The sequence below is a fragment of the Bufo bufo genome, chromosome 5, assembly GCF_905171765.1.
Source record: "Bufo bufo chromosome 5, aBufBuf1.1, whole genome shotgun sequence".
Classification (NCBI taxonomy): Eukaryota; Metazoa; Chordata; class Amphibia; order Anura; family Bufonidae; genus Bufo; species Bufo bufo.
This window is the reverse complement of record NC_053393.1, coordinates 398,630,135-398,918,492: the sequence shown is the minus strand read 5'-3', so window position 1 is coordinate 398,918,492 and position 288,358 is coordinate 398,630,135.

Below are 288,358 nucleotides of genomic sequence, written 5' to 3'. Positions count from 1 at the left end.
ACTTTTCAGTCGAAGTTTGGGTTCAAGTTCGGTGTTCGGCGAGTTAATGGTGCTTTTTGAAAGGCTGCAAAGAAGCCAATCAACAAGCGTTTAACTCGTGTGCCCTTAGAAGCCATCACAGCCTAATGGCATGGCTGTGATTGGCCAGTGCAGCATGTGACCCAGCCTCTATATAAGCTGGAGTCACATAGCGCTGCATGTCACTCTGCTTTTACTAGTGTAGGAATGGGATGCTGCTGCTGTGAGGGGGAGAATAGGAAAGAATCTGTTATCAGAAGTGCTTGTTAACTCAGCGATCTACAGCGACTTTGTTTTGTGGGTGCAGTGCACCATTTTTTTAACCCTGCCCTGAGCCCAGTGACACAGAAAAATAACTTTTATCCGTCTGTTAGTTAGGTGGGCGTCGGCGGCCATTTTGTGCAAGTTCAGTGCACTAGCACAGCATATGTGCATTTGTGACAGTCAAGTACAAGGTTTAAATACTGCAGTTATATTCTGGGTTTAAAAATACACCCATTTTTGGCAAGACCCTACATCTGGGGCCTTTGCTGCATTTGTCACAGTGAAATACAAGCTTTAAATACTGCAATTATATTCTGGGTTTAAAAAAACACCAATTTTTGGCAAGACCCTACATCTGGGGCCTTTGCTGCATTTCTGACAGTGAAAAACAAGCTTCAAATACTGTAGTTATATTCTTGTTTTAAAAAAACACAAATTTTGGGCAAGATAATACATTTGGGGCCTTTGCTGCATTTCTGGCAGTCCAATACAAACTTTAAATACTGCTGTTATATTCTGGTTTTAAAAAAACAACAATTTTTTGCAAGACCCTACATCTGAGGCCTTTGCTGCATTTGTCACAGTGAAATTTAAGCTTTAAATACTGCAATTATATTCTGGGTTTGAAAAACCACCCATTTTTGGCAAGACCCTACATTTAGGGCCTTTGCTGCTTTTCTGACAGTGAAATACAAGCTTTAAATACTGCAATTATATTCTGGGTTTAAAAAAAACACCCATTTTGGGCAAGATAATACATTTGCGGCCTTTGTTGCATTTGTGACAGTCAAATACAAACTTTAAATACTGTTGTTATATTCTGGTTTTCAAAAAACACCAATTTTTTGCAAGACCCTACATCTGGGGCCTTTTCTGCATTTGTCACAGTCAAATACTAGTGTTAGATACAGCTGTTATATTCTGGTATTGAAAAAACACCCATTTTGGGCAAGATAATACATTTGCGGCCTTTGTTGCATTTGTGACAGTCACATACAAACTTGAAATACTGTTGTTATATTCTGGTTTTCAAAAAACACTAATTTTTTGCAAGACCCTACATCTGGGGCCTTTTCTGCATTTGTCACAGTCAAATACTAGTGTTAGATACTGCTGTTATATTCTGGTATTAAAAAAACACCCATTTTGGGCAAGATAATACATTTGCGGCCTTTGTTGCATTTGTGACAGTCACATACAAACTTTAAATACTGCTATTATATTCTGGTTTTAAAAAAACACCCATTTTGGGCAAGATAATACATTTGCGGCCTTTGCTGCATTTCTGGTAGTCCAATATAAGTGTTAGATACTGCTGTTATATTCTGGGTTTAAAAAAACACCCATTTTGGGCAAGATAATACATTTGTGGCCTTTGTTGCGTTTGTGACAGTCACATACAAACTTTAAATACTGCTATTATATTCTGGTTATAAAAAAAATATGAAAAAAATTGGGCAAGATAATACATTTGTGGCCTTTGCTGCATTTCTGTCAGTCCAATACAAACTTTAAATACTGCCGTTATATTACGGGTTAAAAAAAAACACTTTTTTTGCAATACCCTACATCTGGGGCCTTTGCTGCATTTGTGACAGTCAAATACAAGCTTTAAATACTGCTGTTATATTTTGGTTTTAAAAAAACAACAATTTTTTGCAAGACCCTACATCTGGGGCCTTTGCTGCATTTGTCACAGTCAAATACTAGCGTTAGATACTGCTGTTTTATTCTGGTTTTAAAAAAACACCCATTTTGGGCAAGATAATACATTTGCGGCCTTTGTTGCATTTGTGGCTGTCAAATACAAACTTTAAATACTGTTGTTATATTCTGGGTTTAAAAAAAACACCAATTTTTTTGAAAGACCCTACATCTGGGGCCTTTGCTGCATTTGTCACAGTGAAATACAAGCTTTAAATACTGCAATTATATACTGGGTTTGAAAAAACAACCATTTTGGGCGAGAGCCTACAATTGGGGCCTTTGCTGCATTTGTCACAGTCAAATACAACCAGTCAATACTGCAGTTACATTGTTGGTTGACAATTTAACATATTTTGGGACTGTGAAGTAATTGTATAAAATTCGCTGTCACACTGTTGTGTGACCTCAAGAAATTTTTCCTCTTTATGACACCGGCACTGCCTTACTCTCAGTGAACTTAATTGTTGACTATTGGCGGCTACATTGTCGACTGATATAAACCATCTGTTAGTTTGGTGGGTGAACGCAAAGAATGAGGAGAGCGTCAAATAAGGGACGTGGACCCGGTCGTGGTGCTGCTGGTGGAGCTCCTGCTGCAGAGAGAGGACGTGGTCGATCTGTGCAAGCTACACGCACAAGTGAAACACCTTCCTCAGGTGCGAGTAAGCGACAGAACCTTCAGCGTTATTTGGTAGGGATGAATGCGGCTCTACAAATGGTGAGGCCAGAACAAGTACAGGCGATAGTAGATTGGGTGGCTGACAGTGCCTCCAGTTCCTTCACATTGTCTCCCACCCAGTCTCCTGCTGAAAGATCAGAGTTGGCACCTGCAGCCCATGTCCATCAGTCCTTCACCTCACCCCCTTGCAAATCAGCCAAGCAGTCTGAGCCCCAAGTCATAGAGCAGTCTCTTCTGACTTTGATGATTCTGCTAGCAGGGTTTTCCAGGGCCATCCACATAGCCCTGCCCCAGAAGTGGAAGAGATTGAGTGCACCGATGCCTAACCACTTATGTTTCAAGATGAGTACATGGAAGGACCATCGCAGCACATCTCGGATGATGACGAAACACAGGTGCCAACTGCTGTCGCTTTCTGCAGTGTCCAGACCGACAAGGAGGGCAGGGGTGAAGACTGGGTGGAAGATGATGTGGAGGACGATGAGGTCCTCAACCCCACATGGAATCAAGGTCATGCGAGTGACCTGTGTAGTTCGGCGGAAGAGGTGGTGGTCGCACAGAGCCACCGGCACGGCAGAAGAAGGGAGCAGGGTGCAAAAGCGTCTGTTACATTTTTCCATTTTTTCCTTGAATAAACCCCTGCTCTGCATAGGTGACAGGGACATAAATAAAAAAAAATCATCTGTTACATTGTCAGGTGATATTTTACCAATTTTGCCATATACAAACCCCTGCTCTGCATAGGTGACAGGGACCTAATTTTTGTAAAATCGTCTGAAAAGAACATCGAAAATTGATAGAGAAGATATCCAATTGGATCCTGGAAGTCATGGGGACGTGCGATCAGGCAGAAGTTATCTAGAGTCAACAAAGTGGCAGCAGGGCCTCTCTTGTCTAATGTTTCCAAATCCAAAATACCCCAGTGACATTCCCTATAATTTTTTATTAATCATTCCAATAACAGGGCATCTTAAGAGTCCTGTATTGTTATTTATCGTCACTACTACCTCTCCTAATCGGGAGTGGGTAATTGCCACGCTTCGGCTTAAATAATTTCTCCCACATTTCCGCTCAATCACATTTTATTTCATACATTGACCTCCCTTGGATGTGGTATCCCTTTCTCATGTTCCCTCTCGGGCGTGGAACCCTGATTTACCGCTAACCGTGATCATCATGGTAGGCGCAGAAAAGAACATCGAAAGTGTGCACATGCCTACATGTACTGACTGATGGGTCTGCCCCCTTCAACTTCTGCGTCTCCAAATTGGGCACATGGCCTGAGCTTGCCCTTTATGCCTTGGAGGTGCTGGCCTGCCCTGCATCCAGTGTATTGTCTGAACGGCTGGAGGGGGTTATCACAGGTTATATTTCCCAATGTTTTGGGGTGTACCCTAATAAAATAAAATTAAAAGAATTTAAACCAAAAACCAGTGTTGGCTACCTCCTCCACCGCCGCTTCCACCTACACTGCCACATCCACCACCTCCTCAAACTCCTACTCCATATAGACTTCGTCCTCCTAGATCAAGATTATTATTTTACATTTTTATGTATTTTATGTTATTTAACCCCTTAAGGACACAGCCTTTTTACACCTTAGGACCAGGCCATTTTTTGAAAATCTGACCAGAGTCCCTTTAAGTGCTGATAACTTTAAAACGCTTTGACTTATCCATGCCGTTCCGAGATTGTTTTTTCGTCACATATTGTACTTCATGACACTGGTAAAATGGAGTCAAAAAAATAATTTTTTTTGCACCAAAAAATACCTAATTTAACAAAAATATGGAAAAATTAGCAAATTTCAAAGTTTCAGTTTCTTTACTTCTGTAATACATAGTAATACCCCCAAAAATTGTGATGACTTTACATTCCCCATATGTCTACTTCATGTTTGAATTGTTTTGGGAATGATAATTTATTTTTTGGGGATGTTATATGGCTTAGAAGTTTAGAAGCAAATCTTGAAATTTTTCAGAAATTTACAAAAACTCAATTTTTAGGGACCAGTTCAGGTCTCAAGTCACTTTGCGAGGCTTACATTATAGAAACCACCCAAAAATGACCCCATCTAAGAAAATACACCCCTCAAGGTATTCAAAACTGATTTTGCATACGTTGTTAACCCTTTAGGTGTTGCACAAGAGTTATTGGCAAATGGGGAGGAAATTTGAGAATTTCATTTTTTTGTCTAATTTTTCATTTTAACCCATTTTTTCCACTAACAAACCAAGGGTTAACAGCCAAACAAGACTGTATCTTTATTGCCCTGACTCTGCCGTTTACAGAAACACCCAATATGTGGCCGTAAACTACTGAACGGCCACACAGCGGGGCGTAGAGGGAAAGGTGCGCCGTATGGTTTTTGGAAGGCTGATTTTTATGGACTGGTTTATTTACACCATGTCCCATTTGAAGCCCCCCTGATGCACCCCTAGAGGAGAAACTCCCTAAAAGTGACCCCATCTAAGAAACTACACCCCTCAAGGTATTCAAAACTGATTTTACATACGTCGTTAACCCTTTAGGTGTTGCACAAGAGTTATTGGCAAATGGCGAAGAAATTTGAGAATTTCATTTTTTTGCCTAATTTTCCATTTTAACCAATTTTTTCCACTAACAAAGCAAGGGTTAACAGCCAAACAAGACTGTATCTTTTCACAAAATTGTTGTGGATAGCTCACCCCCTTCCTCTGTATGGCCAAGGTGCTCTAGCCAGAAAACTGATCACCCAATCAGTCAAGAGCAAGGAAAAATGAATAAAAAAGTGGCTGGCACTCACTATATGGTTCACATCAACAGCAATTTATTCGCCTCTCACTCAATATTGGAGTGTGGACAGCATAGATAAAACAATATAAAATCAACACAATACAATTGCAATAATAAAAATATAAAATGTACAGTACACTGATAATAGGTAGAGAAGTGGTCCTCTTAATATCTCAAGCCACCTGGTAATTAATCTGATGCTTAAATATAATGGCAAGAGTTCTCTCGTGCTTGAAGCAAGTGTTATAGGTATCTTCTCAACACAGCAAATGTAAATCCGGATCTCTAATTGGAAAATGTTGGCTCTTTATATAAGGCTGAATGTAAACGTAGGAACCTCTAAATTTCCACGGTGAGTGCACGGTGGACTATATGCTTGATACTGATGGTAAATGATGTAGGTATCCTATCAACACAGCGTGTAAGTCCAGATATATTATTGGAGGTACTGGTTCTTTAAATGACACTCGATGTTATCATAAAAGCCTCTAGCTGCCCATAAATATGGACAGTGGAACTTTAACTTATGCTGGAAAGTCTCCGGTCCCTCCGGTATTCAGTGCTGTGGGGAATGGATATGCTTACCGGTACAGTTGAAAGTCCCCGGCAGTCCCGTCTCCCAGCTTACCGCACCGCTCCAAAATGCTTCCGGCGTCCGCGCTGCTTGGTATCTGTCACGTGTTTGATCCAAGGTATCGCGGGACTTGGTTGCTTGGTTCCGGGTTCCTGTGAGAGGTACTCACGTTGAATTGAAAGAAGTGGAGCGCTCCAATTTTTAAAACTTCTTACAAGATCTTGATCATATCAATATCCTTATGGTGAGCAGAGATATGACGCCAGACGCGTTTCGAGGATTTCTCTCCTCTTCCTCAGTGGCCATAACTCTGCTGCTACAACACCTCCTTTTATGTCTCCATGGGTACTCTACAAAATCTGGAATGGAACCGCTTTTCAACATGTTGCGGTTTTGATGCGTTTTGTATGCGTTTTTTTTTTGTATTGCATGCGTTTTTCTTAAATTTAGCATCTTGTCATCATAATAAACACTGGTGGTGGAGGACAGATCACTAGTCCCGTTCATTACATAATAAAATATATAAAACTTTGTAAGACTGTTAAAAATTGGTAAAATAGAATATAAAAAGGGGATACATTATGATTAACTATATTAAAAAAGGAAGTCGAATACACATGTTGACAACATCATGATCCTCTATTCTTCATAGTTCAATATCATTTTGAAACCTTTCAGTGTAATATGTGTAGGAATAGGGAAGTGTGCCTTTCAACAAGAGGGGGTCACAGCGCCGATAAACGGCCAAGCATGTGATCCCCTGTTGAACGAGAGGCACACCCCCCAGGGATCATAGGAAGCCAAAGATCTCTATTTCTGCATTCAAGCCTGCTGGCATCATGCTTCCAAAATCATAGATTTTTTTGGATTCCGCCCTTGACATCCGTTCAATGTGGTTTCCCCCCCTCCAATGTTTGTCAATCTTTTCCAGGGCTACAAAAATCAGTCCTGTTGGGTCTTGTCCGTGTGCCTCTTTAAAGTGTCTTGAGAGTGAGTGCTTAAGGTAACCCTTCTTGATATTTGAAATGTGTTCAGATACCCTCACTCTCAAGGCCCTTTTTGTCCGTCCAATATATTGTCTTGAACACGGACATTGTATGAGGTAAATCACACTGACTGAGTTACATGTCAAGAAATGTTCTATTTCCCATGAGAATGAGTTTTGGGTAGAGACCACCTTTTTAGTCGTTCTTGGAATTTTGCCTATCCTGCAGCAAATGCACTGTCCGCATTTGTAAAAACCTTTTAAATTGGTCAATCTACCAGATCCTGATGTTTTGGTCTGCTTTGTCTTAATGGAGGGGGCCACTTTTATACCTAAATTTGGTGCCCTCATATATGTTATTAGTGGTTTAGGCGGTATTAATCTTCCTATAATCTTATCCTGCATTAGATGGTGCCAATGGCGTTTGATTATTTCTTCCACTTTTTTTCTTTGTGCTATATAAGGAAGAGTAATCCTAAATTGGGTATCTATATCATTGTTCTGTGTTATTTTTGTTGCGAATAGTGAACTTCTTGGTAGTTCTCTAACTTTCTCTAGTGCATCCTCAAGTATTTTACTCGGATATTGTTTTGCCAAAAATTTGTCTCTTAAATGCATTGCTTCTACCTCAAACTGTGACTCCTCGGTGCAATTTCGTTTGAGTCTACGAAATTGTCCGAAGGGCACATTCAGCAGCCAACTCGGCAAGTGACAGCTTGAGTGTAGGATAAATGCATTTCTGGCAGAGGGTTTCTCAAAAGTTTTACAAATATACTTGTTTTCTACTTTCCTGACTGCCAAGTCTAGAAATTCAATTTCGACCGTAGCAGTACTCTGTATAAAAACCAGGTTCAGGTTATTATTATTGAGTTCCAATATAAATCTCTCCAGGCTCTTTTGATCTCCTTTCCAAATTAACATGACGTCATCTATATAACGCCGCCAGAGCACCAGGTCCCCCCCTCCATGCAAATCAATAGCCCCCTGCTCCCATTGAGCTAGAAACAGGTTCGCATAGCTGGGGGCGAACCTGGTGCCCATGGCGGTTCCTCTGGTTTGTAAATAAAAACTTCCTTCAAAATAAAAATAGTTGTGCTGTAAGATGTGTTTGATCCCCTCTAGAATAAATTCCAATTGTTGTGTCTTTATGTCTTTGCTGTTCTCCAGTTGTGCTTTAATAGCCCTTATCCCTTCCTCATGGTCTATCACCGTGTAGAGAGACTGGATATCCAAAGTGGTCATGATCCAGTCTTCTCCCACGGTTAAACCTTCCAATAATTCGATGATCTGGGTGGTATCTCTCAAGTATGATCTCGTGGTTTTCACCACTGGTTGTAACCATGTATCTATATACTTTGAGAGGTTAGATGTGAGGGAACCAATTACACTGAAAGGTTTCAAAATGATATTGAACTATGAAGAATAGAGGATCATGATGTTGTCAACATGTGTATTCGACTTCCTTTTTTAATATAGTTAATCATAATGTATCCCCTTTTTATATTCTATTTTACCAATTTTTAACAGTCTTACAAAGTTTTATATATTTTATTATGTAATGAACGGGACTAGTGATCTGTCCTCCACCACCAGTGTTTATTATGATGACAAGATGCTAAATTTAAGAAAAACGCATGCAATACAAAAAAAAACGCATACAAAACGCATCAAAACCGCAACATGTTGAAAAGCGGTTCCATTCCAGATTTTGTAGAGTACCCATGGAGACATAAAAGGAGGTGTTGTAGCAGCAGAGTTATGGCCACTGAGGAAGAGGAGAGAAATCCTCGAAACGCGTCTGGCGTCATATCTCTGCTCACCATAAGGATATTGATATGATCAAGATCTTGTAAGAAGTTTTAAAAATTGGAGCGCTCCACTTCTTTCAATTCAACGTGAGTACCTCTCACAGGAACCCGGAACCAAGCAACCAAGTCCCGCGATACCTTGGATCAAACACGTGACAGATACCAAGCAGCGCGGACGCCGGAAGCATTTTGGAGCGGTGCGGTAAGCTGGGAGACGGGACTGCCGGGGACTTTCAACTGTACCGGTAAGCATATCCATTCCCCACAGCACTGAATACCGGAGGGACCGGAGACTTTCCAGCATAAGTTAAAGTTCCACTGTCCATATTTATGGGCAGCTAGAGGCTTTTATGATAACATCGAGTGTCATTTAAAGAACCAGTACCTCCAATAATATATCTGGACTTACACGCTGTGTTGATAGGATACCTACATCATTTACCATCAGTATCAAGCATATAGTCCACCGTGCACTCACCGTGGAAATTTAGAGGTTCCTACGTTTACATTCAGCCTTATATAAAGAGCCAACATTTTCCAATTAGAGATCCGGATTTACATTTGCTGTGTTGAGAAGATACCTATAACACTTGCTTCAAGCACGAGAGAACTCTTGCCATTATATTTAAGCATCAGATTAATTACCAGGTGGCTTGAGATATTAAGAGGACCACTTCTCTACCTATTATCAGTGTACTGTACATTTTATATTTTTATTATTGCAATTGTATTGTGTTGATTTTATATTGTTTTATCTATGCTGTCCACACTCCAATATTGAGTGAGAGGCGAATAAATTGCTGTTGATGTGAACCATATAGTGAGTGCCAGCCACTTTTTTATTCAAGACTGTATCTTTATTGCCCTGACTCTGCTGTTTACAGAAACACCCCATATGTGGCTGTAAACTACTGTACGGGCACACAGCGGGGCGTAGAGTGAAAGGTGCGCCGTTTGGTTTTTGGAGGGCTGATTTTGCTGGACTGTTTTTTTGGCACCATGTCCCATTTGAAGCCCCCCTGATGCACCCCTAGATTATAAACTCCATAAAAGTGATCCCATCTAAGAAACTACACCCCTCAAGGTATTCAAAACTGATTTTACAAACTTTGTTAACCCTTTAGGTGTTGCACAAGATTTAATGGAAAATAGAGATACAATTTCAAAATTTCACTTTTTTGGCAGATTTTCCATTTTAATATTTTTTTTCCAGTTACAAAGCAAGGGTTAACAGCCAAACAAAACTCATTATTTACGGCCCTAATTCTGTAGTTTACAGAAACACCCCATATGTGGTCGTAAACCGCTGTACGGGCACACGGCAGGGCGCAGAAGGAAAGGAACACCATATGGTTTTTGGAAGGCAGGTTTTGCTGGACTGTTTTTTTTTACACCATGTCCCATTTGAAGCCCCCCTGATGCACCCCTAGAGTAGAAACTCCAAAAAAGTGACCCCATTTTAGAAACTACGGGATAGGGTGGCAGTTTTGTTGGTACTAGTTTAGGGTACATATGATTTTTGGTTGCTCTATATTACACTTTTTGTGCGGCAAGGTAACAAGAAATAGCTTTTTTGGCACCGTTTTTTTTTTTGTTATTTACAACATTCATCTGACAGGTTAGATCATGTGGTAATTTTATAGAGCAGGTTGTCACGGACGCGGAGATACCTAATATGTATACATTTTTTTATTTATGTAAGTTTTACACAATGATTTCATTTTTAAAACCAAAAAAATGTTTTAGTGTCTCCATAGTCTAAGAGCCATAGTTTTTTCAGTTTTTGGGAGATTATCTTAAGTAGGGTCTCATTTTTTGCGGGATGAGATGACGGTTTGATTGGCATCTATTTTGGGGTGCATATGACTTTTTGATTGCTTGCTATTACACTTTTTGTGACGTAAGATGACAAAAAATGGCTTTTTTTACACAGTTTTTTTTTAATTTTTTTACGGTGGTCATCTGAGGGGTTATATAATGTGATATTTTTATAGAGCCGGGCGATACGGACGCGGCGATACCTAATATGTATACTTTTTTTTTATTTATGTAAGTTTTACACAATGATTTCATTTTTGAAACAAAAAAAATCATGTTTTAGTGTTTCCATAGTCTAAGAGCCATAGTTTTTTTCAGTTTTTGGGCGATTATCTTGGGTAGGGTATGATTTTTGCGGGATGAGATGACGGTTTGATTGTTACAATTTTGGCGTACATGCGACTTTTTTGATCACTTTTATTACCTTTTTTGGGAAGCAAGGTGGGCAAAATTTCAATTTCATCATAGTTTTTTATTTTTTATTTTTATGGTGTTCACCGTTCGGGTAAAGTAACATGACCGTTTTATAGATCAGGTCGTTACGGACGCGGCGATACCAAACATGTGTAGGGAATTTTATTTTTTTCATTTTTTATCAGTGATAAATGTGTTTTTTGATTTTTACTTTTTTTTCACTTTTATTCACTTTTTTTTGACCCAGACCCACTTGGTTCTTGAAGATCCAGTGGGTCTGATGTCTGTATAATACAGTACAGAACAATATATATTGTACTGCACTGTATTTTACTTACACTGAACAGATCTATGCCTTTCAGCACAGATCTGTTCAGCACCATGGACAGCAGGATGCCTGAGAGGCGTCCTGTTGCCATGGGAACCTTCCCCGTCTGCTCAGTACTGCTCAGAACTTCGCAGACGGGGAAGGGTAAGGAGGGGATCTCTCGGGGGGCTGTCTGGGAGCTCTCTCCCTCTCCATCGGGGGGCTGCAAAGGCACAGCAGCCCCCCGATGGGAGAGGGAGGGAGCTCCCTGCACTGTTAACCTTTTCCATACAGCGGTCCGTACGGACCGCTGTATGGAAAGGGTTAAACGGCTGACATCGCATCGCAGATGTCAGCCGTTTATACCAGGGTGCCAGCAATGTGCTGGCACCCTGGTATCCCCACTAGACACCAACGATTATACAAGGGGAGGCGGGCGGGGGATCGCGATCCCGCCTGCCGCACCGCCCGCCTCCCGCACCGCCCACACCGCCCGCAACCCTCCCCCTGCACCTCCCGCCACCATAAAAATCATTCGGGGGTGCAGGGGGGGGGGGTGAATAAAACTTTTTTTAGGCATATAAAGTTTCTGATCCCCGCGGTCAGGGACCGCGGGGACCAGAAACTGCAGAAATCGCAGCAAACCGCAGGTCTGAATTGACCTGCGGTTTGCCGCGATCGCCGACATGGGGGGGTCACGGGACCCCCCCGCGCATTTAGCCTAGGTGCCTGCTCAATGATTTGAGCAGGCACCGGGTTCCGATCACTGCCAGCCGCACGGCAGTGATCGAAAATACACAGGGCGTACATGTACGCCCTGTGTCCTTAAGTACCAGGGCACAAGGGCGTACCTGTACGCCCTATGTCCTTAAGAGGTTAAAGTGATTTCCCTATCCACTTGTCATGCTCTTAACCACATTTTGATGCCATTTGCAGCCCTCTAGCCCTTTCCATGACATTTTTAGAGCCATTTTAATGCTCCAAAGTTCGGGTACCCATTGACTTCAATGGGGTTTGGGTTCGGGATGAAATTCGGGTCAAGTTCAGGCCCCGAACTCGAACTTTTTTGTCGAACCCGAACATCCAGGTGTCCGCTCTAATCATGAGTGTTAACTCTACTACATTTATAAGTGAATTGTAAACCCTTTAAATTTGGTTACTTGGAAACATACAAAGAACAAAAAAAAAAACCTCAAACACTATCATAATATGTTACGGTGTAACTTTGCTACTAAATACTAATATTCTCATGTGACCCAATAAGGTTCAGCCATTTCTTAATTAATAATTTTTAATCCAACAACTAATCCATATATAAAGTTTTATGTTCACATTTATTATCTATTTACTTATTTATGCCATTTAATTTGTATTTTTCACTATGCTTTTCTGTGACTATGGCTGTATTTGAATGCCGTGTTATTCCCTCCCACCTTTTTCACGGCATCTCCCGTCCAAAATTTTGTTTTAAACTGAATGCTTTGTTTTTAGCACTTATGCTGTAACTTGCCCAATGAAAGGGTTTATTCTGACCCCGAAATTAGTTGCTTTGTTACTAATAAACCATCTTTAATGTTTCCCCTGGAGTGCATCTTAAAGGGATTGTCCGGGTTCAAAGCTGAACCCGGACATATAACCTTTTCACCCAGGCAGCACCTCTGATATTTCATGCTCTGATGCACTCCCTTGCCGTGTGCTGTATCGCGCAGCGCAAGGGCTGTTTTTTATATTTTTTACACTGCTAGTCGGACGCTTCTGTCTAGCAGTGTTGCCGGCGATATCACTGGCACTAATGGATTGGCTTTAGCACTGCCCAATCCAGCGTTACAGCACCGTATCTCAAGAAACTTTTTGCAGGGCAAGGGAGAGCATCAGAGCATGAAATGCTCAGATGCACATATCAGAGGGGCTGCCTGGGTGAAAAAGGGTATATGTCCGAGTTCAGCTCTGAACCCAGACAACCCCTTAAGTTTGGTATCGCTGCTAGGATACCTGCAACTTTTTCTCTCTCTGCTACCCTGACTTCAGCGGGTGAGGGAGGAATAGGTTTTAATCTTAAAGGACTAGGACAGACCTTTTTGTAATGGCAATGGGAACACGTAATCAGAAGAGACACAAGAAGACTGGTCGGGTGGGCTTAATGAATTAACATGCTCAGTATCAGACTGGCCCACCAGAATACCAGATGATCCTTTGGTGGGCCCAGGCTCTACTTGAGTTGACCCCAAACGTCCAGGAGAAAACAACATTTGGAGAAGACTTTGGAGACAAATTCTCACTAGGGTTTATTTCTTTGAATCAGAACCTGTTAAACTCTATTGATGATATGGGGGTTGGACCCTGAGAATAATTTCCTCCACTGGGATCAAGGAACACCAGTCTGTCCCTGAACATGCTTAATCTGTTAGTATGTCAACTCACGCATCTGTACCCTGGCAAGCAATTACAGAAAGAATCAGGGCAGCTTAAAAAATGTAGCTTTTTGTTTAGCTTATTATGTATGCCCTGAGGCTAGAGTACTTACCACTTGCTGTGCCCATACCAAGCCTTGAGAAGCACTGACTGAGCAGTGAATGAGGAGTGCTTCAGAATTTTTGTGTTTTATTTTGAAGTGGACAGGCAGACACTGGTGAGTGATGTCTCTAGCTTTGCACACTTGCTTCATCCACTTAGAATGTGCTGACATCTTGACATCTAATTACAGACATCCACAGTCTCAGACTACCACTTTTTATATATCACTACTAGAAGGAAGCAATAGTGTGACAGACATCTGCTGCTGTGACTATCTTCAGGATCCTCTGATTATCAGTTCTGAATGTAATTACCGTATCTAACCGTGACATCATATCTAAAGTAACTATAAATGTGCAGCATGGCTACTGCTCTGGAACTGGGCCTTAAACTACAAGGTAGATGGAGAAAATGGCTTCCAAGAGACATGCATAATAAAAACAATTAAATTAATCACTTACTTATGTTTATGGCAAAATGGAGCTAAAAGAAAACTACAGTTGATCTCACAAAGATTAAGATCTCATGCACTTATGTAGAGGTAAAAATAATAATAAAAAGCATATGGCTATAATTGTGGGATGGCTTAAACCAAATAAATATTTTGTCTGTCAATCTCACCAATTACAGCACCTAGTTTTCATTAGTAAGTAGATGGACTTAAAACCTTTACCCCAAAAAACACATAAAAATGCAGCTAAAACAGTAAAAAATTATAATTGGCCCCATTATTGGTTTACAGTATTGGTTTACAGTATACTCTTAAACTTGGAGCCAACTGATGATTGCATTATCAATTAATCATTTTTGGAGTGTTAACTTAAAACGGTGATACAAAATTTAGCATCGTATCGCATACAGCATGTACATGGGGGTCCGGAGACATCAGCCGCCAAGAAAAAGACAGATTAATTTGCTGAAACTACATAACCCAGGATGATCATCTGGCACCGCATTTGTACAAGTGACTGCTGACCCATGTTGAACAGGAGACACAAGTGCAGAGTAGTGAGAAATCAGGCAACAACCATAATCAGGGACAGGCCAAGGTCCAGGCAAGCTGAGTAATTGCAATCCATTAAACAGGCCAAGGTCGGGGTAAGCAGCTCAGGGTCAGAACAGAGAGCAGGCAGAAGTGAGATACATGGAACACCTTACACCTTACCAGGAAACTGGTGAACTAGAACCTATTGTTCAGGCACCTTCCCACAGGGAACGGAGCCCAAAATACCCCAGGATAAGCAGCCATTGGCTGGGGAAGATTAGGATGCAAATGTGCTGTTCCTCCAAGAGCTAAAGGGATCACGTACGCACACTGTATGGACAGAGATAGTCAATGCCAGCAGGAACCAGGCCTCAGCCTGTGTGGAAGGAGCATTGCTACTCCGTTGGTCAGGACTGCCGGGCAGGAAGAGGAAGACGCTGGCGGGACCAAAGCCAGCAGGAGAGGAGTGTTGGTGGGCAAGGACTGTAGTGGTAAAGCAAACATTACATATATATGACTGCAATCTGTGAAAGAAACAAAACAAAAGTTAACAATGTACGAACAGCTGCATAATACATCTTCATGGAGAACAAAAAGAATATACTTAAAACAATTGAGATGTTAGACATTTATAACTGTCACACGTTTTCCCATTAGACACACCTTATTTGTACATTAATAATGCCCAGTTCTCAGGAATAAATTAAAGGAGATATGTAATTTAGAAACACTTGCATTTCTAATGCATTTAATAGCAATTAACATAATGCAATGGTACATTTCTATTGGTAGCATTGGCTCCCCTTGTATTTCTCCAGCCCTCGGGCCTTAATCAACAGCTATGCTATAAATCTTTGTTACAACATGACAACAATATATTGATGAGAGTGTAAATGGGACAATGATATACTATGGCGGAACTGTTTTCATCTACCCTGATGAGCAATTAACAAATGTTTAACTGTGAGGAAAGAAAACAGTTTTACTGCTATTAGGATAACAGATATGAAAATTTACAATGTGATGCATGGCAATACTCGAGACATTTCTAGATAAAGATTTCAGTCTCTTTGCTTCTAATCTATGTCTATCTGCTTTTTCTGCTTTGTTAACAATGTGAAAACATTTAATTACCCATCTGGAAAATGTAGGTCTGTCAAAAGCTATGAAAGATTTTATTGTGCAGTTTACACATCTGGGAACATAATTATTATTTCTCAAGTTTAAAGCGGTTGTCTCACTTCAGCAAGTAGCATTAATCATGTAAAGAAAGTTAATACAAGACACTTACTAATGTATTGTGCTTATCCATATTGCTTCCTTTGCTGGCTTCGTTAATTTTTCCATCGCATTCTACACTGCTCGTTTCCATGGTTACATCCATCCTGTAATCCAGCAGCGGAGGCCGTGCTTGCACACTACAGCAAAAAAAGCCAGCCTCTCTGGTAGCCGAGACCGCGGTAGAGCACATAGGCTAGTGCTTTTTCCTATAGTGTGCAAGCACGGCCACCTCTGCTGGATTGCAGGGTGGTCGTAACCATGGAAATTAGCTTGGAGCAATCCATATTACTAAGGTAGACCTTATCATAAGCGTTATTCTATGTTCAGTTAATGTAATAATGTGTTGTGTTTCTTAAAAGGGTTCTCCATGCTCCTGATATTGATGACTTATCCTCAGGATAGGTCATTAATATCCAATCAGTGGGGGTCCGACAGCCACATCCCCACAGATCAGTGGTTCCCTGCAACCTGAACTAACTTTTGAATGGAGCAGCTAGCACAGCTCAGTTGAAAATGCAGTAGCCATGCTGGGTTACTGCAGTTCATCTTACATTGAAGAGAATGGGAGCTGAGCTGCAGTAAGTCAGTACTGCCACTGCACTTTGAATAGAGCTGTGCTTCCTGCTCTATGTAAAGTGCTGGTTCCAACACTGGAGGCTGCAAATAACAGCTGATCAGTGGGGGTGTGAAGTGTCAGGCACCCACTGATTGGATATTGAAAAATATTTATGTACATTAAAGGGGTTCTCCAGGAATTAAGAAAATGACAAGACTTAATTATTACTTTATTATAAATATATTCCCAAATGTATTTAGTTATAATGGCTCTTTTTGTCCAGGGAGCAGTCATTAAGAGAAATAAAATGGCCACCTTCCTATTAGTACACACAAAACCTGTCCTAATCACACAGCAGGACAAGTTAGGCTACTTTCACACTCAGGTTTTGGCTTTCCGTTTGTGAGATCCGTCATGGGCTCTCACAAGCAGTCCCAAACGGATTAGTTTTGCCCTAATGCATTCTGAATGGAAAAGGATCAGCTCAGAATGCATCCATTTGCCTCCATTTCGCTGTTGAGGTGGACACCAAAACGCTGCCTGCAGCCTTTTGCTGTCCGCTTGACGAAACTGAGTCCTGGCACACAATGTAAGTTAATGGGGATGGATCCGTTTTCTCTGACACAATCTGATACAATAGAAAACGGATCCGTCTCCCATTGACTTTCAATGGAGTTCATGACGGATCTGTCGGATCTGTCTTGGCTATGTTACAGATAATACAAACGATTGCATTATTGTAACGGATCTGTTTTTGCAGATCCATGACAGATTCGCTCAAAACGCGAGTGTGAAAGTAGCCTTACTTCCCAGCACTGGGCTGAAGAGTGGCCTCATCCTCCTCTCTGCTCTGCTTGTCAGGGATTATAATCCTGAATACAGCTGATAAGATCTTCAGCTGAGTCTCTGTAGGAATGAAGTTCATCAGCAGACATAAAGTACAGAGAGGAGGATGGGGATATGGTAATGGGCAGCAGCATTCGTATGCAGTCTCCATTACTATATCACCACAGTTTGTCCTCTCTGTATTTAATATCTCTTTATAAGCTCCATTCCTACAGAGATTCAGCTGAAGATCTTATCAGCTGTATTCGGGATCATAATCCCTGACAAGTAGGAGAGGCGGATGAGGCAGCTTGTTAGCTCAGTGTTCTGAAGTAACTTCCTGTGTGATTAGGACAGGTTTTGTGTGTACTAATAGAACAGCGGCCATTTTATTTCTCCTAAAGATTGCTCCCTAGACTAAACAATCCATTGTAACTAATGAAAGATATTTGGAAATATATTAATAATAAAGTAATATTTAAGTATTTTCATTTTCTTAATTCCCGGAGAACCTTTTTAAATGAGAGAACATATGCATTGAGAGGTGAATCAGCAAGGGCACCAACAAGGAAAATAGTCCTGAAATATATATGTAAGAAAAAGTAAGTTAACCCTTTGGAATCTCCTGAATTTCAGCATTGATTACTAATAAAATGTGGTCTGATATCAGTCACAACTGCAGACAAACACAATCTAACAAAACTAATAATGGACAACATGTTCACACCTTTTATTGAGCACAATGAGTAAGTATCCACTGTGGCGAAACCAACCTCGCCACTGGGTTTTGGAGAGGCCTGTTTATCAGCCTCTTGCCCCAGGATTATGGGCCCTCTCATCAGCCCATGCAAAACTTAAACCCCATGGCGATTTGACTGTGTGCTTGTGGCATCTGAGCGCTCAGATCCAAGCCATAAGGGGACATGTGGGGTTTTGAGATGTGTGACAGAACCATCTGTCTGTGTAATTGTATTGTATGTTATGTGAGGGTACCCAGTTAGCTCATTTTATTGTATTCATGTTGTCTGAGTGCCATTCACCTAATAATATGCACTCAGACTTGAGCTGTCTGGGAATGTGTTAAATGTCTATGTGTATTGTAAAGGGTGGGACATTGTATGTTTGAGTAAGTGATGTCTGTTCCATTGTCCCCACGTGTGTATTGGTGATTTCTCTTTGTCTTGAGAGATAATTGGATTACGCCTCGGGTGTCTCCAGGGCAGAGAGGAGGAAACCATGATGCATTGTGGAGATGTATTGTCTCTGTAAAACCTGCTTGAGCCAGATTGCCATGCTGCCAGACAGGGCCCAAAAGATACTTTTACTAACTTTTCAACCCCTGGTCTGATTCATGCCATTTTGTAATATGTTGTTCCCCTGAATGGATTGATTGTGAATATGTAATTTTTATGTGAATGTGATGTATGGTTTTAGAGTTATGAAAGTTAGGTAGAAAGTATGTTTTAACTGTATGTGTAATTGAGTTTCCTCTCAGTATAAGGGGAGGGAATATGTGGGATGTAACTGATATGTGATTGGTTGTTTTATACCTCCCTGTGGGCAGTCCTGTATTTGAAAAGACTGTAATAAAAACCAGGCTGGGTGTGCCAGCACCTCAGACCACTGCTTGACCCTCAACACGGAGCCTTGTCTCGTTATTGGGGGGATCCGCTGTATGCTGTTAGGGACTGATTGCCAGGAGTGTAAGCTGATTCCTGTTCGTCTGCTAGCAGCTATTCGTGAGGTTCCAGTTTGGAGTGCTATTTTGTATCCAGTTCGGGAGTTGGTGTTCTGCAGTAGCTGGGCCTGTCTCTCAGAAAGGGGCTTATCGCCTGAATGGATTTTAACCCCTTGTCTGCAGAAACGGTGCGTTACATTGGTGGCAAGCAGCGGGATCGTTCCTACAGCCAGAAGGACAGCTACAGGAGACACCATTTCTTTGGATTTTACAACTTAAGGGCAACGCATGTCTCAGTACAGCGACCCTAAAAGCACCAGGATGGAACCAGCAGTGGAGTAAAGATACTCTGTGGAGGAATTTGACCGTATGATGTGGTTGCGGCTGAACTTCTTCGGACCCAATCCAGCTGAGAAATACGTGAAGTTCGTGAGGAGTCTAGTGTTCAAGACCCTACTATACCGGGCAGAAGGTGACGGTCAGCTGCCACGTTGGGTGGACCTCCATCGGAAATTACAGTTGCGGGACAGAGGGAGCTCAGTCTCCTCTCCCCAGCGGCGGCAGAGTGTCCAGCAGGGAATTGGGAGCCCAGTCTCTATTCCCCAGCGGCAGTGTGAATTGCAGGGAATTGGGAGCCCAGTCTCCATTCCCCAGCGGCAGTGTGAATTGCAGGGAATTGGGAGCCCAGTCTCCATTCCCCAGCGGCAGTGTGAAGTGCAGGGAGAGGAGAGCAGCGTCCTCCCTCACCAGCGGCAGGCTGAGTTACAGGGGGCAGAGGTAGTTGTTCCTGCCCCCCAGCAGCAGAGTGATATGCCGGGAAGGCAGTGTGAAATGCAGGGAGAGGAGAGCAGCGTCCTCCCTCCCCAGCGGCAGGCTGAGTTACAGGGGGCAGAGGTAGTTGTTCCTGCCCCCCAGCAGCAGAGTGATATGCCGGGAAGGCAGTGTGAAATGCAGGGAGAGGAGAGCAGCGTCCTCCCTCCCCAGCGGCAGGCTGAGTTACAGGGGGCAGAGGTAGTTGTTCCTGCCCCCCAGCAGCAGCATGATTTTTTGGGAATTGGGAGCCCAGTCTCCATTCCCCAGCGGCAGAGTGTCCAGCAGGGAATAAAGAGCCCAGTCTCCTTTCCCCAGCAGCAGGACACTGTATTGGGAGCGGAGACGGTCGGTCGCCCTCCCCAGCGGCTGGAAGTATGTATGGGAGAGGAGCTCGTTACCCCCTTTCCCCAGCGGCAGCTTAACGCACCAGGGGGAGACAGTAACCCCCACAACAGTGCAGATGGGACCGTGGTCTCTGCACCTACGGCACAGGGGGTAGAGACAGTCGGTCTCCCCCTCCAACAGCCAGACTCTAAGCCAGGGAGCAACACAGAGACCGGGAGTGCCAGCTTCCAGCATAACCTTGGTGGACTCACTGGACAGAGACAGGCTACCAAATGCAACAGGTCCAGTATTGGGTTGTGGGTGGGCTGCCAGACTAACTCAGGTACCGACCGGCGTGAGGTCAGGTATCTGGTTAGTCTTCCCTGGGGGGGAGATGTGCGGCGAAACCAACCTCGCCACTGGGTTTTGGAGAGGCCTGTTTATCAGCCTCTTGCCCCAGGATTATGGGCCCTCTCATCAGCCCATGCAAAACTTAAACCCCATGGCGATTTGACTGTGTTTGTGGCATCTGAGCGCTCAGATCCAAGCCATATGGGGACATGTGGGGTTTTGAGATGTGTGACAGAACCATCTGTCTGTGTAATTGTATTGTATGTATTCATGTTGTCTGAGTGCCATTCACCTAATAATATGCACTCAGACATGAGCTGTCTGGGAATGTGTTAAATGTCTATGTGTATTGTAAAGGGTGGGACATTGTATGTTTGAGTAAGTGATGTCTGTTCCATTGTCCCCACGTGTGTATTGGTGATTTCTCTTTGTCTTGAGAGATAATTGGATTATGCCTCGGGTGTCTCCAGGGCAGAGAGGAGGAAACCATGATGCATTGTGGAGATGTATTGTCTCTGTAAAACCTGCTTGAGCCAGATTGCCATGCTGCCAGCCAGGGCCCAAAAGATACTTTTACTAACTTTTCAACCCCTGGTCTGATTCATGCCATTTTGTAATATGTTGTTCCCCTGAATGGATTGATTGTGAATATGTAATTTTTATGTGAATGTGATGTATGGTTTTAGAGTTATGAAAGTTAGGTAAAAAGTATGTTTTAACTGTATGTGTAATTGAGTTTCCTCTCAGTATAAGGGGAGGGAATATGTGGGATGTAACTGATATGTGATTGGTTGTTTTATACCTCCCTGTGGGCGGTACTGTATTTGAAAAGACTGTAATAAAAACCAGGCTGGGTGTGCCAGCACCTCAGACCACTGCTTGACCCTCAACACGGAGCCTTGTCTCGTTATTGGGGGGATCCGCTGTATGCTGTTAGGGACTGATTGCCAGGAGTGTAAGCTTATTCCTGTTCGTCTGCTAGCAGCTATTCGTGAGGTTCTAGTTTGGAGTGCTATTTTGTATCCAGTTCGGGAGTTGGTGTTCTGCAGTAGCTGGGCCTGTCTCTCAGAAAGGGGTTTATCGCTTGAACGGATTTTAACCCCTTGTCTGCAGAAACGGTCCGTTACATCCACCATGCAGGGAGAAAATGTAAATGAACCCTTAAATTTAATAACCTGTAGATCCCCCTAGAGCTGTAAATACCTCCACCAAACATTTCATGTAGCGGCACAACATTGAGGATTAGTTTTGGACCATTTAACCCTGGAAATGTGTTTCAATACAACAATATTTCTCAGATGGTATGTGTGCAAAGTCCTCTTCAGGTTATGTCACAGTATCTCAATAGGGTTAGGGTCAGAACTTTGACTTGACCATTCCAACCAGTTTGGTTGATTGTCTTGTGTGCTTTGGGTCATTGTCTTGTTGGATCACTAAACTTTTCTTCAGCTTGAGGTCATAGACTGCTACCCTTACATTCTCAACATAGTGTAGTACGTCTATAAAATAACAGCAAGCTCTTCTCAGCAGCAACAGGACCTGTAATTAATAGGGGTCTAAAAAAAAAAAAAAAGAAAAGAAATTATATATATATACAGTACAGACCAAAAGTTTGGACACACCTTCTCATTCAAAGAGTTTTCTTTATTTTCATGACTATGAAGGCATCAAAACTATGAATTAACACATGTGGAATTATAAGACCTAACCCAAGAGAGGGTCAACAGAACCACCCCATAAATGCACATCCGACAATGAATCAGTATAAAAAGTATATAAAGTTTATTAGACACACCAACAGACACATTAAAAAATTGTATACAATTAGAACAAAGTGCGGTATGCAATAAATATTATGTAACCAGCACATACAGGTCCACTGAATTGCCCCACCATAGGCACAAATAATGAAAACCAGCATATGAGAATATCAATGTGAAACATGAAGAGAATGTAATATAAGGTGAGACCTCTAAAATACAAACAGACCTGAATATGGTCACAATGGAGGGGCCAAACCTACATGAACAGCTGGTGCAGTGGACCTGGAGAAAATGAGAAAGCGCCCAACGCGTATCGCCGGAGCAATCCCCTGAGGAAGCCGGATTGCTCCGGCGATACGCGTTGGGCGCTTTCTCATTTTCTCCAGGTCCACTGCACCAGGTTTGGCCCCTCCATTGTGACCATATTCAGGTCTGTTTGTATTTTAGAGGTCTCACCTTATATTACATTCTCTTCATGTTTCACATTGATATTCTCATATGCTGGTTTTCATTATTTGTGCCTATGGTGGGGCAATTCAGTGGACCTGTATGTGCTGGTTACATAATATTTATTGCATACCGCACTTTGTTCTAATTGTATACAATTTTTTAATGTGTCTGTTGGTGTGTCTAATAAACTTTATATACTTTTTATACTGATTCATTGTCGGATGTGCATTTATGGGGTGGTTCTGTTGACCCTCTCTTGGGTTAGGTCTTATTGGTTCATGCTTGTTTTCACCGCCCCTTGCACTCCGCATATTACTTGGTGTGCCCCCTAACCTTGTTACATGTGGAATTATATACATAACAAACAAGTGTGAAACATCTGAAAATATGTCATATTCTAGGTTCTTCAAAGTAGCCACCTTTTGCTTTGATTACTGCTTTGCACACTCTTGGCATTCTCTTAATGAGCTTCAAGAGGTAGTCCCCTGAAATGGTCTTCCTACAGTCTTGAAGGTGTTCCCAGATATGCTTAGCACTTGGCCCTTTTGCCTTCACTCTGCGGTCCAGCTCACCCCAAAAGATCTCGATTGGGTTCAGGTCCGGTGACTTTGGAGGCCAGGTCATCTGGCGCAGCACCCCATCACTCTCCTTCATGTTCAAATAGCCCTTAGTTTTCCCAATTTTTCGGCTGACTGACTGACTGACCTTAATTTCTTAAAGTAATGATGGCCACTCGTTTTTCTTTACTTAGCTGCTTTTTTCTTGCCATAATACAAATTCTAATAGTCTATTCAGTAGGACTATCAGCTGTGTATCCACCTGACTTCTCCTCAATGCAACTGATGGTCCCAACCCCATTTATAAGGCAAGAAATCCCACTTATTAAACCTGACAGGGCACACCTGTGAAGTGAAAACCATTTCAGGGGACTACCTCTTGAAGCTCATCAAGAGAATGTCAAGAGTGTGCAAAGCAGTAATCAAAGCAAAAGGTGGCTACTTTGAAGAACCTAGAATATGACATATTTTCAGTTGTTTCACACTTGTTTGCTATGTATATAATTCCACATGTGTCAATTCATAGTTTTGATGCCTTCAGTGTGAATCTACAATTTTCATAGTCATGAAAATAAAGAAAACTCTTTGAATGAGAAGGTGTGTCCAAACCTTTGGTCTGTACTGTATATATATATATATATATATATATATATTATATTAGGGGCGGGGGGAGTTGTCCAAGATAGCTAATTACAGTTGAAATCAGAAGTTTACATACACTATATAAAAAGACACATATGCATGTTTTTCTCAATATCTGACATGAAATCAGAATAAACCTTTCCTGTTTTTGGTCAATTAGCATTACCACAATTATTATTATTTGCCAAATTCCAGAATAATGAGAGAGAAAGAAAGTGTTTTAAGGCATTTTTACACGATTACTATGCCTTTAAACAATTCTGGACTGCCCATATGATGATGTCATGTGTTTGGAAGCTTCTGTTAGGTTTGTTGGCAACATCTGAGTTAATTAGAGACACACCTGTGGATGTATTTAAATGCACACCTGAAACACACTGCATCTTTTTGTAGCATCATGGGAAAGTCAAAAAAAATCAACCAAGATATCAGGAAGAGAATTGTGGACTTGCACAAGTCTGGCTCAACCTTGGGTGCAACTTCAAGATACCTGAAGGTGCCTCGTTCATCTGTACAAACAATTATACGCAAGTACAAACAAGATAGGAATGTCCAGCCATCATACCGCTCAGGAAGGAGACGGGTTCTGTGTCCTAGAGATGAACGTGCTTTGGTCCAACATGTGCATTTCAACATAAGAACAAAAGCAAAAGACCTTGTGAAGGTGATGGTGGAAGCTGAAAAGATTGTGTCAATATCCACAGTGAGACCAGTACTGTATCAACATGGGCAAAAAGGCTACTCTGCCAGGAAGAAGCCATTACTCCAAAAGAAACATGAAAAAGCCAGATTAGTGTTTGAAAATGCACACAGGAACAAAGACCTCCATTTTTGGAGACATGTCCTGTGGTCTGAAGAAACTAAAATGGAACTTTATAGCCTTAATGACCATCATTACGTTTGGAGGAAAAAGGGTGAAGCTTTGAAGCCTAAGAACACCATCCCAACTGTGAAACATGGGGGTGGCAGCATCATGTTGTGGGGTTGTTTTGCTGCAGGAGGGACTGGTGCACTTCACAAAATAGATGACATAATGAGGTAAGAAGATTATGTGGAAATTCTCAAGCAACATCTCAAGACATCAGCCAGTAATTTAAAGCTTGGGCAGAAATAGATCTTCCAAATGGACAATGACCCGAAGCATACTGCCAAATTAGTTACAAAGTGGTTTAAGTATAAAAAAGTCAATGTTTTGGAGTGGCTATCACAAAGTAGAAAATAAATCCAGCTCACACTGCATGTCGAATCTCCTGTGCGCAGACCGAACCAGGTAAGTTCTTCAATCAGCAGCAGTAGAAAAGATAATCCAGCACTTCAGAGAGGAATATCAAAGTTCCGTCTTTATTGGTTGAATTCAAGATAACATATAGAGGACCCCACAGCACACTTGCTCCTCCAAGTTGATGCGTTTTGACCAACAACTGGTCTTAGTCGTAACTGTATGTCCCTTCCTGACTCCGGGCTTAAATACACACTCCCTCACCTGTAACTATGACTGGGGAGGGGATTCAGCCACAGAGTAAGGTGGGGCATTAATTCTGTTTCGAGCAATCACCATTAACCCTATGTGTAACATTGAAAACAGTTTTCTTGCTGAAAGGTTTTTCTAAGAATATATAACAATAACTCACATTAAAAACTGCTTCAACCAGTACTTAGTACTTTTGCTTTAAAAAAAGTAACAGTCCCACATAGAGGAGGAAATATCAAGGCTAAGATCCTAGTACGCGAAGCTTATTGGATCTTTAGATTGTGTACTAGACAGCCGTCTGGACTCAATCTAAGGAAGGAACTGATGTGCATTTATTAAATGCCTATGTTATATATATATATATATGCTAACAGGATCTGTGACGAACCAGGAATAATATTTCATTAACTCACCTGTATCTTTGTCCTTGTTCTGTATACAACAATTTTATTTTTCCTTTCTTTTATCGCATGGTTTTCCCTATGTTCACATGATGCGATTTTTTTCAGGGAGGTTGTATGTGTTGTCAAAGACTACAAATAGAGCAAACACACCTCTCATTTGCCTCCCTACTGCTATGTGACCATGGTTGTAGCAATCTCTAATGTGTTTGGACCCAAGTTAAGATAGGAGCTGATGTGCATTTATTAAATGTTTTTCTGACACCCGCATGTTAACATCTATAGATAAAGCCACCACAGGATCTGTGACACTAGAAGTGATATTTTAGTTTCCTTTTTTTTATCAATTTACTAATATTTTTGTCTTTGTTCTGTGCCTTTTTTCCTTTTTCTATTATATTGCTTTCACCATGGATTGCAACCTGTTCACATGCGATTTTTCTGGGGAATCATATATAGCATTAGAGCTAAAAAATAGTGCAAATATGCCTTTCATTTTTCTCCTGATCGCCATCTGACCATGGTTGAAGCAGTTTTTAATGTGATATTTGCAGTTATTGTATATATTCTTTAAAAAAAACTTTGAGCAAGAAAACTGTTTTCAATGTTACACATAGGGTTAATGGTGATTGCTCGAAACAGAGTTAACTCCCCACCTTACTCTGTGGCTGAATACCCTCCCCCGTTATAGTTACAGGTGAGAGAGTGTGTATTTCAGCCCGGAGTCAGGAAGGGACATACAGTTACGACTAAGACCAGTTGTTGGTCGAAACGCGTCAACTTGGAGGAGCAAGTGTGCTGTGGGGTCCACTATATGTTATTTTGAATTCAACCAATAAAGATAGAGCTTTGATATTCCTCTCTGGAGTGCTGGACTATCTTTTCTACTGTGGCTATCACAAAGCCCTGATCTCAATCCTATTGAAAATGTATGGGCAAAGCTGGAAAGGCAGGTGTGAGCAAGACGACCAACAAACATGGCTCAATTACACCAGATTTGTCAGAAGGAATGGGCCCAAATTCCAACCAACTATTGTGAGAAGCTTGTGGAGGATATCCAAAACGTTTGACCCAAGTCATACAGTTTAAGGGCAATGGTACCAAATATTAATGAAATGTATGTAAACTTTTGACTTTGCAGAAATTAGTAAAAATGCCTTAAACATTCTCTCTCTCATTATTCTGGCATTTGGCAAATAATAATAATTATGGTAATCCTAATTGACCAAAAACAGATAAGGTTTATTCTGATTTCATGTCAGATATTGAGAAAAACATGCATATGTGTCTTTTTATATAGTGTATGTAAACTTCTGGTTTCTACTGTATCTCTGACGACCACTTTAATAAAGGAAGGAAAACATCAGTTTGTAGATATATATATATATATTTTTTCACAGTAAGTGAAGAGAAGTTAAATTCTCGCTTAAGATATGGAGAATTCGAAAGCCTGCTAGTTAATAAAGGTAAACCAATAAGAGCAGGTTAAATTATATGATATATTGTGATTTGATGCAGTATTGTGACATTAATTATATTTTATATGTTCTCCTTTCATAAACTTTTATTTGAATTTGGCTGTTTGATGTGTGGAATACTTAGTTAGTCCAATCTAAACATTTTTATCATGATTTTTCTATTCTGTATTTACAGCATATTAGTATATCTATACAGTATTGTAATAGGTGGGGAATTGTTATAGAATTTAGATGGTTTTGTGTTCATCATGGTATATTTAATGTATGTAAATGGTAAATTTTACTTATAATTTTTTTTCTACTAAAGGGGTTGTCTCACAAAAAATATATTTTTATAGTTTTCAAACTAGCTCCTGCATCTGAATACTTTTGTAATTGCATATAATTATAAATTTGAGTATAGCCAGTGCGTTATTCAATAAAATGTATCTGTACAGCACCACCTTTTGATTTTGTTCTTATTTCTATGTCTTCCTCACTGAGCCTCACTATAGCAGAGCAATGAATGGGGAGATCTCTAGATACATGTGAGGTACATGTGAGGTACATTTTAGGTGAGGTACATTTTACATTTTCCCGGTATGATCCTCCAAAAAATACTTAAAGGCATTTTCCCATCATTAATGTAAAAATAAAAATCAGACATCACATAGTATATGCAAATCTCTTTCTAACAAAGGTTAGAAAGAGATTTGCATATACTATGTGATGTCTGATTTTTATTTTTACATTAATGATGGGAAAATGCCTTTAAGTATTTTTTGGAGGATCATACCGGGAAAATGTAAAATGTAATAAGTTCCTGAGTGGTCCTCTAACGAATTAATCATGATCAAGGTTGCAATTTCTAACATTAACTAAGATTTACAAATCATAATGCACCAGAATTCATGGACCAATTGAGGCTCATACAGTGAACCGTGCTTAAGTGTTTTAGGCATTTTTTGTATTTTGTTCACAAAGGTGTGATTTTGTTGGAAAGATGGTATGGTTTATTATAACACAACATCATAAACCATGTTGCAGCAAATTATGCCAACCAATGGGTGGACACAAAAGTACTTACCATGTCTAGCAAGATGCATTAAAGGGGTTCTCCGGGAATTAAGAAAATGAAAATACTTAAATATGACTTCATTATAAATATATTCCCAAATACCTCACATTAGTTATAATGGCTCATTTTGTCTGGGGAGCAATCATTAGGAAAAACTAAATGGCTGCTGTCCTATTAGTGCACACAAAACCTGTCCTAATCACACAAGAGGATAGGTTACTTCACAACACTGAGGTAAAGAGCTGCCTCATCCCCCTCTCTGCTCTACTTGTCAGGGATTATATTCCTGAATAAAGTTTAATATAGTCATCAGCTAAATCTCTGTAGGAATGGAGTTCATGAGCAGATGTGGCTAATGAGCAGCAGAACTTGTACGCAGTCTCCATTACCACAGCCCCACATTACCACAGTCTGTCCTGTCCGTCTTCTCTGTACTTCATGTCTCCTCATGAACTCCATTCATACAGAGATTCAGCTGAAGATCTTCTCATCTGTATTCTGGATCATAATCCCTGACAAGTAGGAAAGGAGGATGAGGCAGCTCTTTACCTCAGTGTTGTGAAGTAACTTGTCCTGCTGTGTGATTAGGACAGGCTTTGTGTGCACTAATAGGACAGCGGCCATTTTGCTTCTTCTAATGATTGTTCCCTAGACAAAACGAGCCATTATAACTAATGAAAGGTATTTGTGAATATATGTATAATAAAGTTATATTTATGTATTTTGATTTTCTTAATTACCAGAGAACCCCTTTAAGTTTATCATACATAATGAACCACATTCACACATCTTTTGCCTGTTTATGTTTCAAAGAACATTTATTGGATTTTTTGTATAAGTAAGCAAAAACTTACAGTGATGAATAACAGAATATGTTACATAGAACAATTACATCTCTTGGAGGTATACATATCAATAATCACATTTTTCCATATATCGAAATAGCAATGGTTTACTTCCGAACTTGAGGAACAAACACATTAATCCTTTAGAGCTGTATTAGGTTATAATATTGATACAGGGCTTATAGAGAAATACTATAACGTAGATCTGAGGAATGGGAGGAAGACAGCCAAAGTTCCCACACCCTTTCGAAAGTGGAGAATGTGTCAGTGGGAATAGCAGAAATTTTTTCACATAGTAGAATTTTATTAATCCTATCTACAGTAATACTGCTTGGAAACAGAGCGAGTTTGAGCGCCATTTAAAAGCAATGTGGATTCTAGCTGCTAGTAGTATGAATTTGGATAGTTTGAATCTGGCATAGGTCAACCAGTAAGGTTTATTACCCAGAAGGCATAAAGGTAATATCAGTGGGAATGTTACAGTCTAGCACTGACGATAACAGGTTTGCTATTTGAACCCAAAAGCGTTTAACAACAGGGCAAGACCACCAAATGTGTATAATTGACCACTCTTCATTACAACCCCTAAAGCACTTAGGGGACATCTCGGGATATAAATGGTGGAGTCGGGAAGGGACCATATATGTTCTGTGGAGAATTTTAATTGAGGTCTCCGCTAGAGTAACTTGCCACGAACCTTTCGTAAGGGTCTGGGAACGTTGATACCATCTGGAGGATGAGTATTACTGTTGCAGATCCTCCTCCCAGGCTCTCATATAGGGCAGCTTTTTTCCTTCAGGGATAGTGTTGAGTGCCCCATACATCCTTGACAACAAACCTTGTCTATAAAGTTAGTAAGTGATAGAACGTTTGAACGGGGTAAATTCTACAGTTCGGTTAGGTGTTTGTACGGCTCTTAAGTAAGAAAATTTTTAGTTCATGCTAAAGTATTCCCTGATAGGAGGTGAGTACTGTTCTTTAAAATCTGCAAGGGAGATCAATTTGCCTCTAATTAAGAATCTGTGTAACATACAAAGACAGTTTGTTAACCACCAATCAAGGTTGGGGTGCTGGAGACCCGGGGGGAATGCAGGATTTCCTATAAGATACACTAAAGGCGAGGGTTTGGATTGTAGTGACAATTTGAATCTGACCGATCTCTAAAGTTTCAGCGAATAGTATGACAGAAGGGAATTAGTGCATATGGCATGAGGAATAGGAGCAGTATTCCAAATCAGGGCTTTCCAGGTATAGGGGTTAAAATTGGAGTGCTCTAATGCAATCCATAGAGGGTGCTCTTGTGGGTCCAGATGAGTTAGGAACATTTGGGCCAATCTAGCTGCTTTATAGTATTTCACAAAATCCGGGACTGATAACCCGCCTTGTGACTTATGTCTGCACATGGTTGTTTTGGAAATACGATGGCGTTTGTTTGCCAAAATGAACCCTAGTATATCTCTCTGGATGGATCTAAGATCCTTTATGGGAATTGGTATTGGTAGAGCCCTAAACAAATAGAGGAGTCTCGGGAGGATTACCATTCTGATAATATTTATCCTACCCACCCATGAGGTCTGCAATGATTGCCAGGATACCAAATCTTGACTTATCTTTCGGTACATAGGCAAGTAGTTCGTTTTATAAACCGTATCAAGAACATTTGGTAGCACTACTCCTAGATAAGAGATGTGTTGAGGTCTATATTGGAAAGGGAATTTTTGTAATAATAATAATCTAGTTGCTGCAGGGATATTACATAGAAGCAATTCAGACTTGGTGTGATTTATTGAAAGGCCCGAAGTTTTAGTGAAGGAGTCTAGTAGCTTTAAAAGGGAGGGGAAGGAGATAATGGGATTGGTAATTGATAGTAGCAAGTCATCTACAAAAAGGCTCAGTTTGAATTCGGTCCCCCCAACCGATAATCCTTTAATGTCAGTATGGGATCTAATGTGGATTGCTAGGGGTTCAATGGCTAAAGCAAATATTGCTGGGGAAAGTGGGCATCCCTGCCTCGTTCCTCTTCCAATTGGGATAGGGGAGGCCATTGTGGTAGGAAGTTTAAGACAGGCTTCTGGTTTGGAGTAGAGTGTTTGAATAGCAGTCAGGAAGGGTCCTCTAATTCCCATAGTTGAAAGGACTTTGTATAGATAAGGCCAAGTGACAGTGTCAAAAGCATTCTCAATATCTAGGTCCAGTAGCGCTAATGGGGTCTTAGTTTTATTAGAGGTTTGTATAATGTTCAGGATTTTTCAAATATTGTCAGGTGCCTCTCTTCCTGGTATAAATCCTGCCTGATCTTTGTGGATAAGGCCCGGGAGTAATCTGTTGAGTCTACTTGCTAAGATAGAGGTAAAAAGCTTGTTGTCTATGTTTAGTAATGATATTGGCCTATAGTTAGATGCAAGTAAAGGGTCTTTGTTAGGTTTGGGTATAACCGTGATTGTGGCTTTAAGGAATTCCTCTGGGGGTACAGATCCTTGCATCAATTGGTTACAATAATTTTCTATATGGGGGATAAGCAAGGGGGCAAATTTTTTATAGTAAAGAGCGGAGTAACCATCTGGGCCTGGGGCTTTGCCTAATTTTAAGGACTTAATGACGTGTTCCACTTCCTCCACTGATATTGGTTTGCAAAGTTCTGACTGAGACTCTGGAGTCAATACAGGCAAACGTATTGATGTTAGGAAATCATTTTCCTGTAAACCAGAGTCTCCTTCAGGGGTAGAATAAAGTTGTTTATAGTATTTTTGGAATGTTTTATATATTGTATCTGGGTTAGAGGTGATTTGGCCTGATCGCGTACGTATTTGGAAGACATGGTTAATCCTTTGTTTAGCTTTGAGATGATTAGCTAGTAATTTGTCTGGTTTGTTGGCGTATTTATAATAAAAGGAGCCTGTCCATCGAAGGGCTTTTTCTGTATTATTAGTGAGGACCATATTTAGTTGTTGTTTAACATCTTTTATTGCTTTAAGGAGGTACAACAACGGAGATCTTTGATGGGCCCAAACTAACTTACTCAATTTGGTTTCCAGACCAACCTGGGCCTGGGTTCGTTCCCTCTTTCGTTTGGAAGCTACACTTATCAATTTACCCCTCATGTATGCTTTATGTGTCAGCCACAATATCATAGGGTCAATTTCAGAGGATACATTCTCTGTGAAGAAGTTGGAAAGGTCATCCTGTAGTTGGGTAGGTAGGGCCGAATGAGTCAAAAGGGACTCATTTAGTCTCCAAAGAAATTGAGTGTAACTTTGATTGGTAGCTGCAAAATCCGAAATGACCATATCATGGTCTGACCATGAAGACACAACATGTCTGGAGTAGGACAAATAGGGGAGGAGAGCAGTGGATGCCAGAATCATGTCATTACGGGAATACAATTGATGAGCTGATGAGTAGTAAGTATAACTTCTTTGTGGGCCATTGTATTCCCTCCATGTATCAGCTAAGGAGAGGGATTGTAGGACATGTTTAATCTTGTTTGCCTGGGCTGCAGGACGTGGGGTTGTGGGGGGAGCTGAGCGATCTAGTACAGGGTGAACAACAAAATTGAAGTCCCCACACCATATTAATTTGTGGAATGAGAGTGTTTCAATTACCCGGTTCATGCTTCCAAAAAAGGTAATGGGGTCATCAGTAGGGGCGTAAGTATTAACCAAGCATAGTGATTCCTCCCTATAAGTCCCTACAATAATAACATACCTTCCATTTGGATCAATGCATGACTGAGTGACAGTTAAAGGAAAAGAGTTTTTCAACAGCGTGATTACCCCTCTGCATTTTGATGTGAAAGTAGATGAATAAAAACTGGAATACTGTGTGTGGAAGTATTTTGGGTGGGAGGTAGGGGTAAAATGCGTTTCCTGCAAACAGATGACGTCGGGCGTATGTTTAAGATATATAGAAAAAGCTGTCTTTCTCTTTCTAGGGGAATTTAAACCCCTCACATTAAGAGTCAATCGTTTGCACATAATGAAGATGTGAGCACATACTCTTACTATTGGGGAAACGCCAAACGTCATCCATTCCCAGGGCCGCCTCCAATCCAATGATCCAGTTCACCCCAGTACTCCCGGTGATAACCATAGGCATAATCTCCAAGAAAGAACAACAATACAGTTGAACATTAGATGAACATGAATAAACATAGAATGGTAAAATGAGTCGATAAGCCCAAAACAAATTAAAATTGTAGATGGGATAGCAGGGGAGTGAATCAGCCTTACAGTGGCCAACAATGCGCTCCCACAAGATCCCAAGATTGGGGTCAACATGAAAGTCTGCGTTATCGATTCCCTGTAATATTAGAACTGGCCTAATATACTTTTCTAGGGCATATTACAAGAATCCCTTTAAAGACCGATTATAATAAAGCTGAACATTACCGCTACCATGCTAGTTATAAAGCAAAAATTTAAGATAGTTCAGGTGATCCTTGATCTGTTCAGACCATTAGAGGCTGGGGGAACTTTGGTCCAAACTCTCGCCGGTCGTTGCGGCTTCGGTGAGGAGGATGAGGAAGCTTGGTGTTCACAGGGAATCCCTGCACGCTGCAATGCTTCAAGTCCCTCTGACGGTGAGTGGACCGTGTGGAAGCGGGAGTTCAATTGAAAGGTTAAGTTCAAGGGAAATCCCCATCTGTACCGTATTTGTGATTTTTGCAGGGCCTGAGTGACCAGTCTCATCTCTCTACGCCTACGGAGCGTAGACGGAGCTAAGTCCGCATAGAGGTGGACTGAAGCAGGTAGTCCAGGTAAGTCGGGAAGTCCTCTGGCTGCTGCTAGGATTTTATCCCTCGTTTCTGGATGGTGGAACATAAGGATTATATCCCTTGGGAGGTCGGGATGGCGAGGTTTCCCCAGAGCCCTGTGAACTCGATCCATCTTCAGGAGGTTCAACTCCGTTTGTGGCATTAAAGTTGTAAACAGGGTGGATTGGGTGGATTGTATATCAAGATACGACTCGGGGAGGCCTCTGACCCGCAGGTTTCCTCTCCTGGACCTGTTCTCAAGGTCCTCTATTGTAAGTTCCAACTCTGCCAGCTGGGTCTCATGGGTATTAATGTCTTCTCTGTCACGGCCCAAGGCGTCAGAAAGGTCATCTGTCCTCGTCTCCAAATCCGAGACCCTGTTTCCCAGATCTTGTATCTGGCGGGAAAATTCTGAGACAGCTTGGGATAACTCCGCTCGGAACAGGGCTGCTATGTTCTTATATAAGTCGTCCTGACTTGTGCAGCGATCAGCCATGTCTGGCGAGGGCCCACTATCACACGAGGAGGCAAGGCTAGCGGGTTCTGTAGTTGCGTCCGCCATGACAGTTTGTCTGGTCTGCCGGAAAATCTCCGGTAAAGTCTGTGAAGGAACGGGAGTACCCGTAACTTTAGGTCTCCCTTTGTTGCGGGTCATCTTCGGGGTCCCTTGCATTAGTTTCAAGGCTTAGTGGAGCCCGATAAAAGGCGCTAAGGTCAGGGTTAGCTCGACTTGCGGAGCGGAGCTCACTGAAGCATGACCTCCTCGTGAGCCGCGCGCATGAGCCCCATCTTTTGCCTGTTTAGATTAAGTTTACATTGAATAAATATTAGACAAGGCTTGTAAATCTTTCCCAATGTTTTTATAAACACAAACCTACGGCAAATCATCAAATTCAAACAGCTTCCATCCTCGGAAGGTATAAGAGCTCTCTTCATTTTTAAACCTTTAAATACAGGGGAAAAGTTATGGGACAGAGGGGATATAACGTGTGCAATGGGATTTAGAAACAGAAGGAGTTGTGGGTAAAAAAAAATCTATAAAAGGCTAAAAGAAATTGAAAAAGCAAAACCTCATCAATCCACTACTTCTCCATTTCTGATGCTTCATGTTCATGTGCTAGTCTTAACTTCCTGTTCCTTCTCAACACACAGAAAATGACTGCTCACCCAATCACTAGTCGCAGTGGTGACCGGCTTCAGTCAGTAAGTGGCTGAGTGATCATTTCATGTGTCTTGAGAGGGACTACAAAGTAGAGACTTGTGAGGAACCCAGGAAGTCTCAGGGGATAGTTGAGAATTACATTTTTTAACCCATTCTCAACCTTTTGTAATAATATTTTAACTGCTGGACAATGTGGATAAATATTTCCCAATGAAACTTAGTGTCCTGTTCTTGAAAAATGCTGCACCTTTCTGGGAAATCAAGGTTTATGTTCTGGTAAAACTATGTGTGAACTAATGTGTGAACGAGGCCTTAGTAACAGGGCTAAGTAATTGCATTGAACTCTTCTGATTACAGCATTATCTTCAAACAGTTGGTATCTTATTACCAGGACTAAAGCATATGTTTGTCCTGATCATATTTAGAATGTATCCTGGGAATATATATATTGGGTCATTAACCCAACTGCATGTGTGGGCTATGAAACCATATGGTCTATGCAGTGGGAGACATAACCAGAAGTAAGCAGTCTCCCCTGACAAATATTAAAGGCCACATGTCAGTCTAGAGTGCAATAGATAGAAGTAACAAATCCCCCTGAAGATTTTAAAGGGCATGTTTGGAATTGTGTTTTACTCTCTGCCTTCTGCGACCAATCATTTTTTAACTTTTCCGTTCATGTAATAGTTTTACTTTCTAATGGCACCATTTAATATTGCATACAATGTAGTGGGAAGCTGGAAAAATTCCAAATGGGGTGGAATTGGAAAACAAATTCAATTCTGTCAGTTTTATGGATTTTGTTTTACAGCGTTCCTTGTGCAGTAAAACTGACGTGCAACCTTTATTCTCTGGATCAGTACAATTGCAGTGATACCATTAGATGAACATGAATAAACATAGAATGGTGAAATGAGTCGATAAGCCCAAAACAAATTAAAATTGTAGATGGGATAGCAGGGGAGTGAATCAGCCTTACAGTGGCCAACAATGCGCTCCCACAAGATCCCAAGATTGGGGTCAACATGAAAGTCCGCGTTATCGATTCCCTGTAATATTAGAACTGGCCTAGTATACTTTTCTAGGGCATATTACAAGAATCCCTTTAAAGACCGATTATAATAAAGCTGAACATTACCGCTACCATGCTGGTTATAAAGCAAAAATTGAAGATAGTTCAGGTGATCCTTGATCTGTTCAGACCATTAGATCCTGGGGGAACTTTGCTCCAAACTCTCGCCGGTCATTGCGGCTTCGGTGAGGAGGATGATTAAGCTTGGTGTTCACAGGGAATCCCTGCACGCTGCAATGCTTCAAGTCCCTCTGACACTTTTATAGTTTTTCTTGTGTTTTAATACTTAAAACAATAACAACTTTGGAAAAACAGATTTTTTTTTCTTGCCATTGCCATATTCCGACTGCGGGACGGTCTGTAGATGCTATTGACACAATTTTAGAATATGTATAACTTTTTGATCACTTTTTATTAATTTAGTTTTAGAGGTGAAGCGACAAAAAATGGTAATTTTGACTTTTTCTCAGAGTTGAATACATTTATATTTTAATAGTATAGGCATTTTTGGACAGTGCAATACCTAAGATCTCTATTTATTTATTGTTTATCTATATTTTAATATGGGCAAAGGGGACAATGTCAATTTTTATTTTTAAAAACCTTTTAAACTTTTTTCTCATTTTTGTAAAGTCCCCCTAAGTGACTTTGGTTGGCTTCTCCCATAGACTGCAATGAATAATAATTGCAGAAGGTTCGTGGCTACCACATGGAATAAATGGCTCCACCAATTCAGTATAATTTTTTTACCGGACTGTGCAGGATACAAGAACTTGGTGTGCTGCATTTTTGTATCCTTTATTTTGCAATACTTCAAACTGAGGCTTAAAACATGATGTGAACCGAACCTTAGTCTTAAAAAAGACACCAGAGGGCTCCTGAAAGATGTGACTTTTTATGGCAAATGTCGTACAGTAGATAATAAATGTGCCATAATCCAGGCCTAGTCTCACTTTTCTGCCTTATACTGTACATAGACCGCTTTGAAAAGTGCTTTGGCTCCTAAATGTCACAGGAATGTCGCAGAAAACGCCACGATTGGCATGTCGTACAACATTTTTACACCAAAGACCAGATACATCTCTATATACTTACATTTTTTCCACAGGAAAATGGCATATCTGTGAAGTTTTTTTTAGAAAAATATTTCAAAGTCAGTTTGTTCTTTTTTGAAATGATATTACATTTAATTATTTTGGACTGGGGATAGAATATCGATACATTCGAATATTTTAGAGTAAAATATAAATGATGGCATGTCATCACTTTTTCAAAAGACTGTATACCTTATTTCCTGGAGGAAAGGGGTGACTAGAATAATAGCTGTTGGGGAACTGTAGGGGTGTACTTGTATCATATAGACAGCATGTAACTCCAAGCAGCTGGTTCTAAGGCTAGCAGCACATTTCCCTGTATTAAAGCATAGTATTTAGAGACAGGGGCATAATTTTGCTGCTTTACAAAGAAATACTCAAGTTTGTTTTGGACATGGGGTGCCCGATGCCCTAGAGTTAGAAAAATTTTTACTAAATCTAGGGCAGGCATGCTCAACCTGCGGCCCTCCAGCTGTTGCAAAACTACAACTCCCAGCATGCCCGAACAGCCTACAGCTATCAGACTACAGCAGGGCATTGTGGGAGTTGAAGTTTTGCAACAGCTGGAGGGCCGCAGGTTGAGCATGCCTGCCCTAGATTTAGTAAAATTTTAACCACTTCCCATCTGGGCCATTTGCCCCCTTCCTGACCAGGCCTAATTTTGCAAATCTGACATATCTCACTTTATGTGGTAATAACTTTGGAACGCCTTTACTTATCCAAGTCATTCAGAGAATATTTTCTCGTGACACATTGTACTTCATGCTAGTCATAAATTTGAGTCAATATATTTCACCTTTATTTTTGAAAAAATCCCAAATTTACCAAAAATTTAGAAAAATTAGCAATTTCCAAAATTTCTATTTCTCTGCTTTTAAAACAGAAAGTGATACCTCATAAAATATTTATTACTTAACATTCCCCATATGTCTACTTTATGTTGGCATCATTTTTGAAATGTCATTTTATTTTTTTAGGACGTTAGAAGGCTTAGAAGTTTAGAAGCAATTCTTACAATTTTTAAGAAAATTGCAAAAAACCCACTTTTTAAGGACCAGTTCAGGTCTGAAGTCACTTTGTGGGGCCTACATAGTATATACCCCCATAAATGACCACATTGTAGAAACTACACCCCTCAAGTTACTTAAAACCGATTTTACAAACTTTGTTAACCCTTTAGGCCTTCCACAAGAAATAAAGGAAAATGGAGATCAAATTTTTTAATTTCACTTTTTTGGAAGATTTTCCATTTGAATCCAATTTTTTCTTTAATACATCGATGGTTAACAGCCAAACAAAATTTAATATTCATTACCCAGATTCTGCGGTTTACAGAAGCACCCCACATGTGGTCATAAACTGCTGTATGGGTACACGGCAGGGCGCAGAAGAAAAGGAACTCCACATGGTTTTTAGATGCCATGTCCCATTTGAAGCCCCCCTGATGCACCCTTACAGTAGAAACTTCAAAGAAGTGACCCCATTTTGGAAACTATGGGACAAGTTGCCAGTTTTATTGGCACTATTTTTGGGTACATATGATTTTTTGATCATTCATTATAACACTTTATGGGACAAGGTGACCAAAAAATTGTTGTTTTAGCACAGTTTTTATTTATTTATTTTTACAGCGTTCACCTGAGGGGTTCGGTCAAGTGACATTTTTCTAGAGCAGATTGTTACGGACGTGGCGATACCTAATATTTTTCTTATTTATTTAAGTTTTACACAATAATAGCATTTTTGAAACAAAAAAATTATGTTTTAATGTGTCCATGTTCTGAGAGCTATAGTTTTTTTATTTTCTGAGAGATTTTCTTATGATGGGGCTCATTTTTTGCGGGATGAGGTGGCGGTTTTACTGGTACCCTTTTGTGGGACATACGCCTTTTTGATCACTTGATGTTGCACTTTTTGTGATGTAAGGTGACAAAAATGGCTTTTTTTTACATATTTTTTTTCTTTTTTTTTTACGGTATTCACCCGAGGGGTTAGATCATGTGATATTTTTATAGAGATGGCTGTTACGGATGCGGCGATACCTAATATGTATACTTTTTTATTTAATTTCACTTTAACACAATAAGGTCCCTTTCACATGGGCGAGTTTTCCGCACGGGTGCAATGCGTGAGTTGAACGCATTGCACCCGCACTGAATCAGGACCCATTCATTTCTATGGGGCTGTACACATGAGCGGTTATTTTCACGCATCAATTGTGCGTTGCATGAAAATCGCAGCAAGCTCTATTTTGTGCGTTTTTCACGCAACGCATGACCCATAGAAGTGAATGGGGCTGCGTGAAAATCGCAAGCATCCGCAAGCAAGTGCGGATGCGGTGCGATTTTCACGCATGGTTGCTAGGTGACGATCGGGATGGAGACCCGATCATTATTATTTTCCCTTATAACATGGTTATAAGGGAAAATAATAGCATTCTTAATACAGAATGCATAGTAAAATAGCGCTGGAGGGGTTAAAAAAATAAAAAAATAATTTAACTCAAATCTTAATCGACTTGTTCGCGCAGCACGGCTTCTCTTCTGTCTTCATCTTAGCTGTGTGCAGGAAAAGGACCTTTGATGATGTCACTCCGGTCATCACATGATCCATCACATGATCTTTTACCATGGTGATGGATCATGTGATGGACCATGTGATGAGCGTAGTGACACACACAGGTGCCGCGCATGTTCCCGCAACGCACCCACATCTTTTCCCGCAATGCCCGTGTGAAACCAGCCTAAGGGTTGCCCTGCTGTCACTGACAGCGGGCAACCTGATCAGCAGCTGCATGATTAGCGTACAGCTGCAATGTCTGAATGGACGTTTTAAAACGTGCATTCAGACATAGAGATCCACCCCCCGGACGTTTATATGCAATGGGCGGACGGGAGGTGGTTAAAGAAAGGCAAGAAAATGGCTTGGAGATTTTCAAGTATAAGAGAAATCAAGAATTATAACAAAACAGCCATGCAAATGCAAATGCCCTACAGCATATAGATATTTTACTTATTTTATATGGTTCACTTCAAGAAAGGTTTGGAATTTTTCGTTAAGTAAAAAAATATAAAGGAATATCTAATTATAATGCCATGTAAAGTAAAAGGGGTCAGCTGCTTCACCTTTTGAGAGGGTTCTCAGCTTTAAAAGGGGTTTTCCAGGATTTTACTATGGATGGCCTGTATGCAGGATAGGACATCAATAGCTGATTAGAGGGGGTCCGACATCCTGAACCCCCAATGATCAAATGTTTTAGGATAGTTCCATCGACGAACATCACCGTTGGACCTACACAACTCTTATATTAAGTAGTGGATGGAGCTGATAACTGCTGCGCTAATCCCATTGAAGTATATGGATGCAAGGCTGATGTAAACAGCTTCATTGAACCCCTACTAATCAGATATTCTGAGGATAGGTCATCAATAGTAAAATCCTGGGAACCGCTTTAAGGCTAATTTATACAGGGCAACTGAGCAGGCAATTATCGGAAACAAACCACTCACTCCCAATAATTGCCTGATCATAATCAGGTAAATGTGCCCACACATGATGTCAGTTTTGTGGCCAATATCTCCAAGAAATTATTAGAGGTATCTGTGTTGCCATTGGCATGGTACAGTTTTATTGGAAAATGTGATTTTCAATTAAAGGAGTTGTCTCACAAAAAATATTTTATATTTTTTTTTAAAAAGCACCTGGATGGAATACTTTTAAAATTGCATGTAGTTTAAAACTGTGTATAGCCAGTGACATTTTAAAGGGAACCTGTCACCATGAAAATATAATGTAAGCTACAGGCAGCATGTTATAGAGCAGGATGAGCTGAGCAGATTGATATATAGTTTTGTAGGAAAATATTTAGTATTACTTATTTTTACTGAATCTATTCCCAGAGAACTATATATAAATCTGCTCAGCTCCTCCTGCTCTATAACATGCTGCCTTCAGCTCAGACATCATATTTAAAGTGACAGGTTCCCTTTAAAAATTTATAGCATCTACTGCTGTTTGTTCTTTTCCCTATTTCTCTGTCCACTTCAGTAATATTCTTCAACTGCCAAAAGCTGTATCTACGATCAGAAGCTGTGACAGTTACAAGGAGAGAGCAACAACAGAAAAGACATGCCACCTGAAAAAGGACACGCCCTATGAGCTGTCACCTTACAATTAGGGATGAGCGAACCCGAACTATATAGTTCGGGTTCGTACCGAATTTTGGGGTGTCCGTGACACGGACCCGAACCTGAACATTTTCGTAAAAGTCGGGTTCGGTGTTCGGCGCTTTCTTGGCGCTTTTTGAAAGGCTGCAAAGCAGCCCATCAACAAGCGTCATACTACTTGCCCCAAGAGGCCATCACAGCCATGCCTACTATTGGCATGGCTGTGATTGACGAGTGCAGCATGTGACCCAGCCTCTATTTAAGCTGGAGTCACGTAGCGCCGCACGTCACTCTGCTCTGATCAGTGTAGGGAGAGGTTGCAGCTGCTGTTAGGGCGAGATTAGGCAGTGATTAACTCAGCAAAAACACTTAATTCAGTGATCGATCTACAGCTGTGTATCATTGAACTGCTGCTATTTAATTGCTCACTGTTTTTAGTCTGCCCAGAGCGTTTTTATGTCACTTTTTTCTTGGGTGATCGGCGGCCATTTTGTGTCTTGTGGTGCGCCAGCACAAGCTGCCACCAAGTCCATTTAACCATCAATAGTGTGGTTATTTTTTTGCTATATCCTACATCAGGGGCTTTGCTGTGCTTGCTATTTTATTGAGGGGTAAAATACAATTGCCAAAATAGCAGAACCCTAAATCTGGTGTTTTAGCTGTGGCTAGCCAATTGTAATACTGTCTGCTGTCTGCCGAAGCACAGTTTTTGTTCTGGGTTGAATACAATTCCCAACTTAGCAATTCCCTAAATATTTTTTTTCTGCTGTTTCAGGCCAAGTTTAAATCGATCCATAAAAGGGTATATTAGATTTAAGGTGAGGATAGTTTCATCCTCAATAACTTCACACGCTACCGTGCATTTCCAAGTTTAATTCTGTCCGTAAACGTATACCTGTCACCCAGCGCCTAAATAATAGGCCTAAAATTTATATTCAGCTAAATCTGTGTTTATTGCTGAGGCTGGTCAATTCATTTAGTGTCCGCCAAAGCACAGTTTTTGTTCTGGGTTAAATACAATTCCCAACTTAGCAATTCCCTAAATAATTTTTTTCTGCTGTATCAGGCCAAGTTTAAATCTATCCATAAAAGGGTATATTAGATTGAAGTTGCGGATAGGGTCATTCTCAATAACTTCACACGCTACCGTGCATTTCCAAGTCTAATTTTGTCAGTAAAAGGGATACCTGTCATCCAGCGCCTAAATACTAGGCCTACAATTTATATTCAGCTAAATCTGTCGTTACTGCTGTGCCTGTATTAGTGTAATACGGTACCTAAATAGATAGCCAGATAGTGTTAGGTTTGAATTCAATACATTGGGCTAAATAATTTTTTTCTTATTGTCGTGAACGGTAACAATGAGGAAATTATCTAGTAAGGGACGCGGACGCGGACATGGTCGTGGTGGTGTTAGTGGACCCTCTGGTGCTGGGAGAGGAAGTGGCCGTTCTGCCACAGCCACACGTCCTAGTGAACCAACTACCTCAGGTCCCAGTAGCAGCCAGAATTTACAGCGATATTTGGTGGGGCCCAATGCCGTTCTAAGGATGGTAAGGCCTGAGCAGGTACAGGCATTAGTCAATTGGGTGGCCGACAGTGGATCCAGCACGTTCACATTATCTCCCACCCAGTCTTCTGCAGAAAGCGCACAGATGGCGCCTGAAAACCAAGCCCATCGGTCTGTCACATCACCCCCATGCATATCAGGGAAACTGTCTGAGCCTCAAGTTATGCAGCAGTCTCTTATGCTGTTTGAAGACTCTGCTGGCAGGGTTTCCCAAGGGCATCCACCTAGCCCTTCCCCAGGGGTGGAAGAGAAAGAATGCACTAACGCACAACCACTTATGTTTCCTGATGAGGACATGGGAATACCACCTCAGCACGTCTCTGATGATGACGAAACACAGGTGCCAACTGCTGCGTCTTTCTGCAGTGTGCAGACTGAACAGGAGGTCAGGGAGGAAGACTGGGTGGAAGACGATGCAGGGGACGATGAGGTCCTAGACCCCACATGGAATGAAGGTCGTGCCACTGACTTTCAGAATTCGGAGGAAGAGGCAGTGGTGAGATCGAGCCAACAGCGTAGCAAAAGAGGGAGCAGTGGGCAAAAGCAGAACACCCGCCGCCAAGAGAGTCCGTCTGCTACTGGCCACCGCCATCTGGGACCGAGCACCCCAAAGGCAGCTTCAAGGAGTTCCCTGGCGTGGCAGTTCTTCAAACAATGTGCTGACGACAAGACCCGAGTGGTTTGCACGCTGTGCCATCAGAGCCTGAAGCGAGGCATTAACGTTCTGAACCTTAGCACAACCTGCATGACCAGGCACCTGCATGCAAAGCATGAACTGCAGTGGAGTAAACACCTTACAAACAAGGAACTCACTCAGGCTCCCCCTGCTACCTCTTCTGCTGCTGCCGCCGCCTCGGCCTCTTCCTCCGCCTCTGGAGGAACGTTGGCACCTGCCGCCCAGCAAACAGAGGATGTACCACCAACACCACCACCTCCGTCACCAAGCATCTCAACCATGTCACATGGCTGCGTTCAGCTCTCCATCTCACAAACATTTGAGTGAAAGCGTAAATTCCCACCTAGCCACCTTCGATCCCTGGTCCTGAATGTCAGCATTTCTAAACTACTGGCCTATGAAATGCTGTCATTCAGGCTGGTGGACACAGACAACTTCAAACAGCTCATGTCGCTTGCTGTCCCACAGTATGTTGTTCCCAGCCGCCACTACTTCTCCAAGAGAGCCGTGCCTTCCCTGCACAACCAAGAATCCGATAAAATCAAGTGTGCACTGCTCAACGCCATCTGTGGCAAGGTCCACCTAACCACAGATACGTGGACCAGTAAGCACGGCCAGGGACTCTATATCTCCCTAACTGCACACTGGGTAAATGTAGTGGTGGCTGGGCCCCAGGCGAAGAGCTGTTTGGCGCACGTCCTTCCGCCGCCAAGGATCGCAGGGCAACATTCTTTGCCTCCTGTTGCCTTCTCCTCCTACTCGGCTTCCTCCTCCTCTTCTTCCACCTGCTCATCCAGTCAGCCACACACCTTCACCAACAACTTCAGCACAGCCCGGGGTAAACGTCAGCAGGCCATTCTGAAACTCATATGTTTGGGGGACAGGCCCCACACCGCACAGGTGTTGTGGCGGGGTATAGAACAACAGACCGACGAGTGGTTGCTACCGGTGAGCCTCAAGCCCGGCCTGGTGGCGTGCGATAATGGGCGAAATCTCGTTGCAGCTCTGGGACTAGCCGGTTTGACGCACATCCCTTGCCTGGCGCATGTGCTGAATTTGGTGGTGCAGAAGTTCATTCACAACTACCCCGACATGTCAGAGCTGCTGCATAAAGTGCGGGCCGTCTGTGCGCGCTTCCGGCGTTCACATCCTGCCGCTGCTCGCCTGTCTGCGCTACAGCGTAACTTCGGCCTTCCCGCTCACCGCCTCATATGCGACGTACCCACCAGGTGGAATTCCACCTTGCACATGCTGGACAGAATGTGCGAGCAGCAGCAGGCCATAGTGGAGTTTCAGCTGCAGCACGCACGGGTCAGTCGCACTGCGGAACAGCACCACTTCACCAGCAATGACTGGGCCTCCATGCGAGACCTGTGTGCCCTGTTGCGCTGTTTCAAGTACTCCACCAACATGGCCAGTGGCGATGACGCCGTTATCAGCGTTACAATACCACTTCTATGTCTCCTTGAGAAAACACTTAGGGCGATGATGGAAGAGGAGGTGGCCCAGGAGGAGAAGGAGGAGGAAGAGGGGTCATTTTTAGCACTTTCAGGCCAGTCTCTTAGAAGTGACTCAGAGGGAGGTTTTTTGCAACAGCAGAGGCCAGGTACAAATGTGGCCAGACAGGGCCCACTACTGGAGGACGAGGAGGACGAGGATGAGGAGGATGTGGAGGAGGATGAGGATGAAGCATGTTCACAGCGGGGTGGCACCCAACGCAGCTCGGGCCCATCACTGGTGCGTGGTTGGGGGGAAACGCAGGACGATGACGATACGCCTCCCACAGAGGACAGCTTATCCTTACCTCTGGGCAGCCTGGCACACATGAGCGACTACATGCTGCAGTGCCTGCGCAACGACAGCAGAGTTGCCCACATTTTAACGTGTGCGGACTACTGGGTTGCCACCCTGCTGGCTCCCCGGTACAAAGACAATGTGCCCACCTTACTTCCTGCACTGGAGCGTGATAGGAAGATGCGCGAGTAAAAGCGCACGTTGGTAGACGCGCTACTGAGAGCATTCCCAAATGTCACAGGGGAACAAGTGGAAGCCAAAGGCGAAGGCAGGGGAGGAGCAAGAGGTCGCCAACGCAGCTGTGTCACGGCCAGCTGCTCTGAGGGAAGGGTTAGCATGGCAGAGATGTGGAAAAGTTTTGTCAACACGCCATAGCTAACTGCACCACCACCTGATACGGAACGTGTTAGCAGGAGGCAACATTTCACTAACATGATGGAACAGTACGTGTGCACACCCCTCCACGTACTGACTGATGGTTCGGCCCCATTCAACTTCTGGGTCTCTAAATTGTCCACGTGGCCAGAGCTAGCTTTTTATGCCTTGGAGGTGCTGGCCTGCCCGGCGGTCAGCGTTTTGTCTGAACGTGTATTCAGCACGGCATGGGGCATCATTACAGACAAACGCAGCCGCCTGTCTACAGCCAATGTGGACAAGCTGACGTTCATAAAAATGAACCAGGCATGGATCCCACAGGACCTGTCCATCCCTTGTGCAGATTAGACATTAACTACCTCCCCTTAACCATATATTATTGTACTCCAGGGCACTTCCTCATTCAATCCTATTTTTATTTTCATTTTACCATTATATTGCGGGGCAACCCAAAGTTGAATGAACCTCTCCTCTGTCTGGGTGCCGGGGCCTAAAAATATCTGACAGTGGCCTGTTCCAATGTTGAGTGACGTGAAGCATGATTCTCTGCTATGACATGAAGCCTGAATCTCTGCTATGGGACCTCTCTCCTGTCTCTGGGTGCCGGGGCCAAAATATCTGACAATGGACTGTTCCAGTTTTGGCTGACGTGAAGCCTGATTCTCTGCTATGACATGAAGACTGAATCTCTGCTATGGGACCTCTCTCCTCTGTCTGGGTGCCGGGGCCAAAATATCTGACAATGGACTGTTTCAGTTTTGGCTGACGTGAAGCATGATTCTCTGCTATGACATGAAGCCTGAATCTCTGCTATGGGACCTCTCTCCTCTTTCTGGGTGCCGGATCCTAAATATCTGACAATGGACTGTTCCAGTTTTGGCTGACGTGAAGCCTGATTCTCTGCTATGACATGAAGACTGATTCTCTGCTGACATGAAGCCTGAATCTCTGTTATGGGACCTCTCTCCTCTGTTTGGGTGCCGGGGCCTAAATATATGACAATGGACTGTTCAGTTTTGGCTGACGTGAAGCCTGATTTTCTGCTATGACATGAAGACTGATTCTCTGCTGACATGAAGCCTGAATCTCTGATATGGGACCTCTCTCCTCTGTCTGGGTGCCGGGGCCTAAATATATGACAATGGACTGTTCCAGTTTTGGCTGACGTGAAGCCTGATTCTCTGCTATAACATGAAGACTGATTCTCTGCTGACATGAAGCCTGAATCTCTGTTATGGGACCTCTCTCCTCTGTCTGGGTGCCGGGGCCTAAATATATGACAATGGACTGTTCCAGTTTTGGCTGACGTGAAGCCTGATTCTCTGCTATGACATGAAGACTGATTCTCTGCTGACATGAAGCCTGATTCTCTGCTATGGGACCTCTCTCCAATTGATATTGGTTAATTTTTTTTATTTTATTTTTTTATTTTAATTAATTTCCCTATCCACATTTGTTTGCAGGGGATTTAACTACATTTTGCTGCCTTTTTCAGCCCTCTAGCCCTTTCCTGGGCTGTTTTACAGCCTTTTTAGTGCCAAAAAGTTCGGGTCCCCATTGACTTCAATGGGATTCGGGTTCGGGACGAAGTTCGGGTTGGTTTCGGATCCCGAACCCGAACATTTCCGGGAAGTTCGGCCGAACTTCTCGAACCCGAACGTCCAGGTGTTCGCTCAACTCTACTTACAATAAAACTTGCATATTAATTGGAGCAATGATCTCTGGTTCCATGTGTTGTACAGAGCTGGTTCGAGCTTTGTTAGAAAGAGATTGTCGTGTACTATATGATGGCTGATTTTCATTTTTTACTTTAATCATATAATAACCCCTTTAAGTGTGAAATTTCTGCTTAACTGCTGATTGCTCTTCATCCTGTTCTTATAGAATAGCTTCAGTCCATTAAAATATCCTACCTCAGCTTCTTTACCCTAGTACAATGAAAATTTAAAAGAGTTATTAGAACAGCCTAGAGAGATCTACTTTATAAAATTGAGATCACCTAAATTTTCATAACATACTGAAAACCTTAACTTATTATATTGGAATATGCAAAATATTACTGCATTGGATTATATACCGGTACTTTCTTGTCCAAGTGTAAAACAAGGCCTAGAGAAGATGAACTGAACAAAACATAAAAAGTTCCACACAAAGAAAAGTTACCTTTGAAAACCTACTGAAAATTCATGAAAGGAAATTAAACATAAGTCATCTTCAATAATAGAGGTTTTAATATTACATAACCTCCGAGGGAAAAATAGGTTTATGATTTATGCTCCAATTTGTTTAAAGAAGAGTAAAAAGTTATAATCGGTCAGACAAAGCAATGTTGTACGCAGAGTTATACAGAGAAAAGAGGAAATGTAACTAGAAATGTAACCTCCTGGCTTGTACAGGTTGTCCAGGCTACAGACATACAGTGGATATAAAAAGTCTACACACCCTTGTTAAAATGTCAGGTTTCTGTGCTGTAAAAAAATGAGACAAAGATAAATCATTTCAGAACTTTTTCCACCTTTAATGTGACCTATAAACTGTACAACTGAATTGAAAAACAAACTGAAATCTTTTAAGTGGAGGGAAGAAAAAAAAACTAAAATAATGGGGATGTAGCTGTGTTCAGAATTAATCAATCACATTCAAAATCATGTTAAATAGGAGTCAGCATACACCTGCCATCATTTAAAGTGCGTCTGATTAACCCCAAATAAAGTTCAGCTGCTCTAGTTGGTCTTTCCTGAAATTTTCTTAGTCACATCCCACAGCAAAAGCCATCAGAGGAATCTTATTGTTAAAAGGTATCGGTCAGGAGAAGGGTACAAAAGAATTTCCAAGGCATTAAATATACCATGTAACACAGTGAAGACAGTCATTATCAAGTGGAGAAAATATGGCACAACAGTGACATCACCAAGAACTGGACGTCCCTCCAAAATTGATGAAAAGACGAGAAGAAAACTGGTATGGGAGGCTACAGCAACATTAAAGGAGCTGCAGGAATATCTGGCAAGTACTGGCTGTGTGGTACATGTGACAACAATCTCCCGTATTCTTCATATGTCTGGGCTATGGGGTAGAGTGGCAAGACGAAAGCCTTTTCTTAAGAAAAACATCCAAGCCAGGCTACATTTTGCAAAAACACATCTGAAGTCTCCCAAAGGCATGTGGGAAAAGGTGTTATGGTCTGATGGCCATAATTCCAAAAGATATGTTTGGCCCAAAAACAACACTGCACATCACCAAAAAAACACCATACCCACAGTGAAGCATGGTGGTGGCAGCATCATGCTTTGGGGCTGTTTTTCTTCAGCTGGAACTGGGGCCTTAGTTAAGCTAGAGGGAATTATGAACAGTTCCAAATACCAGTCAATATTGGCACAAAACCTTTAGGCTTCTGCCAGAAAGCTGAACATGAAGAGGAACTTTATCTTTCAGCATAATGACCCAAAGCATACATCCAAATCAACAAAGGAATGGCTTCACCAGAAGAAGATTAAAGTTTTGGAATGGCCCAGCCAGAGCCCAGACCTGAATCTGATTGAAAATCTGTGGGGTGATCTGAAGAGGGCTGTGCACAGGAGATGCCCTCACAATCTGACAGATTTGGAGTGTTTTTGCAAAGAAGAGTGGGCAAGTCTTGCAAAGTCAAAATGTGCCATGCTGATAGACTCATAAGCATTAGTTTAAGGGTGTGTACACTTATGCAACCATATTATTTTATTGTTATATTTTTTCTTTACCTAAAAGATTTCAGTTTGTTTTTCAATTGAGTTGTACAGTTTATAAGTCACATTAAAGGTGGAAAAAGTTCTGAAATGATTTATCTTTGTCTCATTTTTTTTACATCACAGAAACCTGACATTTTAACAGGGGTGTGTACCCCTGTAGACTTTTTATATCCACTGTATGTTAAGGCAAGTACAGAGCCTGAATATGCTGTGCATGATTCTGAGAGTCAAAGAAAATCAAAGGGAAAAACCCAATCGCACTATGAACTTCTCATGTGAATGTACTCTTGCGGAAGTAAGCTTATTTGAATATTTTATGATTTATCTAATTACTAGCATTGTTCACGACAATGTGAGTGGATGGATGTTCATATACATTGCCTTGCAAAAGTATTCACCCCCTTGATCTTTTTCGTGTTTTGCTACATTACAGCCTTAAGTTCAATGTTTTGTTAATCTGAATTTCATGTGATGGATCAGAACACAATAGTCTAAGTTGGTGAAGTGAAATGAGAAAAATATATAAATAAAACTATTGTTTAGAAATAGAAAAAGAAAATTGGCATTTGCGTATTTGTTCACCCCCTTTGTTAGGAAACCCATAAAAAGCTCTGGTGCAACCAATTACCTTTAGAAGTCACATAATTAGTGAAATTATGTCCACCTGTGTGCAATCTAAGTTTCACATGATCTGTCATTGCATATACACACCTTTTTTGAAAGGCCCTAGAGGCTGCAACACCTAAGCAAGAAGTGTCACTAACCAAACACTGCCATGAAGACCAAGGAACTCTCCAAACAAGTAAGGGACAATGTTGTTGAGAAGAACAAGTCAGGGTGAGGTTATAAAAAAATATCCAAATCTTTGATGATCCCCAGGAGCCCCATCAAATCTATCATAACCAAATGGAAAGAACATGGCACAACAGCAAACCTGCCAAAACTTGCCAAAAGAGACGGCCGCCCACCAAAACTTATGGACCGGGCAAGGAGGGCATTAATCAAAGAGGCAGCACTGAGACCTAAGGTAACCCTGGAGGAGCTGCAGAGTTCCACAGCAGAGACTGGAGTATCTGTACATAGGACAACAAGCCGTACGCTCCATAGAGTTGGGCTTTATGGCAGAGTGGCCAGAAGAAAGCCATTACTTTCAGCAAAAAACAAAAAGGCACATTGTGAGTTCGCGAAAAAGGCATGTGGGAGACTCCCAAAATGTATGGAGGAAGGTGCTCTGGTCTGATGAGACTAAAATTGAACTTCTCGGCCATCAAAGAAAATGCTATGTCTGGCGCAAACCCAACACATCACATCACCCAAAGAACACCATCTCCACAGTGAAACATGTTGAGGGAAAGATGGATGGTGTTAAATATAGGGATATTCTTGAGCAAAACCTGTACCACTCTGTGTGTGATTTCAGGCTAGGACGGAGGTTTACCTTCCAGCAGGACAAAGACCCCAAACACACTGCTAAAGCAACACTTGAGTGGTTTAAGGGGAAACATGTAAATGTGTTGGAATGGCCTAGTCAAAGCCCAGGTAAATTAAGGATAAGCAGCACTACATATACCAGCATGGGAACAAAAAAAGGTACCATTAATGAGGGTGGTGGTGCTCGCAGATAGAGATCCTAACAATCGGTCCCGTCATGAGATAAGCATGTATAGAAATCCGTAACACTCTTCCAATAGTGAAAAAATCGGGTCTTTTATTAAACCAGCAGCATAACACAGCGACGTTTCGACCAACTCTGGTCTTTATCAAGCAGTGAAATCACAATATAAAAACGTGCCTTTAAATACTGCTAGTTTGGGTGTGTCCCTCACCTCCCCATAGGTGGGGGTGTGAACCCAATAATAACATGCAAATACATCCCAATTACAATTCACTTGATTCATATTCACTATCCCCGTGCAGTGCCGGGTCTCACATGGGAAAAATACCATATGTAAGTCCAATAACACCTACACAGGGGGCATTATTCACAGAATATGTCACACAGATTATATTAATATGTATACACATGATGAGCATTCTTATGCTGAATATATGTCATGAGCGCTATAAACATTGCATATGCATTTATGAATGTTACAACCTATGATCTTTGGAAGCATATGAATCCAGTGAATTGTAAATGTGATGTATTTGCATGTTAGGACCAGGCCATTTTTTGCAAATCTGACCAGTGTCACTTTATGCATTAATAACTCTGGGATGCTTTTACCTATCATACTGATTCCGAGGCTGTTTTTTCGTGATATATTCTACTTTATGTTAGTGGTACATTTTTGCCGATACCTATCTCATTTCTTTGTGGAAAATTCCCAAATTTCATGAAAAATTTGAAAATTTAGAATTTTTCTAACTTTGAAACTCTTTGCTTGTAAGAAAAATGGACATGCCAAATAAATTATATATTGATTCGCATATTCAATATCTCTACTTTATGTTGGCATCATAAAGTTGACATGTTTTTACTTTTTGAAGATGCTAGAGGGCTTCAAAGTTGAGCAGCAATTTTTTCAGGTACCAGTTCAGTTTTGAAGTGAATTTGAGGGTCTTTATGTTAGAAATCCCCTATAATTGACCCATTATGAAAACTGCACCCCTCAAAGTATTCAAAATGACATTCAGAAAGTTTGTTAACCCTTTAAGTGTTTCACAGGAGTAGCTGCAAAGTGGAGGAGAAAATTCAAAATCTCCTTTTTTTACACTAACATGTTCATGTAGCCCCTTTTATTTCATTTTTACAAGGGGTAATAGGAGAAAAAGCGCCACAAAATTCGTAGCCCAATTTCTCCTGAGTCAGAAAATACCTCATATGTGGATGTAGAGTGATCTGCAGGTGAATTACACGGCTCAGAAGAGAAGGCGCGCCATTGGGATTTTGGACAGAGAATTTTGCTGAAATGTTTTTTGGGGGCATGCCCCCATGGTGCCAGAACAGCAAGAAACCCCTACATAGCACACCATTTAGGAAACTAGACCCTCAAGGTACATATCACCCCACAGGTGTTTGGCACAATGTTGTTGGATGTCAAAATGAGTTGGACGTCAAAATGAAAAATTAGATTTTTTTACACTAAATTGCTGGTGTTATCCCAAATTCTTCATTTTTACAAGGGGTAATAGGAGAAAAAGCACCCCAAAATTTGTAGCCCCATTTCTTCCAAGTAAGATTTTGGTTGTCCAAAATCCCAATGGCGCTCCTTTTCTTCTGAGCCGTATAGTTCACCCGCAGATCACTCTACATCCACATATGATATGAGGTATTTTCTGACTCAGGAGAAATTGGGCTATGAATTTTGGCACGCTTTTTCTCCTATTACTCCTTGTAAAAATGAAATAAAAGGGGCTACAAGAACATATTAGTGTAAAAAAAGGAGATTTTGAATTTTCTCCTCCACTTTGCAGCTATTCCTGTGAAGACTGTGGACAAATAAATTAAAATAGGGGAAGGGGATTATAAATTTAGTGCTCCATGGAAGTGTGGTAGTCCCTGAAGCAACCGTCAATGCAGAGGATCAAATGATCGGGTGCACGTGTCACACTAAGTGGTGATGTCCTACCTTTTCCACCTCCTTTTACACACTCTGCACTTGATTTGGGACAGTCCCTTTTTTCCAGTATGGGGGACCACACCTGGAAAGTGTTGGCCAGGGACGATCCGGGCGCCTCCATTTCCTGAGGTACTCTGGCCTGCTCTTTCCCGGTCAGAAAAGATCAGTGCCTTGAGGACTGCCTCATAGAACTGGAGGAATTTCCCTGTGTTGCCAGCTCTCTGAGACAGAACAACAGAGTTGTACAAGCAAACCGCACAAAGTAGACCGCAACTTTTTTGTACCATGCCCGGGTTTTGCACATGGCGTTATATGGCTTGAGGACTTGATCAGAAAGATCAACTCCTCCAATATACCGATTGTAGTCCACCATACAATCGGGCTTGAGGACCGGTGCCGCGATACCTCGCACAGGGACAGGGGTAATGCTGTTACCGTGAATTGTGGACAGTACAAGAACATCCCTCTTGTCCTTATATCTGACCAGCAACAGGTTTCCACTGGTAAGGGCATGGGTCTCACCCCTGGGGATATGTACCTAGAGGGGGTGGGTAGGGAGGCCTCGTTGACTTTTCCACACGGTCCCACAAGCGGACGTGGTTCTGGCGGCGAGGGACTGGAACAAGGGGATACTAGTATAAAAGTTATCCACGTACAAGTGGTAACCTTTATCTAGCAGTGGGTGCATAAGGTCCCACACAAGTTTCCTGCTAACACCCAGAGTGGGGGACATTCTGGGGGTTCAATACGAGAATCTCGCTCCTCGTACACACAAAATTTGTAAGTGTACCCTGAGGTACTCTCACAAAGTTTGTACAGCTTCACGCCATACCTCGCCCGCTTAGTGAGAATGTACTGGCGGAAACTGAGTCTCCCTTTGAAAGAAATGAGAGACTCGTCAAAAGCGACCTCCCTTCCAGGTACATAGGCCTCCAAAAATTTGTCCCCGAAGTGATCGATGACCGGCCTAGTTTTGTACAGGCGGTCATAGGCAGGATCACCTTGGGGGGGACATGCTGCATTATCTGCATAATGCAGGCATTTTCGAATGGCCTCAAAACGGCAACGTGTCATGGCCATACTGTAATGTGGGGTCTGGTAGAGGACGTCCCCACTCCAGTATTGCCTGACACTGGGCATTTTGACTAGGCCCATATGCAGCACGAGGCCACAAAACGTCCTCATCTCGGCTGCACTAACCGGAGTCCAGTCATCGGACCTAGCCAAAAAGGAGCCCGGGTGTTGAGCAATAAACTATTGGGCGAACAAGTTAATTTGCTCCGCTATCAGATTCACAAAGTGGTCACTGAAAAAAAACTAAAAAAGTCATATTCAGTGAAGCCCACTGTGCAAATCTGGATTCCTGGTTGGCCAACAAAGTCAGGAATCACAGGCTCAAAATCTTCTGGGGTACTTCAGCCAAGTTCACTGGTAGGGGGCTTAGGTGGACTTGCCTGTTGGGCCGGAAAACTAGTACGAGCCCCAGGGCTGCTCATACTAGTGTGGGTCACAGGGTCCCTGGCATGGGGGGCTCCTGGCTCTTCCTGGCGGCGTCTCCACCGCCTTGGGGGCTCATCATCATCACTATATGATGAGCAGAACGAGGATGACAACAGGAAAGTGGGGTCATCCTCGTCCTCACTGGGGCTCTCGGAGTCAGAGAGCAGCTGGGCGTCTGCCTCCTCGGCCGAGAACATTCGGCATGCCATCTTAGAATGCTAATGTGCGTGTGTGTAAAACTTTATTTAGTCTGTGTGTGGTGGGGGCGGTGTGTTTTTATGTATACCCTACCCTAACCCACCCTAGCCTAACAGAATCCCCGAAAAAATTGCTCACACCCCAAAAACTCGCTGATCAGCGGTTCCAAGCTGTTCAGCGGTGGGGTGTCCGATAACTAACAGCGCTAACAGTGGCCGGACACTCTTTTACGGCTAAGAGTGCCGGCCACAGTCAGTGTACCTACAAAAAGAAAAAATAATGCACTTGCGCCCCAAAATGACACCCTCAGATCTGGGTGCTGCACAAATTTTTTTTTTTTTTTCACTATCCCTACCTAACCTAAAGCTCTCCCTAAATGTTTATATGCCAGATGGCATTTTATAGAGTCTCAGGGGCCACGGATGGCGGCGAATCGTGTGGGATGCAGAGGGACCGACACAGGGCTCCTCTCTCCTTGCTCACGCAGAAGTCGTTATCTCCAGGTCAGTCCCTCCAGCCAATCACAGGCGATCCTCACCTTCATCCTCACCCTCCGTCACCGCCACCTCACAGGATCTACATCACCGATCACCCTCCTATTCCGGGTCATTGGGTCACCGGAGACCCGAATAACCCAGAAACGCTGCAAACCGCAGGTCTGACTTGTCCTGCGGTTAGCAGCGATCACTGATACGGGGAGTCACAGGACCCCCCTCGGCATTCTCACAGGGTGCCTGCTGAATAATTTCAGCAGGCACACCGTTCCGATCACCGCCCGCCACTCAGCGGTGATTGGAAATACACAGGGCGTACCTGTACGCCCTGTGTCCTTAAGGACTCGGACATCAAGGCGTACAGGTATGCCCTGTGTCCGTAAGAGGTTAAATACACGTTTTATATTCTGATTTCACTGCTTGATAAAGACCAGAGTTAGTCGAAACGTCGCTGTATTATGTTGCTGGTTTAATAAAAGACCTGATTTTTTTCCCTATTGGAGGAGTGCTGCGGATTTCTACTAGTCAAAGCCCAGATCTCAATCTAATATAAAATCTGTGGTGAGACTTAAAGATTGCTGTTTACAAGCGCAAACCATCAAATTGGAAGGAGCTGAATCAGTATTGCAAGGAGGAATGGGCAAAAATCACAGAGGTAAGATGTGGCAAGCTCATAGAGACTTATCCAAAGCGACTTGTATTGACTTAAAGGGGGTGAATAGTTATGCACATTGACTTTTTCTGTTAATTTGTCCTATTAGTTGTTTGCTTCACAATAATAATAAAAAAAAAAAGCATCTTCAAAGTTGTGAGCATGTTCTGTAAATTCAATGATGCAAATCCTCAAACAATCCATGATAATTCCAGGTTGTGAGGCACCAAAACACAAAAAAAGTCGGGGGGGGGGGGGGGGGGGGTGTGTGTGAATACTTTTGCAATGCACTGTAGTTGCATTTTCTTTGAGGTTGTCAGACTCAGTTTTACTGATTTCTAAACTTGACAAATGTCAATAGATACAAGCCACACAACTTATATAACAATGTTATAAGTGCATGGTTCTAATACAGGTCTCGAGTGCTGTCAGTTAGTGAAGCATTAGAGAATTGTATATATCTCTAATAATGATAATCTATCTCTGTAGGCAATTTTTTCAAATGAAAAATGTTAACCTTATTATTATAGATGAGCAAAGTTTGGAAAAATTTGATTTTATTGATTTGCCAAAGTTCACTAAGAAATCCGATTAGTTCCAAATTAATTATTTGCAAATCGCTATAAATCAGGTTTACTCAGGCTACTCTGATTAATCTTATTCTTCCCACTTGATGGTCCAATCTCACTGTGAAGGCTTGGGAGTTAACCCTTTCCCGACCACCGATAGTAAATGTACATTTAAAAATGGCACCCGCTCGCACATACAGCATGCCGATCGTGGACTTTTAATCCTTCAGATGACATGGTCATCCAGGTGCACTCCAGCTCCCCCTACTGTGGGGATCAGGGGAGCCAGAGTGTGTATCCAGTAATCCTCCTGTGTGATGGTACCAAAGACAGTACACAGCATTGAGGCGGGAGAGCCTTCCTCAAAGCAATACAATTTAGGGATTCACAACAGGGATGACCATAATCCCATTTGGATCCCTCCATAAGGTCTGGTATCCCTCCTTACTATGAATCTAATTGTATTTCACTTTTTAAATGATTAGGGTTAAAACCAGATGCCGGACATGGTGGATGGATCAAATATGACGGCTGGATTATTGCAGCAACACTGTCCCTAGCACATAAGTTCTTGTCATGTCTCTCCCTATGCTCAGCTCACAGGACAATGGCGGAGATTGCGCGTGATGAAGTTTTTCTAGGGCTGTGACATCACAGAGGATGGCTACCTTTAGATTGGATGGCTGTACAGCATTATGAGTGATCTCGCATTCATGGACTTCTTACTTTCACTTTGTAACACGTGCAGCCGCCATTTTAGGAAAACCTGATTTGTTACCTCAAAGTGTGAAGAAATTTGGTTTTCTTACGAACTGAAGTTTTCCTAAACTTCGGACCGAATTCTGCTTCAAATGCGCTCAACACTACTTATTATGTTAAAGAGAGTCTGTCACCAGTGACATCTCTATGAAAACAAGTGCAGTGTCAAATAGGTTTTCCTCACCTGATCACAACTAGGGATGAGCAAATCGACTTTGGATGAAACGTCTGAAGTCGATTTGCATAAAACTTTGTTAGAATACTGTACAGTATTAGAATGTATTGGCTCCTATGAGCCGAAGTTATTACTTTGCGTAGTCTTGTGAGACTTCGGGTAATAACTTCAGAAATTTATTTCTACTGTAAAAAACCTTTAACCAAACTCGAGTGCGGTTCCAAGGTACCAAAAGGTTTTTAACAGTAAAAATTTATTTCTGAAGTTATTACTCAAAGTCTCGCGTGACTTCGCAAAGTAATAACTTCGGCTCATAGGAGCCAATACATTCTAATACTGTACGGAGCACTCGCTCCATACAACGCTGCCCTTGGTTTGCAGATGCACAGTTTCCCTGCAAAGAAATTCAGCTTTTTAGCAATATGCAAATGAGGCTTTAGTGCATCAAGGGTGTTGCTGTTACTCCCATTGCACTCAATCATGCTCCTCTCTCTTGCCAGTTTAAGTTGTTTAAGTTGTTTATATTGATCACATATACATTTGCACATATAAATTAATATAAATGTACTAAATCCATGTAAATCCAATGTATCTTAATTTCTGGACATGTTTATTTGCAATATAAAAATGCTGATATAACATTTTTATTAAAGGGTTGTCTCATTTCAGCAAATAGCATTTATTATGTACAAGAAGTTAATACAAGGCACTTACTAATATATTGTGATTCTCCATATTGCCTCCTTTGCTAGCTGGATTCATTTTTCCATTACATTATACACTGCTCATTTCCATAGTTATGACCACTCTGCAATCCATCAGTGATGGTCATGCTTGCACATTATAGGAAAAAGCGACGGACTCTTTGGTGGCCAGGAACACCATGGGCTAGCACTTTTTCCTATAATGTGCAAGCACGACCACCACTGATGGATTGCAGGGTCGTTGTAACCATGGAAACGAGCCGTGTATAATGTGATGGAAAAATGAGTCCAGTCAACAAAAGGAGGCAATATGGACAATCACAATACATTAGTAAGTGCCTTGTATTAACTTCCTGCACATAATAAATGCTATTTGCTGAAGTGAGACAAGCCCTTGATATAAAATGGAAAATATACAAAAACAACTACTGTAATTATATTCAGTGATGGCCAGTTTGCATTGTTCGCCCGCGAACATATGCGGGCTGCCATCTTTTTTAACAAGTCCGGCGAGGCACAGGTAAGCCCTTACCTGTGCCTGTGTGCGAGCCGGTCTCAAAACAAGTGCGGTCAGCGGGAGCAGGCAGTTCCGAGAACAGCCACCGGGGGCCTTCATCGGGCTGTTCTCGGAACTGCCTGCTCCCGGTGACCGCATTTGTTTTCAGACCGGCTCGCGGCACAGGCACAGGTAAGGGCTTACCTGTGCCTCGCCGGTCTTGCGAAAAAAGATGGCAGCCCGCATATGTTTGCGGGCGAACAATGCGAACTGGCCATCACTGATTATATTGTCCACTGAAACACAAAAGTTTCTCTATTTGAATTATGCCTAGATAATAGCAGCTTTTTTTCTACCATGAATTTTTGTATTTATTTGCGTTTCTCACTTTGGATATTTCTTATTGTTTCAGAAGTTAGAGATATGCCTTATTAGAGTGGACAATTAGCATGACCCATCTGTCTTCTGCAGTTCATGAGAAAAATAAAAACAAATGATAGTTTTAAGCTTAAAATCAATGTTTTTTTTTAATCTAAATTATAAAACACGAAGAATCACTTCTATTATCGGACTGAATTTTGCTCTTTTGGCCCTTTCACTTTAGAAAGGTTATACTTCATTTGCTGAAAGTAGAGCAATACCCTAGGGGGTGTGCTCTTTCAGTCTGAAGCTTACAGCATTCTTTCATACCCAGACAACAAGTCAGAGAAAGTTCTCACATAAATCAAAGAGGCTTTTATCATTTTAATGTAGGTGACTATGATAGTGCTTCCACTTTACATCGAGATAGTGTCACCCATAACTGACTACATGCTGCACAATAGAATTTAGGATGATGCAGAATGATCCTGATAGATATATGAACCACTAGTAATTAACCAAAGTCCTGGTAGTATTTTTTGCTTAGTCCAGACTAGGTCACATTAACCTTATTATGATCAAGCACCGTAAATGTACAGCGTTCGATGCTAACCTTTAATCCGGAGAACCCTACATGTACAGTGAGGGATCAAAGCTCCTGCCCCTGCTATCTAGCAGGAGCAGGTCAGGTCCCATATGTCAGTGACAGCCAGGGACCCTGAAGAGATTTATTACTTCTTTTGTCTTCTCCTTTTTCTCAGTGCATAGCAGCTATGCTGAATCCTCTTTTGGACCCTGTAGTCACGTGATCTCTGGGTGTCTCAGGCAGAAGAGAACTGCTGTTTCTTAGCAGCTTGTGTGCAATGCCTGCACATGATGCTCCTTTAGATGCCCCATTTACAGTGAAGAAATGCAAAATTAAAAAAAAGTGTCTTTTAATGACCTTTTGCGGGACACATGTGCCGAAAATGTATAAAACAATAAGTAAAATAAAAAATATATACCGGTAAATTACAAATAGAAGAAAAAAAGTTATTCAAAGAAGCCCATGCCAGCCAAAACAGTCACCTTAGTCGCCTCCTGCCCACAAAACTATGCATATTATTATGTATATCAAAATGACCAACCTAAATTAAGGAACTTTTAAAATAATTTATTTTGGTGTCAGTTTGCGTAGTTAAAGGGGTTGTGCAGGGGTTTTATACTGATGACATTTCCTAAGGATAGGTCATCATTATCATATCAGAGGGTGTCCGACATTCAGCATCAGTGTTTGAAGAGGAGGTGGCACTTCACTGCTTCCTCTTCATTACTCTATCTGTCGTCTCTCTTACAGTGGCGGCATAGTACTTGCTCCATTCACAAATACTTGTAATTACATTGCACTTCCGATATGCAGTGTAATGAAGAGGAAGCAGCGGTCGCATGGAGCACCACTTCTTCTTCAAATAGCTGTTCGGCAGAGGGTGCCAGGTGTCAGACCCCCGCCGATCTGATATTGATGACCTAGGTCATCAATATAAAACCCTTGCACAGCCCCTTTAAGGAATAAAGAGCTATAGCATAAAAAGTCTGCATAATGTTCCTCAAAAAAGGTTAAAAAAAGAAAAAATATGCTAAAAAACATTAATAAAAATTCCAATGTGTCACATAAAAAGAAAAAATTACGAAAAATTGGTAGTTTAACAAATAAAGTTGCAAATTAGCTCTTAACAAGCTCTGCCTCTAATACCACCAGATGTCAGGCAGCTATCCTATAAGTCAGTGTTCAACCCTTTAAATAGGCCTTGAGACATGACTCGGATATTGAATAAGCCAGGGCGCTCTCTCCCCCAAATCCTGACAGGCCTCTCACTTAGTTAAGCCAGTACTCTTTGCTCTTCACTGATGAGGGGCAATCACCCCGAAACAGCTGTCTGCAGATGAGGTGCTGGCTTATTTATTATCCGAGTCATGACTCAAGGCTTATTTTAAAAGCTGAACATTGACTTATAGAATAGCTGCCTTACATCTGGTGGCATCACAGGCAGAGCTTCTTAAGAGCTCATTTGCATTCTATTCTTCCTAGAATTCCAGAGCAGCATGTATGGCCTATAAGTCTACTCATGCTGACTAAGGTGCTCTCTCCCCAACAAGAGATAGTACCCCCCAACAAATAAAGTTACAACCCTTAAATTACAAAAAAGTGTCTGATCGTTAAGTGGTCAAAAGGCATATTTAAAGGGTTTCTACCATCAGAATTACTGTTATGTAGCTGACTGACATTAGGGTACTTTCCCACTAGCGTTTTTCTTTTCCGGCGCTGAGTTCCGTCCTAGGGGCTCAAATCCGGAAAAGAACTGATCAGTTTTATCCTAATGCATTCTGAATGGAGAGTAATCCGTTCAGGATGCATCAGGATGTCTTCAGTTCAGTCTTTTTGACTGATTAGGCTTTTCAGAAAACCGTAGCATGTTGTATTTTTACCTCCGGCCAAAAATCCTGAACACTTTGACTGAACGCCGGATTGACTTGCATTAACGCCTGATCCGGCTTTTGCATGTTAAACCCGAAAAATGTGAAAAAAAAGTTAAAGTCCATAAATGGCGGATCAGTTTTTTCTAATGCATTTTTTCATTGTGATCAAAATCCTGATCAGGATTCAAATGTAATCCGTTTTCACAAGTTTTTCCGGATCCGGCGGGCAGTTCCGGTGTCGGAATTGAACGTCGGATTTAAACAACGCTAGTGTGAAAGTAGCCTTAGCGATGTGCTAATGTCAGCACTACATAACAGTGTGTTTTTTACATTTATCCCTGCAGTTGTTCTGCTAAAATACACACTTTTACAATATGCTAATGAGCCTCTAGGTGCTATGTGGGCGTAGATTCAGCACCTAGAGGCTCGGTCTACTCACCCTTTATCCCACCCAGGTCCTCCATTCTGCCCGCCCCGCTCCTCTTGATTGATGTCCAAGTTCCATGCATCGTTGAGGAAATCCCGTGCCTGCGCCGTTCGCTTCTGTATTTTGAGAAGGCGCAGTGAGTGAAGGCCGCGCTCATAGTGCGCCGACTACGTCACAGTGAGGAAGCCAGCACCAGGAGCGCTGTGCCTGCGCCGAATACAGAAGTGAACAGTGCAGGCACGGGATTTCCTCAACGATGCATGGAACTTGGACATCAATCAAGAGGAGTGGGGCGGGCAGAACGAAGGACCTGGACGGGATAAAGGGTGAGTAGACCTAGAGGCTCATTAGCATATTGTAAAAGTGTGTATTTTAGCAGAACAACTGCAGGGATAAATGTAAAAAACACACTGTTATGTAGTGCTGACATTAGCAGATCGCTAAGGCTACTTTCACACTAGCGTTGTTTACATCCGGCGTTCAATTCCGACACATCGCTAATGTCAGTCCGCTACATAACAGTAATTCTGATGGAAGAAACCCTTTAGGAACTAAAAGAAATACATAAGAAATTCCGTTAATATTAACAATATTAACAATTTTATACAGTTAATTTTCTCTGTTACATGTTAAAGTAGCAAAGTACAAATCACCTGTCTCATGAATAAGCTAGCAATGGATAATTGCTTTTAAGAATTAAGAAACATAACCACAAAGATCAATGGTTATATTACATGGTGACAACTAAAACATGGAGATGATTAAAGTAAATTAGTATGAGCTTATCTAGATATTTTAATAATCATCTTATTCCTTCAGAAATTCAACATTTCCTGTTACTTTTTCAGTTTAACCAATATAATCAAAAGTGCTGATCACAAATATTCTAATCGCAAATTTTTATTGCGAATATCGGCACTTTGAGAATTCGCGAAGATGTAGAATATAGTGCTATATATTCGTAATCGCAAATATACTAGATTTTTTTTTTTATCAGTAACCTCCCTTCTAGCTTGTGGGCCAATGAGAAGGCTGCAGTATCTTTGTCAGAGCTTAGCAACATCCCTAGCAACCAATAGGAAAGTTGCCTACCCCTTACTATATAAGAAACTCCCCAGCAGCCATTTTCTGCTGTTTTTTTGCAGTTCTGAGAGAGAGAGCAGTGACATTGCTGTGCTCTGTGCTTTCATCTGGATACTATTCCTTATGCAATTACATTAGATAGTTAGTTAGCTCATATATACAGTATATAATACAGATAGTTAGTGGGAGATAGTCAGTGTAGGTTAGATAGTGATATAGTGTAGCTAATAGGTTCCAGTGCAGGGTGTTAGATAGTGTGATAGGAATTACTGTTTCTCTGCTGTCCATACATACATGCTACAGACATAGTGCTGTGATGTCACAACAATACTTAGTGCACCAGTCAGTAATATCTACTCAGACCTGATAAAATGTGAAGTTTCATGTATTGCGCAAAAAATATGCGCATCATTAGTGCCAGTTTGCACAATCGCAAAAATAATGACTGATCATGAATTCAAAAATTTGTGAATTTATTGTGAATATTATGCGAAAAATTCACAAAATATCTCGAAAACAAATATTGCCTATGCCGCTCATCACTAATAATTATTAGTGATGAGCGGCATAGGCAATATTCATTTTCAAGATATCCGACATATCAACCAAAACATGCAAATATGATCTTACTCACACCAAGTATGGACTCCTAGATATACCGAGAGTTACAACTAGGCCCCTGTACACCAAAGCCCATAAATGGAGTACATAATAATTGTAAAAACGGTTAGCACTCAAGGTATATTAACTCTGACAGTCTTTATTATCAAAAATATTAAAACTGCTTAAAATAAAATACTGTCGACCAATAGTAGATAAAAAAAACATTTTTCACCTTAAGGACCTGGCACATTGTACTTGATGATAATGGTAAATTTTAGTCAAAATATTTCATTTTTATTTATAAAAAAATACCAAATTTAACAAAAACTTTGAAAAATTCATAATTTTCGAAATTTCTATTTTTCTGCCTTTAAAACAGATAGTAATACCTCCTAAAATAGTTTACTTTACATTTCCCATATGTCTACTTCATGTTTGAATCATTTTGTAAATGACATTCACTGGTCACACATAGCACTAAGGAAGGGCTATGGATGTGTGAGGAGTACTGAAGGGGTTAACTCTGCAGCTGAGGAGGAAGGGCAGGCTAATCCACAGCTTTGATCTCCTCCACACTAGAGAAGGAGAATTACAAGTAGCTCAGTTCTTATCAACTGTGTGTTTACTCACAGTGACAGTTTTACTGCAGGACGAAATTGTTCGTTCTAGTGCGTTAAGTACCTGCAAGTTAGGACGAGCAATCTCGTGCAAGGTCCTGAACGTGTTAATGCTTGAATATGAATATTGTTTCAATATATACTGTCAATATAAACTCCAATTTATACCATAATAATATTCCATAGTACTGTTAATGTTAATTAAACTCACAAATAACTGACTTGGTAGGTTGTTCACATTCAGTGTGTATAGCACTGTTGTCACGGACGTTCCCGCAACAGGTGGCAGGAGATCGGTGAGACTGGCAACACGTGGTTTGATCTGACATGTTTTCCGTTTGGATCAAATAACGTCTGTGTTGTTTTTGGTGCTTGCCACACCTTCCTGCTTTCCCCAGGTGTGGCTATGATGGTCATTTAACCTTCTCTATTTATTGTTGTTTTTCCCACTATGCTATGCGGTTTATAGCTTCAGTTTGAGTTGTGGATAGCTGGTGTGTGTATCTTGGCTGAGTTCCTAGTGCTGCCATAGCCACTTGAAGGTAAGTGTTTTCTTTCCCTTTTGTATTTTGTTTGGGTTATTTTGTGTGTTGCATTTCCCTGTCATTTGTATTAAGGCCTGAGGGAGACTCCTGTTCGTCCTTCCTTTTGGAGGTTGTCTCAGTCCTGACATTAGTACCAGGGTCCTATAGGGTGAGTTAGGACATTAGGTATTCCTGTGTATGAACTGACCTACCTCTGGGGTCTGTTCATACTGGTAGTTAGTCACGACTTTGATTAGGGTTTTACTAGGAGGTGTCCATCTCCTTTCCCTAGTTTCCGGGCCTTATTCCCTCACCACTTTCCCTCCTATGTTCGGTGTGGTGTTTCCCTCCCACACCCTAACGTGACAACTGTCCTGTCCCATAGGAAAGATAAGTGTTTCTATTTATAGTCTAGTATAGTGTAGTATACTAGCCAGTAGTATATTTAAAATACTGGAACACTCATTGCAGTCTGTGGATGTACTCACTCTCCTAGGAAAACCAGACTCTCCTGCTGCTCAGTCCATCACACTCTAGCACACCTTCAGGACCAACAGGCCATTGCCACGGATGATGATAGGTGCACCTAGCTGCAAGGTCTTGCTTTCCTGTCAGCTGAGCTCCTTGATGTTCAGAGACATCTATAATGGAGGACAGGAGGCAGTGCTGAGGTCCGCTTCAAATGTAAGGGTCAACAGTGATTTTTCTTTACTGTAAGAAACAGATCACCAGAAATTATGGTTAGGTTCTTGACACGATTTGGGGTCTTTAACCCGCTCCTTAGTAGCACAGATCAATATAGAATGTATAATAGACTTAGACCGGGGTCACATCACCATTTAGTCTTCTGTTCTTTTGACCCGTCAGAAAAATAAAAATAATTAAAATGGATACTTTATTTTGAACATCTGTTGTGCTCATTTCGCTTCTGTTTTTGTCAGTTCCGTCAGAGATCCACAGAGATGTTATTTGAGACAGGAGAAAAAGTCCTTAATGGAGGACTTTTTCTCCTGTATAAAATATCGTATCTTCGACAGAACTGACAAAAATAGATGTAAAATATGCACAATGGATGCTTAAAATAGAAGATCTATTTTTTTTCTTTGTTTTTCTGACTGATCAGAAGAATGGAAAACTAAACAGTGATGTGAACCCGGCCCTAGGAGTTTCTATGATTAAAGGCAGCTCAATTGCACTGAATAGTACACGGTGGCCTATGAAAAAGTAGCCCGCCTCCAATATTCCCAAATCAAACTGCATAATAGTAAATCTGTTTTAGTTGTCCATTGCAACCAATCAGAGCTCAGCTTTAATTTTTTCAGAGCCCTGTAGGAACTAAAAGATAAGCTCGAATTGGTTGCTATGGGGCAACTAAGACTGACTTACTATTAGGCAATTTAATCTGGAGATATTGGAGGTGGGCTACTTATTTGTGGGCCACCTGGATTTAACTAAGCATAGAAACATAAAAACATAGAATGTGTCGGCAGATAAGAACCATTTGGCCCATCCAGTCTGCCCAATATACTAAATACTATGGATAGCCCCTGGCCCTATCTTATATGAAGGATGGCCTTATGCCTATCCCATGCATGCTTAAACTCCTCCACTGTATTTGCAGCTACCACTTCTGCAGGAAGGCTATTCCATGCATCCACTACTCTCTCAGTAAAGTAATACTTCCTGATATTACTTTTAAACCTTTGCCCCTCTAATTTAAAACTATGTCCTCTTGTAGTAGTTTTTCTTCTTTTAAATATTCTCTCCTCTTTTACCTTGTTGATTCCCTTTATGTATTTAAAAGTTTCTATCATATCCCCTCTGTCTCGTCTTTCTTCCAAGCTATACATGTTAAGGTACTTTAATCTTTCCTGGTAAGTTTTATCCTGCAATCCATGTACCAGTTTAGTAGCTCTTCTCTGAACTCTCTCCAAAGTATCAATATCCTTCTGGAGATATGGTCTCCAGTACTGAGCACAATACTCCAAATGAGGTCTCACTAGTGCTCTGTAGAGCGGCATGAGCACCTCCCTCTTTCTACTGGTAATTCCTCTCCCTATACACCCAAGCATTCTGCTAGCATTTCCTGCTGCTCTATGACATTGTCTGCCTACCTTTAAGTCTTCTGAAATAATGACCCCTAAATCCCTTTCCTCAGATACTGAGGTTAGGACTGTATCACTGATTTTATATTCTGCTCTTGGGTTTTTACGTCCCAGGTGCATTATCTTGCACTTATCAACATTAAATTTTAGTTGCCATATTTTTGACCATTCCTCTAGTTTTCCTAAGTCCTTTTCCATTTGGTGTATCCCTCCAGGAACATCAACCCTGATATAGAAGCAAATAGTTGTGAGCCTCCTATTGGATAATTACTGCATGGGCGATTATCTTTGAACTGGCAACAAGTTATTTAACCCCAACTGGTGCAATGACTTACTTCTCATTTCTTAAACAACCATGTCGAAAGACACATTTTGTGGTCGTGGAAAAGATGATAGCCTGTTTGAGAAGGGTCAAATCATTAGCATGCATCAAGCAGAGAAATCATCTAAGGAGATTGCATAAACTACTAAAATTGGGTTACAAACTGTCCAACTCATTATTAAAAACTGGAAGGATAGTGGGGACCCATCGTATTTGAGGAAGAAATGTGGCGGGGAAAAAATCCTGAATGATCGTGATTGACGATCAAATAAAGGTTTGGTGAAATCAAATCGAAGAAAAACAACAGTAGAACTCAGGGCTATGTTTAATAGTGAAAGTAAGAGCATTTCCACACGCACAATGTGAAGGGAACTCAAGGGATTAGGACTAAACAGCTGTGTAGCTGTAAGAAAACCACTAATCAGTGAGGCAAAAAGGCTTCAATTTGCTAGGGAGCATAAAGATTGGACTCTGGAGCAATGAAAGAAGGTCATGTGGTCTGATGAGTCAAGATTTACCCTGTTCCAGAGTGATGGGCGCATAAGGCTAAGAAGAGAGGCAGATGAAGTGATGCACCCATCATGCCTAGTGCCTACTGTACAAGCCTGTGGGGGCAATGCTATGATCTGGGGTTGCTGCAGTTGGTCAGGTCTAGGTTCAACAACAGTATGTGTCCAAGAATGAGGTCAGCTGACTACCTGAACATACTGAATGACCAGGTTATTCCATCAATGGATTTTTTCAACCCTGATGGCACGGGCATATTCCAAGATGACAATGCTAGGATTCATCGGGCTCAAATTGTGAAAGAGTGGTTCAGGGAGCATGAGACATCATTTTCACACATAGATTGGCCACCACAGAGTCCAGACCTTAACCCCATTGAGAATCTTTGGGATGTGCTGGAGAAGGCTTGGAGCAGCAGTCAGACTCTACCATCATCAATGCAAGATCTTGGTGAAAAATTAATTCAACACTGGATGGAAATAAATCTTGTGACATTGCAGAAGCTTATCGAAACAATGCCACAGCGAATGCATGCCGTAATCAAAGATAAAGGCGGTCCAACGAAATATTTTTGGTGGCGACTTTTATTTTGGATGGGCAGTGTAGCATTGTAGTTTTACACTTGATTAACACCACATCACAAAAAAGCTGAATGAGTTATATAATCAAATCTGGTTTCTCTTAACTAAAGCAACTAATACCTTGCTTTAGTTGCGCATGAAAATGCATAATAAAAATCCTTCCATCTTATAAAAAGTTTTGAAAAATACATTTATTTAGACTTTTAGAGCAAGAAGCCCCTTCCATATAGCAACCTTCTGTCACTACCAGAGCCGGCAGATGCGATTCCCCATGTACCTGCCGGCGTCAGTTTGCCAGGAAAACAGTCTGATCTCCCATATGTTCTGACGTCATAAGTCACGTGACACCAGACATGTCATGTGATCAGGCAGTGCATCATGTGACCAGGAAGTGTGGGGAATTTAAACAGGCACAGATTGTATGTGAATATTTCTATATACCTCAGGCTTTGGATTGTGGATTTTCTGACCTCCTGACTTAGGCTACTTGTTTGACCTTGATTCTTGGACTCTGATTTGGCTTCATTGTTCTCTCTTGGTTTTGACTCTGAGTACTTTGGTTCTGGGTTTTTCTCATTATTTGTGTGCCTTTCTGTCACTTTGTTTATAATCCCCCCCCCTTGCTTTTCCCTGGTAAGCCCCAGCACGTAAATAAGCAGGGACTGTCGACCAGTTGTGGTCCACCACCTAGTGTGGTTGTGCAAGTAGGCAGGGACAGAGGTGGTGGTGGAATTTAGGGTTCACCTGTTTCCCCTGTGACACCTTCTATGGGAAAATGTTATTAGTATAGATGAGTCGATTTGGAAGTTTGTGATTCTACCAAACCCAAATGTTTTGTATTATTCAACTCAAGGCCAGGAGAAAGAGAGAAAGCGAGAGAGAGACTTTTCTAGTGAATAAGAGCACTTTTGATTTGGGTAGAGTTATATTCAGGCCCAAATTGAATCGTATAGTCAATTAGGATGAATTAGACTTGAAATGAATTTCAAGAAATGTGGTCATTTCTAGTGGTAAGCATGATTTGTGTTGTATGTATTACTCAAGATATGGGATATGTCGGATATTATCTTATGGAGAAACAATACTACTGTAGATCTAAAGTAATTTGAAAACCTATGGTATTTTACTGTTCAACACATTCACTGTTGTCTTTTGTGCACTCAGGTCCCAGTCAGCAGTTGCCATTACTCACCTGTGAAACTGTATAGGAGACAATGGGAAAGGATATTCAGGGTTTCGGGACTGATCATGACATTACTTAGTAACATGGTTTATGTTCCATTTCATTTTTTTTTTTTTTTTTTTACTAGCTTTCAAATTTGCTCTAAATTCAAGACACTATTATCACAGATATAGACAGCAAAAAATAAAAATACAAGTAGTCATTTTACCCACATTCTAAGGGTCAGTTTGCCATAAGTGAAACTTTTTTGTCATGCTAATAGCCGTTTTCCTTTATACAACACTTATTCTAATACCAGCATTGAATTAACATGTAATAGGTATAGTATAGCTATAATGTATTGCAATAGATGTATCGTGTAGCTCAATATGCAATTATTATATAAAGCATATTTGTATTCATGTATCAGAGAAGTTTCTCTGTGGAATGAAAATTGTATTTCCAGGATTATAAGGAGCAAGTAATGCATAATAGATGTAGGGCATACAATATATGGATGGTTTGTTTCGTTTTTTGTGATCTAACCTTAAGTATTGATTTGTTGCCTGTGGGGTTCCTTCATTGCATAGTGAGCTATGATAATTAATTTAGCAGGCTAAATTTTATATCTTAGTTACAGCAAATAATATAAAGGTAATAGTCTGCTCACTGGAAGAAAAAAAATCTATTTATTTAAAGGGGTTGTCCAGGATTTAAACAACTTGGTTAACAGCAGGAAAATTGATGAAATAAAAAAAGAATAATACACATCTGTTCCAAGCCGACCCCCCCTCCCTCTGCACCAGTTCTGTTACTTGAGTGGGTCTCTGTTTACTTCCCTGCATTGATGATATGTTGTACAAGCACATGACCACTCCAGCCATTCATTGGCTTCTGCTGGGATTCTAGCTGTTTTTGGCTGCAGTGGTCACATGGATGCATGAGAAATCATCACTTCGGTACAAGCAAACCAGTGAGCAGTGCTAAAGTGTCTGGGGTTTGAACTTTAAAAAAAAAAAATTTAAAATCTTGTCAACTTCCTCAGGATAGGTCATCAATGTCAAATCCATGGCGCAGAGTAACTATAAGTTCTCGTTCCATTTTCTTGATTGGGACCAGCACTTCTAATTACACTGCAAGCAAAATGACACAGTGTAATCTTGAAGAGGAAGCAGCTTTCCATCTTAGTGCCTTCTCCTCTTCAGACAGCTGATTGGCGGGTGGGTGCCTGGAGTCAGGCCCCTGCCGATCTGAAACTGATTAACCTATCCCGAAGATAGCACTTCAATATAAACACCCTGCACAGCCCCTTTAAAGTGATTGTCCTGTATTAAAAAAAAAATCCTAATGGTAGTAAGGTTGGCAAAATGAAAACCCAGAGGCTTCAGCACTGCTCCCCGTTCTCTGATTGTATTGAAGTGATAATTTGTTATACATCCACATGACTGCTGAACAACCTAAGGCCTCATGCACATGACTGTTGTTTTGGTCCGCATCCGAGCCGCCGTTTTAGCCTCCGTGTGCTGTCCTCATCCGTTGCACCGTTCCGTGGTCCCGCAAAAAAAATATAGCATGTCCTATTCTTGTCCGTTTTGCGGACAAGAATAGGCATGTCTACAATGGGCCGCCCGTTCCGTTCCACAAATTGCGGAAGGCACACGGGCGGCTTCAGTTTTCTGCGGATCCGCGGTTTGCGGACCGCAAAAAACAGCACGGTCGTGTGCATGTAGCCTAATACTGCAGATTTGGGTTCGCTATCTCCCAGTTGATTTTTTGGAAATCAGTATGATCAATGAAAGAACAGCATCTTTTGTTACCTGCATTTGCTCAGCTTCTAGCGCCATAAAATGCCACTCTAGCGGCCATTAACTTCTACACATACAAAGAAAGCTGTGGAACTCCAAATGTACAAAAAATATATATAGCAATCTTTATTAATTGATAAATATAAAAAAATTGATTATTCTAAAGAAAAAGGCAGGATGGATATTGATACAGAGAACATTGCAAGGCGCGTTATCCTCAATATAGTGATTCACGTCTACAAGATATATGATGGAAATAAATGGCACTACTGAGCATATCATTACCAAGGTGATGAGATATAAAATCTTCAACAATCACCAATAGATTGTGCAAGAACATCAATATGTTCAGTGATTACATAAAAAAATTACCCCATAGGCCCACAGGTATGTCAGTTAGGCCCAATATTGCATTAGTGGTAATAGATATATGTGAGATTGAGAAACAGCCCTACTGTTTAAACACTGTTTGTGTGTGGATTAAGTTAAATGATCAGGACTGATATTCTGCTGTTTGGCCACAAGATGCCGCTGTTTCTTTAACACAGTTAATAGACTGCATACATTTGAATATTCAAAGGAGCTGGAGTTTGAGAATTTGCTAGAAGAAGCTGCAGCCATCATATAAGCAAGCTGAGAGCTGAGGAGCTGTGCCTGAGCAGAGGAACTGATGGATCCAGGAGTGAGAGGAACCCTCAGTGACCACAGCTGCAGCTGAGCGAATCTGATCATTGTCCAAGACCCAGATCCTGTCCAGAGAAAGGAGGATTGTTTCCAGGAAGGCTGACAGGAGCTAAGGAACAAAGCTACATACCCTGCGGGACCTCATGTTTTCAGGAGAGACTGATTGTTCAATTCAGAGTTATCAGTGAATAAAGAGCAGACCCGGGTCTGTAAGATCGTGCACGCATCTCATTGCAGTGTTGACGCCTAGAGACTGAGACCAGGCCTGTAGTTAGCCAGTTAGGATCTCTGCTTTGTGTCAGGTCTAAAGTGTTGCTACTGGTACTACAAGGATTCTATTACTTAAAGGGACATTGCACATTTGAGAGCTGATAAACACCCACACGAACTCTATCCAGTTCAGCGTTTTGCTCAGGAGTAATAATCAGGCACATGCTACCGGACTAGTTATGGGAGCGGGAATACTATGGAGCATGGTAAGATTGTAAACTGTTGTGTTGCACCGCAGGCTAGCCCGTACTAAACACCCAAACAATTGCTTGTGTTTGTTTCAGGGTAATAATAGCTATGGCAAGGTAATTTTAGTTGTGCCTGCCAGTAGGTAAATTACTGTGCAACACAGGGGTCTCAGCCTTTGGGCTGGGTGTATGTAAATTTATTTTATGTTCTCAGCATTTGTGGTTGTGTTTATTACCACATATTAGTAAAATTCTGTTTTGGCAAAAGATGGTGTTGGAGTTGCTTTACTTGTTCTTGACTTCTCTGTATCCGGGGGAGCCCACCGCGTACAAGGCTTACAACTTGGTGTAGTCGGAAGGATACAGGGACTGTTATGGACAGGAACGAGGCGGGAGACCTTCCCCCGGCGCCAATGGCACCGGTCCAGGACCCAGCTCAGGGTGCGCTGGTGCAAGGCCCACTTGCCCCAACACCGCTAATACAGCTTGCCCCCACCATGCCCGCACCGGTAAGGTACATCCCCAAGGGGACGCTGTTGCGTTATCTGCCAAAATTTGACGGTGAAAACAAGTGCGGTTAGAATGTGTAACCTGACCCCTGAGCTGCAGGCAGAGGTTGCATTGGGGTCTCTAAAGGGTGACGTCAGACGGACAATGATGGTAAGGCCCGAATCCGTGACAGACACCCTAGAGAAAATATTCTCCTGCTGGAGAGAGCCCAGGGGGGGCGTGCTAAAGTAAAGCAGTTGCGGAGCCACCTCTTCAACCGACCACAGCGAGAGGGCGAGACCCTGATGCAGTACTCCAATGCCCTACAGGAGACGCTAAATTAAATACAGCGGCGAGATCCAGAGGCCATGGGAGCCTTCCGGGAGGTGAACCGGCTACTACGAGACAAGTTCATAGTGGGGCTATCCAACAAGTTCTTACAAGACAAATTGCAAGAGATGACCTGGACGATGGCTGACATGACATTCTACAGCGTCTACCTACAGCGTTTCGAGAGGAAACTGTGGGGTGGGGGTATGTTCTATCACACACATAAACTGACTTTTTGACCTTGTTTTTAGACATTATTATTATCTGTCTATTTAACCATGTAAGCTCCATTTAGGACCTGACCTAAATCTCCCATATACACAAGATGGAGGATATGTTTATAGAAAATGGATTCTCATCCCTCACACATGCAAGCTGCAGAAGCTAAATACAACAACATTAGTAATTAAAACCAGTTAGAGTAAGCTTTTCTTAACCTCTTCAGGACATTTTTCACCTTAGGCTACTTTCACACTCCCGTTTGGTGCGGATCCGTCATGGATCTGCACAGACGGATCCATTCAGATAATACAACTGTCTGCATCCGTTCAGAACGGATCTGTTTGCATTATCTTTAACATAGTGTCTTGAAAACCATTGAAAGTCAATGGAGGACGGATCCGTTTTCTATTGTGCCAGATTGTGTCATAGAAAACGGATCAGTTTCGTCAGACGAACACCAAAACGCTACAAGCAGCATTTTGGTGTCAACCTCCAAAGCACAATGGAGACGGAACAGAGGAAAACGGATGCATTCTGAGCGGATCCTTTTCTATTCAGAATGCATTAGGGCAAAACTGATCCATTTTGGACCGCTTGTGAGAGCCCTGAACGGATATCACAAATGGAAAGTCAAAACGCTAGTGTGAAAGCAGCCTAAGGACCAGCCCAAATTTTGAAAATCTGACATGTGTCACTTTATGTGGTAATAACTTTGGAACACTTTTACTTATCCAAGCCATTCCGAGATTGTTTTCTTGTGACACATTGTACTTCATGAAAGTGGTAAATTTGATTCAATAAAAATTACCTCTATTTATTAAAAAAATCTTACAGAAAATTTGGAAAAATTAGTAATTTTCTAAATTTGAATTTCTCTGCTTTTAATGCAGATAGTGACACCTCACACAATAGTTATTAGTTTACATTCCCCATATGTCTACTTTATGTTGGCATAATTTTGTAGATGTAATTTTATTTTTTTAGGACGTTAGAAGAAAATTTCCAAAAACATTTTTTAAGGGCCAGTTCAGTTCTGAAGTCACTTTGAGGGGCTTACATAGTGGAAACCACCCATAAATGACTCCAATTTAGAAACTACACCCCTCAAGTTATTCAAAACTGATTTTACAAACTTTGTTAACCCTTTATGTATTTCACAAGAATTAAAGGAAAATGGAGATTTTAATCCACTTTTTTCCTGTAACACATCAAGGGTTAACAGTCAAACAAATTCAAAATATTACCCTGATTCTGCAATTTACAGAAACACCCCATATGTGGTCGTAAGCTGCTATAAGGGCACACCCAGGGAGTAGAAGAAAAGGAGCACCGTATGGTTTTTGGAGGGCAGATTTTGCTGGACTGGTTTTTAGACACCATTTCCCATTTGAAGCGCCCCTACAGTAGAAGCTCCCAAAAAGTGACCCCATTTTGGAAACTACCGGATAAGGTGACAGTTTTATTAATACTATTCTTGGTTACATATGATTTTTAATCGCTCTATATTATGTTTTTTGTTAGGCAAGGTTACAAAAAATGGCCGTTCTGGCAGTTTTTATTTTAGTTTTTTACAATGTTCATCTGGTTAGATCATGTGCTATTTTTATAGAGCAGGTTGTTAAGGATGTAATGATATCAAATTTGTCTACTTTGTTTGTTTGTTTTACTTTTACATAATAAAGCATTTTTGGGAAAAATAATCATGTTTTTGTGTCTCCATTTTCTGAAAGCCATATTTTTTTCATTTTTTGGTCGATTGTTTCATGTAGGAGCTCATTTTTTGCAAGATGAGGTGATGGTTTGATTGGTACCATTTTGGGGTACATACAACTTGTTTGATCACTTTGAATACTTTTTTGGGGAAGTGAGGAGGAGAAAATTTCAATTCCATCATATGTCTGTGAAGGTTCTCATTTATCCAGGTCATGGTATATCTTTAAAGAATAAATCTAGGCAACTGGACTTACTGTAGATTTCTTGAAAACGTTTCACTCGTTCTTCCAACGAGCTTTCTCAATTCTGAGTGACTGTACAAGAATTCTCTGGGAATAAATATGAAACTGAATGTTGATTCAGTTACATATTTATTCCCAGAGAATTCTTGTACAGTCAGTCAGAATTGATAAAGCTCATTGGAAAAACGAGTGAAACATTTTTAAGAAATCTACAGTAAGTCCAGTTGCCTTGATTATACAGATAATTCCATCATATTTTTTGCTTTTGACCCAGACCCACTTGGTTCTTGAAGATCCAATGGGTATGATGCCTCTATAATACACTGCAGTACACTATATAGTGTACTTCAGTGTATTGTGACTTTACACTTACACTTAGCCTGATCAGGCTCCTGCCTTTAGCAGGAGCCTGATCAGGCTTAGCTATTCCATGGCAAGCCGGAAGCCTGTGAAGGCGTCTGGTTGCCATGGTAACCATCGGGACGCTGCCATAGCAGCGCAGCAGCCCGATGGGGAAGGGAGGGAGGGAGCTCCCATCCTGTTAACCCTTTCCATACAGCGGTCTCTATGGACTAAGGCATTGAAGGGGTTAAATGGCTGACATCGGTCGCTTCAAGCAGTGTGTCAGCTGTATGCTGACACTCTGCTAACCTCTCTGGCCTTCCTGAAAATGGGGTGGGGGATCGCGCACTCGCTCGGCCATCCTGAAATGGGGCACATCAGGAGCTGGGGGTTGGGGGTGAAGTAATAAAATAACAATATATATATATACACATACATATTTAACAAGGTTCTGATCCCCACAGTCACGGACTGTGGGGATCAGAACCTTTCAGCTGGCATTAGCATCATGTGATTGGCTAGTCTGTACAGACTAGCCAATCAGAGCAATTGCTGGCCCGGGACTGCCCTTATTGGTCCCGGGCCCATTAGCTGAGATCCCTGGCTGTCTGTAACAGCCTGGGTCTCAGCGCTGTAACCATGTCTGCAGACACGGTGACAGTTTAATGCCATGACGTGTATACTCGTCATGGAGCACCAAGTAGCAGTGCTCCATGATGAGTATACATGTCAAATAGCACTAAGGGGTTAAATCACAAAATAGTTGAAAGTCAATTAAAAAAATTGGACGATGGTATCCATAACCTTTAACTAGTTGCAGACTACCTTTCTGAACATCCTTGAAGAGTTAGCAGCTGCCCAAAGAGTCCTACTATCCTTGCCTACTCTATGGTTGTATACAGATTGCATACACTATGACCACTTCCTGCTCCAGTCCTACTGATCAAGGGACCGCAGACCAAGATCAGCTCTGCAGTGAGGCTGAGATGAGCTCTTCAGAGGCTCTATTCCATATGTAACTGGGGCTATTATGTCAGGACAGGTATAAAAGAAACCAGCAATAAAAAAATGTGTAAAATAAACATTGTCAAAAAAGACAGAAAATAACAGCAGTTGGACATTGATGACCTATCCTGAGGATAGGTCATTAATATATAAATCCCATAAAACCCCTTTAAATTAATTTTTGTAATGTAAAAATCTGAAGATAACAAAGGAAATATATTGTAAGTCTATAGAGAAAAAGTACTTGCTTGCATTGAAGCTTAAAGGGGTTATCCCATGAATAATGTAAAAAACTAAAATCATACATAATCTAGAATGTTAACCTATTTTTAACAAAGCTAGAACCATCCCAGTACCTCCCATGGATCCAGAAATTTCCCCATGCATTGTTCGACTAGATTTATGTCAAGCTGGCAGCACACGGGGCACGTCCTTTCTCAGGGGTGTATTCTTTCTGCTGCAGCTGGTGGTAGTTGAAGGATGGAACGGAACATGTGCTTCTGTCTCACTGAACAGGAGAGAGAAATTGTTCAAAGAGCAAACAGCAGGTGGCGTTATACAGATCGTTTTCAATGAATATCTCAATAGTTATAATACATTTTTAATTATATGCAATGACAAAGGTATTAAAATCCAGGTGCTGGTATTAAAACTGTAGAACAGTGATGCTCAACCTTCGGCCCTCCAGCTTTCGCAAAACTACAATTGTAGTTTTGCAACAGCTGCAGGGCCGCAGGTTGGGCATTCCTGCTGTAGAATATTTTTTTGTGGGACAACCCTACCCCTTTAGGGTTCTGGTAATATCGGTGAAAGTTTAAGCGTAAGCAGTTGTATTTCTAACTGTATTGTCTGCTGATGCATTACAGGCCATGTTGTATTGCTTCATTTATCCAGCGGGAGTTGTCTTTTCATTGTGCGAAATATTCTAGAGGGACCAAAGGTTATAGTTAAATTAGCTCATCATAAGCATTCTGTATGGCATTTAAAAGCTAAAGAAATCCAGGTGTTTTTTTTATAATTGCAATTAAATAAACTTTATTCTTGTCCCTTTTTTAAGAAAAAATGAATTCATAAATTCACTGGATAGGAGCTGTCAACAAAGGAAAATGTGCCTTCCTCACAGCTGTTGTCTATTCCACATTTGCATTCCATCATTAATTATTATTAGTGCTACTGCAGACTACAGCATATAAAACACATTGAGCTGCATGAAATATATTGCACATGTTCACATGGGCTCACACGTCCAGAACAATGTTTAGGATCTTACTCTTGATAATTAGATCAGCCCTTGTTGGTTTCTGTCTGGAGAGATCAATGTACATTAATCACATATTTTCCATATTGCTGCAAAAAAAGGACTTTGGAAAGTAACAAAGTATTTTTTTCCCGATTGTCAGAACTCTGTTTCACTGTAACCAAAGGTATTATTACATTAGTTAAACTTGTGTTTCTAAATTATAAAACATGATAAATACATTATCACAAAAAGTATGAAGAATACGCATTTGTACATTTTAATTAGGTCAAGTAGAACCTAATAATGACTTTAAAGGGAAAGACTGGTAAAAACTAGAGCTTCAAATGCAAACATTCACTAAGGTGTTGCCCAGGCCCTGAAAATATTGGGGAATAGATGGACACTCACTGACCTGCAGCATTGGACTGAAGTTCCTTGGTCCTACCAGAAAAAATTATTCTGAGGGACCACCCTCTGTGTATATAGGACCTTAAGGGCCGTGTTTTTATTAGGGGTCCATTTTGGTCTGAGCTTGTACCCACCGGAGGATCCCCTGGTACTCTGGTGAGCCAGTCTGATCCTGCTTACCTGCTCTTGTCATCCCAGTTCCTACTGCACATTTCCGTCACCACCACTTCCAGTCCCCACTTGCCCAGAAGTGTGATGTGCCAACTCCTCACTCATCACTGCTGCTGGCGAATCAATGCCATGCCTGCGCAAGTCACCACTGAGATCACTGCTTGACCGCAATGGCCAGGTGATAAGGATGGAGACAAGCTGTGGGACCGAGATGACCAGAGTAGGTGAGTGTCTTTTTCTGTTAGCTCACACACTGTGCCAAGCCATTCACATTTTATTTTCAGGGTCTAAGCAACTCTGTTAAGGTTTCTAATGTTTATTGCATTAATCAAGTAAAAATTAGGTTAGCCATATATATTCAGAAGAGTTTGATCAAAAGAATTGTGTCCTATAGCTATTGCCCCCAACTCCATGTCCAATGCATATCTAATATTATTTAACAATTTTTTAATTGATCAGATGCATACCCAATAATAAGTGAAACTGAAAATTTTCATGATTAGTCAGACTTAACTTTAACATACAAGAGCAATTAAAACCTTTAGTCTGGCACCTAAAATGCCAGTATCCAAGGGACACTGTACACTATAGGTCTTTAGGACCACAGGACATAAAATGCATGCTACCAGGCTGTGTAGGAAAAGTTGCCAAAAACATGCCCAAATTGGACCTAAAAGAGATCAATATTTAATGGCCCTGGTAAGCTAGTAGGTTCATTTTTTATTATGACAACTTACAGGGGTTCTGCAGTTATTTTAAACTGATGATCTATCCTCTGGATAGATCATCAGCATTTGATCATCGGGGGTCAGACACGTGGTCAGACACCCCCGCCGATCAACTGTTTGAGAAGGCAGCAGCGCTGACTGTAGCGGCGCGGCCTTCTCAATGTTTACCGCAAGCCCAGTGACATCACGACTAGTATCACTGGCCTGTGCGCTGCTAAGCTTCATTCAAGTGAACAGAGTTTTGCCCCGCCCAAGCCATTGATACTAGTCGTGACGTCACTGGGCCTGCAGTAAACAGCGAGAAGGCCACGGCACTACTGGAGCACCGCTGCCTTTTCAAACAGCTGATCGGCAGGGGTCCCGGGTGTTGAACCCTCGCCGATCAGTTTAAAACTGCAGAACCCCTTTAAAGAGGACCTTTCATCTGGAATAAAATTGTGAACTAAGTGTCATGATCTGTACAGCGGTGCCCAGGGATCTCACTGCACTTACTATTATCCCTAGGCGCTGCTCCGTTCTCCTGCTATGCCCTCCGGTATGTTCGGTCACTTGGTTATAGTAGGCAGAGGTTTTTTTCTCCCAGGCTGTGAGCTCTGCACTGCGATTGGCCAGCGCTACAGCCTGGGAGAAAGAGACGCCCAGGAGAACAAGGGCAGTCTCCTCCTTCTATAACCAAGTGACCGAACATACCGGAGGGCATAGCAGGAGAATGGAGCGGCGCCCAGGGATAATAGAAAGTGCAGTGAGAACCCTGGGCGCCACTGTACAGATCATGATACTTAGTTCACAATGTTTGGACCGATGAAAGGTCCTCTTTAAGTTTCACTTTAAAAATATCCTGTTTTTTATCTGGAGCTTCTATATAGAAATATTTAATCCTAAATGATAACTGTAAAAAAGCTGAAGTTGAAAAGAAGACCGCTGCTACAAATGGATAATGATCAGAAACACACTTCAAAAAGCTCAAGCAGAAGGTTTTACCATGGCCTTCACAGTCCTCTGATCTGAACATCGCTGAAAATCTGTGTCTAGACCTCAATAAAGCAGTGCATGCAAGACGGCCTAGGAATCTCACAGAACTGGAAGATTTTTGCAAGGAAGAATGTATAAAAATCCTTCAAACAGCAATTAAAAGACTGGCACAAAATGCTTTTACAAGCTCTGATACTTGCCAAAAGGGGTGCTACTAGGACATACTAACTGGAGATGAGCGAATTTTTTCAAAAATTCGATTTGGTCGGTTTGCCAAATTTTCCAAAAAGATTCAATTTGATCCGAATTTATTAGTGGCGAATCACGTTAAAAAACAACTATTTCCTGGCTGCAGAGAGCCTGTATAGTGGTGTAGAACACTGTGCCTTACAAAAACATGCATAGAGAGTCTGCTGTGGTACAATACTGTGAGTCAGTATGACATGCAGATAAAAGGCGTTGCTCTTAGAATCAATGTACACTTCGCTTCTTTGGGCAAGTACGGGGCCAAAACTGACCAACTAACTCAAGTGTAAACTCAGCCTTTTACGCCATCATCAGCTGATTCCAAATAAATGTCTACAGAACCTGTTCTATTAAACGCTTATACAAGTAGAGCCCCCCTGACAGAGTGGAGAGGGTGTCAGCAGTAAGTTTGTGTTGAAGTCACTGATTATTTTGCCCTTCCTCTGATCCGTCAGAACAATAACCCCCCAAAAATGGATCCTGTTTGTTGAGCATCCGCCTTTACTCGGTTAGCATTTGGTCAGTAATCCATCAGTATTGCTAAAGCCAAAAAAAAACAGGAGTGGATCCAAAACAGAGATGACACGTGAATGGAATATTTGCATGCCTTCTGTGTTTTGTACCCACACCTGCTTTTGGCTAACAAATCATAAGCCAATTCTGATGTAAAATAGGGACCATGTCATGCAGGCCTTACAGCAGCTACATAGGATCTGTTGTGCATCTCATTTTTACTTCCTTCTGACAGATCAGAAGAAGGGTCAAATACATGATGATGTCAACTGGGCCAAAAAGGCAAAATAGTGGCCCAGTCATGAAGTGGGGAGGTGGCAGCAGCATGAGGAGACCACAGAGTGGCTCAGTGACATAGTGTTGAGGTGGCAGCAGCATGAGGAGACCACAAAGTAGTTCTGTGGCAGCAGCATGAGGAGACCACAGAGTGGCCCAGTGACATAGTGTTGAGGTAGGAGCAGCATGAGGAGACCACAGAGTGGTGAGGTGGAAGCAGCATGAGGAGACCACAGAGTGGCCCAGTGACATAGTGTTGAGGTGGAAGCAGCATGAGGAGACCACAAAGTAGTGCTGTGGCAGCAGCATGAGGAGACCACAGAGTGGCCCAGTGACATAGTGTTGAGGTGGCAGCAGCATGAGGAAACCACAAAGTAGTGCTGTGGCAGCAGCATGAGGAGACCACAGAGTGGCCCAGTGAAATAGTGTTGAGGAAGGAGCAGCATGAGGAGACCACAGAGTGGTGAGGTGGAAGCAGCATGAGGAGACCACAGAGTGGCTCAGTGACATAGTGTTGAGGTGGCAGCAGCATGAGGAGACCACAAAGTAGTGCTGTGGCAGCAGCATGAGGAGACCACAGAGTGGCCCAGTGACATAGTGTTGAGGTAGGAGCAGCATGAGGAGACCACAGAGTGGCCCAGTGACATATTGTTGAGGTTGCAGCAGCATGAGGAGACCACAGAGTAGTGATGTGGCAGCAGCATGTGGAAACCACAGAGTAGTGAAGTGGCTCATGTGACCGTGAGATCTATGTGCCATGTCTCCAGTCCCCTGACCAGCCAGATTTACCAGCATCTGTTCCAGAATATTAAGCAGTGGAATGATGTTGTTCATCCTGTAGTCCTGGCAGCTGACAAATAAGGTAGCATCCTCAAAGGGCCTGAGCAAACGGCAGGTGTCACACATGAACTGCCACTGGCTGACATCGAAGTTACATAGGGGAGTGCTCCTGTCTGCGTGGATCGTCAAGAAATCGTTTATGGCCTTTTTCTGTTCGCATAGTTGGTCCAACATATGGAGGGTGGAATTCCAACGAGTGGAAATGTCGCATATTAGCCTATGTTGGGGAATGCCGTTGTACCTCTGCAGCTCAAGGATGTGCTTTGTAGTGTACGAGTGGCTGAAATGCATGAAAAGTTTCCTGGCCATTTTCAGCAGATGGGCGGAAGACTTCAGGAACCGCTTGACAACCAGACTGAACACGTGTGCTATGCAGGGCGCATGGCTCAGCTCTCCTAGACGCAGAGTCAAAACCATGTTCTTCACGTTGTAGGTCACCATGTTTCCGATTTTGAGTTGTCGAGGAGAAAGCCAGGTTTCGATTTCTTGATAAAGGACGCGGAGCAGTTCCTTCCCTGTGTGACTCCGTTCGCCCAGGCAAACTAGGTGCAGAACAGCGTGACACCGCCGTGCCCTGCATATGTGGTATGCTGGTGGGGCACTGTGAATTGTCCCTGCAGTGGAGGCTGAGGACACGGTGAAGGTTGAGGAGGCAGGGGTGGACATTGTCGCAGAACCAACAGCCCTGCCGTGTACTTACCCATTGTGCCGTAAAGGGCATATATTGTCCTTGATGTTTTTACAGCTCCACATGTCGGCACTGCCGTGCACTTTGGCAGACACCGAAAGGCTCAAGGACTGGCCCACCTTCTGTTCTACATATGTGTGCAGGGCTGGTACTGCCTTTTTGGCAAAGAAATGACGGCTTGGGACTCTCCACCTTGGCTGGGCACAAGCCATCAATTCTCTGAAAGGTGCAGAGTCCACCACTTGGAAACATAGGGACAGCAGTACCAGCAACTTGGCCAGGAGCACATTCAGCTTATGCGCCGTTTGATGAGTGCACGCATACTGTTGTCTCTTGGCAATCGCTTCGGTGATCGATTGCGGACGGAATGATTGACGAGGAGTAGGAGAAGCAGGAGCATCAGGACCAGCCGATGATAGGAAGGACAGACAGCTCCCTTCGGCTGAGGTGGTGGATCCTTGACTGCATGAAATTGGGTGCGTTCCACTGGGTGATGCAGCGGTTGCCACGGTTCTCCCAGGTGACTTTATGGTGACGCTGCATGTGTTGACGCAGGGCGGTGGTGCCAACATTGACACCCTGCCCATGCTTTACCTTCTGCCTACAAATTCTGCAAATGGCTATGTTCGCCTCCTCCGACGGCCTAACAAAAAATTGCCACACCGCCGAGTATGGTATTTCCCCCCAATATTCCGTACTGACTGCCTGCTACAGCTGCCTCTGTGATCCCCTACACCGCTACTTCCCTGGCAGGTAGTCTCCTGAGAATCAAGCGGTCTACCCCAGGCAAGTTTGGCTCCCGACCTCCCACTGCTGCCACCGTGCTAACTCCCAGCCACGCTACCTCCTTGCTGGCTCAGCCGCTGCCTCACGCGCAAGCTGCCATCCTCTTCTCCTGATGATGAGTGTGATCGGCTTCATCATCATCCACTACTGTCTGCATGTCACTGATGTCCCCCTCCATGGTCTTAAGGCCAGGAGCTTGACCGCTTGCAACATCAACTCCCATGCGATTCTCTTCATCACTACTTGCCCGCCTGTCTGAGGCAGAGGCTGATCACTACTCCAAATCTTGGCTGGGCAGTAGCTGCTGACTGTCTTCTAGTAGCTCGTCCTCGCTGAAAAGTGGAGCGGAGCCTACAGCATATAATAGTTCTCTAGCAGAGGGAACAGAAAAGGACAAAAGGAGGTTGATGACAGGTGAGGGCACAGGGCCTGCTCCCAGGCCATGCCAACTAAGCATTGTGTCTGAAGAACCCACCGACTCTTGGCTGGGGGTGTCTGATGTCACTTGCGACGAAGTAGAAGACCGAGTCAACCATTCAAGCACCACTGGGTTGCTGGTCAAGACACGACCGCTAGATGACACCAGCAGCTCAGGCCTCTCAATGCGACTCCTGCTGGCACCAGTCTCCCCTTCTTCTGCTGCCTGCGACATGAACATTTTGGCCACTGCCTGTTCCCTTTGAAAGGCCTGTCACTTGTCTGTCTGACATACTATTAGATAAAATAATTAAATGAAAATGAAATTAATACACACCAAAAAAGCTGTAGAACAATGTAACTTGACAGCAGAGGGGCAAATTAAATGTGTAACGGTCACGTACACACACACACACACACACACAGGGGGAGGATAGTGACCACTGCGCTCCACCCTTACCCCTGGCCCTGCCTACTTGCCTCACGAGTCCTGATGACAGGGGACAACTGGCGCCAGCAGGTAAAGAGAACGCCCAGTCCTGGGGATCACCCTGTAGTCGTGAAATGATAATGCCCATGTGTTGACTCTCGGGGCCAGAGGACACGGGGCGCAAATGGAAGTAAAGTCTGCAACTCTCCTTAAAAGAGAGAAACTTTTTCCGGTCTCCAGAAAAGGGTTCTGGGAGCTTAATCTGGGGCTCAAAATGCGGACTGGAGGCCTGAGGAGTGGAAGAACCTTGTCCTAACTCAAAAGAACTGAGTTTTTCCCCTAGCTCCTGCACCATCTGCGTCAGATTAGAGACATGGTCAGTCAGGGTCACCAGAGGATTCATTATACAGTGGTTATTGGGCCAGTTAATCTCTAACGGTCACGTACACACACACACAGGGGGGAGGATAGTGACCACTGCGCCCCACCCTCACCCCCTGGCCCTGCCTACTTGCCTCACGAGTCCTGATGACAGGGGACAACTGGACGGCAGTCCCTAACTTAGTATAAATGCGAGAAGGACAGACAAGACAAATAACGGATAGTGAACGGACCGGGTCAAAACCAAGAGGACAACGCAGTACAGAGGGATAAGCAAGGAAAGGTCAGGAGAAGCCGGGGTCATAAATACCAGGAGAGTCGAGAAGTACCAAAGGAGTCCGCAAAGAATAGTCAGGTGGAAGCTGAGGTCAATATACCAGGAGGGATGCGCAGTACAGGAGGAGCAGGCAAAGAATCGTCAGGGAACAGGATCAGGTAAGTACACAGGTATCCAACAACTGCCAGGAACCTAAATTAACAGGCAACCTGTGGCTAGCAGGCTGCCTGTATTTATAGTGGGGAGTGAGGGTCATGTGACGTGGCCAGCGTCACATGACCGACAGACCGACCAGTCGAGCACCGAGTGATCAGCTCGGCGCTCAAGGCAGACCTAGGAGCAGGGAGCCTCCCAGCTAGCAAAGCCGCCCTGGGAATGAGGTCAAACACAGATCCTCGCTCCCGAAGCTAAGCAGCAGGTCTGCGGCTGATGGGAGATCGAGTGTGCCTTCGGCACCCCGTTACAGTACCCCACCTTTTACAAGGGGCCACCGGACCCAAGACTTTAGGCGATGGCCTTTCAGGGTGTTCTAGATGAAATTTTCAAACAAGTCTAGGAGCATGAACCTCCCTGGCAGGTATCCAAGATCTCTCTTCAGGTCCATATCCCTTCCAGTGAATCAGGTACTGCAAGGAATTACGCACCTTCCTGACATCCACTATTTTAGACACCACATACTCAACAGCATCATTAACAAGAACTGGCAGAGGCGAGGCTTTCGATGGTACTACCGGTTCAAAATATTTTTTATGTAGAGATTTATGGAACACAATATGAATGTGGAATGACTCGGGCAGCTCCAACCTAAATGATACCGGGTTAATCACCTCTGTGATCTTATATGGTCCAATTAAACGAGGAGCAAACTTTTTAGAATCTACCTTAAGAGAGAGATTCTTGGAAGACAACCATACCTTATCCCCAACCTGAAAATTCACCCCCCTTGAACGTCTCCTATCGGCCTTGAGTTTCTGAGAACTTTGAGCCTTTTCTAAGTTCGATTGAACCCGGGCCCAAACTGTGCACAGTTCAGAGGAGAGCCCATCTGCCTCAGGGTTAGAGGAGGAGACGGATGACCCAGAATGAAAACGGGGATGGAAACCATGGTTACAAAAGAAAGGTGAAACCCCAGCAGAAGAATTGACACAGGTATTCAAAGCAAATTCAGCCAATGGAAGAAATTTCACCCATAATTGCGGGTCATCAGCAACATACAACCTTAAGAATTGTTCCACAGACTGATTAAAGGGTTTCTATCACTTGGTATGACATAATTAGCTGTCAGACACTAGCGATCTGCTAGTGTCTGCTCTGGCCAACCATCCTACTATAATCACTTGTGGGGCAGTGGTTTTGCTAAAAAACTAACTTTTATAAATATGCTAATGAGCCTCTAGGTGCTATGTGGGCGTCATTAGCACCTAGAGGCTCCGTCTACCTTCATACACAGCCGCCGCCCAGCGCGTCCCTCCAGCCCGCCCATGTCCTCCTCCGTGTGACGCAGCGGACGAGTTCTCGCGCATGCGCCGTGCGCGGCTGTATTCGGCGCATTTGAGATCTCAGCTCGGAGCGGTCAGACATTTAATGCGCATGCGTGGCTGTATTCGGCGCATGCGCATTGAATGTTTGATCTAGAAACCAAATCCTTAGTGCCCTCAACACCCGGATGTCCACAAAAGGCAGAATCGTGACACTCCCCCAACGAAATTGACGAAATTGTACGGGAACAAAGAACTTATCTGTTGGGGTGGATACCGGTGCCAGATGTTGTTCAGACCTAATGGGAGCCGAGATATCCTGGGTTAGAGCTGCTATGAATATTTTTGCTGGTAGGATGGATTCAGGTGGTACCTCAGTAGGTTGAAAAGCATGGAAGCTCCGAGATAATGTGTCCTCCTTCACATTTTTACTTCCTGGCCTGAACGTAATGGAAAAATCAAAACGAGTAAAAAAAACAGAGCCCATCTGGCTTGAAGGGGATTCAACCTCTTAGCAGACTCGAGAAACATAAGTTTTTTATGGTCAGTGACAACAGTTACACAATGTCTTGCCCCCTCCAGAAAATGCCTCCACTCCTCAAATGCCCATTTAATGGCCAGCAGCTCCCTATTCCCTATGTCGTAGTTTCTCTCCGTGGGAGAGAATTTCCTGGAGAAGAAGGCACATGGTCTCAGGTTAGTGAGGCTAGCAGGACCTTGTGAAAAGACTGCTCCTGCGCCGTCCTCGGACGCATCCACCTCCACAATAAAAGGTCTCTCCTGATCAGGCTGGATCTGAATGGGAGCGCTACTGAATGCCTTTTTTAATTTTTCAAATGAAGAAATGGCCTCAGTAGACCAATTCTCCAAATCTGCCCCTTTCTTAGTAAGGTCGGTCAACGGTTTAGCAATTACGGAAAAATTCATAATAAATTTACGATAGTAATTGGCGAAACCTAAGAACCGTTGTAAGGCCTTTAAGGATGAAGGTCTTACCCATTCCTTAATTGCTAGTACCTTACCAGGATCCATCTTGAAGGTGTGTGGAGTCAGAACATGCCCTAGAAACAGAATCTCCTGTACACCAAAGACACATTTCTCTTGCTTAGCGGATAGCTGATTCTCCCTCAACACCTCTAATACTTGTTTAACATGAGACACATGGAATTCGAAGTCAGGAGAGAATATCAAAATGTCATCAAGATAGACAATAACAAATTTACCTAAGAACTCCCTAAGAAAGTCATTCATGAAGTTTTGGAACACAGCTGGGGCATTGCTGAGTCCAAAAGGCATCACCTGATATTCAAAGTGTCCTGCCGGAGTATTGAACACCGTCTTCCATTCGTCTCCCTCCTTAAATTCGGATTAGATTGTATGCCCCTTTCAGGTCAATCTTGGAAAACCAGGTTGCCCCCAGAACCTGGTTAAATAAATCCGGAATCAATGGGAGGGAGTATCTATTCTGGACAGTGATTTTATTTAATCTCCGGTAATCGAAACATGGCCTAAGACCACCATCTTTTTTCTTAACGAAGAAAAACCCCGCCTCCATAGGAGAGACAGAAGGTCTAATATGCCCTTTACCAAGGCTCTCCTTAATATAATCTTCCATGGCCTTGCGTTCGGGCTTAGAAAGATTATAAATTCGCCCCTTAGGAAACTTGGCCCCCTCTATACTAGCTCTATAGTACAATCAGAAGGTCTATGGGGGGTAGAACCTCCGGGGTTGGTGATGAGAATACATCAGAATATTCCCTAACAACAGTGGGTAAAGTATCAGACTTTACTGAGACCCCAGCCTGTACCACGGACAAGCACGAGTCACACTTAGGCCCCCATCTCACCAACTCCCCCTTGGACCAATCTATAGTGGGGTTATGTAGCCGGAGCCAAGGCAACTGTTACGCTGAGCGCTCCGGGTCCCCTGCTGGTCTCGGAGCGCTCACAGCGTATGTCCCCAGGCAGCACGCCAGTGTCTCGGCGTGTGCGTCCTCGCTCTCTAGGGCGCGCGCGCTCCGGGACTCTTAGATTCAAAGGACCAGTGCACCAGTGATTGGTGCCTAGTCCAAAGGGGTTATTAAGGGTTAAGGTTGTGAGAGGCAGTGCTGACTTAATTAGGCTGCACCTGTGCACTGCCCATTTATACCTTCTCCTCCCACAGCCTTCTGCCGGATCTTTGTGCCTTGTGCCTCAGAGAAAGCGTTCCCTATGATGTTAGTTTGCCTTACCTGTTGCCGTACCCGTTGCTACCGTCCACTCGTCTTTGAACCTTTGCCGCCTGCCCTGACCGCTGCTTCGTCCGACTACGCTCTTGCCTTCTTACCATCGAAACATAGAAACATAGAATGTGTCGGCAGATAAGAACCATTTGGCCCATCTAGTCTGCCCAATATATCTGAATCCTATGAATAGTCCCTGGCCCTATCTTATATGAAGGATAGCCTTATGCCTATCCCATGCATGCTTAAACCCCTTCACTGTATTTGCAGCTACCACTTCTGCAGGAAGGCTATTCCATGCATCCACTACTCTCTCAGTAAAGTAATACTTCCTCATATTACTTTTAAACCTTTGCCCCTCTAATTTAAAACTGTGTCCTCTTGTGGTAGTTTTTCTTCTTTTAAATATGCTCTCCTCCTTTACCGAGTTGATTCCCTTTATGTATTTAAAAGTTTCTATCATATCCCCTCTGTCTCTTCTTTCTTCCAAGCTATACATGTTAAGGTCCTTTAACCTTTCCTGGTAAGTTTTAGTTTAGTAGCTCTTCTCTGAACTCTCTCTAGAGTATCTATATCCTTCTGGAGATATGGCCTCCAGTACTGCGCACAATACTCCAAGTGAGGTCTCACCAGTGTTCTGTACAGCGGCATAAGCACTTCACTCTTTCTACTGCTTATACCTCTCCCTATACATCCAAGCATTCTGCTGGCATTTCGTGCTGCTCTATTACATTGTCTTCCCACCTTTAAGTCTTCTGAAATAATTACTCCTAAATCTCTTTCCTCAGATACTGAGGTCAGGACTGTGTCAAATATTCTATATTCTGCCCTTGGGTTTTTACGCCCCAGGTGCATTATCTTGCACTTATCCACATTAAATTTCAGTTGCCAGAGTTCTGACCATTCTTCTAGTTTTCCTAAATCCTTTTCCATTTGGCGTTTCCCTCCAGGAACATCAACCCTGTTACATATCTTTGTGTCATCAGCAAAAAGACAAACCTTACCATCGAGGCCTTTTGCAATATCACTTATGAAGATATTAAACAAAATTGGTCCCAGTACAGATCCCTGTGGAACCCCACTGGTAACATGACCTTGTTTTGAATGTTCTCCATTGACTACAACACTGTGTACCACGCCTTATCAGTTGCCAGAGAGGTCGAGTTGTTACTAGGGGACACGACCTGGTAGTTACCGCCGCGGCAAATCCATCCCGCTTTGCGGCGGGCTCTGGTGAAGACCAGTAACTGCTTAGAACCGGTCCTCTAGTACAACCCGCGCCATCGCCTCTCTGGTGCAGAGGATTCACCACCTGTCCTGCCGGTTCGTGACAGTAAGATCCGGCCATGAATCCCACTGATGTTCCCCTGCCAAGCCTGGAGGACCTCACCACCATTGTGGCCCAGCAGGGTCAACAGCTGGCCCAGTTGACCGCTATGTTGCAGCAGCTCCTGCCTTCTCTGCAACAGCCAGCTCCTCCGTCTGCTCCTGCTGCATCACCTCCGCCTGCAGTTACCACCGGTTCCAGAATCCGTTTGTCCCTACCAGACAAATATGACGGAGATCCTAAGCAGTGCCGTGGGTTCTTGTCGCAGTGCTCTCTCCACCTCGAGCTTCTGTCCGACCAGTTTCCTTCTGAGCGAGCCAAGGTAGCCTTTATTCTCAGTTTACTGTCCGGGAAGGCCCTGGCCTGGGCTACACCACTATGGGACCGCGCAGATCCTGCCACCGCATCCGTCCAGAGCTTCTGCCTAGAGTTCCGGAATGTTTTTGAGGAGCCTGCCCGGGTTACCTCCGCAGAGACTGCCTTACTAAATTTGACCCAAGGAGGTTCTTCCGTGGGTGACTATGCCATTCAGTTCCGCACTCTGGCCTCTGAGCTGAACTGGAACAATGAAGCCCTTTGTGCCACCTTCAAGAAAGGACTTAACAGTGAAGTAAAGGACGTTCTGGCTGCACGTGAGCTTCCTTCCACTCTTTGTGACCTCATCTTGCTGGCCACTAGAATAGACAAACGTTTCGCCGAAAGACAGGAGGAACTCCTCCTTGAAAAGGAAAAAGCTCGTCCTAGACGCTTTCCTCGTCTGGCTCCCGTTTTTCCGCATCCACCTCAACCCGCTACTGGGTTTTCCGCCGTGGAAGCCATGCAGGTGGATCGGTCACGCTTGACTCCGCAAGAACGAAGCCGCCGCAGAAACGAGAACCTGTGTCTGTACTGTGCCAGTACCGAGCACTTCCATAGAGATTGTCCTCTCCGTCCACCGCGTTCAGGAAACGCTCGCACCTAGTAAGCGTGGGAGAGGCGTTGCTAGGTGTGGATTCTTCCTCTCCACGTCTCATCATACCCGTGCAGTTGATCATCTCTTCCAAGTCCTCTTTCTCCGCAGCCGCCTTCTTGGATTCCGGTTCAGCTGCCAACTTCATTCACGCCACCTTGGTTGACAAGTACCGTATTCCAGTAATCCGTCTACCCAAGCCGTTTTTCATCTCTACTGTTAACGGTGAGAGACACTCAGCCACCGTGCAGTTCCGTACCCAGCCTCTACAGATGGACATCGGAATATTTCATACCGAGACTTTAGAGTTTTTTGTCCTTCCCTTCTGTTCTTCCGAACTCCTCCTGGGTCTGCCGTGGCTTCAACGTCATAGTCCTGTCCTGAATTGGTCCACCGGTGAGATCCTGCGTTGGGGCTCCTCCTGTTCGGACCGCTGTCTCAAGCCTGCTCTGGTCAAACAGAACCCGCAAGTTTCTCCGCCTTCTGGGCTGCCCAAGCCATACCATTCCTTCACGGATGTCTTCTGCAAGAAACAAGCTGAGGTTCTTCCTCCTCACCGATCCTATGATTGCCCGATCGACCTGATACTCGGTTCTACTCCACCTCGGGGCAGAATTTATCCTCTCTCACCTCCTGAGACTCTTGCCATGTCCGACTATATACGTGAGAACCTACAGAGAGGATTCATAAGAAAATCTTCTTCTCCTGCTGGGGCCGGTTTTTTCTTCGTGACAAAAAAAGACGGCTCCCTCCGCCCCTGCATTGACTACAGAGGTCTTAATAAAATTACCATCAAGAACCGTTACCCTCTGCCTCTAATCTCTGAGCTATTTGATCGTCTCCGAGGGGCTAAGATCTTCACTAAATTGGACCTCCGAGAGGCCTATAATCTGATCCGTATCCGTGAGGGAGACGAATGGAAGACCGCCTTTAACACAAGGGACGGCCATTTTGAGTATTTGGTGATGCCCTTCGGCCTCTGCAACGCACCTGCTGTCTTCCAGGAATTCGTCAATGACATTTTCAGGGACTTACTTTACACCTGCGTGGTCGTATACCTGGATGATATCCTCATCTTTTCCTCCAATTTGGATCAACACCGGGTCCATGTGCAACAAGTTCTTACTCGTCTCAGGAGAAATCGCCTATATGCTAAACTTGAAAAATGTCTATTTGAACAGACCTCCCTGCCTTTCCTGGGATACATTATCTCAGCCCAAGGACTTCAAATGGACCCAGCCAAACTCTCGGCGGTTCTGGATTGGCCACGTCCCTCTGGTCTCCTAGCCATACAAAGATTTCTGGGCTTTGCGAATTACTACAGGCAATTCATCCCTCACTATTCCACTCTGGTAGCTCCTATCGTGGCCCTCACTAGAAAAGGAGCTAACCCCAAATCCTGGCCTTCCTAAGCCGAGGAAGCCTTCCAGTTTCTGAAATCCGCCTTTGCCTCTGCACCCGTTCTCTCTAGACCAGATTCCTCCAAGCCCTTCTCTCTTGAAGTGGATGCCTCCTCGGTGGGAGCCGGAGCCGTCCTCACCCAGAAGTCTTCCCGGGGCAAGACTTCAACTTGTGGCTTCTTTTCAAAAACATTCTCTTCCGCAGAGAGAAATTACTCCATTGGGGACAGGGAACTGCTGGCTATTAAATTGGCACTAGAGGAATGGAGACATTTACTCGAGGGCGCCACACATCCTGTGTACATCTTCACGGACCACAAGAACCTGGCTTATCTCCAGTCTGCTCAGAGATTAAATCCCCGTCAGGCTCGTTGGTCTCTGTTCTTCGCCCGCTTTAACTTTGAGATCCATTTTCGTCCGGCTTGCAAGAACATTAGGGCAGATGCTCTGTCTCGCTCCTCTGATGTGGTGGGCGACGAGTTAACACCTCAATATATTATCCCTCCAGAACGCCTTATTACAGTCGCTCCCGTAGACCTGCGCCTTCTTCCTCCTGGCAAATCCTACGTACCTCCACGTCAGCGGCTGCGAATTCTCAAGTGGGGCCACGCCTCCCCTTTTGCCGGTCATCCAGGGGTGCTAAAGTCTCCCCAACTTATCTCCCAAAGGTACTGGTGGCCTTCTCTGGAGAAAGATGTCTCGGACTTCGTCCAGGCCTGTATGATTTGCGCCCGGGATAAGGGGACACACCACCTTCTGAATTGGGTGCAATAATCCTCCGCAGGTAGATTGCACTGAACCAGTGCCTTTAGAGCCGTCTCGGCTACTAGAGCCCTGTCTGGTTCATCATAGAGGGTACCCAGGGCCTGAAAGAACCCCTCCACAGAACTTAAACAACGGGCGCCAGCAGGTAAAGAGAACGCCCAGTCCTGGGTATCACCCTGTAGTCGGGAAATGATAATGCCCACGCGTTGATTCTCGGGGCCAGAGGACACGGGGCGCAAACGGAAGTAAAGTCTGCAACTCTCCTTAAAAGAGAGAAACTTCTTCCAGTCTCCAGAAAAGGGTTCTGGGAGCTTAATCTGGGGCTCAAAATGCGGACTGCAGGCCTGAGGAGTGGAAGAACCTTGCCCTAACTCAAAAGAACTGAGTTTTTCCCCTAGCTCCTGCACCATCTGCGTCAGATTAGAGACATGGTCAGTCAGGGTCACCAGAGGATTCATTATACAGTGGTTATTGGGCCAGTTAATCTCTAACGGTCACGTACACACACACACAGGGGGGAGGATAGTGACCACTGCGCTCCACCCTCACCCCCTGGCCCTGCCTACTTGCCTCACGAGTCCTGATGACAGGGGACAACTGGACGGCAGTCCCTAACTTAGTATACGTGCGGGAAGGACAGACAAGACAAATAACGGATAGTGAACGGACCGGGTCAAAACCAAGAGGACAACGCAGTACAGAGGGATAAGCAAAGAAAGGTCAGGAGAAGCCGGGGTCATAAATACCAGGAGAGTCGAGAAGTACCAAAGGAGTCCGCAAAGAATAGTCAGGTGGAAGCCGAGGTCAATATACCAGGAAGGATGCGCAGTACAGGAGGAGCAGGCAAAGAATCGTCAGGGAACAGGATCAGGTAAGTACACAGGTATCCAACAACTGCCAGGAACCTAAATTAACAGGCAACCTGTGGCAAACAGGCTGCCTGTATTTATATTTCAACAAAGAGAATCGGTACAACGTGTTTACCTAATAAAATGGAATTTTTATTGTGACATAAAACTAACATACAAACATACATGTAGAGCCCATACAGTGTACCTCCAGAGGCAGTTCACAATACATTCACTACTGGCAGATCTTAATTGTTTAAATGCCTGCATTCACCTGGAGGGTGTTGTGAGTGCAGGGCCTGGATCAGCATATGTTATTTGAAGCTGTATCCAGCCCTGTAATCATTCCTTTCTCCACTTTGAAACCGGTATAGGTATGAATGCAGGCAGGCATAGGTTGCATATATATGCTAAGATCGTGACCGTTCAAATCATTAATCATCAGGCACTAAAGCCATATATGTGAGGTCGATCTGAATCCTTCACCTACCCGATATCCAGCCGCGTGTGTGTGAGCTGTCTCTGAACGGCGTCTCCTCGACGTACGTTTCGCTTACTGCTTCTTTAGGAGGATTTCTTTCTAATGGCTACGGAGGTTCTTTAAAGTGGCTAGTGGCCTATGGCTGCCCGTTCCTGCATCATGTGATTTGGCTAGTGGCGATTCCTATTGCGGCGCATCCCATACTCGCCGGGTAAGGATGTTCTTGGAACTTCCGCCCTTCCGTCAGCGCGATCCGAGCGAGGGCAGACAGCGTCTGACGTCACTCTGATCACGTGCGTCGGAACGGCGGAAGTCCTCCCACCCTCGATCAGGGATGCGCACAGGAGTCATGAGGTAATCTATCTACAAGCTTGTCTTCCATATAGGAGTGTCTATCTAATTGATCTAAATATCGATCATTTCTTACTTTAGTATATCCCTGGATATATAGTATAGAGGTTCGCCCACCACGCCACTGGATATGGTTACGTGAAGAATTCAGATCGTATCTCTATCAATTATAAGTTTTTCTTCCCCTTTCATTACTCCTGCACATAGTCATTTTTATAACAACTTATATTGACATACTGTTACATCCAAAGATTAGTTATAACAATAACGTTGTTTTCATACAAGAGTAAAATAAAACTAAAACAAAAATAATAATAAGAAGAAAAAGAAAGAGAAAAAGAAAAAGGTAAAAAGATGCATATAGCACTCCAATATACTCAACAAGAGACTAATAACATAAGTCATATCCTAATTTACCCTCTAAATATGGATATATAGAAAGAATATACAACCGTATGTGTAGGTGTTGGGGGTGTCAGTATCCTCCCATACTTAGATATAAGCATGTAGATGCATATGTGCACCAAATATGTTTATATTATTATATGTCAATTCCATACATACATTTGCATTGCACATACATGCATCACATGCTTCTAAACTAAGAGCCTATATTTATCTTCAAACTCCACTAGTGAGACTATTCAATACGCATATTAGCATGTTGATCCTTTCCATCCAAATCATGTATGAATGAGGGATATCTCCAATTTAAGGATTCATCCCATAAATTCATGAATGTGCCATTTAATACATGTACTAAATATATCAAAGTGCCATGTGCAAAAAAGTGCTTTTTATTTGTGATCATATATAAGGGAATCTATAATCTCTAAAATTAGATCTATTTCATGATCCTATGTATTTAAAGTGCCGTGCATATTGTTTACTTGTCCATTTCTAATGTGTTTCATAATCATATATATTTATTTAAAGTGCCGTGCATATAATTTGCTAGTTAATTTCAACTGTGTATCCAATAGTGTTAATCCATTTCATATTTATATATCCATATTTAAGTATCTACAGCAATGCCATGCTTACACAATCTCACTATCCACATCTAATATGTGAATAATAGTATTGTCAGGTTGCTTACAATCTTCTCTTTAGCTGAATTCCCACATAGGGTCCGATAAACTCTCTCATTATATTATAGTGCATTATTATCAATCCATTCTCTATGTAGAGAGGGACGTGAGAAGCTCAGACTAATGTCTATTGCTCTTCACAGCCTTGATCATCACCTCAATCTATGTTGCTCTATATTGACCATTATGCAATTATATATTCAATAGGACCCACATCCATCCCCATACGTTGTTAACATTATCCCTATATATGATGTAAATCAATACCAGCTTCATATATTGTATTCAAGGTGTTCTTTACTACTGGATGCATTTGTTTTATTCTTCTCTCTTTCTCTCCTTTCTGCCTTTTCCTTTCTCCACAGATTTCAATGGACGCAGGACTCCAGCCACAAGTCACCATACACTATCACGTGGGGAGTGAGGGTCATGTGACGTGGCCAGCGTCACATGACCGACAGACCGACCAGTCGAGCACCGAGTGATCAGCTCGGTGCTCAAGGCAGACCTAGGAGCAGAGAGCCTCCCAGCTAGCAAAGCCGCCCTGGGAACGAGGTCAAACACAGATCCTCGCTCTCGAAGTTAAGCAGCAGGTCTGCGGCTAATGGGAGACCAAGTGTGCCTTCGGCACCCCGTTACAAAATGTATTTGTTTTTTTCTACTAAAACACCCCAAAAATGGCTGTAGTACAATGTAACTGCACCATAGAACGGCAAATAATACATACTTTTTAGACCATTAAAACACCCCAAAAAAGTGTGTAGTACAATGTAACTGCACCCATAGTGTCAAATAAGATTTCCTTATTTTACACTTATACACCCCAAAAAAGGCTGTAGTACAAAGTAACTGCACCGCTGTCACAGTCCCTCCAGGAGACTGGCGGAGCTTGGAGGAATCTAACAGCCTCTTTGATTACTCTCGATTCAGTGTTGTTGTTGTTGTTAATTACCACATCCCTTGTTTCAGGTGTAACTTAGTAGTCATTACTTCTACTCTATTTAGTCTTATCCCACCCTTCTGACTGTGCGGTAAGATAGCTTCATTTGGTTTTGGAAGAGCTGGTGTATTGTCCTCTCTGGAGTTCCTGCTCGTGCATCTCACTACAGAAGTTAAGTGTTGCGTTTGTGTTTTGTTTTCCCTTCCTTGTTTGTTGTTACTAAGCCTCAGGGAGACGCTTGTTTCTTCATCTGGGAAGGAACGGGTTGCCTCAGCCATGCCAATATCCATAGGGATCTTTAGGGTCTCCAGGGTCCCAGGTTACAGGGTAAGGGCATTCCTACCTTCAAGGGGTGCCCATATGGTTAGGAGTCAGGGCCAGGAGTAGGGTTCTCTAGGAGGTGACCTTTTCCTTTCCCTAGCGTTGAGGCCTAGTGGCTTTCCCTTTCCCTCCTGGTTGTCAGTGTGGTGTTTCCTCCTATACCTCATCCGTGACAACCTCAGAACGACAAACAAGATGTACTTTTTTTTACATTTATACACCCCAAAAAATGCTGTAGTTCAAAGTAATTGCACCGCAGAATGGCAAATAATACATACTTTTTTGCACTTATACACCCCAAAAAAGGCTGTAGTACAAAGTAACTTCACCGCAGAACGGCAAATAATAATACGTACCTTTTAGACTATTAAAACACCCCAAAAAAGTGTGCAGTACAATGTAACTTCACCGCAGAACGGCAAATAAGACGTCCTTTTTTTTACACTAATACACCCCAAAATAAACTGTAGAATAATTTCAATGCACTGCGGAACGGTTAATATGACATACGTATATTTCCTATAAATATATCCTGCAACACAGCACTTGCACCCCAATAACAAACAAGGTTTGCTGAAATTACAGAGGTATTATCTAGTGCAAACCTAAAAGCAGCAGTAAAATAGCAATTTGGATCCCCAGTCAGTGCAGCAAGGTGTAATAGGATTGTTTCCATTACCCAGGCTATACACTCTCCTATTGCACCCTGCTCTCCTTTTATAGCATGGATAATACCTCCCTACACCCCTTGAATAATCTTTCCCTGAACTTGTAAATCATTTTTTCAGCACAATAAAGTATTTTCTACCACTGTCCCTAGTGCCTGCTAACGTCTCTCCCTGCACTAAGCACACTGGAAAATGGCAGAATCCAAAATAGCTGAGGGTATTTATAAGGCTCCGACATCACAGGGGCTAGCTGGCTGCTTATTGGCAGCATGCATGGCATTGTGGGTGATCCCTTGTTCCCAGAGTTTTTGCTCCATGTCCTAACATGTGCGGCAGCCAATTTAGGAAAAAATTCTAATCGTTACCACAAAGTGTGAGGAAATTCGGATTTGGGGTGAATTTTTCCTGAAATTCGAATCGACTTTCACTCTGTCAACTTCGATTCACTCATCTCTAGTACCAACCATGCTTCAGGCCCTTTTCCATTTTTGTAATTTTGAAAATGTAAAAGATGAAAATCAAAAAATGTTTTTGCTTAAAATACAAGGGAATGTTTTATCTTTAACTTTATGCCTTTGGGAGAACGTTTCATCTGTTACTGTTCAAAGTAACGGACATTTTGACCAGGGTCACCCAAAGGTTTGCATGCCACTATATGTCAGTTCAACCCTCCGGCTTTGATGGAATCGGCAAAACTACTAATGTGTATTGTAATATCCGATATATACCCCAACCAGGGGATGATCACTTATACAAGTAATTAGCATAAGCCTATGGCATGCCACCGTAATATATAACCTACATAGAAAATGCCAGACCGCTTATAAAGAATCAATCCTTTATTACAAAAATCACAAATTTATTGATAGACATGATTAAAAGATAATGGTGCAGGAGATAAAAAGCAACATCACTGGAGGAAACATACAGTGGATATAAGTCCATGTACAGTCCATCATTGTATTACAAGAATCAATAAAGTGCAAATGCAAACAATTCATCAATATCAGAGGACATCGGACAATTACCCATACTGTGTCTCCTCCAGGATGGCGCCAACCCCAATGCGCGTTTCGTTGTACCTTCGTCTGGGGGTAGCGTCATCACTGGAGGACATTGGTTATATACAACTGCCAGCCAATCATTACATACATCTTGCTGCTCCTCTTCTCCGTCATCTCCGCTACGCCGGAAGTGACCTAGAATGTTGTAACCCGGCGCCTAAGAAACCATGTGACCTCATTGAATCACATGTTTCTGCTGCGATCATGTGATGAGGATGTTGACACGCAAACCGCGTACACGAATGTCACGGATTCGTGGCCCCACCCTCGCAAGAAAATGCGCATGTCAAAGGTGTCATAGAGCAATCACTTGTCTGCACACTATATATATGCAGAGAACAAAAAAGAACAGGTGAGAGTACAGAAAGAATAGAATACAGGGGCGGCCACCCTCGTCAGATTTGGAAAAACAGACACACAGCAATGGGCACAGCCCAAAAACATTAACATAATTACAGTATGCATAATATTAGTGAACATATTCAACATTATTCAGACATGCGCTGCATTAACACATGATTTCTCAATTCAAAAACAGTAATTTATGTGAACTGCTGTGACCTACAACTAGTGATGCTATTGCCGTATGCTATACATACAGGCAATGCCGGACCTACATCCGAGTAGTGGTGGAGCCCATATCTATTTGGCCCCCAAATTCCTCAGATTCCATGATTTACATAAATTGCATGATTATCCACATACCAAACCTATCAGATTCCATGATTGTTATTACTGATTCTAAATGGCAATACATGCTACTTTCTGCTCTATAATCCGAAAGCATCGCTCTAAGTGCATGCATACACGAGGAGCATGACCAGATACATCAGTCTCAATAAAATAAAAATGAAAATAATGAAAATAAAGATAAAATGTGTTAACTCTATACTGACTCCACCAAAGGAGTGACAAGTGAGTACCTATATTGCCTCCCACACTAGACAGGTACATCATAATGTTGTGACATGGTCAATTACACACACTATGGTGCAATAAAAAGAAAATTATGTGTGAAAAAAGGTACAATATACTTAGTTAAATGAATCTATAAATTGCAGGCAAGGGGTTATATATCTGCAATTCACCTCTCTACCATATATGGCCGTATTATTTTAGCCCTACTATTACAATTAATGCTAGACAATGTCTTAGAAGGGGTGTATGATTTGCACATACATCCATACTAGTGATATATAAAAAAGGAGAAGAAGGGGAAAGGGGGGAAGGGGGGGAGAGGGGGAGGGGGGAAGGAATTTAGAAGTGTGGCATCACCAAACCAAAACGTGGATTACAAATGTGTATAGCCCACTCATGTTGTCAGTGCTAGACCGGCCCACTTCCAATGTGTGTCTCTACACCTCCAATTGCATCCGCTCCACATCCTTACCTTATTGGTGTATTTGTAACTGTATTACTTTATATGTATCTACACCTACATTTATCCCTCCAGTCATGAGGTCAGTGACTATATGGCCTGAGGGAGGCGTGGAGATGACATGGAAAGAAAAAACCCATTGATGACCCTAGAAGAAAGGGGGTTGATCAATGTTAAAATCACAAACATTAAAAGCAAAAACAAGAAACCCCTTATTGGGCGTGGAGACCCGTATCAAATCCATAAACCTATAAATATGAGGAGAAACCAGTAGATTCATTCAAACCATTTGTATATAGTGTGTTTAGCTTCCAGATCCACTTACATTCAAGTTGCGCCAATCTTTTTGATATATTTCCACCTCTGATATTTTCAGTACACAATCAATCGCCCTTACTTTCAGATGCACAGGGTTGCTGTCGTGATATGACTTGAAATGTCTCGCCACTGGTTTTTAATTACCCAGTTCTTTTTCATTGATTGCTGACATTATATCTCTGATGTTCTCACGCACTCTCACTTTAACTCTCTTGTGGTTAAACCCACGTAAATCTTTGGGCATGAACATTTCGCGTAATACACGACTGCTGTACTCGTGCATGTAAGGCACTGTGTTATTTTGAAGGTTTTCCCATTGGTCGAGTCATCGAAAGAAGTCGTTTTTTCCATGTTTGGACATGCTATGCATTTCCCACATGGGACAAAACCCCATTTTGGTTTTCCCATCTCTGGGAACAGAGGCTGGCTTTGTTTTACAAATAAACTACGTACAAGATGATCTTTCAAATTTTTGGATCGTTTGGCCGTTACCATTGGATATGGCGATATGTATTTCACCAAGATAGGATCAGTCAACAGAACAGGCCACGATCTTCTCAGTATATCCTTCATCTCAGGCCATCTGCCATGGTAGTCTGTGATGAGTCTTGTCTTGTTATCACTAATCCTCTGTTCCCCTGAGAAAAGAAGATACTGACGGGAGCATGTCCTTGCTCTCCTATATGCCTTTTTGATGGAGCGTTGGCTATATCCACGATTGGTGAATCTCAGTTTTAATTCGTCCGCTTGTTGTTTAAATATTTGATCAGTCGAGCATATCCTCCGGGACCGCAGAAATTGTCCAGTCAGGATTGAATTGATCATCAGTGGGGGATGGGATGAAGACGCATGTAAATAAGAATTTACTGCTGTTGGTTTCCTGAATATATTTGTCACGAAACAACCATCAATGCCCCTTTCCAACTGTACATCCAGGAACTCAATTGAGTCCCTATTATGTTTGTTTGTCAGTTTAATATTCTTGGAGTTGTTGCTTAGCATCTCAAAGAATTCCTGTAACTCCGCCACACTTCCCTGCCAGATCAGAAATACATCGACTTTCATCGGTCTGACAGGAACAGGTCCCTCTCCCACAGCCCCAGGAACAAATTTGCGTAGAACGGCGCACAGGGCGCCCCCAATCGCAGTGCCCTGGAGCTGCATGTAGAAGGACCCTCCAAAGGAGAAAAAATTGTGCGTCAGAACAAAAGACAAAAGCTCCAAAAGGAAACCCCTCCTATCCACATCTAGATTTTCTTGTGTAAGAAAAAAATCCACTGCCTGGATTCCATCTTGGTGCTTGATACTTGTGTACAGTGACTCAACGTCACAGGTCACCAAAATTGTATCATCCGCAGGAAATCTGTCGTGTCCTTAATGTATGAAGGAAGACTGACTACTATGTTTTTCAGTTGGGAGTCCAAGTATCGTTTCACCTTCTCAGACTTCCCCTGCCCGAAATAATAGGCCTTCCGGGCGGTGTTTTAGCATTCCTATGGATTTTTGGTAACAGATATAGAGTAGGTATCACAGGTTCTTTTACAATTAGGGCATCATATAGGGCCTTCGATATTGTTTGGTTTTCCACGGCTCTCCCTAAGATCTCATATAAGCTGCCCTCAAATGATGGCAATGGGTTGAATGTGAACTTCTTGTAACATTCTCTCTCCCTCAGTTGTCTATAAGCCTCTCGTTCATAGAGGCTATGAGGCCATACCACGATGTTTCCCCCTTTATCAGAGGGTTTAAACACCACATCCTTTAATCTGCCAAGGTTCTTAAGGCTCTGCCATTGAGCTCTTGACAGATTATCTATTGGGATGAACATCGCCATGTTCTCAAATTCTTTATATACAAGTTTGACAAGATTAAAGGATGTGGTGTTTAAACCCTCTGATAAAGGGGGAAACATCGTGGTATAGCCTCTATGAACGAGAGGCTTATAGACAACTGAGGGAGAGAGAATGTTACAAGAAATTGACATTCAACCCATTACAATCATTTGAGGGCAGCTTATATAAGATCTTAGGGAGAGACGTTGAAAACCAAACAATATCGAAGGCCCTATATGATGCCCTAATTGTAAAAGAACCTGTGGTACCTACTCTATATCTGTTACCAAAAATCCATAAGAATGCTAAAACACTGCCGGGAAGGCCTATTATTTCGGGCAGGGAAAGTCTGACTGAGAAGGTAGGACGATACTTGGACTCCCAACTGAAAAACATAGTAGTCAGTCTTCCTTCATACATTAAGGACACAACAGATTTCCTGCTGAAGATCGATGGTATCCATCTTGGGGATGATACAATTTTGGTGACCTGTGACGTTGAGTCACTGTACACAAGTATCAAGCACCAAGATGGAATCCAGGCAGTGAATTTTTTTCTTACACAAGAAAATCTAGATGTGGATAGGAGGGGTTTCCTTTTGGAGCTTTTGTCTTTTGTTCTGACGCATAATTTTTTCTCCTTCGGAGGGTCCTTCTACCTGCAGCTCCAGGGCACTGCGATGGGGCACCCTGTGCGCCGTCCTCCGCAAATTTGTTCCTGGGGCTGTGGGAGAGGGACCTGTTCCTGTCAGACCGATGCATGTCGATGGACCGCACCATTTTCTGGGCGCGGTACATCGACGATGTATTTCTGATCTGGCAGGGAAGTGTGGCGGAGTTACAGGTATTCTTTGAGATGCTGAACAACAACAACAATATTAAACTGACATACAAACATAATAGGGACTCCATTGAGTTCCTGGATGTACAGTTGGAAAGGAGCATTGATGGTTGTATTGTGACAAATATATTCAGGAAACCAAAAGCAGTAAATTCTTATTTACATATGTCTTCATCCCATCCCCCACAGATGATCAATTCGATCCCGACTGGACAATTTCTGCGGTCCCGGAGGATATGCTCGACTGATCAAATATTTGAACAACAAGCGGACGAATTAAAACAGAGATTCACCAATCGTGGATTTAGCCAACGCTCAATCAAGAAGGCATATAGGAGAGCAAGGACAGTCAGTACCTTCTTTTCTCAGGGGAACAGAGGATTAGTGATAACAAGACAAGACTCATCACAGACTACCATGGCAGATGGCCTGAGATGAAGGATATACTGAGAAGATCGTGGCCTGTTCTGTTGACTGATCCTATCTTGGTGAAATACATATCGCCATATCCAATGGTAACGGCCAAACGATCCAAATATTTGAAAGATCATCTTGTACGTAGTTTATTTGTAAAACAAAGCCAGCCTCTGTTCCCAGGGATAGGAAAACCAAAATGGGGTTTTGTCCCATGTGGGAAATGCATAGCATGTCCAAACATGGAAAAATCAACTTCTTTCGATGACTCGACCAATGGGAAAACCTTCAAAATAACACAGTGCCTCACATGCACGAGTACAGCAGTCGTGTATCACGTGAAATGTTCATGGCCAAAGATTTACGTGGGTTTAAGCACAAGAGAGTTAAAGATGAGAGTGCGTGAGAACGTCAGAGATATAATGTCAGCAACCAATGAAAAAGAACTGGGTAATTTAAAACCAGTGACTAGACATTTCAAGTCATATCACGACTGCAACCCTGTGCATCTGAAAGTAAGGGCGATTGATTGTGTACTGAAAAATATCAGAGGTGGAAATATATCAAAAAGATTGGCACAACTTGAATGTAAGTGGATCTGGAAGCTAAACACACTATATCCAAATGGTTTGAATGAATCTACTGGTTTCTCCTCATATTTATAGGTTTATGGATTTCATACGGGTCTCCGCGCCCAATAAGGGGTTTCTTGTTTTTGCTTTTAATGTTTGTGATTTTAACATTGATCAACCCCCTTTCTTCTAGGGTCATCAATGGGTTTTTTTCTTTGCATGTCATCTCCACGCCTCCCTCAGGCCATATAGTCACTGGCCTCATGACTGGAGGGATAAATGTAGGTGTAGATACATATAAAGTAATACAGTTACAAATACACCAATAAGGTAAGGATGTGGAGTAGACGCAATTGGAGGTGTAGAGACACACATTGGAAGTGGGCCGGTCTAGCACTGACAACATGAGTGGGCTATACACATTTGTAATCCACGTTTTGGTTTGGTGATGCCACACTTCTAAATTCCTTCCCCCCTCCCCCTCTCCCCCCCTTCCCCCCTTCCCCCCTTTCCCCCTTTCCCCTTCTTCTCCTTTTTTATATATCACTAGTATGGATGTATGTGCAAATCATACACCCCTTCTAAGATATTGTCTAGCATTAATTGTAATAGTAGGGCTAAAATAATATGGCCATATATGGTAGAGAGGTGAATTGCAGATATATAACCCCTTGCCTGCAATTTATAGATTCATTTAACTAAGTATATTGTACCTTTTTTTCACACATAATTTTCTTTTTATTGCACCACGGTGTGTGTAATTGACCATGTCACAACATTATGATGTACCTGTCTAGTGTGCGAGGCAATATAGGTACTCACTTGTCACTCCTTTGGTGGAGTCAGTATAGAGTTAACACATTTTATCTTTATTTTCATTATTTTCATTTTTATTTTATTCAGACTGATGTATCTGGTCATGCTCCTCGTGTATGCATGCACTTAGAGCGATGCTTTCGGACTATAGAGCAGAAAGTAGCATGTATTGCCATTTAGAATCAGTAATAACAATCATGGAATCTGATAGGATTGGTATGTGGATAATCATGCAATTTATGTAAATCATGGAATCTGAGGAATTTGGGGGCCAAATACATATGGGCTCCACCACTACTCAGATGTAGGTCCGGCATTGCCTGTATGTATAGCATACGGCAATAGCATCACTAGTTGTAGGTCACAGCAGTTCACATAAATTACTGTTTTTGAATTGAGCAATCATGTGTTAATGCAGCGCATGTCTGAATAATGTTGAATATGTTCACTAATATTATGCACACTGTAATTATGTTAATGTTTCTGGGCTGTGCCCATTCCTGTGTGTCTGATTTTCCAAATCTGACGAGGGTGGCCGCCCCTGTATTCTATTCTTTCTGTACTCTCACCTGTTCTTTTTTGTTCTCTGCATATATAGTGTGCAGACAAGTGATTGCTCTATGACACTTTTGACATGCACATTGTCTTGCGAGAGTGGGGCCACGAACCCGTGACATTCGTGTACGCGGTTTGCGTGTCAACATCCTCATCACATGATAGCAGCAGAAACATGTGATTCAATGAGGTCACATGGTTTCTTAGGTGCCGGGTTACAACATTCTAGGTCACTTCCGGCGTAGCGGAGATGACGGAGAAGCAGAGTAGAAAGATGTATGTAATGATTGGCTGGCAGTTTTATATAACCCATGTCCTCCAGTGATGACGCTACCCCCAGACGAAGGTACGCCGAAACGCGCGTTGGGGTTGGCGCCATCCTGGAGGAGACACAGTATGGGTAATTGTCCGATGTCCTCTGATATTGATGAATTGTTTGCATTTGCACTTTATTAATTCTTGGAATACAATGATGGACTGTACATGGACTTATATCCACTGTATGTTTCCTCCAGTGATGTCGCTTTTTATCTCCTGCACCATTATCTTTTAATCATGTCTATCAATAAATAGAGTTGAGCGAACACCTGGATGTTCGGGTTCGAGAAGTTCGGCCGAACTTCCCGGAAATGTTCGGGTTCGGGATCCGAACCCGATCCGAACTTCGTCCCGAACCCGAACCCCATTGAAGTCAATGGGGACCCGAACTTTTGGGCACTAAAAAGGCTGTAAAACAGCCCAGGAAAGAGCTAGAGGGCTGCAAAAGGCCGCAACATGTAGGTAAATCCCCTGCAAACAAATGTGGATAGGGAAATGAATTAAAATAAAAATAAAAAAAATAAAAATGAACCAATATCAATTGGACAGAGGTCCCATAGCAGAGAATCTGGCTTCACGTCAGCAGAGAATCAGTCTCTTCATGCCATAGCAAAGAATCTGGCTTCATGTCAGCAGAGAATCAGTCTCTTCATGCCATAGCAGAGAATCTGGCTTCATGTCAGCGCAGAATCAGTCTTCATGTCATAGCAGAGAATCAGGCTTCACGTCACCCACCACTGGAACAGGCCACTGTCACACATTTAGGCCCCGGCACCCAGACAGAGGAGAGCGGTCCCGTAACAGAGAATCTGGCCTTAAGTCAGCGCAGAATCTGTCTTCATGTCATAGCAGAGAATCAGGCTTCACGTCACCCACCACTGGAACAGGCCACTGTCACACATTTAGGCCCCGGCACCCAGACAGAGGAGAGCGGTCCCGTAACAGAGAATCTGGCCTTAAGTCAGCGCAGAATCTGTCTTCATGTCATAGCAGAGAATCAGGCTTCACGTCACCCACCACTGGAACAGGCCACTGTCACACATTTAGGCCCAGGCACCCAGGCAGAGGAGAGAGGTCCCGTAACAGAGAATCTGGCCTTATGTCAGCGCAGAATCTGTCTTCATGTCATAGCAGAGAATCAGGCTTCACGTCACCCACCACTGGAACAGGCCACTGTCACACATTTAGGCCCCGACACCCAGACAGAGGAGAGGTTCATTAAACTTTGGGTTGCCCCGCAATATAATGGTAAAATGAAATTAAAAATAGTATTGAATGAGGAAGTGCCCTGGAGTAGAATAATATATTGTTAAGGGGAGGTAGTTAATATCTAATCTGCACAAGGGATGGACAGGTCCTGTGGGATCCATGCCTGGTTCATTTTTATGAACGTCAGCTTGTCCACATTGGCTGTAGACAGGCGGCTGCGTTTGTCTGTAATGACGCCCCCTGCCGTGCTGAATACACGTTCAGACAAAACGCTGGCCGCCGGGCAGGCCAGCACCTCCAAGGCATAAAAGGCTAGCTCTGGCCACGTGGACAATTTGGAGACCCAGAAGTTAAATGGGGCCGAACCATCAGTCAGTACGTGGAGGGGTGTGTACAGGTACTGTTCCACCATGTTAGTGAAATGTTGCCTCCTGCTGACACGTTCCATATCAGGTGGTGGTGCAGTTAGCTGTGGCGTGGTGACAAAACTTTTCCACATCTCTGCCATGCTAACCCTGCCCTCAGAGGAGCTGGCTGTGACACAGCTGCGTTGGCGACCTCTTGCTCCTCCTCTGCCTTCGCCTTGGGCTTCCACTGGTTCCCCTGTGACATTTGGGAATGCTCTCAGTAGCGCGTCTACCAATGTGCGCTTGTACTCGCGCATCTTCCTATCACGCTCCAGTGTGGGAAGTAAGGTGGGCACATTGTCTTTGTACCGGGGATCCAGCAGGGTGGCAACCCAGTATTCCACACACGTTAAAATGTGGGCAACTCTGCTGGGACGCATAGGCACTTCCAGTTTCGGTCATTTCCTTCCGGGCCTGATATATCTAGCCACATGCACCTCTTATCCTCAGCGTCTATATGGGTGTGGATACACCATCAGCTCAATCTACTCTTCACACATTTTCTCAACGGCAACTTGGTAAGTGTTTTTTGTCCTTATGGGGGCACCCGGTTCTACCCTATAGCCATACATGCATCTGAATGTCCTACTTTTCTATGTTGCTCTGGGATTGATGTCGCCCCAGGCTGTAATAACTGTTGCGTGTATCAAGGGATCGCAGATTGTAGATTATATACTCTCATATACTCCTATATACGTTAGCATCTAATATCTATTCCATGAATTCAAAATAGTTATCCTGAATGTCTATCTAACAGATATGGAGTTTTACCTGACTGCTGTAATTTTTTCTTCATTTCTTCTTTCTTTTTGATAACAAGTCAACTAAGTATATATAGAGCAGGAGCTTTGTACATGAACTTTTTGTACCACAATTTTTTCTGAAATTTGCTGTAACTATATTTGATTAAAACTATGTATGTAAGGCTTTAGTATTATCTGATGGTGTTATGGGTAATGCATATATAAATCATTGATGTTGCCACTTTTACTTTATTTTATTTTTGTACTTATGGAATATTTTCTTATTTGTCACACAGTGTTTGATAAAGGTCCTACGACCGAAACGTCACAATTTGGTGAAGTTGCCAATAAATAACCAGAACATAGTTCTTTATTGAGTGCTGTTGTTTATTTCTTCAATGTATGATTCTGGCTGGGAAGCCAGCACAACAAGCACCACAGTCCACAATAGATAAGAGTGCCACGTCTTGTCCAATTAATTTGAGGCTCAGACAGCTTCCCTGATATGCATGGGGGTGATGTGACAGACTGATGGGCTTGGTTTTCATGCGCCATCTGTGCGCTTTCTGCAGAAGACTGGGTGGGAGATAATGTGAACGTGCTGGATCCACTGTCGGCCACCCAATTGACTAATGCCTGCACCTGCTCAGGCCTTACCATCCTTAGAACGGCATTGGGCCCCACCAAATATCGCTGTAAATTCTGCTGGCTACTGGGACCTGAGGTAGTTGGTTCACTAGGACGTGTGGCTGTGGCCGAACGGCCACGTCCTCTCCCAGCACCAGAGGGTCCACTAACACCACCACGACCATGTCCACGTCCGCGTCCCTTATTAGATGTTTTCCTCATTGTTCCCGTTCACCACAATTTTGAGAATGGCAAATTTGGTAATGTTTTTTCAACCCAGAAAAAAAAGTGTGCTTTTACGGTCACTACAAATAACTTGACCATCTAAAACAGTAGAGATTTGGTTAAATAGAGATGTGAGGCCTGTTTTTTTTTGCGCTGTGTGACAGGTATAGGTTTAATCACAGAATCCGATTTCTATCAGCTAATAGCGTGTGTCTTAGGTTTTTCTGAATGACACTATCACTAGCTTCAATGTAAGATATTCTTTTTGAGATAGATTTCAAGTAGGCCTCAAATACCAGAAACTAGTTATTTTGCGAATGGCAAATTTGGGAAGGGTTTTTCAACCCAGAAAAAAAAGTGTGCCTTTATGGTCACTACAAATAACTTGACCAGCTAAAACAGTACAGATTTGGTTAAATAGGGATGTGAGGCCTGTTTTTTTTTTTGCGCTGTGTGACAGGTATAGGTTTAATCACAGAATCAGATTTCTATCAGCACGCTAGCGTGTGTCTTAGGTTTTTATGAATGACACTATCACTAGCTTCAATGTAAGATATTCTGTTTGGGATAGATTTCATGTAGGCCTCAAATACCAGAAACTAGTTATTTTGAGAATGGCAAATTTGGGAATGGTTTTTCAACCCAGAAAAAAAAGTGTGCTTTTACGGTCACTACAAATAACTTGACCAGCTAAAACAGTAGAGATTTGGTTAAATAGAGATGTGAGGCCTGTTTTTTTTTGCGCTGTGTGACAGGTATAGGTTTAATCACAGAATCAGATTTCTATCAGCACGCTAGCGTGTGTCTTAGGTTTTTCTGAATGACACTATCACTAGCTTCAATGTAAGATATTCTTTTTGGGATAGATTTCAAGTAGGCCTCAAATACCAGAAACTAGTTATTTTGAGAATGGCAAATTTGGGAATGGTTTTTCAACCCAGAAAAAAAAGTGTGCTTTTACGGTCACTACAAATAACTTGACCAGCTAAAACAGTACAGATTTGGTTAAATAGAGATGTTAGGCCTGTTTTTTTTTGCGCTGTGTGACAGGTATAGGTTTAATCACAGAATCAGATTTCTATCAGCACGCTAGCGTGTGTCTTAGGTTTTTCTGAATGACACTATCACTAGCTTCAATGTAAGATATTCTGTTTGGGATAGATTTCAAGTAGGCCTCAAATACCAGAAACTAGTTATTTTGAGAATGGCAAATTTGGGAATGGTTTTTCAACCCAGAAAAAAAAGTCTGCTTTTACGGTCACTACAAATAACTTGACCAGCTAAAACAGTAGAGATTTGGTTAAATAGAGATGTGAGGCCTGGTTTTTTTTGCGCTGTGTGACAGGTATAGGTTTAATCACAGAATCAGATTTCTATCAGCACGCTAGCGTGTGTCTTAGGTTTTTCTGAATGACACTATCACTAGCTTCAATGTAAGATATTCTTTTTGGGATAGATTTCAAGTAGGCCTCAAATACCAGAAACTAGTTATTTTGAGAATGGCAAATTTGGGAATGGTTTTTCAACCCAGAAAAAAAAGTGTGCTTTTACGGTCACTACAAATAACTTGACCAGCTAAAACAGTACAGATTTGGTTAAATAGAGATGTGAGGCCTGTTTTTTTTTGCGCTGTGTGACAGGTATAGGTTTAATCACAGAATCAGATTTCTATCAGCACGCTAGCGTGTGTCTTAGGTTTTTCTGAATGACACTATCACTAGCTTCAATGTAAGATATTCTTTTTGGGATAGATTTCAAGTAGGCCTCAAATACCAGAAACTAGTTATATTGAGAATGGCAAATTTGGGAATGGTTTTTAACCCAGAAAAAAAAGTGTGCTTTTACGGTCACTACAAATAACTTGACCAGCTAAAACAGTACAGATTTGGTTGAATAGAAATGTCAGGTCTATTTTTTAGGCGCTGGGTGACAGGCTCAACTTGCCCCTGATGTAATATATGGCCAAAAAATAACCACACTGTTGATGGTTAAATGCACTTGGGTGACACAGGCTCAGCCTGCACCAGATGTAGTATATGGCCAAAAAATAATCAGACTGTCGTTGGTTAAATGCACTTCGTTGACACAGGCTCAGCCTGCAGCTGATGTAGGATATAGCACAAAATAACCACACTATCGATGGTTAAATACACTTGGTGATAGCTTGTGCTGGCGCACCACAAGTCACAAAATGGCCGCCGATCACCCCAGAAAAAAAGTGATCTAAAAACGCTCTGGGCAGCCTCAAAAAAGTGAGCAAGTCAATAATAGCACTTCAATGATCCACAGCTGCAGATCGATCACAGAATGAAGTCTTTTGGAGGAGTTAATCTGCCTAATCTCGCCCTAACGTCGCAGCTGCAACCTCTCCCTATACTGATCATAGCAGAGTGACGTGCGGCGCTACGTGACTCCAGCTTAAATAGAGGCTGGGTCACATGCTGCACTGGCCAATCACAGCCATGCCAATAGTAGGCATGGCTGTGATGGCCTCTTGTGGCAAGTAGTATGACGCTTGTTGATTGGCTGCTTTGCAGCCTTTCAAAAAGCGCCAAGAAAGAGCCGAACACCGAACCCGAACCCGGACTTTTACGAAAATGTTCGGGTTCGGATCCGTGTCACGGACACCCCAAAATTCGGTACGAACCCGAACTATACAGTTCGGGTTCGCTCATCCCTATCAATAAATTTGTGATTTTTGTAATAAAGCATTGATTCTTTATAAGCGGTCTGGCATTTTCTATGTAGGTTATATAATGTGCAATGTAGTTGACAATTTGGAAGTCCTAGTCGGGACACTGGTTGTAAGTGGTTGGTACTCTGTGGTAGGACAATATTCAGATCAATGTAAATCAAAGTAAATTATGGCACTCAATGAATTCTTGCATTAATGCATACTCGATTTATCAGTATATCAAGCAAACACACGGAAGGCCGACACCAGTATTTCGGTCGATCATTGTCACGCCCTGCCCTGTGGGTGTTCTGAGGAGATATGTCATAGTTGCTGCTTGTGACTCGATCTGACAGTTTGTTTTGTTGTGGGTTTGAACTGAATCCCACCTTCTCCCAGGTGTTGTTCTTTAGGTAATTGGTGAGGCTATTTATTTCTCCCTCTCCCTATAGCCCTTGCGGGTTATAGTTCTGCCTTGTGTGAGCTCTGGAAGTTTGGTGGATCGTCTGCTCCAATACATCTCTAGATAAGTCCTTTTCCCATTTTCTTTCTGTGTCTGTTTTTACTAGGCCTCTAGGGTGACCCTAGCTCCTTCGGTTGTTGCAGGAGCTGGGTGCCTCTTTCCCTCTTCCCTACAGCAGAGGGTTTGGTTCAGTGTGTTATAGTCTTAGGTACGTGGGCATGTGCATATCTACCATCGAGATATGTACATGGGCATAGCAGCTTAGGGAAAGTGTTTGAGGGATTGCTAGGAGGTTACATCTTTGTTCTCTAGCATTTGCGGCCTAGTCAGTTGTTTTGTTTGCCTTGTCGTGTTCTGTTTCCTTTCCTTATCTTACCTACCGTGACATTATAAGCCGCCATACCGTCATTTTTTCCCTTGCTGTTTGCAAAATGGAAACTATTGATGCTTTGGTTGATTGCATGCAGGGATTGTCTTTGGAGGTTGCTGACCTCCACAATTCGGTTGCACGGTGTCAGAGTACTTTGGAGTCTGGCGCCGCCCGGGGAAACCATGTCTGCCCGGAACCTATGGTCGCTCTCCCTGATAGGATTTCCGGGGGAAGTGATAACTTTGTTTGGTTCAGGGATTCCTGTAAATTGTATTTTCGTCTGCGTCCGATTACATCTGGAGACAAAAACCAAAGAGTAGAGATTATTATTTCTCTGCTAAAAGGTGACGCTCAGTCTTGGGCTTTTTCTCTGCCGACCGCCTCACAGTCCCTCCGGTCGGTGGATGAATTTTTCTGAGCCCTGGGCCTGATTTATGATGACCCAGACCGGGTCTCTATGGCTGAATCTAAGTTGCGCAGCTTGTGCCAGGGAGAACGTACTGCTGAGTTGTATTGTGCTGAATTTAGAAGATGGGCGACTGACTCGGAGTGGAATGATCCTGCACTCCGTAGTCAGTTCTGTCAGGGGCTATCTGAGAGATGAGAGATGCCTTTGCATTTCATGACAAACCTGATTCTTTGGAGGCGGCCATGTCTTTGGCCGTACGGATTGATAGACGTCTTAGGCCTCATACACACAACCGTTCCATTTTTTGCGGTTCGCAAACCGCGGATCCGCAAAAAACAGAAGACGCCCGTGTGCCTTCCGCAATTTGCGTAACGGAACAGGCAGCCCATTGTAAAAATGCCTATTCTTGTCCGCAAAACGGACAAGAATAGGACATGTTCTATATTTTTTGCGGGGCCACGGAACAGAGCAACGGTTGCGGAAAGCACACAGAGTGCTGTCCGCATCTTTTGCCGCCCCATTGTAGTGAATGGGTCCGCATCCGAGCCGCCAAATCGGTGGCTCGGAAGCGGACCCAAACAACGGCCATGTGTATGAGGCCTTAGGGAAAGGTGCAAGGTTCCCCTCGGGCAGGGGGTGATGTCTGGTGGAGAATCAGTCCCTCCTGTCCCTCGAGGTACTATGACACTTGAATTAGGGGCTGGAGAGGAGCCTATGCATTTGGGTCAGGTTACTTATTGCTCTGGTAATAGGAATTTTAGGAAGCTGAATAGACTGTGTTACTTCTGTGGTAAAGTAGGTCATTTAGTTAATGTGTGCCCTTTTATTAAACCTCGAAGTGGTAATGAAAAACAAATAGTAGATTGCTTCAAAGGAAAATAAAAACTCCTTTACTCTTGGTAGTGTGAACGGGGAGTCAGAGCAGGCATATTTGTGTCCTACCTGCAGTACCCGATTCCTCCTGCCTTCCATGGTGGCGCTACATTCTGGAAATTTTGAGTTAAAGGTATTTGTTGACAGTGGCGCAGGGGTTAAACTTATTGATTTTCAATTTCTTCAGAGTCATGATTTTAAAACTAGCGCATTAAGCAAAGAGATACGAGTGTTTGCTATAGATTCTGCCCCCCTCTCGCAAAGATGTCTAACTCATATTGTTCAGGATATTCATTTGAGAGTGGGTGATTCTCATGTTGAGTTCATTTCTTGCTTTGTTATGAAATGTTTACCTGCTCCGATGGTTCTGGGTTTACCATGGTTGATAAAACATAACCATACCATTGACTGGCAAACAAGATTGGAGTGAATTTTGTATGAACAACTGTCTTAGTGCCTCTATTTCGGGGGTGTCCACTAAGGTGTTGCCTCAGTTTCTTTCCAATTTTTATGACGTATTCTCGGAGGGTGGATTTCACCGCCAGACATCTGAGAAGCTCTGACAGACGTTCTTCAGAAGGTGACAGTTCCATAAGAATCTGGCCTACTTGGAGTCAGCCAAGCGTCTGAACCCGAGACAGGCCAGATGGTCTTTGATCTTTTCAAGGTTTAATTTTGTTGTCACGTTCCGCCCTGGGGTTAAGAATGTGAAGGCGGATGCCCTGTCACGTTGTTTTCCGGGAGGTGGGAATTTTGAAGACCCGGGTCCCATTTTGGCTGAAGGTGTGGTGGTCTCTGCTCTTTATCCTGAATTGGAGGCAGAGGTTCAGGCAGCCCAGGCAGAGGCTCCTGATCTTTGTCCTCCTGGGAGGTTGTTTGTGCCTCTCGCTTTAAGACACAAGGTTTTTAAGGAGCACCACGATACTGTCCTTGCTGGGCACCCGGGGGGTAGAGCCACAGTGGATCTCATCGCTCAGAGATTCTGGTGGCCGGCGCTTCGTAAGTCGGTTGAGGGTTTTGTGGCTGCCTGCGAGACCTGCGCTCGTGCCAAAGACCCTCATTCACGGCCATCAGGTCCACTCCTCCCGTTACCCATTCCTTCCCGTCCTTGGACACATCTGTCCATGGACTTCATTACGGACCTGCCTCGTTCCTCTGGGAAGACTGTGATTCTGGTGGTGGTGAACCGTTTTAGCAAAATGGCGCATTTCATTCCTTTTCCTGGGTTGTCCAATGCTAAGACGCTGGCGCAGGCATTTATTGATCACATTGTCAAATTGCATGGTATTCCTTCAGACATAGTCTCTGATAGGGGCACGCAGTTTGTTTCCAGATTCTGGAAGGCTTTCTGTTCTCGCTTGGGGGTTCGGTTGTCATTCTCTTCTGCTTTCCACCCACAGTTGAATGGCCAGACAGAGCGCGTCAATCAGAATCTGGAGACATATCTGCGCTGTTTTGTGGTGGAGAATCAGGAGGATTGGTGTTTAGGGATGAGCGAACCCGAACTGTACCGAATTTTGGGGTGTCCGTGACACGGACCCGAACCCGAACATTTTCGTAAAAGTCCGGGTTCGGTGTTCGGCGCTTTCTTGGCGCTTTTTGAAAGGCTGCAAAGCAGCCAATCAACAAGCGTCATACTACTTGGCCCAAAGGGCCATCACAGCCATGCCTACTATTGGCATGGCTGTGATTGGCCAGTGCACCATGTGACCCAGCCTCTATTTAAGCTGGAGTCACGTAGCGCTGCACGTCACTCTGCTATGATCAGTATAGGGAGAGGTTGCAGCTGCGACGTTAGGGCGAGATTAGGCAGATTAACTCCTCCAAAAGACTTCATTCTGTGATCGATCTGCAGCTGTGGATCATTGAAGTGCTATTATTGACTTGCTCACTTTTTTGAGGCTGCCCAGAGCGTTTTTAGATCACTTTTTTTCTGGGGTGATCGGCGGCCATTTTGTGACTTGTGGTGCGCCAGCACAAGCTATCACCAAGTGTATTTAACCATCGATAGTGTGGTTATTTTGTGCTATATCCTACATCAGCTGCAGGCTGAGCCTGTGTCACCGAAGTGCATTTAACCATCAACAGTCTGGTTATTTTTTGGCCATATACTACATCAGCTGCAGGCTGAGCCTGTGTCACCCAAGTGCATTTAACCATCAACAGTCTGATTATTTTTTGGCCATATACTACATCAGCTGCAGGCTGAGCCTGTGTCACCCAAGTGTATTTAACCATCGATAGTGTGGTTTTTTTGTGCTATATCCTACATCAGCTGCAGGCTGAGCCTGTGTCACCCAAGTGCATTTAACCATCAACAGTCTGATTATTTTTTGGCCATATACTACATCTGTTGCAGGCTGAGCCTGTGTCACCCAAGTGCATTTAACCATCAACAGTGTGGTTATTTTTTGGCCATATATTACATCAGGGGCAAGTTGAGCCTGTCACCCAGCGCCTAAAAAATAGACCTGACATTTCTATTCAACCAAATCTGTACTGTTTTAGCTGGTCAAGTTATTTGTATTGACCGTAAAAGCACACTTTTTTTTCTGGGTTGAAAAAGCATTCCCAAATTTGCCATTCTCAAAATAACTAGTTTCTGGTATTTGAGGCCTACTTGAAATCTATCCCAAAAAGAAAATCTTACATTGAAGGTATTGATAGTGTCATTCAGAAAAACCTAAGACACACGCTAGCATGCTGATAGAAGTGTGATTCCGTGATTAAACCTATACCTGTCACACAGTGCAAAAAAAAACAGGTCTCACATCTCTATTCAACCAAATCTGCAGTGTTTTATCTGGTCAAGTTATTTGTAGTGACCGTAAAAGCAGACTTTTTTTTCTGGGTATAAAAACCATTCCCAAATTTGCCATTCTCAAAATAACTAGTTTCAGTTATTTGAGGGCTACTTGAAATCTATCCCAAAAAGGATATCTTACATTGAAGGTACTGATAGTGTCATTCAGAAAAACCTAAGACACACGCTACCGTGCAGATAGAAGTGTGATTCTGAGATTAAACCTTAACCTGTCACACAGTGCAAAAAAAAACAGGTCTCACATTTCTATTCAAGCAAATCTGTACTGTTTTAGCTGGTCAAGTTATTTGTAGTGACCGTAAAAGCACACTTTTTTTTTCTGGGTTGAAAAACTATTCCCAAATTTGCCATTCTCAAAATAACTAGTTTCTGGTATTGGAGGCCTACTTGAAATCTATCCCAAAAAGGATATCTTACATTGAAGGTACTGATAGTGTCATTCAGAAAAACCTAAGACACACGCTACCGTGCAGATAGAAGTCTGATTCTGAGATTAAACCTTAACCTGTCACACAGTGCAAAAAAAAAACAGGTCTCACATTTCTATTCAATAGTCTGCCGGGTGTTCACTCCAAGGTCATGGAAGTCACGCCTGCGGCCACCCCGTTCTCCGAGGGATATGTCCTGAAATCCAGCTGAAAGCTGCAGAACATCAGTCGGAGGTCTCTCCACTACTGGCGGGCCTCTCTGGCGCCCTCTTCCCACAAGCAAAGGCTCGGCTGGTGGCTGCTGGGGTCTTTCAATGCGTCTAGGTTCTTGAGCCTCTTGCTCCTGTCCAGGCTGTCCTTGGCTGGGCTGCCCCCTGGCACGTGCTCTTCCGCGGGCTCTGGCTCGTCCACTCATATTCTATTCCTGAGAGGATATAAACCGCTAATAAGGTCAATCTGCCGCCTAGCAGCTCCGCCGTGGCACAATCACCTCAGAACTCGCACACTGGTGACTTTAGGTATCTTCACTGGTCACTTTGAGCAGAATGATGACATCCGAGTCACGGCACCAAATGTAACCCTCTTTTCCTTGCACCATCTGCGACACCTCCAGCTTTCACACTCACTCGGTCACCAGCTCCTCCAGGCATAAACTCTAAGTGGACTCTAAGGGACGACACTCAGGTCTTCTGTGGTTTAAAGCTTTATTGAGGTGGAGTGCACTTGGCTGGAGCCTGTAATACAACAGGGAAACACTGCCACTATGTGGTATACAGCCAGGTCACCAGCCCACCTATATCATAACAGGCAGTCATTATATTACATTCCCACATACATGTTACAGGATATAACAAAGCATACAGAAAAATGAACAAGAGAAAATCATTTACAAAGATATTGCAGCAGGGTGACCTGGAATACAGCATGTCTTGCAGCCATTTTAGGAAGAACACATGGCTCTCTAACTGTACATCATCTACTCAGCCTAGCATGTGCTGCAGGGTTTAAAGGCTGCTAAAAAAACATACAGTCACCTCTTTACATTCTACAGAACTATAATGGGTATATATTATAACTTTTTACAATAGATAAATGAACTTTAGCTTTAGAGAACTTAGACAGAGATCCTACCTCCTTCACAGTAAATGTCTGCACTAAGGAGACCAAACCAAGTAGCAGAATACACAGGGGGCTTTCTGGAAGAGTCCACTGTAAAGACTCTGTCTGTTAAAACTTTCCTCAGTTATCTAATAGCACATTTGAAGAGGTTTATTTAGCATGTCCTGACTCTCTGCTAACAGCTTATGAATATATGGAACTATCTTTAACAAGTGATCATTGCTGCAGCTCCTGTATACTGGTATGACCCTATTGCAAACCTGCAGACTAGATATTTGGTGAAACTTCATGTGGTTCATATCGACTGTACTACACCACTGACTTGGTGCCTGGGCCTAAATATGTGACAGTGGCCTGTTCCAGTGGTGGGTGACGTGATGCCTGATTCTCTGCTATGACATGAAGACAGATTCTGCACTGACATAAGGCCAGATTCTCTGTTATGGGACCTCTCTCCTCTGCCTGGGTGCCTGGGCCTAAATGTGTGACAGTGGCCTGTTCCAGTGGTGGGTGACGTGAAGCCTGATTCTCTGCTATGACATAAAGACAGATTCTGCGCTGACATAAGGCCAGATTCTCTGTTACGGGACCGCTCTCCTCTGTCTGGGTGCCGGGGCCTAAATGTGTGACAGTGGCCTGTTCCAGTGGTGGGTGACGTGAAGCCTGATTCTCTGCTATGACATGGAGACAGATTCTGTGCTGACATCAGGCCAGATTCTCTGTTACGGGACCTCTCTCCTCTGCCTGGGTGCCGGGGCCTAAATGTATGACAGTGGCCTGTTCCAGTGGTGGGTGACGTGAAGCCTGATTCTCTGCTATGACATGAAGACTGATTCTGCGCTGACATGAAGCCAGATTCTCTGCTATGGCATGAAGAGACTGATTCTCTGCTGACATGAAGCCAGATTCTTTGCTATGGCATGAAGAGACTGATTCTCTGCTGATGTGAAGCCAGATTCTCTGCTATGGGACCTCTGTCCAATTGATATTGGTTCATTTTTATTTTTTAAATTTTTATTTTAATTCATTTCCCTATCCACATTTGTTTGCAGGGGATTTACCTACATGTTGCTGCCTTTTGCAGCCCTCTAGCTCTTTCCTGGGCTGTTTTACAGCCTTTTTAGTGCCCAAAAGTTTGGGTCCCCATTGACTTCAATGGGGTTCGGGTTCGGGACGAAGTTCGGATCGGGTTCGGATCCCGAACCCGAACATTTCCGGGAAGTTCGGCCGAACTTCTCGAACCCGAACATCCAGGTGTTCGCTCAACTCTATTGGTGTTCTTTTCTCTCCCTTGCTGAGTTTGCTTTAAATAACCGTCGTCAGGAGTCCTCTGATAAGTCACCATTTTTTGGTGCATATGGGTTTTATCCGCAGTTTGGGACATTCTCTGGAGAGGGGTCTTATGGTTTACCTGATGAGGAGAGATTCTCCTCGTCTTTGTCATCTATTTGGCAAAAGATTCAGGATAATCTAAAGAGCATGAGTGAGAGATATAAGCGTATGGCGGATAAGAGACGTGTGCCTGGTCCGGACCTGAATGTTGGTGATCTGGTGTGGTTGTCTACTAAGAATATCAAATTGAAGGTTCCCTCCTGGAAGTTGGGTCCTAAGTTTATTGGGCCTTACAAAATCTTGTCCGTCATCAATCCTGTTGCCTACCGTCTTGATCTTCCTCAGACTTGGAAGATCCATAATGTTTTTCATAAGTCCCTATTAAAACCTTATGTCCAACCCATTGTACCCTCCTCTTTGCCTCCTCCTCCGATTGTGGTTGATGGTAATCTTGAATTTCAGGTCTCTTGGATTGTGGATTCTCGTGTTGTCCGCGGTTCTCTCCAGTACCTCGTTCATTGGGAGGGTTATGGTCCTGAGGAGAGGATGTGGGTCCCAGTGACGGACATTATGGCCTCTCGTCTCATCAGGGCTTTCCATAGGTCCCATCCTGAGAAGGTGGGCTCTAAGTGTCCGGAGTCCACTCGTAGAAGGAGGGGTACTGTCACCGCCAGACATCTGTGAAGCTCTGACAGACGTTCTTCAGAACCTCCTGCTTGAGGTTTTTTTGTTTTGCTTTCATTTTGTCATCTCGTTTCCCTCTCTCAGCTGTCATCTAGTTGCACTGATTGCATCCCTTTAAATCCCCTCCCATACGGCATCACTTTGCGGTTTATACAACTTCCTGGAGTGTGTGCATGCTGGATGCTACAACTGATGCTTCTACAGATAAGTCTGTTCATTTATCTATGTTTACCTGTTTGCTTGATCCTAGGTGACCCTGACTCCCTCCGTATTAAGTGTAGGGAGCCGGTGGTCGTGTCTCCTCACTATTATAGGGTGTTCAGGTTTCATACAGTCGAGGAACGAGGGTATGCAATTATCTACCATAGAGATTTTTGCATAGGCTGAGCAGTAAGTGAGAGAGCTAGGGCTGTTGCAGGGCTTACCCTTTGGTTCCTTAGTTTTGGATCAAGTCAGTCGGATCTTCATTTGTGTCTTCTAGTTTTCTGTAACACCTTCCGTGACAGTGGAGCTCAGGAGTTGCCCCATCACCGAGAGTATGATTGTCCGGGAGTATATTGCCAAGAGTTTGCAAAGGGACATATTAGACCGTCTAAGTCTCCTATGGCCGCTGGCTTCTTTTTCGTAAAGAAGAAGGACGGATCTCTTAGACTGTGCCTAGATTTCCGGGAACTGAATCTCATTACTGTCCGTGATCCTTATCCCCTTCCCTTGATTCCGGATCTATTTGATCAGATTGTTGGTGCCAATGTGTTTTCTAAGTTGTATTTAAGAGGAACTTATAATCTGATCAGAATTAGGGAAGGAGATGAATGGAAAACGGCCTTCAATACCGCCGAGGGTCACTTTGAGAATCTAGTCATGCCCTTTGGTTTAACTAATGCTCCATAAGTCTTTCAGCGCTTTATCAATGACATTTTTCATCTTTTGGTGGGGAGGTTCGTTGTTATTTACCTTGATGACATACTAATTTACTCACCCGATATTAAGACTCATCAGGATCACTTGAGACAAGTGTTATTGATCCTTCAGGAGAATAAATAGTTAGAAAAATGTGTGTTCAGGAGCTGCCGTTTTTGGGGTGGGGTACTTGCTTTCTGCTTTCAGTTTTCATATGGATCCCGAAAAGGTCCGTGCAGTACTGGAATGCGACTGGCCGGAGAATCAGAAATCCCTGATGCGGTTTTTAGGATTTACTAATTACTACAGAAAATTCATCCTAAATTATTCCACCATTGTCAAACCTTTGACAGATATGACTAGGAAGGGCGCTGACTTCTCTGTCTGGTTGGATGAGGCATTACAGGCTTTTTATGCTATTAAGAAATGTTTTGCTTCTGCTCCCATTCTGATGCAACCTGTTGTGTCTCAACCCTTCATTGTGGAGATTGACGCGTCAGAAGTGGGAGTCAGAGCAATCTTGCCGCAGGGTCCCTCTCCTAACAAATGGTGCCCGTGTGCTTTTTTCCCCAAGAAACTCTAGGCCGCCGAAAAAATGTTGGGAATAGAGAGTTGTTGGCCATCAAATTGGCCTTTGAAGAGTGGCGTCATTGGCTAGAAGGGGCTACCCATCCGATTACGATATTTACTGACCATAGGAATCTAGCTTACCTGCAAAGACTTTAAATCCTAGGCAGGCTAGATAGTCATTGTTTTTTACCAGGTTAAATTTTGTGGTCGCCTATTGCCCTGGGATTAAAAATGTCAAAGCGGATGCGTTGTCACGTAGCTTTTTGGGGGGGAGGGGGGAGATTCGGAGGATCCCGCTCCGATTTTGGCTGATAGGGTGGTGGTTTCCGCTCTTTACCCCGAGCTGGAGACGGAAGTGTTGGGGGCTCAAGAGGAGGCACCTGATTTGTGTCCTCCAGGCAAGTTGTTTGTTCCTTCTGAACTGCGATACAAGGTGTTCAAGGAACATCACGATACTGTCCTTGCGGGACATCCTGGAAGTAGATCCACTGTAGATCTTATTTCCCGGAGATTCTGTTGGCCAGGGTTGCGTAAAAGTGTATTATGTAGCAGCTTGTGAGACCTGTGTACGCGTGAAAGTGGCTCACACTCGGCCATCAGAATCTCTTCTTCCTTTGTCCATCCCATCTCGTCCTTGGACGCATTTGTCCATGGACTTCATTACTGATTTGCCGAGTTCCTCTGGGAAAACTGTGATTTTGGTGATAGCGGACCGCTTCAGCAAGATGGCTCGCTTTGTACAATTATCAGGTTTGCCCAATGCGAAAAAACTCTCGCTCAGGTTTTTATTGATAACATTGTGAAATTACATGGCAATCCCTCTGATGTGGTGTCTGATAAGGGGACACAATTTGTTTCCAGGTTTTGGAGGGCGTTTTGTTCTCGTCTTAGTATTCAGTTGTCTTTCTCTTCGGCTTTTCATCCTCAGTCGAATGGTCAAACTAAGCTCACTAACCAAAACCTGGAGACCTATTTGAGGAGTTTTGTCGCTGAGAATCAGAATGAGTGGTCCTCGTTCTTGTCTTTAGCTGAGTTTGCCTTGAATAACCGTAGGCAGGAGTCAACTGATAAGTCACCATTTTTTGACGCATATGGTTTTCACCCTCAGTTTGGTACTTTTTCTGGGACAGAATTTTCTGGGATACTGGAAAAGGAGAGATGCTCTTCCTCTTTGTCATCCAGCTGGCGGAAGATTCAAGTTAATTTGAAAAAAAATGGGTGAAAGATATAAACGGATGGCTGACAAGAGACGTTTGACTGGTCCGGACCTGTGTGTGGGTAATTTGGTGTGGTTGTCCACTAAAAACATTAAGCTGAAGGTACCCTCTTGGAAATTGGTCCAAGATTTATTGGCCCTTACAAAATCTCGGCCATTGTCAATCCGGTGGTGTTTCGTCTGGAACATCCGCAGGCCTGGAAGATCCAAAATGTGTTTCACAGGACCTTGTTGAAGAAATACGGAACCATCTCCTTTGCCTCCTCCTCCTGTTTTGGTTGATGGTAATCTGGAGTTTCAGATCTCTAGAATTCTCAACGTGTTCTTCGGGGTTTCCTTCAGCACCTGGTGCATTGGAGGGGATACGGTCCCGGGAAAAGAATGTGGGTTCCGGCTACCGATGTTAGTGCTAGCCGCCTTGTCTATGCTGCTCAAACCCACATGCAGTTGTGCATATATATAGGGGAGCAAATCCTGCACTTGTGGCCCGTTGCTAATGGCAATCCCCAGCAAAATGCATACAATGGAGGATGCCCGTGGCGAACCACAAGTACCACAATAGACATCCTACACAAGGTAACAAGTGCGGATGTGATAATTAATATAACAATATAACAAAACAATAACAAACATAGGTGCACTCTGCAGTCTCACTAATTCTCAAACTGATTTTAAAATTGAGAGATTAGTCAACATGTCCTACGGTGTAGAACATGTCTTAAGCCCGGACACCACGACAAGGTTTCTCAAGTAGCCCGGGACCCTACACTCTCCTACCTGAGCCATATGGGCGATACCAGGAGCCAGTGGGCAAATTACAGGAGCATAGGGCCGACTCGCAAACAACTCACCAGTTACCTCCAGCATGTGGCCATGCTTGCAATGGGAGGAGGGAGGAGTCTGTGAGTCCCACTCAAGACTTGCTGATATAGCCCAGGCTTCACAGGTGCACCTAAATGTGACCTGTAGATGGAAAACAGGCACATTTAAATAGGAGTTTATACACCTCCAGGAATCTATATATACACAAACTAAGAAGACAGGTTGGCATCAGCAGGAGCTGCTCAAACCCACATGCAGTTGTGCATATATATAGGGGAGCAAATCCTGCACTTGTGGCCCGTTGCTAATGGCAATCCCCAGCAAAATGCATACAATGGAGGATGCCCGCGGCGAACCACAAGTACCACAATAGACATCCTACACAAGGTAACAAGTGCGGATGTGATAATTAATATAACAATATAACAAAACAATAACAAACATAGGTGCACTCTGCAGTCTCACTAATTCTCAAACTGATTTTAAAATTGAGAGATTAGTCAACATGTCCTACGGTGTAGAACATGTCTTAAGCCCGGACACCACGACAAGGTTTCTCAAGTAGCCCGGGACCCTACACTCTCCTACCTGAGCCATATGGGCGATACCAGGAGCCAGTGGGCAAATTACAGGAGCATAGGGCCGACTCGCAAACAACTCACCAGTTACCTCCAGCATGTGGCCATGCTTGCAATGGGAGGAGGGAGGAGTCTGTGAGTCCCACTCAAGACTTGCTGATATAGCCCAGGCTTCACAGGTGCACCTAAATGTGACCTGTAGATGGAAAACAGGCACATTTAAATAGGAGTTTATACACCTCCAGGAATCTATATATACACAAACTAAGAAGACAGGTTGGCATCAGCAGGAGCTGCTCAAACCCACATGCAGTTGTGCATATATATAGGGGAGCAAATCCTGCACTTGTGGCCCGTTGCTAATGGCAATCCCCAGCAAAATGCATACAATGGAGGATGCCCGCGGCGAACCACAAGTACCACAATAGACATCCTACACAAGGATGTCTATTGAAGCCTGGGCTATATCAGCAAGTCTTGAGTGGGACTCACAGACTGCTCCCTCCTCCCATTGCAAGCATGGCCACATGCTGGAGGTAACTGGTGAGTTGTTTGCGAGTCGGCCCTATGCTCCTGTAATTTGCCCACTGGCTCCTGGTATCGCCCATATGGCTCAGGTAGGAGAGTGTAGGGTCCCGGGCTACTTGAGAAACCTTGTCGTGGTGTCCGGGCTTAAGACATGTTCTACACCGTAGGACATGTTGACTAATCTCTCAATTTTAAAATCAGTTTGAGAATTAGTGAGACTGCAGAGTGCACCTATGTTTGTTATTGTTTTGTTATATTGTTATATTAATTATCACATCCGCACTTGTTACCTTGTGTAGGATGTCTATTGTGGTACTTGTGGTTCGCCGCGGGCATCCTCCATTGTATGCATTTTGCTGGGGATTGCCATTAGCAACGGGCCACAAGTGCAGGATTTGCTCCCCTATATATATGCACAACTGCATGTGGGTTTGAGCAGCTCCTGCTGATGCCAACCTGTCTTCTTAGTTTGTGTATATATAGATTCCTGGAGGTGTATAAACTCCTATTTAAATATGCCTGTTTTCCATCTACAGGTCACATTTAGGTGCACCTGTGAAGCCTGGGCTATATCAGCAAGTCTTGAGTGGGACTCACAGACTCCTCCCTCCTCCCATTGCAAGCATGGCCACATGCTGGAGGTAACTGGTGAGTTGTTTGCGAGTCGGCCCTATGCTCCTGTAATTTGCCCACTGGCTCCTGGTATCGCCCATATGGCTCAGGTAGGAGAGTGTAGGGTCCCGGGCTACTTGAGAAACCTTGTCGTGGTGTCCGGGCTTAAGACATGTTCTACACCGTAGGACATGTTGACTAATCTCTCAATTTTAAAATCAGTTTGAGAATTAGTGAGACTGCAGAGTGCACCTATGTTTGTTATTGTTTTGTTATATTGTTATATTAATTATCACATCCGCACTTGTTACCTTGTGTAGGATGTCTATTGTGGTACTTGTGGTTCGCCGCGGGCATCCTCCATTGTATGCATTTTGCTGGGGATTGCCATTAGCAACGGGCCACAAGTGCAGGATTTGCTCCCCTATATATATGCACAACTGCATGTGGGTTTGAGCAGCTCCTGCTGATGCCAACCTGTCTTCTTAGTTTGTGTATATATAGATTCCTGGAGGTGTATAAACTCCTATTTAAATGTGCCTGTTTTCCATCTACAGGTCACATTTAGGTGCACCTGTGAAGCCTGGGCTATATCAGCAAGTCTTGAGTGGGACTCACAGACTCCTCCCTCCTCCCATTGCAAGCATGGCCACATGCTGGATGTAACTGGTGAGTTGTTTGCGAGTCGGCCCTATGCTCCTGTAATTTGCCCACTGGCTCCTGGTATCGCCCATATGGCTCAGGTAGGAGAGTGTAGGGTCCCGGGCTACTTGAGAAACCTTGTCGTGGTGTCCGGGCTTAAGACATGTTCTACACCGTAGGACATGTTGACTAATCTCTCAATTTTAAAATCAGTTTGAGAATTAGTGAGACTGCAGAGTGCACCTATGTTTGTTATTGTTTTGTTATACCGCCTTGTCTATGCCTTTCACAGGGCACACCCGGATAAAGTTGGACCTGGGTGTCTGGAGGTCAACCGTAGAGGGGGGTACTGTCACGCCCTGCCCTGTGGGTGTTTTGAGGAGATCTGTCAGAGTTGCTGCACATGACTCTATCTGACAGTTTGTTTTGTTGTGGGTAAGAACTGAATCCCACCTCCTCCCAGGTGTTGTTCTTTAGGTAATTGGTGAGGCTATTTATTCCTCCCTCTCCCTATAGCCCTTGCGGGTTATAGTTCTGCCTTGTGTGAGCTCTGGAAGTTTGGTGGATCATCTTCTCCAACAAATCTCTAGATAAGGCTACTTTCACACTGGTGTGTCTGGGTCCGCTTGTGAGATCCATTTCAGTGCTCTCACAAGTGGTCCAAAATGGATCAGTTCAGCCCCAATGCATTCTGAATGGATAATGATCCGTTCAGAATGCATCAGTTTGGCTCCGTTGCGCCTCTGTTCTGCTCTGGAGGCGGACACCAAAACGCTGCTTGCAGCATTTTGATATCCGCCTGACGATACGGAGCCAAACGGATCCGTCCTGATTTACAACTTAAGTCAATAGGGACGGATCCGTTTTTACTGACACAATATGGTGCAATTGAAAACGGATCCGTCCCCCATTCACTTTCAATGTAAGTCAGAACGTATCCGTTTTTACTTAGACTTTTTTTTAAAGAATAATGCATACGGATCAGTTCTGAACGGATACAAGCATTTGCATTATCGGTGCGGATCTTGCAGATACAAGATGGATCCGCACCGAACGCAGGTGTAAAAGTAGCCTATGTCCTTTTCCCTTTTTACTTCTGTGTCTGTTTTTACTAGGCCTCTAGGGTGACGCTAGTTCCTTCGGTTGTTGAAGGAGCTGGGTGTCTTTTTCCCTTTTCCCTACAGCTGAGGTTTTGGTTCAGTGTGTTACAGTCTTAAGTACGCAGGCATGTGAATATCTACCATCGAGATATGCACATGGGCATAGAAGCTTAGGGAAAGTGTTTGAGAGATTGCTAGGAGGTTACCCCTTTGTTCCCTAGCATTTGGGGCCTAGTCAGTTGTTTTGTTTGCCTTGTCGTGTTCTGTTTCCTTCCCTTATCTTACCTACCGTGACAATCCTAGACCTTTATTACAGCCAATGTTTGCATGTATGTATGACAAGGAAACTGCTAGAGACTGATCCATTATGTAGACGTTCCTAAATATTCTCACAATTATAGACGTCAGGAAGTGTATTCATCATGGGTCAGAGATTACTTTGATTTCACAATCCACTAATCGAATTAAATAACCCTAACGTCAGCCAATTTGCTCAACTGCACTGCACATTTCATTTTAGTTTTATTAGTATTTTAAGTATGTTACAAACAAATATACTTTACACGTTATTGAGTGAATGTCCCTGGTGTCAGATATTATAGCAACCAGTCTACAGGGTAATGATATCTATAGCCATACTGCATTAAAAGGAACATGTCACCCAAATTTTTCTTTCTGCCAGTAAAAAACAGATAGCAACACATCCTTTTTTTTCTGTTTTATTTTCTGATTGCATATTTTTTATTCTATTTCCTGAACATGATAATGCTTGCCTGAGCTGTTCTTAACAACATTTAGAGAGCATTAAGAGACATGCTTTATGACAGCCACCATGGGGTATAGACACAATGTAGAGGAGCTAACTCATTGGGGGATGTATGTTGCGGTGTAAATTAGTAGCAAATTAGGTGCATACTTCTCTCTTCTTGCCAAAAGAAATGGGGCTTAGCGGGAGGGATCCGTGCTTCATGCGGCCCACTGGATTTACTATAACATACTCTAGAAACTATAGTAAGTTATAGCTGAAGACTACAGCCCCAGCTGGCTTACACTTCAATTTCTGCAGCACAGAGTGTCAGAGATGTGACTAATTTATTAAGAGACATCTGCCTCTTAATAAATGAAGCACATCTCAATCTCACTCTGGTGCACAGGGATCAAGACTGGAGTATTTCTAATAAATGTTCTTCATTAATTTCTATGGGAAAGTTTTCTAGGCATGCTATGTGACCTGTGCAGGGGCCAAGAAATAGTAGATAAGCTGTACAATCACCTATTGTGAATGGTGAATCCTGTGTTATCTATACATAGAGGTGATATATGTTATTCTTATCCTGCCTGTAATCATAAGCAGACAACAGCATGATCTGTACAGACCAAGAAGTGGCACCTATTATTAGGCTTAGGGCTCTTTCACACTTGCGTTATTGTCTTCCGGCATAGAGTTCCGTCGTCGGGACTCTATGCCGGAAGAATACTGATCAGGATTATCCTAATGCATTCTGAATGGAGAGTAATCCGTTCAGGATGCATCAGGATGTCTTCAGTTCCGGTACGGAACGTTTTTTGGCCGGAGAAAATACCGCAGCATGCTGCGCTTTTTGCTCCGGCCAAAAATCCTGAAGACTTGCCGCAAGGCCGGATCCGGGATCAATGCCCATTGAAAGGCATTGATCCGGATCCGGCCTTAAGCTAAACGTCGTTTCGGCGCATTGCCGGACCCGACGTTTAGCTTTTTCTGAATAGTTACCATGGCTGCCGGGACGCTAAAGTCCTGACAGCCATGGTAAGTGTAGCGGGGAGCAGGGGAGCAGCATACTTACCGTCCGTGCGGCTCCCCGGGCGCTCCAGAGTGACGTCAGGGCGCCCCAAGCGCATGGATCACGTGATCACATGGATCACGTCATCCATGCGCATGGGGCGCTCTGACATCATTCTGGAGTGCCCGGGGAGCCGCACGGACTGTAAGTATACCGCTCCCCCGCTCCCCGCTCCTACTATGGCAACCAGGACTTTAATAGCGTCCTGGGTGCCATAGTAACACTGAAAGCATTTGGAAGACGGTTCCGTCTTCAAATGCTTTCAGTACACTTGCGTTGTTACGGATCCGGCAGGCACCTCCGGCAACGGAAGTGCATGCCGGATCCCAACAACGCAAGTGTGAAAGAGGCCTTAGTGACCGGTGCTAAAACAGCGGGATTTTGTTTTCTAATACAGATATAAACATAGAAAATTTAAAAAATAACATCACAAAAACATATTTAAACAAAAAAACATGATTTAAACCATATGTCATTTTCTGATCACATGTTCCCTTTAAGTTATTGGTGTTTAAATACAAAGTTATTTTTTTCCCTCAGTATAAAATATACCTTATGCAGATCTAGATAATGTCCTGACTTCTCGTGTAAAATCAATATATGAGGAGTGTTAATGCAATATATAAAGCACCTTCTGATAAATCATATTCTTTCATTGAATCATCCGGTTTTATAAAGAGGCTGTAAAGTTAATGGAAATTCATTTATAATAAATTGCTTCTCATTGTACTCCGTCTGATATTTACAATACATGAGAAAGTAAAAAACATTATCTTTTAAATATAATAGGAATGGGAAGAAAAAATACACAATGAAATTCTTCAAAGGGGAGATAAGGGTACTGTGCTCACAACTAGAACTGCTGGATAAGTAGACCAGAGATGGCTAAAATGGATGTTTCACAGAATTGTAGTTTAAAAGCATATGATATATAAAAGGCCAAGATAAAAGGCAACATATTGCTTATAAATGTATGTCTTATCATGAATAGTAATAACAACAATCATAATGCATATCAAATAATGGCTACAGAAAAAAGCCTTCTCTGCACTGCATCTAAATCTCTGTTTACTGGACTCAATTATACTGTGCATGTCATGGCTAGAATAATTAATTTCAATTAGCCGAACAGATGCTATCAGGTAATATTCTTTGGTTCTTTTGTGGAGCATCTGGAATTGAAGTGGAACTATTCAAATCCAAACTAAATCAGTCTGAAGTTCCTCATGTCACCATTACCTAACTTGATGAGTTATTTATTTTTCTTTTAAAGTGTATCTGTTGTTTTCATTTATTTTTAATATAGTGTAGATAGGGACACGGATGTTAAACATTTTTGTCATATACTTTATAAAAGAAAGATGTTTCTTGACTCTTTACACTCTGTTTTCTAGAATAATTTAGCAAAGCACTAATGGAGTTGTTAAGGAGAGTCAGGCTTTAGTCTTCATGTCTATGTGTAACATATAGAGGCTTGCAGACTGCCTCTTATTACTACTCTAGTCCCTTAATATGTATACATGCCCTATCCTTGCCCATCACCCTGTCTATGTGACTTGTTACACATAGGTGTCTTTAGCGCCCAGAAGAACACTGAAGACGGCAGACAGACTCTATTTAGTAATGCTCAGTTAGAACTTTGCTAAGGAGACTTTTTCAATCGAAACAACAGTTGCACTTTAAAATAAATTTAGTCAGGGATGCCCAACCTGCGGCCCTTCAGCTGTTGTAAAACTACAACTCCCACAATGCCCTGCTGTAGACTGATAGCTATAGGCTGTCCAGGCATGCTGGGATTTGTAGTTTTGCAACATCTGGAGTGCCGCAGGTTGGGCATTCTTGGATTTAGTCATATTTGGTTAACAAACACGTGTTTAAATGAAAAACATAAATCTAGTCAAATACATTAGTCATCATGCACACGACTATAGCGGTATTTTGGTCTACAAATTATGGATCCACAAACTAGTGATACCTTCCGTGTGCTTTACAGGTTTTTTTTTTTGCAATCATACTGTAAATATCTATTTATGGCTGTTTACATTATATAAGTGAGCCCTTCGGCAAATGGAAGAAAGTTTCTCTAGAGCAGGGGTGCACAACCTTTTTTGGTCTGGGGGCCGCATTGTCACATCGCTCTATTTCAAGGGGCCGCAAATAAAAAAATGTTGATCGGCACTCATCTGCCTATTACACAAGCCAGTGCAAAGTGACTGGGGATGAGTGATCACTGCCACAGTAGTGCTGCAGATAATCGGACATCTTTCATCCTGATAAAATATGCAAATCAGCCGACAAATGAGCAATTCCTTGTTTATCGACTGATCAGCTGCACGATTATACCAGCCAGATATAAGATATAAGCGCTCCTATGAACACTTGTTCCCAGTAATTGTCCCAAATATCGTGCTGCAGCATGGCCCCTGAAACCGAAGAGTTATAATTACCTGCTCCCCGCCTCTCCGGTTCTTCGAACTGCCTCCGCTGTTTACACCTGGTAGTGCATGGACATGGTCATACACCACTCCAGACAATGACTGGCTAAGGCGGTGATGTGGCCACAAGCAGCGTGTCACTGCTGAAGCCAGTCATTGACTGGAGCCGTGCAAGTGACCATGGTTATGCACTGTCAGGTGTAAACAGAACAGGAGCCGGAAGATGGAGGCAGCGGAGGCAGCGCAAAGGACCAGAGCGGAGTGGAACAGGTAATTATGAATTTTCTATTTCAGAGGCCATGCTCCAGGCCTCATTTTTACCAGAAAAGTGGCGACATTTCCTTCCATCCTGCCTCCTATTTATAAATCAGCGGTTTCCTTCACTGCAGAGGACGGAGCTCACTGGTTATCACCATCTCCTGCCAATCCAGTTATAGGCGTCCTGCGGGAACCAGTAAGCACATTACCTTGCTAGTGGGGAAGGCGCCTATTGGTTAACGCTTGAATGACCAGGCCCGAAAAGGCCTTAAAAGGCTTCTGTCACCCCACTAAACTCCTTTTTTTTTTTGTGTACTTATAATCCCTATCCTGCCATATTGCCATATTAATAATTTCCGTTCAGTAGATTTAGCAAAAAACTTACTTTTATGATATGCTAATTACCTTTCTACCAGCATGTAGGGCGTCTACTTGCTGGTAGCAGCCGCAGAAAACCGCCCCCTCCTTCTGTTGATTGACAGGGCCAGCCACGATCTCCTCCTCCGGCCGGGGGGGATGATCAATGACAGGGGGGTGATCACCCCATATAGACTCCCTGATCACCCCCCTGTCATTGATCACCCCCCTGTAAGGCTCCATTCAGACGTCCGTATGTGTTTTGTGGATCCGATCCATGTATCCGTGGATCTGTAAAAAACATACGGACATCTGAATGGAGCCTTACAGGGGAGTGATCAATAACAGGGGGGTGATCACCCCATACAGACTCCCTGATCACCCCCCTGTCATTGATCACCCCCCTGTCATCGATCACCCCCCTGTAAGCCTCCATTCAGACGTCCGAATGTTTTTTACGGATCCACGGATACATGGATCGGATCCGCAAAACACATACGGACGTCTGAATAAAGCCTTAGAGGGGGGTGATCAATGCCAACTTCTTCTGAGTAGGGCGATACCAGATGTGTGACACTTTTTTGCAGCCTAGATGCGCAAAAGGGCCCACATTCCTTTTATGAGGGCATTTCTAGACATTTGGATCCCAGACTTCTTCTCACGCTTTAGGGCCCCTAAAATGCCAGGGCAGTATAAATACCCCACATGTGACCCCATTTCGGAAAGAAGACACCCCAAGGTATTCCGTGAGGGGCATATTGAGTCCATGAAAGATTTAAATTTTTGTCCCAAGTTAGCAGAAAAGGGAGACTTTGTGAAAAAAAACAAAAAAAAAATCTATTTCCTCTAACTTGTGCCAAAAAAAAAAACTTCTATGAACTCGCCATGCCCCTCATTGAATACCTTGGGGTGTGTTCTTTCCAAAATGGGGTCACATGTGGGGTATTTATACTGCCCTGGCATTTTAGGGGCCCTAAAGCGTGAGAAGAAGTCTGGGATCCAAATGTCTAGAAATGCCCTCATAAAAGGAATGTGGGCCCTTTTGCGCATCTAGGCTGCAAAAAAGTGTCACACATCTGGTATCGCCCTACTCAGAAGAAGTTGGCAATGCGTTTTGGGGTGTCATTTTACATATACCCATGCTGGGTGAGATAAATATCTTGGTCAAATGCCAACTTTGTATAAAAAATGGGAAAAGTTGTCTTTTGCCGAGATATTTCTCTCACCCAGCATGAGTATATGTAAAAAGACACCCCAAAACACATTGCCCAACTTCTCCTGAGTACGGCGATACCACATATGTGACACTTTTTTGCAGCCTAGGTGGGCAAAGGGGCCCACATTCCAAAGAGCACCTTTAGGATTTCACAGGTCATTTTTTACACATTTTGATTTCAAACTACTTACCACACATTAGGGCCCTTAGAATGCCAGGGCAGTATAACTACCCCACAAGTGACCCCATTTTGGAAAGAAGACACCCCAAGGTATTCCGTGAGGGGCATGGCAAGTTCCTAGAATTTTTTATTTTTTGTCACAAGTTAGCGGAATATGATGATTTATTATTTTTTCTTTTTTTTCTTACAAAGTCTCATATTCCACTAACTTGTGACAAAAAATAAAAACTTCCATGAACTCACTATGCCCATCACGAAATACCTTGGGGTGTCTTATTTCCAAAATGGGGTCACTTGTGGGGTAGTTATACTGCCCTGGCATTTTAGGGGCCCGAATGCGTGAGAAGTGGTTTGAAATCAAAATCTGTAAAAAATGGCCGGTGAAATCCGAAAGGTGCTCTTTGGAATGTGGGCCCCTTTGCCCACCTAGGCTGCAAAAAAGTGTCACACATCTGGTATCACCGTACTCAGGAGAAGTTGGGCAATGTGTTTTGGTGTGTCTTTTTACATATACCCATGCTGGGTGAGAGAAATATCTTGGCAAATGACAACTTTTCCCATTTTTTTATACAAAGTTGGCATTTGACCGATATATTTTTTTTGGATACCCTCGAGTGGCAAATCTCTGACCCATTTCTGTAAATCTTACATCTCTAGTATGTGCATCCTTCACGATCCTCTGGACCCGGAGGAACTGACTGAAAGGTAATGACCGAATAATGGGGCGGGGATGATGACTGTCATAACGCAGCAGCGTATTTTTGTCAGTAGGTTTCACAAACAGGTCAGTCCTCAACCCCCGTCCCATGATCCGGACCTCCGTATCAAGGAACTGTAGCCTCTCAGTTGAGTGGACCACAGTGAATTTAACTGTCGGATCGACTTCGTTGAGAAATGCGTGGAACGCGAGGAGGCCCAATGTGTCGCCCGTCCACACCAGGAAGATATCGTCGATATAGCGCCACCACCCGAGAACATGTCTGAAGTGGTGGCTGCCATATATGGACGACTCCTCAAGGTGGGCCATGTAGATGTTAGCATAAGTGGGCGCCACGTTGAAATGGCATATTGACGCAACATCTTATCTAGAAAAATAGCCACATTACAGAATAGTGACCCCCTCCCGGAAACAATTGGGTGTCCGGGGTGGGACACCAATCTTTTGTGGATTTTAGGCAAGGTGTATAAGATGGGCGTACATGGTTTGTCACAATATAGATATGAGAAAAGTTTATCATCAATGACACCAGCCCCCAGGGCTTGGTTCAGAATGTCACGTAATTCTCTCAGTAAACTGAATTTCGGATCCTGTGTGACCCGCTTATACACCTGTGCATCATTAAGTTGATCATAGATCTCCCGGATGTACTCACTAGTGTCCATAACCACAACCCCACCACCCTTGTCAGCCGACTTGATGGTGAGGCTGTGGTTGGAGACCAGAGAGCCCACCGCGGTGATCTCCTCAGATGTAACATTAGCATATTTCAAGCCATTGTCATGAGAGGCATGTTTTATCACGTCAATATCCCTCCGTATTGCTAGAAAAAAAGCATCAACCGCCGGGTGATTAATTACAGGGTTAAAATTACTCTTAGTGTATAACCCTGTGTTGCATAGAGATAATTCAGTTGGTCTAGCCCCTTCACATCTAGTAGTTTGGCATTGTGTGGAAAACCAAATTTTAAGTTTGATGTTACGCAGAAACCAATGCAAGTCCAACTCCATGTTAAACCAATCCGTCTTGGACACGGGGCAAAAAGAGAGCCCCCTGTTCAAAACGGACCGCTGTGCAACATTTAAAGGGAAAGAAGAAATGTTTACCACTGTGTCCTCTTTTTGTTGGATGTCTTCTGGCGTTGGGGTCTGTGGTTTTTCATTTTGTCCTCCCCGTTTGTGATGGCGTTTTCCGCCCCTCCTGGTTCTGCTGCATCTGGACCCAATCCTAAAAAAGGCTTTGGGAGTGTTGCTTGTAACTCGACCTCTCTTGGCTCCTGATTCTCATGGTCCTTGGATCTTGGTCGTATATTTCTTTTATCAGCGGAAAAATTCTGATAAAGGGTACTTCGAGTTTGTGCCCTATATTATAAACATCACGTATGTATTTTTGGGCACTTAATATATGTATTATACTCTGTAACTTAGGGACACAATGTATGTATTTTGTTGAGCATGATGAACCATGGAATTCATGTATTTTCTTCTGTATGGATAAATTGCTCTAATTATAATTTTAATTGATGCACCTTTAAATTGCATGCCTGTAACACATATGCACATAGCTTGAGAAAGACAGCAACAAGCTGTTGAAACGTCGCTGCTGACTCTGGGTGAATAAACTACATGTTTTCCGTTGACATCCGTGGTGTGCTGCTGGCCTTTTTTTGATTCCTATACTACATTGGATCTTGGTGCTGATTCATATTGGCCTGATTTTGCACCCACTATTTACAGTGTGCTGCATCCTCATTTTCTTCTATAGCCTATTACCTGCACCAGAGGACGCTTGCACCTATAATATGGCTACACCATTTGATATCCGTGACCCAGATGTCTTCACCTACAGTAAGGAGGATGAGTTGAGGATCCTGCGTGACACGGTGAGAGACACCACTTTTTTATTCACCCCGACAGTATTGGACACTAAAAAACTATTTGAATATGAATCCAGACGCCTTATCAATTTGGAGCTCCACTTATATATTCTGTGTGAGTACCATCAGAATCACAGAATACCACGTGGCATGAGGTCACAGTCGAGACCAGATTTATTTCCCAATAATGCTGATTTTTGCACGAGATTTACCCAAATATGCAACAAGTCTGCTTTTGACATGATATTACTCAATGTTGAGTTCTTACAAAAAGAGATAGTAGTGGTACAAGGTGCCATCCCAAAAAAATACCACAATATTAAAAGAATTGCTGCCAACTGAGGAATATGCTGCATATATTGCTTCATGTGCACCACATTTTGATAAATTGAAAGCTGACCTGCAGGAAAAGAAACGACACAAATGGTTATGGGATAGGGAGGACTACACACGTGGATTCATCTATGTGTGGCAACGTGATCCAAAAAATATTAGAGGAGGAGACAGGAGACTTCTCAACTGATAAAATAAATATACGACCGAGATCCAAGGACCATGAGAATCAGGAGCCAAGAGAGGTCGAGTTACAAGCAACACTCCCAAAGCCTTTTTTAGGATTGGGTCCAGATGCAGCAGAACCAGGAGGGGCGGAAAACGCCATCACAAATGGGGAGGACAAAATGAAAAACCACAGACCCCAACGCCAGAAGACATCCAACAAAAAGAGGACACAGTGGTAAACATTTCTTCTTTCCCTTTAAATGTTGCACAGCGGTCCGTTTTGAACAGGGGGCTCTCTTTTTGCCCCGTGTCCAAAACGGATTGGTTTAACATGGAGTTGGACTTACATAGGTTTCTGCGTAACATCAAACTTAAAATTTGGTTTTCCACACAATGCCAAACTACTAGATGTGAAGGGGCTAGACTAACTGAATTATCTCTATGCAACACAGGGTTATACACTAAGAGTAGTTTTAACCCTGTAATTAATCACCCGGTGGTTGATGCTTTTTTCCAACAATTCGGAGGGATATTGATATGATAAAACATGCCTCTCATGACAATGGCTTGAAATATGCTAATGTTATATCTGAGGAGATCACCGCGGTGGGCTCTCTGGCCTCCAACCACAGCCTCACCATTAAGTCGGCTGACAAGGGTGGTGGGGTTGTGCTTATGGACACCAGTGAGTACATCCGGGAGATCTATGATCAACTTAATGATGCACAGGTGTATAAGCGGGTCACACAGGATCCGAAATTCAGTTTACTGAGAGAATTACGTGACATTCTGAACCAAGACCTGGGGGCTGGTGTCATTGATGATAAACTTTTCTCATATCTATATTGTGACAAACCATGTACACCCATCTTATACACCTTGCCTAAAATCCACAAAAGCTTGGTGTCCCCTCCCGTACGCCCAATTGTTTCCGGGAGGGGGTCACTATTCTGTAATGTGGCTATTTTTCTGGATAAGATGTTGCGTCAATATACCATTTCTGCGAAGTCTTTTATCAGAGACACGGGTGATTTTTTATCCAAGATCAATGATCTTGATATACCTGTGGGCGCCACTCTGGTATCATTCGACGTGTGTAGTTTATACACGTCGATTGACCATGAGTTGGGCCTCCAGGCTGTGGAAGCATGTCTTATAACATCTGATTACACTGAAGTTTGCCAAACTTTCATGTTATCTCTATTGAGATTTGTTTTAACCAAAAATTATTTTCTGTTTCAGGACGACTTTTATGTGCAGATGCGTGGGACGGCGATGGGGTCCAACGTGGCGCCCACTTATGCTAACATCTACATGGCCCACCTTGAGGAGTCGTCCATATATAGCAGCCACCACTTCAGACATGTTCTGGGGTGGTGGAGCTATATCGACGATATCTTCCTGGTGTGGACGGGCAACACGTTGGGCCTCCTCGCGTTCCACGCATTTCTCAACGAAGTCGATCCGACAGTTAAATTCACTGTGGTCCACTCAACTGAGAGGCTACAGTTCCTTGATACGGAGGTCCGGATCATGGGACGGGGGTTGAGGACTGACCTGTTTGTGAAACCTACCGACAAAAATACGCTGCTGTGTTATGACAGTCATCATCCCCGCCCCATGATTCGGTCATTACCTTTCAGTCAGTTCCTCCGGGTCCAGAGGATCGTGAAGGATGCACATACTAGAGATGTAAGATTTACAGAAATGGGTCAGAGATTTGCCACTCGAGGGTATCCAAAAAAATTGATTAGAGATAGCATTCGGCGAGTGCACAATAAAGTGATTACAACCAATTCTAAATTGGTCCCTAAAAAACCCCGTATTCCATTCATCTCCCAGTTTTCCGCTGACAGTCCGCAAATAGCGGCTGTCATCCGGAAACACTGGAGGATGATAGGGAACAGTTTCCCTCAGGTCGAGGAGTTTGATACACCTCCTTTATTTTCCTACCGTAGAGGACGCAATTTGGGGGATAGGTTGGTGAAGTCTGACGTGGGTAGTGCCAAGACCAGTGTGAGAACATTATGTGGCTCCACACGGACTGGCTGCTACCCTTGTTATCACTGCATCAATTGTAACCTCATGATAAAAGGGAACATGTTCCTCAATCCAGCTACGAACAAAATGGTTAGAATTACCCAATATTTGATGTGTGATTCGTCCTACGTGGTCTACCAGCTGACCTGTCCCTGTGGGAAGTGGTACGTTGGGGAGACCACGTGGGACGTGAAGACACGGTTAAACCAACACCGGTATTCCATCAGAAAAGAAAAGATGGACTTACCGGTGTCTAAACATTTTAAAGAAGCAGGACACACACAGAAAGACCTAAGGTTCCGTATATTGGAACAGATAGAATTGGGAAGGCGTGGGGGGGATAGACAAGCCCTCCTTAAAAAGCGAGAGCTATTCTGGATCTTTACTTTAAATACCTTGAAGCCCAATGGGTTGAATGTCGATTTTAGGGTCGACTAGTGTTGTCTGTCTCATGTCACGCATGGGTCCTCACCCTCCACTGTGGGTTAAGTGTATATGTGTACATAACAACCAAGTTATTCTATTTTGGATTTTTTATAAAAAATTCTTTCTTTTGCTTTTAGATCTATATATTGATCATGATCAAGACTGATGCCCAGTGCTGTGAGGGGTACATCGCCGATCCGGGTGGCCACCCATAGTTCTTCATGACCTCATCCACGCGCATGATGGGCCGACTGTAACTCCGGTGCAGATGTGGGACATGGTCCATGTTAGTTCAGTACCTACCCATATATTATATCCATATGGTTTTCCCTATAAAATGATAATGTTTTCCCCCTTTTTTTCATTTACTCAGTTCTGGCATATAAACCCTGTGCGCTTCTATTGGGGGGAGGGGTGACCTATTGGGGTGGGCGACGGTTCGCGGGGAGGCCCCTTGCGACGTCGCTACCCCCTTAGCTTGACGGTGAGTGGTTCGCTGCAGCGGACAGTCGCTGTCGCTGGTCACCAGGCTCCCCCATTATGCGCATGTGAGGGTGGTATTGTGGCTAGTGATCAGGTTGCAAGGACGCTGGGGCCTGGATTCCCACATTTGTTTTCTTGTGGGGGGCCTGGGTGTACAGTAGTCCAGACCTGGATTCTAATATGTGGATCCAGTTTAAGTACCTTGATTCCCGATCATGTGATTCGGTTCATGTGACCATCTATGGGAGACCGATACTTAATCATGGACATGCGCACACTGACCGGGGGACAGATCTGGCCATCTTGGTTGTGGTTTTTGGTCTGTCTCTCTGCACACGTAGCATCGCGCGATTTGAGCTTCTTGCGCATGCGCAGAGAGTGAACAGGGACGCCGCCGGGATCATGATGCCGGCTCTGCACTGAGCATCAGCTGATTGTGAGTTTTTAATGTGGGGATTATGTATAACACACCTGCACCAATGAAGGGTACTTAGAGTTTGTGCCCTATATTATAAACATCACGTATGTATTTTTGGGCACTTAATATATGTATTACACTGCGTGCAGAATTATTAGGCAAATGAGTATTTTGACCACATCATCCTCTTTATGCATGTTTTCTTACTCCAAGCTGTATAGGCTCGAAAGCCTACTACCAATTAAGCATATTAGGTGATGTGCATCTCTGTAATGAGAAGGGGTGTGGTCTAATGACATCAACACCTTATATTAGGTGTGCATAATTATTAGGCAACTTCCTTTCCTTTGGCAAAATGGGTCAAAAGAAGGACTTGACAGGCTCAGAAAAGTAAAAAATAGTGAGATATCTTGCAGAGGGATGCAGCACTCTTAAAATTGCAAAGCTTCTGAAGCGTGATCATCGAACAATCAAGCGTTTCATTCAAAATAGTCAACAGGGTCGCAAGAAGCGTGTGGAAAAACCAAGGCGCAAAATAACTGCCCATGAACTGAGAAAAGTCAAGCGTGCAGCTGCCAAGATGCCACTTGCCACCAGTTTGGCCATATTTCAGAGCTGCAACATCACTGGAGTGCCCAAAAGCACAAGGTGTGCAATACTCAGAGACATGGCCAAGGTAAGAAAGGCTGAAAGACGACCACCATTGAACAAGACACACAAGCTGAAACGTCAAGACTGGGCCAAGAAATATCTCAAGACTGATTTTTCTAAGGTTTTATGGACTGATGAAATGAGAGTGAGTCTTGATGGGCCAGATGGATGGGCCCGTGGCTGGATTGGTAAAGGGCAGAGAGCTCCAGTCCAACTCAGACGCCAGCAAGGTGGAGGTGGAGTACTGGTTTGGGCTGGTATCATCAAAGATTAGCTTGTGGGGCCTTTTCGGGTTGAGGATGGAGTCAAGCTCAACTCCCAGTCCTACTGCCAGTTTCTGGAAGACACCTTCTTCAAGCAGTGGTACAGGAAGAAGTCTGCATCCTTCAAGAAAAACATGATTTTCATGCAGGACAATGCTCCATCACACGCGTCCAAGTACTCCACAGCGTGGCTGGCAAGAAAGGGTATAAAAGAAGAAAATCTAATGACATGGCCTCCTTGTTCACCTGATCTGAACCCCATTGAGAACCTGTGGTCCATCATCAAATGTGAGATTTACAAGGAGGGAAAACAGTACACCTCTCTGAACAGTGTCTGGGAGGCTGTGGTTGCTGCTGCACGCAATGTTGATGGTGAACAGATCAAAACACTGACAGAATCCATGGATGGCAGGCTTTTGAGTGTCCTTGCAAAGAAAGGTGGCTATATTGGTCACTGACTTGTTTTTGTTTTGTTTTTGAATGTCAGAAATGTATATTTGTGAATGTTGAGATGTTATATTTGTTTCACTGGTAAAAATAAATAATTGAAATGGGTATAAATTTGTTTTTTGTTAAGTTGCCTAATAATTATGCACAGTAATAGTCACCTGCACACACAGATATCCCCCTAAAATAGCTAAAACTAAAAACAAACTAAAAACTACTTCCAAAAATATTCAGCTTTGATATTAATGAGTTTTTTGGGTTCATTGAGAACATGGTTGCATTTCAATAATAAAATTAATCCTCAAAAATACAACTTGCCTAATAATTCTGCACTCCCTGTATACTGTCACGTACCGGCAGGACAGGTAGTGGATCCTCTGGACCAGAGAGGCGATGGCGCGGGTTGTACTAGAGGACCGGTTCTAAGCAGTTACTGGTCTTCACCAGAGCCCGCCGCAAAGCGGGATGGATTTGCTGCGGCGGTAACTACCAGGTCGTGTCCCCTAGTAACAACTCGACCTCTGTGGCTGGTGATATGGCGTGGTACACAGGGAGAAGGCAAGAGCGAAGTCGGACGTAGCAGCGGTCAGGGCAGGCGGCAAAGGTTCAAAGGCGAGTTGACGGTAGCAACGGGTACGGCAACAGGTAAGGCAAACAAACAAAGAAAGGAACGCTTTCTCTGAGGCACAAGGCACAAAGATCCGGCAGAAAGCTGTGGGAGGAGAAGGTATAAATGGGCAGTGCACAGGTGCAGCCTAATTAAGTCAGAACTGCCTCTCACAACCTTAACCCTTAATAACCCCTTTGGACCAGGCACCAATCACCGGTGCACTGGTCCTTTGAATCTAAGAGTCCCGGCGCGCGCGCCCCCTAGAGAGCGAGGACGCACATGCCAAGACGCTGGAGTGCTGCCTGGGGGCATACGCTGTGAGCGCTCCGAGGCCAGCAGGGGACCCGGAGCGCTCAGCGTAACAGTACCCCCCCCCTTTGGTCTCCCTCCCTTTTTGGTACCGAAGAATTTGCGGATGAGACTGCGGTCCAGGATGTTCTCCTCCGGCTCCCATGACCTCTCCTCAGGACCGCAGCCCTCCCAGTCGACCAAAAAAAATCTTTTCCCCGGGAGATCTTGGTCGCCAAGATCTCCTTGACAGAGAATATATCGGAGGTACCGGCGACAGGGGTGGGAGAAACAAGCTTGGGAGAAAAACGGTTAAAGACAGCAGGTTTAAGAAGGGAGACATGGAAGGAGTTATGGATTCGGAGGGAGGGAGGAAGATGGAGCTGATAAGAAACTTGATTGATACGACTCTTGATTTTATAGGGTCCCAAGAAACGAGGGCCCAACTTGTAACTTGGGACCCTAAATCGGATGTACCTAGAGGAGAGCCACACCTTGTCACCCGGGCGAAATTCCGGTGGAGATCTGCGTCTCTTGTCAGCTTGAACCTTCATACGGGCGGAAGCCCTGAGGAGAGCAGCATGGGTTTCTCGCCAGATGGAGGAAAAATCCTGTACAAGACTGTCAACGGCAGGTACAGAAGAAGGAGTGGGAGACTGCGGAGGAGGTGGAAGAGGATGACGGCCGAAAACTACAAAGAAAGGAGACTTGTTAGAGGCAGAGGATTGTTTGTAGTTGTAGGAGAACTCCGCCCAGGGAAGTAGATCAGCCCAGTCGTCATGGCGTGAGGCTAGAAAATGACGCAGATAGTCACCCAAAATCTGGTTCACCCGTTCTACTTGGCCGTTAGACTGAGGATGGTACGAAGAAGAAAAGTCCAATTTGATCCCGAGCTGAGCACATAGAGCCCTCCAGAATTTGGAGACGAATTGTACCCCACGATCCGAGACAATATGTTTGGGAAGGCCATGGAGACGGAAGATGTGTTGGAAAAATTGTTTGGCCAACATGGGTGCAGAGGGTAGACCGGGCAGGGGTACAAAGTGAGCCATCTTGGAGAAGCGATCCACCACGACCCAAATAACGGACTTGCCATGGGAGGAGGGAAGATCTGTAATAAAGTCCATGGCGATGTGAGACCAGGGAACTTCAGGAACAGGTAGAGGCAAGAGGAGACCCGCTGGTTTCTGGCGAGGCGATTTATTCCGGGCGCAAATCATACAGGCCTGGACGAAGTCCGAGACATCTTTCTCCAGAGAAGGCCACCAGTACCTTTGGGAGATTAGTTGGAGAGACTTTAGCACCCCTGGATGACCGGCAAAAGGGGAGGCGTGGCCCCACTTAAGGATTCGCAGCCGCTGACGTGGAGGTACGTAGGATTTGCCAGGAGGGAGAAGGCGCAGGTCCACGGGAGCGACTGTAATAAGGCGTTCTGGAGGGATAATATATCGAGGTGTTAACTCGTCGCCCACCACATCAGAGGAGCGAGACAGAGCATCTGCCCTAATGTTCTTACAAGCCGGACGGAAATGGATATCAAAGTTAAAGCGGGCGAAGAACAGAGACCAACGAGCCTGACGGGGATTTAATCTCTGAGCAGACTGGAGATAAGCCAGGTTCTTGTGGTCCGTAAAGATGTACACAGGATGTGTGGCCCCCTCGAGTAAATGTCTCTATTCCTCTAGTGCCAATTTAATAGCCAGCAGTTCCCTGTCCCCAATGGAGTAATTTCTCTCTGCGGAAGAGAATGTTTTAGAAAAGAAGCCACGAGTTGAAGTTTTGCCCTGGGAAGACTTCTGGGTGAGGACAGCTCCGGCTCCCACCGAGGAGGCATCCACTTCAAGAGAGAAGGGCTTAGTGGAATCTGGTCTAGAGAGAACGGGTGCAGAGGCAAAGGCGGATTTCAGGGACTGGAAGGCTTCCTCGGCTTGGGAAGGCCAGGATTTGGGGTTAGCTCCTTTTCTAGTGAGGGCCACGATAGGAGCTACCAGAGTGGAATAGTGAGGGATGAATTGCCTGTAGTAATTCGCAAAGCCCAGAAATCTTTGTATGGCTCGGAGACCAGAGGGACGTGGCCAATCCAGAACCGCCAAGAGTTTGGCTGGGTCCATTTGAAGTCCTTGGGCTGAGATAATGTATCCCAGGAAAGGCAGGGAGGTCCGTTCAAAAAGACATTTTTCAAGTTTAGCGTACAGGTGATTTCTCCTAAGACGAGTAAGAACTTGTTGCACATGGACCCGGTGTTGGTCCAAATTGGAGGAAAAGATGAGGATATCATCCAGGTATACGACCACGCAGGTGTAAAGTAAGTCCCTGAAAATGTCATTGACGAATTCCTGGAAGACAGCAGGTGCGTTGCAGAGGCCGAAGGGCATCACCAAATACTCAAAATGGCCGTCCCTTGTGTTAAAGGCGGTCTTCCATTCATCTCCCTCACGGATACGGATCAGATTATAGGCCCCTCGAAGGTCCAATTTAGTGAAGATCTTAGCCCCTCGGAGACGATCAAATAGCTCAGAGATTAGAGGCAGAGGGTAACGGTTCTTGATGGTAATTTTATTAAGACCTCTGTAGTCAATGCAGGGGCGGAGGGAGCCGTCTTTTTTTGTCACGAAGAAAAAACCGGCTCCAGCAGGAGAAGAAGATTTTCTTATGAATCCTCTCTGTAGGTTCTCACGTATATAGTCGGACATGGCAAGAGTCTCAGGAGGAGAGAGAGGATAAATTCTGCCCCGAGGTGGAGTAGAACCGAGTATCAGGTCGATCGGGCAATCATAGGATCGGTGAGGAGGAAGAACCTCAGCTTGTTTCTTGCAGAAGACATCCGTGAAGGAATGGCATGGCTTGGGCAGCCCAGAGGGCGGAGAAACTTGCGGGTTCTGTTTGACCAGAGCAGGCTTGAGACAGCGGTCCGAACAGGAGGAGCCCCAACGCAGGATCTCACCGGTGGACCAATTCAGGACAGGACTATGACGTTGAAGCCACGGCAGACCCAGGAGGAGTTCGGAGGAACAGAAGGGAAGGACAAAGAACTCTAAAATCTCGGTATGAAATATTCCGATGTCCATCTGCAGAGGCTGGGTACGGAACTGCACGGTGGCAGAGAGTCTCTCACCGTTAACAGTAGAGATGAAAAACGGCTTGGGTAGATGGATTACTGGAATACGGTACTTGTCAACCAAGGAGGCGTGAATGAAGTTGCCAGCTGAACCGGAATCCAAGAAGGCGGCTGCGGAGAAAGAGGACTTGGAAGAGATGATCAGCTGCACGGGTATGATGAGACGTGGAGAGGAAGAATCCACACCTAGCAACGCCTCTCCCACGCTTACTAGGTGCGAGCGTTTCCCGAATGCGGTGGACGGAGAGGACAATCTCTAAGGAAGTGCTCGGTACTGGCACAGTACAGACACAGGTTCTCGTTTCTGCAGCGGCTTCGTTCTTGCGGAGTCAAGCGTGACCGATCCACTTGCATGGCTTCCGCGGCGGAAAACCCAGTAGCGGGTTGAGGTGGATGCGGAAAAACGGGAGCCAGACGAGGAAAGCGTCTAGGACGAGCTTTTTCCTTTTCAAGGAGGAGTTCCTCTTGTCTTTCGGCGAAACGTTTGTCTATCCTAGTGGCCAGCAAGATGAGGTCACTAAGAGTGGAAGGAAGCTCACGTGCAGCCAGAACGTCCTTTACTTCACTGTTAAGTCCTTTCTTGAAGGTGGCGCAAAGGGCTTCATTGTTCCAGTTCAGCTCAGAGGCCAGGGTGCGGAACTGAATGGCATAGTCACCCACGGAAGAACCTCCTTGGGTCAAATTTAGCAAGGCAGTCTCTGCGGAGGTAACCCGGGCAGGCTCCTCAAAAACATTCCGGAACTCTAGGCAGAAGCTCTGGACAGAAGTGGTGGCAGGATCTGCGCGGTCCCATAGTGGTGTAGCCCAAGCCAGGGCCTTCCCGGACAGTAAACTGAGAATAAAGGCTACCTTGGCTCGCTCAGAAGGAAACTGGTCGGACAGGAGCTCGAGGTGGAGAGAGCACTGCGACAAGAACCCACGGCAGTGCTTAGGATCTCCGTCATATTTGTCTGGTAGGGACAAACGGATTCTGGAACCGGTGGTAACTGCAGGCGGAGGTGATGCAGCAGGAGCAGACGGAGGAGCTGGCTGTCGCAGAGAAGGCAGGAGCTGCTGCAACATAGCGGTCAACTGGGCCAGCTGTTGACCCTGCTGGGCCACCATGGTGGTGAGGTCCTCCAGGCTTGGCAAGGGAACATCACCGGGATCCATGGCCGGATCTTACTGTCACGTACCGGCAGGACAGGTAGTGGATCCTCTGGACCAGAGAGGCGATGGCGCGGGTTGTACTAGAGGACCGGTTCTAAGCAGTTACTGGACTTCACCAGAGCCCAACGCAAAGCGGGATGGATTTGCTGCGGCGGTAACTACCAGGTCGTGTCCCCTAGTAACAACTCGACCTCTCTGGCTGGTGATATGGCGTGGTACACAGGGAGAAGGCAAGAGCGAAGTCGGACGTAGCAGCGGTCAGGGCAGGCGGCAAAGGTTCAAAGGCGAGTTGACGGTAGCAACGGGTACGGCAACAGGTAAGGCAAACAAACAGAGAAAGGAACGCTTTCTCTGAGGCACAAGGCACAAAGATCCGGCAGAAAGCTGTGGGAGGAGAAGGTATAAATGGGCAGTGCACAGGTGCAGCCTAATTAAGTCAGCACTGCCTCTCACAACCTTAACCCTTAATAACCCCTTTGGACCAGGCACCAATCACCGGTGCACTGGTCCTTTGAATCTAAGAGTCCCGGCGCGCGCGCCCCCTAGAGAGCGAGGACGCACACGCCGAGACGCTGGAGTGCTGCCTGGGGGCATATGCTGTGAGCGCTCCGAGGCCAGCAGGGGACCCTGAGCGCTCAGCGTAACATATACTCTGTAACTTTGGGACACAATGTATGTATTTTGTTGAGCATGATGAACCATGGAATTCATGTATTTTCTTCTGTATGGATAAATTGCTCTAATTGTAATTTTAATTGATGCACCTTTAAATTGCATGCCTGTAACACATATGCACATAGCTTGAGAAAGACAGCAACAAGCTGTTGAAACGTCGCTGCTGACTCTGGGTGAATAAACTACACGTTTTCCGTTGACATCCGTGGTGTGCTGCTGGCCTTTTTTTGATTCCTATACTATATTGGATCTTGGTGCTGATTCATATTGGCCTGATTTTTCACCCGCTATTTACAGTGTGCTGCATCCTCATTTTCTTCTATAGCCTATATATATATATATATATATATATATATACAGTACAGACCAAAAGTTTGGACACACCTTCTCATTCAAAGAGTTTTCTTTATTTTCATGACTATGAAGGCATCAAAACTATGAATTAACACATGTGGAATTATATACATAACAAACTAGTGTGAAACAACTGAAAATTTGTCATATTCTAGGTTCTTCAAAGTAGCCACCTTTTGCTTTGATTACTGCTTTGCACACTCTTGGCGTTCTCTTGATGAGCTTCAAGGGGTAGTCACCTGAAATGGTCTTCCAACAGTCTTGAAGGAGTTCCCAGAGATGCTTAGCACTTGTTGGCCCTTTTGCCTTCACTCTGCGGTCCAGCTCACCCTAAACCATTTCGATTGGGTTCAGGTCCGGTGACTGTGGAGGCCAGGTCATCTGGCGCAGCACCCCATCACTCTCCTTCATGGTCAAATAGCCCTTACTTTCAGAGTTTTCCCAATTTTTCGGCTAACTGACTGACCTTCATTTCTTAAAGTAATGATGGCCACTCGTTTTTCTTTACTTAGCTGCTTTTTTCTTGCCATAATACAAATTCTAACAGTCTATTCAGTAGGACTATCAGCTGTGTATCCACCTGACTTCTCCTCAACACCACTGATGGTCCCAACCCCATTTATAAGGCAAGAAATCCCACTTATTAAACCTGACAGGGCACACCTGTGAAGTGAAAACCATTTCAGGGGACTACCTCTTGAAGCTCATCAAGAGAATGCCAAGAGTGTGCAAAGCAGTAATCAAAGCAAAAGGTGGCTACTTTGAAGAACCTAGAATATGACATATTTTCAGTAGTTTCACACTTGTTTGTTATGTATATAATTCCACATGTGTTAATTCATAGTTTTGATGCCTTCAGTGTGAATCTATAATTTTCATAGTCATGAAAATAAAGAAAACTCTTTGAATGAGAAGGTGTGTCCAAACTTTTGGTCTGTACTGTATACATATATATAAATCTCCCCCTTCCCTCTACAAGCAAATAGGCCCTTACTTTTTTCAACTTATACACGCCACAAAAGGCTTTAGAACATATAACTACACCGCTAAATGGCAAATAATATATATTTTTTTGCCACTAATACACGCCAAAAAGGGCTTTAGAACATATAATTGCACCGCTGAACGGCAAATAGGCCCTTATTTTTTTCCACTTATACATGCCACAAAAGGCTTTAGAACATATATCTACACCGCTGAACGGCAAATAATATATATTTTTGTGCCACTAATACATGCCAAAAAAGCCTTTAGAACATATAACTGCACCGCTAAATGGCAAATAATATATATATTTTTTATACTAATACACGCTAAAAAGGGCTGTCATTTTCTCACCTTACCACACAATGGCAAATACTTTTTTTTGTGCCACTAATTTACGCAAGGAAGGGCTTTAAAACTTATAACTGCACCGCTGAACGGCAAATATATATATTTTTGCCACTTATACACACCAAAAAAGGCTGTAATTTTCTCACTTTAACACACAACGGCAATTTTTATTTTTTGCGCCACTAATAGACGCCAATAATTGCTTTAGAACATATAACTGCACCACTGAAGGCAAATAATATATATATTTTGCCACTAATACACACCAAAAGGGCTTTAGAACATATAATATATATTTTCTTGCCACTAATACACGCTGCTGTAATTTTTTCCCTTCACCACACAACGGCTAATAAGCCCTTTTTTCCCCACTAATACAGGCCAAAAAGTGCTTTAAAACATATAACTGCACCGCACAAGGGCAACTAAGACGTAGAAATATTTCCTTGTAATAAACTCTGTTAATGGCTGTATGAAACAGCACTTGCACCCCAATAACAAGAACAGTTTGCTGGAATTACAGAGCTGTATAATGGCAATTTAGATCCCCAGTCAGTGCAGCAAGGTGTAATAGGATTGTTCCTATTAGCCAGGCTGTAAACTCCCCTACTGAATCCTGTTCTGCTTCAATACTGTGTAATAATTCCTCCCTATCCTTTCCCTGAACTTATATTCAGCAAAATAAAAGTTTAAAAGTCTTTTCTACCACTATCCTGCTGACGTCTCTCCCTGCACTAAGTGCATTGGAAAATGGCTGAATCCAAGATGGCTGAGCCTATTTATAGGCCTGTGACATAACAGGGTTGGCTGGCTGCTGATTGGCTGCTTGCATGACATTGTGGGTGATCCCTTGTTACCACAGTTCCTTGCTTCATGTCCTAACACATGCAGCAACCATTTTAGGAAAAAACCAAGGTGGTGGACCCTTTATTTAGGGTTCTGCAGCAGGGAATATGCTGAGGAAGGGTAGGATAAATGCTGGGTGGCATCTCCCCTTGCTGAGATACAGGCTACCACTCTGGCATGGTAAAGGTCATGCAGATGCTGGATAACCTTCTGTATTATGTCATTCCAAGCTCTTTCAACTTGGACCTGTAGTTCAGCCAAGGTTGATTGTTGGCTGCTATGAAAGCAAGATCCATTGCCCCATCCACTCACAACTTTCTTGATGGGGGAGAGATTTGGTGATCAAGTTGAGCTGCTGGATTTCCTGAGAAGCATGTTGTATAGTGTGGGCAGTGTTTTGGCGGGTGTTAACTTGGAACATTGCATCTTCTATGTGAGTCAAACAAGGCAGTAGGGCTGGTTTCAAGATGTTTTGAACATACAGAAAACTGGACTATGTTCCCTCCACGAATACTAGAGGAAATCAGCAATGGTAGCTAATAATGCCCCATACCATGACAACTGGTGTTGGTTCTACAGTGAGGAACAGAAGTATTTAAACACCCTGCGATTTTGCAAGTTCTCCCACTTAGAAATCATGGAGGGATCTGAAATTCACATTGTAGGTGCATGCCCACCTCTAAGAGACAGAATAAATAAATAAAAATTCAGGAAATAACATTGTATGATTTTTATAGAATTTATTTGTCTTGCACTGCTGAACATAAGTATTTGAACACCTGAGAAAAATCTGTGTTAATATTTGGTACAGAAGCCTTTGTTTGCAATTACAGAGGTCTAACGTTTCCTGTAGTTCTTGACCAGGTTTGTACACACTGCAACAAGGATTTTGGCCCACTCCTCCACACAGATCTCCTCTAGATCTGTCAGGTTTCGGGGCTGTCGCTGAGCAACACAGAGTTTCAGCTCCCTCCATGGATGTTCTATTGGATTTAGGTCTGGAGACTGGCTAGGCCACTCCAGAACCTTGATATGCTTTTTACGGAGCCACTCCTAGGTTATCCTGGCTGTGTGCTTCGGGTCGTTGTCATGTTGGAAGACCCAGCCACGGCCCATCTTCAATGCTCTGACTGAGGGAAGGAGGTTGTTGCTCAAAGTCTCACAATAAATGGCCCCATTCATCCTCTCCTTAATACAGTGCAGTTGTCCTGTCCCCTTTTCAGAAAATCACCCCCAAAGCATGATGTTACCACCCACATGCTTTACAGTAGGGATGGTGTTCTTGGGATGCAACTCCTTCTTTTTCCTCCAAACACGACAAGTGAAGTTTAGACCAAAAAGTTCTACTTTAGTCTCATCTGACCACATGACTTTCTCCCATGACTCCTCTGGATCATCCAGATGGTCATTGGCAAACTTCAGACGGGCCTGGACATGTGATGACTTGAGCATGGGAACCTCCCATGCAATGCATGATTTGAAACCATGACGGTGTAGTGTTCTACCGACAGTGACCTTTGAAACTGTGGTACCAGCTCTCTTTTCTGTCATTGACCAGCTCCTGCCTTGTAGTTCTGGGCTGATTCCTCACCTTTCTTATCATCAGTGATACCCCACGAGGTGAGATCTTGCATGGAGCCCCAGTCCGAGGGAGACTGACAGTCATCTTTAGCCTCCTCCATTTTATAACAATTGCTCCAACAGTTGATCTATTTTCACCAAGCTGCTTGGCAATTGCCCCATAGCTCTTTCCAGCCTTGTGGAGGTCCACAATTTTGTCTCTGGTGTCTTTTGACAGCTCTTTGGTCTTTCCCATGGTAGTATTTGGCATCTGACTGAATGTGGGGTGGACAGGTGTCTTTAAAGAGCTCAGACAGGTGCTACTAAGTTACCCCAATCACAAGCAAGATTTGCTGGAATTAGTGATGTATCATATAGTGCAAACAACCTAAAAGCAGCAGTATAAATGCAATTTTGATCCCCAATTAGTGCAGCAAGGTGTAATTGAATCGCTCCTATTACCCAGGCTGTACACTCTCCTATTGCACCCTGTTCTCCTTTTATAGTGTCAATGATGCCTCTCTATCCTTTCCCTACACCTTGAACAATCTTTCCCTGAACTTGTAAATTGTTTTTTCAGCACAATAATTTTTTTTCTAGCACTGTCCCTAGTGCCTGCTGACGTCTCTCCCCGCACTAAGCACACTGGAAAATGGCTTAATCCAAGATGGCTGAGGGTATTTATAGGGCTGTGACATCACAGGGCTGGCTGGCTGCTGATTGGCTGCATGCATGGCATTGTGGGTGATCCCTCATTCCCAGAGTTCTTTGCTCCATGTCCTAACATGTGCAGCAGCCATTTTAGGAAAAAATTTGATTTGTTACCACGAAGCGTGAGGAAATTCGGATTCAGTGTGAATAAAAAAAAAATCTGAAATTCGGATCGAATTTCACTTTGTCAACTTCAATTAGCTCATCTCTAATTACAGTATCTGCAGTTTCTAAAAGTAAGTATGTTGTGTTTTGCTATTTGGCTAAATTCTAAATTTCTATAGTCAAAGGAGTCATCTTGCGTAATATATTCTTGTTCCTTTTACTTATACAGTATATATTACAATAAGTGGGCTTTTTAAAAGTAAGAATATTATCTTTTGCCCTTTGGTTATTTGCCCCTTAACTCATTTGCATTACTTCAAAGTACTGAATGACCTCACTTCCAATGACAGACAACTCGACAACCTTAAGTGACAAAGAGACAAATCTCATTTAGTTGTGAACTGCCTTTTCAATTATTTTCTTTCTTTCTTATTCTCCTTAGTGACCTGGACCAAACTGTTATTCTGACAGAGGTCATCAACCTTCATATTAAGCTATGCAAATTATCATCCAGCGTGCACTTTAAGTAGTCAACTCTGTATGGCAATTGCATGAACAATCTAGATGCGGATTTGTAATATATAATTTTGTCATGTCAGTGTGTATTAAAGCATAACCAGTATCTAAACAACTGACAAGTTGTAATCAAATTGTATCAATATTATTCAGCTATGTTTAGTTAATTTTATTTAAATGACTACATTATCTTTATGTTAAATGAATGTAAAATGCAACTTTAAATAACATTAGGCATTCAATGTCATAGTGTTACTAGGCTTGTGTAAAATATAATAAAACATACATGAGACTGTGAATAAAAAGATCAGCAAAATAGTTAGTTAACCATTTTCACGACAGTAAATTTAGTTCACAAAATAGAGAAATAATATCTCCAGGAAAACAGACTTAGGTCAAGGTTACGCTTCAGTTATTTGATCAGTTATTTCCATCAGTTATTGTGAGCCAAAACCAGGTGCATGTCAAAAACAGGTGCAAATATTTCCTTTATACCTATCTCTGAGTAGGCTTTACTACTGTTTTTTCCTCACAATAACTGATGGAAATATCTGACCAAATAACTGATGTGTAAACTGGGCCTTAAAGGGAATGACCTATTGTTTTTATGTTAAACATATTTCATTTATTTTATTTTGAATTTTTGGTATTTTATTTAATTTTTTTACTTTTCAATGTCATTATATTAATAAAAAAGCATAACTTCCTACAAGTCTCATACTGGCCACTAGGCCTAATAATAGTTCATGATTTCCTGTTCTGTACGAGTACATTTTCAGTAGCTTTTTATCATTATCATTGCAGGCAGAATCACAATGGCAAGTAACACCTCTGTATAGATAACATAGAATCCTCCACCATCTACAATAGGTGATATCACAGCTTATCTACTCCCTCCTAACCTCTGCACAGGGGCGGATTGGCCATAGACCTTACAGGGAAATTTCCTGGTGGGCTGATGCCTAGGAGGGCCACTCTAGCCCTCCTTACGGCCGCTAGCCAGGTTCATAACGAATTGATTCTCTCTTTTGCACCTGACCAGCAGACACAGATGCCCTTGTGAATTCAACTGTATTGACGTCTTAAGGACAGCAATACAATTGCATACTGTGGCACAGGTGTAGGGCCGGCTTTGGGGGGGGGGAAACTGGGCAATTGCCCTGGGCCCCCATCACCAAAGGGGCCCCCTTCCAGTCAATGGCAGATTACAATAGGGACGTTTGTGTCGGCAGTCCTGGGCCCAGGGGGGCCAAACTCTGAACCGAACGTCCACATACTGCGGCGGGGCACGGGGGCGCATAGTTCCCTGCCCCGCCACTGATCACCACAATAGTCTTCTGGTCAGGTAGGCCTGAGGCCTATGTAGTAGTGAAATCCCAGCGCAGGCATGCGTGATGACATCATTGTGTGCGCCTGTGCAGGGACGCTGCACAGTGAAGTGTGCGCGCCTGCCATCGCGCGCCTGGACATACTGTAGGTGAGTATTTAGCTTTTATTTTTATTTTATGTGCCAACTTTGGGGGACATGGGGGGGGGACATACAGGGAGACATTTAAAGAGACAGTACATCGGGGGGAAATTGCAGTATGGGTGGGATTATTGTGTGGGGGCAAATTATTATGGGAGGGATTACTATGTGTAGGAAATTACTATATGGGACAATGTGGGGGAAACTACTATGTGGGGGCAGTGTGGGGGCAATTACTGTATGGGGCAGTGTCAGGGAAACTACTGTGTGGGGGCAGTGTGCGGGAAATTACTGTGTGGGGCAGTGTGGGGAAAACTACTTTGTGGGGGCAGTGTTGGAGAAACTACTATGTGGGGGCAGTGTTGGGGTAACTACTGTGTGGGGGCAGTGTCAGCGAAACTACTGTGTGTGTCACGGTGGGGAGTGGGGGAAACTCCCCACTGTACAATGTCAGGGGAGATTGGAATGCAAATAGGCCAGAATGCTGGGATCAGGGAGCAGGTCCCTAATCCTCGCCCTGACCTCCTAACCGCATGAGCGAACCCAGATGGTAGGAGGTCTAATGCACCGGAGCCTGGGCCCTTACTAGCCCTGATGATCCCTGGTAGTAAGGACTGGTTCATTCACAACATGGATGAACTGGAGTCTTACACAGGCCTAGCAACTGGAAAAGACATACAGTGCACAGCTACTGGATTGGCAGGCAAGAGCCAAGAAACAAAAAGCACTTACCTGCCACTGCAACAACGACGGATGGACTCCATGAAACAGTACTGGCACCTAAACACCTAAAAGGACACAGCACAAACAACTAATACAGAAATCCAACACAACAGTACCTGCCTGGACCCCCATGCAGACAGGATGCATGGTGGCCCCAGGCAGAGCTGCGCACAGACCTTTGGTTCCCCCTCCGGGGAACCCCAGCGACCCCCTTCCGGAGGTACAAACAAACAGGGGAACATCTAGCATCCATGCCGGACAGAATACACCAAACCCTGACCAGACACGGAACAACAACTAAACGTACAACAACCCCAGAACATATACCCACACCAAACATAACAACAGGTAGGGTAGGGAAAAATGGAGAAGACATAAGCAAGACATCGCTGGAGACATCGATGTCCCATAAGGTGGCCCTCAAGGACTGGGCAGATTGAATAGCACCAGCTCCTAAAGACACTGAAGACAAACTTAACACAGGCTCACAGCTCATAAGAGCCATGAGGCCACACCCAGCTCCACCTTACATACCTCTTAATTCCGTGCTTATCAGAATGAGAAGGAAGACTGTCTTAAAGGGGAAATGCACATGCATGCAATACGACAAAACGTTGCCGCTGGCAACCAGCATACGCAGCAAAAGTGTCACGGCAAACTACTACCAAGCCGTGACAGTGTGGGGGCGGTGTCGAGGTAGCTACTGTGTGGGGGCAGTGTCGGGGAAACTATTGTGTGGTGGCAGTGTTGGGGCAATTACTGTGCGGGGGCAGTGTCGGGGAAAGTACTGTGTGGGGGCAGTGTCGGGGAAAGTACTGTGTGGGGGCAGTGTCGGGGAAAGTACTGTGTGAGGAAAATTACTGTGTGGGGGCAGTATGGGGAAAACTATTGTGTAGGGACAGTGTGGTGGAAATTACTGTGTAGGGCAGTGTGGGGCAAATTACTATGTGGGGGAAATGACTGTGTGGCAAAGGAAAATTACTGTGAGGGGATTGCAATGGGGGGCAGTGTGGGGGATGTTACTATGGGGGATTACTATATGGGGCACCGTGGGGGTCCCTGCTATTGGGGAGGCACTGTAAGGGCAATTCTATTATTTTTGGGGACACTATACAGGGATTATTACCTGGAGCACAATATAGGGTGTTATTGTTATTATTACTGGGGCACTCTAGGGGACATTATAACTGATGTAGAAACTATAGGGACATTTGGAGTAATATATCAAACTGGTGTAAAGTAGAACTGGCTAGTTGCCCATAGCATCCAATCAGATCTCACCATTCATTTTTGACAGCTCTTTTGGAAATCCAGTTCTACTTTACACCAGTTTGATAAATGACCTCAATTATGTCTATTAGGGTCACTATTTTTTCAGCAGTATAGTACCTGGGACATTGGGGCACAACAGGCACAATATTGGGAGTGGCAGCAGGATGACACTGTGGGGACACCAGGATGGGGAGGTTGATGGAAAAATTGAGAAATCTAATGTGTCTGTGCTACAAACTCTGTAGAGACGAGATGCGGCTGAAAGAATTTGTCATGGCGGTCTGGGTCAAATGGAGGAGAAGAGGAAAGAGAAAGTCTACATCACAGGAGATGTCCCTGGATGTAAGGGGTATGTGGTCACTATGACATGTAGAAAGTGTTTTTAAAGGAGAGTTACACTATATATATTTGTCTTTCCAACCTGCTTCTTGTTTATTTCAGTTAAAAGGTTTACTGGGAATTTGATATGGATGGTCTATCCTCAGGATAGGTCATCAGTATCAGATCAGTGGGGATCCGACTCCTGGCACCCCTGCTGATCAGCTGTTTGAAGAGGCCACTGAGCTCACCAGAACTCCGGTGAGCACAGTGGTCTCTTTATAGTTTACCAAGCACAGTGCCGTACATTAGACAGCAGCGATGCTTGGTATTTCACTTCAATGGGACTGAACTGAAACTAGGCCATGTGACTGATATACAGTGACATCACTGGCCGTCCAACAGTTGATCGGCAGGGGTCCTGGAAGATGGACGCCAGCCGACTTGATATTGATGACCTATCATAAAGATCTTATACACCTTGCTGGTACTGTATTACACTGCAGTTTCTCTGCACTAGAATCTGCATGAAAAAAACATGGGTAATCCGCAATCAGTACAGGCAGGCTATGTGTGAATGTGTTGTTTGTGCAATATTTCTTTTGGGGCCCCACTTAAAATTTTATCCCAGGGCCACACTTTGTCTAAAACCGGCCCTGCACAGTTGGCAGTATTTTGTGCTGCACTGTGGTATTTGGTTCCGCCGTGGCGGTATATTGCTCTTCACTATGGTATTGCTGGCCCTGCCTATTTATGTTGTCCCTGTCTTCTGTCAATTTAGACCCACCTGCAACATAGGGCTACTTTTACCATTTTTTTTCCAGGGCCACTTTTAGTTCCCAGTCCGCCCCTGTCTGCACAGGTCACAGACAATGCCTAGATAATTTTCCCATAGAAGTCAATAAGGTCCCCTCTTGTCCATTGTGTCTATGGTGCATGTAGCTTCTCTCAAAAGACAGTAAGTATTAATATATTTTAGGTCTAGTGGCTAGTATGAAAATTGCACGAATATATACATTTTTTTACATGCAGATAGTGACATGAAAAAAAAACTCACTAAAATTCCAAAAACTGTTTTTGACATAAAAAATGTGATTTAAACAATGACTCATTTTCTTATGACCCATTCTGTTTTAACAAATTAACATAAGATAAAATATTAACTTTTAGAGTGTTTACCTGGCATTTTTTTTTTTAATAAAATTGTAATTATATTACACTTGGAGTCAGGGGCAGTACTAGGCAAGTCGTCAATGAAATACTTAGAATATATGACCATCAGTATCTGATTAGACATCACCAAGGGGGTGGCATGCAATTTTGATTTGCCATTGAAGCTTACTGTAGATAGTATATGATGGACAACGTGCAAAGTCTTGAAGACCATGGGTAAAACTTAACTGACTTACCTTAATATATTTAGTGTTCATCATTGACTACAATACCCCATCTGTGACCGGCTGTTCCTGCCGCCTGTCCTGGCAGCCGTTTTTGTCTGGCTGATTCTCGGCATATTTGCTGGGTAGCGGCTGGATCTCTGCCAGTCCCCATTATAGTCTATGGGGTGGGTCCAGCAGGCAGGGGGCAGTACACGGCAAAGCCAGATCTGGAGAACCCCGGCAGGCTGTTTTTTGCAAGAACAGCCTGCTGGAGAGCTCTGCCACATATGTGAAACTAGCCTTATAGCCCAATAAAAAAGTGAATAAATGTGAGACAGGAAAAATAGATTATTATCTTTATGTTTACCAAAGGGTTGTTCTGATGTAACAATACCTTCTTAACCCTTTAATGACTGGGAAATGTTCAAATTTTTTTGTTTTTGTTTTCTACTCCCAGTCCTCCCATTTAAATATGAGGGCTTGCTTTTTACGGGACAAGATGCACTTTCTAATGGCACCATATACAGTTGCATACATTTTTTTTACACTATTTCCTATGTTGCAAAACAGACTTGTTACTTTTATTCTCCAGGTCATTATGTTTACGGTGATGCCACATACTGTATTTTTCGCCTTATAAGACGTCAGTGAGTTACGGCCGGCCGCCCGCCCTGCTCTGCCTGCTACAAGACATTTAGTAAGTAGTACAGATGGGGCTGGGGATCGGAACTTAAATTAAGGTTATTAATATAAAAGGTTTAGTCAATAAAGCAGTGAGTGAGCGGCGGGGCCAGACTACAGTGACCGCACCGCCCCGCCGCATTTGCATGACACTGGCCCCTCCGCCCTCCCCCCTCCAGCTGATACATCGCAGTCTGCGATGCTGTAGCATCGCAGACTGCGATGTAAAATGGCAGCATTCGCCCCATAAGATGCAGGGGCATTTCCCCCCACTTTTTTTGGGGGCGAGTGCGTCATATGGGGTGAAAAATACGGTATGTATAATTTTTCTTCCATTTTAATACTGTTACGGTATGTGTACATATCTGTATGGGGCTAATTTTTTGCAGGGCAATCTGTAATTTTGAATTATATCATTTTGGGGTGTGTACAACATTTTGATTACCTTTTATTAAATTTGTTGTGGGAGGTGAAGCAACCAAAAAACATAAAAAATCTTTTGACTTTTTTTCAGTTTCACCATTTGCCATATGGGAAAAATATTTTTATATTTTAATAGTATGGACGTTTTTGCATGCTGCAATGCCCATGATGTGTATTTTTTTTGTTGTTTACATATTTTTATTTACATTTTGGGGGAAAAGGGGGTGATATGAATATCTAGATTTTTTTTTTTCAGTTTTAAAAACATTTTTGTTGCACATTTTATATTTCCCATAGGGAACCATAAAAAGCAATTATCTTCTTGTCTCATAGACTCAAATGCATTAGCATTGGAGTCTATGAGAATTTTACCATAGGCAGGGGCTCCATAGAAACTTATTTGCAGCAGCCTCCTATCACACAGGAGGACAGGATCTGCTGAATACACACTCTGGCTCCCCCAATCCCCACTGGGGGGAGCTTGAGCACACCCAGAAACGCACGCTTCCACATTTGACCACGGCATCTGAAGGGTTAAATGTCTCCGACTGGCATGTATGAAACAGCAGATACCTGGCATCTATGGCACCCGCTGTACGCGCCAGCAGATGCCATTTTGAAATGCCCAACCGCCGACGTAAATTTATGTTGGGCGGTCAGGAAAGGGTTACATGACATGCTCTTTATGATCAGACAGACTCCCAGAAACAACAGCTTCATAAATGCATATTTTTATACTGTATTTGATATTTTTTCATATTAGTGAGTTCAACACCCTAACAGCTAGATTGTCTTTCTTGTAAACATAGTAATATAACAGTATTTAAGCACTTTTGACCTTTACAGTCTTATTCATTGAAAAGTAAGCTGTCCACTAGTGTTGATCGAGCACCCGAGTAAAATGGAAGTCAAGGGGAGAACCCGAGCATTAAACCAGGTACCCACTGCTCTGAAGAGGGGAGGGTGCCTGGTTCATAGGAAAAGGTCAGAAATTGATGGAAACACCACCAAAATGGTTCGGAAACAGCATGGGGAGGATGTCTGGATGCATCTTGGACTCCTAGGTCGCTGCTGGGAACGATTTTGTCCAAGTAGTACGCCACTTTTACAGACTGACAATAATATGCACCAAACCGAAGATAAAATCGATCTTAGAGGAAATATTGTTAAGAAACATTCTTTCCTGTATATTTACTCTTATATAAAGTGCAAGTGCTCCCAAAAATTAGAAAGGAAGAGGCACTCCGATACAACCTGGATATCACATAAAGGAGGGCCTCATTCACATTGTGGTACAATTGTTCAGTTAGTCGGACTCCTACAGTCATAAAGCCTATGCACTAAGTGAAAGGGCTGCCAAAAATTACAAGGAACCGGCACTCCAATACACCCTTTGTTACACATAAAGGAGGGCATCATACACAGCCTTGAAAAATTATGATTGATGGCCTTCTGGTGACCCTCAAAAACATTTGGAGCAAAGGCCTGCTGATCTGACCATCTAAAACATTATGGGCGAAAGCCTGCTGCCTCTTTGGTGACTCTAGATAACCTGGAGCCGATCGCACGTCATCGTAATGGCGACGATCCATTCAAATGTCTGCCCTATCATCTTTCGATGTTATTTTCAGCGCCAACCACGGTGACCATGGGTAAGGGGCAATCAGTGTTCGATTCCAGAAAGGGAGCCTGAGAAATGGCTACGGCTACCACATCCAAGCAAGGCAGCATGCATGCAAATTACCTATTAGGTATAATTAGGTAAGGGCCTGCAGGTGAGCTGACCCTCTAAAAGATTGTAGGTGAGGGCCTGCTGGTGAGCTGACCCTCTAAAACATTATATGCGAGGGCCTGCAGGTGATCTGACTCTCTAAAACATTATATGCGAGGGCCTGCAGGTGATCTGACTCTCTAAAACATTATATGCGAGGGTCTGCTGCTGAGCTGACCCTCTAAAACTGAGCTGACTATTGAAAAAATTTACAGTGTTCAAAGCAGGTCGGGTCGCCTGAATACTTCAGCTAGGAATAATGGAATAGGACTCCGGTTCTATTTTGTAGGTTTTCGGAGCTGGAGCCATGATTATGAGGGACAGCTGGGGGCATCTGTATTGTGCCGCTAGAGGTGAAATTCTTGGACCGGCGCAAGACGAACCAAAGCGAAAAGCATTTGCCAAGAATCTTTTCATTAATCAAAAACAAAAGTCGGAGGTTCGAAGACGATCAGATACCGTCGTAGTTCCGACCATAAACGATGACGACCTGCAATTCGGCGGCATAATTCCCATGACCGCCGAGCTGCTTCCGGGAAACCAAAGTCTTTGTGTTCCGGGGGAAGTATGGTTTCAAAGTTGACAAAATACACTGAATGTCACAGATACATTTTTGAAGTGCACACCTAACACTGCAGATGTGGCCCTGGTAAGGTCACTGTCAGAAGCGAACACCGTATACGGAAAAAGTACAATGTATGCCACAGATAAATTTTTGAAGCGCACACGTTACACTGCAGATGTGGCCCTGGTAAGGTCACTGTCAGAAGTGGACACCGTCTACGGAAAAAGTACAATGTATGCCACAGATAAATTTTTGAAGCGCACACGTTACACTGCCGATGTGGCCCTGGTATGGTCACTGTCAGAAGCGGACACCATCTATGGAAAAATTACATTGTATGCTACAGATACTTTTTGAAGCGCACACGATACACAGCAGATGTGGCTCTGGTAAGGTCACTGTCAGAAGCAAACACCATCTAGGGAAAAATTACAATGTATGTCACAGAAACATTTTTGAAGAGCACATGTTACACTGCAGATGTGGCCCTGGTATGGTGACTGTCAGAAGCGTACACTGTCTACGGAAAAAGTACAATGTATGTCAGAATTTATTTTTTAAGTGCACACGTTACACTTCAGATGTGGCCCTGGTATGGTCACTGTCAGAAGTGGACACCGTCTATGGAAAAATTACATTGTATGTTACAGATACTTTTTGAAGCGCACAGGATACACTGCAGATATGGCTCTGGTAAGGTCACTGTCAGAAGCGGACACCGTCTACGGAAAAAGTAAAATTTATGTCAGAAATTCTTTTAAAGCGCACACGTTACACTGCAGATGTGGCCCTGGTAAGGTCACTGTCAGAAGCGGACAATGTCTACGGAAAAAGTACTTGGATTTTACTGATATTTTAGGGATGCGTACACTTTACACAGGAGATGTGGCGCGGCTAATGTCGCTGTCCGCAGTAGACACCGTCTATTGAAAAAGTACACTGGAAGTCACAGATATTTTTGGGATAAGCACACTTTACACAGGAGATGTGGCACGGATAATTTAACTGTCCACAGCGGATACGTCTACGGAAAAAGTACACTGGATGTCACTAATATTTTAGGGATGCGCGCACTTTACACAGGAGATGTGACGCAAATAATTTAACTGTCCGCAGCGGCCTATTACAGGGTATTTAGCTAAAAATATATATTGCTGCTGTCACACACAATAGTCCTTAAAGGGTTTTTTTCACCTGAAAAATGGGTATTAAGCTGGCTGACATTAGCAATGTGCTAATGTCAGCTGAACATAACTATATTAGTGCCATCTCACTGCCTAAATCCTTTATTGAGAAAAACAAAATTTTATAATATGCTAATTAGCCTCTAGGAGCAGGGAAATCCTTGGCAATGCATCTGACACAATCATTCAATACTAATGCTAGAAGTGTAGTTCCTGTTTTCATTTATGATATTCAAAGTTATTTCTCATGTTTCAGATTTTACATGACGTAGCCACAAAAAAAAACTAAAAAAAATAAAGTTTTGTAGCAATACTATATTCTGTCTTCTTTATCAAAGGCTGCTACCTATACATTATTGATAGTATTTATCTGTAATCCTTACTGTACAAGTAACTGCAACAAAATCAATTTATTCTTTCAATAGAGTCCACTCTAACACAATAATTATCCTTCTGAAAACTTGGATTACATTGTGTCAGTGTAGCAGATAAAAACTGAGAAATGGAAAAAAATGGATGGACGAGTGAATGATCTATTGTGTGAAATAGACATGAGAAAACTAGGGGGCCAAGAATTACCTTTGGGTTTTGTGGCAGATAATTGACTATATTTTAACAATAACTCAAGTAGATTGGAATGCTTTCCAGCCTGAAGTTTCCACTTGGGTGATGTAATGAAGTGGATTAGTAGAATGTATCAATGCTATTGTAAAGGATTTGATGAAAAGCGAAGGTAAAAAAAAAAGTTTTATGAAGAAGATGCTTTTTAAAGACAGATGTATAGTATGTGATTCCCAGATGAATCAGTATAAGTTAATGTAAAGTAAAAGGTAGGAGACAAAAATAGCAGTTAAGATGTGCCAAATACTACATGTGCAATTTGGTTCATAAAGATTTTTTGTTTTATTTTTCCAATTCCAAACTGATTCACCAATCCCATGTTGATTTCTATCTATTGCAAAAAACAAAGTTAGACCAGCACCTCTAAATAATATGAAATAAAGTACAAGTGCATGCTACGATGGCTGCAATGCAAAAGCAAACATTATTGGTAGCAGCACACTGTTCCATGCACAAAGACATGCAAACACTGGATCATGGATAGATCTGAATTGCATCGCTGCTAATTTGCAGCATATACAGAAAAACTGAAAATGTAAAGGGAAGAGCTAATGAGTAGGATTGCTGTTAAAAAACGTATTTTTAAGTGCAGCACTGCTCACCTAATTCTGTTGTGCAGCAGGGCATAACATCCATATCCACATAGAGATTATAGTATCTCCCATCTGTCCAGCGACTGCAGCCCTGGGACGGAGAAAATGTTTTCCTAGGTCCGATATGCATATGCGAATAAATGCAGAAAAAGAGCTTTGAAGATGGTGTTCTCAAGAAGTCTAGTTCTGGAGTTGTGGAGTCAAATACAATTTTCTGAATATAAAAATTTCTAAAATAAAATACCATTAAATACCAACATAAAACAATAAACCTAGGTTACTAGCTAAAAAAAGAACAGACTACGCGTTTCTGTGCCAAAACTCCAGACTGGCACCTTACTCAGGTACAAAGGAGCACAGACAGGGTCATCTGTCGTCGAGACCATATATGCCATACAGTGTGTTGTCTTCTGGGTGCTAGGGTTCGTAATATTGTGGATCGGATTGACAGATTGCTGGGTGGGGCTGGGGAAGACCCGGTGGTCATGGTACACATTGGCACCAATGACAAAGTCAGGGGGAGATTGAAGGTCCTTAAAAATTATTTTAGGGAACTAGGAGGAGAAGCTCAAGTCCAGGACCTCCAAGGTAGTATTTTCAGAAATACTACCAGTGCCACTAGCGTCACCAGAGAGACAACAGGAGCTTAGGGAGTAAAATAAGTGACTTATAAGCTGGTGCAGGAAGGAAAGGTTTGGGTTCATGGAGAACAGGGCCGACTTCTCAGTCGGTTACAGGCTCTACAATAGGCATAGGCTCCACCTTAATGGGGAGGAAGCAACTGCCCTGGGGGAAAAATGGTTAGGTGGCTGGAGGAGCTTTTAAACTAGGATCTGGTGGAGGGTGGGCGGTCATACTAATAAGGGGGTAGATAGTGTAGATAGAGTCGGATATAGGAGGGGACAGTGGGGATTTAGTGGGGGCTGGGGTTAGTGAGGAAAGTAGGGAGAAGACTGAGCAGAACTATATACCGATGAAAAATAGAACTGCTGGTAACAAGAACCTGTTACATACAAACATCAACCAAGGTAACCCAAAAATCCCAGATATTCACGTTACAGGCAATAGTAATTTAAAATGTATTTTCACAAATGTCAGAAGTCTAGCTAGCAAAATGGGGGAGCTGGAGGCTATGGTACTGGAAGAACACATAGATGTAGTAGGTCTAGCTAAAACATGGTTGGATTCTTTGCATGACTGGGCTGTAAATATTGAGGGTTTTACACTATTTAGGAAAGACAGGGTCAATAGAAAAGGTGGTGGTGTGTGCCTGTATGTCAGGAGTGATCTGAAGACAAGTGTGAAATATAGCATAATCAAGATTGATCATAAATATGGATATTATGTTGGACTTTACTATGATGTGCAATACAGGGAATGCATCCCTAATCTATATTGAAGGTTTTTAGTAAAAAACGCACCAAAAACGCACCAAAACCGCAGGTGCGTTTTTGGTATTTTCTGAGTATTCGGGAGTTTTTATCATATAGACATGACTTTTAATGTAATATTATTAATATTTATTATTTTAATTTAATGAATGTATCAATATTGAATAGTTTTCCATATATTAAACGCTGTATGTACAAAATTAATGTTTCTGATGAGAAAAGTGTGATAAACATATGAAATCAATTTATAAATAATATCACTGGTCCACCACTATCTTTATAAATGTTTTTTATGATTTTTAACATTTTTGGTGAAAGCGCATTGAAGACGCATCAAAATCGCAGGTGCGCATATGCGTTTTCTATATGTATTATATTTATTAAATGTATGCATTTTAATTGTTTTATGTAATTGTAATATTACCCATATAGCACTGATTTCAAAAGGATGAATTGAAACTATATATATGATATTGGAAATCGTTGTTTTTGTATGAATGGATATATATCCAAACGATCACAAACGGATCGCTATCAATTAAAAATCCACATCCTGGTCTTCCAAGTTCCCCACTGTCCCAGCATGCATCTCATCAATTAAAGATAATATAAAAAGGATATCCCAATCCCACTGTCTGTACCACTGAGGAAGGGGCTTTATCCCGAAACGCGTATGGTCGACACACAGTGTGGGACAACACAAGGAAGACATTCATAACCACAATTGAATGCTGTACTAGTTTGAAAACCCCGCCTGGAACAGGAAGTCACCTGACCATCCGGCCAAACCACGTGGGACGCCACGGCTAGGTCCTGGAAGGTCAAAGCAGGTTGTAAAGCAACATCCAGCAACACAGGGAATTTCCTATTGGCAAGTCCGCCTTCAAAGGTCCTTGCAGCTTACAGCAAAGCAGTCGCACGGCCGACAGGAGTGGTAAAGTACATTTACAACTAATGCAAAGTACTCCATACAAATACAAACTTTTATTTGCTCTACCTGGTGATTATCATATGACCTATTACGAACATTGAAACAATATGGACATCAGAGACTAAATATAGAGTCCAATATAGTGGTTTCATTAGGCTATATGTGTATTTTTTAGATATTTTTTAGAGGTTTTATCCATTTTCATTTGTAATTTTATACAACATGTTGTAAGTGCGAATAAATAATATTAATTGGACATTGTCTTCCACTTTGTCTATATTGATGCCGGATATTGCGTGACGCCCAATCCTCTTTTTTCCAATTCGTACTCTTAACAGCAACAGGGAGTGCTGTGCGGCAGTGCACCTATTCCATTGTATTATCAGTGAGTGAGCCACCAAACTTTAACCAAGTGTGAAAGAGACAATTGTGGGTGAGGATGGTGAGGATGTGGAAACCTTATGGGTGGAAGTTCAAGGGGATATAAACACTGACAAAAATAATACTTGGTGTAATGTATAGATCCCCTAACATCACAGAGGAGATAGAAACGCAACGGTATAACCAAATAGAGCAGGCTGCACAGACTGGTACAGTGGTCATATTGGGAGTAGTGATGAGCGGCAGGGGCAATATTCGAATTTGCGATATTTCGCGAATATTTGGGCGAATATTCATCATAAATTTGCTGTCTCTCAGAACTGCAAAAAACTGCAGAAAATGGCTGCTGTGGAGGTACTTATATAGTAAGGGGTAGGCAACTTTCTTATTAGTTGCTAGGGATGTTGCTAAACTCAGACAAAGACATTGCAGCCTTCTCATTGGCCCACAATCAAGAAGCAGGGAGGGATCATGGGTTCGGATTTAAAAAAAATCTAGAATATTCGCGAATACGATTATATAGCGCTATATTCTAAATCTTTGCGAATTCTCGAAGTGGCAATATTTGCGATTAAAATTTGCGATTCGAATATTCGCGCCCAACACTTAATGGGAGATTTTAACTTCCCAGACATTGACTGGGGTCATGATTCGGCCTCATCTACAAAGGGGAGAAAATTCCTCAACTTGCTGCAGTGCCACTTTATGGACCAGTTTTTAGAAGCTCCCACTAGGGGCAATGCTTTGTATCTGGTAATTTCTAATGATGCAGAGCTTGTTGGAAATTTTACTGTTCGAGAAACACTAGGTAATAGTGACCAAAATATAATTATATTCCCCCTACACTATAAGAAGCTAACTCTGTCAGGCAGCGCAAGGACACTGAATTTAAAAAAGGCTAATTTCTCTGGTTTGAGGGCAGCATTTCAGGGCATAGACTGGGAGCAACTACTGTCACATAATACTGAGGATAAGTGGGAGAGCTTTAAATCCACATTGAGTAATTGCACTAAAAAATGTATTCCTTTAGGTAACAAGTATAAAATTAAACCCCCCATGGCTTACAGCTACTCTAAAAAAGGCAATAAAAGGCAAAAAAAATGGCATTTAAAAAATACAAATCTGAGGGGTCAGCTGTAGCGTTTGAAGATTACAAAGGCCTTAATAAAATCTGTAAAAAGGAGATAAAATTTGCAAAAATACAAAACAAACAGCAAGTGGCAAAAGAGAGCAAAATTTTTTTTTTTATATATAAATGCTAAAAAACAAAGGTCTGAGCAGGTAGATCTCCTAAATAATGGTAAAGGGGGCAGTCACTGAAGATAAGGAAAAGGCAGAGTTACAAAATGTTTTTTTAGCTCTGTATATAGAAAAGAAGAGAAAGGAGCTGCTATCTGTGGCACCGGGGCTGTTAGTACATCCAGTAATATACTCAATTGGCTAACTGTAGATATGGTCCAAGATAAGTTAAATAAGGTAAATGTGAACAAGGCTCCGGGTCCAGATGGATTACACCCAAGAGTACTTGAAGATCTCAGTTCAGTCATTACTGTGCCCCTGTTTATAATTTTTAAAATTTCTCTAGGTACTGGTGCAGTGCCAAGTGATTGGCGCAAGGCAAATGTGCTGCCCATATTCAAAAAAGGATCTAGGTCCTTCACAGGTAATTATAGACCAGTTAGTTTAACTTCTAATGTGGAAAAATTTTTAAAGGACTCTTAAGGGACTATATACAGGAGTATGTGACTGTAAATAATATTATAAGTGATAACCAACATGTGTTTACCAAGGACAGAAGTTGTCAGACTAACCTGATTTGTTTTTATGAGGAGGTGAGTAGTAGCCTGGACAGAGAGGTGGCTGTGGATACATAGTAACATAGTAACATAGTACATAAGGCCGAAAAAAGACATTTGTCCATCCAGTTCGGCCTGTCATCCTACAAGTTGATCCAGAGGAAGGCAAAAAAACCCTGTGAGGTAGAAGCCAATTTTCCTCACTTTAGGGGAATAAAAAATTCCTTCCCGACTCCAATCAGGCAATCAGAATAACTCCCTGGATCAACGACCCCTCTCTAGTAGCTATAGCCTGTAATATTATTACACTCCAGAAATACATCCAGGCCCCTCTTGAATTCCTTTATTGTACTCACCATCACCACCTCCTCAGGCAGAGAGTTCCATAGTCTCACTGCTCTTACCGTAAAGAACCCTTTTCTATGTTTGTGTACAAACCTTCTTTCCTCCAAACGCAGAGGATGTCCCCTCGTCACAGTCACAGTCCTGGGGATAAATAGATGATGGGATAGATCTCTGTACTGCCCCCTGATATATTTATACATAGTAATTAGATCTCCCCTCAGTCGTCTTTTTTCTAACGTGAATAACCCTAATTTTGATAATCTTTCAGGGTACTGTAGTTGCCCCATTCCAGTTATTACTTTAGTTGCCCTCCTCTGGACCCTCTCCAGCTCTGCTATGTCTGCCTTGTTTACAGGAGCCCAGAACTGTACACAGTACTCCATGTGTGGTCTGACCAGTGATTTGTAAAGTAGTAGGAATATGTTCTCATCACGGGCATCTATGCCCCTTTTGATGCAACCCATTATCTTATTGGCCTTGGCAGCCGCTGCCTGACACTGTTTTTTGCAGCTTAGTTTGCTGTTTATTAAAATTCCTAGATCCTTTTCCATGTCAGTGTTACCAAGTGTTTTACCATTTAGTATGTACGGGTGACTTGCATTATTCCTTCCCATGTGCATAACTTTACATTTCTCAGTGTTAAACCTCATCTGCCACTTATCTGCCCAAGCCTCCAATCTATCCAGATCCCTCTGTAGTAGTATACTGTCCTCTTCAGTGTTAATTACTTTACACAGTTTAGTGTCATCTGCGAAAATTGATATTTTACTATGCAAGCCTTCTACAAGATCATTAATAAATATATTGAAGAGAATAGGGCCCAATACTGACCCCTGAGGTACTCCACTAGTGACAGTGACCCAATCTGAGTATGTACCGTTAATAACCACCCTCTGTTTTCTATCATTGAGCCAGGATGTAGTGTTTCTGGATTTTGCAAAGGCTTTTGATACTGATCTAGATGTTTAATAGGTAAAGTAAGGTCTATAGGCTTGGAAAGTATAGTTTGGATTGAAAACTGGCTGAAGGACTGTGTCCAGAGAGTTGTGGTCAATGATTCCTTTTCAGAATGGTCCCAGGTTATAAGTGGTGTACCCCAAGGTTCAGTGCTGGGCCATGTATTATTTAATTTATTTATTAATGATATCGAGGACAGGATTAATAGCACCATTTCTATTTTTGCAGATGACACCAAGTTATGTAGTACTGTACAGTCTATGGAAGATATCTATAAACTACAAGCTGACTTGAACACTCTGAGTGATTGGGCATCAACTTGGCAAATGAGGTTCAATGTGGATAAATGTAAAGTTATGCATTTTGGCAGTTATAATTTCCGTGCTTCATATGTCCTAAGTGATGTAACACTGGGAGAGTCACTTATAGAGAAGGATTTGGGTGTCCTTGTAGATGGTAGATCAAATAACAGCATACAATGTCAATCAGCTGCTCCTAAGGCCACCAGGATATTGTCATGCATTAAACGAGGCATGGACTCACGGGGCAGGGATGTGATATTACCACTTTACAAAACGTTGGTGCGGCCTCATCTGGAACATGCAGTTCAGTTCTGAGCACCAGTCCATAGAAAGGATGCACTGTAGCTGGCAAAAGTACAGAGAAGAACGATTAAACTGATAAGGGGCATGGAGGGTGTTAGTTATGAAGAAAAATTAAAAGAATTTAATTTATTTAATCTTGAGAAGAGATATCTAAGGGGGGACATGATTAATCTACACAAATATATAAATGGGCAATACAAATAAATATGGTGAAAAACTGTTCCATGTAAAATGCCCTCAAAAGACAAGGGGGCACTACCTCCGACTGGAGAAGAAAAAGTTCAGTCTCCAGAAGCGTCAAAGTTTCTTTACTGTAAGAACTGTGAATCTGTGGAGTAGACTTCCTCAGGACGTGGTCACAGCAGGAACAGTGGACAGTTTTAAAAACTGTTTAGATGATTTCTTAAAAGTAAACAACATTAATGCTTATGAAAACGTATAGAAATCTGAGTCTCACTTCCTTCTGGAATTCGCGTCCCCACCTATCCCTTGGTTGAACTTGATGGACGTATGTCTTTTTTCAACTGTATCAACTATGTAACTATGTAAAAGAGCTGTATGCAGTCTGCATCCAATCCATTATACACTGCTCAAAAAAATAAAGGGAACACTTAAACAACACAATGTAACTCCAAGTCAATCACACTTCTGTGAAATCAAACTGTCCACTTAGGAAGCAACACTGAGTGACAATAAATTTCACATGCTGTTGTGCAAATGGGATAGACAACAGGTGGAAATTATAGGCAATTAGCAAGACACCCCCAATAAAGGAATGGTTCTGCAGGTGGTGATCACAGACCACTTCTCAGTTCCTATGCTTCCTGGCTGATGTTTTGGTCACTTTTGAATGCTGGCGGTGCTTTCACTCTAGTGGTAGCATGAGACGGAGTCTACAACCCACACAAGTGGCTCAGGTAGTGCAGCTTATCCAGGATGGCACATCAATGCGAGCTGTGGCAAGAAGGTTTGCTGTGTCTGTCATGGTAGTGTCCAGAGCATGGAGACGCTACCAGGAGACAGGCCAGTACATCAGGAGACGTGGAGGAGGCCGTAGGAGGGCAACAACCCAGCAGCAGGACCGCTACCTCCGCCTTTGTGCAAGGAGGAACGGGAGGAGCACTGCCAGAGCCTTGCAAAATGACCTCCAGAAGGCCACAAATGTGCATGTGTCTGCTCAAACGGTCAGAAACAGACTCCATGAGGGTGATATGAGGGCCCGACGTCCACAGGTGGGGGTTGTGCTTACAGCCCAACACCGTGCAGGACGTTTGGCATTTGCAAGAGAACACCAAGATTGGCAAATTCACCACTGGCGCCCTGTGCTCTTCACAGATGAAAGCAGGTTCACACTGAGCACATGTGACAGACGTGACAGAGCCTGGAGACGCCGTGGAGAACGTTTTGCTGCCTGCAACATCCTCCAGCAATGCCAGCATGACCGTTTTGGCATTGGGTCAGTAATGGTGTGGGGTGGCATTTCTTTGGAGGGCCGCACAGCCCTCCATGTGCTCGCCAGAGGTAGCCTGACTGCCATTAGGTACCGAGATGAGATCCTCAGACCCCTTGTGAGACCATATGCTGGTGCGGTTGGCCCTGGGTTCCTCCTAATGCAAGACAATGCTAGACCTCATGTGGCTGGAGTGTGTCAGCAGTTCCTGCAAGATGAAGGCATTGATGCTATGGACTGGCCTGCCCATTCCCCAGACCTGAATCCAATTGAGCACATCTGGGACATCATGTCTCGCTCTATCCACCAACGTCACGTTGCACCACAGACTGTCCAGGAGTTGGCAGATGCTTTAGTCCAGGTCTGGGAGGAGATCCCTCAGGAGACCGTCCGCCACCTCATCAGGAGCATGCACAGGCGTTGTAGGGAGGTCATACAGGCACGTGGAGGCCACACACACTACTGAGCCTCATTTTGACTTGTTTTAAGGACATTACATCAAAGTTGGATCAGCCTGTAGTGTGTTTTTCCACTTTAATTTTGAGTGTGACTCCAAATCCAGACCTCCATGGGTTAAAAAATTTGATTTCCATTTTTTTTATTTTTGTGTGATTTTGTTGTCAGCACATTCAACTATGTAAAGAACAAAGTATTTCAGAAGAATATTTAATTAACTCAGATCTAGGATGTGTTATTTTTGTGTTCCCTTTATTTTTTTGAGCAGTGTATATAGCACAGACAATGGCGGTAAAATCCAGGATGCATGTCAAGGTTGAAACATACACTATAAGAAACATAAATATATCTCTAAACACTGATTGAAGTATAAATGATCCTGTAGGTTTATGCTATACTTATTTTGAGCATGATTGTACTGCATGCGTTTTCACTCGCAATCTAAACTACCGTAACTACTAGTGTTGAGCGAGTGGAAGTGAAATGAATCAAATTCGATCCAAATTTCAGGAAAAATTTGATTTGCCACGAAACCAAATTTCCACGTGCTTTATGGTAACGATTCATTTTTTTTCTAAAGTAGCTGCTGCACATGTTACAAAGTGTAGGTAAGAATCCTGGGAATGCAAGATCATCCATAATGCCGTTCAACCAGCCAATCAGCAGGCAACCATCCCCTGTGATGTTATATCCCTATACAAAATCCTAATTCCATCTGGTCTCTGCCATTTTACAGTGTACTGAGCATAGGGACAGATATGCCAAGTACGAGGGATAGTGTTCAACAAAGCTTTCCTTATGAGGGACAGTTCAGGGACAGTGTAGGTAAATCATAGGGAGAGTGTTCAGACAATGTAGGGAGAGCATAGGGAGACTACAGAGACAGTGAAGGGACAGTGCATTTTCTGTTTAATCGCCCTGTTTATCTTGTTCCCTTGCTGTGCCATTTATACTTCATCTGTTCTGTTATGCATCAGACTTAGTTTCAACAGCCAGTCTAATATACTGGCACATGTAGCTACTTCAGCTGATGTGCCATTAATAATTAATCCCGTTCCGTTATAAATATACATACTGTGCATCAGACTGTCACGCTTCGGTGTGGGAGGGAAACACCACACCGAGCATAGGAGGGAAGGGGCTAATGGGAAATCAGGCCTGAGAACCAGGGAAGGAAAATGGATGCCTCCTAATGAAAACCCTAACCAAAATCCTGACTGACTACCAGTATGAACAGACCCCAAAAGGTAGGTGAGTTCATAGGCAGGAATACCTAGAGTCCTATCAAGCCCTATAGGACCCTGGTACTAATGGCAGGGACGAGACTACTCATTCTTCCAAAAGGAAGGACGAACAGGAGTTTCCTACAGGTCTAATACAAATAATAGGGAAATGCAACACACAGAACCCAAACAAGATACAAAAGGGAAAGGAAAGACTTAACTTCAAAGGAGCAATGGAAGCACCAGGAACTCAGCTGAGATCCAACCACAATCTATTCAAAGTTCCAAACAGAAGCTATAAACCGCACAGTATTGTGGGAGAAGCAGACACCTGGGGAAAGAAGGTGTGGCAAGCACCAAAAACAACACATACGTCATTTGATCCAAACGGAAACCATGTCATATCAAACCACGTGTTGCCAGTCTCACCGATCTCCTGCCACCTGTCGTGGGAACGTCCATGACACAGACTCATTGTCAGCAGGTATTCAAATATATAGGCACGTTTATCTAGTTCATCTGCTATGTCATTTTTATTTAATCTGTTATGTTATACATAGACTGACTGTGCATCAGACTTAGTCTCAACAGCCAGTCTAATATATTAGCGCATGCACTTACTTCGTCTGATGTTCCATTAATAATTAATCCGGTTAGTTATACATAGACATACTGTGCATCAGACTCATTGTCAGTAGGTGGTGTAATATATAGGCACATTTATATAGCTCATCTGCAGTGCCATTTATAATTCATCTGTTACATTACTGATTCAGTTACAGTACACTATGGCCAACAGATAGTTGCCTGGGCCCTCAAAAGAAACGGGCAGTGACAAAAATTTTGCTGTAGCCACTAGCGAGCATAAGTAGCAGCAGCAAACAGACCAGACCTGCCACTGTCATCCTCTGGTCAAAATCCCATCCGTATAATAGGTTAGGCCTCTTTCACACTTGCGTTGTTGGGATCCGGCATGCACTTCCGTTGCCGGAGGTGCCTGCCGGATCCGGAAAAACGCAAGTGTACTGAAAGCATTTGAAGACGGAACCGTCTTCCAAATGCTTTCAGTGTTACTATGGCACCCAGGACGCTATTAAAGTCCTGGTTGCCATAGTAGGAGCGGGGAGCGGGGGAGCGGTATACTTACCGTCCGTGCGGCTCCCCGGGCGCTCCAGAATGACGTCAGAGCGCCCCATGCGCATGGATGACGTGATCCATGCGATCACGTGATCCATGCTCTTGGGGCGCCCTGACGTCACTCTGGAGCGCCCGGGGAGCCGCACGGACGGTAAGTACACTGCTCCCCCGCTCCCCACTACACTTACCATGGCTGTCAGGACTTTAGCGTCCCGGCAGCCATGGTAACCACTCTGAAAAAGCTAAATGTCGGCTCCGGCAATGCGCCGAAACGACGTTTAGCTTAAGGCCGGATCCAGATCAATGCCTTCCAATGGGCATTAATTTCGGATCCGGCCTTGCGGCAAGTGTTCCGGATTTTTGGCCGGAGCAAAAAGCGCAGCATGCTGCGGTATTTTCTCAGGCCAACAAACGTTCCGTACCGGAACTGAAGACATCCTGATGCATCCTGAACGGATTTCTCTCCATTCAGAATGCATTAGGATAAAACTGATCAGGATTCTTCCGGCATAGAGCCCCGACGACGGAACTCTATGCCGGAAGACAATAACGCAGGTGTGAAAGAGCCCTAACTTTGATGACCAACATTACAACATCAAATATTGTCAAAATATTGGGACCTACTAAAAACAGATAAGGATATTGACGAGGTTTTGTCAACTTATCCTACCATTACATATAGAAGGGGTCGCTCACTTGGTGACTGGTTTGTTCACAGCCATTATGAACCTATACCGAAACCAGGTACATGGCTCGACAGAAAAGCCACTTGGCCTGTTTAACCCCTTAAGGACTCAGCCCTATTTCACCTTAAGGACTTGGCCATTTTTTGCAAATCTGACCAGTGTCACTTTAAGTGCTGATAACTTTAAAACGCTTTGACTTACCCATGCCGTTCTGAGATTGTTTTTTCGTCACATATTGTACTTCATGACACTGCTAAAATTGGGTCAAAAAAGTTAATTTTTTTACATAAAAAAATACCATATTTACCAAAAATTTTGAAAAATTTGCAAATTTCAAAGTTTCAGTTTCTCTACTTCTGTAATACATAGTAATACCCCCAAAAATTGTGATGACTTTACATTCCCCATATGTCTACTTCATGTTTGTAGCATTTTGGGAATGATATTTTATTTTTTGGGGATGTTACAAGGCTTAGAAGTTTAGTAGCAAATCTTGAAATTTTTCAGAAATTTACAAAAACCCAATTTTTAGGGACCACTACAGGTCTGAAGTCACTTTGCGAGGCTTGCATAATAGAAACCGCCCAAAAATGACCCCATTCTATAAACTACACCCCTCAAGGTATTCAAAACTGATTTTACAAACTTCGTTAACTCTTTAGGTGTTGCACAAGAGTTATTGGCAAATGGGGATGAAATTTGAGAATTTCATTTTTTTGCCTAATTTTCAATTTTAACCCATTTTTTTCACTAACAAAGCAAGGGTTAACAGCCAAACAAGACTGTATCTTTATTGCCCTGACTCTGCCGTTTACAGAAACACCCCATATGTGGCCGTAAACTACTGTACGGGCACACAGTAGGGCGTAGAGGGAAAGGTGCGCCGTATGGTTTTCGGAAGCCAGATTTTGCTGGACTGCTTTTTTGACACCATGTCCCATTTGAAGCCCCCCTGATGCACCCCTAGAGTAGAAACTCCATAAAAGTGACCCCCATCTAAGAAACTACACCCCTAAAGGTATTCAAAACTGATTTTACAAACTTTGTTAACCCTTTAGGTGTTGCACAAGATTTAATGGAAAATAGAGATACAATTTCAAAATTTCACTTTTTTGGCAGATTTTCCATTTTAATATTTTTTTTCCAATTACAAAGCAAGGGTTAACAGCCAAACAAAACTCATTATTTATGGCCCTGATTCTGTAGTTTACAGAAACACCCCATATGTGGTCGTAAACCACTGTACGGGCACGCGGCAGGGTGCAGAAGGAAAGGAATGCCATATGGTTTTTGGAAGGCAGATTTTGAGGGACTGTTTTTTTTGACACCATGTCCCAATTGAAGCCCCCCTGATGCACCCCCAGAGTAGAAACTCCAAAAAAGTGACCCCATTTTAGAAACTACGGGATAGGGTGGCAGTTTTGTTGGTACTAGTTTAGGGTACATATGATTTTTGCTTGCTCTATATTACACTTTTTTGTGCGGCAAGGTAACAAGAAATAGATTTTTTGGCACGTTTTTTTTTTTGTTATTTACAACATTCATCTGACAGGTTAGATCATGTGGTAATTTTATAGAGCATATTGTCACGGACGCGGTGATACCTAATATGTATACAATTTTTTTTATTTATGTAAGTTTTACACAATGAGTTCATTTTTAAAGCAAAAAAAAATGTTTTAGTGTCTCCATAGTCTAAGAGCCATAGTTTTTTCAGTTTTTGGGCGATTATCTTAAGTAGGGTCTCATTTTTTGCGGGATGAGATGATGGTTTGATTGGCACTATTTTGGGGTGCATTTGATCGCTTGCTATTACACTTTTTGTGACGTAAGATTTTTTATTTTATTTTTTACGGTGGTCACCTGAGGGGTTAGGTCATGTGATATTTTTATAGAGCCGGTCGATACGGACGCGGCGATACCTAATATGTATACTTTTTTTTAAATGTATTTAAGTTTTACACAATGATTTCTTTTTTGAAACAAAAAAAATCATGTTTTAGTGTTTCCATAGTCTGAGAGCCATAGTTTTTTCAGTTTTTGGGCGATTATCTTGGTTAGGGTATGATTTTTGCGGGATGAGATGACGGTTTGATTGGTACTATTTTGGCGTACATGCGACTTTTTTGATCACTTTTATTACCTTTTTTTGGGAAGTAAGGGGGGCAAAATTTCAATTTCCTAATAGTTTTTTTTATTTTTTTTATGGCGTTCACCGTGCGGGGAAAGTAACATGACCGTTTTATTGATCAGGTTGTTACGGACGCGGCGATACCAAACATGTGTAAGGAATTTTATTTTTTTCATTTTTAATCAGTGATAAATGTGTTTTTTGATTTTTACTTTTTTTTCACTTTTTTTTTGACCCAGACCCACTTGGTTCTTGAAGATCCAGTGGGTCTGATGCCTGTATAATGCAGTACAGTACAATATATATTGTACTGTACTGTATTTTACTTACACTTTGTCTGAACAGATCTCTGCCTTTAGCACAGATCTGTTCAGCACCATGGACAGCAGGATGCCTGAGATGGCGTCCTGTTGCCATGGGAACCTTCCCCGTCTGCTCAGTACTGGTCAGAACTTTGCAGACGGGGAAAGGTAAGGAAGGGGCTGTCGGGGGGCTCTCTCCCTCTCCATCGGGGGGCTGCAAAGGCACTGCAGCCCCCCGATGGGAGAGGGAGGGAGCTCCCTCTTACTGTTAACTTTTTCCATACAGCGGTCCGTACGGACCGCTGTATGGAAAGGGTTAAACGGCTGACATCGCATCACAGATGTCAGCCATTTATACCAGGGTGTCAGCAATGTGCTGGCACCCTGGTATACCCACTGTACACCAACAAATTTTCAAGGGGAGGCGGGCGGTGGAACGCGATCCCGCCTGCCGCACCGCCCGCCTCCCGCACCGCCCCCACCGCCCCCAACTCCCCCCCCCTGCACCACCCGCCGGCAAAAAATCATGCAGGGGTGCAGGGGGGGTGTAAAATCTATGTTTGAGGGACACTAAAGTTTCTGATCCCCACGGTCAGGGACTGCGGGGATCAGAAACTGCAAAAAGCGCAGCAAACCGCAAGTCTGAATTGACCTGCGGTTTGCAGCGATCACATGACCCCCCTGGCGTTGTGACAGGATGCCGGCTGAATGATTTCAGCCGGCATCCCGTTCCCATTAACACCCGCGACACCGGAATCTGCATTTAAAGTTTGGACGTACCGGTATGCCCTGAGTCCTTAAGGACTCGGGAAATAGGGCATACCGGTACGCCCTGTGTCCTTAAGGGGTTAAGTGTGGCGGATGTATTGCCTGCCCATTTATTTTTTAGGACAAAAACTTTTGAGAGTTGCACCACAACTGGAGCTATTTAAACACACGGAGGTGCACACAACACTTGGCCGCACCCTGACCATTTTGCACTATACATACGTATTTAAGCCATCGTGCTGTATATCCATTTTTGTTCCCTGATGAACCTGGATGATAGATAGAAACAGGGGAAACGCGTCGTCACCAGGAATTGTGAGTGACCACAGAGTTGTAATCATTTATTTCCCGCCCTACATATTTCTTTTATATAAATTTTGTGGGTAATGTTTCAATTCATCAAATAAAAGTTATTTTTTAGATCAGGGTTGTTTCCAGTGATTAGATTAGTAATTCATACCCTAACTAAATTTTTCAAAAATTGACTACTGAGAATCAAGCAAAATCTTTAAGCAATGGCATATTCACTCATTTAAAATAAATAATGCCATTCACTAACTTCTAACGATAACTCTCCCACTAATTGCCCATCGTTCAAACCAAACCTCCATGTTGGCCAAGGCTTGAATAAACAAACAAACAAATTTGAAGCTGATTTCTCCATGGTCTCTTTCTCCACACTGTTGAAAATCGAGCTTATTAATAAGGTATGTGGTACGGGTAGATAAGCAAAAGGCGGCACTCACCACTGTAGTAAAAAACTTTCTTTATTCTTTCATCTGGATACAATAAAATTCGGGCTGGGGCGGACTCTTGCCTCTACACAGAGCTCGAAGTGGCGATGACCGTTTTGCGCTTACGTGCCTCTTCGGGCCACTGACATCAATGCGCGAACTCGCGCACTTTTTAAGGGTCACTCAATGTGGTAGCCACAGCAACCATAGACGCTGTCTCTTGTTAAAATCACAACACCATCAAATAACACATAATGTTACAACAACTATTACAAACAGTCGGCATCATACAAATACGCTAAATTGTTCCTTTCATTTAAACATAGAGGGCCTGTAGCTGCAGCACAAGCAATCCATCTAGCCTCCTTTTGTAGAAGCAGGCGATGCCTGTCTCCTCCTTGGAGCAGGGGGCTGTGATCCGCACAATTAACCCCTCAGGTGCTGCACCTGAGGGGTTAATTGTGCATATCATAGCCCCCTATAAGAGATCAGGGGCTGCCAGGTAGCAGGGGGCAGACCCCCGTCCCTCCCCAGTTTTAATTTCATTGGTGGCCAGTGCGGCCCCCCCCGGCCCCCCCTCCCTCCCTCTATTGTATTATTTTCATTGGTGGCACAGTGTGCGGCCCCCCCTCTCTCTATTGTATTGTTTTCACTGGTGGCACAGTGTGCGGCCCCCCCGGCCCCCCTCCCTCCCTCTATCTATTGTATTATTTTCATTGGTGGCACAGTGTGCGGCCCCCCCGGCCCCCCTCCCTCTATTGTATTATTTTCATTGGTGGCATTGGTGGCAGCGGAGAATTCTGATCGGAGTCCCAGTTTAATCGCTGGGGCTCCGATCGGTAACCATGGCAACCAGGACGCTACTGCAGTCCTGGTTGCCATGGTTACTTAGCAATATTAGAAGCATCATACTTACCTGCTGCGCTGTCTGTGACCGGTCGGGAGCTCCTCCTACTGGTAAGTGACAGATCATTAAGCAATGCGCCGCACAGACCTGTCACTTACCAGTAGGAGGAGCTCCCGACCGGTCACAGACAGCGCAGCAGGTAAGTATGATGCTTCTAATATTGCTAAGTAACCATGGCAACCAGGACTGCAGTAGCGTCCTGGTTGCCATGGTTACCGATCGAAGCCCCAGCGATTAAACTGGGACTCCGATCGGAACTCTCCGCTGCCACCAATGATGGGGGGGGGGGAAAGGGGAGGCCGCACACTGTGCCACCAATGAAAATAATACAATAGAGGGAGGGAGGGGGGGCCGTGGGGGCCGCACACTGTGCCACCAATGAAAATAATACAATAGAGGGAGGGGGGCCGGGGGGGCCGCACACTGGCCACCAATGAAATTAATACAATAGAGGGAGGGGGGGCCAGGGGGGGCCGCACACTGGCCACCAATGAAATTAATACAATAGAGGGAGGGAGGGGGGCCGAGGGGGGTCTGCCCCCTGCTGCCTGGCAGCCCCTGATCTCTTACAGGGGACTATGATACGCACAATTAACCCCCCTCAGGTGCGGCACCTGAGGGGTTAATTGTGCGGATCACAGCCCCCTGTAAGAGATCGGGTGCTGCCAGGCAGCAGGGGGCAGTCATGTACACAGTTCTTAATATATTCTAACTTGAAGCGTCCCCATCACCATGGGAACGCCTCTGTGTTAGAATATACTGTCAGATCAGAGTTTCAGATCTAACTCATATCCGACAGTATATTCTAACATAGAGGCGTTCCCATGGTGATGGGGACGCTTCAAGTTAAAATATACCATCGGATTGGAGAAAACTCTGATCCGATAGTATAATAGGGACTCCTGACTTTACATTGAAAGTCAATGGGGGTTGGATCCGTTTGCAATTGCACCATATTGTGTCAACGTCAAACGGATCCATCCCCATTGACTTGCATTGTAAGTCAGGACGGATCCGTTTGGGTCCGCACGGCCAGGCGGACACCAAAACGACTTTTTTTTCATGTCCGTGGATCCTCCAAAAATCAAGGAAGACCCACGGACGAAAAAACGGTCACGGATCACGGACCTACGGAACCCCGTTTTGCGGACCTTAAAAAAAAACGGTCGTGTGCATGAGGCCTAAGCCACCGATTTTTTTTACAGTAAGTGGATGGAAGCTGTTGTGGTGTAATAACGAGTTGTGGCGTTGGGCTTGCGATACCCCCTGGTAGTGAGAGTACCACCCTCCACCATCACCAACACGTCAAGGAACTCTAACCTCTTACCACCATAATTGAAAGTAAACCGCATGTTCATGTCATTTGATTCATTTAAATAAGACACAAACTCATTACATTGGGCTTCAGTCCCCGACCACACCACGAAGACATCGTCCACATAACGCAAAAAGAGCTGTATACATCGTAGGAGGGGGTTCTTGGTGGAGAATATAAATCTGTCCTCAAATGTGGCTAAGTAAATATTTGCGAAAGTACATGAGACAGGTGTGCCATTGCCGTTCCGTAAACCTGCTTATACCTCTGACCCCCAAAGCAAAATACGTTATTAATTAGAACAAACTCCAGAGCTTCCTCGATGAACTGGCAATTAAGACCGCTCTTACTAGTATTACCCAAAACATCCATTACAGCTCTTATACCCGCCCCATGTGGTATGCAGGTGTACAAGCTTTCAACATCCAGCGACACCAAATTAAAAGCCTCCTGCCAGTGAAAGTCCTTCAATGATAGGAGAAACCCATTGGTGTCGCTCAGGTATGCAGGGGCTTTTATAAGAAGTGGTCTCAACAGCCAATCAGCATATTTTAATAAGGGTTCAGTCACTGACCCAATCCCCGCCACAATAGGGCGGCCAGGGGGCTGGGCCAGCGACTTGTGAATTTTAGGTAAAAAGTACCATGTAGGCTTCCTGGGGTACAGTGGTTTTTCCATCATATTACTAGAAAAGAAATCTGCAGATCTATATATATATCTGCAGCATACATTTGAGCTGCAATTGTATATTTGCGGTTGGGTCATTGCTAAGTTTCTCATATACTCTGGTATCTCCAAGTTGTCTATTGGACTCTTGTACATAGTACTCTCTTGTCATGAGAACCACATTTCCCCCCTTGGCTGCTGGTTTCACAATGAAATCCTTATTATTGCTAAGGGTACTTTCACACTAGCGGCAGGACGGATCAGACAGGCTGTTCACCCTGTCGGATCCATCCTGCCGCTATTTCGCCGTGCCGCCGAACTGCCGCTCCATCCCCATTGACTATAATGTCGATGCTACTCCCAGCGGGCAAGGGAGGGCAGTAAGTGGACCTGATACCTCCACCAAACCTACACCCTTCCTCTTCCTCGATCTCACCTCGCAGCTCCAAATCTGTCAGAAATTCCAAACAGGAAATATCAGTTTCATTGTATTTGTCTGAGACATTGAAACCCAGGTAGCTAATGGTTTGCGGGATATCACCATGTTTTTTTGGGGGGTCCTGCGTTTGTAGTTCATTAAATATCTTATGTAACTGCAACTTACGTATGGACTTATATAAATCTATCTCGAACCCTGCTGCGTCAAACTGCTCAACCAGGCTGTATCCCAGGCATTTGTTAAGGACTGAGACACAGTCCGGAGACAAGTCCAACCCAGAGAGGTTCACAACTATATTCTCTTTAGGGCTCATTCAGACGGCCGTATGCTGTCCGCAAAAATACTGAATGCTATCCGTTTTTTTTGCGGATCCGCAAAAAAAATGAAACATGTCCTATACTTGTCCGTGAAAATCAGGACATGGCCCCATTGAAGTCTATGGGTCCGCAAAAATACTGAATGCTATCCGTTTTTTTGCAGATCCGTTTTTTTGCGGATCCGCAAAAAAACGGATAGCATTCAGTATTTTTGCGGACAGCATACGGCCGTCTGAATGAGCCCTTATTAACATCATCATTATCAGGGGCGTAACTAGAAGTGACTGGGCCCCACAGCAAATATTTGTAAGGGCCCCTCCAGCGCGCTTCGCACCTCCCTCCTCCTGTGTAAACCCCACTCCTTTGACACAGTGTAGCGGTATACTGTATATTGTGTGGCACAGTGGATGCTATATGTGTATAACATAAACATATTTCATATGAAAACTTACAGTTACTTGACCCTTGGGGATCTCAGACACCACTTCAACACTTGGCCGGGGGCTCGGCGGAGCTGATGTTGTGCTTTATCCTAATTAGAAAGATTTCATAATAAGGATTTGGAGAAGGGGCAGAGGGATAGCAGAGCAGGGAGAGGCTGGTGCTGCTACTAGGGGGTCATACCATGGGGGAGTAATAAAGCCCACTATAATGCCCCCCCCAGTAGTAATAATTCTCCTTATAATGTGACAGTGCAAAAATACCCCCTTGTAATGCCCCCAGTTAAGCTAATGTCCCCATAGTGCCCCCATAGTGCCCCCATAATGTCCCAGTATAAAATACCCCTATATAGTGCCGCCAGTAAATTCCCCCATATTGCTCCTCTCCCCCCTTCCTGCTAGTGCCCCCCATAATGTACCAGTATAAAATGCCCAATATATAGTGCCCCAGTAGATGCCCCTCAGTGTCCGGCCTCTGACAGTAAGATTAGATCACATTAGCGTGGGGGCCTGGTCAGCCGCTGCTGCTGTGAAGGGGCCCTGAACATTAAGACAATAATCGATATTTAACTAACTTGAAAATAAACTGTCACAGATGCTGCGAAGCAGCTGCTTCCCCGGTAGTTACGCCGCTGCCTGTGTGTAGTGTCTGTGTGTGTAGAAATTTTTTTTTAAAAAAAGAATGCGGTCCGGACGAGCCCCAAGTGGTGTAGGGCCCCATAGCCACTGCTATGGTTGCTATGGTGATCCCTACGCCACTGATCATTATCATTATCCAAGGCAAGGTTCATTGTCTCCAGGAGACTTGTTTTTTCTTGTGTGTCGATTTTCTAATGTTTCTTTTTTCTTTCACCTCTTCTGGTCTTTCTTCTAAAGGGTCTCTTTTCTGTGTTTGTTCATCCAGGTGGTTATTATCATCCAACACACTTGAATCTGAGTCAGTAGTCCAGTAGTCGACTCTTATCCTTCTGTGTGGGCGCCTTTTTTGTTGCTTCCTCTTATCCCATTCAAATACTTTCCTGGTGTCATAATCCAGTTTATCTCTTAGAAATGTATCTTTCTTCTTCTCTTTTATTTCAGCTTGTGTAACTACTGTACCAACTTTTTATTCAATTTATTTTCGAAGGCTTGTAATTGACTCTCTGTGAGTCTTGTTTTTAATTCAAATAATATCACTGAAATAGACGTATGTGCCTCCCACTATCACTCACATTCACTGAAGGGATGCTATGATTAAAACTAATCTTTATTAAATTTACCTTAAAATAAGGGATTAACAAAAAAGAGAGAAACCCCCCAAATAAACACCCTCAAAGAATATAAATCTGCATGCGCCAATAAGTGACCAATATTGGAGTGCATACTGGTCCGCTGTGACGCTATTAGACCCAGCTGCGCAGTCACCGTGGTGCAGATTGATTCATAAAATATTGATAGATTCAGTGCACTCAGGTAGGTATTCAGGGACAATAAAAACTCACTACGTCCCTGCAACACTGTTACAGGCGATCCCCCACCTAACTCAAGTTGATAAACATCTGCTCACATCAAACAGTCTGCCATCACTATCGCATTTTGGATAGCAATCCCACGGTTATCTTCCAGGATAAATTAAAACTGATATTACAAACAGCTGAGGCACACAATCTAGTCAGTCAGGCAGAATTTGCCTTTTTGTTCCCCAAACATCCTGTTACCCCCTGTGACCCCCTGTTTTTATGCGCACCCGAAGGTGCATAAGGGCCTGTCTCCGATAAAAGGCAGACCCATTGTCTCGGGAACTAACAGTTTTACACATGGAATCAGCACATACGTGGATAGGGTGTTAAGACCTTTTGTACTGACCCTTCCATCTTACGTGCGTGATTCCACTGATGTTATGCATAGACTGGAGGGGTTTCAGGTTGAGAAACAGACCTTTTTTGGCAAGTCTTGATGTGGAGGCGCTATACAGCTCCATACCCCATGTCAAGGGGTGTGTAGTTGTGGCATCTTTCCTGAACCAAAGGGGTGTGCATCTGTGGCGTCATAATGAATTCGTCCTTGAACTTTTGAACTTCATTTTCGAACACACTGTCTTAATTTTTGACCACCGCACGTACTATCAGCTCAGGGGGGTGGCGATGGGTAGTCCATGCGCACCTACTTTCGCCAACCTTTATCTGGGCTGGTGGAAACATGAAATTGTGTTCGCAGATGAGACTACCTGGTCAAAGCACATCTGTTTGTGGCTGCGTTATATCGACGATGTGTTGATTGTGTGGTCAGGATGCAAAATGGAATTCGACAACTTTGTAGCCGACCTGAACAAGAACACTCTGGGGCTTTTTTTCACCTCTGAAATACAGGATCAGCAGATTGCGTTCCTGGATCTCACTATTTTTAGACTATTTTTGGGAGGGTAATTTGGGGGTCCCATCTGTTCCGTAAGAAAACGGCTACAAATAGCCTCCTAAGGTGGGACAGTTGTCGTCCGTGCCTCTAAAAGGGGTATTCCTAAATGACAATACCTTAGGGTACACTGCAATTGTTCTAGGTTTTCAGACTTCCGGGCAGCTTCCAATGACCTACAAACTTGATTTAGGGAAAGAGGTTACCCACAAGAGGTACTGGTCAAGGCGTATCCGCATTCCTTGGCCACGGATCGTAACTCCTTGCTGACACCCAAAAGGAGGGCCTTGGATGTGGATGATGTGCGCTACATACGATGATACGCATGAGGAAGTGAGGAATGTCCTTACCCAGTTTTGGGGCATTTTAAGATCTGACCCTGATGTGGGTCACCTTATTGGCGAAAGACCACTCATCACATACCGTCGAGGATGCAGCCTGAAGGATAGGCTGGTCCACAGTTTTCTGCAGATGTCCAGTAATCCCACGTGGCTAGGTGGCAACCTAAAGGGCACATTTTGGTGTGGGGGATGCGTGGCATGTAAGGCCATACTACTTGGCAGCTAATTCATTTGTACTGTCACAGGTGAAACCTTCGCCATAAGATAATTTATTAATTGCCGCACAATAGGGGTTGTTTACCTGGCCACGTGTGTTTGTGGCAAAAAATATGTGGGGAAAACAGCGCGAGAGATCGGGGAACACCTGAACGACATCTGTAAAGGTGCGGATACCCCGATTGCGAAATATGCTTTTTCCCAACATAATCAGAACATTGAGGCAGTCAAATTCCAAGGTGTGGAAGCGATCAGAAGATCTCCAAGAGGTGGAGACTTTGATAAAAAATTGTTACAGAAAGAAACACAGTGGATATTTAGGATGCATACGGTTAAGCTAGAAAGACTTAATGATTGCAACTCATTTACTTGCTTTATCTAAAGTGACCCAGGTCCTGGTATATCCGTAGCTCCTATATTTAGGATGCATATGTTTAAACCAGAAGGACTTAATGATTACAACACATTTACTTACTTTATCTAAAGTAACCCAGGTCCTGGTATATCCGTAGCTCCTATATTTTGATCATCATTTCCACGTATAGCATAGGTACATCTAGATCACATCAGTTTATTGCACGACTATTACATCTTAACACCCATGCAATCCATTGCTTTTGTAAAGCTAACTAAGGGTGTGTTCCGATTATTTTTTAATCATTCATTTAATACACTATGCAGGGGCATGCTGATCCTGTTACCATTGGAGTGGGTTGGCAGCCCCTGATAGCTCTCACCTTTCCTTTCTTTTGCATCGATGCCTGCTTGTATGAAATATGGACCGCCATTTTGGTCCCTGAGTGTAAATTGTGATGTTTTGACATCTTTGGCAGATCGCTCCGCTGAGTGGGCTGGCGCGAGGGGTGAGGATTAACCGTGGTTGGACCACACCCCAGGCCTGTGATTGGCTGGCCCAGGGGCTCGATCTCTCTGAGGGAAGGAACCTCCTCCTCTTAATCCCTGCATTCTGGTGGCCGCGAACAGCCACTCTAGTGCTGTTTTACCGCGGCCTTTGCACATGGGGCTGGCGGTTTGTTTGTTGTAAAACTGTACCCTGTGAATAGCAATGCTCTTGTTAGTGTTCCTGATGAGCCATAATAGGCGAAACGTGTAGAGAAACTTTAGCATTCAGGGCGTGTCATATGTACCGATAGTTAGTTAGGCAAACAGGTTTATTCGTACCCGTATCACAGCCAATGCCTGCACGTGTCTGTATAGTGGACACACGTTTGCCTTGGCAGGCTGCTAGATATGGACAGATGTTTATCAACCTAAGCTGCAGGTACACAATAAGTTAGTTTTTCCAAGTTGATTTGTGCTCGTATCGCAGTACAGCCTGTGTGTGTCGGATCTGGTTTAACGCACAGTGTGATGGCAGACTGTTTGATGTGAGCAGATGTTTATCAACTTGAGTTAGGTGGGGGATCGCCTGTAACAGTGTTGCAGGGAAATAGTGAGTTTTTATTGTCCCTGAATACCTACCTGGGTGCACTGAACCCATAATTTTTTTATGAATCAATCTGCACTACGGTGACTGCAAAACCAATTGCACACTCTGCATAGAAAAAGTTGCATATAGATCTTTCCATTTGGTAACAAAGGTCTCATCATCGTCATATTGCATCAGATCTTTGTAAATGCGGAGCCCCCTTGGGACTCTCTCATTCTCTTTATAGGATTTAAGGAAGTTCACAGTCCAAAAAAGTCAAACCTCCTTATTTTCCAACTGTGTAACTTTAATCTCTAGAGCTTTTGTGCTCAAAGAGTGCAAGGTGTCTTTCTGTTTGAACTCTGTGAAAAAGGCGTCCGGCCCTTCTCTGCCCTTATTCAGACAAGGTATTGTCTCCTCGCATGCCATCATTAGACAAGTTTGAAGACAATTCACAGGAATCCACCATTTACCCGTAGGCATCAGCGGTGCCTCCCCCTTCACGCTATTTTTATTCTCTTACATGCATATTTATTAATAAGGTATGCCCTCTGGCAAAATGGGCAGGACCCACTCGAGAGCATTTTATACCTACAATATAGGGCCTGTCAATTTGATTAGGGGAAGGGTTCCAGTGTTGACGAGAGGGTTGTTCTTCGCAGAGCCAGTTCTCCTCTGCTTGCTACCAAAGGGTGTAGGGCTAAAACAGGGCAAGTGGAAGTCTGACCTGTACCTCAATGAGGTTGTAAAGGATACAAAACACATGGTTGCTTTATTTCAAAAATAGCACCACACCTGTTTAACGGTTGTGTATCAATACCCCTTGATGAAGCGACCGCGAAACGCGCGTCGGGGCCTGGACTACACTGGTCTGTATACAAATGGCAGTTGATTGTCCCTTGGTTACTCTCTCCCTTATGCACTGTGCACTTTACATACCTGTATAGTGAGATTTTCTCTTGCAGGTAGCCTGGGAATATTTGGGATTATCTGCAATTATTTATTGACAAAGTTTATGTAGTCCCTGTTTTTTGTCCTGTGTCTGTATAGCCACATATACATGTATTTTATTATTTTTAGTAATTGTACAATAAACTCGTTTTCTACTATTAGTAGCTGTGTAGTGTATTTTTAGGGGTTATAAAATTGGGTTAAGAACTGTCCAACGCATTATTAAAAACTGGAAGGATAGTGGGGACCCATCGTATTCGAGGAAGAAATGTGTCGGGAAAAAAATCCTGAATGATCGTGATCGGCAATCACTTAAACATTTGGTGAAATCAAATTGAAGAAAAACAACAGTAGAACTCAAGGCTATGTTTAATAGTGAAAGTAAGAGCATTTCCACACGCACAATGCAAAGGGAACTGAACGGATTGGGACTAAACAGCTGTGTAGCTGTAAGAAAACCACTAATCAGTGAGGCAAACCAGAAAAAAAGGATTCATTTCCTAGGGAGCATAAAGATTGGACTCTGGAGCAATGGTAGAAGGTCATGTGGTCTGATGAGTCCAGATTTACCCTGTTCCAGAGAGATGGGCGCATCAGGGTAAGAAGAGAGGCAGATGAAGTTTTGCACCCATCATGCCTAGTGCCTACTGTACAAGCCTGTGGGGGCAGTGCAATGATCTGGGGTTGCTGCAGTTGGTCAGGTCTAGGTTTAACAACAGTATGTGCTCCAAGAATGAGGTCAGCTGACTACCTGAACATACTGAATGACCAGGTTATCCCATCAATGGATTTTTTTCTTCTCTGATGGCACGGGCATATTCCAAGATGACAATGCCAAGTTTCATAGGGCTCAAATTGTGAAAGAGTGGTTCATGGATTGGCCACTACAGAGTCCAGACCTTAACTCCATTGAGAATCTTTGGGATGTGCTGGAGAAGGCTTTGCGCAGCGGTCAGACTCTGCTATCATCAATGCAAGATCTTGGTGAAAACTTAATGCAACACTGGATGGAAATAAATCTTGTGACATTGCAGAAGCTTATCGAAACAATGCCACAGCGAATGGGTGCCACAATCAAAGCTAAAGGCGATCCAACAAAATATTAGAGTGTGTGATTTTTGGGTGGCGACTGCCTAGTCATTACTACATGACCCTATTAGATAACCATTAGTGACCGACACAGTAAGTGTCAAAAAAGGCCTGCATCCAATATAACATGCACATACTATGAAAGCATGGAAAGAAAAGCAAAACAGACAAAAAACCGGAGCACACGATCGGCCAGTCACGAACATACATACTATGTGACCCAAAAGTGATGTACCCTATATAACATATATAATAATGCATATAATTAAAATACGAATACAATAAAAAATAATTAAAACCAAGGAGTATGCAGATCCAGGAAGAACACCTACAAAAAAAGATGAGAAACCAGGAGAGTCATTAAGACCTTGTGGATGCAATATATTCAACCTCCAGATCCACTTACATTCAAGTTGAGCCAACCTCCTAGAGATATCACCACCCCCCATATTCTTCGGTATACAATCAATGGCCCGTACTTTCAAACCTGATGGGTCGCTGTTGTGGTAAAATTTTAAATGCCTAGCAACCGGTTTCAATCGGTCATGCTCCCTTACACGAATCTTTAATTCTCTAGTGGTAAGACCCACATATATAGGCGGAAATGTTGTGAATGCTGAACACATGATTAATCCATTCCATCCAGCCCCCCCTAGATTTGATCACTTTTATAATGAAGTATAATGCTAAATATATTATTCACTCACACTTGCTACTGCATGAATTTATGTAGCAGGTATTCAATAGTGTGAACAATTAATTGAAGAAATGATTGGAAAAGAATGATTGGAAACGACTCTTTGTTTCATTTGTATTCATGACAATAATGAACACCTTATTTTTGGAATTACCAATTACACTATAAATAAATTTGAAATGTTATCCACTATAGGTAAACAAGCTCTGTGAGAGATGAAACCTGCTGAGAGGAAAGTTAAAAAATGCAGATAGTATTTGATGCACCCTAAGAAATCTAAGCAAGCCAGCAGGGAGTAACAGTCCTTTGAAAGCAATGCTGACAAGAAATATGCGTATATTTATTGATCTAAGCATTACGGTTGAAAAGGTAGCAACATGGAAATAACACTATGGGCAACAAACAGACTGATCAAACACCGGTATGTCAGTTTGCTAAAGATCTCTTTTTTTCTGTAGTCTGGTGGCCTGTTCTGATCTATAACCAGGTTATATCTAATTACCAGGTTGCTGTAGTCAGCAGGTTTTGTGAATGCCCCAGGACCACCTCATCTTAAAGTTGTTTTGAAGCCGGTCATTAATTGCTGAGAACACTTCATTTGTCAACCTTCTCTTACAAAGAAAAATACATTTTTTTGTCCACAGATTCTTTTCACTGGTAGGGACTCCTTTAATCCTGCTGCAAAAAAACTTAAGGACAGAACAAGGTCAAATTCATATATCATAAAGGGAGATAGTCTTTTGCTCTCATCCATTTGCCAAAGCTCACAAGAAGGTTACAATGGATAAATAGTAGGGTGCTTTTCACAAAAGCACAAGACGTGAACTCAACTGCCCTGATATGAAGGATTTTTGCTTTTAGGCTGAAGAAATGGTCACAGCTACAATATCAGTCTTTCCTTTCCTACCTTGTGCAGCAGAGAGAAAATTGTATATGATAGCTGAGTTGTATCCGAATTCAGTAGGGAAAAAAAATTGGTGAATTCAAAATTTACTTATACAATTTTTGTAAATAAATGTAAAAAATAAGAAACAAAAGAAAAATTGCATTAAAGGGAATCTGTCATAAAAGAATTATGGTACTTAAGTTTCTATGATATATAATGTTATAAGTTTTACATCCGTAGTGCTTTTTTAAATTATCCAGATCCTTATCTATATTTTAAATTACACAATTTTCAATTGGTGAATGATGAAGAGAGCTCAGTTTCTTCTCCCTCCTCCCTATCTGCACAGAGGCTTCTACATGTAACACAGAAGACTTGTATAGAAGTCAATGAGTGATTTTCAGATTAATTTTTTATTTTTTACACAGGTACAGTAGATATTGACCAATGTAAAAGGGCCCTTAGAGTCCAGGCCCCTACAGCAAATCAGGTTTCCATAGCTATAGAGTCACAAGTGATAATGTGATCAGCTGGTTGGATCAGTTTGTTTTTCAATTATATGCATACCTATATAACTAGGTAGCAATGAGGGCCATAAGTTTCATGCTTCATTATTTTCCCAGAACAGTTTTATCCTTTTTTGGATCCAAGTTAAAATTGTAGTAGCACATTATAAACCTCAATAGTATGAAAATGACGCAGACTCTTGTCAAAACTTCAGATCAAATCATTATTGGAGTCCTACATTATATTATGGCCCTAACTATGTAAATAGTTGCCCAAAAAGATTACTACACTCTGGTTCATGAGAATAAAGGCTGATGTTAAATGGCTAACCATGTTGCCACAATGTTGCATCTATGATCTTTGTGTCCCATAGTTGGTCATCTTGCAAGTTGTTAATGCTGTCAAATTTATTAACCAAAGCTTAAAGTCAATAACAAGGTCATTCTATGGTCATTCATTACGCTCCATTCTTAAAGGAACACTGAACCATGAAAAACATGAAAAAAGAATCATGAGCTGCGCAGGAAAGCTTGTCCTTAGTTCTTTCTTCATGAACATCTGCAAACTGATGCAGAAGGCAGTTAAACAGATATTCTGCAGTCAGAGATATGCCTCATTTCTCTCTGCTTCTCCATCTTCGGTTAGAGACATGCTCTGTGCACTTGTATGAGCTCAGAGTCAGGCAGAAAGTTTGGAGGGGTGCGGCTTAATAGTGCATTCACTTCAGACTCTGACACCAGGGGCGTTGCTAGGGTCTGAAGACATCCGGGGCATGAGCCCACGTGAAGCCATGCCCCCACCCCATGAAGCCACGCCCTCATCGGCATCGGGGGCCTTCACAGTAGTTATCAATGAATGGGGAACTGCTTAGAGGGGTTAATAACTACAGTGTAGGGCCTAGCCATCTGGGCAACCCCACAGATCATCTTAACCTATGGTCAGCCTAATTTAAAATTAAGCAAACCCCCAACTATAAACTAATCACAGAAGTTGGAACCCATCAACCCCCCTTGTACTTGTTCCACTACTTGCAGGCTGCACTGGCATAAGTTCAGAACTTCGGACCGATGTGACTGAAGCTCTGAACTCATGCCCGTGCAACCTGCAAGCGGAACAAGTACAAGGGGGGTTGGGGGATTGCTAGGCTAGGAATAGCCTAATAAAATAAAAATCCCACCAGCATAGGAGTGCGCAGCCTATTGCATTAGGATGTGCACCATAAAGCACAAACACACCGCAAGCGCGTGTATGTATGCATATATTATATACACATACACACACACACATATATACACAAATACACTCTGCATACATACATACAGAACCAAACTATCAATATAATGAAGGGAGAAGAAATCATTTTTAAACGAACCCGTATTTTTGGCCCTATAAGACGTTCCGGCTCATAAGACGCACCTAGGTTTTAGATGGGGACAATAAGAAAAAAAAAATTTTCATTACACCCAAGGTCTGACTACCAATCAGACCCCCAATATTAATCAGACCTCAGCTGACAGCCCCAATAAGACCCCCAATGTTAATAAAACCCCAATAAGACCTCAGATCAGACCCCAATGTGAATGACCCCCAATCAGACCTCACATAAGAGCCCTAGTGCCTCATATCAGGCCCCAGTGCCTTATATCAGCCCCCAGTGCCCCTCTTCAGCCCCCCAGTGCCCCTCTTCAGCCCCCCAGTGCCTCATATCAGCTCCAGTGCCCCTTTAAAGCCCCCCAGCAGCCTCTCTCCAGCCCCCAGTGCCTCATATCAGCCCCCAGTGCCTCATATCAACCCCCAGTGCCTCTCTTCAGCCCCCCAGTGTCCCTCTTCAGCCCCCCAGTGCCTTATATCAGCCCCCAATGCCTCATGTCAGCCCCCCAGTGCCTCTCTTCAGCCCCCCATTGCCCCTCTTCAGCCCCCCAGCAGCCTATCTTCAGCCTCCCAGTGCCTCACATCAGCCCCCAATGCCCCTCTTGCCTCATATCAGCCCCCCAGTGCCTCATATCAGCCCCCCGTGCCTCATATCAGCCCCCCGTGCCTCATATCAGCCCCCCAGCAGCCTCTTTTCAGCCCCCAGTGACCCTCTTCAGCCCCCAGTGCCTCCATCAGCCCCAAATTAAAAAAAACAAAAAAAAAAACGTATAGTTCCTGCTCTGGATGCTGCCGCTCTTCACCACTCGGTAATCCTCTTGTATAGTCTGCTGTGTGGGGGGCGCACAGTGTGAGGTCACAGCAGGGCCTCACACTGTGCGCAGCCTTCACAGTGGAGCGCCGAGGACCAGGAATGAAAAGGTGAGTATAGCGCTTCCCGGCCCTGACAGAACCTCAACGCCTATGCCCACCACCAGCATAAACATTCAGGGCACTGGACAAAACATTCGGGGCTCCAGCCCCAAATGTTTTGACCTAACGACGCCCCTGTTTGACACTGTAAAAGACTATGGAAGCAGCAAAACTTCTGCAGCTTCTTACATAACCTATCCTGTATGTGTGCAGGGATACTACACAGTACCAGACCATCGATACTGCAGAAAGTGCACAAGGTGGTAGCCCAGCTTTTCCAGGAACTTTAAAGGTAAATCTGCCTAGCTATCATACTATTTAGGATGAGGAAGAGGATTTATCTTGGTATATTTAGTATTCTGCAGTCTGTATTACAGGTCAATATTTTAGTAACCCATCTTTCTCAGGAACATTAAAAGCAAATGTGCCTATTAAAAGCAAATGTGCCGATAGCCGGTAACTGGTCAGGTGACAGGTGGCACAGCCCACATTAGATATCATTAAGATGTCACAGTGTCTGGTCGTCCATACCGGTTCCTCCTCAGGTCCACTGGACCTGAGGAGGAACCGGTATGGGCGACCAGACACTGTGACATCTTAATGATATCTAATGTGGGCTGTGCCACCTGTCACCTGACCAGTTACCGGCTATCGTGCTGAAACTATGTTTCTCTTAACTATATGAACGTGCTCGGTACTAGGATTGCTGGTTTACGTTGAATGTGCCTCACTTTGCAACCCAGTACATCTATTGTGGCTGTTGCCACTGGTCACTGGACCGGATACTTATCATCTTGCGGCGTTTATCTCATTCTCCTGAATATATGCTCATATGGAGTAATCATCTCCCTTCGTTCTGATCACCGGACTGGACTGGCTTCCTCCTCCTTTTTGTATCAAATGATGGTCCTTTCAATATGATTATGGATACATAATTGACACTGATGTATTATAATTGGTGTCCTACACCCGGCTTACGGATTTCTCATCATATTATGGGCATCCGTTATCTATGATATCGATTAATTATTCTATTTAACCTACCCCCTGATGATCCCACACCGTGGGGGAAACGCGTTGGGGTTTTCTGTGTCCTTATTTTATATGTTTAGGGTGTGTTTTATACTTTGATGGACTTTGTACCATTGATCAGTGATTGTATCAATAGGGCCGTATACAAAGTCCATTCATCCAGCCCATGTATTTAGGGCTTCATGTGTGTAATGTTTTGTATGTATCTCGTAATCTACCATAAGGCGAGTGCTCTACCCTTTATTATCCTCTTAGGGCTTTATTAGGGAATTCTATAGTCCAGGTTCGAGGACAGGGAGTCCCCACCTTTAGGGGCCGTCCCTGGGCTGAGCTCGAGATTAGGGCATGACTATAGGAACAGCTTCCCTATGCATCAGCAATTAGCATAGCCATTGGTAGTTCTACTTTAGTAGATCTGTGTTGTACGTCATATGTGTAGTAGTATTAATAAAGTATATTATTTGAGAGGGTTATTACGATTGCTGGAATTAATAAAAATTATTTAGACTAAACCAAGCCCCCTCCTCCTAAACTGTATAGCTCACATTCACTAGCATCAAAGAGGGAAAGGGAGAGGGGAAAAGTCATGGCTGCAGCCTGAGAGAACAATACACTGCATTTCTATAGTATTTTTCATTGTCTGCAATTGTAATATCTGAAAAAACAAGAGCAAATAGCAAACACATAACACATAAGTAGATTATGTTATGTTTTGCCGTTTTTTTTTTTTGTTTGAATTCTGAATAACCCCTTCTCAACATCCTCCATATTTTGGGTCTTTAAAGATAGCGCCAGGTATGGAGCCGAGTGGGTACTATAACCACAATTCACATAGCAGACACTCGGGGGTAATGTGTGTGATTGGCAATAGTGCAATACTGAGAGAGCTGCGCTTTTCTGAACGCCTTTCCTCTGCTGAGATTGAGGCAGGCGCTCCTAAGTGGTGATAGGCCTGAGCCTGTACTGAATGTACTGAATTTCACACACGTATACAATCACATTATTGTCTGAGAAAGGCAATCTGATGATTTCATGCTCAGGTGCCCTAGAAAAAAATAAAATAAAAAAATAAAAGTTTTAAAGGATAACTGTCGTATATTTATTTTTTTGGAGTATTGGATTGTGGTGATTAATATCAACTTGGTGGCCCTGTTTCAACTTTTCACTGTGTATTCAATTACCCCTTAATTCCACATTTTTGTTCCCTGTACTGCCTACTTTTACCTGTGCTTAAAATAGGGTTGCTAGGCATGGTCCGTCTATCTGTTGATAGACGCAGCACGCAGCGTGCAGGGTCATGTTACTGACAGCCAGGGACTGTAAGTAAATGATTAAAGCCAGGTCCTCCCTAGCAGCTGATAAGTGTCTGGGCTGTGTGCACTTCTCCCTGTCCCTGCGCTTGGCCGACGCTCCCTCACTCAGCAGAGCTGGAGAATGCAGAGTTGAAGCAGCGCAGACCAGGGAAGAGAGATCTGCCATCTGCTCAGTGTATAAATGAAAGCTACATGTGGTAAGAGGACCCCTTTGTGCTGCAGGAGATTAACCCTTTAGGGGGGAGGGCTCTGGTTTCTGACACTTTTGGGGGGCTATTGTTACTGACTAGTGAGGGCAGGCGGGATTAACCTCAGGGTGAGGGCAGTGGCGGCCATCTTAACTGAATAGGGAAATTGCAGTTTTATGCAGACTGGTTGCTAAGGGCTGAATCTTATTAAATATGGGGTAAGTCAGTCTAATAGTAACTGATTCTGGAATATCATGTTATTAGTAACTACATATATGAAAATTGAAATTAGGGTCTAAATGTGACAGTTATCCTTTAAAATATATTTAAAAAAAAATCTTGTCACCCACTTTCCCTATAATAATAATAATAATAAAAATAAATAAACAATAAAAAATTATTAAGATCACATACATTGTTGCATCCAAAAATGGCCGAACTATTAAAATGTATTTATCCCATACAGTGAATGCCGTAATGGAATAAAAAGTGATCCTAAAATGTTATCACTAGTGTTGAGCGAAATAAAGCATTCGAAGCGGAAAACTTTAATTCGCAACTAATCAAAATTTCCTCATGCTTCGTGGTAACGAATCAAGTTTTCCTAAAATGGCGGCTGCAAGAGTTTCAAAGTGAAACTAAGTGTAGATGAAACAAGCCTATGAACCCAAGATCACCCATAATGCCATGCAGCCAGCCAATCCTCAGGTAGCCATCCCCTGTGATGTCACAGCCCTATAAAACCCTCATCCTGCTCGGTCTCTGACATTTTCCTGTGAGCTGAGCATAGGGAGAGATGTGGCAAGTGCTCATGTGCTAGGTACAGTTTTGCTGAAAACTATTAATAGAATAATTCAATACCAATAAGATAGAAGCCTTTATTATTCCAGTGCCCAGGGTGTCAACCAATACCATCCAATCTGCATTCCTTAAAGGGGCCAGGTCTTAATGATGACCATACTCATCTTTTGCTGGCTTTACCTCCCAAAAAAGTCAGCAGGATGCACAGGGAGGAGGAACTGGATGTTCCTGATGACATATTCTCATCAATATTAGATTATTTGGAAAAGCAGATGGCAGAAGGGCTCCCACCTGTAGGACAGGAGAGCACTGTGGGTTGGAGAAGTGGATATGCTAGAGCTTATTAATTTTCTGTGTTTACTGTCAAATAACCTACAGGAGATTGCAGACAAGAACAGCAATAATATGCATGTTGGGCCCCCACCTAACCAGCCAAACCCCATACCAGCAACAGACCCTTTTTAAGGGTGCATTAAAGGTGCCACATGGCCATTAACAATGAAGACGGACTATACAGTGCGGTCTTCATTGTTAAATGAAAGCCAGCTGTGGGTTGATTGGCCGCGCAGGTCTTCATGGCAGTATGGCCACAACCCACGCGCTGCAGGGCTGCTCTATATGGCCGTACCCTTGGGCAGAGTGGCCTGGGTATACCTGATTTATAGAAATTCATGACAATTTAATTCATAATGATTCAAATTTCTTGGGGAACTTCGACAAAGTTTCCAAATCTAAATTTTTCCAAAACTTCACTCATCTCTAGTTATCACTGAAAGCTAAAGATTGTCCCACAAAAATTGAGTCCTCACACAGCTCCATGGACATAAATAAAAAAAATAATTATAGGCAATGAAGGGAATGAAAAGAAAAATTATTTTTTGCAAATTTATTTTGAACACAAACAATACTACACAATTTAGTAGTGTTGAGCGCAACTATTCGAATCGCAAATTTTAATCACGAATATCGCCACTTCAAGAATTCGCAAATATTTAGAATATAGTGCTATATATTTGTATTTGCGAATAGTGTTAAATATTCTAATCGCAAATTTATTGCAAATTTACCGCGAATATATTACATTAATGATGTTTGCAAGCAAGTAAACAAGTACAATTTGCTAATTTATTGTGGATATTCGGCCAAAAACTCGCGAAATATTGCAAATTCGAATATTGCCTATGCCGCTTATCACTACAATTTTGTATCGCAGCAATTGTACTGATAGTAACAGGTCTATGTTACCACATTGGGAAAGCCGTGAAAACAAAACCGATAAAACTGTGGCAGAATTGTATATTTTTTTCCAATTCCCCCATTTTATTTTATTTTTCAGCTTTCCACTACATTAAATGAAAAATTAAGTGGTGCTATTAGAAAGTACAACTTGTCTCACAAATAACAAGCTCTCATATGGCTATATGCATGGAAAAAAAATGTTATGGCTTGGGAAGACTGAGAGCAAAAAACGAAAGTGCTACATCATGTAGGGATCAAAGAGATAGGAATAAACATTGGATGTATATTGGAGTCACAATCAATACTTATTAGACATGCAACTATTGTATGTAACATTCAGGCATGTAAAGAGCTCAATTTGTTAATTTATATTTAAAGAGATGATAATGTCTGTACAGTGTTGTGAAATATGTTGGCACTATATGAATAAGTAAAATAACTAAAATAAATAAATATTTTTATGTATACTAGAAATGGAATTTCAACTCAACTCAACAATTTTTTTTGTAGGTTTTAGTGCTCAGAAGGGTAAATTCAGCTCATCAGGGACTGAAGAGAAATGTGACTCCATTTTGTCTGCTCTAAATATGTAAAGAATTGTGATAACATCTCACCCACGCACTGTTTCAAGTTCCCCCACTGTGAGTTAAGTTTCGCTTATCTGTCCCAGGACAGATTCTGGGAATCCCCTAGAACTAGTACAAACGTTCTTGCCTTATTCAGGGTCATTCGGCCCAACTGCATACATTCTTATATGTGACTGATTAAAACCTATTCTTTTTGCTTACTGCATGTACACATATCATATAAGGATGTTCCGGTAGTATGTGTATGAGGAACAATATGTATCTTTATGATTGGTTTAACGCTGTTGTTATGCAAACTTTTCTACTGCCTATATAAGGCCAAGCTATAGCATAATAAAGTTAGATTATTTCTCAGTGATACCTGAGTGTGTGTCATGTTATTGCCGGCTAAGAAATATCTCTCCTGACGTCAGTAAGATCAAACCAAGGTGGTCGTAGAGGTCCAGAAAAGTCCAAATCCTTTCAGTCTGGGGGCTCCGTCCGGGATAGAGAAGGCCATCCTCGTGTCCGGTAAGAGAGACATCCTTTTTGTCCACTGCCCGGTCCGAGGGCACTGGCCACATCTCTACCCGTGAGTTTTCTTTATGTATCCGGGATACATTGTTAAGCCTTAAAAATAGACTCAGGGAGTTTATAATAAGTACCTGGAGTATTTCATGAATGAGGCCTGGCACTTGGAGTGCCACGCACGGCAAAAAGTCTCAGGGAGAATGACCTACCTTGGTTTGATCCATATAGATAAGATTGCTATTACTATAAAGTGATAAGATCAATTATTGATTATCTGTCATGCCCCACTCTGACGATGTGCGGAGGTCAGCCAGGATAGCAGCACGAGTTTAGTATTTGTTTTAGTGCCGTGCTGGATCCGCCTCTCATCAGATGCACTGTGTGGAGTCATTAGTTTAAATGGCCTCCAGCTAAGTGCTCTGAGCGGATTATACTGATCATTTTGGTCTGGGAAGTTTGGAGGGAAGGTTGGCTGTCAGTTCCTGCTCTCAGAAGATAAGTGTCATTTCTAGTTTGGTTGTTTGTGTCATCTATCCCATCCAGGTTCTGTGCGAGCAGGCTGCTTCTATCTCCCCACTTCACCATCTCAGGGAGTTCAGGGTTTTGTCAGTCTAGGCTGGAGGACACAGCACACCTACCTTTAAGGTCTGCCTATGGGCTGAGCAGTGCAGGGAAAGAGGTCAGGGATAAACTAGGAGGTGACCCTTCCCCTGTCTCTCGTCCAGAGCCTGGTTGGTGTGTTATCTTTTATACTGAGTGCACGTCCGTCGTGACATTATTTGTCCTTTAAAATCCATCCTTTATTCAGACATAGTAACTACAACATGTACTACAGTGCACTAGAACTGCTTATGCGTTTCCGATATAATCCATCTTTAAACCAGTCTAGTGCACTATAGTGCATGCTGTTATTTATTTTCTACATATGCCTGAATATAGGACAAATTTGAAAGGATATCCGTGTTGTGCTAGGTTTACTCTTTTGCATATGAAGATTTTCCAATTTCCATGCATGAGGGTTCCCCCTACTGGAGAAGTGAGCTGGCTGTGTTTAAACATTTTGAAGGTTTTAGTGCTGAATTTACCACTGAACTTAATATTTTTCATAATTGTAATAAATCACAATTAGTACAATAGATGGAGTTATTTGACGTTTTATCTAATGACACATGCTATGATATTTTTCTACTGGAGTCTACATAAAAAAGACTTCTACCTGTATGATATTAGAGCCATCTAGAAGTGAAGTCTAAATGCCCCGATACACATTAGTGTATTGTAGGCTGATCTCACAGAAAACAGCAGTTCTGGCCGATGCTCTAATGTCTGTAGGAAACTCCTGACTTTCTCCCAACATTTGATGTCGGTGGAGAAAAGGATCAGGTGAAATGAAAATTTTCGCCCAACTCTTTTGCTCTCCTGGGAAACGAGCCATTGCCAGAAGTTTCTGGCAGCGGCTTTCTCTGCTCCCTTCATAGAATACACATACACATTTGGCCAAGCAGAATGTGCCTGTGTACGAAGGAGTTGTTTGAGAGCCAAGAGAGTTAGATTGTTCTTCTGACAACTATTGAATCTGTATGCCCAGATTAAGGGTGCCTGCATAGACCCTTAGTGGATCTGGAAAGTGCAATTTTTGAAGGCATATGCCGTTTTCATTTCCTTACCCATGTGTCTGCTTTCTATATGTACATGAATAGTGTTGAGCGCGAATATTCGAATTACGAATATGTATCGCGAATATCACAAATTTGAGAATTCACAAATATTTCGAATATAGTGCTATATATTCGTTATATCGAATATTTGTAATTTTTTTTCCATCTGAAAACATGATTCCTCCTTGCTTCTTGCTTGTGGGCCAATGAGTCATTGGCCCACAAGCAACTTAAGCAGGGAGGAATCAAGACTTCAGATGGAAAAAAATTACGAATATTCTAAAAAACAAATAGATAGCACTATATTGAATATAGTGTTATATATTCGTTTTTTTAGAATATTCGTCATTTTGTTCTGTCAGTAGTAAGCATTCATCCCGGCTTAAGTTGCTTGTGGGCCAATGACTCATTGGAATCATTTTTTCAGATAGAAAAAAATGACGAATATTCCAAAAACCAATATATAGCGCTATATTCGTAGCGCCGCACGTCACTCTGCTATGATCAGTATAGGGAGAGGTTGCAGCTGCGACGTTAGGGCGAGATTAGGCAGATTAACTCCTCCAAAAGACTTCATTCTGTGATTGATCTGCAGCTGTGGATCATTGAAGCGTTAATATTGACTTGCTCACTTTTTTGAGGCTGCCCAGAGCGTTTTTAGATCACTTTTTTTCTGGGGTGATCGGCGGCCATTTTGTGACTTGTGGTGCGCCAGCACGAGCTATCACCAAGTGTATTTAACCATCGATAGTGTGGTTATTTTGTGTTATATCCTACATCAGCTGCAGGCTGAGCCTGTGTCACCGAAGCGCATTTAACCATCAACAGTCTGGTTATTTTTTGGCCATATACTACATCAGCTGCAGGCTGAGCCTGTGTCACCCAAGTGCATTTAACCATCAACAGTCTGATTATTTTTTGGCCATATACTACATCAGCTGCAGGCTGAGCCTGTGTCACCCAAGTGTATTTAACCATCGATAGTGTGGTTATTTTGTGCTATATCCTACATCAGCTGCAGGCTGAGCCTGTGTCACCCAAGTGCATTTAACCATCAACAGTCTGATTATTTTTTGGCCATATACTACATCTGGTGCAGGCTGAGCCTGTGTCACCCAAGTGCATTTAACCATCAACAGTCTGATTATTTTTTGGCCATATACTACATCTGGTGCAGGCTGAGCCTGTGTCACCCAAGTGCATTTAACCATCAACAGTCTGATTATTTTTTGGCCATATACTACATCTGGTGCAGGCTGAGCCTGTGTCACCCAAGTGCATTTAACCATCAACAGTGTGGTTATTTTTTGGGCAAATATTACATCAGGGGCAAGTTGAGCCTGTCACCCAGCGCCTAAAAAATAGACCTGACATTTCTATTCAACCAAATCTGTACTGTTTTAGCTGGTCAAGTTATTTGTATTGACCGTAAAAGCACACTTTTTTTTCTGGGTTGAAAAAGCATTCCCAAATTTGCCATTCTCAAAATAACTAGTTTCTGGTATTTGAGGCCTACTTGAAATCTATCCCAAAAAGAAAATCTTACATTGAAGGTATTGAAAGTGTCATTCAGAAAAACCTAAGACACACGCTAGCGTGCTGATAGAAGTGTGATTCTGTGATTAAACCTATACCTGTCACACAGCGCAAAAAAAAAAACAGGTCTCACATCTCTATTCAACCAAATCTGCACTGTTTTAGCTGGTCAAGTTATTTGTAGTGACCGTAAAAGCAGACTTTTTGTTCTAGGTTGAAAAAGCATTCCCAAATTTGCCATTCTCAAAATAACTAGTTTCTGGTATTTGAGGCCTACTTGAAATCTATCCCAAAAAGAAAATCTTACATTGAAGGTATTGATAGTGTCATTCAGAAAAACCTAAGACACACGCTAGCGTGCTGATAGAAGTGTGATTCTGTGATCAAACCTATACCTGTCACACATCGCAAAAAAAAACAGGTCTCACATCTCTATTCAACCAAATCTGCACTGTTTTAGCTGGTCAAGTTATTTGTAGTGACCGTAAAAGCAGACTTTTTGTTCTGGGTTGAAAAAGCATTCCCAAATTTGCCATTCTGAAAATAACTAGTTTCTGGTATTTGAGGCCTACTTGAAATCTATCCCAAAAAGAAAATCTTACATTGAAGGTATTGATAGTGTCATTCAGAAAAACCTAAGACACACGCTAGCGTGCTGATAGAAGTGTGATTCTGTGATTAAACCTATACCTGTCACACAGTGCAAAAAAAAAACAGGTCTCACATCTCTATTCAACCAAATCTGCACTGTTTTAGCTGGTCAAGTTATTTGTAGTGACCGTAAAAGCACACTTTTTTTTCTGGGTTGAAAAAGCATTCCCAAATTTGCCATTCTCAAAATTGTGGTAAACGGGAACAATGAGGAAAACATCTAATAAGGGACGCGGACGCGGACGTGGACATGGTCGTGGTGGTGTTAGTGGACCCTCTGGTGCTGGGAGAGGACGTGGCCGTTCTGCCACAGCCACACGTCCTAGTGAACCAACTACCTCAGGTCCCAGTAGCCAGCAGAATTTACAGCGATATTTGGTGGGGCCCAATGCCGTTCTAAGGATGGTAAGGCCTGAGCAGGTACAGGCATTAGTCAATTGGGTGGCCGACAGTGGATCCAGCACGTTCACATTATCTCCGACCCAGTCTTCTGCAGAAAGCGCACAGATGGCGCATGAAAACCAAGCCCATCGGTCTGTCACATCACCCCCATGCATATCAGGGAAACTGTCTGAGCCTCAAGTTATGCAGCAGTCTCTTATGCTGTTTGAAGACTCTGCTGCCAGGGTTTCCCAAGGGCATCCACCTAGCCCTTCCCCAGGGGTGGAAGAGATAGAATGCACTAACGCACAACCACTTATTTTTCCTGATGATGAGGACATAGGAATACCACCTCAGCACGTCTCTGATGATGACGAAACACAGGTGCCAACTGCTGCGTCTTTCTGCAGTGTGCAGACTGAACAGGAGGTCAGGGATCAAGACTGGGTGGAAGACGATGCAGGGGACAATGAGGTCCTAGACCCCACATGGAATGAAGGTCGTGCCACTGACTTTCACAGTTCGGAGGAAGAGGCAGTGGTGAGACCGAGCCAACAGCGTAGCAAAAGAGGGAGCAGTGGGCAAAATCAGAACACCCGCCGCCAAGAGACTCCGCCTGCTACTGACCGCCGCCATCTGGGACCGAGCACCCCAAAGGCAGCTTCAAGGAGTTCCCTGGCATGGCACTTCTTCAAACAATGTGCTGACGACAAGACCCGAGTGGTTTGCACGCTGTGCCATCAGAGCCTGAAGCGAGGCATAAACGTTCTGAACCTTAGCACAACCTGCATGACCAGGCACCTGCATGCAAAGCATGAACTGCAGTGGAGCAAACACCTTAAAAACAAGGAAGTCACTCAGGCTCCCCCTGCTACCTCTTCTGCTGCTGCCGCCTCGGACTCTTCTGCTGCTGCCGCCGCCTCGTCCTCTTCTGCTGCTGCTGCCGCCGCCTCGGCCTCTTCCTCCGCCTCTGGAGGAACGTTGGCACCTGCCGCCCAGCAAACATGGGATGTACCACCAACACCACCACCTGCGTCACCAAGCATCTCAACCATGTCACACGGCAGCGTTCAGCTCTCCATCTCACAAACATTTGAGAGAAAGCGTAAATTCCCACCTAGCCACCCTCGATCCCTGGCCCTGAATGCCAGCATTTCTAAACTACTGGCCTATGAAATGCTGTCATTTAGGCTGGTGGACACACACAGCTTCAAACAGCTCATGTCACTTGCTGTCCCACAGTATGTTGTTCCCAGCCGCCACTACTTCTCCAAGAGAGCCGTGCCTTCCCTGCACAAACAAGTGTCCGATAAAATCAAGTGTGCACTGCGCAACGCCATCTGTGGCAAGGTCCACCTAACCACAGATACGTGGACCAGTAAGCACGGCCAGGGACGCTATATCTCCCTAACTGCACACTGGGTAAATGTAGTGGCGGCTGGGCCCCAGGCGGAGAGCTGGTTGGCGCACGTCCTTCCGCCGCCAAGGATCGCAGGGCAACATTCTTTGCCTCCTGTCTCCTCCTCCTACTCAGCTTCCTCCTCCTCTTCTTCCACCTGCTCATCCAGTCAGCCACACACCTTCACCACCAACTTCAGCACAGCACGGGGTAAACGTCAGCAGGCCATTCTGAAACTCATATGTTTGGGGGACAGGCCCCACACCGCACAGGAGTTGTGGCGGGGTATAGAACAACAGACCGACGAGTGGTTGCTGCCGGTGAGCCTCAAGCCCGGCCTGGTGGTGTGCGATAATGGGCGAAATCTCGTTGCAGCTCTGGGACTAGCCGGTTTGACGCACATCCCTTGCCTGGCGCATGTGCTGAATTTGGTGGTGCAGAAGTTCATTCGCAACTACCCCGACATGTCAGAGCTGCTGCATAAAGTGCGGGCCGTCTGTTCACGCTTCCGGCGATCACACCCTGCCGCTGCTCGCCTGTCTGCGCTACAGCGTAACTTCGGCCTTCCCGCTCACCGCCTCATATGCGACGTGCCCACCAGGTGGAACTCCACCTTGCATATGCTGGACAGACTGTGCGAGCAGCAGCAGGCCATAGTGGAGTTTCAGCTGCAGCACGCACGGATCAGTCGCACTGTGGATCAGACCCACTTTACCACCAATGACTGGGCCTCCATGCGAGACCTGTGTGCCCTGTTGCGCTGTTTCGAGTACTCCACCAACATGGCCAGTGGCGATGACGCCGTTATCAGCGTTACAATACCACTTCTATGTCTCCTTGAGAAAACACTTAGGGCGATGATGGAAGAGGAGGTGGCCCAGGAGGAAGAGGAGGAAGAGGGGTCATTTTTAGCACTTTCAGGCCAGTCTCTTCGAAGTGACTCAGAGGGAGTTTTTTTGCAACACCAGAGGCCAGGTACAAATGTGGCCAGACAGGGCCCACTACTGGAGGACGAGGAGGACGAGGATGAGGAGGAGGTGGAGGAGGATGAGGATGAAGCATGTTCACAGCGGGGTGGCACCCAAAGCAACTCGGGCCCATCACTGGTGCGTGGCTGGGGGGAAACACAGGACGATGACGATACGCCTCCCACAGAGGACAGCTTGTCCTTACCTCTGGGCAGCCTGGCACACATGAGCGACTACATGCTGCAGTGCCTGCGCAACGACAGCAGAGTTGCCCACATTTTAAAGTGTGCGGACAACTGGGTTGCCACCCTGCTGGATCTCCGGTACAAAGACAATGTGCCCACCTTACTTCCTACACTGGAGCGTGATAGGAAGATGCGCGAGTACAAGCGCACGTTGGTAGACGCGCTACTGAGAGCATTCCCAAATGTCACAGGGGAACCAGTGGAAGCCCAAGGCGAAGGCAGAGGAGGAGCAAGAGGTCGCCAACGCAGCTGTGTCACGCCCAGCTCCTCTGAGGGCAGGGTTAGCATGGCAGAGATGTGGAAAAGTTTTGTCAACACGCCACAGCTAAGTGCACCACCACCTGATACGGAACGTGTTAGCAGGAGGCAACATTTCACTAACATGGTGGAACAGTACCTGTGCACACCCCTCCACGTACTGACTGATGGTTCGCCCCATTCAACTTCTGGGTCTCCAAATTGTCCACGTGGCCAGAGCTAGCCTTTTATGGCTTGGAGGTGCTGGCCTGCCCGGCGGTCAGCGTTTTGTCTGAACGTGTATTCAGCACGGCAGCTGGCGTCATTACAGACAAACGCAGCCGCCTGTCTACAGCCAATGTGGGCAAGCTGACGTTCATAAAAATGAACCAGGCATGGATCCCACAGGACCTGTCCATCCCTTGTGCAGATTAGATATTAACTACCTCCCCTTAACAATATATTATTCTACTCCAGGGCACTTCCTCATTCAATACTATTTTTAATTTCATTTTACCATTATATTGCGGGGCAACCCAAAGTTGAATGAACCTCTCCTCTGTCTGGGTGCCGGGGCCTAAATGTGTGACAGTGGCCTGTTCCAGTGGTGGGTGACGTGAAGCCTGATTCTCTGCTATGACATGAATACAGATTCTGCGCTGACATAAGGCCAGATTCTCTGTTACGGGACCGCTCTCCTCTGTCTGGGTGCTGGGGCCTAAATGTGTGACAGTGGCCTGTTCCAGTGGTGGGTGACGTGAAGCCTGATTCTCTGCTATGACATGAATACAGATTCTGCGCTGACATAAGGCCAGATTCTCTGTTACGGGACCTCTCTCCTCTGCCTGGGTGCCTGGGCCTAAATGTGTGACAGTGGCCTGTTCCAGTGGTGGGTGACGTGAAGCCTGATTTTCTGCTATGACATGAAGACAGATTCTGCGCTGACATAAGGCCAGATTCTCTGTTACGGGACCACTCTCCTCTGTCTGGGTGCCGGGGCCTAAATGTGTGACAGTGGCCTGTTCCAGTGGTGGGTGACGTGAAGCCTGATTCTCTGCTATGACATGAAGACTGATTCTGCGCTGACATGAAGCCAGATTCTCTGCTATGGCATGAAGAGACTGATTCTCTGCTGACATGAAGCCAGATTCTTTGCTATGGCATGAAGAGACTGATTCTCTGCTGACGTGAAGCCAGATTCTCTGCTATGGGACCTCTGTCCAATTGATATTGGTTAATTTTTTTATTTTATTTTTATAATTCATTTCCCTATCCACATTTGTTTGCAGGGGATTTACCTACATGTTGCTGCCTTTTGCAGCCCTCTAGCTCTTTCCTGGGCTGTTTTACAGCATTTTTAGTGCCCAAAAGTTCGGGTCCCCATTGACTTCAATGGGGTTCGGGTTCGGGACGAAGTTCGGATCGGGTTCGGATCCCGAACCCGAACATTTCCGGGAAGTTCGGCCGAACTTCTCGAATCCGAACATCCAGGTGTTCGCTCAACTCTAGTCATGATTCCTCTCTGCTTAAGTTGCTTGTGGGCCAATGACTGTTCATTTCAGATGGAAAAAAATGACGAATATTCTAAAAAACTAATATATAGCACTATATTCTATAGTGTTATATATTAGTTTTTGACCCACTTCGCATTTTGCGATTTTTACATTGCAGATGTTTTGGAATCACAAAAATAATCCTATGCGATTTTTACATTGCAGATTTAATCTCGAATACGAATATTCGCAAATATATGACGAATATTTTACCACATATTCGCGAAATATCGCAAATTCGAATATTGCCCCTGCCGCTTATCACTAATGACTAAACACTAATAGACTCCCCTATTTTTTTCTTTGACGTCTATCATTTATATGAATATGATATTTCTTCATTTATTAGACATCTATCACTTATATATTCAGATACCATGTATATGAATTAATATTATGCATTATGCACTCTACAACAAATATATACTGTATATTGTACATCGCCAGTTCACATGGAAAAAGCTGCATATACAATTTTATGATTTCATCTACAGATGATCTCAATAAGAATCTCAATAAGTTATACCTTTTTAGTGACATAATTAGACAAAGAACTGATAATTGATGGATGATATGATCTATTTGATTGATGAGACTGTCAAAGGGACATATATGAAGAAGCATTTTTGTTCCTCGGTGTAACTGATATAACCATTCAACTGATCAGATGTGATCAGAAAGTAAATCAGCACACAAGCAACATAAACGTCCTTTTCTCAATGTGACCCTGGTTACTGATAGTTCAGTTAAGAATATATATGGTTCATAAATTTCATGGGAGATTTATAAAGGCTAGACCATCTATTGGACATAAAAGGTCTTCCTAGTATATAAGCGCCATCCTAATAAATTGCTCTTGTGGCAAGTAGCTAGAGTATTATGATATACTGTAAGATATTACTTATTGAGATGAGGCAGAACAATTTTGAAGGTTATTTTGTTAGTGTCACCAAATCACTTTAAGTTAATTCAAGATGCTTTGACTAAAAGCTAAGACTTGATAATTTCAGTACAGTAATATCAACATTTTCAATTTCCTAATTGTATATATTGATAAATTCTTGAGTAACTGTTCATGTAATTGATTTATCTTTTTACCTTGTAAAACATCTGGTTCATTTAGATATTTTTTTTCATGTTGTCTAAATCAATATACACCCCTACATTTTGTAAGCAATTAGCCTGGTAGGGAATGCAGACATACATATAGCTTAAAATAATGGTACATCAGTGTGAAGAGCATAGCCTTCAATGCCGCACATTTTCTGTGCACAAAATATAGCTGTGTTGTTCAGTGCCTGATCTACATCTGTTTAGGTCCATTAAAGGGCATCTGTCAGCAGATTTGTAGCTATGAAACTGTCTGACCTGTTGCATGAGCGTTTGGCAGCCTCTAGGAGCAATAGGGACGTTGCTGTTACACCTAAAGGCTCTGTACTTTTTTCAATTGCTGCCCCCTCCGCACTTTAATTTATAGGGCTAGGCAGTGTAAACATCATAAAGCCTGGCCCTGTCATCAAAGTGGAGAGGGCAAAGCAGTTGCAGAAAAAAAGGAGCCTCTAGGAGTAACGGCAACACCCCTGTTGTTCCTAGTGGATCAATTGAATATATTAAAACATCATTTTTTTATCAGCAATGCGGGAACATATGAACATGGGACCAACACAAGTGCCTCCAGATGCAACAGGTCAGCCAGTTTCATAGGTACAAATCTGCTGACAGATGCCCTTTAAAGAGGTTGTCTAACATTTTGATATTGATTGCTTATTGTAAATCATCAGTATCTGATCAGTGGACATCCAACTCTCAAGATTCTTGCCGATTAGCTGTTTGAAGAGGTCACGGTGCTCCAGTGAGAGCTTGCGTCCTCTTCTTAGACCAGTGGTGTCATGTCCATTAGTTACATCGCCAAGGCAAAGCTCAGTCTCCTTCATGTGGATATATACAATGAACAGTGCTGTGCTTGGTAAGCTGTGAGGAGGCCACGCCACTCCTTGGAGAGCTTCAGCATCTTCAAACAGCTGGTTGGCGGTGGTGCCAATATTCATACCCCCACCCATGAGATATTAATAACCTATCCTGAGAGTAGACGATCAATATCAAAATATTAGACAACCCCTTTTAGACATCATTTTAAGCCTATTAAAGATGTTTTCCTGTTTCCTGGTGTAAATATTAATCTCTATTTGTAGATCTCTCTTGTTCTTTATTATGTCATTTCATAGATTTTAGAAAAAGGCTTGAAAAGGTGTAAATAGCCTTTACTAATCCAATTTTTTGTGTCGTCTAGCCAGAATCGCCATATACTGTACTCTACATGACTTACCTTTCCTAGTTAATGTCCACTGAATATTGGAGCAGGTAAGTTAGGAGCTCAGTCATGAGTAACATTCCACTATTTTTCGCAAACCTCCTGCAACGCTTCTCCATGTCATGATAATAAAACAGGGTAATGCTCAGCAGGTAGTTGTGCTACATAATGAGCGGCTTGTTTACTACCTATAATAAATATCTCTCAGCAATGAGGTTATACTTTTAATTAATATTTATATGTATATATGAGTCATTACCTCTGGTCCATAGCAATCTGTGCTTCGGTGCAGTGCATTCTCCTTTTAATACAATGAATGATTTATGTATGAGTGACCCAAGTGGTAATCTGTATAATTGTTATCCAGGCGAGATGCTAATATTTACCTCAGTTATTAAGCTCCTGGTTTTCTGAATTTGTTATGAACCACGGCATACATTACAAAAGACAACATAATAATTCCTCTAAGCCACAAACACTGTAATACAATCCAACTTTCTAGCAAATCTCAACTGCAATAAAATGTAAAACATTTTGCAGTTCACAACGTAGATCTAAATTTTGAACCTCAAAAAACTGACTTAAAGCTATAAAATATTAATGAGAACTGACATTTACTCGGCTGATTTGTTTGTTACATTTTCCTGCAATAGTCAGCTTATCAATTTAAGTAGATCTATATTAATGAACTGTTGCCAATGCCTTCCTTTTCATATCTTGCTCTGTCAGATGCCTGAATATATGCCTCTGCATCTTTCACTAGATGTGGATGGTAACGAGGGATTTAAAACATGAGCTTAAGGACATGGTTGTCTTTCTTGCATAGCATCTCCCCTATCTGATGGACGTGACACATCTGATCATTTTAAATGTAAATTCGCACCATGTCTGTCAACTTTCTTTAAAGAATCACTAGAGAGGAATAAAAGGGAGCAAGAATAGAAAATTGAACTCTATGGTATAGATATCCTGTAATGGATTGTATTTTTTTTTCCAGATTCCTTCCCTGGTTTAAATTTCATTTGCATAATAATATTGGACCAGCATAAAGTGATTGAAAGCCAACAGTAAATTCAGGTTGCATTCAGTTCAAATTACAATAACCAGTTCAATCAGTCAGAAAAATAGAAGATATTGTAAAGGGCAGAAAATCAGCACCTGCAGCCATTAAATGGCTATTTTATCCATAAATGTGCAAGTCTTCTTATTTTCAAATCCTAATTGTTTCATTGTATTTTTGCATCTGGTGCTTCTTCTCGTCTTTAAAACTGTGATGTTACGGCCGTTTGAAGGCAAAAGGTGCAATGTTCTGCATGTAGCTCCTCTAACAGGTGCAGAAGTTGCACTGTACTGTCATAGCAAAGGCTCATTCTGTTATTTACCTCTTAATGGCCAACCTAAAAAGGCCTTAATATTCAAGACACTTGATTTAGCACGTATGGTGCTTTAACAAACCTTTTCATTTGTCGGACTGTCTAAATAATTTTTTTACGTGACACATTGGGCTCTTTATTACTACTAGAGACGTTTTTTAGTTTTATTTTCAGAAATTGCAAAATATATTCTATAAATTTGCTAATTGGGGCCAAAATAAGTTATTAAAATGGGTTTGATATTTTGTGTTGGTTATTTTGATATACAATATGAATGAATAGGGTAACTATGGAAATAGTTTTTTTTTTTTGTCTTATTTGCATTTTATTGTATTATTTTATTTTACTTGTTCCACAAGAGGTCATTAAAAGACCTCTGGGTGATGCTGCCACTTGTTTTTGTTTGTACTTTTCCGCTGTAACTGGCGCCTCAAAAGAAGCCTCAGTTACAGGGTTAAACTGCATCTTTAGGGGCATTGTAAATAGTGATGAGCGGCAGGGGCAATATTCAAATTCATGATATTTCGTGAATATTTCGGCGAATATTCGCCATATATTGGAGAATTTGCGAATTCATGATCTCCAGGCATTATTTTCTTGATTGTGAAAAATTTGTATAAAATTCACCTAAAAAAATGTGCATAAAAATTTGCATGAACTGGTATTTTTTTAAAAATCGAATATTCGCTATTCCGAATAAATTTCGCGATATTCTAAATATTCACAAATTCTTGAAGTGCCGGTATTCGCGATTAAAATTCGTGATTCGAATATTCAACACTAATTGTAAACATATGGAGCTGATCTGGGCCTGCTAAGACCCTGCAGCTGTGCTCTGCCTGAGAACACCTGGCAATCACGTGAATGGTCCAACAGAGGATGTGGCTTATCCATTTTTAATGTCCATGTGTTTATGTCTATGTTAATGCCCCCCTTGTCCCTTTTCAAAATCTCATGCACGGCTCTCTCCACCAGTCCCATAGACTTTGAAAAGGGCAGTAGTGGGCATGGCCAGTGCTCTACTGATACAGGACCCCTGTTTTCTTAGTTGGTGGGGTAAGTGTTAGGTTTTTCCATCTCTTTAGTTCCGGATCAGTGGAGGATAATTTAGAGTATATAAGTGTTTTGGATCTGATCAAGATACCAGGTAGGTTGATGTATTGCTCCAAATTAGGAAAAAATTATCTTAACGTGCACAGAGAAATCAAACTCTGACGCACCCAATTGGAGTCAAAGCAAATATCTACTTTATTGTAAGTGTTCACACAGTATATATTCCCCCCCGGTGGAAGGTGACTAAATGAGGTGCATTTTTATTGGTTACTGGGAAGCAATAGCAAGCATTCAATGGGTTAATCGTACACTTCTTTTTCATCGGGCTGACTTAAGAAATCATCTAACAGTGCAGCTCCGCAGCCCACTCATTGACATATACCTTGGGCTTTGGAATGCGCTCCTTCCCCCCTCCCATCTTCAAGATAGTGGGAAAGCTGTGTGCGCCTGGTAGTACATCCAGGAAGCAGGATTTTTCTACTAAGCAGTGTCTGAGCAGTGTGACGCAAGTTTATAAAACAAGCAAGTATCCATACTGTTTCAATAGTCCATAACTTAAGGAAGAGGAGTTCCTACCCACCTTGTTCCCCAGATAAGTTATGTTGTTAGATCCTATTTCTACATTGTGTGGTAGGATAGGCATAACTTTAATGTGTGCCAGGTTGCCCAAGGGCATCACCGCTTTACCTGCAGAAATTTGTTAAATAGGGGTACCAGAGAAGGGGAAACGTCCTCACATAGTCTCTTATAGAACTCTGCCGGATAGCCATCAGGCGCCAGTGCTTTCCAATTAGATAGGGTTTTTAATAGTTTTTTATTTTTTAACTCATCTGCTGTGATCGGGGCATTGATGAGACTCAGGGCCTCTTCTGACATACTAGGTACTTGTACGCTATTAAGCAAGTGCTGTGCTAGAGATATGTCATAAGTAGTGTTGAGCGACTCAAAGTTAACAAAGTGGACTTCAATCCGAACTTCAGGAAAAATTTGATTTGTCATGAAGCCAAATTTCCCTGCGATGATAAATCAATTTTCCTGAAATGGCAGTAAAAAAAAATACATACCTCATCCATTTGATCGTGGAGAGGCCGTCGTGGCCAACTTGATTAGAGAAAACGCGGAAAATCTCACATGCTGACAAGTGATGGTGACGTCATCATGTCAGAACGCACAAGATTTGGCACGCTTTTGTCAATCAATATGGCCGCCACGGCCTTTCCACGATCAAATAGATGAGGTAAGTATGTACTTTTTTAACCCCTGATTAACCCATGAAAGGCCTCAATGTGACTCTCAGATGCCGAGATCAGGGTTGAACACGGCATCTGAGGATTCAATGACGAGAGGCGGAGCAATCGTTTATCGCTGAGCCACCACTCCTTTAGTCTTTTGAGGAATTCCTCATCAGAAGCTACATAACCTGATAAGCGCCAAATGAAACCCGAAACATCCGCTATCCGCTAGACCAGCGATGGCGAACCTTTTAGAGACTGAGTGTGCAAACTGCAACCTAAAACACACTTATTTATAGCAAAGTGCCAACACAGCAATTTAACCTGAATAATAAATGGGTGGGCACTGAGGGGTCATTATACTGGATGGGAGGCACTGGGGGTCATTATATTGTATGAAGGGCCACTTGGGGTAATTATACTGTATACGGGTCCCTCACACAATATAATCACCCCCCCAGTGGCCCCCTCACACAGTATAATCACCCCCCCCCCCCCAGTGGCCCCTCACATGCCTATCATTGCTGAAAGGCAGTGGAGACACATACCTCCCAACTTTTGAAAAAAACAAAGAGGGATAACAAGTACTACAATTTATTTCATAATAGGCCACACCTCTAACTCCACCCATAATATAATTATACACACTCAGTCCCACCCATTCTCCTTAATGCCCCCACATAGTAATTATTCCCCCTTTGTGACAGCACACAGTAGTAATATCCACATTGTTCCCCCTTCACAGTAGCTATGGCCAGATATGTGCCCCCTCACAGTAGTTATGCCAGATTATGTGCTCCCTCACAATAGTTATACCCAGATATTCCCCCTTCACAGTAGTTATGACAGATTATGTGCCCCTTCACAGTAGTTATGTCAAATTATGTGCCACCTCATAGTAATTATATCTGATAGGTGCCCCTTTCACAGATAATGTGCCCCTCACAGTAGTTATGCCAGATTATGTGCCCCCTCACAGTAATTATGACAGATTATGTGCCCCTCACAGTAATTATGACAGATTATGTGCCCCCTCACAGTAATTATGACAGATTATGTGCTCCCTTCAAAGGATATAAATGTTCCCCCTCACAGTAGTTATGCCAGATTATGTGCTCCCTCACAATAGTTATACCCAGATATGCCTCCTTCACAGTAGTTATGACAGATTATGGGCGCCCTTTTACAATAGTTATGACAGATTATGTTCCCCTCACAGTAGTTATGACAGATTATGTGCCCCCTGACACTAGTTATGACAGATTATGTGCCCCCTCACAGTAATTATATCTGATATGTGCCCCTTCCACAGTAGTTATGACAGATTATATGCCCCCTCACAGTACGTATGCCAGATTGTCATGTGCCAGGGGCCCAAGGCAGACTTCCAGGTTCCAGGACATCATGCAAACAGGACACAGGCAAAAACAGACCAGGGACCAACAGAGTAATTTATTACACATGTAATAAAGCACATGACAGTAAAGCAGGTTGGGCAATAATGGTAGTACTACCACAGAACCATGTGCACTGGCAGACCAGAGGCAAAACCTCGAGGGCGGAGAACCTGTGAGCCCCGTTATTCACAGAGTCCCTGGTGGTGGGGATGAACTGGGCTGAGGGCTCACTGGTAACACCTCCTGGAAGGTCCTGGTACACTTGGCCCCTACCTGCAAGGAACCACGCTGGTGCAAGCTTTGGTGGAACAGACAACAGAACTGGAAACCAAGCAAACACAAGACATGGTTCAGACAACAAGATGAACGGAAACCAGCACAGAAGCAGATGCCTGGACCCCAAGCGGAATGGAAGCATGGCGGTCTCAGGCAGAGATGCACACAGACTAGAGATCCTCCCTCCGGAGAACCCAGGGGCCCTCTAACAAAGGCAGGACAAACACAGGAACAGAAGCAGTAAGGCACTGCAGGACAGACATGGACAGACAAGGATTAGAAGCAAAGGAAAAAAGACCCCCCTGCGCTCCTATTGTATACATGTGTGTAAATCTACCTGTGTAGGAAGATCCTGCTGCTTAATGTCTAAGAAGGAGCTATTGTTCTCCTTAGGTAAGTATATAAGAAAATGATATATCACCCGTAGGGGATATGGGACATAAGCGCTGGTATACACAATCAGAAACAGCTAGTCCTTTAAGTTGGCACCATCAATTAGTGCCAGCCTGAATAACTGGGTGGTTGGTTACAAAAATAGGTTATGCCAAAATAAATAAATATGAGGATCGGCGCATATAGTCAGTTGGTGAGGGTAACAAGGGGCAAAATAAAACACAAGTATTTGCACTAGGAGTTCAAGGATTGAACGGTGAGGGTAAAATTAATAATGATAATACTAATGCCGTTGGTACCTTGTCTTCCCTCCAAAATGTTCCCTTGATTGATGTTCCGCTATGCCGCTTATTATTTGTGAGTTTCTGTTGTCGTTCCTATAAGGATGCTGTTGTCCTTTCAAATCGCGGCGTCTTTCTTGCTCACCTGCCAGCAGCCACGCGGCCCCGGCCGGAAGCACGCGCGGCGCGAGGGAGCTTGGTCTGTTACCCGGGAAACCGCTTGCGGTGACATCACCGTTACAAGTACAGGGGCCTCCGTAGGACAAAAGACTACTACCTACGCGTTTCAGAGCCTATCGGGCTCCTTCGTTAGGGTTGACTATATGCTCCGATCCTCATATTTATTTATTTTGGCATAACCTATTTTTGTAACCAACCACCCAGTTATTCAGGCTGGCACTAATTGATGGTGCCAACTAAAAGGACTAGCTGTTTCTGATTGTGTATACCAGCGCTTATGTCCCATATCCCCTACGGGTGATATATCATTTTCTTATAAGGATTAGAAGCAATAGACACTGCCAGGCTGGACATAGAACAGACAGGTTCAGAAGCAGTTAAGCACTGCCAGGCAATCAGACACAGTTAGAGAACTGCTAGTATAGACATGGGACAGATAAGTATCCAAATAGAGAACAGGTACAGAAGAACAGGCAAGGCACAAACAAGGATAACAACATAAACATCACAGGACAGGTACAGAGAACAGACAAAGCAACAACAACAACAACACATTACCAGGTGACACCCCATAAAAGGACAGATGGCCAAAACCCTCTGGGTCAGCAGCAAGGGACTACACCCAGTAAGACACAGGACAGACAGACTGACCTTCTGGGTGAGCAGCAAGGTGCTATACCCAGCAAGACACAAGATAGACTGACCACAAGCCCCACAGCTCACAGGTAGATATAGCTGCATAACGAGGGCACCTGATAAAACACCCCCAGGAACAGATCAGGGAATGTTAACCTCATCAGAACCAGGATAACCAGAACCATAGAACAAACGATACAGGCCACAGTTCACACACACCACAGCCAGCACGCAATCCCAAGCAACCCGTATGCACAGGTGTCAGCCTGCAGCCAGTATGCGAGAGAGCCTGCAGCCAGCCTACATGTCAACTGTGACAAGAACTGCACAGAGATACAGACACTGGGAGTACACACATTCATGGGCATAATTCACACAAGACACCGCAGTCAGCACACAGCCCCAAGCAACCAGCATACACAGGACACAGCCTGCAACCAGTACACAAGAGGGCCTGCAGGCAGCCTACATGGTCAAAACCGCACCATGACACAGATAATATGCCCCTCACAGTAATTATGACAGATTATGTGCCCACTCACAGTAGTTAAAACAGATTATGTGCCCCCCTTACAGTACTCATGCCAGATAATGTGCCCCCTCGCAATAGTTATGCAAGATTATGTGCCCCCTCATAGTAATTATGACAGATTTTGCCCCCCTTCAGAGGATATAAAACTGTAAATACGTGTCCCTCGGGGACCTATGACACTTGAATTAGGGGCTGGAGAGGAACCTTTTCAATTGGGTCAGGTTACTTCTTGCTCTGGTAATAGGAATTTTAGGAAGCTGAATAGACTGTGTTACTTCTGTGGTAAAGGTCATTTCATTAATGTGTGCCCTTTTATTAAACCTCGAAGTGGTAATGAAAAAAAAATAGGGAATTCCTTCAAAGGAAAAAAAAACTCCCTTACTCCTGGTATATTCGTATCCTACCTGCAGTACCCGATTCCTCCTGCCTTCCATGGTGGTGCTAGACTCTGGAAATTTTGAGTTAAAGGTATTTGTTGACAGTGGCGCAGGGGTTAAGCTTATTGATTTTAAATTTCTTCAGAGTCATGATTTTAAAACTAGCGCATTAAGCAAAGAGATACCAGTGTTTGCTATAGATTCTGCCCCCCTCTCACAAAGATGTCTAACTCATATTGTTCAGGATATTCATTTCAGGGTGGGTGATTCTCATGTTGAGTTCATTTCTTGCTTTGTTATGAAAGGTTTACCTGCTCCGATGGTTCTGGGTTTACCATGGTTGATAAAACATAACCCTACCATTGACTGGCAAACAAGACAAATCAGTAATTGGAGTGAATTTTGTATGAACAACTGTCTTAGTGCCTCTATTTCGGGAGTGTCCACTAAGGTGTTGCCTCAGTTTCTTTCAGATTTTTTGGACGTATTCTCGGAGGGTGGAGCTCAGGAGTTGCCCCATCACCAAGAGTATGATTGTCCGGTCAATCTTATCCCTGGAGCAAAATTGCCAAAATCTCGGTTATATAATCTTTCTCAACCCGAAAGAGTAGCTATGTGGGAGTATATTGCTGAGAGTTCGGCAAAGGGACATATTAGACCATCTAAGTCTCCTATGGCCGCTGGCTTCTTTTTCTTAAAGAAGAAGGACGGATCCCTTAGACCGTGCCTAGATTTCCAGGAACTGAATCTCATTACTGTCCATGATCTTTATCCCCTTCCCTTCATTCCAGATCTATTTGATCAGATTGTTGGTGCCAAGGTGTTTTCTAAGTTGGATTTAAGAGGAGCTTATAATCTGATCAGAATAAGGGAAAGAGATGAATGGAAAACAGCCTTCAATACCCCCGAGGGTCACTTCGAGAACCTAGTCATGCCCTTTGGTTTAACTAATGATCCAGTAGTCTTTCAGCGCTTTATCAATGATATTTTTCATCATTTGGTGGGGAGGTTCGTTGTTATTTACTTCAATGAATTATAATTTACTCACCCGATATGAAGACTCATCAGGATCATTTCAGACAAGTGTTATTGATCCTTCGGGAGAATAAGTTGTATGCTAAGTTGGAAAAATGTGTGTTTGCTGTTCAGTAGCTGACGTTTTTGGGGTACTTGCTTTCTGCATGCGGTTTTCGTATGGATCCCGAAAATGTCTGCACGGTACTTACTGGAACGGGACCAGCCGGAGAATCAGAAAGCCCTGATGCGGTTTTTAGGATTTACTAATTACTACAGAAAATTCATCCTGAATTATTCCACCATTGTCAAATCTTTGACAGATATGACTAGGAAGGGCGCTGTCTTCTCTGTCTGGTCGGATGAGGCATTACAGGCTTTTTCTGCTATTAAGAAATGTTTTACTTCTGCTCCCATTCTGATGCAACCTGATGTGTTGCAACCCTTCATTGTGGAGGTTGACGCGTCAGAAGTGGGAGTCGGAGCAGTCTTGTCGCAGGGTCCCTCTCCTAGCAAATGGTGCCCGTGTGCTTTTTTCTCCAAGAAACTCTCGGCCGCCAAAATAAATTATAATGTTGGGAATAGAGAGTTGTTGGCCATCAAATTGGCCTTTAAAGAGTGGCATCATTGGTTAGAAGGGGCTACTCATCTGATTACGGTATTTACTGACCATAAGAATCTGGCTTACCTGCAATCTGAAAAGCGTTTAAATCCTAGGCAGGCTAGATGGTCATTGTTTTTTTACCAGGTTCAATTTTGTGTTCACCTATCGACCTGGGATTAAAAACGTCAAAGCGGATGCATTGTCACTTAGCTTTTGCTCACTTTGTACCATTATCAGGTTTTCCCAATGTGAAAACTCTCACTCAGGTTTTTATTGATAACTTTGTGAAATTATATGGCATTCACTCTGATGTGGTGTCTGATAGGGGGACGCAATTTGTTTCTAGGTTTTGGAGGGCGTTTTCTTCTCGTCTGGGTATTCAGTTGTCTTTCTCTTCGGCTTTTCATCCTCAGTCGAATGGTCAAACTGAGCGCACTAACCAAAACCTGGAGACCTACTGTATTTGAGGTGTTTTGTCGCTGAGAATCAGGATGAGTGGTCCTCGTTCTTGTCTTTAGCTGAGTTTGCCTTGAATAACCGTAGGCAGGAGTCAACTGATAAGTCACCATTTTTTGTCTCATATGGTTTTCACATTCAGTTTGGTACTTTTTCTGGGACCGAATCTTCTGAGATACCGGAAGAGGAGAGATTCTCTTCATCTTTGTCATCTATCTGGCGGAAGATTCAAGTTAATTTGAAAAAAATGGTCTGACAAGAGACGTATGACTGGTTTGGACCTGTGTTTGGGTGATCTGGTGTGGTTATCCACTAAAAACATTAAGCTGAAGGTACCCTCTTGGAAATTGGGTCCAAGATTTATTGGCCCTTACAAAATCTCAGCCATTGTCAATCCGGCGGCGTTTCGTCTGGAACTTCCACAGGCCTGGAAGATCCTTAATGTATTTCACAAGTCCTTGTTGAAGAAATACAGTTGCAAGAAAAAGTATAACAATAGACAATCACAGTCTACTTAAACTAATAACACACAAAGAATTAAATGTTACCATGTTTTTATTGAACACACCATGTAAACATTCACAGTGCAGGTGGAAAAAGTATGTGAACCTCTAGACTATTGACATCTCCAAGAGCTAGTTGGAGTGTGGTGTCAGCCAACTGGAGTCCAATCAATGAGATAAGATTGGAGGTGTTGGTTACAGCTGCCCTGCCCTATAAAAAAAACACACCAGTTCTGTGTTTGCTTTTCACAAGAAGCATTTTCTGATGTGAATGATGCCTTGCAAAAAGCTGGAAAGGGTTATAAAAGAATTTCCAAAAGCCTTGCTGTTCATCAGTCCACGGTAAGACAAAATGTCTATAAATGGAGAAAGTTCAGCACTGCTGCTACTTTCTCTAGGAGTGGCCATCCTGTAGAGATGACTGCAAGAGCACAGTGCAGACTGCTCAATGAGGTGAAGAAGAATCCTAGAGTGTCAGCTAAAGACTTACGAAAGTCTCTGGCATATGCTAACATCCCTGTTAGTGAATCTACGATACGTAAAACACTAAACAAGAATGGATTTCATGGGAGGATACCACAGAGGAAGCCACTGCTGTCCAAAAAAAACATTGCTGCACATTTACAGTTTGCACAAGAGCACCTGGATGTTCCACAGCAGTACTGGCAAAATATTCTGTGAACAGATGAAACCAAAGTTGAGTTGTTTGGAAGAAACACACAACACTATGTGTGGAGAAAAAGAGGCACAGCACACCAACATCAAAACCTCATCCCAACTGTGAAGTATGGTAGTAGGGGCATCATAGTTTGGGGCTGCTTTGCTGCATCAGGGCCTGGACGGATTGCTATCATCGAAGGGAAAATGAATTCCAAAGTTTATCAAGACATTTTGCAGGAGAACTTAAGGCCACCATCTGTCCACCAGCTGAAGCTCAACAGAAGATGGATGTTGCAACAGGACAACGACCCAAAGCATAGAAGTAAATCAACAACAGAATAGCTTAAACAGAAGAAAATAAGCCTTCTGGAGTGGCCCAGTCAGAGTCCTGACCTCAACCTGATTGAGATGCTGTGGCATGACCTCAAGAAAGCGATTCACACCAGACATCCCAAGAATATTGCTGAATTGAAACAGTTCTGTAAATATGAATGGTCAACAATTACTCCTGACCGTTGTGCACATCTGATCTGCAACTACAGGAAACGTTTGGTTGAAGTTATTGCTGCTATAAGAGGTTCAACCAGTTATTAAATCCAAGGGTTCACATACTTTTTCCACCTGCACTGTGAATGTTTACATGGTGTGTTTAATAAAAACATGGTAACATTAAATTCTTTGTGTGTTATTAGTTTAAGCAGACTGTGATTGTCTATTGTTGTGACTTAGATGAAGATCAGATCACATTTTATGACCAATTTGTGCAGAAATCCATATCATTCCAAAGGGTTCACATACTTTTTCGTGCAACTGTATGTGGAATCTGCGGAACCATCTTCTTTGCCTCCTCCTCCCGTTTTGGTTGATGGTAATCTGGAGTTTCAGATCTCTAGAATTCTCAACTCACGTGTTCTTCGGGGTTCCCTTCAGTACCTGGTGCATTGGAGGGGATACGGTCCCGAGGAAAGAATGTAGGTTCCGGCTACCGATGTTAATGCTAGCCGCCTTGTGAATGCCTTTTAGTGATGGATGAACATCTGCTGGGACGGTTCGCGAACACGATCAAATGTTCGCGAACCGCAAGTTTGCAGCGGGTCCCAATCATTTTAATGGCATGTGAACCTAAAAAACCTTCAGCCCATATTTGAATCCAAGAAATAATTACTAGAAGTGCACAAATAATCCCACAACATGGACAGTGACACACCAGATGTATTATTCAAATTTGCGATCTCCATTAATTATTTTTTTCAATGCGAAATATCGGCAATATTATTTTCATGTACGCGCATGCGCGAATGCACTGTACAGTACCCAAATGCACTATAAATAAAGTATATTGGTATATAACTCCCTGCTTCAATCAGTTTTTTTGGGGGACGACTGTTATATCACACCAATAGAAATTATTTGTTCCAATAATGCTTGTTCCTCTATATACCTGCAGAATTGCAGCAGAACCGCACAAAACTGCCGTACAATACCAATGCACTATAATATACTTTCTAACATATAAAGTATATTATAACATTGTACAAGGAAGCTAATCCATTAGAATATACATAAAGATAAAATGTAACCTTTAATAATGTTACTATGAGGGTCCATTCACACATCCTCAAAATGGGTCCGCATCCGTTCCGCAATTTTGCGGAATGGGTGCAGACCCATTCATTTTCGATGGGGCCGGAATTTGCTGTCCGCATCTGCATTTGCGGATCTGCATCCGGATTTGCGGATCCGCACTTCCGCATCTGTGCTTCCGTGTACGCAAAAAAATAGAACATGTCCTATTCTTGTCAGCAATTGCGGACAAGATTAGGCATTTTCTATTATAGTGCCGGCGATGTGCGGTCCGCAAATTGCGGAATGCACATTGCCAGTGTCCGTGTTTTGCGGATCTGCAATTTGCAGATCCGCAAAACACTTATGGACGTGTGAATGGAGCCTAAGTGCTTTTCGGATCTGCAAAACACGGACACCGGCAATGTGCATTCCGCAATGGCATCCGAGCACAATGGCAGTCAATGGGAGAACCCTAGCATTAAACCAGGCACCCCCTGCTCTGAAGAGGAAAAAGTCAGAAATGGAAACACCACCAAAATGGTTCGGGAACAGCATGGGGAGGATGTCTGGATGCATCTTGGACTCCCAGGTCACTACTGGGAACGATGTTGTCCGAGTAGTACGCCACTTTTACAGACTGACACTAATACGCACAAAACTCAAGATAAAATAGATTTTAGAGGAAAAAATGTTAGGAAACATTCTTTCCTTTATATTTACTTGTATATAAAGTGCAAGTGCTGCCAAAAATTACAAGGAAGAGGCACTCCGATACAACTTGTATATCACATAATGGAATGCCTGCATTGTGGTACAATTGTTCAGGTAGTGGGACTCCTACACTCATAAAGTCCTATACTCTTAGTGAAAAAGGTTCCAAAAATTGCAAGGGACCGGCACTCGAATACACCCTTTATTACACATAAAGGAGGGCATCATACACCCTTAAAAAATTATGATTGATGGCCTGCTTGTGACCCTCAAAAACATTAGGAGCAAGGGCCTGCTGGTGACCCTCTAAAATATTATGGGCGATTGCCTGCTGCTGATCTGACCATCTAAAACATTAGGGGTGAGGGTCTGCTGCAGAGCTGACTCTCTAAAACATTAGGGGCGAGTGTCTGCTGCTGATCTGAGCATCGAAAAAATTATGGGCGAGTGCCTGCTGCTGAGTTGACCATTGAAAAAACTATGGGCGAAGGCCTTCTGGTGGGCTGACCCTGTGAAACATTATGGTTGAGGGCCTGCTGGTAAGCTGACCCTCAAAACATTATATGCAAGGGCCTGCAGGTGATCTGGCCCTCTAAAAGATTGTAGGTGACGGCCTGCTTGTGAGCTGACCCTCTAAAACAATATATGCGAGGGGCTGAAGATGAGCTGACCCTCTAAAAGTTTGTAGGTAAAAGCCTGCTGGTGAACTGACCCTCTAAAACATTATATGCGAGGGCCGGCAGGTGAGCTGACCCTCTAAAGGATTGTAGGTGAGGGCCTGCTGGTTAGCTGACCCTCTAAAACATTATATGCGAGGGGCTGCAGATGGGTTGACCCTCTAAAAGTTTGTAGGTGAGGGCCTTCTGGTGAGCTGACCCACTAAAATATTACATGCGAGGGCCTGCAGGTGAGCTGACCCTCTAAGAGATTGTAGGTGAGGGCCTGCTGGTGAGCTGACCCTCTAAAAGATTAGATGCGAGGGGCTGCAGATGAGCTGACCTTCTAAAAGATTGTAGTTGAGGGCCTGCTGGTGAACTGACCCTGTAAAACATTATATGCAAGGGCCTGTATGTGAGCTGACCCTCTACAACATTAGGAGCGAGGGCAGACTAAAAAGCATGTTGATATGATGGAAGAGGAGGAGGAGAAAAGGAAGATTAAACCATATACCCTTTTTTGTGGTGGAAGGATTGCATGGGAATACAGTTTATTCAGTACATTATAAAAAAGTGCCTTTATGTTCATCCGCTTTCCTCTGGTGGAGTAGAGAAGTCAGGAACAATCCAAGCCTTGCTCATTTTTATAAGAGTCAACCTGTCAGCATTTTCAGTAAACAGGCGGATGTGCTTATCAGTTATTATGCCCCCAGCAGCACTAAATACCTGCTCTGACAAAACTCTGGTGGCAGGGCAGACCAGCACCTCCAAGGCGTAGAGCGCCAGTTCGTGCAACGTGTCCAGCTTGGACACCCAGTAGTTGTAAAGCACTGAGGCATCATTGAGGACGATGACACGGTCTGCTACGTACTCATTCACCATTTTCCAAAAATTTTCCCTCGTTGTGACACTAGGCCGCGTATCAGGGTGAGGGTGCTGGCGGGGTGTCATGAAACTGTCCCAGGTTTTTAAGAGTGTTTCCCTGCCTCTGTTAGAACTGCTATGTGTTCCCATCGTCTCCCCTCCTCGGTTGCCCAAGGAACTAAGTACTCTGCCTCCAGCGTTGTCAGCTGGAAATTTTTGGAGCAATTTCTAAATAAAGACCGTAGTGCACCATTTTGCTCATCCTCTCCACCACAGGAATAAAAGGTGAGAAGTTCTTTTTGTAGCGGAGGTCTCGAGAAGGGTGAACAACCAGTAATCGGTGTTGTCCAAAATGGGTAAAAGGGAAAGGCAGCCTAACATAAAGTCAGCCATGTGTGCCAGAGTCCCATCAGGCAAGACTTCGCTGTAGTCATCAGGAGGATAACTCTCAATCTCCTTATCCTCTTCCTCCACTTCTGCCCATCAACGCTGAACAGATGGAATTAAACTTCCATGGGTACTACCCTCTGTAGCGGAGTCAATCGTCTCCTGCTCCTCCTTCTCCTCATCATCATCCAATTTGCGCTGAGAAGACCAACTTAGGGTGGTCTGGCTATCACCCTGTGTAATGTCTTCCCCCTTTTACACCTCTTCCACATGCAAAGCGTCCGCCTTAATTGTGAGCAGCGAGCGTTTGAGTAGACACAGAAGTGGGATGGTCACGCTGATAATGGCGTTATCACCGATCAACATCTATGTTGATCGCTCAAAGTTTCTTAAAACCTCACAGAGGTCAGACATCCATGCCCACTCCTCTCTTGTGAAGAGCGGAAGCTGACTGGAAAGGCGACTACCATGTTGCAACTGGTATTCCACTACTGCCCTCTGCTGCTCACAAAGCATTGCCAACATGTGGAACGTTGAGTTCCAGCGCATGCTCACGTCACACAACAGTCAGTGAGCTGGCAATTGTAAGTGCTTCTGCAGTGTTGACAGAACGGCGGAAGCTGCCGATGACTTGCGCAAATTTGGGTGAGTTTTGAGAAACCGCTGAACCACTAAATTGAAGATGTGGGCTAGACATGGGATGTGTGTGAGCTTCCCGAGCTCCAAAGCTGCCCCCAAGTTTCGGCCATGATCAGACACAACCATGCCTGGTTCTAGGTTGAGTGGTGAGAGCCACAGCCACAGCTCAGTCTGGTCTCTTATCCCCTGACATAGCTCTGCGGCGGTGTGCTGTTTGTCACCTAAGCAGATCAGCTTAAGCACGGCCTGTGCTACAGCTACAGTGCTACACTGCTTCAAGATACCGACTGATGGCTGACTGATGGCTGACTGGTGCTGCAAGAGGATAATTCTGAGGTGGAAGTGGGGGAGGAGGTGGAGGAGGAGAAGTGGTGGTTTGAACCACTAACGTAGGTGGTGGCAAAAACCCTGATGGAATTAGGGCCCGCAATTCTTGGCGTCGGTAGCACTTGTGCCATCCCAGGGTACGACTCGCTCCCGGCCTCCACAACGTTCACCAAGTGTGCCGTAAGGGAAATGTAGCATTCCTGTCCGAAAGCACTTGTTCATTTGTCAGTGGTTAAGTGGACCTTTTCATTAACTGCGTTGGTCAGGGCACGGGTGATGTTACGGGACACATGCTGGTGTAAGGTGGGCACGACACACTGTAAAAAATTGTGGTGGCTGGGGACTGCGTAACAATGTAGGGCCACCAAAATCAGGCTGTGGAAGGCTTCAGTGTCCACAAGCCTAAATGGCAACATTTCCAGGGCCAGTAATTTGGAAAGTTGCGCATTTAGTGCTATGGCGTGTGGGTAGGTGGGTATTTGCGCTTGCGTTCAATTGCCTGGGGTAAGGACATTTGTACGCTGCCCTGGGAGACAGAAGTGGATGTGGTCGCTGATGGTGCTTGCGAAGATCCAGGTGGAGGGCGGGAGGCATCCGGCCCTGCACCTTCCACATGGGATGGGCGAGCACATAACACAGGGGAAGAAGAGGCAGTGGTGTGAACCACAGACACAGATTGGGGACTCAGGCGTTCGGCCCACCTATTAGGTTGCTTTGATGCCATGTGGCGGATCATGCTGGTGGTGGTAAGTGTGCTAGTGTTCATGCCCCTGCTCATTTTGTATGGCACAGGTTGAAAATTACAATTCTTTTGTAGTACACTCTTTCCTCAAAAAAGCGCCAGACTGTGGAACACCTACCCCTTTGCAAGGGAGATTTTCGCAAGGGTGTGCTCCGGGGAACAGTTGCAGGCCTGTTTGGTGTGGCCCGCCTTCTCCCTTTTGTTACCCCACTGCGTCTTCCAGCCTGTTGCTGACATCAGCGACATTATCTGCGGTATTTCTCCTGTTTAACGTGTGCGCATCCTAAAAATATCTGTGACATCCAGTGTACTTTTTCCGTAGATGGTGTCCGCTGCGGACAGTGACATTCCCTGTGACATTCCCTGTAATTTTATATTAACTGCTGCTGACATCAGCGACATTATCTGCGGTATATTTCCTGTGTGATGTTTCCACATCCCAAATACCTGTGACATTCCCTGTCATTTTTTATTAGCTGCTGCTTACATCAGCAACATTATCTGCGGTATATCTCCTGTGTAACGTTTCCACATCCCAAATACCTGTGACATTCCCTGTAATTTTATATTAGTCGCTGCTTACTTCAGCAACATTATCTGTGGTGTTTCTCCTGTGTAACGTTCCCACATCAAAATTCCTGCGACATTCCTTGTAATTTTTTATTAGCCGCTGCTGATATCAGCGACATTATCTGCAGTATTTCTCCTGTGTAATGTTTCCACATCCCAAATACCTGTGACATTCCCTGTAATTTTATATTAGCCGCTGCTTACATCAGCAACATTATCCTACGTTACTGTACGTGTGACAGACTTTCAAGCATATATAACATTTAATATAAAAAAGGCGAGCAGTAAGGGACAGGGAAATGGCCGTGATGCTGATGGGGCATGCAGAGTCAGTGGTTCTGGGCACGTTAAAACTGTGCCTGCTGCCAGAGCACAAGAAAAACAATCATCCCGTCCACGATACCTAGCTTCATGTGACAGTTTGCAGGACGGCGCAGGCCAAAGCTCTCGAAGTCAGACCAGTGCGACCAGGTGGTCGGTTGGATTGCAGCAGATAATGCTTCCAGTTGGTTAAAGGGATTCTGTCACCTCTTTTACCCTATAGAGATGCGGACATGCACGGCTAGATAGCCACTAGCATGTCCGCAATATACCTGTCCCATATCTCTGAGTGGTTTTATTGAGTATAAAAAATGATTTTATATATATATGTAAATCAGCCTGGTAAGGAGCCCAAAGGGCTGTACTAACCGTTCTGGAGCCCAGCCACGCCTCCCTATGAAGGAGTCCAGCACCGCCTGTATCCACGAATCTCCTCCTTGCTCACAAAGTCAGATCCTGTCTTCCACCAAGTCCAGTCTCAGTAGCCAAGAGTCTGGTCAACACAATCCTCACCCTTATCCTCCTTCCTCACACCATGTAGAGTCTTGCCAAACAAGTGATCCCACACTCGGATTTTCCGAGGAGCTCTTTTCAGCGCCATTCCTTCAGTTGGGTCTCTTGACAAGCCCGCTTGAAGAGGGACATGAGATCTTGTGCTCTGATTCCCAAACTCTTGAGCATCCACAGTCACAAGAAGATGACAGTGGGGAATGGCAATTAGTGTTTCACGAGGTGGATGATGATGATGAGACATAGTTGCCAATAAGTCAACGGCAATTAGTGTCTCAAGAGGTTGAGGATGAGGATGAGACACAGTTGTCAATAACTGAGGTTGTTGTTAGGTCAACAAGTCAGGAGGATGAGCAGAGTGAGGAAGTGGAAGATTAGGTGATGGACGATGAAGTCATTGACCCAACCTGGGAAGGTGGCAAGCTGAGCGAGGACAGCAGTACAGAGGGGGAGGGATCCCCAGCACCACAACAGGCTGGAAGAGGCAGTGGGATGGCAAAAGGGAGAAGGTGGGCCACATCAAACAGGCCTGCAACTGTTCCCTTGAGCACACCCTTGCGGAAATCTCGCTTGCCAAGCGTTACGTGTTACGCAGTCTGGCGCTTTTTTGAGGAAAGTGCTGAGTACAAAAGAATTGTAATTTGCAACCTGTGCCATACAAAAATGAGCAGGGGCATGAACACTAGCAACCTTACTCCCACCAGCATGATCCGCAACATGGCATCAAAGCACCCTAATAGGAGGGCCGAACGCTTGGGTCCACAATCTGTGTCTATGGGTCACATCACTGCCTTCTCTTCCCCTGTGTTACGTGCTGGCCAATCCCCTGTTGAAGGTGCAGGCCCGGATGCCTCCCGCCCTGCCCCTGGACCTTCGCAAGCACCATCAGCGACCACATCCACTACCCTGTCCCAGCGCAGCGTACAAATGTCCTTACCCCAGGCATTTGAATGCAAGCGCAAATACCCAGCTACCCACCCACACGCCATAGCACTAAATGCGTCAGTATTTTTCACAGTGTGCCATGCCTGCCTTACACCAGCATGTGTCCCTTAACATCACAAGTGCCCTGACCAACGCAATTACTTGGCAGGTCCACTTAACCACTGACACATGGACAAGAGCTTTCGGCCAGGAATGCTACATTTCCCTGACGGCACAATGGGTGAACATTGGGGAGGACGGGAGCGAGTCGTACCCTGAGATGGCACAGGTGCTACCGACGCCAAGGATTGTGGGCTCTAATTCCATCAGGGTTTCTACCACCACCTACGTTAGTGGCTCCAACCACCACTTCTCCTCCTCCATCTTCTCCTCCACTTCCACCTCAGAATAATCCTCTTGCAGCACTAGTCAGCCATCAGTCGGTAGCTGTAAGCAGTGTAGCACTGCAGTGCGGAAGCGTCAACAGGCCGCGCTTAAGCTGATCTGCTTAGGTGACAAACAACACACCGCTGCAAAGCTGTGGCAGGGGATAAGAGACCAGGCTGAGCTGTGGCTCTTGCCACTCAACCTAGAACCAGGCATGGTTGTGTCTGATAATGACCGTAACTTGATGGCAGCTTTGGAGCTCAGGAAGCTCTCACACATACCATGCCTAGCCCACGTCTTCAACCTAGTGGTTCAGTGGTTTCTTGAAACCTACCCCAATTTGCCTGAACTACTGGTGAAGGTGAGCCGCATGTGTGCAAGTCATTGACAACTTTGGCTGTTCTGTCAATGTTTCAGCAGTGCTTCTAATTGCCAGCTCACTGACTGTTGTGCGACTGTTGTGCGACTTGAGCACGTGCTGGAACTCGACATTACACATGTTTTCCAGGCTTTGTGAGCAGCAGAGGGCAGTAGTGGAATACCAGTTGCAACATGGTCGTAGCCTTTCCAGTCAGCTTCTGCTCTTCACAAGTAAGGAGTGGGCATGGATGTGTGACCTCTGTGAGGTTTTAAGAAACTTTGAGGAATCAACACAGATGGTGAGCGGCGATAACACTATTATCAGCGTCACCATCCCACATCTGTGTCTACTCAAACGCTCGCTGGTCACAATTGAGGTGGATGCTTTGCATGTGGAAAAGTTGGAAATGGGGGAAGACATTACACAGGGTGATAGCCAGACCACCCTATGTTGGTCTTCTCAGCGCAAATTGGATGATGATGATGAGGAGGAGGAGCAGGAGGCAGTCGACTCCGCTACAGAGGGTAGTACCCATGGAAGTTTAATTCCATCTGTTCAGCGTTGATGGGCAGAAGAGGAGGAAGAGGATGAGGAGATTGAGAGTCATCCTCCTGATCACGACAGCAAAGTCTTGCCTGTTGGGACTCTGGTATCCACGCGTTTTACGCATTTTGGACAACACTGATTACTGGTTGTTCACTCTTCTCGACCCCCGCTACAAAGAGAACTTCTCATCTCTCATTCTTGGGGGGGAGAGGATGAGCAAAATGGTGCAATACCAGAAGGTGCTTGTGGAAAAATTGCTCCCAAAAATTCCAGCAGAGTACGTAGCTCCTTGGGCAACTGAGGAGGGGAGACGAGGGGAACACACAGCAGTTCCAACAGAGGCAAGGCAACACTCTCCAAAGCCTGGGACAGTTTCATGACACCCTGCCAGCACCCTCACGCTGATGTGCGGCCTAGTGTCACAAGGAGGAGAAATTTGGTAGAAGGTGAAGTAGTACATAGCAGACCGTGTCAGCGTCCTCAATGATCCCTCTGTGCCTTACAACTACTGGGTGTCCAATCTGGACACGTGGCACAAACTGAACCTCTAAGCCTTGGAGTTGCTGGTCTGCCCTGCCGCCAGTGTTTTGTCAGAGCTGGTATTTAGTGCTGTTGGGGGCATAATAACTGATATGCGCATCCGCCTGTCAACTAAAAATGCTGACAGGTAGAGATGACGCGAACATAAAATTTTCCGTTCGCGAACGGCGAATGCAAATTTTTGCAAATGTTCGCGAACGGGCGAACCGGGCGAACCGCCATTGACTTCAATAGGCAGGCGAATTTTAAAACCCACAGGGACTCTTTCTGGCCACAGTAGTGATGGAAAAGTTGTTTCAAGGGGACTAACACCTGGACTGTGGCATGCCGGAGGGGGATCCATGGCAAAACTCCCATGGAAAATTACGTAGTTGACGCAGAGTTGGGTTTTAATCCACAAAGGGCATAAATCACCTAACAATCCTAAATTTTTTTGAACAACGTGGTTTAAAACATCCAGTGTGTGTATACGATCAGGTATGATGTTGTATCGATCAGGTAGTGTAAAGGTTACGCCCGCTTCACAGACATTGACAAACCAAACTCCCCTTTTAATGCACCGCAAACAACCGCAAACAGTTCATTTGCCCAACTGCAAACTCCCCATTTGCACAAGGTTGGATACCAAGCTATCCATGTCCCGTTGATGTCATTGAAGGTTTCTTCCTCCACCCAGCCACGTACAACACCAAGGGTCCCCGAAAGGTGAATTGAATAGATTTTTCGAACGGGGAGATGGTTAAAAAAAATGCTGGTTCCCTCCCCTTTGTTTGAATCCACGGTCACTGCGTCTGCACCGTGCAATTTACTCTCACACCCGATATGAGTGTTATTTTCTGTAGTTCTCTTCTCATCAGTTTAATCCCTGTTACGTCCCCAATCTGGGGTCCATTTATTGAATAGATTTTTCGAACGGGGAGATGGTTAAAAAAACGCTGGCTCCCTCCCCTTTGTTTTAATCCACGGTCAATGCGTCTGCGCCGTGCAATTTACTGTCACACCCGATATGAGGGATATTTTCTGTAGTACTATTCTCATCAGTTTAATCCCTGTTACGTCCCATATCAGGGATTGCCTTTTGTGAAAAAAATATTTGGCCGGATACCTTCGACTGCCTTCACAGTGACAGACCAAACTCTGATACACCAAACTGAATTGATTTTAGGAACCGGGAGATGGAAAAAGCAGCTTGGTCGGTCCTCTTACTCCCAAGTTGGGGCACTGCGCGTGCACAGAGCAATGTGCTGTGACACCCTATATGAGTGGTGTCTTAACTAGTACTATTCCTATCAGTTTAATCCCTGTTATATCCCCTATCCGGGGACGCCTGGTAGATGGGCCCGACACGTATGTGCGCTAAGAGCTTCCATTACTCATTTATAGTCGGTATTGTACCACTTTTATCTAGAATGACCTCCATTTCCTAGCTCTATTGTTTGTATATATAATGGTGTGCAGCCATTTTGTTTTTTTGTAATTATGTTTGCCTCATGGATTTGCACCTGTGATCCTGAAGGTTTTAGTCTAAATTTTCTTGCAACCTCAGCAAAGGAAGCAGCAGCGGGTACAACATCATCATCATCATCACACTGTACGTCCATGTGTGTAATCCTGCCTGACTGAGACATATCCCTGTTATCTACATCCTCTGGCAATAATGGTTGCGCATCACTAATTTCATCCAACTGATGTGTAAATAACTCCTCTGACGGATCAAGTGAAGCGGCTGTGGTGGCTGTGGTGGTAGTGGTGGTGGTGGCAGCGGGCGGGAGAGTGGTAACTTGAGAGCAGGTGACCGAAGCTGAGCTGGAGGAGGATGGTGCGTCAAGGTTCTTAGCGGAAGCTGTTGAAGATTGGGTGTCCTGTGTAAGCCAGTCAACTATTTTCTCTGAATCTTTCGGGTTCAGGGTACGTGGCCTCTGAACACTGGGCATTATTCCAGGGCCAGTGGAAATCACAGCATCATGACCACGATGGCCCCTGCGGGGTGGCCTGCCTCTGCCTGTCATTTTTTTTAGATAAGTGGTACTATGCGTGCAAGGTACTGTGCCACCCTATATAAGTGGTGGGCAGTGGCCACAGTACAGTCTGTGTGGGCCTGACACACACTGGCTTGCAACTGCGATTATATTTATTACAGAGAAATAATAAATTGACTTTAGTTTTATCTGCAAGGTATTGTGACACCCTGTAACGGTATGAGTGGTGGCCTGGCCAGTGGCCACAGTACAGTCTGTGGGCCAGACACTCACTGGCTTGCAACTGCGATTATATCACAGAGAAAAGATAAATTGACTTTTTTTTATCTGCAAGGTATTGTGACACCTGTAACGGTATGAGTGGTGGCCTGGCCAGTGGACACAGTACAGTCTGTGAGCCTGCAGCCTCTCACTGTCTGGCAACTGCGATTATATAAAAAAATTAAAAATAAATTGACTTTTTTTTATCTGCAAGGTACTGTCTGTGACACCCTGTATGAATGGTGTGCACACAGTACAGTCTGTGAGCCTGCAGCCTCTCACACACGGGCAGGCAACTGCAATATATATATACAGTTGCAAGAAAAAGTATGTGAACCCTTTGGAATGATATGGATTTCTGCACAAATTGGTCATAAAATGTGATCTGATCTTCATCTAAGTCATAACAATAGACAATCACAGTCTGCTTAAACTAATAACACACAAATAATTAAATGTTACCATGTTTTTATTGATCACACCATGTAAACATTCACAGTGCAGGTGGAAAAAGTATGTGAACCCTTGGATTTAATAACTGTTTGAACCTAATTTGGCAGCAATGACTTCAACCAAACATTTCCTGTACTTGCAGATCAGACGTGCACAATGGTCAGGAGTAATTCTTGACCATTCCTCTTTACAGAACTGTTTCAGTTCAGCAATATTCTTGGGATGTCTGGTGTGAATCGCTTTCTTGAGGTCATGCCACAGCATCTCAATCGGGTTGAGGTCAGGACTCTGACTGGGCCACTCCAGAAGGCTTATTTTCTTCTGTTTAAGCCATTCTGTTGTTAATTTACTTCTATGCTTTGGGTCGTTGTCCTGTTGCAACACCCATCTTCTGTTAAGCTTCAGCTGGTGGACAGATGGCCTTAAGTTATCCTGCAAAATGTCTTGATAAACTTGGGAATTCATTTTTCCTTCGATGATGGCAATCCGTCCAGGCCCTGACGCAGCAAAGCAGCCCCAAACCATGATGCCCCCACCACCATACTTCACAGTTGGGATGAGGTTTTGATGTTGGTGTTCTGTGCCTTTTTTTCTCCACACATAGTGTTGTGTGTTTCTTCCAAACAACTCCACTTTGGTTTTATCTGTCCACAGAATATTTTGCCAGTACTGCTGTGGAACATCCAGGCGCTCTTGTGCAAACTGTAAACGTGCAGCAATGTTTTTTTGGACAGCAGTGGCTTCCTCTGTGGTATACTACCATGAAATCTATTCTTGTTTAGTGTTTTACGTATTGTAGATTCGCTAACAGGGATGTTAGCATATGCCAGAGACTTTTGTAAGTCTTTAGCTGACATTGTAGGATTCTTCTTCACCTCATTGAGCAGTCTGCGCTGTGCTCTTGCAGTCATCTTTATAGGACGGCCACTCCTAGGCAGAGTAGCAGCAGTGCTGAACTTTCTCCATTTATAGACAATTTGTCTTACCGTGGACTTGTGAACAGCAAGGCTTTTGGAGATACTTTTATAACCCTTTCCAGCTTTATGCAAGTCAACAATTCTTAATCGTAGGTCTTCTGAGAGCTCTTTTGTGCGAGGCATCATTCACATCAGGCAATGCTTCTTGTGAAAAGCAAACCCAGAACTGGTGTGTGTTTTTTATAAGGCAGGGCAGCTGTAACCAACACCTCCAATCTCATCTCATTGATTGGACTTCAGTTGGCTGACACCTCACTCCAATTAGCTCTTGGAGATGTCATTAGTCTAGGGGTTCACATACTTTTTCCACCTGCAATGTGAATGTTTACATGGTGTGTTCAATAAAAACATGGTAACATTTAATTCTTTGTGTGTTATTAGTTTAAGCAGACTGTGATTGTCTATTGTTTTGACTTAGATGAAGATCAGATCACATTTTATGACCAATTTGTGCAGAAATTCATATAATTCCAAAGGGTTCACATACTTTTTCTTGCAACTGTATATATGTACAGTACAGAACAAAGGTTTGGACACACCTCATTCAAAGAGTTTTCTTTATTTTCATGACTATGAAAATTGTAGATTCACACTGAAGGCATCAAAACTATGAATTAGCACATGTGGAATTATATACATAACAAACAATTGTGAAACAACTGAAAATATGTCATATTCTAGGTTCTTCAAAGTAGCCACCTTTTGTTTGATTACTGCTTTGCACACTCTTGGCATTCTCTTGATGAGCTTCAAGAGGTAGTCCCTTGAAATGGTTTTCACTTCACAGGTGTGCCCTGTCAGGTTTAATAAGTGGGATTTCTTGCCTTATAAATGGGGTTGGGACCATCAGTTGCGTTGAGGAGAAGTCAGGTGGATACACAGCTGATAGTCCTACTGAATAGACTGTTAGAATTTGTATTATGGCAAGAAAAAAGCAGCTAAGTAAAGAAAAACGAGTGGCCATCATTACTTTAAGAAATGAAGGTCAGTCAGTTAGCCGAAAAATTGGGAAAACCTTGAAAGTAAGGGCTATTTGACCATGAAGGAGAGTGATGGGATGCTGCGCCAGATGACCTGGTCTCCACAGTCACCGGACCTGAACCCAATCGAGATCGTTTGGGGTGAGCTGGACCGCAGAGTGAAGGCAAAAGGGCCAACAAGTGCTAAGCATCTCTGGGAACTCCTTCAAGACTGTTGGAAGACCATTTTAGGGGACTACCTCTTGAAGCTCATCAAGAGAATGCCAAGAGTGTGCAAAGCAGTAATCAAAGCAAAAGGTGGCTACTTTGAAGAACCTAGAATATGACATATTTTCAGTTGTTTCACACTTGTTTGTTATGTACAGGGAGTGCAGAATTATTAGGCAAGTTGTATTTTTGAGGATTAATTTTATTATTGAACAACAACCATGTTCTCAATGAACCCAAAAAAATCATTAATATCAAAGCTGAATATTTTTGGAAGTAGTTTTTAGTTTGTTTTTAGTTTTAGCTATTTTAGGGGGATATCTGTGTGTGCAGGTGACTATTACTGTGCATAATTATTAGGCAACTTAACAAAAAACAAATATATTCCCATTTCAATTATTTATTTTTACCAGTGAAACCAATATAACATCTCAACATTCACAAATATACATTTCTGACATTCAAAAACAAAACAAAAACAAATCAGTGACCAATATAGCCACCTTTCTTTGCAAGGACACTCAAAAGCCTGCCATCCATGGATTCTGTCAGTGTTTTGATCTGTTCACCATCAACATTGCGTGCAGCAGCAACCACAGCCTCCCAGACACTGTTCAGAGAGGTGTACTGTTTTCCCTCCTTGTAAATCTCACATTTGATGATGGACCACAGGTTCTCAATGGGGTTCAGATCAGGTGAACAAGGAGGCCATGTCATTAGATTTTACCCTTTCTTGCCAGCCACGCTGTGGAGTACTTGGACGCGTGTGATGGAGCATTGTCCTGCATGAAAATCATGTTTTTCTTGAAGGATGCAGACTTCTTCCTGTACCACTGCTTGAAGAAGGTGTCTTCCAGAAACTGGCAGTAGGACTGGGAGTTGAGCTTGACTCCATCCTCAACCCGAAAAGGCCCCACAAGCTAATCTTTGATGATACCAGCCCAAACCAGTACTCCACCTCCACCTTGCTGGCGTCTGAGTCGGACTGGAGCTCTCTGCCCTTTACCAATCCAGCCACGGGCCCATCCATCTGGCCCATCAAGACTCACTCTCATTTCATCAGTCCATAAAACCTTAGAAAAATCAGTCTTGAGATATTTCTTGGCCCAGTCTTGACGTTTCAGCTTGTGTGTCTTGTTCAGTGGTGGTCGTCTTTCAGCCTTTCTTACCTTGGCCATGTCTCTGAGTATTGCACACCTTGTGCTTTTGGGCACTCCAGTGATGTTGCAGCTCTGAAATATGGCCAAACTGGTGGCAAGTGGCATCTTGGCAGCTGCACGCTTGACTTTTCTCAGTTCATGGGCAGTTATTTTGCGCCTTGGTTTTTCCACACGCTTCTTGCGACCCTGTTGACTGTTTTGAATGAAACGCTTGATTGTTCGATGATCACGCTTCAGAAGCTTTGCAATTTTAAGAGTGCTGCATCCCTCTGCAAGATATCTCACTATTTTAGACTTTTCTGAGCCTGTCAAGTCCTTCTTTTGACCCATTTTGCCAAAGGAAAGGAAGTTGCCTAATAATTATGCACACCTAATATAGGGTGTTGATGTCATTAGACCACACCCCTTCTCATTACAGAGATGCACATCACCTAATATGCTTAATTGGTAGTAGGCTTTCGAGCCTATACAGCTTGGAGTAAGACAACATGCATAAAGAGGATGATGTGGTCAAAATACTCATTTGCCTAATAATTCTGCACGCAGTGTATATAATTCCACATGTGTTAATTCATAGTTTTGATGCCTTCATAGTCATGAAAATAAAGAAAACTCTTTGAATGAGAAGGTGTGTCCAAACTTTTGGTCTGTACTGTATATATATAAAAAAAATAAAAAAAGCAGACTGATGTACCAGCCCTAAAAAGGGCTTTTTGGGGTGCTGTCAGGACGCTGTCCTTACAGCAGATGAGTCTGTGGACACAGAACACTGCCCTAGCTAACGCTTTCCCTATTAAATCAGCAGCAGCAGCACTGTCCCTCCTCTCACTAAGAATGCAGCTTCCGAATGAATCTAAAATGGATGCTGTCCGGGAGGTGGGAGGGTCTGGGAGGGTATGCTGCTGATTGACTGGAATGTGTCTGCTGACTGTGAGGTACAGGGTCAAAGTTTACACAATGATGACGAATAGGGGGCGGACCGAACATCGTATATGTTCGCCCGCCACGGCGAACGCGAACAAGCCATGTTCGCCGTGAACTGTTCGCCGGCGAATAGTTCGGGACATCACTAGTGACAGGTTGACTCTTATAAAAATGAACAAGGCCTGGATTGCCCCTGACTTCTCTACTCCACCAGAGGAAAGCGGCTGAACATTAAGCCACTTTAAATGTGTTTTTTATACTGTATTGAATACACTGTATTCCCATGCACCCCTTCCACCACAAAAAAGTGTATATGGTTCAATCTTCCTTTTCTCGTCCTCGTCCTCCTCTTCCATCATATCAACATGCTTATTAGTCTGCCCTCGCTCCTAATGTTGTAGAGGGTCAGCTCACATACAGGCCCTTGCATATAATGTTTTACAGTGTCAGTTCACCAGCAGGCCCTCAACTACAATCTTTTAGAGGGTCAGCTCATCTGCAGCCCCTCGCATCTAATGTTTTAGAGGGTCAGCTCACCAGCAGTCCCTCACCTACAAACTTTTAGAGGGTCAGCTCATCTGCAGCCCCTCGAATATGTTTTAGAGGGTCAGCTAACCAGCATTCCCTCACCTACAATCTTTTAGATGGTCAGCTCACCTGCAATCTCTCGCATGTGATGTTTTAGAGGGTCAGCTTACCAGCAGGCCCTCACCTACAATCTTTTAGAGGGTCAGCTCACCTGCATGCCCTCGCATATATTATTTTTGAGGGTCAGCTCACCATAATGTTTTACAGGGTCAAATCACCTGCAGGCCCTCACCTACAATTTTTTAGAGGGTCAGCTCACAAGCATGCCCTCACATATAATGTTTTTGAGGGTCAGTTTACCAGCAGGCCCTCAACCATAATGTTTTATAGGGTCAGCTTACCAGCAAGCCCTCACCCGTATTTTTTCAATGGTTAGCTAAGCAACAGGCACTCGCCCATAATTTTTTTAATGGTCAACTCAGCAGCAGGCACTCGCTCATAATTTTTTTGATGCTCAGATCAGCAGCAGGTACTCACCCCTAATGTTTTAGAGAGTCAGCTCTGCAACAGACCCTCACCCCTAATGTTTTAGATGGTCAGATTAGCAGCAGGCCCTCGCCCATAATGTTTTAGAGGGTCACCAGCAGGCCCTTTCTCCTAATGTTTTTGAGGGTCACCAGCAGGCCATCAATCATATATTTTCAAGGATGTATAATACCTTCCTTTATGTGTAATAAAGTGTGTATTGGAGTACAGATTCCTTGTAATTTTTGGAAGCCCTTTCACTTAGTGCATAGGCTTTTTGAGTGTAGGAGTCCCACCACCTGAACAATTGTACCACAATGTGAATGAGGCCCTCTATTATGTGACATACAGGTTGTATCGGAGTGTCTCTTCCTTGCAATTTTTGGCAGCACTTACACTTTATATACAAGTAAATATACAGGAAAGAATGTTTCCAGACAATGTTTCCTCTAAAATCGATTTTATCTTCGGTTTTGTGCGTATTATTGTCAGTCTGTAAAAGTGGCGTACTACTCGAACATCATTCCCAGCAGCAATCTGGGAGTCCAAGATGCATCCAGATATACTCCCCATGCTGTTCCCGAACCATTTCTGACCTTTTCCTATGAACCAGACACCCTCCCCTCTTTAGAGCAGTGGGTGCCTGGTTTAATGCTCGGGTTATCCCATTGACTTTCATCGTGCTTGGGTGCTCGGTAGAGCACCCGAGCATCCCGAGGTGTTCGACCCGAGCACTTTGGTGCTTGATCAACACTAGTGATAATCTTCCTGAGATGGTGGTGTTCCCTGGACAGATGATGTCTGAAGGTCCAAATCCATGGTCGTCATCGCATTTCTCAGTGAGAGGTGTATCAATAACTCCCTCAGCCAATAAATCTGCAGAAGGGGCACATAGATCAGTGCAAATGTAACCTTTTGTTTGACAAGCAGAGTACAGACCTCAGAAAAGGTCTTCTGTTTCCTGGTGACTTCAGTTGAATAGTCACCAAACAACAAAATTGTATGCCCTCAGGCCTTCAACGGCATTGCAGCCCACCTGTACCTGCTCAATATGGCCTCTTTTCAGCATAGTTTAGATATTTAACAATGGCTCTCTCTAGGTCGCGAGAGTCCGCCATCTGCCTGTGAGTCTCTTAGGCCCCTTGCAGACGAGCGCTTCTCACACTGCGAGTCTGCAGCACAGTTCCTGGCCTGACCTCCCAGCACTGATGGGGTCACATAGCATTTTATTGATTTATGATGCTATGTAACCCTTACAGTTCTGGAATATTGGATAACACTGGCAGCATTAGGTCAGTGTCATCTAATACATTCCAGAACTGTAAGGGTTACAAGGCATCACAAATCAATATAATGCTATGTGACCCCTGTCAGTGATGGGAGGTCAGGCTTGGAGCTGCGCTGCGGACTCGCAGTGTGACAAACGCTTGTCTGCAAGGGGCCTTAGAGGGCCCTAACCGGTGTGCTCTTTCTACCCTAAAGCATCCCTGTCAAATGATCAGGCGTATTGTTTACTGTATAAACAAAAAGACCATAGGGTGAAAACTTATGGGAAATTTGAATGAACTCCAATTTCGGAGGCTCACCTTAAATGGTTGTGCAAATGTAGGCACAACACTATTGAAGACGTGTCGGGAATAGAATTAATCCCCAATGGATAGGTAGGTATGCAGCCACGGATGCAGGTGTCCTCAGATGAGCGTGCGTGGGCCCACATGGAGGATTAATGCAAAGTAGAAGAAAAGAACATCCCTCGGCGCAAGGAACCAACCAGATGTGTTTGGCATATCTTCAGAAGTATTTATTGCAAACTCACTACGCGTTTCGGGGACAAATTCCCGTTCATCAGGTGAATAATGCAACCTACTCACTACGCGTTTCGGGGACAAATTCCCCTTCATCAGGTGAATAATGCAACATTATTCACCTGATGAAGGGGAATTTGTCCCCGAAACGCGTAGTGAGTAGGGATGAGCGAACCCGAACGTACCGAATTTTGGGGTGTCCGTGACACGGACCCGAACCCGAACTTTTTCGTAAAAGTCCGGGTTCGAGTTCAGTGTTCGGCGCATTCTTGGCGCTTTTTGAAAGGCTGCAAAGCAGCCAATCAACAAGCATCATACTAATTGGCCCAAGAGGCCATCACAGCCATGCCTACTATTGGCATGGCTGTGATTGGCCAGTGCACCATGTGACCCAGCCTCTATTTAAGCTGGAGTCACGTAGCGCCGCACGTCACTCTGCTATGATCAGTATAGGGAGAGGTTGCAGCTGCGACGTTAGGGCGAGATTAGGCAGATTAACTCCTCCAAAAGACTTCATTCTGTGATCGATCTGCAGCTGTGGATCATTGAAGTGCTATTATTGACTTGCTCACTTTTTTGAGGCTGCCCAGAGCGTTTTTAGATCACTTTTTTTCTGGGGTGATCGGCGGCCATTTTGTGACTTGTGGTGCGCCAGCACGAGCTATCACCAAGTGTATTTAACCATCGATAGTGTGGTTATTTTGTGCTATATCCTACATCAGCTGCAGGCTGAGCCTGTTTCACCGAAGTGCATTTAACCATCAACAGTCTGGTTATTTTTTGGCCATATACTACATCAGCTGCAGGCTGAGCCTGTTTCACCCAAGTGCATTTAACCATCAACAGTCTGATTATTTTTTGGCCATATACTACATCAGCTGCAGGCTGAGCCTGTGTCACCGAAATGCATTTAACCATCAACAGTCTGGTTATTTTTTGGCCATATATTACATCAGGGGCAAGTTGAGCCTGTCACCCAGCGCCTAAAAAATAGACCTTACATTTCTATTCAACCAAATCTGCACAGTTTTAGCTGGTCAAGTTATTTGTAGTGACCGTCAAAGCAGACTTTTTGTTCTGGGTTGAAAAAGCATTCCCAAATTTGCCATTCTGAAAATAACTAGTTTGTGGTATTTCAGGCCTACTTGAAATCTATCCCAAAAAGAAAATCTTCCATTGAAGTTATTGATAGTATCATTCAGAAAAACCTAAGACACACGCTAGCGTGCTGATAGAAGTGTCATTCTGTGATTAAACCTATAACTGTCACACAGCGCAAAAAAAAACAGGTCTCACATCTTTATTCAACCAAATCTGCACAGTTTTAGCTGGTCAAGTTATTTGTAGTGACCGTCAAAGCAGACTTTTTGTTCTGGGTTGAAAAAGCATTCCCAAATTTGCCATTCTGAAAATAACTAGTTTGTGGTATTTCAGGCCTACTTGAAATCTATCCCAAAAAGAAAATCTTACATTGAAGTTATTGATAGTATCATTCAGAAAAACCTAAGACACACGCTAGCGTGCTGATAGAAGTGTCATTCTGTGATTAAACCTATAACTGTCACACAGCGCAAAAAAAAACAGGTCTCACATCTCTATTCAACCAAATCTGCACAGTTTTAGCTGGTCAAGTTATTTGTAGTGACCGTCAAAGCAGACTTTTTGTTCTGGGTTGAAAAAGCATTCCCAAATTTGCCATTCTGAAAATAACTAGTTTGTGGTATTTCAGGCCTACTTGAAATCTATCCCAAAAAGAAAATCTTACATTGAAGTTATTGATAGTATCATTCAGAAAAACCTAAGACACACGCTAGCGTGCTGATAGAAGTGTCATTCTGTGATTAAACCTATAACTGTCACACAGCGCAAAAAAAAACAGGTCTCACATCTCTATTCAACCAAATCTGCACAGTTTTAGCTGGTCAAGTTATTTGTAGTGACCGTCAAAGCAGACTTTTTGTTCTGGGTTGAAAAAGCATTCCCAAATTTGCATTTCTGAAAATAACTAGTTTGTGGTATTTCAGGCCTACTTGAAATCTATCCCAAAAAGAAAATCTTACATTGAAGTTATTGATAGTATCATTCAGAAAAACCTAAGACACACGCTAGCATGCTGATAGAAGTGTCATTCTGTGATTAAACCTATAACTGTCACACAGCGCAAAAAAAAACAGGTCTCACATCTCTATTCAACCAAATCTGCACAGTTTTAGCTGGTCAAGTTATTTGTAGTGACCGTCAAAGCAGACTTTTTGTTCTGGGTTGAAAAAGCATTCCCAAATTTGCCATTCTGAAAATAACTAGTTTGTGGTATTTCAGGCCTACTTGAAATCTATCCCAAAAAGAAAATCTTACATTGAAGTTATTGATAGTATCATTCAGAAAAACCTAAGACACACGCTAGCGTGCTGATAGAAGTGTCATTCTGTGATTAAACCTATAACTGTCACACAGCACAAAAAAAAAAACAGGTCTCACATCTCTATTCAACCAAATCTGCACAGTTTTAGCTGGTCAAGTTATTTGTAGTGACCGTCAAAGCAGACTTTTTGTTCTGGGTTGAAAAAGCATTCCCAAATTTGCCATTCTGAAAATAACTAGTTTGTGGTATTTCAGGCCTACTTGAAATCTATCCCAAAAAGAAAATCTTACATTGAAGTTATTGATAGTATCATTCAGAAAAACCTAAGACACACGCTAGCGTGCTGATAGAAGTGTCATTCTGTGATTAAACCTATAACTGTCACACAGCGCAAAAAAAAACAGGTCTAACATCTCTATTCAACCAAATCTGCACAGTTTTAGCTGGTCAAGTTATTTGTAGTGACCGTCAAAGCAGACTTTTTGTTCTGGGTTGAAAAAGCATTCCCAAATTTGCCATTCTGAAAATAACTAGTTTGTGGTATTTCAGGCCTACTTGAAATCTATCCCAAAAAGAAAATCTTACATTGAAGTTATTGATAGTATCATTCAGAAAAACCTAAGACACACGCTAGCGTGCTGATAGAAGTGTCATTCTGTGATTAAACCTATAACTGTCACACAGCGCAAAAAAAAACAGGTCTCACATCTCTATTCAACCAAATCTGCACAGTTTTAGCTGGTCAAGTTATTTGTAGTGACCGTCAAAGCAGACTTTTTGTTCTGGGTTGAAAAAGCATTCCCAAATTTGCCATTCTGAAAATAACTAGTTTGTGGTATTTCAGGCCTACTTGAAATCAATCCCAAAAAGAAAATCTTACATTGAAGTTATTGATAGTATCATTCAGAAAAACCTAAGACACACGCTAGCGTGCTGATAGAAGTGTCATTCTTTGAATAAACCTATAACTGTCACACAGCGCAAAAAAAAAACAGGTCTCACATCTCTATTCAACCAAATCTGCACAGTTTTAGCTGGTCAAGTTATTTGTAGTGACCGTAAAAGCAGACTTTTTGTTCTGGGTTGAAAAAGCATTCCCAAATTTGCCATTCTCAAAATTGTGGTGAACGGGAACAATGAGGAAAACATCTAATAAGGGACGCGGACGTGGACATGGTCGTGGTGGTGTTAGTGGACCCTCTGGTGCTGGGAGAGGACGTGGCCGTTCTGCCACAGCCACACGTCCTAGTGAACCAACTACCTCAGGTCCCAGTAGCCAGCAGAATTTACAGCGATATTTGGTGGGGCCCAATGCCGTTCTAAGGATGGTAAGGCCTGAGCAGGTACAGGCATTAGTCAATTGGGTGGCCGACAGTGGATCCAGCACGTTCACATTATCTCCCACCCAGTCTTCTGCAGAAAGCGCACAGATGGCGCATGAAAACCAAGCCCATCGGTCTGTCACATCACCCCCATGCATATCAGGGAAACTGTCTGAGCCTCAAGTTATGCAGCAGTCTCTTATGCTGTTTGAAGACTCTGCTGCCAGGGTTTCCCAAGGGCATCCACCTAGCCCTTCCCCAGGGGTGGAAGAGATAGAATGCACTAACGCACAACCACTTATTTTTCCTGATAATGAGGACATGGGAATACCACCTCAGCACGTCTCTGATGATGACGAAACACAGGTGCCAACTGCTGCGTCTTTCTACAGTGTGCAGACTGAACAGGAGGTCAGGGATCAAGACTGGGTGGAAGACGATGCAGGGGACGATGAGGTCCTAGACCCCACATGGAATGAAGGTCGTGCCACTGACTTTCACAGTTCGGAGGAAGAGGCAGTGGTGAGACCGAGCCAACAGTGTAGCAAAAGAGGGAGCAGTGGGAAAAATCAGAACACCCGCCGCCAAGAGACTCCGCCTGCTACTGACCGCCACCATCTGGGACCGAGCACCCCAAAGGCAGCTTCAAGGAGTTCCCTGGCATGGCACTTCTTCAAACAATGTGCTGACGACAAGACCCGAGTGGTTTGCACGCTGTGCCATCAGAGCCTGAAGCGAGGCATTAACGTTCTGAACCTTAGCACAACCTGCATGACCAGGCACCTGCATGCAAAGCATGAACTGCAGTGGAGTAAACACCTTAAAAACAAGGAAGTCACTCAGGCTCCCCCTGCTACATCTTCTGCTGCTGCCGCCTCGGCCTCTTCTGCTGCTGCTGCCGCCGCCTCGGCCTCTTCCTCTGCCTCTGGAGGAACGTTGGCACCTGCCGCCCAGCAAACATGGGATGTACCACCAACACCACCACCTGCGTCACCAAGCATCTCAACCATGTCACACGGCAGCGTTCAGCTCTCCATCTCACAAACATTTGAGAGAAAGCGTAAATTCTCACCTAGCCACCCTCGATCCCTGGCCCTGAATGCCAGCATTTCTAAACTACTGGCCTATGAAATGCTGTCATTTAGGCTGGTGGACACACACAGCTTCAAACAGCTCATGTCACTTGCTGTCCCACAGTATGTTGTTCCTAGCCGCCACTACTTCTCTATGAGAGCCGTGCCTTCCCTGCACAAACAAGTGTCCGATAAAATCAAGTGTGCACTGCGCAACGCCATCTGTGGCAAGGTCCACCTAACCACAGATACGTGGACCAGTAAGCACGGCCAGGGACGCTATATCTCCCTAACTGCACACTGGGTAAATGTAGTGGCGGCTGGGCCCCAGGCGGAGAGCTATTTGGCGCACGTCCTTCCGCCGCCAAGGATCGCAGGACAACATTCTTTGCCTCCTGTCTCCTCCTCCTCCTACTCAGCTTCCTCCTCCTCTTCTTCCACCTGCTCATCCAGTCAGCCACACACCTTCACCACCAACTTCAGCACAGCACGGGGTAAACGTCAGCAGGCCATTCTGAAACTCATATGTTTGGGGGACAGGCCCCACACCGCACAGGAGTTGTGGCGGGGAATAGAACAACAGAACGACAAGTGGTTGCTGCCGGTGAGCCTCAAGCCCGGCCTGGTGGTGTGCGATAATGGGCGAAATCTCGTTGCAGCTCTGGGACTAGCCGGTTTGACGCACATCCCTTGCCTGGCGCATGTGCTGAATTTGGTGGTGCAGAAGTTCATTCGCAACTACCCCGACATGTCAGAGCTGCTGCATAAAGTGCGGGCCGTCTGTTCGCGCTTCCGGCGTTCACACCCTGCCGCTGCTCGCCTGTCTGCGCTACAGCGTAACTTCGGCCTTCCCGCTCACCGCCTCATATGCGACGTGCCCACCAGGTGGAACTCCACCTTGCATATGCTGGACAGACTGTGCGAGCAGCAGCAGGCCATAGTGGAGTTTCAGCTGCAGCACGCACGGGTCAGTCGCACTGCGGATCAGACCCACTTCACCACCAATGACTGGGCCTCCATGCGAGACCTGTGTGCCCTGTTGCGCTGTTTTGAATACTCCACCAACATGGCCAGTGGCGATGACGCCGTTATCAGCGTTACAATACCACTTTTATGTCTCCTTGAGAAAACACTTAGGGCGATGATGGAAGAGGAGGTGGCCCAGGAGGAAGAGGAGGAAGAGGGGTAATTTTTAGCACTTTCAGGCCAGTCTCTTCAAAGTGACTCAGAGGGAGTTTTTTTGCAACACCAGAGGCCAGGTACAAATGTGGCCAGACAGGGCCCACTACTGGAGGACGAGGAGGACGAGGATGAGGAGGAGGTGGAGGAGGATGAGGATGAAGCATGTTCACAGCGGGGTGGCACCCAAAGCAGCTCGGGCCCATCACTGGTGCGTGGCTGGGGGGAAACACAGGACGATGACGATACGCCTCCCACAGAGGACAGCTTGTCCTTACCTCTGGGCAGCCTGGCACACATGAGCGACTACATGCTGCAGTGCCTGCGCAACGACAGCAGAGTTGCCCACATTTTAACGTGTGCAGACTACTGGGTTGCCACCCTGCTGGATCCCCAGTACAAAGACAATGTGCCCACCTTACTTCCTACACTGGAGCGTGATAGGAAGATGCGCGAGTACAAGCGCACGTTGGTAGACGCGCTACTGAGAGCATTCCCAAATGTCACAGGGGAACCAGTGGAAGCCCAAGGCGAAGGCAGAGGAGGAGCAAGAGGTCGCCAACGCAGCTGTGTCACGGCCAGCTCCTCTGAGGGCAGGGTTAGCATGGCAGAGATGTGGAAAAGTTTTGTCACCACGCCACAGCTAACTGCACCACCTCCTGATACGGAACGTGTTAGCAGGAGGCAACATTTCACTAACATGGTGGAACAGTACCTGTGCACACCCCTCCACGTACTGACTGATGGTTCGGCCCCATTCAACTTCTGGGTCTCCAAATTGTCCACGTGGCCAGAGCTAGCCTTTTATGCCTTGGAGGTGCTGGCCTGCCCGGCGGCCAGCGTTTTGTCTGAACGTGTATTCAGCACGGCAGGGGGCGTCATTACAGACAAACGCAGCCGCCTGTCTACAGCCAATGTGGACAAGCTGACGTTCATAAAAATGAACCAGGCATGGATCCCACAGGACCTGTCCATCCCTTGTGCAGATTAGATATTAACTACCTCCCCTTAACAATATATTATTCTACTCCAGGGCACTTTCTCATTCAATACTATTTTTAATTTCATTTTACCATTATATTGTGGGGCAACCCAAAGTTGAATGAACCTCTCCTCTGTCTGGGTGCCGGGGCCTAAATGTGTCACAGTGGCCTGTTCCAGTGGTGAGTGACGTGAAGCCTGATTCTCTGCTATGACATTAAGACAGATTCTGTGCTGACATAAGGCCAGATTCTCTGTTACGGGACCTCTCTCCTCTGCCTGGGTGCCTGGGCCTAAATGTGTGACAGTGGCCTGTTCCAGTGGTGGGTGACGTGATGCCTGATTCTCTGCTATGACATGAAGACAGATTCTGTGCTGACATAAGGCCAGATTCTCTTTTACAGGACCTCTCTCCTCTGTCTGGGTGCCGGGGCCTAAATGTGTGACTGTGGCCTGTTCCAGTGGTGGGTGACGTGAAGCTTGATTCTCTGCTATGACATGAAGACAGATTCTGCGCTGACATAAGGCCAGATTCTCTGTTACGGGCCCGCTCTCCTCTGTCTGGGTGCCGGGGCCTAAATGTGTGACAGTGGCCTGTTCCAGTGATGGGTGACGTGAAGCCTGATTCTCTGCTATGACATGAATACAGATTCTGTGCTGACATAAGGCCAGATTCTCTGTTACGGGACCTCTCTCCTCTGCCTGGGTGCCTGGGCCTAAATGTGTGACAGTGGCCTGTTCCAGTGGTGGCTGACGTGAAGCCTGATTCTCTGCTATGACATGAAGACAGATTCTGCGCTGACATAAGGCCAGATTCTCTGTTACGGGACCGCTCTCCTCTGTCTGGGTGCCGGGGCCTAAATGTGTGACAGTTGCCTGTTCCAGTGGTGGGTGACGTGATGCCTGATTCTCTGCTATGACATGAAGACAGATTCTGCGCTGACATAAGGCCAGATTCTCTGTTACGGGACCTCTCTCCTCTGCCTGGGTGCCTGGGCCTAAATGTGTGACAGTGGCCTGTTCCAGTGGTGGGTGACGTGAAGCCTGATTCTCTGCTATGACATTAAGACAGATTCTGTGCTGACATAAGGCCAGATTCTCTGTTACAGGACCTCTCTCCTCTGTCTGGGTGCCGGGGCCTAAATGTGTGACAGTGGCCTGTTCCAGTGGTGGGTGACGTGAAGCTTGATTCTCTGCTATGACATGAAGACAGATTCTGCGCTGACATAAGGCCAGATTCTCTGTTACGGGACCGCTCTCCTCTGTCTGGGTGCCGGGGCCTAAATGTGTGACAGTGGCCTGTTCCAGTGGTGGGTGACGTGAAGCCTGATTCTCTGCTATGACATGAAGACTGATTCTGCGCTGACATGAAGCCAGATTCTCTGCTATGGCATGAAGAGACTGATTCTCTGCTGACATGAAGCCAGATTCTTTGCTATGGCATGAAGAGACTGATTCTCTGCTGACGTGAAGCCAGATTCTCTGCTATGGGACCTCTGTCCAATTGATATTGGTTCATTTTTATTTTTTTAATTTTAATTTTAATTCATTTCCCTATCCACATTTGTTTGCAGGGGATTTACCTACATGTTGCTGCCTTTTGCAGCCCTCTAGCTTTTTCCTGGGCTGTTTTACAGCCTTTTTAGTGCCCAAAAGTTCGGGTCCCCATTGACTTCAATGGGGTTCGGGTTCGGGACGAAGTTCGGGTCGGGTTCGGATCCCGAACCCGAACATTTCCGGGAAGTTCGGCCGAACTTCTCGAACCCGAACATCCAGGTGTTCGCTCAACTCTAATAGTGAGTTTACAATAAATACTTCTGCAGATACGCCATTCGCATCTGGTTAGTACCTTGCGCCGAGGGATGTTCTTTTCTTCTACTTAAAGCATCCCTGGAGACCTAGGACTTGCGGAATCTCCACAGCACAGATTTTAGACAACTGGCCAGGAGGGATGGATTTTGGGAAACCTTCTATCCTCAAGTTGCTCTTCTTGGAGCTATTTTCAAGGTGCTCTCAAAAATTGGTTAGAGTGGAGCTCCTCATGCACCTGCATCTGGGCCCTCTTCAGTTCGTCCTCCACAAGGCTAATCCACTGCTCCATCTCCATAAGCTGGGGGGAGTGTCAGGCGACCTCTGCCTGTACGACCTATGGTGTACGCTGTGACACTGTTGCCACACTTGCGGCTGCCCGCGGCAACGTGTTGCTGTGAGAGTATGTGGTGGCAGTGTCGCGGCCTTCTGTGTGATTGCCGTGACATGGTGGCCATGCATGCTGTTGCCGGTGGTTACGTGTTTGGTATGCTTGTGTGTGCACTTCCTCTTTAAGTTGTAGCCTCCCTCTGTCTGGTGCTGTAAGAGTTTATTCCCTGACTGGGTGTGGTCACTTGGCTTATCTTCTGTGGTTTCCTGGCTGGAGTCAGTTGTACTTCAGCTGTTGTTGGTGCTGGAGCTCTGCTCCAGTCCAGGGTGTTCCATCTGTACAGTGAGGGCCACCCTTGTGGTCATCAATGTCATCCCGGTGTCTCCTTCCCTTCCTGTCCCTATTTGTATGGAGTGGGTTATGTTCAGGGTGTTTGTATGTCTAGTTTGGTGTTACATATCTGGTGGTGTATGGTGTCATGTTTTCTAGACATTCCCCTGTCTCATGTTTAGTGGGGCCATGGGTGTCCTGGGTTCCTGTGTGGTTTATGGTGTGTGCTGTGTCCTTTAATGTTGGTGTGGACAGAAGCACTTGTGCACGGGTTCCAGTCAGTGTGTCTGTGGCAGGTAAGGGTGTTATTGGTTTCGCTTACCTGCCATCTCCTTAAGCTGTATGTGTTCCCCTCTCCTTGCAGCCTGGCCTCAGATAGAAACTCCTGTTCATCCGTGTCTGGGAAGAACAGGACGTCTCTCCCCTGCTCCTATGTGAGGGATTATCAGGGCGATTTAGGGCCAAAGGTATTCTGAGTATCATCTGAAGGCAATCGTCTATGCTGTGAAGATACGAGATGTGCAACACCTGAAACTACGGATACTGGAAGCCTGTGCTAGCATTTCTCCTGCGGTGTTGCTATCAGTGTGTGAAGAGTGGGAGAAGAGGGTTGCATTGACAATCCAACACATTGGGCAGCACATTGAACACATTTTATAAGTGGTCAGAAACTTGTAAATAACTCATGAAATAATAAAGTTACGTTAAAACCAAGCACACCATTGTTTTTCTTGTGAAATTTCCAATAAGTTTGATGTGTCACATGACCCTCTTCCTATTGAAAAAACAAAAGTTGGATTCAAAATGTCCGACTTCAAAATGGCCGCCATGGTCACCACCCATCTTGAAAAGTTTCCCCCCTCACATATACTAATGTGCCACAAACAGGAAGTTAATATCACAAACCATTCCCATTTTATTAAGGTGTATCCATATAAATGGCCCACCCTGTATATTAAAGAAAAAAAAGCATGAGATTCCGGGTACACAATCTATATGTTATATATTTGACTGACTTACAGTACACCTCCCTCCAACATATACATATAACTGTGATGCCAACAACTTTATTGAATTTTTATGGTAATATTTAGAAATATCTATAATATTTGACTTGTTGATAAGATCAGAAAATCTGTTCAATAGAATGCCATCTGCTTGGCCATAGACTTCTATTATGATGGATTAAAATGGAATGCCTCTTAAAGGCTTCCATTTTGCATTCCGTCATAGAATTCCGTTATATTCTGTTATAATGGAATCCATAATTGGATTCCTCCACTGCCCAAATGCAGAACCCAAACCTGTAAAGTTCGGGTTCACTCATCCCAACTTATCACAGCTCAAGGTTAGATGCAATATGAAAATAAAGACCTACACACTTACATTCATTATTGTTGTGATCTGATAGAACAGGGGTAGGCAACCTCCGGCACTCCAGATGTTGTAAAACTACAACTCCCAGCATGCATACTTCCTCTGTTCTTCTCAGAACTCTCACAGAAATGAATGGAGCATGCTGGGAATTGTAGTTTTGCAACAGCTGGAGTGCCGGAGGTTGCTGACCCCTGTAAGATAGAAGCATTCTGTGCCCATACGACCTGTTTGTCCATACTGAATGAACACAAGTCTTTGTAGTAGCAACTTAAAGACTGAAGAATTATTTGCTCTGAATGATGGCGTGAATGAATTGCTCTGAATGATGGTGTAGGGTGGAATTTCTTAGTTTGTAAAGCTAAATGAGGTTTAAAAAGGTCTCATCTGTTAGAGTCATAGCTCTAACTGATATTTCCAGAGTCATAATGGTGATGAAAATCATCATAGCCCAAGGACATTTCATCCATTTGTCTACTGTAGCTTTTAGTGATGGCTGTCATATAAAGAGAAGGTGCAAAAGTCATTCAAACAATGGGCTTCAACAAACCTCTTTGAGAACGGTTGTGGAGGAATAATAGATAATAAATCACTAAGCAAATATATATATATACACTGCTCAAAAAAATAAAGGGAACACAAAAATAACACATCCTAGATCTGAATCAATTAAATATTCTTCTGAAATACTTTGTTCTTTACATAGTTGAATGTGCTGACAACAAAATCACACAAAAATTAAAAAATGGAAATAAAATTTTTCAACCCATGGAGGTCTGGATTTGGAGTCACATTCAAAATTAAAGTGGAAAAACACACTACAGGCTGATCAAACTTTGATGCAATGTCCTTAAAACAAGTCAAAATGAGGCTCAGTAGTGTGTGTGGCCTCCACGTGCCTGTATGACCTCCCTACAACGCCTGTGCATGCTCCTGATGAGGTGGCGGACGGTCTCCTGAGGGATCTCCTCCCAGACCTGGACTAAAGCATCTGCCAATTCCTGGACAGTCTGTAGTGCAATGTGACGTTGGTGGATAGAGCGAGACATGATGTTCCATATGTGCTCAATTGGATTCAGGTCTGGGGAACGGGCGGGCCAGTCCATAGCATCAATGCCTTTGTCTTGCAGGAACTGCTGACACACTCCAGCCACCTGAGGTCTAGCATTGTCTTGCATTAGGAGGAACCCAGGACCAACCGCACCAGCATATGGTCTCACAAGGGGTCTGAGGATCTCATCTCGGTACCTAATGGCAGTCAGGCTACCTCTGGCGAGCACATGGAGGGCTGTGCGGCCCTCCAAAGAAATGCCACCCCACACCATTACTGACCCAATGCCAAACCGGTCATGCTGGAGGATGTTGCAGGCAGCAGAACGTTCTCCACATCTCCAGACTCTGTCACGTCTGTCACATGTGCTCAGTGTGAACCTGCTTTCATCTGTGAAGAGCACAGGGCGCCAGTGGCGAATTTGCCAATCTTGGTGTTCTCTGGCAAATGCCAAACGTCCTGCACAGTGTTGGGCTGTAAGCTCAACCCCCACCTGTGGACGTCGGGCCCTCATATCACCCTCATGGAGTCTGTTTCTGACCGTTTGAGCAGACACATGCACATTTGTGGCCTGCTGGAGGTCATTTTGCAGGGCTCTGGCAGTGCTCCTCCTGTTCCTCCTTGCACAAAGTCGGAGATAGTGGTCCTGCTGCTGGGTTGTTGCCCTCCTACGGCCTCCTCCACGTCTCCTGATGTACTGGCCTGTCTCCTGGTAGCGCCTCCATGCTCTGGACACTACGCTGACAGACACAGCAAACCTTCTTGCCACAGCTCGCATTGATGTGCCATCCTAAATAAGCTGCACTACCTGAGCCACTTGTGTGGGTTGTAGACTCCGTCTCATGCTACCACTAGAGTGAAAGCACCGCCAGCATTCAAAAGTGACCAAAACATCAGTCAGGAAGCATAGGAACTGAGGAGTGTTCTGTGGTCACCACCTGCAGAACCACTCCTTTATTGGGGGTGTCTTGCTAATTGCCTATAATTTCCACCTGTTGTCTATCCCATTTGCACAACAGCATGTGAAATTGATTGTCACTCAGTGTTGCTTCCTAAGTGGACAGTTTGATTTCACAGAAGTGTGATTGACTTGGAGTTACATTGTGTTGTTTAAGTGTTCCCTTTATTTTTTTGAGCAGTGTATATATATATATATATATATATAGAGAGAGAGAGAGTATATATAAAAAAAATCTGAATACGCTGTAAACAAGTCTACAGATGCAACAGTGTGAGTTGACTGGTATATAACTGAAAGTAGCAAAATGAAAATATGAAAGTCAATTGTCCTACTTTATCAAGATTCTTGTATTATTAATATGATCTAAAAAAAAAAAACTATTAACCAATTATTAGTACAGAATCCCTCTCATTTTAATATTTAGACATCAACTAGAAAAGCATATGGTCAATGGTTCAATACAAAAATAATCGGTACTCTAGTAGTTTTAGAGCTCAAATACTGTACATAACAAATGGATAATAAAGATGTACAACTAAATACCTCTACAAAACCATACTTTACTAAAACCACAATTAGGACATTTATGTAGGCTCCCCTGTTCTTTTACTGATTGGCAGCCAAGGTACAGAAAGGCAGAGACCACATTGCCAAGGTACAGAGAGGAGGGACCCCATCTGTCCTCAGTAGGCATTGTCTCCTTCATCACTCTTATACTGTGGACTGTCCTGCTGATCCCATGAGATTTACATACTCTTGTGAGAACAGCCACTGTAAAGGCTTCAGCTCTAGTGTAAAACAGCTCGGAAGCTGTCTGCTCTGTTTGGACATCAGAGTGAGATATATCACCTACTAAGGCCAGATGTGGTGTCTGCCTCTTGCAATGTTGTCTTAGCCTCGCTGAACATTGACTGCCAATTATATCTGCCGCCAAAATGGAGCGGGACAATAGGGAAGAATAGACAAATAAAAATTAAATTGCTGAAATTGGGAGAAATGTGGCATTAAAGAGAAATGTGTGGTTAAAAAAGAAGCACATGCTAGGCCTAAGGACCATCACTGTACCACTGTACCATACAGAAACCAAGTAAAATATGAAAATTCTTCACTAAATATTGATATCAAAGTTATAATTTGACATCAAATATTTTAAATAGTTTAAAACCTGCAAATAAGTAAATAAAGCCATGTCCACCCGAGGGCAGCAGAACCATACTCAACACCATGAGTATCACTGGAATGACCACCATCCTGGGTGATGTTGGGGAACCCCTACTTTTTATTTTTTTATGCATTGCTTATTCTTTTTGGCATATTGCTTTGAGCCCCTCCTACTTATGACTTGGCCTCACCTAGGCCGCAACCTCAGTGGCGCAACACTGAAAACTATGCATGAGATACCGTTGACTTTAGCCAAGCTGCGCGCCCACTGCTACAGTCTTGAAGGTACTGTACAGTAGACACAAATGCCGAACTCATTATATTACAGAATACATACTACAGTAAAATATAACATACTGGTGGTCACCAGTTCACTTGTGGTTGAAGTTCAAGGATAATGTTTGCTAGAAGGAGTTGGATACCGTATTTTTCGCCCTATAAGATACACCGGCCCATAAGACGCACCTAAAAATATTTTGAACCAAAAGGTGTGCTTTTGGTGGGCTTTGAACTAATGGTAGCCTGTGAATGACACTATTATGGGGGTCTGTGGCTGGCACTGTTATGGGGGTCTGTGGATAGCACTGTTATGGGGGTCTGTGGATGGCACTATTATGGGGGTCTGTGGATGGCACTAATATGGGGGTCTGTAGCTGACACTGTTATGGGGGTCTGTGGATGGTACTGTTATGGGGGTCTGTGGATGGCACTATTATGGGGTCTGTGGATGGCACTAATATGGGGGTCTGTGGCTGACACTGTTATGGGGGTCTGTCGCTGACACTGTTATGGGGTGTCTGTGGATGGCACTGTTATTAATGTCATTGTAATTATGTTAATACTTTGATATATTTGATATTTTGAGCTCATTTCTGAATGTCATTTTTTATTAGTGAAATTTCAAAATAGTTGTTAGATATTGAAAGTATGATTAGTTACACTGAGGGAGAAACACGTAGGGTTTCTTTCTATGAAATGAAAATAGGAGCACATTTTCATTTTGCTAATACCATGTTGTCTGATTAATTGTAATAAGTAAAGGACACTTAAAACCTAATCAATTTTTCTACTAACAACAAGCATGACACCCATTGTATAGCTAGTGATTTTCCCTCTAAATGTTCCTTTATGCTCAAATGACACGAGACATGGGCTGTTTGAACGATGTAATTTTATAGGCATACTGGATCTTTGTTATAATGTTCCATTGTCAGAGCAATTGACAACAGTTCTTTGAAAGCATTTTTAAAGGAATTTTTTTTTGGATCAGCCTTGAAATCCAACTCATTTCAAAGCCAATAAAGCAATTGACATTGTTCCCTGTATAGTTTTTAAGATTTGCCATTGTTTAGTATATGATGTGTATATCTCTAAGCCTTGTTATGTCATTATTTTCAGAAATAAGAGTCAACTTTAATCTATCTTCTATTGGAAATGAATTGAGCTGTGAATGCTTAATAAACCTCTGCATATAGATGTAAAGTATATGAAGAAAGCATTGCTTTAAACAGAGGGCTGACAACGAGGTAGATGGGGTAGATGGTTGTCTAGAGTACAACAGATGGGAAGTGGGACAATGTTCTACCACTGCCTTTTTTGTTACCAAAAAGTATTTTCCTGTATAAATAACAACATGTAATAGGAGGGGCAAAGGGCGGGGAAAGTAAACAAATGAATGTTCATTGTCCATACAGTGTAAGTCAGAATAGACACATACACTCACCTAAAGAATTATTATCTATTTCTCATTAATGCAATTATCTAGTCAACCAATCACATGGCAGTTGCTTCAATGCATTTAGGGGTGTGGTCCTGGTCAAGACAATCTCCTGAACTCCAAACTGAATGTCAGAATGGGAAAGAAAGGTGATTTAAGCAATTTTGAGCGTGGCATGGTTGTAGGTGACAGACGGGCCGGTCTGAGTATTTCACAATCTGCTCAGTTACTGGGATTTTCACGCACAACCATTTCTAGGGTTTACAAAGAATGGTGTGAAAAAGGAAAAACATCCAGTATGCGGCAGTCCTGTGGGCAAAAATGCCTTGTGGATGCTAGAGGTCAGAGGAGAATGGGCCGACTGATTCAAGCTGATAGAAGAGCAACATTGACTGAAATAACCACTCGTTACAAATGAACCGAGGTATGCAGCAAAGCATTTGTGAAGCCACAACACGCACAACATTGAGGCGGATGGGCTACAACAGCAGAAGGCCCCACCGGGTACCACTCATCTCCACTACAAATTGGAAAAAGAGTCTACAATTTGCACGAGCTCACCAAAATTGGACTGTTGAAGACTGGAAAAATATTGCCTGGTCTGATGAGTCTCGATTTCTGTTTAGACATTCAAATGGTAGAGTCCGAATTTGGCGTAAACAGAATGAGAACATGTATCCATCCTCTGATGGCTACTTCCAGCAGGATAATGCACCATGTCACAAAGCTTGAATCATTTCAAATTGGTTTCTTGAACATGACAATGAGTTCACTGTACTAAAATGGCCCCCACAGTCACCAGATCTCAACCCAATAGAGCATCTTTGGGATGTGGTGGAACGGGAGCTTCGTGCCCTGGATGTGCATCCCTCAAATCTCCATCAACTGCAAGATGCTATCCTATCAATATGGGCCAACATTTCTAAAGAATGCTATCAGCACCTTGTTGAATCAATGCCACGTAGAATTTAGGCAGTTCTGAAGGCAAAAGGGGGTCCAACACCGTATTAGTATGGTGTTCCTGATAATTCTTTAGGTGAGTGTATAAGTATCACTAGAGATGAGCGAATTTTTTAAAAATTTGATTCGCCGGTTCGCCAATTTTTTTTTGAAAAACATTTGCTCGATACAAATATATTTGCGGCAAATTTTGTTAAAAAACACCTATTTCTTGGCTGCAGAGAGCCTTTATAGTGGTGTAGAACACTGTGGCTTTCAGTAACATGCATAGGGAGTCTGCTTTAATAGTGAAATAATACTATGAGTCCGTATGACATGCAGATGACAGGCGTCACTCTTAGAATCACTGCACAGTTCAGTTATTTGGGGAATCACGGGTCCAAAACTGACAAAATAACTCAAGTATGAACTCAGCCTTACAGGTCGAAATTAGCGAAAAGAAGAAGCGCACTCCTTTTACACCGTCGTCAGCTGATTCCACATAGATGTCTACAGAACCTGTACTATAAAACGCTTACACAAGTAGAGCCCAACCGACAGAGTGGAGAGGTCACTGATTATTTTGCCCTTACTCTGATCCATCAGAACAATAACCCCCAAAAAACGGATCCTGTCTGTTGAGCAATCGCCTTCACTCGGTCAGCATTTGGTCAGTAATTCATCAGTATTGCTAATGCCCAAAAAAACAGGAGTGGATCTAAAACAGAGATGACACGTGAATTGAATATTTGCATGTCTTATGTGTTTTGTACCATTCCTGCTTTTGGCTACCAAATCACAAGCCAATTCTGATGTGACCATACAGGCCTTACAGCTGCTCACAGAGAGAATCAGTTGTGTGTCTCATTTTCCTTCCTTCTGACAGATCAGAAGAAGGGTCAAATAAATGATGATGTCATCCAGGCCAAAAGGCAAAATAGTGGCCCAGTCATGAAGTGGGGAGGGTGGGAAAAGCATGAGAAGTCCACAGAGGGGCCCTATGACATAGTGGTGAGGTGGAAGCAGCATCAGAAGGCCACAGAGTGGCCCCATGACAGTGTGGAGGTGGCGGCAGCATCAGGAGGCCACAGAGTGGCACAATAACAGTGTGGAGGTGGCGGCAGCATCAGGATTCCACAGAGTAGCAAGGTGACATAGTGTGGAGGTGGCAACAGCATGAGGAGACCACAGAGTGGCAAGGTGACATAGTTTGGAGGTGGCAGCCGCATCAGCAGGCCACATAGTGGCAAGATGACATAGTGTACAGGTGGCAGCAGCATGAAGAGACCACAGAGTGGCAAGGTGACATAGTGTGGAGGTGGCAGCAGTATGAGGAGACCACAGAGTGGCAAGGTGACATAGTGTGGAGGTGGCAACAGCATGTGGAGGCCACAGAGTATCAAGGTGACATAGTGTTGAGGTGGCAGCAGTATCAGGAGTCCACAGAGTGGCAAGGTGATATAGTGTGGAGGTGGGTGGCAATACCAGTACCCGCTGAAGATAGTGGGTGAAAGAAGGAGCACTTGGCATCAGATGTGTGGCATCAGATGGGTGACATCATCAGAATAGTATCCGAGGCAGGTAGCCAGAAGAAAACGGTCTCTTTTGTCAAAGTGTTGGTGTGGCACCATGGATGATCTAGTCTGATTTATCAGGCATAAGTGGGTGGAAATCCTGGCTGATCCAGGCTGGATACATCTTGACAAAGGTCAGTCTCTCCACATTTTGGGTGAACAGGCAAGTTCTTATTGGGGTAACTATGGCCCCCGCCACACTAAACACCCACTCTGATGCCACACTGCTGGCCGGGCAGGACAGCTTTTCCAGGGAAAATTCTGCCAGTTGCGGCCACAAATCCAGTTTGGCTGCCCAGTAGTCCAGCGGATCTTCATCTTGGGGTGGCAGGGTGCTGTCCAAGTATGCCACCACCTGCTTGTTCAGGTCCTGCTCTAGGTCTAGCTGTGGCTGGTGAGTAGTTTTTTCACTAGGTGGGTGAAGAAAGCTGCTCATCAGCTACTCTAGACTCAAGTTGCTGCTGATAGAGCTGGAACTGCCCCCCCACACCCTGCCACAGAAGCCATGGCAGAGGAACGTGAGTGCAGAGGGCACCTAGGTCAGACCTGCGTAAGGATGGGCGACTGCACAGATAGGCAGCAGCCAACTGACTACATAGGATGTCTCTATTGTAGTTCAGTTTGTCCTCCCTCTCAGCGGGTGTAAAAAAGCCCCCATTTTGGACCATTAGCGAGGGTGCAACAAGGTTGGGAGCCAGAAGTCATTTCTCTGCTGAATGGTGACAATGCGGCTGTCACTACGCAAGCAAGTGAGCATGCATCGGGCCATTTGTGCAAGTGATTTGGAGGGACTCTCTGCCTCCATCTACACTGCATACTGTCATGGTGTGTCTGGGTCCTCTGCCTTCTTTTCGTCATTGCCCTGTAGCTCCTCTGGCTGCACCTGCTCCTCCTCTCCTGTCACCTGTGTAGCAAAACCACCCATTTCGCTACACATTGCTTGTGCTCCAATTTCCTCCTCCTCCTCCAGTTCAGCCCCCACAGGGCTTATGTAGCCATGAGATCTACGCACAACATCTCCAGTCCCCTGACCAGCCAGATTTACCAGGATCTGTTCCAGGACATGAAACAGTGGAATGACGTTGTTCATCCCGTAGTTCTGGCGACTGACAAATAATGTGGCCTCCTCAAAGGACCTGAGCAATCGGCAGATATCACTCATGAGCTGCCACTGGCTGACATCAAAGTTCCACAGGGGAGTACTCCTGTCCGCTTGGATCATCAAGAAATCGTTTATGGCCTTTCTCTGCTCGTACAGGCGGTCCAACATATGGAGGGTGGAATTCCAATGGGTGGAAATGTCGCATATCAGCCTATGTTGGGGGATGCCGTTCTGCCTCTGCAGTTTAAGGAGAGTGTGCATTGCAGTGTACGAGTGGCTGAAGTGCATGCAAAGTTTCCTGGGCATTTATAGGAAGTCTTGCAGATGGTTGGAAGACTTCAGGAACCGCTTAACAACCAGATTGAACATGTGTGCCATGCAGGGCACATGGCTCAGCCCTCCTTGACGCAGCACCGACACTATGTTCTTACCGTTGACGGCCACCATGGTTCCGATTTTGATTTGTCGCAGAGAAAGCCAGGATCCGATTTCTTGATGAAGGACAGAGAGAAGTTCCTACCCTGTGTGACTCCGTTCGCCCATGCAAACGAGCTACTCAACAGCGTGACACCGCCGTGCCCTGCACATATGATATGCTGGAGGGGCACTGTGAATTCTCCATGCAGTGGAGGTTGGGGACACTGTGGAGGATGAGGAGGCATAGGTGGACATTGTCGCAGGACCAACGGCGTGAGAACGTGGAGGTGGAAACGGCGTCACCTGGTCAAGTTGCTGGTGTGGCTGTGCAGGAACCACATTCATCCAGTGGGCCACATTCATCCAGTTTGACAAAGAAATGACGGCTTGGGACTCTTCACTTCAGTTTGACACAAGCCATCAGTTCTCTAAAAGGTGCAGAGTCCACCACTTGGAAAGGGATGGACTGCAGCACCAGCACCAGCCTCTGTGCCATTGGATTAGTGCACACATACTGTTGTCTCTTGGCAATCGCTTCAGTGATCAATTGATGACGGAATGATTGACGAAGAGTAGGAGGGCGAAGATCAGGAGCATCAGGACCAGCAGATGATGGGAAGGACAGACAGCTCCCTGACAGCTGAGGTGATGGAGCCTTGACTGCCTTAAATCAGCTGCATGCCACTGAGTGATGCAGTGGTTGCTGCGGCAGGCTGGACCACCACATCAGAGCCACGGTTCTCCCAGGCCACTTTATGGTGACGCTCCAGATGTTGACGCAGGGCAGTGGTGCCAAGCTTAGCACCCTGGCCACGCTTCACCTTCTGCCCACAGATTCAACATATGGCCATGTTCACCTCCTCCGCCAGCTTAACAAAAAACTGTCACACTCTCGAGTAGGTGATTTTACCCCCAACACTATGCACTGACTGACTGCTACCGCCACTGCCTCCATGAACCAGTGCACCGCCACTTAGGCTCCTGCGAAGCGAGTGGTCTAACCCGGGCACGTTTTGCTCCTGACCTTCCACTGCTGCCACCCTGCTGACTCCCGGCCACGCTAGCAACTTGCTGGTTTTGCAGATGCCTCACAGGCAAGCTGCCACCCTCTTCTCCCTATGATGATGAAGACCCTAATTCACCTGGCTTCCAGGTGCGATCAGCTACATCAACATCGAGTACTTTCTGCACGTCACTGATGTCCTCTTCAACCGTCTCTGGGTCAGGAGCCTGACCGCTCACAAGACCAGCTCCCATACTCTCCTCATCACTACCTGCCCGCCTAGCGGAGGAAGTGGCAGATGTCTCCTCCAGATCTTGGCTGGGCAGTAGCTGCTGACTGTCTTCTAGTAGCTCGTCCTCACTGTATAGTGGAGCTGAGCCCACAGCATACAATACTTCTCTGGCTGAGGGAACAGAAAAGGACAGAGGCAGGTTGAGGACAGTTGAGGGCACAAGGCCTGCTTCCGAACCGTGCAACTAAGCGTCGTGTCAGAAGAACATACCGACTCTTGGCTGGGGGTCTCTGATGTCACTTGGGACAAAGTGGATGACCGAGTCAACCATTCAAGAACCGCTGTGTTGCTGGTCAAGACACGACCGCTAGATGACACCAGGAGCTCAGGCCTCTCGCTGTGACCTCTGCTGCCACTGCCATTAGGCGGCGCAGGCGTGTGACGTCAGTGAGTGAGCGCCGCCCCCGCACTGCCTGCTTTTACCGGAGGAGCTAAGACAGAGTAAGATATCAAAAAAATCCAAGTAAAGAGCTCAGCAATGAGCAATTATTAAAGTTAAAGTAGTTACTGATTAGTTTATAAATATACTGCTGTGAGCGGCGTGGAGGGGGATCTGTGGATGGCACTGTTTAGGGGGGGATCTGTGGATGGCACTGTTTAGGGGGGGATCTGTGGATGGCACTGTTATGAGGGGGGGGATCTGTGGATGGCACGGTTTAGGGGGGGATCTGTGGATGGCACTGTTTAGGGGGGGATCTGTGGATGGCACTGTTTAGGGGGGGATCTGTGGATTGCACTGTTTAGGGGAGGGGGGATCTGTGGATGGCACTGTTTAGGGGGGATCTGTGGATGGCACTGTTTAGGGGGGGGTCTGTGGATGGCACTGTTTAGGGGGGATCTGTGGATGGCACTGTTTAGGGGGGATCTGTGGATGGCACTGTTTAGGGGGGATCTGTGGATGGCACTGTTTAGGGGGGATCTGTGTATGGCACTGTTTAGGGGAGGAGGATCTGTGGATTGCACTGTTTAGGGGAGGGGGGATCTGTGGATGGCACTGTTTAGGGGGGATCTGTGGATGGCACTGCTTAGGGGGGGATCTGTGGATGGCACTATTTAGGGGAGGGGGATCTGTGGATGGTACTGTTTAGGGGAGGGGGATCTGTGAATGGCACTGTTTAGGGGAGGGGGGATCTGTGGATTGCACTGTTTAGGGGAAGATCTGTGGATTGCACTGTTTAGGGGGGATCTGTGGATGGCACTGTTTTGGGGGGGATCTGTGGATGGCACTGTTTAGGGGGGATCTGTGGATGGCACTGTTTAGGGGGGGGATCTGTGGATGGCACTGTTATGAGGGGGGATCTGTGGATTGCACTGTTTAGGGGAGGGGGGATCTGTGGATGGCACTGTTTAGGGGGGGATCTGTGGATGGCATTGTTTAGGGGGATCTGTGGATTGCACTGTTTAGGGGAGGGGGGATCTGTGGATGGCACTGTTTAGGGGGGATCTGTGGATGGCACTGTTTAGGGGGGGATCTGTGGATGGCACTGTTTAGGGGGGATCTGTGGATGGCACTGTTTAGGGGGGGATCTGTGGATGGCACTGTTTAGGGGGGGATCTGTGGATGGCACTGTTTAGGGGGGATCTGTGGATGGCACTGTTTAGGGGGGGATCTGTGGATGGCACTGTTTAGGGGGGGGATCTGTGGATGGCACTGTTTAGGGAAGGGGATCTGTGGATTGCACTGTTTAGGGGAGGGGGGATCTGTGGATGGCACTGTTTAGGGGGGGATCTGTGGATGGCACTGTTTAGGGGGATCTGTGGATTGCACTGTTTAGGGGAGGGGGGATCTGTGGATGGCACTGTTTAGGGGGGATCTGTGGATGGCACTGTTTAGGGGAGGGGGGATCTGTGGATGGCACTGTTTAGGGGGGATCTGTGGATGGCACTGTTTAGGGGGGATCTGTGGATGGCACTGTTTAGGGGGGATCTGTGGATGGCACTGTTTAGGGGGGATCTGTGGATGGCACTGTTTAGGGGAGGGGGATCTGTGGATTGCACTGTTTAGGGGAGGGGGGATCTGTGGATGGCACTGTTTAGGGGGATCTGTGGATGGCACTGTTTAGGGGGGGATCTGTGGATGGCACTGTTTAGGGGGATCTGTGGATGGCACTGTTTAGGGGGATCTGTGGATTGCACTGTTTAGGGGAGGGGGCCGGGGGATCTGTGGATGGCACCGTTTAGGGGAGGGGGATCTGTGGATGGCACTGTTTAGGGGAGGGGATCTGTGGATTGCACTGTTTAGGGGAGGGGGGATCTGTGGATGGCACTGTTTAGGGGGGGATCTGTGGATGGCACTGTTTAGGGGGATCTGTGGATTGCACTGTTTAGGGGAGGGGGGATCTGTGGATGGCACTGTTTAGGGGGGATCTGTGGATGGCACTGTTTAGGGGAGGGGGGATCTGTGGATGGCACTGTTTAGGGGGGATCTGTGGATGGCACTGTTTAGGGGGGGATCTGTGGATGGCACTGTTTAGGGGGGATCTGTGGATGGCACTGTTTAGGGGGGGATCTGTGGATGGCACTGTTTAGGGGAGGATCTGTGGATGGCACTGTTTAGGGGAGGGGGATCTGTGGATTGCACTGTTTAGGGGAGGGGGGATCTGTGGATGGCACTGTTTAGGGGGGATCTGTGGATGGCACTGTTTAGGGGGGGATCTGTGGATGGCACTGTTTAGGGGGATCTGTGGATGGCACTGTTTTGGGGGGATCTGTGGATGGCACTGTTTAGGGGGATCTGTGGATGGCACTGTTTAGGGGGGGGGGATCTGTGGATGGCACTGTTTAGGGGGGATCTGTGTATGGCACTGTTTAGGGGGGGGATCTGTGGAGTCTGCAGTCATCATGAAGCGGAATTATGCTTCAGGAAGCCAGAAAAGAAAGAAGAGAAAGGAAGAGGAGGATAAGAAAAAACAAGATAGTGGTAAGTGATAAATTACATACACGTAAGGTGGGGAGGGCGTGGAAGGGGGGGCCTCCATGTCTATTTTGCTTGGGGCCCCCAAATTCCTTCAAACGGCCCTGCCTATTTCCCAGGCTGTAACCTCCCCTACTGAATCCTGTTCAACATAAATGCTGTGGAATGATTCCTCCCTATCCTTTCCCTACACCTTGAATAATCTTGCCCTGCACTTGTAAATCGTTTTTTTAGCACAATGAAGTTTTTTCTAGCACTGGTAAATGGCAAAATCTAAGATGGCTGACACTATTTATAGGGCTGTGACATCACAGGGCTGGCTGGCTGCTGATTGGCTGCATGCATGGCATTATGGGTGATCCCGCCTTCCCAGAGTTCTTTTCTCCATGTCCTCACACATGCAGCAGCTATTTTAGGAAAAATTTTGATTCGTTACCACTGTGGATTGCACTGTTTAGGGGAGGGGGGATCTGTGGATGGCACTGTTTAGGGGGGATCTGTGGATGGCACTGTTTAGGGGGGGGTCTGTGGATGGCACTGTTTAGGGGGGATCTGTGGATGGCACTGTTTAGGGGGGATCTGTGGATGGCATTGTTTAGGGGGGATCTGTGGATGGCACTGTTTAGGGGGGATCTGTGGATGGCACTGTTTAGGGGAGGAGGATCTGTGGATTGCACTGTTTAGGGGAGGGGGGATCTGTGGATGGCACTGTTTAGGGGGGATCTGTGGATGGCACTGTTTAGGGGGATCTGTGGATGGCACTATTTAGGGGAGGGGGATCTGTGGATGGGGAGGGGGATCTGTGGATGGTACTGTTTAGGGGAGGGGGATCTGTGAATGGCACTGTTTAGGGGAGGGGGGATCTGTGGATTGCACTGTTTAGGGGGTAGATCTGTGGATGGCACTGTTTAGGGGGGATCTGTGGATGGCACTGTTTTGGGGGGGATCTGTGGATGGCACTGTTTAGGGGGGATCTGTGGATGGCACTGTTTAGGGGGGGATCTGTGGATGGCACTGTTATGAGGGGGAATCTGTGGATTGCACTGTTTAGGGGAGGGGGGATCTGTGGATGGCACTGTTTAGGGGGGGATCTGTGGATGGCACTGTTTAGGGGGATCTGTGGATTGCACTGTTTAGGGGAGGGGGGATCTGTGGATGGCACTGTTTAGGGGGGATCTGTGGATGGCACTGTTTAGAGGGGGATCTGTGGATGGCACTGTTTAGGGGGGATCTGTGGATGGCACTGTTTAGGGGGGGATCTGTGGATGGCACTGTTTAGGGGGGATCTGTGGATGGCACTGTTTAGTGGGGGATCTGTGGATGGCACTGTTTAGGGGGGGATCTGTGGATGGTACTGTTTAGGGGAGGGGGATCTGTGGATTGCACTGTTTAGGGGAGGGGGGATCTGTGGATGGCACTGTTTAGGGGGGGATCTGTGGATGGCACTGTTTAGGGGGATCTGTGGATTGCACTGTTTAGGGGAGGGGGGATCTGTGGATGGCACTGTTTAGGGGGGATCTGTGGATGGCACTGTTTAGGGGGGATCTGTGGATGGCACTGTTTAGGGGGGATCTGTGGATGGCACTGTTTAGGGGGGGATCTGTGGATGGCACTGTTTAGGGGGGATCTGTGGATGGCACTGTTTAGGGGGGATCTGTGGATGGCACTGTTTAGGGGGGATCTGTGGATGGCACTGTTTAGGGGGGATCTGTGGATGGCACTGTTTAGGGGAGGGGGATCTGTGGATTGCACTGTTTAGGGGAGGGGGGATCTGTGGATGGCACTGTTTAGGGGGATCTGTGGATGGCACTGTTTAGGGGGGGATCTGTGGATGGCACTGTTTAGGGGGATCTGTGGATGGCACTGTTTAGGGGGATCTGTGGATGGCACTGTTTAGGGGGATCTGTGGATAGCACTGTTTAGGGGGGGATCTGTGGATGGCACTGTTTAGGGGGGATCTGTGTATGGCACTGTTTAGGGGGGGGGATCTGTGGAGTCTGCAGTCATCATGAAGCGGAATTATGCTTCAGGAAGCCAGAAAAGAAAGAAGAGAAAGGAAGAGGAGGATAAGAAAAAACAAGATAGTGGTAAGTGATAAATTACATACACGTAAGGTGGGGAGGGCGTGGAAGGGGGGGCCTCCATGTCTATTTTGCTTGGGGCCCCCAAATTCCTTCAAACGGCCCTGCCTATTTCCCAGGCTGTAACCTCCCCTACTGAATCCTGTTCAACATAAATGCTGTGGAATGATTCCTCCCTATCCTTTCCCTACACCTTGAATAATCTTGCCCTGCACTTGTAAATCGTTTTTTTAGCACAATGAAGTTTTTTCTAGCACTGGTAAATGGCAAAATCTAAGATGGCTGACACTATTTATAGGGCTGTGACATCACAGGGCTGGCTGGCTGCTGATTGGCTGCATGCATGCATTATGGGTGATCCCGCCTTCCCAGAGTTCTTTTCTCCATGTCCTCACACATGCAGCAGCTATTTTAGGAAAAATTTTGATTCGTTACCACAAAGCACGAGGAAATTCGGCTTCGGTGCTAATCAAATTTTTACTGAAATTTGGATCGAATTCCACTGCGTCAGCTTCGATCTCTAATTATCATAGTGTGGAATGTGTGCAAAGCAGCCAATCAACAAACGTCATACTACTTGTCCCAAAAGGCCATCACAGCCATGCCTACTATTGGCATGACTGTGATTGGCCAACTGCAGCATGTGACCCGGCCTCTATTTAAGCCGGAGTCACGTAGCGCCACCCGTCACTTTGCTCGGATTAGTGAAGGGATAGGCTGCAGCTGCTGTGAGGGAGAGATCAGGGAGAAATCTTATGAAGATTCAGAACTGCTTCTTTACTCAGCGATCTACAGCAAATGTGTTTTGTGGGTTCAATGCACAATTTTTTTAAGCCTTCCCTGAGCCAACTAATACTGAAAATAAACTTTTTTTCCTTCAGTTAGTCAATATCAATACATAATCGGCAGCCATTTTATGCAACGATTGTGCACCAGCACAGGATATCTACATGTCTGCAAGTCCAGAAATGCAGCTTTTTGCTTACTGGGGTGAAAAAAAAACATCTGTTTCATATAGTGCACATCTGGGATTAGACGTGCATAAGTGAGTGTCACATTTAGGCCAGAAATACAGCTTTTTGCTTACTGGGATGAAAAAAAACCACATCTGTTTCATATAGTGCACATCTGGGATTAGACGTGCATAAGTGAGTGTCACATTTAGGCCAGAAATACTGCTTTTTGCTTACTGGGGTGAAAAAAATACATTTGTTTCATATAGTGCACATCTAGGATTAGACGTGCATAAGTGAGTGTCACATTTAGGCCAGAAATACAGCTTTTTGCTTACTGGGGTGAAAAAATACATTTGTTTCATATAGTGCACATCTGGGATTAGACATGCATAAGTGAGTGTCACATTTAAGCCAGAAATACAGCTTTTTGCTTACTGGGGTGAAAAAAATACATCTGTTTCATATAGGGCACATCTGGGATTAGACATGCATAACTGAGGGTCACATTTAGGCCAGAAATACAGCTTTTTGCTTACTAAGGTGAAAAAAAAACATCTGTTTCATATAGTGCACATCTGGGATTAGACGTGCATAAGTGAGTGTCACATTTAGGCCAGAAATACAGCTTTTTTCTTACTATGGTGAAAAAACCCTCTGATTTACTGCACATCTGGGATTAGACATGCATAAATTAGTGTCACATTTTGGCCAGAAATACAGCTTTTTGCTTACTGGTGTGAAAAAAAAACCATCTGTTTCATGTAGTGCACATCTGGGATTAGACGTGCATAAATGAGTGTCACATTTAGGCCAGAAATACGGCTTTGTGCTTACTGGGGTGAAATAACCCTCTGATATACTGCACATCTAGGATTAGACATGCATAAGTGTGTGTCACATTTAGGGCAGAAATACGGCTTTGTGCTTACTGGGGTGAAAAAACCCTCTAATATACTGCACATCTGGGATTAGACGTGCATAAGTGAGTGTCACATTTAGGCCAGAAATACAGCTTTTTGCTTACTGGGGTGAAAAAAAACCCCCATCTGTTTCATATAGTGCACATCTGGGATTAGACGTGCATAAGGGAGTGTTACATTTAGGCCAGAAATACAGCTTTGTGCTTACTGGGGTGAAAAAAACCCATCTGTTTCATATAGTGCACATCTGGGATTAGACGTGCATAAGTGAGTGTCACATTTAGGCCAGAAATACAGCTTTTTGCTTACTGGGGTGAAAAAAATACATCTGTTTCATATAGTGCACATCTGGGATTAGACGTGCATAAGTGAGTGTCACATTTAGGCCAGAAATACTGCTTTTTGCTTACGGGGTGAAAAAAACCCATCTGTTTCATATAGTGCACATCTGGGATTAGACGTGCATAAGTGAGTGTCACATTTAGGCCAAAAATACAGCTTTTTGCTTACTGGGGTGAAAAAACCCTCTGATATACTGCACATCTGGGATTAGACGTGCATAAGTGAGTGTCACATTTAGGCCAGAAATACAGCTTTATGCTTACTGGGGTGAAAAAAAAAACATCTGTTTCATATAGTGCACATCTGGGATTAGACATGCATAAGTGAGTGTCACATTTAGGCCAGAAATACAGCTTTTTGCTTACTGGGGTGAAAAAACCCTCTGATTTACTGCACATCTGGGATTAGACGTGCATAAGTGAGTGTCAAATTTAGGCCAGAAATACGGCTTTTTTACTTACTGGGGTGAAAAAAATACATCTGTTTCATATAGTGCACATCTGGGATTAGACGTGCATAAGTAAGTGTCACATTTAGGTCAGAAATACGGCTTTGTGCTTACTGGGGTGAAAAAACGCTCTGATATACTGCACATCTGGGATTAGACGTGCATAAGTGAGTGTCACATTTAGGCCAGAAATACAGCTTTTTGCTTACCGTGGTGAAAAAAAATACATCTGTTTCATACAGTGCACATCTGGAATTAGACGTGCATAAGTGAGTGTCACATTTAGGCCAGAAATACAGCTTTTTGCTTACTGGGGTGAAAAAAATACATCTCTTTCATACAGTGCACATCTGGGATTAGACGTGCATAAGTGAGTGTCACATTTCGGCCAGAAATACAGCTCTTTGCTTACTGGGGTGAAAAAACCCTCTGATATACTGCACATCTGGGATTAGACGTGCAAAAGTGAGTGTCACATTTAGGCCAGAAATACATCTTTTTGCTTACTGCGATGAAAAAAAACCACATCTGTTTCATATAGTGCACATCTGAGATTAGACGTGCATAAGTGAGTGTCACATTTAGGCCAGAAATACAGCTTTTTGCTTACCGGGGTGAAAAAAATACATCTGTTTCATACAGTGCACATCTGGGATTAGACGTGCATAAGTGAGTGTCACATTTAGGCCAGAAATACAGCTTTTTGCTTACCGGGGTGAAAAAAATACATCTGTTTCATACAGTGCACATCTGGGATTAGACGTGCATAAGTGAGTGTCACATTGCGGCCAGAAATACAGCTTTTTGCTTACTGGGGTGAAAAAACCCTCTGATATACTGCACATCTGGGATTAGACGTGCATAAGTGAGTGTCACATTTAGGCCAGAAATACGGCTTTGTGCTTACTGGGGTGAAAAAACCCTCTGATATACTGCAAATCTGGTATTAGACGTGCATAAGTGAGTGTCGAATTTAGACCAGAAATACGGCTTTTTGCTTAGTGTGGTTATAAAAACCCTCTGATATAGTGCACATCTGGGATTAGACGTGCATAAATTACTGTGAAATTTAGGCCACAAATACCGCTGTCATATAGAGTTTAAAAAAAAAATTGAGTGCAATACCCTTCATCAGGGTTTTTATTGGCGGTTAATTACTTTTAACAGACTTAACCACTTTTTACTTTGCTTTGTGAACGCTAACTATGAGGAAAACATCTAATAAGTGACGCGGTCATGGTCGTCGTGGTGGTGTTGGTGGAGCCTCTGGTGCAGGGAGAGGACGTGGCCGTTCTGCCACAGCTACATGTCCTACTGAACCTACTACCTCAGGTCCCAGTAGCCGCCAGAATCTACAGCGATATTTGGTCGGGCCTAATGCCGTTCAAAGGATGGTTAAGGCCAGGCGCTAGTCAATTGGGTGGCCGACAGTGGATCCAGCACATTCACATTATCTCCCACTTAGTCTTCTGCAGAAAGCGCACAGGTGGCGCCTGAAACCCATGCCCATCAGTCTGTCACAACACCCCCGTGCATATCGGGGAACCTGTCTGAGCCTCAAGTCATGCAGCAGTCTCTTATGCTGTTTGAAGACTCTGCTGGCAGGGTTTCCCAAGGGCATCCACCTAGTCCTTCCCCAGGGATGGAAGACATAGAATGCACAGACGCACAACCACTTATGTTTCCTGATGAGGACATGGGAATACCACCTCAGCACGTCTCTGATGTTGACAAAACACAGGTGCCAACTGCTGCGTCTTTCTGCAGTGTGCAGACCGAAAAGGAGGTCAGGGAGGAAGACTGGGTGGAAGACGATGCAGGGGATGATGAGGTCCTAGACCCCACATGGAATGAAGGTCGTGCCACTGAATTTCAGAGTTCGGAGGAAGAGGCAGTGGTGAGACTGAGCCAACAGCGTAGCAAAAGCGGGAGCAGGGTGCAAAAGCAGAGCAGCCGTTCTAAAAACAGTTCGCCTGCTACTGGCCACCGTCACCAGGGACCGAGCACACCAAAGGCAGCTTCAAGGAGTTCCCTGGCGAGTGGTTTGCACGCTGTGCCTTCAGAGCCTGAAGCAAGGCATTAACGTTCTGAGCCTTAGCACAACCTGCATGACCAGGCATCTACATGCGAGACACGGGCTGAAGTGGAGTAAGCACCTTCAAAACCAAGAAAGGGCTCAGGCCCCTCCTGCTGCCTCAGCCTCTTCCTCCGCCTCTGGAGGAACGTTGGCACCTGCCGCCCAGCAAACAGAGGATGTGCCACCAACAACACCACCTCCGTCACCAAGCATCTCCACCATGTCACACGGAAGCGTTCAGCTCTCCATCTCACAAACCTTGGATAGAAACCGTAAATTTCCACCTAGCCACCCTCGATCCCTGGCCCTGAATGCCAGCATTTCTAAACTACTGGCCTTTGAAATGCTGTCATTCAGGCTGGTGGAGACGGACAGCTTCAAACAGCTCATGTCGCTTGCTGTCCCACAGTACGTCGTTCCCAGCCGCCACTACTTCTCCAGGAGAGCCGTGCCCTCCCTGCACAACCAAGTATCGGATAAAATCAAGTGTGCACTGCGCAACACTATCTGTGGCAAGGTCCACCTAACCACAGATACGTGGAAGAGTAAGCACGGCCAGGGACGCTGTATCTCCCTAACTGCACACTGGGTAAATGTAGTGGCGGCTGGGTCCCAGGCGGAGAGCTGTTTGGCGCACGTCCTTCCGCTGCCAAGGATCGCATCATTCTTTGCCTCCTGTTGCCTCCTCTTCCTACTCGGCTTCCTCCTCCTCTTCTACCACCTCCTCATCCGGTCAGCGACAGACCTTCACCACCAACTTCAGCACAGCCAGGGGTAAACGTCAGCAGGCCGTTCAGAAACTGATGTGTTTGGGGGACAGGCCCCACACCGCGCAGGATTTGTGGTGGGGTATAGAACAACAGACCGACGAGTGGTTGCTGCCAGTGAGCCTCAAGCCCGGCCTGGTGGTGTGCGATAATGGGCGAAATCTCGTTGCAGCTCTGGGACTAGCCGGTTTGATGCACATCCCTTGCCTGGCGCATGTGCTGAATTTGGTGGTGCAGAAATTCATTCACAACTACCCCGACATGTCAGAGCTGCTGCATAAAGTGCGGGCCGTCTGTGCGCGCTTCCGGCGTTCTCATCCTGCCGCCGCTCGGCTGTCTGCTCTACAGCGTAACTTCGGCCTTCCCGCTCACCGTCTCATATGCGACGTGCCCACCAGGTGGAACTCCACCTTGCACATGCTGGAGAGCCTGTGCGAGCAGCAGCAGGCCATAGTGGAGTTTCAGCTGCAGCATGCACGAGTGAGTCACACTGCGGAACAGCACTACTTCATCACCAATGACTGGGCCTCCATGCGAGACCTGTGTGCCCTGTTGCGCTGTTTCGAGTACTCCACCAACATGGCCAGTGGCGATGACGCCGTTATCAGCAACCTGGCACACGTGAGCGACTACATGCTGCAGTGCCTGCGCAACGACAGCAGAGTTGCCCACATTTTAACGTGTGCTGACTACTGGGTGGCCACCCTGCTGGATCCCCGTTACAATGACAATGTGCCGTCCTTAATTCCCTCACTGGAGCGTGATCTGAAGATGCGCGACTACAGGCGCACGCTGGTAGACGCGCTTCTGAGAGCATTCCCGACTGACGCCGGGGGACAAGTGGAAGCACAAGGTGAAGGCAGGGGAGGAGGAAGAGGTCACCAATGCAGCTGTGTCAGCGCCAGCACTTCAGAAGGCTGGGTTAGCATGGCCGACATGTGGAAAAGCTTTGTCACCTCGCCACAACAACCGGCCCCAACTGCTGATATGGAGCATGTCAGCAGGAGGCAGCATTTGAACAACATGGTAGGAACAGTGCACACGCCTACACGTACTGACTGATGGTTCTGCCCCATTCAACTTCTGGGTCTCCAAATTGTCCACATGGCCAGAGTTTGCCCTGTATGCCTTGGAGGTGTTGGCCTGCCCTGCAGCCAGTATATTTTCTGAACGTGTATTTAGCATGCCAGGAGGCGTCATTACAGACAGACGCAGCCGCCTGTCCACAGCCAACGTGGACAAGCTCACGTTCATTAAAATGAACCAGGCCTGGATCCCACAAGACTTGTCTGTACCTTGTGCAGAATAGACAGTTCTAACAGCCTCAACCATCCATCCTTGTACTCAAGTGCACTCATTTCTTTATTTTTTTTTTATATTTCCCAATATTTTGGGGGATACCCCTATGTAAAAATGCAAAATAACACACATCTGTGTTGGCTACCTATTCCTCCTTCGCCGCCGCTTCCACCTAGACCGCCACTTAAGCCTACACCACCACATCCACCCATTCACTGCCTCCTCAACCTCTTCCTCCTACATCATTCCAAATTATTTTTTTTAAGGTCTTTTATGGTTTTTTAAATTCATTTCCCTATTCACATTTGTTTGCAGAGCATTTTCCATGCTCTTAAGCACATTTTGCTGCCTTTTGCAGCCCTCTAGCTCTTTCCAGGGCTATTATAGAGCCATTTTAGTGGCCAAAAGTTCGGGTCCCCATTGACTTCAATGGGGTTTGGGTTCAGGTTCAAGTTCGGGTCAAGTTCGGGTCAAGTTCGGGTCCCGAACCCAAACTTTTTTTTCAAGTTCGGCCAAACCTGCCGAACCCGAACATCCAGGTGTCCCCTCAACTCTACTGATCGGGAGTCATTCACATTGGGGTCTGGGCTGAGGTCGGATTGTGGGTCTTATTAACATTGGGGGTCCGATTGTGCCTTTGAGCTGAGGTCTGATTAACATTCGGGGTCTGATTAGTGGTCTGATCTGAGTTCTACTGAAAAATATTTTTGCACTTATTCCTTTTCTTTTTTTTTTTATATGTCCAAATATTTTGGGCGATACCCCTATGTAAAAATGCAAAATAACACACATCTGTGTTGACTACCTATTCCTCCTTCACCGCCGCTTCCACCTAGACCGCCACGTGAGCCTACACTGCCACATCCACCCATTCACCGCCTCCTCAACCTCTTCCTCCTACATCATTCCTAATATTTTTTTTTTAAGGTCTTTTATGTTTTTTTAATTCATTTCCCTATCCACATTTGTTTGCAGAGCATTTGCCATGCTCTTAAGCACATTTTGCTGCCTTTTGCAGCCCTCTAGCTCTTTCCATGACATTTTTACAGCCATTTTAGTGCTCAAAAGTTTGGGTCCCCATTGACTTCAAATGGGGTTCGGGGTCAAGTTCGGGTCCCAAACCCGATTTTTTTTTTTAAGTTCGGCCGAACATGCCGAACCCGAACATCCAGGTGTCCGCTCAACTCTACTTATATTACATGGTTTTGTAGATCAAACGTGTTGCTAGTCATAAGAACATCAATCAGTCCTTTGTGAGATTTTTTCTTTTTTTGTCTATGTAGCTGTATGGGGGTTTGCTTTTTGTGGGACAAGTAATAGTTTTTCATGATGCCATTTTGGGGTACACATAACTTACTAATTAACTTTTATTAACTGTTTCTGGGAGGGGGATACGGAATAACAGCAATACTGTCACTGAGTTTTTGCATTATAAATTTTGCGTCATTCATATTTTGGCATCAATATGGGTCAGTATGATTATAACAATGCCAAATATACAAAGCATTTTTTATTTTTTTTTACATTTTACTACTTTTGTGCAATAAGTACCCTTTCTTTTAAAAGAAGAAAATGTTTTTGCATCACCGCATCCCAAGACCTATAACTTTTTTAGTTTTCTTTCTACGGAGCTGTGTGAGTGCTTTAGAGACTTGTAGTTTTCATTGGTATCATTGGAGTAGATTTCCTGTAGATGTCTGCACTGCCAAGCATCTTTATCTTCATTTAATGGAAGACTCCAGTTGTAGATTTTTTATTTGCATTTTCCATGTCTGCAGTGGTATGATTTAATAGACTAGAGTGTACATTCTGTACGTGCTGTAGCTGTAGGCAGTTGTCGACATAGAACATGCTCCATTTTTATTATGCATGTGTTCAGTCATGTGACAGAAAAAACGGTGGCAGTAATAATGCGTCGAAAAAAGATGCATATATTAAATGACTGAATCATCAGCGGTAAGCATGTAATTATGACTATTGTTCATTAGCGTTCTATAGTATGCTTAGCCTCCCCTGCCACTTAGCCACTTCCAAACCAGGCCATTTACCCCCTTCCTGACCAGGGCTGATTTTGAAAATCTGCCATGTGTCACTTTATGTGGTAATAACTTTGGAACGCTTTTACTTATCCAAGTCATTCAGAGATTGTTTTCTCTTGACACATTGTACTTCATGATAGTCATAAATTTGAGTCCATATATTTCACCTTTATTCATAAAAAAATCACAAATTTACAAAAAATTTAGAAAATCTTGCAATTTTAAAAATTTCAGTTTCTCTGCTTTTAAAACAGAAAGTGATACCTCATAAAATATTTATTATTTAACATTCCACATATGTCTACTTTATGTTGGCATAATTTTTCTAAATATCATTTTATTTTTTTAGGATGTTAGAAGGCTTTGAATTTTAGAAGCAATTCTTAAAATAAAAAAAATAAAAAATCCAAAACCCACTTTTTCGGACCAGTTTAGTTCTGAAGTCACTTTGTGGGGCTTGCATATTATAACCAACCCTTAAATGATGCCCTTTTAGAAATTACAGCATATTGGGTGTTTATGCAAACTGCAGAATCAAGGTAATAAATATTGAGATTTGTTTTGTTTTTAACCCTTGATGTGATCCAGGAAAAAATTTATTAAAATAGAAAATCTGCAAAAAAAGTGACATTTTGAAATTTCACCTCAATTTTACACTTTGTGTCCCCCATAAGATCATACAAGGCCTCTGGGGAACATTTAACTTCATATTTTTTTTTCACTATAGATTTCTTCTGTAACTGGGGCTGACATAGTAGCCCCAATTATAATGGAAATACACCCCCCAGAGAAGCTGTACAGCACAATACTGTGCTGTTCAGCCTCAGTGCAGGGCTGATCGTGGTCTATAGAAGACTCGACAGCTCCTGTACTCCCCCATCCCCAGCGGTCACATGACCACCGGGCCGGGACAGGAAGCGGCATAGTGCTTCCTGATCTGTATACACAGCGCTCATTGAGCGCTGTGTATTCAGCGATCTAGAAGGCAGGGACACCCAGGAATGGTCCCTGACTTCTTCCTGGGGTGCCCTGTTGTCACTGACAGCGGGCCCCCCGCTCTGCAGCTGCACGATTAGCGTGCAGCTGCCATCTCTGAATGCTGAATGGACGTTACAGAACGTCCATTTAGAGATAAACCGACCTCCCAAGGACGTTTATAGTCAATGGTGGTCGGGAAGTGGTTAATAAGCTTCTTAAAGTTTATATTTTATTTTACTTTTGTGACAAAGAAAAGAAGCAATCCCACTTTCTCTTCTGAATCCATAACATTCATGCTATGTATGTGATCATCATGCAGGAAAATGATAACTAATCAAATCTTGTTGACCCAAAAACTCCACCAAAAACTGCTATGGATGAAAAGACAACTTTTCAGCTGGAGGTTCTTATTTCATCAAATGACCAGGTGACTGAAGCTTGTAAAATCCTGTTTGTCATAAAATTGGAGCAGGTCTGAACAACAAAATCTATAACCATCCAGATCTTTTCTTGTCAAATCCATGAAGAAGGTGGCACTCCCATAGTGTTCAGCGAAAATGGCGGCTTATATGTTACAAAGTAAGGGACCATTCACACATCCGTAGAATGTGTCCGCACTAGTGATGATCGAGCACCAAAGTATTCAGGTGTTTGGGTGTTCGGCCCAAACACATTGCTATATTCGTGTGCTCGGCCGAGCACCCGAGTATAATGGAAGTCGATGGGAGACAACCAGGCACCCCCTGCTCTGAAGAGGGGAGGGTGCCTGGTCCATTGGCAAAGCTCAGAAAGTGACAGAAACACCACCAAAATGGATCAGGAACACCATGAGGACGATGTCTGGATGCATCTTGGACTCCCAGGTTGCTGCTGGGAACCATGCTGTCCGAGTAGTACGCCACTTTTACAGACTGAAAAATACGCAGAAAACCCCCCAAAAAATCTATTTTACAGGAAAAAATTTTGGGTAACATTTTTTCCAGTAAATTCAATTGTATATAAAGTGCTGCAAAAAATTACAAGCAAGAGGCACTCCGAAACAGCCTGTATATCACATAAAGGAGGGCCTCATTCACATTGTGGTACAATTGTTCAGGTAGTGGGACTCCTACACTCATAAAGCCTATGCACTAAGTGAAAGGGCTGCCAAAAATTGCAAGGAACCGGCACTCCAAAACACTCTTTGTTACACCTAAAGGAGGGCATCATACACATCCTTGAAAAATTATGATTGATGGCCTTCTGGTAACCCTCAAAAACATTTGGAGCAAGGGCCTGCTGATCTGACCATCTAAAAGGGCCTGCTGCCGATTGGTGACTTTAGATAACCTCTGGGCGATTGCACATCCCGTGATGGCGACGATCCATTTGGATGTCTGCCCTACCAGTTTTCGATGTTCTTTTCTGCGCCTACCATGGTGATCACGGGTAATGGGGAATCAGGGTTCGATGACGGAGAAGGAGCTTGAGAAAGGGATACCACATCCAAGGGAGGTCAATGGCTGAAATCTGATTGGCTGTTGTTGCCTTGCCACTTTTTTTTCATAATTGTGAACCACCCAGAGAGGGTGGGTCAAGTTATTAAAGCACAAAATTCCAAGGAAGGCAGCAGTCGCGCGGCAATTACCCACTCCCAACTCGGGGAGGTAGTGACGATAAATAACAATACAGGATTCTTTAGGAGCCCTGTTATTGGAATGAGTAATAAAAAATTACAGGGAATGTTACTGCGGTATTTAGGATGAGGAGATGTTATACAGGAGAGGCCCTGCTATCGCTTTGTTACAGATGACAGATGGCAGATGGCCGTTTTTGGATGGCATACTGTATATGTCACAGAAAGCCACACATATGGACCATAGGTTAGGCCCAGATTATTGGAATTTGCTATACAAACTCAGTTTTCGGATGCATGACAGTATAAGTCACAGAAACCCACAGAATATGGACACTATATTAGGCCCAGATTATTGGAATTTGCCCTAAAGAAACAGATTTTGGATGCAGGATAGTAGATGTCACTGAAAGCCACACACTTTGGACTGTAGATTAGGCTTAGATTATTGGAATTTGCAATATAAACTCAGTTTTCTGATGCAAGACAGTATATGTCACAGAAACCCACAGAACATGGACACTATAATGGGCCCAGATTATTGGAATTTGCCCTAAAGAAACAGTTTTCAGATGGCACAGAACACCACAGAATATGGACACTATTTTAGGCCCTGATTATTGGAATCTGCGGTACAGACACTGTTTTCTGATGTAGTTTATATTTATATTTATATTTTTCACTATATCTGGGCCTGACAACCACACAAGGTGTTGAAGCGCAGATCACACAATTCACGGATTACACCGTTGACAGCAAAAATGTGGATTATGGGAAAAAAATTATTGTTTTTACTAATAATCTTCCTTTCTCTGCCCCTGCCACACAGAAGGTATTGCTGCACAGATGTCACAAGTCACTGTAGACACCTTCTATATAGCAAAAGAATCACTATTTCGCAAAGTATAAAAAAAAATATTTGAGTACTACTTTGCACAATTAAATTGCTGCCACCACACACAATAGTCGTTAAAATTACTTTTGGGTTTTTAAAACGTTATTCACTGGAATAACAATCTCCCTACACTATCTGTCCCTTCCTAAGCGCAGCTCTCCCTGACTCGCAATGAGCCGAACCCGCGTCATCGGGTGCTATATAGCATCCGATGACGCGTTACGGCCATCCAATCACTGTAATGCCAGCAGCCAACATGGCAACTGGCATTACAGTGATGGCAGTACTTACCTGCACGTTTATTGGCTGCTTAGCAGCCGCAAAACCTGCGGGGAGGGGACTCGAGCATGCCACTCGAGCACATGTGGTACTCGGCCGAGTACTGCCATGTGTCGAGCATAGTGATGCTCGAGCCGAACAGATATTAGGCCGAGAATGCTCGCTCATCACTAGTCCGCACCCGTTCCGCAATTATCCGGAACGGGTGCGGACCCATTCATTCTCTATGGGGCAGGAATGGATACGTACAGCACAAAGTGTGCTGTCCACATCCGCATTTCTGGAGCGTGTCCCCGCGGCTCCGGAAAAAAATAGAACATGTTCTATTCTTGTTCGCAATAGCGGACATGAATAGGCAGTTCTATTGGGGTGCCGGCCGGGTGTATTGCGGATCCGCAATACACTACAGATGTGTGAATGGACCTAAGTCCTCTAGCACACGAACTTATTTTTTTTCCGTTTCCGTTCCGTTTTTGCGGTTTCAGTTTGCGGTCCGTATGCGGAACCATTCATTTTACTGGTTTCACCGGTTCCATTCATTTCACTGCATTCCGTTTCCGTATTTCCGTATATCCGTTCCGTTAAAAAATAGAACTTGTCCTATTATTTTTCGCATAACGGACAAGGATAGCAGTGTTCTATTAGGGGCCAGCTGTTCCGTTCCGCAAAATACGGAATGCACATGAAAGTCATCCGTATTTTTTGCGGATCCATTTTTTGCGGACTGCAAATTACATACTGTCGTGTACAAGAGGCCTAAAAGTAACAAGCCCGGGAATACAAGATCACCCATAATGTTGTGCAGCAAGCCAATGCACAGATAGTCACCCCCTGTGATGTCACAGCCCCATAAAAACTGATCTTATGTGGTCTCCGCCATTGTCCTGTGAGCTGAACATAGGGAGAAATGTGGCAAGTGCTCATGCGCTAGGGACAGTGTTGCTGAAAATGATTAATGGAAGAATATTGGAAAAGGAGACTGTAGGGAGTTTTATTTATTTATTCTTACATTTATTTATTAATACATCAGCCGTACATGTAATTCATAAGCAATAATATGGAAGTTGTCATTAAATTTCCTGCTCCACTTACATCCTGCAGGATTAATGTGTGCCTTCTGCGGCCAATATTAGCAGAGGGCAAACTGGGCCATCCCAAAAGAGGTCCATTGTATCTACAGTACAGTGCATTTGATAAAATATTTACACTGCAAATCTAGAGAGATGTGTAACTCTATGCCAATACAGTTTCATTTGTGTGCCACAGACTGAGAAAAAGTACAGCACATGGCACACTTTTTGTATGTACTTTTGGAACCTTCTGTTGACAAATGCCAACCAGGTAGAGTCTATGTCTGTGTTGGAATACAGTATGTCAGGAGATTTTTCCTGTGTCTACACCAACGCTATGTCGATGGTAGATTTAGCCTAATATTCTTGTATAGTTTCAGCACTACAACCCACTGCTACACTTATTCTCATTTATCTGCCTTTACTATACACAACCCACTGTTGTGCTACTGCTCCCATAAGGATATATCCACACAGTCAGGTTTCTACATGCAGTTTTGGAAGCCAAAAACAAGAGGTGAAGAAAAAAAAAAAAGAGAAGAAATCATATGTGTCCTGTATACTTTCTATTTTTTTAAGACCCCCTGATTTTGGCTTCTAAAACTGCATTAAGAAACCTACCCATACTGTCAGACTGCTACATAGTACAAATTTGCTACAATGTTGAAGTTAAACAGCAGATTCATTTCCAGGTAGAATTTCTCTGACTCAAACTCAAACTAGACATAAATATGACTAGCCAAAAGATACACAAATAGCATTGTCTGGTTATGGCTAGAGATGGCCTTGCGGTTCGCCCGGCGGTTGTTTCGCCGCAAACTTTGCCCGTTTGCATTTTGCCAAACATGCGAACATATGACAATATTCACACACGCCATATTTTTTTGCATAGCGCCGAACTTTGACCCATGACACATCCATCAGGTGGGACAGGACAGCCAATTGAGACATTTCAGCACATGGACACACCCTCAACCCTATAACAGAACCTAATCTGGCAGCCATTTTACATGATGTGTTTTGCCAGTGTAGGGAGAGAGACAGTTAGGGACACCAAATGCTATCCAATAGGGCCACAAAAGTCCTTTCAAGGACTGGTATAGGTGTGCTATCGATAGGTGTGATATAAAGGGGTGTGATATAATATACTTTCTAACATAGAAATTATATTTTAGTGTACAGTCGTGGCCAAAAGTTTTGAGAATTACATAAATATTGGAAATGGGAAAAGTTGCTGCTTAAGTTTTTATAATAGCAATTTGCATATACTCCAGAATGTTATGAAGAGTGATCAGATGAATTGCATAGTCCTTCTTTGCCATGAAAATTAACTTAATCCCCAAAAAAACTTTCCACTGCATTTTATTGCTGTCATTAAAGGACCTGCTGAGATCATTTCAGTAATCGTCTTGTTAACTCAGGTGAGAATGTTGACGAGCACGAGGCTGGAGATCATTATGTCAGGCTGATTGGGTTAAAATGGCAGACTTGACATGTTAAAAGGAGGGTGATGCTTGAAATCATTGTTCTTCCATTGTTTACCATGGTGACCTGCAAAGAAACGCGTGCAGCCATCATTGCATTGCATAAAAATGGCTTCACAGGCAAGGATATTGTGGCTACTAAGATTGCACCTCAATCAACAATTTATAGGATGATCAAGAACTTCAAGGAAAGAGGTTCAATTCTTGTTAAGAAGACTTCAGGGCGTCCAAGAAAGTCCAGCAAAAACCAGGATCGCCTCCTAAAGAGGATTCAGCTGCGGGATCGGAGTGCCACCAGTGCAGAGCTTGCTCAGGAATGGCAGCAGGCAGGTGTGAGTGCATCTGCACGCACAGTGAGGCGAAGACTTTTGGAAGATGGCCTGGTGTCAAGAAGGGCAGCAAAGAAGCCACTTCTCTCAAAAAAAAAACATCAGGGACAGATTGATCTTCTGCAGAAAGTATGATGAATGGACTGCTGAGGACTGGGGCAAAGTCATATTCTCCGATGAAGCCTCTTTCCGATTGTTTGGGGCATCTGGAAAAAGGCTTGTCCATAGAAGAAAAGGTGAGCGCTACCATAAGTCCTGTGTCATGCCAACAGTAAAGCATCCTGAGTCCATTCATGTGTTGGGTTGCTTCTCATCCAAGGGAGTGGGTTCACTCACAATTGTGCCCAAAAACACAGCCATGAATAAAGAATGTTACCAAAAGACCCTCCAACAGCAACTTCTTCCAACAATCCAACAACAGTTTGGTGAAGAACAATGCGTTTTCCAGCACGATGGAGCACCGTGCCATAAGGCAAAAGTGATAACTAAGTGGCTCGGGGACCAAAACGTTGACATTTTGGGTCCATGGCCTGGAAACTCCCCAGATCTTAATCCCATTGAGAACTTGTGGTCAATCCTCAAGAGGCGGGTGGACAAACAAAAACACACTAATTCTGACAAACTCCAAGAAGTGATTATGAAAGAATGGGTTGCTATCAGTCAGGAATTGGCCCAGAAGTTGATTGAGAGCATGCCCAGTCGAATTGCAGAGGTCCTGAAAAAGAAGGGCCAACACTGCAAATACTGACTCTTTGCATAAATGTCATGTAATTGTCGATAAAAGCCTTTGAAACGTATGAAGTGCGTGTAATTATATTTCACTACATCAAAGAAACAACTGAAACAAAGATCTAAAAGCAGTTTAGCAGCAAAATTTGTGAAAACTAATATTTGTGTCATTCTCAAAACTTTTGGCCATGACTGTATTTGTATTGTGCAGCAGTTGTGTGCGGTTCTGCTGCGATACCACAGATATATAGAGGGACAAGCACTTTTGGAGCAACTAATTGCAACGGGTTTGATATACCTCTTTCCCCAAAAAAAAATTGCTTGAGGGCTGCGATATACCTTCTTCCACCTAATTCTGATTGAGGGGGGCTATATACCTGTTTCTGCCAAATGCTGATTGAGGGGTGCTATATACCAGTTTCCGCCAAATACAGATTGAGGGGTGCTATATACCTGTTTCCGCCAAATACTGATTGAGGGGTGCCATATACCTTCTTCCACAAAATAATGATTGAGGGGTGCTATTGCTATATACCTTCTTCCACAAAATACTGATTGAGGGCTGCGATACACCTTCTTCCACAAAATACTAATTGAGGGATGCCATATACCTGTTTTCGCCAAATACTGATTGAGGGGTGCTATATACGTTCTTCCACAAAATACTGATTGAGGAGTGATATTTCTATATACCTTCTTCCACAAAATACTGATTGAGGGCTGCAATACACCTGCTTCCACAAAATACTGATTTAGGGGTGCCATATAACTTCTTCCACTAAACATTTGAGAGGTGCTATTGCTATATAACTTCTTCCACCAATTACTGATTGAGCGCTGCAATACACCTGCTTCCACAAAATACTGATTTAGGGGTGCCATATACCTGTTTCCGCCAAATACTGATTGAAGGGTGCCATATACCTTCTTCCACAAAATACTGATTGAGGGGTGTTATTGCTATATACCTTTTTCCACCAAATACTGATTGAGGGCTGCGATATACCTTCTTCCACAAATACTGCTCTTCTCTACGGACTTAGGCAGAGGGTCATTTAGAAAATGACAGGCTGAGGAAGAAGCAGACCATTCCGCAGGGATGGTAGGGGTTGGGTAGGTGCACCAGGCCGGAGCCTAAATGGGAAGTTGGAGAAGGCGCGTGCGATAACTTCAAAAGGCGCACCAGAGTTCGTTAAGTTGCTCATTCAGCCTACCGCTTCTGCACCCTCCTCATCCTATGTATCTGCACCCTCCTCACTCTCTGCTGTATGCACCCCCAAAGACACCACCACCACCACCATAGGCCCTACACTTGAGTCAGAGGAATAATTTTCCCATCCATACCCAGAAGTTACCAATGCGCAGCCATTCTTGGCATCGGATGAGGAAGAGGAGGTAGCAACGGCCGTCACCAAACGATCTGACAACAGTACCCAGATCAGCCAAAGGAGGGTGGTCCCTGCTGTTGCTGCCTACTCTGAGATCTCTAATGTTGGTGGTGGTGAAGGTGACGATGATGACGTGTCGATGGATGTCACGTGGGTTCCCACAAGAGAGAAAGAGGAGGGAAGTTCAGAGGGAGAGACGGAGCAGCAGATAGGGAGGATAAGGAGGAGAAGCAGGCAAAACTTGCAATACACCAGAGGCAAAAAGCATACTGCAAACATATCTGGAGCGAACCATCCACCATGTACGGTCACATCTTGCGCTCCCAGGATGCGGGCATATGGCTCCGCAGTGTGGGCTTTTTTTAACGTGTCAGTTGCTGACAATAGTGTTGCCATCTTCAGCCTGTGTTGTCAATGCATAAGTTGCGGTAAGCCCAACACTCACCTAGTGACGACCGCCTTAAGAAAGCACCTGGCCTCCCATCACTAAGCCTAGTGGGACCAAACCCGTCAGAACCCACAAAGCCACAAACTCCAAAAACTCCCGGCGCTCCGCGTCCTGCTTCTTCTCATTTTCCTTCTCCTCTCTCCTCCCATTTGTCCTTCACTCCACCTTCCACCGTGCTGTCGTCGTGTTTATCTGGCACAAGGCAGGCTTCCGTGGCCCAAATGTTCGAGCGTAAAAAAATTATGACGCAGGATAATCCTCTTGCCAAACTGCTAGCTTACCAACTACTGCCATATAAATTGGTGGACTTGGAGGCCTTTCAAAAATTTGTGGCCATTGGCAAACTGCAATGGAAGGTCACCGGAAAGAAATATTTCTCCCAGAAGGGCATCCCTAAACTATATGGCCATGTTCAGCGGCAAGTTAATATATCTCTGGCACACAGTGTCCGTGCCACAGACACATGGTCTAGCAAACATGGGCAGGGAAGGCACATAACTTTTACTGCCCACTGGGTGAACCTTCTGACGACCGTCAAGCATGCAACCTGTGGCACCCATGTGAATTTGGTGTTACCTCCATGGATTGCATGCAGGCCTGCCTCTTCTTCTCCTCCTCCTACTCCATCCTCCGTCTCCTCCTCAGCTGACTCCTCCTTTTCCACTGCTACCGCCTCTTCCGCTGCACCCCTCAAGCTTCCCAGAACCTATTTGATGTGCCAGGTGAGACGTTGCCATGCTGTGCTGCGGCTGTTGCGCCTGGAAGCCAAGAGCCACACCGGTCCTGCACTCCTTTCAGCTCTTCGGTCACAGGCCGATAAGTGGCTAATCCCGATCAATTTGACAGTTGATAAAGTGGCGTGCGACAACGGTGCCAATCTGCTGAGCGAGCTGAAACATGGCAAAATGACACACGTTCCAGCATGGCACATGTCCTGAACTTAGTCATGCAGTGAATCATTGTCAAATATGTCAAAGACGTCTTGCGGCAGGCCAGGAAAATCTCAGGCCATTTTAGAAGATCTTACACGGACATGGCTCGCTATGCTGACATTCAGTGGTGACACCACTTGCCCATCAGACGTATGATTTGTGACTGCCCCATGCACTGGAACTCCACCTTATATATGCTTGATAGGCTGCTCAGAAACATGCAGTTAGCGACTACCTGTACACACTCTGCGGCAGGACAGGTTCTTGGGAGCATGTTTTTTTTTCACTGCGCCAGTTGCTGCTCATGCGCGATGCATGCAGACTTCTGCGGCCATTTGATGAGATCACCAAACCAGTGGACAGCGATGGGGTCGGTGTGTGCGCCGGCATATCCTAACCTGTTCTTGGGGCTGTGTGGAGAGGGACCTTTTCCTGTCAGACAGACACGTCATCATGGACCGCGCCATTTTATGGGTGCGGTACATAGATGACGTCTTCTTGATCTGGCAGGGAACTGAAGAACAACTTCATGCCTTTTTTAAGTTGTTGAATACGAACTCCAGAAATATCATAAGCAGAGGGTTGACTTTTTGGACGTCTCCGTCTTTAGGGATGTTGGCGGTCGCCTCAGGACGGATGTTTTCCGGAAAGAGACGGCTGTCAATGCTTATTTGCATGCAACCTCTTTGCATCCTAAAAGCACCATCTCTGCCATTCCTGTTGGCCAGTTCCTACGGATCCGTCGGATTTGTTCGGACGATGTAACTTTTGAAAGGCATGCCAGGGAGTTGAAGGTTCCTTAGGAGAGGTTACAGCCATCGGTCTATTAAAAAGGCGTACTGGCGAGCTAAAACCCAGGATCAGTTTCAACTGTTACAAACTAAAAGAGACAGGATATCTGATAAAAAGATCAGATTTGTAAGCACATACCACTCACACTGGGACGAAATGAGGAAGTGTTTGGCCTCACACTGGCCCATTTTGTTAACGGACCCTGTCTTGGAATTTTTTTTATCTATGCAACCCCTTGTCACGGCACGTAGGGCTAGCACCCTATGGGATAGTTTAGTCAGAGGCTATTTACAACCGACATCACCCCAACTGTGTGTCGGACAAGGGAGTCCAAAGACCGTGTTCAGACCATGCGGCAGATGTGCCGCATGCCCCAATATAGAGCGTTCCTTTGATTTTGTGGACTCGTCTGGAGTCAAATCTTTTAAAATGAATCATTCCCTTACGTGCTCCAGCACGCGGGTGGTGTACTATGCCCTATGCCCTAAGATATATGTGGGATTGACCACACGTGAGCTGAGGATCCGCGTGAGGGAGCACGTAAGTGACATCCCTTAATGCACAGGAGGTTAAGGAGGATGAGGCTCTTAAACCAATTGCAAGGCATTTCAAGGAATTCCATTCATGCAATCCGAGGTCTCTCAAGGTCAGAGGGATTGACTGTATCCAGGTTGACCTAAGTGCAGGCAATATATTCAAGCGGCTAGCCCAAAAGGAGAGCCGCTGGATTTGGACCCTTGGGACTTTACGTCCCAGGGGCCTTAATGAGAATTTGGGCTTTTCTTCTTTTTTGTAGCCGCTGGGTCCACAATTGTGGATTTCATCCGTTTCTTTTAATAGTTTGTTTGTTTACTCAGTATTATTTTTTATTAATTAGTTTTTATTGTCTCTCCTCCCAGCACTTTATATTATTTTGTGGCGGGACACCAAGCCACTTTGCCTTCCCTTGATCTGCTACAACCGGACTCTCACCAGTCTGCTATGGCCCATCAAATTGAGTTTTACTGCATTTGTTCATGTCCACTGTCATTAAAATATTATTATTATGTTTTTTTGTTTGTTTGCCCCCTTTTTTCTTTTTCTCTTTTTCTTTTCT